Here is a 259957-nt window from a genome sequence, read left to right as displayed (position 1 = left end):
CACATATAAAAAAAAAAAAAAAAAAAAAAACCTGAGTCTTGCTGGTTGTTGGTGGCTTGTGCTTGTAATCCTAGTAATCAGGAGATTGAAATCTTAAGGATCTCGGTTCAAAGGCAGCCTGGGCAGGAAAGTACAGGAGATACTTATCTCAAGTTAACCACTAAACAAGCTGGAAGTGGAGCTGTGTCTCAAGTGGTAGAGTGCTAGCATTGAGCAAAAAAACTTGGGACAGCACCCAGGCCCCGAGTTCAAACTACAGAACCAGCATTAAAAAGAACAGAATGATTGGGCTGGGAAGGTGGCTCAGAGGTAGAGTGCTTGCCTTGCATGCATGAGGCACTGGGTTCAATTCCTGAGCACCACATAAGCAGAAAAAGCCGGAGATGGCGCTGTGGCTAAAGGTGGTAGAGCTCTAGCCTTGAACTGAAGAGCTGAGGGACAGCGCCCAGGCCCAGAGTTCAGGCCCCATGACCAAAGAAAAAAAAAAAAAAGGACAGAATAATAGGAGCTGGGAATGTGGCTTAGTGGTGAATGCTTGCCTAGTATACATGAAGCCTTGGGTTCAGTTTGTCAGGACCACATAAACAGAAAAATAAGAAGTATCACTGTGGCTCAAGTGATAGAATGCTAGCCTTGAGCAGAAGCAGCTCAGGGACAGTACCCAGACCATGAGTTCAAGCCTCAGGACTGGTAAAACAACAACAACAAAAGAACAGAATGATGGGGTTGGAGGCATGGCTCAGTCAGTTGAGCACCAGCCAATGAGCAAAGTATCAGATAGTGAGTTTGAGTCCAGGTTTCACAAAAACAACAAAAAGAATGAGTCCTACAACCCTGAGTTACCACCATACTCCTGTATCCTGAATTCAGATGACAAATGCTAGTAGGGATGTGGAGAAAGAGGAACATTACTGCACTTCTGGTGGGAATGTAAACTAATAAACCACTCTAGAAAGCAGTCTGGAGTTTCTTCAGAAAACTAAACATAGACATACCCTACGACCCAGCCACACCACTCCTAGGCATCTACCCTGAGCAACAGGAACCAGGTTATGACAAGGACGCCTGCACCTCCATGTTCATTGCTGCATTGTTCACAATAGCCAAGATATGGAAACAACCCAGTTGCCCCACTACAGATGAATAGATCTAAAAATTGTGGTACCTATATACAATGGAATTTTACACAGCCATTAGAAAGGATAAAACAATGGCATTCCCAGGAAAATGGATGGAATTAGAACAAATCATGTTGAGCAAGATAAGCCAAGAACAGAGAGACAAATGGCACATGGTCTCCTTGATATGCAGATGTTAGATTCAAAATGCAATGAAATGCAATAAAGTAAACAGGACTCAAGTTACCCATACACTGTGAAACCAAAAAATGTCAGTCTTGGAAGAATAACCCCAAACTGTAATACCCAAGCACCTCTTTGTATGTGCATAAAACAATATGCAGACTGAAAAGAACCCCAAAGACAAGGAAACAAAGGACTTCTCAATTTGTCTTATCATTTTTAGATTACTCTATATTCTTTACTTCATATATGGTGTATACATGTGTACATCTGAAGGAAGCTGGGAGGAGGGCACAGAATCAGTGGAAAGCAGGTGAAAAAAAATACACCAGAGGGCCCCATAAGCTGCACTGGACATTGATGAAAGTGAACTAAGCAACTCAAGGGTGGTGATGGGAGGGAGGGAAGGAGAAGGAAAGAGGATACAGCTGATACTAAGCAAAACTAAAGAAATTATTTGGAAGAAATAGTTTTATTGTTTTGCCTTGCATGCATGAGGCCCTGGGTTCAATTCCTTAGCACCACACAAGCAGAAAAGGCCGGAAGTGGCACTGTGGCTCAAGTGGTAGAGCGCTAGCCTTGAGCTGAAGAGCTGAAGGACAGCGCCCAAGCCCAGAGTTCAGGCCCCACGGCTGACAAAAACAACCAAAAAAAGAAAGAAAAAAAAAAGAATTGGTTTAGCCAGGCAATGGTGGCTCTTGCCTGTAATCCTAGCTACTCAGGAAGCTGAGATCTGAGGATCACTGTTCAAAGCCAGCCCGGGGAAGGAAAATTCGTGAGACTCTGATCTCCAATAAACCACTAGAAAACCAGAAGTGAGCTGTGGCTCAAGCGGTAGAGCACTCACCTTGAGCTGAAGAGCACAAGGACAGCGCCCAAGCCCAGACAGAGTTCAAGCCCTACAACCGACAAAAAAATAAATAAAAAGGGGCTGGGAAGGTGGCTCAGTGGTAGAGTGCTTGCCTTGCATGCCTGAGGCCCTGGGTTCGATTCCTCAGCACCACATAAGCAAGAAGAAAAAACAAAAGCCGGAAGTGGCGCTGTGGCTCAAGGGGTAGAGCGCTAGCCATGAGCTGAAGAGCTGAGGGACAGCGCCCAGGCCCAGAGTTTAGGCCCCACGACCAGACCCCCCCAAAAAAATAAATAAAAAATAAAAAGTTTTATTGTTAAAGTTCAAAGAGTTCATAAGCTTTGTAGATTAAGATAATGATGATTATTTTTATTTATTTATTTATTTTTTTGAGTCCGGTTGTGGGGCCTGAACTCTGGGCCTGGGCGCTGTCCCTCAGCTCTTCAGCTCAAGGCTAACGCTCTACCATTTGAGCCACAGCGCCACTTCCGGCTTTTTTCTTTTTGCTTATGTGGTGCTGAGGAATCGAACCCAGGGCCTCAGAGGCATGCAAGGCAAGCGGTCTACCACTGAGCCATCTTCCCAGCCCGATAATGATGATTATTATTGTGAAGGTTAAACTGTGTTTTTGACTTTAGCTAAGTATAGCTATGCCCCAGTATTATGAAATTTATGTAAACAATCTCAATAAAGAAACATTTGGAGGGGGGAAAAAAGAATGAATCCTGAAGGCTCAAGGACTCAAGGGGCTGCTAAAGAGAAAGCCACTTACAGCTTGGGCCTAAGTGAATGGGAACTCAGATGAGTGAATAATTAATTCACAACTCTACAGTTTGAAAGGTTACGGTTCAATATGGAAGCTGCTAGCCACAGTGCCTCTTCAGCATTTGAACTGTGGGCAGTGATACTGAGTAACTGAATTCAAAACTTCATTTAAAATTGAATATGGCATTATTAGAAACAGAAAATGTAACACTTGGCAAAGATGTGACGAAACTGGAAGCTGGGTGTACTGCTGGTAGGAAAGTAGCATGGAGCAGCTGCTATAGAAAGCAGTCAGTTTCTCAAAATTTGATACAGAATCAGGTGTGGTGGTATACACTTATAATCCCAGCATTTGAGAGGTTGTCTGTGAGAATGAAAGTTTGAGGCCAGCCTGGGCAAAGAGAGAGAGAGAGAGAGAGAGAGAGAGTCTTTTGAAGAAGTCCATTTAGTTGGTGAAATATTCTGATGTTAGGACACTGGGAGCCAGCAGCAGGTGGCTGATGCCTGTAATCCTAATTCCCCAGGAGACTAAGATCTGAGGATTGTGGTTTGAAGTTAGCTCAGTCAGGAAAGCCCATGAAATTCTAATCTCCAATTAACCAGCAAAAAGCTGGTTATTTGAAGGTGTGGCTCAAGTATCGCCTTTAGCGATAAAGCTAAGTGAGAACATGAAGCCCTGAGTTCCAGTCCCAGTACAGCACACATTTTAAAAAAGTACTCCATGCCAGGCGCTGGTAGCTCATGCCTGTAATCCTAGCTACTCAGGAGGCTGAGATCTGAGGATCATGGTTCAAAGCCAGCCCAGGCAGGAAAGACCATGAGACTCCTATCTCCAATAAATCACTAGAAAACCAGAAGTGGGTGGCGGGGGGAGGATGGGATGGGAAGGGGAAACAAAGGAGGAGGCTACAATTCTTGATAGGAAATGTACTCATTATCTTGCCCATGTAATTGTAACCCATATGTACAGTATTTTCACAATAAAAAAAAAAAAAAAAAGAAAACCAGAAATGGTGCTAAACTCAAGTGGTAGATGCTTGCCTTGAGCTGAAGAGCTCAGGGACAGTGCTCAGGCCCAGAGTTCAAGCCCCATGACTGACAAAAAAAAAAAAAAAAGGACTCCAGGACTGGGAATGTGGCTTAGTGATAGAGTGCTTGCTTAGCATGCATGAAGCCCTTGATTCAATTCCTCAGTACCACATAAACTTTAGAAAAAGCTGGAAGTGGCTCTGTGGCTCAAGTGGTAGAGTGCTAGCCTTGAGCAAAAGAAGCCCAGGGATTGAGGCTGGAAGGTGGCTCAGTAGTAGAGTGCTTGCTTTGCATGCATGAGGCCCTGAGTTCGATTCCTCAGCACCACATAAGCAGAAAAAGCTGGACGTGGCGTTGTGGCTCAAGTGGTAGAGCATTAGCTAGCCTTGAGCTAAATTGCTGAGGGACAGTGCTCAGGCCCCACAACTGACAAAAAAAAAAAAAAAACCCACTCAGGAACAGTGCCCAGGCACATCTAGCTGTGACTTGACTCTGCAGAAAGACCTCAATAGGTTTTAAATATATGTCTTTGGAATTTCTGCTTGCTTATCTGTATAGGGGGAAACCAAGTATTATTTTCTGGGTCTCAACTGTGTGTGACAACTGTGTCTGATGTGTGGTTATCATACCTAGAGAAGTTCTAGTCAGAGTCAATGGAGGCCAGGAAACTGCCCAGCACCCTTGTCGTGCTTAGAATTCCCCTTCCCTGATACCTCATTCTTAAGAATGGCAATCTAAACCCGGTGCTGGTGGCTCACACCTGTAATCCTATCTTCTCAGAAGGCTGAGATCTGAGGATGGAGGTTTGGAGTCAGGCTGGGCAGAAAAGTCTGTGAGGCTGGGTGATAGTGGTGGCTCACACCTATAATCCTAGCTACTCAGAAGGCTGCTGTCTGAGGATCAAGGTTTGAAGCCAGTCAAGGCAGAAAAGTAAGATGTTTGTGTGTGTGTGCACACATGCCAGTTCTGGGGCTTGACTTCAGGGCCCAGTCACTATCCCTGAGCTTTATTTGTTTAGGGCTAGTACTTGAACCTCACTTGAACCTCAGCTCCACTTCTGGTTTTTTTGGTAATTAATTGGAGATAAGAGTCTCAAGGGCCTTCTGCCTGGGCTGGCTTCTAAGCACAATCCTCAGATCTCAGCCTCTGGAGCTAGGATTACAGGCGTGAGTCATTGGTGCCCAAGAGTAAGTCCTGGGATCCTGGGACCCATGCATTACATCTAAAATCCTTGCTATTTAGAAGGCTGAGATCTGAGGTCTGAATACCAAACCAGCCTGGGCAAGGAAATCCAAGAAATTCTTATCTCCAATTAACCAGCAAAACTGGAAGTAGAACTGTGGTTCACATGGTAGAGCATGATGGAGAATGACTTGAACTGAAAGCACTCACTTTTTCCCTGACAGCCATACCTTAGAACTGTCCTTGCTGCTGACCCCTCTAAAACATCTCCCCTTCAATTCCCCTGAAAAATACACCCTGGGGTCTTAGAAAAGATGCTGACACCCATAGAAAACATAGATACTGTTGATACTTTGAAACTTCTCAGTCAAAATAACATTGCTGGGCTGGGAAAGTGGCTCAGTGGTAGAGTGCTTGCCTTGCATGCATGAGGCCCTGGGTTCGACTCCTTAGTACCACATAAGCAGAAAAAGCCAGAAGTGGTGCTGTGGCTCAAGTGGTAGAGCGCTTGCCTTGAGCTGAAGAGCTGAGGGACAGCATCCAAGCCCAGAGTTCAGGCCCCATGACTGGCAAAATAAAAAAATTTAAAAAAAACCCCACAAAACATTGCTCACCTACCCCTCTTCCATCTTACTTTCTTCCAACTGCCTGGTCTGACTTCACTCTTTCTGCCTAATATTTAAAGAACCCCCTAGTTGTAAGGAAGATGCGCCATTTCCCCTTCAGTTGAACTGAAGGCGATTTGGTTGCCCTTCTGAGGTTTTCCTCCTGGATAAAACTGATTAGACTGTTCAGTCCCCCTTTCTGCTCTTTTTTCTTTTCTTACAGAACTCCAGCATTGAGGAGAAATACTAAGGGACAATGGCAAAGCCCTGTGTTCAAGCCCTAGCATTGGCACACACACATATACACTGACTTCATTTAGCTAATGGTTTCCTGTGGATATATGTACATATATCAAAACTGATCAAATGCTGGCCACGGTGGCTAATGCCTGTATTTCTAGCTACTCAGGAGGCTTAGACCAAAGGATCACAGTTTCAAGCCAATCTAGGCAGAAAAGCCTATGAGACTCTTATTTTCATTTATTTATTTAGATCAGTCGTGGTTCGTGAAATCTGGGCCTGGGTGCTGTTCCTCAGCTCTTCAGCTCAAGGCAAGTGCTCTACCACTTGAGCTACTTCTGGGTTTCTGGTGGTTAATTGGAGATAAGAGTCTCATGGACTGCCTGCTTAGGCTGGCTTTGTATGGCAATCCTCAGATCTCAGCCTCCTGAATAGTTAGGATTACAGGCGTGAGCCATCAGTATCCAGTGAGACTCTTATTTTCGATTAACTACCAAAAAGCTGAAAGTAAGGGTATCGTATAAATGGTAGAGCACTAGCCTTGAGCAAAAAAGCCAACAAAGAGCATGAGGTCCTGAGTTCAAGCCCAAGTATAGGCATAAGAAAACCAACAAAACAAACATGTTCTATCTGAATTCTGTTTTATGTTTCTGAACTACCACTTAAACTCAGGATGTGTGGGTGTGTGTATGGGTGTGTTTGTGTGTGTGTGTGTGTGCTCACGTGCACCAGTTTTGGGGCTTGAACTCAGAGTTGGGGATCTTCTCTGAGTTTCTTTTGCTCAAGGCTAGCACTTTACTACTTCAGCCATAGCTCCATATCTGGCTCTTTTGGTGCTTAATTTGAGATGAGTCTTTTTTTTTGTCGGTCGTGGGGCTTGAACTCTGGGCCTGGGCACTGTCCCTCAGCTCTTCAGCTCAAAACGAGAGCTCTACCACTTGAGCTACAATGCCACTTCCGGTTTTGTGGTGGTTTATTGGAGAAAGGAGTCTCATGGTCTCTCCTGCCTGGGCTGGCTTTGAACCACAATCCTCAGATCTCAGCCTCCTGAGTAGCTAGGATTACAGGCGTGAGCCACCAGCGCCCGGCGAGATGAGTCTTTTTTTTTAATGTTTTTTAATGTTTTATCTCCCCTCTGTATGGAAATACCATACAGAGGGGAGATAAAAGTCTTCCAGACTTGCTTTCCCCAACTGACTTCAAATTGTAATTCTCAATTCTCAGCCTCTTAATTAGCTAGGATTACAGGCATGAGCCACTAGTGCCCACCTTGAACTAAGAATCTCTTGCTTTCACTTGGCTTTTTCTGCTCAAGATTGGCATTCTACCATTTTTTTTTTTTTTTTTGTCCGTGGTGGGGCCTGAACTCTGGTCCTGGGCACTGTCCCTCAGCTCTTCAGTTCAAGACTAGAGCTCTACCACTTGAGCCACACAGTGTCACTTCCAGCCTTTTCTGCTTTTGTGGTGCTGAGGAATTGAACCCAAGGCATCATGCATGCAAGGCAAGCACTATACCACTGAGCCACTTTCTCACCCCATTCTACCATTTTGAATCACACCTTTACTTCCATTTTTTACTGGCTAATTGGAGATAAGAGTCTAATGGACTTTCTTGCCCAGGCTGGCTTTGAACTGCAATCTTTGCATCTCATCCTCCTGAATAGCTGAGCCAACTGCTCCCAGCCCATTATTTTATTTTTTATAAGTCTCTACCAGTTCCTCTCATTTACAAGTTCTATGAGAAAGATCTTTATCTTGCTTGGGATATGAATATGCTATAGTGAAATGTTTTAAGTTTCTGAAGACTCAAGAAGGCTTTGGACAAGAGCCAATTATTGTAGCCCTAAAGAAGCTGGGAAGGTGGCTCAGTGGTAGAGTGCTTGCCTTGCATGCATAAGGCCTTGGGTTTGATTTCTCAGCACCACATAAGCAAAAAGAAAAAAGCTGGAAGTGGCGCTGTGGCTCAAGTGGTAGAGTACTAGCCTTGAGCTGAAGAGCTGAGGGACAGCGCCCAGGCCCAGAGTTCAAGCCCCACGACTGGACAACCCCGCCAAAAAAAAAAAAAGAAGAAGAAGAAGCTGGTGGGAGGCTGGGAATATGGCTTAGTGGTTAAGTGCTCTCTTAGCATGTATGAAGCCTTGGGTTTGATTCCTCAGCACCTCATAAACAGAAAAATCTCGAAGTGGTGCTGTGGCTCAAGTGGTAGAGGGCTAGCCTTAGGCAAAAGAAACTCAGGGACAGTGCCTAGGCTCTGAGTTCAAGCCCCAGGACTGGCCAAAAAAAAAATTGGTGGGATGACTGCAACCTTCAGAGCAACCAGCAGGGGGCAGTGCTAGCCAGGCTCAAAAGAGGGGATGCTCCTCTAGAATGATTTAGACAAGTGCCTTGAGCTGCAGAACTTTGTCTGAAGTACATATATCTATCAATATTTGATCCACTATGGAATCAATTCCCATCTATTAATCCATCCATCCATCCGCTCATCCATACATCCACCCATCCTTTCCTCTACTCACCCACCCAGTCATTCAAAAACTAAATACTGAATATCTACTGTATGCCATCCTTGGCAGTGACCAGAGATGAAGGAGAAACCATAGCCAGGAGAAGGTTTGGAAAATGTCCAGGCAGACACCAAGATAAAATGAAGGGCTAGCTAAACATTTGGAGGAACAGAAAAAGAGGCTGGTGGAATTGGAGGAGAGAGAAACCGGATAGCTTAGAGGGCTTAATAAGGACCAGATCAGCCATCATTTTATAGGAGCATTCACTGAGTCATTTCATTATACCCCCATATGCTCACTTATATATTTTTAATTAATTAATTTTTTAAAGTCACAAACCCCTTTTAATTTTCACAATGACAGTCATCATTATCTTAATCTACATTGCTAATAAACTCTTTGAACTTTAACAATAGAACTATTTTTTACAAATCAAGTGATATATATATATATATCTTTCCTTTTGCTTAGTTTTAGCTGTTCTCTCTTTCTCTCTCCTTCCCTCCCTCCCATCACCGCCCTTGAGTTGCTTAGTTCACTTTCATCAATGTTGTTCATTTGTTTTCATATTTGCATCCATCCTGGGGCTGGAACTCAGGCCTGGGCACTATCCTTGAGCTTTTTTGGGGGGAGAGGGGGCTTGTCCCTTCAAAAGCCAAAATTAGCTGAGTCCTATAATCCTAACTACTCAGCAAGCTGAGATCTGAGGATCATAGTTCAAAGCTGGCGAGAACAGGAAAGTCCCTGAGACTTTTTTTTTTTTTGTGGATGTTCATGGGGCCTGAACTCTGGGCCTGGGCGCTGTCCCTCAGCTCTTCAGCTCAAGGCTAGCGCTCTACCACTTGAGCCACAGCACCACTTCCGGCTTTTTTTCTTTTTGCTTATGTGGTGCTGAGGAATTGAACCCAGGGCCTCAGGCATGCAAGGCAAGCTAGCACTGAGCCACCTTCCCAGCCCCTAGACTTTTCTACTTTTGCAGGCCACTTGTGAATCCAACTCTGTCATCCTGAACAGATTCTCTCAACTCCACTAGGCTTTACTGAGTTTCTCAAGTGCACAACGTTGTAGTCATCCAGGGAAATGAGGTAAGTATCTTCTGTGTTAGCAAGAGTTGTAAAAATGCTGTGTAACAAATGCTATATCAGGGTTGGGAAGGTGGCTTAGTGATAGTGTGCTTGCCTAGTATGCACAAAGCCCTGGGTTCAATTACTCATTGCCACATAATGCAGAAAAAGCCAGAGGTGGGATGGGAAGGTGGCTCAGTGGTAGAGCGCTTGCCTTGCATACATGAGGCCCTGGGTTCAATTCCTCAGCACCACATAAGCAAAAAGAAAAAAAGCCGGAAGTGGTGCTGTGGCTCAAGTGGTAGAGTGCTAGCCTTGAGCTGAAGAGCTGAGGGACAGCGCCCAGGCCCAGAGTTCTGATCCCACGACCAGACCCCCCCCCCCCAAAAAAAAGCCAGAAGTGGCACTGTGGCTCAAGTGATAGAGTGCTAGCCTTGAGCAAAAGCAGCTCAGAGACAGTGCCCAGGCCCTGAGTTCAAGCCCCAGGACTGGCAAAAAGAAAGAAAGAAAGAAAGAAAGAAAGAAAGAAAGAAAGAAAGGAAGGAAGGAAGGAAGGAAGGAAGGAAGGAAGGAAGGAAGGAAGGAAGGAAGGAAGGAAGGAAGGAAGGAAGAAAGAAAGCTACAACAAAGTTCAATAGCTTAAACTCTGATCACCTATAGGTCTTTGGCTACTATGCAATGTGGATATGCTTTTGGCTTGATTGTTCTTTTTTTTTTTTGATCAGTTATGGGGCTTGCTTGAACTCACTTTGAGCCACAGATCCATTTCCAGTTTTCTGGTGGTTAATTAAAGATAAGGGTATCACAGAGTTGCCCTCTTGGCCTGGCTTTGAACCACCATCCTCAGATCTCAGCCTCCTGAGTAGCTAGGATTACAGGCCTGAGCCACCAGTGCCTGGCCCAATTGTTCTTAATTCTAAGCTTTGCATTGTCATAGGCATATTTCTTGCAGGATGAGCTACTACATGTGTAACAACTGGCTCTTGTTTCTGTATTATCTTAGTACTTCCATTGAGGCTGATTCAAGCCACCATTGAGAGTTTGCTATGTGCAGAGTTGGGCATTTCTGCTATATTCAACTACATAGTAGATGGGAGTATAGCTACATAGGAAGCATGTGAGAAGATTTTAATTCAATATCCAGTACCAAAACCACCCCACCCCATACAAAAAGAAACAAAGATATTCACCTGGCACTGGTGGCTCACGCCTGTAATCCTAGGTACTCAGAAGGCTAAGATCTGAGGCTCTGGATTCAAAAATAGCCAAGGCAGGAAAAGTTCATGAGAAGCTGGGCACTGGTGGCTCATGCCACCGGTGGCTCTACCACTTGAGCCACAGCGCCATTTCTGGCTTTTTTCTGCTAGTGTGGTGCTGAGGAATTGAACCGAAGGCCTCATGCATGAGAGGCAAGCAGTCTACCACTGAGCCACCTTCCCAGCCCCAGATTCAGTGTTTTAATAGGACAAAGTTACAGTTTTGTGTGATTAAAGGGTATTTTTGTTGTTGTTGTTGCCAGTCCTGGGGCTTGAACTCAGGACCAGGGCATTGTCCCTGAGCTTCTTTTTGCTCAAGGCTAGCACTCTACCACTTGAGCCACAGGGCCACTTCCAGCTTTTTCTTTTTATGTGGTACTGAGGAATCAAACCCAGAGCTTCATGAATGCTAGGCAAACACTCTTACCACTAAGCCACCTTCCCAGCCTGATAAAAATGATTCTGTGATGGCATACCTCTATAATCCCAGGACTGTGGATGCAGGAAGATGATGAGTTTGAGGCTACATATAATATGTCAAAAATAAATAAATAAATGTACTGGGAATGTGGCCTAGTGGTAGAGTCTTGCCTAGCATGCATGAAGCCCTGGGTTTGATTCTTCAGTACCACATAAACAGAAAAAAGGCAGAAGTGGTGCTATGGCCCAAGTGGTAGAGTGCTAGCCTTGAGCAAAAGAAGCTCAGGGACAGTGCCCAGGCCCTGAGTTCAAGCCTTAGGACTGGCAGAGAGAGAGAGAGAGAGAGAGAGAGAGAGAAAGCAAGTGGAAGAGAGCTGAACACTGGTGGCTCATGCCTGTAATCCTAGTTACTCAGGAGGCTGAGATCTGAGGGTCGAATTTCAAAGCCAACCTGGGCAGGAAAGTCCTTGAGACTCTAATCTCCTATAAAAACCACCAGAAAAACTGGAAGTGGTGCTGTGGCTCAAGTGGTAAAGTGCTTGCCTTGAGCTGAAAAGCTAAGGTATAGTGCCCAGGCCGAGAGTTCAAGCCCCATGAGCACCACCACCACCGCCAACAAAAGTCTCGCAGGCACTGAGAATATGGCTTAGTGGAAGAGTGCTTGCCTAGCATGCATGAAGTTAGACTCCTCAGTACCACATAACAGAACAAGCCATTAAGTAGAGTTGTGGTATTAGTGGTAGAGTGCTAGCCTTGAGCAAAAAGAAGCTCAATAACAGTGTCCAGACCCTGAATTCAAGCCCCAGGATGGCAAAATATAAAAATAAATAAGGGGAGAGAGAGAGGAAGAAAGAGCCAGGTGCTGGTGGTTCACACCTCGAATAATAGTTACTCAGGAAACTAAGATGTGGAGACTGAGTTCAAAGCCAGCCAGGGCAGATTTTTATGTTGGTGGTGGTGGTCGTGGTTGGTTGTGGGGCTTGAACTCAGGACCTACAGCCTGTCCCTGAGCTTTTTCTCTCAAGGCTAGCTCTCTACCATTTAGAGCCACAATGCCACTTCCATTTTTCTTGTGGTTAATTGGAGATCACAGTCACATGGACTTTCTTGCCTGGGATGGCTTTAAACCACCATCCTCAGATCTCAGCCTCCTGAGTAGCTACAATTTCAGTTGTAAGTCACCAGTGCCTGATATGGGCAGACTCTTATCTCCAATTAATCACCAAAAAGCCGAAATAGAGTGGCTTGAGTGGTAGAGCATCAGTCTTGAGGGAAAAAGCTAAGGGAGAACATGAGGCCCTGAGTTCAAGCGCCAGTAGCAGCGCGTGTGTGCGGGCACACACACACACACACACACACACACACACACACACACACACACACACACACACACAGTCAAGAGGTATTTTAGGGCATGCCAAATCCCTGTACCCAACAAAGTCCCTGGAGTCTGAGGTTGTAGCATCTGCTTCACCTCTTAATATCTTTGTATCCCCCAGGCAAAGGATCCAGACTCTGGTCTTACTCTAAGCACTTTGGAACTCTCCATGGTGCTAAAATATTCCCCAAGGGCTGGGAATGTGGCTTAGCGGTAGGGTGCTTGCCTAGCATGCATGAAGTCCTGGGTTCAATTCCTCAGTACCACATAAGCAGAAAAAGCTGGAAGTGGCACTGTGGCTCAAATGATAGAGTGCTAGCCTTGAACAAAAGGCTCGGGGGCAGAGGCTGGGAAGATGGCTCAGTGGTACAGCACTTGCCTTGCATGCATGAGGCCCTGGGTTCGATTCCCCAGCATTACATAAGCAAAAAAAAAGAAAAAAAGCCAGAAATGGCGCTGTGGCTCAAGTGGTAGAGCGCTGGCCTTGAGCTGAAGAGCTGAGGGACAGCGCCCAGGCCCAGAGTTCAGGCCCCACAACCAGACCCAAAAACAAACAAACAAAAAAAACAAAAAGGCTCGGGGGTTGTGCCTAAGCACTGAGTTCAAGCCCCAGGACTGACAAAATTATTTTTTAAGTTATAAAAAAGTATATATGCATATATACATATATACATATATATATATATATATATATATATAATTTTATAGAGGTTTCTCTTCCCTGGGGCTTGAGCCTTTGGGATTCCACTTGTGGGTTTTTTTTTTTTTTTTTTTTTGTCGGTCAAGGGGCTTGAACCCTGGGCCTAGATGCTGTCCCTCAGCTCTTCAGCTCAAGGCAAGCGCTCTGCCTCTTGAGCCACAGCACCACTTCCAGTTTTTTGGCGGTTTATTGGAGATAAGAGTCTCACAGATGGGGCTGGGAAGGTGGCTCAGCTGAAGAGCTGAGGCACAGTGCCCAGGCCCAGAGTTCAGAGTTCAGTCCCCACGACCAGACTTCCCCCCCCTCAAAAAAAAAAAAAAAGAAAAAAGAGTCTCACAGACTTTCTTGCCTGGGCTAGCTTTATATGGCAATCCTCACTAAAACCTTGATTTGCGTTTTTTTTGTTTGTTTATTTTGTTTTTTGTCATGGAGCTTCAACTCGGCCTGGGCACTATCCCTGAGCTCTTCAGCTCAAGGCTACCTCTTGAGGCACAGCACAACTTCTGGCTTTTTTTTATTTATTTGGTGCTGAGGAATCAAACCCAGGGCCTCATGCATGCAAGGCAAGCACTCTACCACTGAGCCTCCTTCCCAGCTACACTTTTGTTTTGTTTTGCTAATTACACCACAGGCCTCCTTGGCCTTTGATTTGGGATAGGCCTTGAATTCTGACAATTTTAGAGCTTGAATCCTTCCTAGAATCTGTGTGCATGCATGCGTGCGTGCGTGTGTGCATATGTGTTGGTCCTGGAGCTTGAATTCAGGGCCTAGATGCAGGCCCTGAGCTCTTTTTTTGCTCAAGGCTACTGCTCTACCACTCGAGCCACAGCGCCACTTCCAGCCTTTCCTGCTTATGTGATGCTGAGGAATTGAACCCAGGGCCTCATGCATGCAAGGCAAGCACTCTACCACTGAGCTACCTTACCACCTCCTACTTTATCCATTTTGCAATACATGCTTGGGTGGCTCAAACACATGAATACTTGAAAAAATATTATTGTTATTATAAAGATGATATACAGAGCGGCTACAGTTACATAAGTCAGGTAAAGAGTACATTTCTTTCTGGGCTCCAGTGACTAATGCTTGTAATCCTAGATACTTAGGAGGCTGAGATCTGAGGATTTTGGTTGGAAGCCAACCCAGGCAGAAAAGTTCCAGTGAACCTCTTATCTTCAATCAACCACTCAAAAACCGGAAGTGGAACTGTGGCTCAAGGGGTAGAGTGCTATCCTCGGGCACAAAGAGGCTCAGGGACATTGTTTAGGCCCTGAGTTCAAGGCCCACAACTAACAAGGAAAAAAAAGAGTACATTTCTTTCTTTCTTTTTTTTTTTTGTCAGTCATGAGGCTTGAACTCTGGGCCCGGGCGCTTTCCTTGTGCTCTTCAGCGCAAGGCGAGCACTCTACCCCCTGAGCCACAGCACCACTTCTGGTTCTCTAGTGGTTTATTGGACATAAGAGTCTCTCAGATTTTCCTACCCGGGCTGGCTTTGAACTGTGATCCTCAGATCTCAGCCTCCTGAGTAGCTAGGATTACAGGCGTGAGCCACCAGCACCGGGCTACAAGTACATTTCTTTTTGGACAATGTCACACCTTCCCTCACTCTCTCCTAGTTCACATGAACACTTTGGTTCCCCTTTTCCTGCCACCCATCTTGGCAATGTTCTCTCTCCCTAAATTAAAGCTAAAACTCTGTCCCCATTAAACACGAATTCTCTTCCCCTCTCGTTCTCTGGTACCCACATTCTACTTCTTGTCTCTATGGACCTGACTACTCTATGAGGTTTTTGCTTTGTTTTTGTTTTTTGCCGGCGTGAGGCTTGAACTCTGGGCCTGGGTGCTATCCCTCAGCTCTTTAGCTCAAGGCCAGTACTTTGCCACTTGAGTCCCAGTGCCACTGGTTTTCTGAGTGGTTTATTGGAGATAAGAGTCTCGGACTTTCCTGCTTGGGCTGGCTTTGAACCGCAATCCTCAGATCTCAGCCTCCTGAGTAACTAGGATTACAGGCGTGAACCACTGGTGCCCGGCTCTATGAAACTTTTGTCAGTAAAATCCTGAAGTAAATGTCCTTGTTGTTTGTTTGTTTTCCTGACTGTTTCACTTAAGTTTTTCTCTTTAGATAGGGTCTTGCAATGTAGCCAAGACTCCCTTTGAACTTGAGATCCTCCCATCTTGGTCTTTTTGTGTGTGTGTGTTGGTAATGGAGCTTGAACCGTGGGCTTGCTTGAACGCTGTCCTTGGGCTCTTCAGCTCAAGGTGAGCACTCTACTGCTTGAACCACAGTGCCACTTCCAGCTTTTTCTGTTTTTGTGGTACTGAGGAATCAAACCCAGAGCTGCATGCATGCTAGGCAAATACTCTACCAATAAGCCAGATTCCCAGCCTCTTATTTCCATTTAACCACCAGAACACTGGAAGTGGAGCTGTGTCCCAAACTGGTAGAGCTCTAGTCTTGAGCACAAAAGCTCAGGGACATTATCCAGGTCCTGAGTTCAGACCCTATGACCAAAAATAAAAAGAAAAGAATTCACTTTCAAAGCTGGGACAATGGTGACTCATGCCTGTAAGCTGAGGAAAGCTGATTTTGAAAGGGTCCTGGACCTAGGCTAGATTAGGCAGAAAAGCCAGAGACTTCACCTCTACTGAGCAAAGGTAGACATAATAGCACACACATCTGATCTTAGCAATTACAGGAAGCTTCAAGTAGGGGAATCACTGCTCAAGAGTGTCCAAGCAGAAGCAAGATCTTATCTTGAAAATAAGTATTGAAGGACAGTGTTAGATGTATGGCTCAGTCTATATTTTCTGTTTTGTCTGTTTCACTTAAGCTTTTTTTTTTTTTTTTTGGTCCCGTCTTGGGCCTGAACTCTGGACCTGGGCGCTGTCCCTCAGCTCTTCAGCTCAAGGCTAGCACTCTACCACTTGAGCCACAGCACCACTTCCGGCTTTTTTTTCTGCTGAGGAATTGAACCCAGGGCCTCAGGCATGCAAGGCAAGCGCTCTACCACTGAGCCACCTTCCCAGCCCCAAGCTTTTTCTTTAGATACAGTCATGCTATATAGCCCAGGCTGGCTTTGAATTTGAGATCCTCCAGCCTCAGCCTCTTTTTTTTTGCCCTGGGGCTTGAACTCTGGGCCTGGGCACTGTCCCTGAACTCTTCAGCTCAAGGAAGCACTCTACCACTTGAGCCACAGTGCTACTTCCAGCTTTCTGCTAGTTCATTGGAGACAAGAGTCTCATGGAGGGCTGGGAAGGTGGCTCAGTGGTACAGCGCTTGCCTTGCATGCCTGAGGCCCTGGATTCAATTCCTCAGCACCACATAAGCAAAAAGAAGAAAGCCGGAAGTGGTGCTGTGGCTCAAGTGGTAGAGTGCTAGCCTTGAGCTGAAGAGCTGAGGGACAGCGCCCAGGCCCAGAGTTCAGGCCCCATGACCGTACCAAAAAAAAAAAAAAAAAAAAAAAAAGAGTCTCATGGACTTTCATGCCCAGGCTGGTTTTGAACCATAATCCTCAGATCTCAGCCTCCTGAGTAGCCAGGATTACAGGTGTGAGCCACCAGCACCAGGTGTTTGTTTTTGTTTTGTTTTGTTGGTGCCAAACCTGGGGCTTGAACTCAGATCCTGGGCACTGTCCCTAAGCTGTTTTTGCTCAAGGTTAGCACTCTACCACTGGAGACAGAGTTGCATTTCCAAGGTTTTTTGGTTGTTTTTGTGCTTAACTGAAAATAAGAGTCTCTTATATTTTTGTGCCTTGAAGGAAACCTTAGCCTTGAAAGGATATCCTCAGAACTCAGCCTCCTGAGTAGCTACCATCACAAGCATGAGCCACCAGTGCCGAGTTTGCCTCAGCCTCTTCAGTGGTGAGATAACTGTGTGAATCACTATTCCTGACACTCATATATGGTGAGTTCAACTGATAAAAATGAAAATGGATCATCTCTATAGACTCAGTTTGACAATGATTTTTTCTGTGAGCCTAAGTTTTATAGAAGTGTGAGGGGCTTGACGTGTTAAGTCCCTTCCCAGGACAGGTTCTTGCTCCAGACCTCAGTAGGTAAACTAAAAATCTATCCAGGCTCCACATAAAGCCATAATGAGGCCTTCCATTAATCCTAAAATGGTGGGGGGAGGTTACTTAAACAAAGCTCCAATGGCTCACATCTGTGATCCTAGCTACTGAGGAGGCTGAGATCTGACAATAACCAGCCACGGCAGGAAAGTATATGAGACTATCTCCAATTAGTCACCAAAAAGCTGAAAACAGAGCTGTAGCTCAAGTAGCAGAGCACTAGCTTTGAGCAAAAAAGCTCAGGAGCCAAGAGCCAGTGGCTCATGCCTGTAATTTTAGCTACTTAGGAGGCTGAGATCTGAGAATCGAGGTTTGAAGCCAGCCTGGGCAGGAAAGTCCAAGGGACTCTTTTATCTCCAACTAACCAGTAAAAAGCCATAAGTGGAGCTATGGCTAGCCTTTGGGGCAAAAGTTCAGACAGTGCCCAGCCTGAATTCAAGTTCTAGTACTGGCATGCATGAACACACATGCACACAAGCAAAGTGACAGCCAATGCTGGTGGCTTAAACCTGTAATCCCAGTTATTGAAGAGGCTGAAATGTGAAGATCCAGTTAGAAGCTATTCATGCAGGAATGTCAGTGAGATATGTATATCTAATTAATCACCAATTTGCCAGAAGTGGCACTGTGGCTCAAGTGGTAAGTGCTAGCCTTTAGCAAAAGAAGCTCAGGGGCAGCAACTACACCCTGAGTTCAAGCACCATGGCGGGATGGGGGGGAATGAAAGCCAGTGACAGCTCCTAGCACCAGCACAAAAACTAATGAAAAACAAACAAACAAATGAACACAAAACCTCCCTTTGTTGCATTCTATTACAAGACTGCAAAGGCTGGTAGCCTTGAAGTTGGAAAGTTTAATTACCTTTAAATTACAAGTTAAAGGCCGGACCCTGGTGGTTTACACCTATAATCCTAGCTACTCAGGAGACTGAGATCTGAGGATTGTGGTTCAAAGCCAGCCCTGGCAGGAACATCCGTGACACTCTGATCTCCAATTAACCACCAGAAAACTGAAAATAGAACTGTGTCTCAAGTGGTATAGTGCTTGTCTTTTTTTTTTTTTTTTTTTTTGGGTCCGGTCGTGGGGCCATAACTCTGGGCCTGGGCGCTGTCCCTCAGCTCTTCAGCTCAAGGCTAGAGCTCTACCACTTGAGCCACAGCGCCACTTCCGGCTTTTTTCTTTTTGCTTATGTGGTGCTGAGGAATCGAACCCAGGGCCTCATGCATGCAAGGCAAGTACTCTACCACTGAGCCACATTCCCAGCCCATAGTGCTTGTATTGAGCTGAAGAGCTCAGGGACAGTGCCCAGGCCCAGAGTTCAAGACCCATGACTGACAAAAAAAAAAAAAAAGTCACAGGGGATGGGAATGTGGCTAGTGGTAGAGTGCTTGACTCCTGTGCATGAAGCCCTGGATTTGATTCCCCAGTACCACATAAACAGAAAAAGCTGAAAATGGTGCTATGGCTCAAGTGGTAGTGTAATTGGAGGGTGGGGGGGTGGTGGTGCAGAAAGAATCCATCATGGAGACCAAAGTTGGGAGCAGGGAGTTTTATTAGAGTGCAGCAAACTGACCAGCCAGGGACACAGAACAGACTTGGGAGCTGTAACTGTGTCCCTGAACCAGCGATAGGGCTTAGTTTATAAAGACATGAACTATGAAGCAAGTGAGGGTTGTACATTTCAGAAACATAATGACTTATGCCCCTATTCTTGAAGCTGGGGGTTGTTACAAAGATAGTTATAGGAGAATTATTACAAAGATAGCTACAGGTGAATTATTATAAAGATAGCCACAGAAAGATACGCAATGTGCACTCTGAGGCGCTACACCCTTGAAGCAGGAGGCAATCAACCACGCAGAAGGCAATCACTGGAATGCACAACATGGTACAGCAAGTGCCATTCTAATTAGGCAGGAGGAGATAGGGCCTAAGTAGTTGTGAAATACATTTTAAGGTCTCCCTTTAGGGCATCTCTTTGTTTTTAGTGAAGGGTCAATTATCTGGCTTAGTTTTCTTACATAGTCTAGGGCCTTGACAGTCTAGGAGACCCTTCCCCCTTATATTAGAATGCTAGACTTGAGCCAAAGAAGCTCAGGGACAGTATCTAGGCCCTGAGTTCAAGCCCCAGGACTGGCAAAACAACAACAACAAAACAAAAACAAACAAACAAAAAAACCCTCCAGAGTCTCACAGACTTTCCTGCCTCAGTTGGCTTCAAACCAGGATCCTCAGATTTCAGCCTCTTTAGTTACTAGGATTATAGGCATAAGCCACCAGCGCCTGACTCCAGCTCATTTTATTTTCTTCTTTCTGTTTGACTTGAGGTTTAACATACATAGAAAGCAGATTCCAAAATACTAATTTGCAGTGAACAGCTTAATGAATGTTTATCTATGGTTGCCAGTTGCTAAACAGGAGACAAATTCATCCCTTAACCACCGAGTAGAGGAAACCCCAAGGGAGGGTGGTGCCTGGAGGCCACGAGGCTGTAAATTGAGGCTCAGAGAACTGGATTGGGAAAGGATCCAGGAGTACTGGGCCCAAGGTCATACCAGGATAGAACATGGCTTAACAGTCTCTCCTGTGATGAAAGTGGTCGGGATGCACTGGGAAGGGGTCTGTGAGCCAGTCCCTGGCTGTTGAGCATCTTCAGGGTCTCAGGGTATTTGTGTGTGTGTGTGTGTGTGTGTGTGTGTGTGTGTTCAGTAAAGGTGGGGGAGACAAGTAAGAAGAGGGAGAGGGGCAGGGAATGTGGCTTAGTGGTAGAGTGCTTGCCTAGCATGCATGAAGCCCTGGGTTTGATTCCTCAGTACCACATAAACAGAAAAAGCCGGAAGTGGTGCTGTAGCTCAAGTGGTGGAGTGCTAGCCTTGAGCAAAAAGAAGCTCAGAGGCAGTACCCAGGCCCAGAGTTCAAGCCCTAGGACTGGTAAAAACAAAAACAAATACACACAGAGACACACAGACACAGACAGACAGACACACACACACAGAAGAAGAAGAAGAGGGAGAGAGACAGAAAGATGGAGGAGGGTGGAACTGGGAAAGGTAAAGACAGAAAGAGCAAGTAGGAAGGAGGAAGGGAGGGGAGGGAGGGAAAAGAAAAACAACAGAGAGAGACAGAGAAAGAGAAAGAGAGAAAGAGAGAGAGAGAGAGAGAGAGAGAGAGTCTGTTTCCTGGGATACCGCTCTGGCATGAATCCTAAGAGATGTAAGCTTAAAATAGCTGCCAGCATTTCCTTCCTGCAGTAGGCTAGGCAGGGCAGCCCTGGCTCCTAGTTTCCAAGGCAAGCTTATAGCTGTCTCTACACTGGAGGGACTAAATCAGGCCACGGCCGTCACTGTACCTTGGTGTGGTCCTGTCTCCCATCTGAGCCTTCCTGTCCATTACCAAGATAACCCCAACCCTACTCCTTTTTTCTTCCACCCCTTCTCAACTTTCTGTATATGTCTGTAGTGTTATTGTTTTTTCAGGGAAGATTTGTTATTACTTTTTTTTTTCTTGGTAGAAGACTGGGACTCCAAGTCCATACCTGTGGCTACTTCACTCACTGGTTAGTGCTCTGCCAACTGAGCCATACCTCTAACACCAAACATATGTTTTAAAAATGTTTTGTTGCTGGAGGCAGGTGGCTCTTGCCCAGATACTCAGGTAGCTGAAATCTGAGGATTACAGTTCCAAACCAGCCCAGAAGAATAAGTCCATGACACTGACTCTAAGTTCCAATTAATCACCTAAAAGCAGGAAGTAAAAGCCCCGCTCAAATGGTAGAGTACCAGCCTTGATCAAAAAAACTAAGCAACAAGCAGGGCCCTGAGTTCAAGCCCCCAGTACTAGCACAAAACAAAAACAAGAAAGGTTTTATTAACACAAAGTTCATGACAGAGACATCTTTACAAAGTAGTCATGCTTAGAGACAGGTATTGGTGGCTCTCACCTGTAATCCTAGCTACTCAGGAGGCTGAGATTTGAGGTTTGCAGTTTAAAGCCAGCCTAAGCAGGAAAGGCCGGGAGAGACTCTTATCTCCAATTAATCACTTAAAACTGGAAGTGGATAGTTGCTCAAGCCTGTAATCCTAGCTACTCAGGAGGCTGAGATCTGAGAATCACAGTTTAAAGCCAGCCAGGCAGCAAAGTCAGTGAGACTATCTCCAATAAAACACCAGAAAACTGAAAGTGGTGCTCTGGCTCAAGTAGTAGTGTGCTAGCCTTGAGTTGAAGACCTGAGAGACAGTACCCAGGCCCAGAGTTCAAGCCTCATGACCCCCGGCCCTGAGTTCAAGCGCTATGACAGACTTAAAAAAAAAAAAAAAAAGGCATGATTGGTAACTAGCACCAGCTAGGAAGCAGAACTTGGTCAGCAGTGCTCTACAACGATGCAATCCCCGTTCTGAGCTCTGAGATTTTGTCTTCAGGACACTGCCTGGATCTGAGATATGCAGGAAGAAACTGAATTCATAGGCCCAAACTTCTGGAATTCTATGTCAGGCCACTTGTCTCTACATAACAAATAGAGACATGGTGAAGGGTAAAAAAAGGAAATTTATTATGTGGTAGTCATGGGAAGATAACACAGTAAATCTTCATCCACAGTCAGGGGTACAGACATGAATTTAGTTTTGTTTTTTGTTTTTGTCGGTCATGGGGCTTGAACTCTGGGCTGGGGCACTATCCCTCAGCTCTTCAGCTCAAGGCAAGCACTCTACCGCTTGAACCAGGGCGCCACTTCTGGTTTCCTAGTGGTTTGTTGGAGATAAGAGTCTCACGGACTTTCCTGCCCAAGCTGGCTTTGAACCGTGATCCTCAGATCTCAGCCTCCTGAGTAACTATGATTACAGGCATGAGCTACCAGCGCCTGGCTATTTTTTTTGGGGGGGGGTAACTGTACTGGGGCTTGAACTCAGAGCCTGGGTACTGTCCCTATGATTTTTCATTCAAGCCTAGCACTTTACCACTGGAACCACAGCTCCACTTCTGAATTTTTGGTGGTTAAGTGGAGATAAAAATCTCAAGGATTTTACCTCCTGGGTTGGCTTTGAACCCCAATCCTCAGATCCTCAGCCTCTTGATCATGGTTCAAAGCCATCTTAGGCAGAAAAGCCCATGAGACTCCTATCTCTAATTAGCCAGCAAAAAGTCAGAAATGGAGGGTTGGCTCAAGTGGTAGAGCCCTGAGTCCAAGCGCCAGTACTAGTACAAAAATTGTTTTTTGCCGGGTGCTGGTGGCTCACACCTGTAATCTAAGCTACTCAGGAGGCTGAGATCTGAGAATCACGGTTCAAAGCCAGCCCGGGCAGGGAAGTCCGTGAGACTCTTATCTCCAACAAACCACTAGAAAACCGGAAATGGCACCCTGGTTCAAGCGGTAGAGTGCTCGCCTTGAGCTGAAGAGCGCAGGGACAGCACCCCAGCCCAGAGTTCAAGCCCCACGACCGACAAAAAAAAAATAAAAATTGTTTTTTTGAGAGATGAGAATGTGGCTTAGTGGTAGAATGTTTACCTAGCAAGCATGAAACCCTGGATTTGATACCTCAGTACCACATAAATGAAAAAAGTCAGAAGTGGTACTGTAGCCTGGTGCCGGTGGCTCATGCCAATAATCCTAGCTACTCAGGAGGGTGAAATCTGAGGAATTGGGGTACAAAGCCATCCTGGGCAGGAAAATCTATGAAACTCTTATCTCCAATAAACCACTAGAAACCGGAAGTGGTGCTGTGGCTCAAATGGTAGAGTGCTAGCCTTGAGCAAAAGAAGCTCAGGGACAATGCCCAGGCCCTGTATTCAAGCCCCAGGACTGGCAAAAAAAATTTTTTAGAAAATATGGCAATAGTATATATATATATATATACACACACACACACACACACACACACACAGATATATGTATATATATAGACAAAGATACGTATAGACAGATATATATATACAGATATATATATAGACATATATATATATATATATACAGAGATAGATATATAGATAGACATAGATAGATAGATAATTTTTTCCCCATAGAATCCTGCTCAACTGTTCACACATGTGATTTTAGAGGACAGACTTCCTTACTTCCTTAAGTGAATGTGGATGTGGATTTGCATATCACCAAGGGGTTCTGGATACTGAAGACCTTTATACAAAGTGAATTTTTTTTTTTTTTGCTAGTCCTGGGGCTTGAACTCAGGTCCTCAGTGTTGTCCCTAAGCTTCTTTTGCTCAAGGATAGCACTCTACCACAGCTCCACTTGCAGCATTTTTAGTAATTTATTGGAGATTAGAGTATCAGGGAAAGCTGGGTGCTGGTGGCTCATGCCTGTAATCCTAGCTGCTCAGGAGCCTGAAATCTGAGGAACACGGTTCAAAGCCAATTAACCACCAGAAAATGGAAGTGGTGCTGTGGCTTAAGTGGTAGAGCGCTAGCCTTGAGCTGAAGAGCTCAGGGACAGCGCCTAGACCCAGAATTTAAGCCCCACGAACATCCACAAATAAAAAAAAAAAAAGGCTCAGGGACTTTCCTGTCTATGCTAGCTTTGAACTATGATCCTCAGATCTTAGCCTGCTGAGTAGTTAGGATTATAGGAGCGAGCCACTGGCACTCAGCTAATTTTAGCTTTTGAAGGGACAAGCTAGAGATTCCTTCTCCTGCTAGTTCTCCCAATAAACTGGGGATGCCTCATCCTCTCAGTGAACAGTGGGTTCTCTGACCCTTCCTCCAAAGAAATGCAGACCAACTACCTGTTTCTTCTTGGGTTTCCAGGCCTTGACTGCTGATAAACACTTAGCTATCAGGCCTTCTGGACCAGGTTCTGAGCTGGTTCTGGACAGGTAGGGGGCTATGTGAAGGAACAGATGAGTAGATGAGGGGTGAGCAGAATGAACAAGATGAAAGCTGGGTTCATGTTGTGGTTCATGAACACCTCTGGCAGGAGGAGGACAGCTGAACCTGTGGATGAGAATAGACTACAGATATAATCTCTTGTAATTCTGGCTACTTAGGAGGCTGGAATCTGCAAGATTGGGATTTAAAGGCAGCCTGAGCAGAAAAGTCCATGATAACTGGGCCTCCTTGGCTTATGCTGTAATCCTAGCTACTTGGAAAGCTGAGATCTGAGGATTGTGATTTATTTTATTTATTTATTTTTTGTTGGTTGTGGGGCCTGAACTCTGGTCCTGGGCACTGTCCCTCAGCTCTTCAGCTCAAGGCTAGCGCTCTACCATTTGACCCAGAGTGCCACTTCTAGCTTTTTCTGCTTATGGAATTTCTGCTGAGGAATTGAACCCAAGGCCTCATTCATGCAAGGCAAGCACTCTACCACGGAGCCTTCCCAGCCCTGAGGATTGTGATTTTAAGTCAGCCTATGTGGGAAAATCTGTGAGACTCTCTCTCATCTCCAATTAAGCACCAAAAAGAAAAAGAAAAAAGAAAAAAAGCAGGAAGTAGAGGCAAGGCTCAACTGGTAGAGGGCTAGCATTGAACAAAAAGCTAAAGCACAACACCCAGGCTCTGATTTCAAGCTCAAGTACTGGTATATAAACACACACAAAAAGCCCATCTGACTCCAAAATAACCAGCAAAAAGCTAGACTAGGGGCTGGGAAGGTGGCTCAGTGGTAGAGTGCTTGCTTTGCATGCATGAGGCCCTGGGTTCGATTCCTCAGTACTACATGAATAGAAAAAAGCCAGAAGTGGCACTGTGGGTCAAGTGGTAGAGTGCTAGCCTTGAGTTGAAGAGCTTAGGGACAGCACCTAGGCCCAGAGTTCAGGCCCCATGACGGACAAAAAAAAAAAAAAGCTAGGGGCTGGGAAGGTGGCTCAGTGGTAGAGTGCTTGCCTTGCATGTATGAAGCCCTGGGTTTGATTCCTTAGCACCATATAAGCAAAAAGAAAAAAAACCAGAAATGGTGTTGTAGCTCAAGTGGTAGAGCGCTAGCCTTGAGCTGAAGAGCTGAGGGACAGCGCCCAGGCCCAGAGTTCAGGCCCCACGACCGGACCCCCCAAAAAAAAAAAAAAAAGCTAAACTAGAGGCTTGGTTCAAGTGACAGCAACAAGCCAAGAGAGAACATGAGGACATAAGTTCAATCCTGGATTGGCTTTTTCTGTTTATGTGGTACTGAGGTATTGAACCCAGGTTTTCATGCATGCCAGGCAAGCACTCTACCACTAAACCACATTCCCAGCTCTCAAAAAAAAATGTACCAGTACTGGTGATTGAACTCAGGGTTCTACCACTTGAGCCAACCCTCCATATCTGGCTTTTGGCTGGTTAGTTAGAGATAGGAGTCTCATGGGCTTTTCTGCCCAAGATGGCTTTGAACCATGATTAGGAGGCTGAGGATCTGAGGGTTGGGGTTCAAAACCAACCCAGGCAAATGGTAGAGGAGTAACATTGAACAAAAAAGCTAAAGCACAGCACCTAGGCTCTGATTTCAAGCCCATGTACTGGCACGCGCGTGCGCGCGCGCGCGCGCGCACACACACACACACACACACACACAGAACATATCAGACGCCAAAATAACCAGCAAAAAGCTAGACTAGAGGATTGGCTCAAGTGGCAGCAAACAAGCCAAGGGAAAATATGAGGACATGAGTTCAACCCTGGAATCAACAACAACCATAAAATAATTCTACCAAGACCCAAATATCTCAGCCTCCTCACCTATCACCTGCATCACCTTTTTTTTTTTTTGCTAGTCCTGGGGCTTGACCTCAGGGCCTGGGCACTGTCTCTGAACATCTTTTGCTCAAGGCTAGCACTTTACTACTTGAGCCACAGCTCCACTTCCAGCTTTTTCTGTTTATGTGGTATTGAGGAATCAAATCCAGGGCTTCATGCATGCTAGGCAAGCACTCTACCACTAAGCCACCTTCCCAACAATCTCCTCTCCCCAGCTTTTTTTTTTTTTTTTTTTTTTTGACAAGGTCTTCATAAGTAACCTTGAACTCTGGATCCTCTGCCTCACAAATGCAGGGATTACAGAGTGTACCACGAAGTCCAAGGAAGTTAGGTAATTGAAAGTAAAGCCTTGGCTCCCCTGCTATTATTCAGAGCTCCAGAAATAGATCTGAGTGCGCACATAATAAATAGGGAAATTTATTTTAAGGAACTGACTCATTGGATTGTGTAAGCTACAAGTCCAAATTCAGCAGAGTAGGCCAGCAGCCTGAATACCCAGAATTGAAATTGCAGCTCATTTCCAAAGACAGTGTGAGGGCAGAATTTCCTCTTCCTGGGGAAATCTCCTTTTGTTTTCTTAAGGTCTTCAACTGATTGGATGAGGTTTCTGAACACAAAGTGAAAGTATAGCCGAGAGTTTTACCTGCAAAACTCAGCCTTTCCTAGGTAGAAGCAGGAAGATCAAAATTCAGTGATCTAAGGCTGGGAAGGTGGTTCAGTGGTAGAGTGCTTGCCTTGCATGCATGAGGCCCTGGGTTCAATTCCTCAGCACCACATAAATGAAAAAAGTCCAAAGTGGTACTATAGGTCAAGTGGTAGAGTGCTAGCCTTGAACTGAAGAGCAAAGGGACAGCGCCCAGGCCCAGAGTTCAAGCTCCCCACTGACAAAAAAAAAAAAGAAAAAGAAAAAAAAAGTTAGGGATCTAGCCCTGGTGCTGACCACTCACCTGTTGGTTGAAGCTAAAGAGGCTGAGATCTGAGGATCATGATTCAAAGTCAGCTCTAGAAGGAAAGTCCATGAGAGTCTTATGTCCAGTTAACAGTTAAAAATGTAGAAGTAGAGCTGGCACAGTGCTAGCCTTGTTCAGAAAAAGCTAAGGGACAGTACCCAGGGCCTGAATCCAAGCCCCCAGTACTGGTACCAAAAGACAAACAAAAAAAGGAGTTAAGCTGGATGCTGGTGGCTAATCCTAGCTACTCAGGAGGTTGAGATCTGAGAACTGCAGTTAGAAACCAGCTATAGCAGTAATAGTCCTTGAAAGTCTTATTTGTTGGTCCTGGGCCCTGAACTCTGGGCCTGGGTGCTGTCCCTTAGCTCTTTAGCTCAAGGCTACCACTCTATCACTTGAGCCATAATACCACTTCAGGCTTTTTCTGCTTATGTGGTGCTGGGGAATTGAACCCAGGGCCTCATACATGCAAAGCAAGTATTGTACCACTGAGCCACCTTCCCAGCCCTCCTTGAAACTCTTATCGCCAATTAACCACCCAAAAGCCAGAAGTAGAGGGGTGTCTCAAGTGGTAAGCAGAGGTATGGCTCAAGCCATAGCATTGAGCAAAAATGTTCCTGGACAATACCCAGGCTCTGAGATTAAGCCCCAGGCCCGCCTAAAATTAACCAACCAAACAGAGTTAAGATCTAATAGGGCCGGGCGCTGGTGGCTCATGCATGTAATCCTAGCTACTCAGGAGGCTGAGATCTGAGGATCGCGGTTCAAAGCCAGCCCGGGCAGGAAAGACTGTGAGACTCTGATCTCCAATAAACCACCAGAAAACCGGAAGTGGCGCTGTAGCTCAAGTGGTAGAGCGCTCGCCTTGAGCTGAAGAACTGAGGGACAGCGCCCAGGCCCAGAGCTCAAGCCCACGACCGACAAAAAAAAAAAGATCTAATAGGTATGTGGGCTCAGGTCTATAATTCTAGCTATTAAGGAGGTCGAAATTCAGAAACTCTTAGTTTGAAGCCATAACAGAAGAATGGTTTGATAGATTACATTTGCAAAATAACCAGTAAAAAGCTGGAAGTGGAGCTGTAGCTCAAGTGGTACAGGGCCAGCCTTGAATGGAAAAAGGTAAGGGACAGTGCCCAGGTCCTAAGTCCAAATCCCAGAACCAACAGGTTAAAAAAGAAAAGAGAAAAAGCCAAGTGCTGGTAGCTCCATACCTGTCATTCTTACTCAGGAGGCTGAGATCTGAGTATCTTCGTTCAAAGCCAGCCTGGGCAGGAAAGTCCATGAGACTCTTATCTCTACTAAACTACCAGAAAAGCCACAGTGGAGCTGTGGCTCAGGTGGTAGAGGTCTAGTCTTGAGCAAAAGAAACTCCAGAACAGAGCTCAGTCAAGCCAACATAAGAACAAAAGTTACTTCCCTTTGCAGAGGAGAAACAGAACTATAGAAAAATTAACATATGTTTGTACAGTCAACTTTTTCCTGTATTGATTGAGGGAGGGCACTTCATAACCACTTTTGTTTCTCTCCATTTGGAATTGGGGGGAGGGTAAAATTGACTGTTACCTCTTCTAATTTTTGGTAAGATCAGGTAATAGTTTGAGTTTCGTTGACTTTACAGCAAGTGAATCCATCCTGATTTTTTTATTTTGGAGATAAGAATTGTAAGCAGCCGGGCACTGGTAGCTCACACCTATAATCCTAGCTACTTGGGAGGCTGAGATCTGAGGATCGCAGTTTAATGCCAGCCCCAGCAGCAAAGTCAGTGAGACTCTAATCTCCAATAAACCACCAGAAAAACTGGAAGTGGTGCTATGGCTCAAGTGGTAGAGCTCTAGCCTTGAGCTAAAGAGCTGAGGGACAGCACCCAGGCCCAGAGTTCAAGCCCCACGACCAACCAAAAAGATAGAGTTGTAAGCATTATGCCCACCTTTGGTCCTCAGCTCCGTCCAGACCTGAGTTCCTCCCTGCCGGGGGAATTACTGCCTTACAGCTGGCCCCTCCCTTTCTCCACCCAGACCTACCTGGACTGCCATCTACCTCACTTCCTACCTCCAGAGAGAGCACTTGGTCATGTTCACTATCTAGGTAGCAGGAGGGTCTCGCAGAGGAGTTTAAACTTAAACTCATTCATATTTTTACCTTCAGTTGGAAGGGAAAGGGGGAGGGGGAGGGAGAGGGGAGGAGAGAGAGAGAGAGAGAGAGAGAGAGTTTTACCTGTCCAAGCGCTTACAGAGTCTCATGTACTTTCCTGCCTTGGCTGGCTTTGAACTGTGATCCTCAGATCTCAGCCTCCTGAGTAGCTAGAATCCATCTTTATTTTTAGCCTTGTCTGTAGAGGACCCAGGGCAGGATCCTACTATAAAACAAGGGCCCTCCTGTGTTTTAGTTTTTGTGTGCTAGCCAGTACTGGGATTTGAACTCAGGGTTTGGGTATTGTCCTTTAGCGCTTTTGCTCTGGGTTGGTGCTCTATCACTTGATTCACTCTAGTTCTTGCTTTTTTCTGGAAACAAGAGTCTCACCTCAAGGATTTTCCTGTCAGGGCTGGTGAGATGTGAGGATCTCAGCTTTCTGAGTACCTAGAATTACAGGTATGAGCCATTAACATTTGGCTCCTCGTGTGCGCAAGCGCACATGCACGTGCACGTGTGTACCTGTCCTGGGGTTTGGGTTGGGCACTGTCCCTTAGGATTTTTTGTTGATTGTGGGGCCTGAACTCTGGACCTGGGTACTGTCCCTCAGCACTTCAGCTCAAGGCTAGCGCTCTACCACTTGAGCCACAGCATCACTTTTGGCTTTTTCTGCTAATGTGGTGCTGAGGAATTGAACCCAGGGCCTTTTGCACTCTACCACTAAGCTACCTTCCCAGCCCCTGTCCCTTAGTTTTTTCTCAAAGCTAGTACACTACCACGTAAGACACAGTTCCACTTCTGGCTTTTTGCTGGTTAACTGGAGATGAGTCTCATCTTAAGGACTTTCCTTCCCAAACTGGCCTTAAACTGTGGTCCTCAGATCTCAACCTCCTGAGTAACTAAGATTATAGGCTTGAGCCACTGGAGCCTCCTTTATTTGTTTTTGGTCTGTCATGGGGCTTGAACTCAGAGACTAGGCACTGTCCTTGAGCTTTTTTTTGCTCAGAGCTAGAGCTAGAGCTAGAGCTAGAGCTCTACCACTTTGAGTCTCAGCTCCATTTCTGGTTTTCTGGTGGTTAATTGGAGATAAAGAGTCTCAAGGACTCTTGCTGACTTCAACTGAGATCTTCAGATGTCAGCTTTCAGAGTAGCTAGCGCCTGATTCCCCTATGGTTTTGAGTTAACTGCTCATCAATTTACTCCAATCCCAGTGATTTAAATGTTAATTTAATAAAAATACATTCAGACATCTAAGCTAATCCTTGGTCCCAAGCTCTCAGTTTCAAGACCTTGCTTTGAGATGCAATTTGATAATGCCCTACTCTGGGGACATTGATGACACTGATATATATTTTTTAACCATTCCTTTTTTTTTTTTTTTTGTCAGACTGGACTTGAACTCTGGGCCTGGGCACTGTCCCTCAGCTCTTTAGGTCAGGTGAGTGCCCTACCACTTGAGCCACAGTGCTACTTCTGGTTTTCTGGTGGTTTATTGGAGATAAGAGTCTCATGGACTTTGCTCCTTGGGCTGGCTTTGAACTGTGATCCTCAGCTCTCAGCCTCTTGAGTAGCTAGTATTACAGGTGTGAGCCACCTGCACCTGGCTTTAAATCATTCGTGTTGTGACAATTATCTCGACTATTCCACCTAAAATGAAAGGAAGAGGCCTGGTGGTGATTTAAGCTAGTAATCATAGCAATTCAGGAGACTGAGATCTGAGGATCGTAGTTGGAAGCCAGCCTGGGCAGGAAAGTCCGGGAGACTCTCATCTCCAATAAACCACTAGAAAACCGGAAGTGGAGCTGTGGCTTGAGTTGAAGAGGGTAGGGACAGCGCCCAGGCCCAGAGTTCAAGCCCCATGACCAACCCTCCCCCCCCCCCCCCCAAAAAAAAGGGCAGAAATGGTGCTGTAGCTTAACTGGACGAGTGTTCACCTTGAACAAAAAGAAACTCTGGGAGAGTGCCCAGGCCCAGAACTTAAGCCTCATGATCAGCAAACAAGCAAATGGAAGATTCCCCTTAAAATGAAAGGAAACTGGAACTGGGAGTGGGGCTTACTGGTAGAGCCGGGAGAGACCCTGGGTTTCATCTCAGAACTGCAAAATATATAAATACATAAAACAGAAAGCTCTTTATGGGAAGGACAATCTATTTGCTGGGCCATAACTGTGTGTCCAATAGCTGGTGCGTAGAGATGCTCTATAAGCAGTATTATTTATTTATTTATTTATTTTTTGGGTCCGGTCGTGGGGTCTGAACTCTGGGCCTGGGTGCTGTCCCTCAGCTCTTCAGCTCAAGGCTAGCGCTCTACCACTTGAGCCACAGCGCCACTTCCGGCTTTTTTCTTATGTGGTGCTGAGGAATCGAACCCAGGGCCTCATGCATGCAAGGCAAGCGCTCTACCACTGAGCCACCTTCCCAGCCCAAGCAGTATTATTATGAATGAGTATTATGTCTAATCTGGAGAAGGACCTTACACTCAGGGATTTATGGTTTTGTTAGCTGTACATCGGTTGGATTTGAACTCGCAACTTTCCGAGTCCTGTGGGTCGGTAGGGTTTCCCCGGGTTCTCATTTCCGGCTGCTGGGGGCGTGCAAGGGCAGCCGAGGACGTGAGCGGGAGCTTGCTCACGTGTGTACGTGCTTGCGTAGATACGTATAAGTCGGGAGAGTCTACGGGGGGCGTGGCAGCGGAGGGGTGGCGCGCACGCCGCGACGCGGAGATACGGTTGCGTACCGCCTCCTCACGCCGGGACTCCCCCGCATCCCCGCGGAAAGTGGTTCCGCCCAGCCCCTGGCTCATTGTGCTCACCTCACGCCAGCTCAAGATGGCGGCGGTGCTAGACATCCCGGGCCTGTGACTACAAAGAGGGAGCCGGGGGCCGGACGGGAGCGCGGCGGCGGCGGCGGCGGCGACAGCGGCCGAAGCCCAAGCCGGGCCCCCTCCCCTTGGCCTCCCGCCCCTCCCTCCACCCTCCTCTTTTGCCCGCCCTCCCGCCGGCGGCCCCGCCCCTCCCCCCACCGCCGGACTAGCATGGTGCGGCGGCCGCGCGCGCTGACATGGGGGAAAAGCTGGAGCTGAGACTCAAGTCGCCCGTGGGGGCCGAGCCCGCCGTCTACCCCTGGCCGCTGCCGGTCTACGTGAGTGCCGCCCGGGGAGGTCGTCCTCTGAGGCGCGAGGGACTTGGGCGACGGAGTCTTAGAATGGTGTTTGAGGACCCGGGTGTTCCCTCCGCGCGCGCGCGCGCGCTGGCCCGCGCCGGGCGGCTGCTGTTGCCCTGGTTATCCCCGGGGGCGGGCGGGCGGGCGCGGGCCGGCGCGGGTCCGGGCTTTCCCTAGGAGCCTGCGGCTTGCTGGCCTGGGTGTCCCTGGCGCAGGTCTGGGTGTCCCTGGCGCTGTCAGCTTTTTGTGCCAGCTTTTGAGGACACGCTGTTCCTTGTGTTCCCCCCCCCCCATCCCCCTTCCCCTTTCCCGGTTGATGATTCTCAATGAAGGATTTCTGCCTCTGGAGTCTTGGGGGCCAGGGACAGAGTGACCCTGAGAAGTCGAGAATGTTGTCCCTATCATGTTGGTAGACAGGACTGGAATGACTTTGGGAAGTCAGGAACGTCGTTCTTGTCATCCCAGTGACCCTTGCAAGATGTCAGGGAGAATGGAAAGTATACAAAGGCGTCCCTTCTGGGGGTTTTGGGAAGTAGGGGGGGGGGCTGGGGCGTGGGGGTATATGTATTTTGGGTCGAAGTCAAAGTAAGCAGTTTTGGTGGGTGCCTGTGGGCTAACACTGAGGTAGGGTGCAGTTTTGCCCGGGACCTAGTGGATAGGGTCCCCACATTGGTACCCTCTTCTGCTCTTTGGCTTGGCTTGTGGAAATGAGGCTGCCGGGTCTTGGGTGAGGTGGAGACTGGTACTCTGGCTTTTCCTGTTGGGCTGCTCATGCATCCTGCCCGGGTGGAAACTCCCACCGGGTTCCATTCTCAAACCTGGGAAACTTTTAACTCCTCCCACCACTCATTCTATTAGGCCCGAAAGATAACAGAGTTAATTTTGATTTCGTGCTCTTCCCATTAACAAACTCTTTTGGGGGGGGGAGGGTTGACAGGTACTGGGGTCTTATAACCACAGTCAAGTTGCAGAACAAATCCAGCCACCCTCAGACTCCCTCTCCCCTCTGTCACCTGTCTTTCAACTCTCAGTCTTAATGCCCTTAATTTAACCTTGTTTTAGAAAGTCAGAGGAATTGAATCAGGGTGTAGCCTTGCATTGTTTTGAGTCTCATAGTCACGTCTAGAGTTTTTTGTTTGTTTTGTTGTTGTAATTGCCTGGGGGTCCAGGCTGGTGTGTTGGCTTGCTCAATTAGAGCTATGCCATCTGAGCTACAGCTTTTTGCTGGTTATTTTCCAAGTTGAGTATCTCCAATTTTTCTTTTTTCTTGTTGTCAATTGTGGGGCCTGAACTCTAGGCCTGGGCACTGTCCCTGAGCTCTTCAGTTCAGGCTAGTGCTCTACCACTTGAGCCACACGTCACTTTTGGCCTTTTCTGCTTATGTGGTGCTGAGGAATTGAACTCAGGGCCTTGTGCATGCAAGGCAAGCACTACTACTGAGCCAACTTCCCAGCCCCTCTCCAGTTTTCCTACCCAGCTTATTTCAAACTGTGATCCTCTGAATTTTAGCTCCCTAAGTAGCTAGGATTACAGGCCTGAGCCACAGGTACTGGGGCTGGTGTGCGTGCGTGCTTGTGTGTGTGTGCTTTGTGTGTGTGTGTGTGTGTGTGTGTGTGTGTTTGTGATAGTGATACTGGGGCTTGAACTCAGGGCCTCACTCAGCTTTTTTGTTCATGGCTGGAGCTCCACCACTTGATCCACACCAAGAGAAGAGAGAAGAGTCTTTTAGATTTGGCTTTCTTAGCCTGTCTTTGAACTCTTGATTTTCAAAACTCAGCCTTCTGTGTAGCTAGGATTATGGATGTGAGCCACCAGTACCAGGCTTGCCGTAATATTCTGTTATTGCTGAGTTCAAAAACCATGGTCATGTGTGTGATCATGGTTTGTTGATCCATTCATTCACCTGCTAGTCACTGGACTCTGGGCTCTTTTCCAGTTTTTCATGATAAGCATAAAGCTGTATAGACCTATAGACCTTCGAGTTTAGTTTTATGTGAAATGAGTTCCATTGACCCTGAAGACTCCTAGGAGCTGGCATCTTAAAATTGCCATCTTTGAATGTCAAGGAGAGAGTTAATTTGTTGCCCCTGCTCTTTACTCTAAGGATGAAGATGAAGGCTAATGCAGTGGCAGTGGCTAGGTCCTGTCTTTCATGAAGGTTTCAGTTGAACCTAGCTGGCTTTGGCTTTCCAATGTCAGGCGGGAAAGATCACCAATGCACCAGTGCCTTTCCCTCCCTGGCTGGGACCTCATTTGGCAGGAGCCAGAGTGCTGGCCCTAATATACTTCTGATGTCTTGTGGGCTCTGTCCAGCTGTAGTTGTCATGGGGAGGGGTGAGATGGAACATAGAAATTCCCTACTTCCTAAGCATGAGTGAGGTGCAAAAGTTTTTTTTTTGTCAGTTGTAGGGCTTGAACTCTGGGCCTGGGTACTATCCCTCAGCTCTTCAGCTCAAGGTGAGTGCTCTACTACTTGAGCCACAGCACCACTTCTGGTTTTCTGGTGGTTAATTGGAGAGAAGACTCTCATGAACTTTCCTGCCTGGGCTAGCTTTGAACTATGGTCCTCAGATCTCAGCCTCCTGAGTAGCTAGGACTACAGGCCTGAGCCATCAGCGCCTGGCATGCAGCAGCTTTTTATAGCTCTACAGTGCCCTCTTCTACCTCCTTCCACAGTTTCTATGAATGGAGGGGATTCTGCAGGAGAAATGAGGGGCAGTACCTTGTAAGAAGGTTGCCATGAGAATGGTAACCCCATGACCATGGCATGAATTAGACTACTTGAGAAATTTGGATTCTTGGAGTGTCCCAGCAATTCCTGTGAGTGTGTACTTGTTAATAGTTCTGGAATTGCCCAGAGCTGGAAGACTGTAAGACTGCATTCTTAATCTCTAAACCTTGTAAAGTGAAGGTAGGTCCTTTGTGCACAGAAAGGTCAGCAGTGTGTTAGTGCCATTTTGGTTGTGGGAGTGGTATGGGTGGCTTCTTGGAAGGATCTTCTGTAGGAGGAGAAAAGGTCACATGGCCACAGCTGTCTTCACTTGGGAATGTCCAGCTTTAGGACTGGGTTTGCACATCTGACAAAGTGAGATTATTGAATTGAATCAGGTTCTGGGTAATCTCCTACATAGGCAGTCCACAGCAGCATTTCTAATGCAAGATGACCCTTCTGATAGGAAAGGTACAAGTGCCATTTGTAGTGGCTTGCCTGGTGGGCAGCTTAGGGGAAAAACCGAGGTTGGCCTTCTCATTGGTGACTCATGAGGCTGTGGGTGGTGTTGGAGTCAGCCTCCTCTTGGCTGAGTGCCCCTCTGATGAGGGCTGCTGAGTAAGTTGGTGAGTAGTGGTGAGGGGTGGAGTGAGCCATCCTCAGTCTTCTCATTGACTCAGAAGGTATTTTCTGATGCTGACCCTGGAGGATGAGTGTCCTGCCTAGTTCCTGAACACAAGGGTAGGGGGAGGCAGATTAACCTTTAGATTGCCTTGTGTGGGCGGATGACTTGCTCTCCAAAGAGAAGGGATAAAAGACAAAGACTGGGATTCCATATTTGGCATCATGAGCTGTAGTTTTAGTGTTCTGGTCTCACAAATTCAGATTCACTGCTTACTCTGTTCCAGACAGATATAGCATAAGTGGGAGGGAGACAAGCCAGGAACTGGGGAGATGTAGGGAGTTGGTGAGTTGAACTGCAGAGTTTCACCCCTCCCCCTTTCGCTTTGGCCTCTTGCTGAAAGTTCTTGTCTTTTTTTCAGGTTAACCTTTTTATTATGGGGTAATTGGAGATTCACGCAAGCACAGTCATAGGAAATAATAGAGAGATCCTGCTGTGTTCCCCTCGTTTTCATGGAACTCAGTCCCAGGTGAGGAAGGAAGGCCCCTCACCAACAGGATGGCAACCCTCTAGGCTGGGGGCCCATGCAGAAGTGATCAGTTCTGCTTCTCTGCTATGGAAAGGTTAAGCCAGTCATTCTATTGGGACTTTTGCCCTCAAGGGAAATCTGGGAATCTTGTGGGGTGGTGGTGGAGGTGGATGGGGAGAACAGGGATGTTGCTCAACACCCTGAAAGGCACAGGTGACGCTACTGTGTAGAACAGGACCAGAGACTGAGAAAAATAATGTCCATTATTGTCTGAATTTCAAGGGCATGGGCTGCCCAGTGTCCTTGAGTTTAGATGGATGTCTGTTATATTTATTTCCTGGGGTTCTCAGGAACTCAGGTTAGACAGGCTTTCACCAAAACTTTGGCTTGCTCTGTATAGGTTTTTACGTTGCCTGAGCATTAGTAATTTCAGTAGGCCTGATTCAGACACACATATGGGTGTATGGCCTGTGTGGGTATGGGGCTGAAATGGGCAGGCAGTCTCACATGTGTAGGCAGAAGAGAGATAATTACAATTTAGTAACTCTGCCCCTCTCCTGACACTGGGGGCCACTCATGGTCTGTAGCTGAACAATTTTTCTGGAGAGGAGGTTGGGAGTGGGTAAGATGGTGAACAAAGGATTGGTTAGTTAGAACCTGGTTAGCTAGAGTAGGGACTATAGTCCTGGGCCCTTTTTTTTCCTCTCCCTTTTCAGGGTAACCTTTTTATTCTGAAAAATTATAAAATAACCTTAAATAACAACTTGTAGCTTAGTGATAGCACATTTGCCTGGCATGTATGAAACCCTGGGTTTTGCCTCAGCACCACAAAACAACAACCAGAACAAGTTTGAGACATAAACTCACATATCATAAAATTTACCCTTAAAAGTGTTCATACAGGTCAGTGGTTCCCTCTTATTCGCATTTGAACTCAGAGCCTGTTCTTGTACAGCTTGTTTACCCAGCTGGCACTTTACTACTTGAGCTATACCTTCAGCCCAGTTTTTTGCTTATTATTTGGGAGATGGAGTCTTAAAGATTTTCTGCCTCAGGTGGTTTGGAACCATGATCATCTGGATCTCAGCCTCCTAAATAGGATTGATTACATGCATGAATGATTAATGCCTGGCAAATTCAGTATTTTTACAGATGGTACAGCCATTATATCTCTATAGGTTTAGAACACTATTTTGCTGAAAAGAAACGCTGTCCCGGTGAGCAGCCCCTCTTCAACCTACAAATCCACTTCCTGTCTGTGGATTCTTCTGTTTTGTACATTTTCTGTCAATGGAGGCACCCCACAATGTGGGGCTTTTTTTTTTTGGGTGCCAGTCCTGGAGATGAGTTCAGGACCTGAGCATTGTCCCTGAGCTTCTTTGCTCAAGGCTAGCACTCTTCCACTTGAGCCACAGCTCTACTTTCTAATTGGAGATAAGAGTCTTAGGGATTTTTCCTGCTGAGGCTGGTTTTGAAATGTGATCCTCAGGTCTCAGCCTTCTGAATGGCTAAGATTATAGGTGTGAGCCATGGGTGCCCAGCTCACTGTGGTGCCTTTTGTGTTTGGCTCTCTCATTGAATAAATGTCCTGAAGGTTCCTCTACCTATTTGTTCATAGTAATCCAGTGTGTGGACAGACTAGGTCATTTGTAGTAAGCCACCAGTGAGGGATTTCATTCTGAGATGGGTCACTTGAGGGCAAGCCAGTGCCCCAGGTGGAATTTTTGTAGGTTCAGGGAGCCTCAGGGAGTCGAGTGTGTAGGGGGGGGGAGCCTTTGAGCCAAGGTTCTTGACTATGTTCTTCTAGAAGGGAAAATCAATCCCTCTGTCACAGAGTGGTCTATGACAAGGAACCATTTTTTACAGTGAGGGCAAGAAGAGTTCTAAGAGCAATGGGGGTTTGTCATTGTGTCATGTGTCCTCCTGTCACTTGATAGTAGCCTGGGTAGGTGGCTTCAGCTTTTCCTTAAGACTTCCAAGCCCAAATTGTTTGGCCCCGCCCATTCAGGAGGAGACTTTTGTCTGAGGCCCTACCGTTGGCATATGTGGGAAATTGCTATAGAAACAGCTGAAGATTTCATTTGTCTTTGGTCTCAGCCCTGCCCTGGAGCTCTTGTTCTATGGATAACTGAATCCCCATTCTATAACCACCTTCCTTCCTACAGGAAGAAGGCCAGCTAGGAAGCAGGGTTTCCTGATGTGTGGGCCAGTTTTGGTGTCAGTGAGCTGCCTTGTGCTAGGCCAGTCCCAAGGGCCCTATATAGATTTCTCAGTCAAATTTAAAAGTGTTTTTCTTGCCTGGTACTGGAGGCTTATGTCCATAATCTGTTACAAAAGGGGTGAGCTCAAAGTGAGCTGGGCAGGAAAGTCTATGAAAGTCTTATCTCCAATTAACTAGCAAAAAAGCTGGAAGTGGAGCTGTGGTTCAAGTGGTAGAGTGCTAGTCTTGAGCAAAAAAAGCTTAGTGATAGCTCCCAGGTCCTGAGTTCAAGCCCAGGACCAAAAAAAAAAAGTGTTCTCTTGCCAGGTGCCAGTGGCTCACACACCTGTAATCATAGCTACTCAGTAGACTGAGATCAGAATCATGGTTTGAAGCCAGCCTGTGCAGAGAAATCCAAGAAAGTCTAAGACTACTTCTTTTTCTTCTTTTTTGGTTCTTGGACTGAGGCTTGAACTCAAAGCTTCTTTAACTTTTCCCCTTAAGCCTGGCATTCTATGACTTGAGCCACACCTCTACTTCTAGATTTTCTAGTTAATTAAGAAGGTAAGTTTCTCTCTCTCTCTCTCTCTCTCTCTCTCTCTCTCTCTCTCTCTGTCTCTCTCTGTCTCTCATCAGTTGTGCTACTTGAACTCTGGACCTGGGCACTGCCCTGAGTTCTTCAGCTCAAGGTGAGTGCTCTACCATTTGAACCACAGCGCCACTTCTGACTTTTTCTGCCTATGTGGTGCTGAGGAATCACACCCAGGGCCTTATGCATGCAAGGCAAGCACTCTACCATTGAGCCACCTTCCCAGCCTGACTTTTTTTTTTTTTTTTTTGCCAGTCCTGATACTTGAACTCTGGGCCAGGGCACTATCCTTGACCTTCTTTTGCTCAAGACTAGCAATCTACCACTTGAGACACAGTGCCAATTCCGGCTTTGTATGTGTATGTGGTACTGAGGAATCAAACTCACGGCTTTGTGCATATGAGGCAAGCACTCTATCACTAAGCCATATTCCTAGCTGTCTAAGTAAGATTCTTTTTTTTTTTTTTGGTTGGCCGTGGGACTTGAACTCAGCCTGGGCATTGTCCCTCATCGCTTCAGCTCAAGGCAAGCTTTCTACCACTTGAGCCCCAGCACCACTTCATCCAGGACTTTTATCTCCAATTAATCAACAAAAATTGGTAATAGAGATGTGGCTTTTATAGAGTGCCAGCCTTGAGCAAAAAAGCAGAGCAAGAGCCGGGTGCCAGTGGCTCACACCTGTAATCCTAGCTACTCAGGAGCCTGAGATCCGAGGATCGCAGTTCAAAGCCAGCCCTAGGCAAGAAAGTGCATGAGACTCTGATCTCCAGTAAACCACTAGAAAACCAGAAGTAGCCCTGTGGCTCAAGTAGTAGAGTGCTAGCCTTGAGCTGAAGAGCTGAGGGACAGCGCCCAAGCCCAGAGTTCAAGCCCCAGGACTGACCAAAAAAAAAAAGGGAGCAAGAATGGAAGGCCTGGAGTTCCAAGTTCCAGCACACACAAAAACATGTGGCTCAAGCCTGTCATCCTAGCTATTCAGAAGGTTGAAATCTGAGGATCCCAGTTCAAAGCTAGCCTGGGCAGGAGAGTCCATGAGAAAGTGGCTCAAGTGGTAGAGCTTGAGCTGAAGAGCTGAGGGATAACACCCAGGCCCAGAGTTTAAGCCCCATGACCGACATGAAAAAAAAAGAAAGAAAGAAAGAAAAAAGAGTAAGTATGGTGTAAGTAAGTAGATACTATATTGAAAATGAACTATAAAATTTGTAGGCAGGGATGGGAGAGAGAAGAAAGGGGTTACATTGTCCAAAAAGTAAGGTACTTATTATCTGGCATAGGTAATGTTAACCCCTTTGTATATCATCTTTATAATAACAGTTAAAAAACAAAACAACAAAAAACCTGGCTAAGTGCTGGTGGCTCATGCCTGTAATCCTAGCTACCAGGAGGCTGAGATCTGAGGTTTATCTCTGATAAACCACCAGAAAACCAGAAGTGGTGCTGTGGCTCAAGTGGTAGAGCATTTGCCTTGAGCTGAAGAGTTCAGGGACAGCACCTAGGCCCAGAGTTCAAGGACCATGACTGACAAAAAGAAGAAAACAGAAAACAACACACACACACACACACACACACACACACACACACACACACACACACACACACACACACACACACACACACACACACACACACACACACAGCACCTAGGCCCAGAGTTCAAGGACCATGACTGACAAAAAGAAGAAAACAGAAAACAACACACACACACACACACACACACACACACACACACACACACACACACACACACACACACACACACACACACACACACACACACACACACACACACACACACACACACACACCCTAGGCCCAGAGTTCAAGGACCATGACTGACAAAAAGAAGAAAACCACACACACACACACCCTCTAACAATAAAGTTGTGGAGAGCTGAGCACTGGTAGCTCATGCATATAATACTAGCTACTCTAGGGGCTGAGATCTGAGGATCACAGTTTGAAGCAAAGAAAGACTTAGATTAATCACCAGAAAATGGTGGAGGTAGAGTTGTGGCTCAAGTGGTAGAGCACAAGTGGACAGCACCTAGGTCCTGAGTTCAAGCCCAGTTCCTCCAGTACATACACATCCACACAAAGTTAGGGAGTAAATTTATTCAATGTACATGTGTGCACATGTTGGCAGTATGCATACAATCCAAGTAGACTTAAATTTTGGGCATTTTACATTCAACACATGCTCGTCCCCCCCCCCCCCCCCCCCCCCCAGGCAATCATTGGGCTTGAACTCAGGACCTGGGCAATGTCCCTGAGCTTCTTTTGCTTAGCACTCTATCACTTAAGCCACAGTGCCATTTCTGGCTTTTTCTGTGTATGTGGTACTGAGAAATCAAACCCAGGGCTTCATGCATGCCAAGCAAGCACTCTACCACTAAGTCACATTCCCAGCCTCAGCTTTCTTTCTTTTTTTTTGTCCGTTGTGGGGCTTGAACTCTGGGCTTGGGCGCTGTCCCTGTAGTCTTCAGCTCAAGGTGAGTGCTCTACTGCTTGAGCCACAGCGCCACTTCCGGTTTTCTATTGGTTTATTGGAGATAAGAGTCTCACAGACTTTCCTGTCTGGGCTGGCTTTGAACCATGATCCTCAGATCTCAGCCTTCTGAGTAGCTAGGATTACAGGCATGAGCCCGGCTAGCCTCAGCTTTCTTTTCTTTTCTTTCTTTCTTTTTTTTTTGCTGGTCCTGGGGCTTGAACTCAGGGCCTGGGCAATGTCCTTAAGCCTCCCTGTGCCTGTGCTCAGGGCAAACTCTACCACTTGAGCCACAGCGCCACTTCTGGCTTTTTTTGTTTATGTGGTACTGAGGGATCAAACCCAGGGCTTCATACATGTACTCTACTACTAAGCCACATTCCCAACCCCCTCAGTCTTTCTTGATGCATGTCGTTTGCCACGGTTCGGTGTGGACTCTTTTTTTAGGGGGTCACCTTCCTCTCCTCCTTCATAGTATACTGTGCAGAACCATGTGGGATGCTACAGGAGCAGCCTTGCAAGTGCTGGGTGTTGAACACCTGGAGTAGAGGCTGCTTTGTACCTCACATGAGGCAGTGCCTGCCTTTCCTATCAGCCTTTGGCTTCAGTCTCATCTGGACCCCTTACTGGATTCTCTGAAAGGCACCCAACTTTGGTTTTCTCCCTTCTCTTTTTCACCTGGAATTAAGTATTTAGGTGATCTTCGTAGGCTACTCCCTCCCCTCCCTCCTTTTTCCCCCCCCCCTCACATCAGCCAGGGTTGGGCTGGGAATATAAACTTCTTCCTGATCACTTGGCTAAGGACTCTAGGCTAGGATTCTGCAGCATTCCTGATTTGGGTTTTTCCTGATCACACAGGAAGTGTGTGTGGGTTGGGAGGGTGAGCTAGTATTGTTGATGGGTCTGGCTGGCAGTGTGTCTTTAGCTGTGGTTTGGTTCTGATAGCTGTCACTGAGCAGGACAGTAGCCCAAGTGAATTTTCTTTCCCAGTGACCCACTGCCTGGGTGTGTTTTCTCAAAGCTGTGTCTGTGATAGAGCCAGATGAATCACAAATGTGGGCAAGTCTTGAGATCTTGACTCAGCCACCTTCCTGAGGAATCCTTTCCTTTCCCTTTCCCTTCCTTCCTTCCTTCCTTCCTTCCTTCCTTCCTTCCTTCCTTCCTTCCTTCCTTCCTTCCTTCCTTCCTTCCCTCCCTCCCTCCCCCTCCCCCCCCCCCTCTTGTTTGTTGTGAGGCTTGAACTCTGAGCCTGGGTGCTGTCCCTCAGCTCTTCAGCTCAAGGTGAGCACTCTACAACTTGAGCCACAGTGCACTTCTGGTGGCTAATTGGTGGTTAATCCTGAATAGCTAGGATTACAGGCTTTTTCTGTTTATGTGGTACTGAGGAGCCAAACCCAGGACTTCATGCATGCTAGGCAGCACTCCACCACTAGGCCACATTCCCAGCCCTTACTCAACATTTTCAATTATAGCTGGTGTTCTACCACTTGAGCCATGTTTCTATTTTGCTGTGTATTTAGAGAAGAATCATGCCCTGGCTGTCACCGTGACTCTCAGATTTTTGCCTTCTTAGCTGGACATTGGTGGCTCATACTTAAAATCCTAGCAACTTATGTGGCTAAGATCTGAGGACCGATCATTTCAAGGCCAGCTCAGGCAGAAAAAGCATGAGCTGTGGCTCAAAAGTGGTAGAGCACTAGACGTGAGCAGAAGGAGCTTAGGGATAGTGCCTAGGTTCTGAGTTCAAAAGCCCCATGACCAACCAAAAAAAAAAAAATTAGCACCTGGCTAAATATTTTTTATTTTGGTAGAATATCAGTACTGAACCTAGAACCTTACATTTGCTAGGCATGTAGTCTGCCACTTGATTTATGCCAACTCCCTTTGTGGGATTTTCGTTTTGTTTTTGTGTTGATCCTGGGGCTTGAACTCAGGGCCTAGGTACTGTCCCTTAGCTTTTTGTTTGTGTCTGGTCCTCTAACACTTGAACCACAGCTCCACTTCCAGCTTGTGTGTGTGCCTGTGTGCCTGTGCCTGTCCTGGGGTTTGAAATCAGGGCCTGAATTTTGTTCTTGAGCTTCCTCTATCTCCTGCTCCCCCCCCCCCACCCCCCCCACCCCCAAAATCAAGGCTAGTACTCCCACTTGAGCCACAGCTCCACTTCTGGCTTTTTGGTGGTTAATTGGAGATAAGTTTCACAGACTTCCTTGCCCAGGCTGGCTTTGAACCATGATTCTCAGATCTCAGTCTCCTAAGTTGCCAGGATTACAGGCCTGAGCAACTGACACCTGGCTTCACTTTTGGCTTTTTGCTGGTTTATTGGAAATAAGTCTCATTGGCAGGGACTTTCCTGCCTAAGCTGGCTTTTTACCTTGATCTTCAGATCTTAGCTCCTGAGTAGCTAGTATTATAAGCATGAGCTACCAAGCCCTGGAGATTTTTTTTTTTTGTCGGTCGTGGGGCTTGAACTCTGGGCCTGGGCGCTGTCCCTGTGCTCTTCAGCTCAAGCAAGCACTTCACCACTTTAGCCACAGTGCCACTTCCGGTTTTCTATTGGTTTATTGGCGATAGGAGTCTCACGGATGTTCCTGCCCGGGCTGGCTTTGAATTGCTATCCTCAGATCTCAGCCTCCTGGAGTAGCTAGGATAACAGGCCTGAGCCACCAGTGCCCGGCTTGGAGAGTGTTTTTAAGATAAGATCTTATTACTTACTTCCTTTTGCCTGAGCTGGACAGCAGACCCCCCCAGTTTTCAGTACAAGAGTGTATCACCCACATGCAGCCACTCCTGACCTATACATTTAAATTGATTCTTAGGTAGGTATATATGTATGTATAGATGAAACAGTTGTTTGCTGTGGCATCCACTGGAGTCTTGGAATATGGGAGACAACTCTGGTTTAAATCAGGACTTATTGTATTTGCCAAGGAAAATTTTTGTGATCTCCATGGTAGAGGAATTGAGACAGTGAAGCCTGGCTTGTTACCTGCCTACTGCCCAGCATGGACAGATTTTTTTTTGGGGGGGGGGGGGGTCCGGTCGTGACGCCTGAACTCTGGGCCTGGACACTGTCCCTCAGCTCTTCAGCTCAAGGCTAGCACTCTACCACTTGAGCCACAGCACCACTTCCGGATTTTTTCTTTTTGCTTATGTGGTGCTGAGGAATTGAACCCAGGGCCTCATGCATGCAAGGCAAGTGCTCTACCACTGAGCCGCCTTCCCAGCTCCCCCCCTTTTTTTTTTAAGATTTTTTTTTCGGGGCTGGGAAGGTGGCTCAGGAAGTAGAGTGCTTGCCTTGCATCCATGAGGTCCTGGGTATGATTCCTCAACACCACATAAGCAGAAAAAGCCAGAAGTGATGCTGTGGCTTAAGTGGTAGATCTCATTCTCCTTAATAGCTGGGATTATAGGTATGAGCCACTGGCTCCAGGGCATGGACAGATTTTTGTATGGAAGAACTACAAAGAACTAAGCTGCTTCTTTGACATCAGTGACACAGAATGTGCTAGTCATTCAACAGTTGGACTTCCTGGCTAGACTGGAATGCAGTGTCTTGTGGATGATAGATGTGGGTGCTCTTCCTTTGTAAGAAGATCCAGGCTGATGATAAACTCAGTATTCCTGAGACTGTTTAGTGTTCATTTTTTAGAAGGCTTCTGTATGATGTTCTCCTGGAGGCCTGTGGGATAAGTAAGATGAGGCCACAGCTGAGCCAGGGTTCAATGCATTGTTGATTGTACATCTCAGGGCTTTCAGTGGACCTAATAATAGGAATCAGTTGTCATTTATAGCTTGATTCTTAGTGAAATTGAAAGATATACACTATAAAGTAATTCTTGCACTTGCAAATTGGAGAAAGTAGGATCTCAAATTTGAGGCCTGTAGTGAGACCCTGTCTCAAAAATTTAAGGGGTATAGCTTAGTGGTAAAGCATGTGCAAGGCCCTGAGTTCTATCTCTTGCAAATAAAAAGTTTTTAGGTGAGAGGCTGGGAATGTGGTTTAGTAGTAGAGTGATTGCTTAGCATGCCTGAAGCCCTGGGTTCTATACCTCAATACCACATAAACAGAAAAAGCCAGAAGTAGTGCTGTGGCTCAAGTGGTAGTGTGCTAGCCTTGAGCAAAAAGAAGTTCAGGGTCAGTGCCCAGGCCCTGAGTCAAGCCCAAGGACTGGCCAAAAAAAAAGCTTTTAGCTGGGCTCTAGTGGCTCATGCCTGTAATTCTAGCTACTCAAGAGGCCAGGACAGTCTGTGAGACTTTTTAATTTCCAGTTAGTGTGGTAGAGGATTTTCCTTGAACTTTTACAAAAGCTCTGGGACAGCATCCAGGCCCTGACTTCAAGCCCCAGGACTAGCACCCCCGAAAAAAAGCTTTTTAGTCCAGGCTAAAAAGAAAAAGTGTAGCCGGGAGCCAGTGGGCTCAAGCCTGTTATCTTAGCTACTCAGGAGGCTGAGATCTGAGGATCGCAGCTCAAAGTGGTAAAGCACTAGCCTTGAGCTGAAGAGCTGAGGGACAGAGTCCAGGCCCAGAGTTCAAGACCCATGACCTACCAAAAAAAAAAAAAAAAAGTATAGCCCAGACTTCCCTGGAACTTGAGATCCTCCTGCCTCCAGTTCCCCAGTTGGCTTTATAGGCATGTGCAGCCTGGTACTTATTTTTTTTTGTAGAATTGCAGTTTGAATTTAGGTCCTCATGCTTCCTAGTCAAGTGTTTTACTACAGGACTATGCTTCTAGCACTTTTTCTTTACTTTTCTTTTTTTTGGGGGGGGGGGGGGTCCTGTCATGGGGCCTGAACTCTGGGCCTGGGCACTGTCCCTCAGCTCTTCAGCTCAAGGCTAGCGCTCTACCACTTGAGCCACAGCGCCACTTCCGGCTTTTTTTTTTCTTTTTGCTTATGTGGTGCTGAGGAATCGAACCCAGGGCCTCATGCATGCAAGGCAAGTGCTCTACCACTGAGCCACCTTCCCAGCCCCATTCTAGCACTTTTTCATGCCAGTACTAGGGCTTGAATTCAGGGCCTCACCTCTGTTCATCTTTTTTGCTCAAGGCTGACACTCTACCATTTGATCTATAGCTCCTCCACTCCTGGCTTTTTGGTGGAAATAAAGATCTCACATGCCTGGGCTGGCTTCTGTGATCCTCATAACTTAGCCTACTGAGTAGCTAGAATTACAAGCATGAATTACCAGCTGTGGCTTGCACTGGTTATTTTTTGAGATAAGGTCTTGCTTTCTGTGCAGGCCAGATTCTCCTATTTTTCTGCTTTCTGATATAGTTGGAATATCAGGACACCACTGTACTGAACTTCCTTGGTTAAGATGGAAGATGGACTTTGGTTGGTGGACTTTTCTGTCGGGGCTGGCTTAGAACAGTGATCTTTTCTCACCCCCTTCCTCCTTCCATCCCCATCTGCAGCCTTGAACTCTGGTGGGCCTGGGTTCTATCCTTAAGCTTTTGCTTAAGGCTGGTGCTCTACCACTTGAGGTACAGCACCACTTCCTACTTTTTCTGTGATTAATTGGAGATAGAGTCTCATAGACTTTTCTACTTGGGCTGGCTTCAAATCATGATCCTTAGATTCTCAGCCTCTTGAGTAGCTAGGCTTATAGGTATGAGCCACCAGCCTGGCTTACAGTGATGCTTCTAATCCCAGTTTTTCAGGTAGTTTAGCATAAGACTTAATGCCATGGTACCCAGCCATGGTTGAGAAGGGGTCTTGCAAACTTTTCTGCGCAGATTGGCTAGTGGCCAGGTTTACTTAACTTTCATGTCTGTCTGTCTGTCTGTCTGTCTGTCTGTCTGTCTGTCTGAATCTATCTGTCTATCTATTCTCTGTGTTAGAGATGGAACCCAAGGCTCCATGCATAGTAGGCAAACGTTCCGTTATTGAGCTATATTTCCAACTTGCTAGGTACTTTTTTTTGGTCATGGGGCTTGAACTCTGGGCCTGGGTACTGTCCCTGAGCTCTTCAGCTCAAGGCAAACGCTCTATTACTTTGAACTCAGTACCATTTCCGGTTTTCTGGTGGTTAATTGGAGATAAGAGTCTCACAGACTTTAGGGCCCAGGCTGGCTTTGAACCATGATCAAAGGATCCTTAGATCTCAGCCTTCTGAGTAGCTAGGATTACAGGTGTGAGCCACTGGTGCCCAGCTAGGTACTTTATAAGACCCTTTAGTCCACATGTTTCTTTGTCTTCAGTTTCTGTGGGACAGACACTATTCTCCCTGCTGTAGAGCTGTGAGAACTGTGGCCTGGGCTGAGAGTAGTCACTGTTACAGAGTGTCTTTCAGTATGAATTGGTCAGTTGTACTGCTGATGGCCTAGAGTAAACATCTGGCATGATATGGGCCCCAGACCTTCCCCTCAGTCTCAGGTTAAATTAGGCTATTTGTCCTTTTGTGCTAAGAGTTATGTTCTTTCAAGTCTCAGACTTGAACATGTATCAGGTTGCTCATATATCTTAAGTGTCCAGAAGTGGGGACAGGGCTGGTCTACAGACACTGTGAGTTCCCTAGAAGGAATAGTCCCTCTCAAAACTAGATCTGAGTTTTTTTGTGTGTGGTTGTTCCTGTAGCCATGTTGATGACAGAAAGGATGAAATAAAGTGATGTTTAATGATGTGCTTACTCCTCATGTCTATAATATGTGATCTCCACACATGCACAATGTGAGGTTGTACCAGGATACTGTGTCCTCTTTTCACAAGTATAGAGACACAGGACATGTGAGGGACGATCAGAGCTCATCTCAAAGTTTGCATGGGCTGCCTTTTCACTGTTCTATGCAGCCCATTCCTGCACTGGACAGACAACAAAAGTCCATATCAACTCATTATGGCAGAGTAGAAGGGTGAGAGGTATAGGAAGAGGACAGCTTTGTGGGGAGTTGGAATGGTATGAGAGGGAGATCCAGCCATAGCAAGTGAGCCCAGGCTGATGGAGAGTGGCAATAGACATGAGCTGTGAGTGGCCTATAATGCCTGGAAAAGTGGGTGGGCTGAGGATGGTTGGTGGCATACTTCATCTCACTGCTTCCTGGACTCCAAGGAATCCAGATACTGATGTGTGCATGTAGTGTCTCTCTTGATGGGTATGTGTGGTTCTTGTCCTTGCAAGTTCAGTGGTGGAAACCCATCTTTGGAAAATGGTGAGAAGTATAAATAGCTGCTTCAGAGATTCAGATGGAACTGGCACTTCCTGATCCTCCTTGGCTGCCAGGGAGGTGAGGAACATGAGGCCTCTGTTCTTTTTCCTCATCCTTTTTTTATTCTTCTGATTTTTTTTCTGATGTTACTGGGATTTGAACTTGGGACCTTGTACTTGCTCAGCTTGCTTGCTTGCTCAGATGATACTCTACCACTTGAGCCACTCATGACTCTGCTTTTTTGCTGGTTATCTTAGAATCTTGTGAACTTGCCAGTTCTGGCTGACTCCACAATCTTGAGATCTCAGCCTCTTCAGTAATTAGGATTATAGGCATTATAGGCATGACCCTCTGGTACCTGGATCTTCTATTTTTATTTATTTGTTTGTTTGTTTGTTTGTTTTGGTTGGTTGTGAGGTTTGAACTCTGGGCCTGGGTGCTGACCCTCAGCTCTTCAGCTCAAGATGAGCACTCTACCACTTGAGCCACAACTCCACTTCCAGTTTTCTGGTGGTTTATTGGAGATAAGAGTCTCACGATCTTTTCTTCCCAGGCTGGCTTTGAACCACGATCCTCAGATCTCAGCCTCCTGAGTAGCCAAGTTTACAGGCGTGAGCCACCAGTGTCCGGTTTCTCTTTCTCTTTCTTTTCTCTCTCTCTCTCTCTCTCTCTCTCTCTTCCTCTTCCTCTTTCTTTCTCCTTCTCTTTCTCCTCTTCCACCTCCTCTTCCTCCTCCCTCCCCTCCCCTCTCATTTTGCCAGTCCTAGGTCTTGAACTCTGGGAATTGTTCTCCCAGCTTTTTTAGATCAAGGCTAGCACTCTACCACTTGAGCCATCGTACCATTTCCAGCTTTTTCTGTTATGTGGTACTGAGGAATTGAACCCAGGGCTTCATGCATGCTAGGCAAGCACTCTACCACATTCCCAGCCCCTGTTTTTTTTTTTGTAAAGACTTGGGGAACATGTGTGCAATGATGTGGAATTGGTAGTTATACTTGGTCTCTGTGGTCACCTGACTTGGTCTCTGGTTGAGGGGAGAGATAGGGGGAAGGAGGAGCAAGAAACTTGGTTTCAGGCCTGGAATGTTCTGGGCTTGGGCAGCCAGGCATGTATGCTTTTTTTTTTTTTTTTTTTTGCCAGTCCTGGGCTTGAACTTAGAGCTTGGGCATTGTCTTTGAGCTTCTTTTACTCAAGGCTAGCACTCTACCACTTGAGCCACAGGGGCACTTCTGCTTTTTCTGTTTATGTGGTCCTGAGGAATCAGACCCAGGGTTTTATTCATGGTAGGCAACCACCACTAAACCACATTCTCAGCCTGGCCTCTGCTTTTGATGGGTGTTTCCCATTTCAAACACTGGGGAAGCGAAGCCATAGAAACTCATTGACTTGCTTGCCGTTTACTGTAGCTCCAGGCTGCTCAGCCTCTGGGGAAGGAATATTCTCTGTTCCTGTTGGGTAGGAAGGTAGTCAGTGCTGCTGGTAGTTGTCTGGCTCAGAGTCTGTATCAGTTAGAAGTTAAAGAAGGTTATATGTCTCCAATAGAGCTGACCTAGGAAGAGCAGACTGTTTGATTTTCACCCTTATCACCAACTATGCTGCCTTTTTGTTTTTCAGGACAAACATCATGATGCTGCTCATGAAATCATTGAGACCATACGGTGAGTCCTGGGGTGGTATAGGGCATTTGCATCTGGGCGTTTGTGGAGTTGTGATCCAGACAGTTCCTGGTGCAGCCTCTCTTGGAGGCCTTGTCAGAGAGGGACAATATCAGCAGAAGTGATGAGGCACATATACAGTACCGTCTGGTTTCTTTAGGAGGGCCAACAGCATTGGGCTTGCCATATACTTGGTGCAGGCCCTTTATGGTCTACTGTCATAGTCTATAGCCTTCAAAAAATAAGATGCCCAGTTGTCATTGCTATTGTAGCTACTGCCCCTCCCAGTCCCAAAGGGATAAGTTAGAGCCTGTAGCATGCAGGCACATTTTCTACCATTGAGCCACATCCCAGCATTCACCGCAGTGGTGATTAGGGTTTCATTCACACTTCCTGTGGAATAAAGATGGAGCATCATGCTGGAGGGTATGGAGGTTTTCCCTCTTCTTTCCATACCTCTACATGGATATGCAGAGATAAGCAGGTGATTTGTGTCAGTCCTAGGAGGATGCCATCTGCCCTACTGTGCTACTTACTAGCTGCTTTGGAATGATAAGGCAACACTTTTGTTGGGATGGTCACAGCTCAGTCTCCTATCAAGCTGCACCTGATTTTCTCTTCTGGTGGCTTGCTGTGTAAGCCTCATCCTCTGAAGTTTCCTAAATTTTAAGTAAATGGGAGAAAAGCTCTTTTGACTTAATTCACAACTCAGAGGCTACAGAACAGCCAGCTGGCCAGAGCTGAAACTTCTCAGGGAAAGGGATACTAGAGAGAATGAATTCTAGAGGGGTTTAGAGAGAATGAGTGGACCCTAGATTAATTTGGCAGAGATTAACTTGAGAATGGAATGAACAAATAGCACCTCAGGACAGTACCTACGTGTCACATTCTTGACTTCCTTGTCAGACAGGAGATTCCAGGCAGGCCGACCATGAATTGTGTCCTGCTTTGGTGGGTTTGTCTTAAGGGAGATAAGAAAATTTCTGAGAGGGGCCCTCCCAGACCTTGGGGTGAACCAGACCAGGTCAGACGGACACTGATATTGGGGAGGATGGAGTGTTGAGACCCCTCAGCAGTCAGAATGCCTAGGGACAGTTATCATTTCCTTCACATCAAACTGTCAGCCAGCAGTTATGCTACATGGCGGTGACATCTATATAAACAACTGAACTTGGGTGAACTTTCTGTAGGGGCTTATGCTCTAGGACTTTTGTCTTCATTGGGCTTCCCAGAGTGTTGGACAACAGTGAATGAGACCCAGGCCTTCCAGAGCCTGTGAAGCCACTTCTGTTTACTCCTTAGGCTCTGTGTCCTCCCTTCTTCTGCCTCATGAGCAACAAAGCAGAGTTGTCTAAACTAGATTTTTGGGTTTTTTTTGTTTGGCCAGACCTGAGCCTCTCTGTACTCAAGGCTAGCACGCTACCACTTGAGCCACAGTGACACTTCTGGCTTTTTCTGTTTATGTGGTACTGAGGAATCGAACCCAGTGCTTCATGAATGCTAGGCAAGCACTCTACCATAAGCCACATTCCCAGCCCTAAACTAGAAACTAGATTGATTTTTTTTTTTTTTCCCCCAGTCATGGAGCTTGAACTATGGGCCTATCCCTGAGCTCTTCAGCTCAAGGCTAGAGTTCTGTCGCTTGAACCACAGCACCACTTCCAGTTTCTGATTGTTTATTGGAGATCAGAGTCTCACGGGTTTTCCTGCCCAGGTTGGCTTTGAACCTCAGATCTCAGCCTCCTAAGTAGCTAGGATTACGAGTGTGAGCCACCAGTGTCTGACACTAGAGTTTTTTTTTTGCGCTGGTCATGGGGCCTGAACTCTGGGCCTGGGAGCTGTCCCTGAGTTCTTCAGCTCAAGGTGAGCGCTCTACCACTAGAGCCACAGCACCACTTCCGGCTTTTTCTTCTTATGTGGTGCTGAGGAATTGAACACAGGGCCTCATGCATGGGAGGCAAGCACTCTACCACTGAGCCACCTTCCCAGCCCTAAACTATATTTTTGTGAAACCCTTTTTCTTATTTTCCCCAGGAAGATTTGTCACATTTTCACTGTATAGCAGTTAATGGTTCCCCTTCACACCACATGTGTCTCAGAACCCAGTGGGCCTCAGTCCTATAGAGTCCTACATAACTAACTTTGGCCTTTCTTGGTTCTCTGCTTCTCTGAGTTTTAGCATCTGTCTCCAGAAAGCCTCCCTTTACTTCCCATAGGGCTGTTCAGGAACAGGTCTAGAGAAGACTGAGCCTTGATTTTGTACTTGTAGACACAGTGTTCTCTATTTTACTTTGTCTTCAATTTTGTCATCAGGTTTTTGGTTTTTTTAAAAATGGTTTTCAATGTTGATGTCTTTGTTTTTTATTTTTTTGTTGGTTGTGGGACTTGAACTCTGAGCTTGGGTACGGTCCCTGCACTCTTCAGCTCAAGGTAAGTGTTCTATTGCTTGAGCCATAGTGCCACTTCTGGTTTTCTAGTGGTTTATTGGAGATAAGAGTCTCATGGCCATTCTTGCCCGGGCTGGCTTTGAATCGTGATCCTCAGATCTCAGCCTTCTGAGTAGCTAGGATTACAGGAGTGAGCCACTGGCACCCAGCTTGTTTTTTATTTTTGTCTTTTTTTTTTTTCTAATGCCTGTACTAGGGCTTGAACTTGGTGCCCTTACCCTATCCTTGAGCTCTTTTGCTGAAGGCTAATGCTGTACCACTTCAGCCACTTCTGGCTTTTTGTGGTTAATTTAGGATAGAGTCTCATAGACTTTTACTGCATGGGCTGGCTTCAAACCCTGATCTTAGGATCTCAGCCTCCTGAGTAGCTAGAATTACAAGTGTGAGCCAACAGCACTCAGCCTGTATTTATTAATTTATTATTTACTTATTTAGGTTGATTGGTTGGTTGTGGGTTTGATGGGCCTGAGCGCTGTCCTTGAACTCTTCAGCTCAAGGCAAGCGCTCTACCACTTGAACCACAGAACCACTTTATTTTATTTTATTTTATCAGTTGTGGTGCTTGAACTCTGGATACAGTCCCTCAGCTCTTCAGCTCAAGGCTAGAGCTCTACCACTTGAGCCACAGTGCTCAAACTTCTGGTTTTCTGGTGGTTTATTGGAGATAAGAGTTTCAGGGACTTTCCTGCCTGGGCTGGCTTTGAACCGTGATCCTCAGATCTCAGCCTCCTGAGTAGCTAGGATTACAGGCATGAGCCACTGGTGAGAGTCATATGAAGTCTAGGCTAGATAAGTACTACCCACTTTCCAGTCTGACTCTTGAGTGCTTATATTAGAGGTATGTATCACTACACCTGTTTCTAGATTTTTTTTCCCTCTTTTCCCTTTTTATTTTTATTTATTTATTTATTTTTGGTTGGTCGTGGGGCTTGAACTCTGGGCTTGGGCGCTGTCCCTCAGCTCTTCAGCTCAAGGCGAGTGCTCTACCACTTGAGCTACAGCGCCACTTCCGGTTTTCTGGTGGTTTTATTGGAGATAGGAGTCTCACGGTCTCTCTTGCCCGGGCTGGCTTTGAACCGAGATCCTCAGATCTCAGCCTCCTGAGTAGCTAGGACTACAGGCGTGAGCCACCAGCACCCGGCTCCCTTTTTATTTCTAAGAGTTGGTACTGCTTGGCCTTGTAACTTCATAAAATGTGATTCACAACCTGTTCATTAACTTCACACTTGTTATACTGTTGCTTTCCTTTCATACTTTAAGTTGGACAGTGAGAAATTTATTTATTATTTATTTCTGTGCTGATCCTAAGGATTACACTCAGGGCCTAGGAGCAGTCTCCGAGTATTTTGCTCAAGGCTCTACCACTTAAGCCACAGCTTCACTTCTGACTTTTTTTGGAAATAAGAATTACACCAACTTTCCTGCCCAAGATGGCTTTTTGAACCTCAATCCTTAGATGTTAGCCTCCTGAGTAGTTAGGATTATAGGTGTGAGCTACCAGCACCTGGCTAGTACCCCCCCACCCTCAGCCCCCGGTTGTGGGGCTTGAACTCTGGGCCTGGGCACTGTCCCTCAGCTCTTCAGCTCAAGGCGAATGCTGTACCACTTGAGCCACAGTGCCACTTCAGGCTTTCTGGTGGTGAATTGGAGATAAGAGTCTCATGGACTTTACTGCCCTGTCTGGCTTTGAACCTTGATCCTCAGATCTCAGCCTCCTGAGTAGCTAGTATTACAGGCTTTTTCTGTTTATGTTGTATTAATAGTCAAACCCAGGGCTTCATGCATGCTAGGCAAGCACTCTATCACTAAGCTACATTCGCAGGCCCACCTGGCTTAGATTTTTGTTTTTATATTTGAGAGCAACTGGCATCAGGGAAAGCTGTCTATAAAGGATGAGGCTTGAAAAGCAGCATATAGGCTTCTAGAAAAACGATGGCTATTCTGCTTCTTTGTTCCAGATGGGTCTGTGAGGAAATTCCCGACCTCAAGCTGGCTATGGAAAACTATGTCCTAATTGACTATGATACCAAAAGGTAAGTGGTCCATGTCCAGCTTTTTTACTTTCCTGCTGAAGTCATGCTTCAAGTTAGGCAGGAACACAGTAAGAACCAGCCCCTCAGATGGTCTGCACTGGTGATATATTCCCTCATAGAATTCCCTGGCTCCCTTGTTATTTTGCTGGTGTTTATCAAGGATTAGGAAGGCTGTCACAAAGAGGACATGATTGATTTCTCCAAGTTCCCCAGACTTGAAGTCATGTGCGTGTGAAATTACCCTGAGATATCAAGGGCTCTTTTTAAAAATATTTATCATACAAGCTAGGTGTCAGTGGCTTACACCTGTAATCCTAGCTACTTAGGAGGCTGAGATCTAAGGATCATAGTTCAAAGCTAGCCCAGGCAGTAAAGTCCATGAGACTCTTATCTCCAATTAACCACCAGAAAACTGGAAGTGGGGCTGTGGCTCAAGTGGTAGAACTCTAGCCTTGAGCTGAAAACCTGTGGGACTGTGCCCAGGGCTAGAGTTCAAGCCCCACAATTGAAAAAAAAAATTAAATTATTTATCTATTTATTCATTTTTACCAGTCCTGGGGCTTGAACTCGGGGCTGGGGCACTATCCCTGAGCTTCTTGTTTGCTCAAGGCTAGCACTCTACCACTTGAGTCACAGTGCCATTTCTTTTTATAACAGCTGTTCTGCCCAGAGCCTTCTGGAGGCTGGTCTTGGGCTCTGGAAGCTTTGTGTACCTTGGTTGGGTGTGGCTAGTAGCCATGGCTGTTTCTAGCACTTTTCCTAGTGGAAAGTGGGTGGAGAAGGGCAAGGCATCTTAGGAATGTCTGTCTGGAATCTGTTGTTTTCTTTGAGAAAGGACAACTCTGGCTGGCGCCTGTTCAGTTCTAGGAGGTCTGAAGTGGACAGAGCTGTCCTGTTCAAAACTGCAGGACTGTTCTGCTCTGCATTTATTCCAGGAGTGGCTCTGAGTGACTTCCCAGGATGTATTGCCCACTGTGCTTTGCCTGATCTCCAACCTCATTGTTCCAAATGGAGGGACTTAACTGATAGCAATATCAGTCTCTGTGACCACGTTATATTCCCTGGCCTTAGCCTCCAACTCCATAATTGACATTTGGTGCCTGAATAGGAAAGGAGAAGGTCATACTTATGCCAGAGCAGTAGGCCTTAAGGTCAGGGGACTTAGGAAGTTGGCCTCATGCTGTAGGCCCTGAAGTACCTGCCTGGGTATCTGTACTTAGGATGGAGACTAGCCATGGGCTCTTCTTTGCCCTATCAGAGCACAGGAACACTCTCATCTTTTACTGGTTTATTGGAAGATATAGACAGCCAGATAGGTATTAGGGTAAGGCCTGGAAGGAACAGGTACTATAGCTTCTGTCCCCATGGTATTGGGTGTATCAGCCTTCTGCCACCCATTTTTGCTCACAACCTGGAAGCTGAATTGGATTTTTCCTCCCTCCCCTCCCTTCCCCTCCCTTCCCCTCCCTTCCCCTCCCCTCCCCTCCCCTCCCCTCCCCTCCCCTCCCCTCCCCTCCCCTCCCCTCCCCTCCCCTCCCCTTTTACAGTGCTGGGGATGGATCAAAACTTGTAGCTAGGCAAGTACTCCCCATTGAGTCACACCTCAGCCTTTGCTTTACAGAGGCTTCATCCCTTAACAATGTTTTACTTTTTTTTTTTTTTGTCCAGTCCTGGGGCTTGAACTTAGGGCCTGGGCTCTGTCCCTGAGCTTTTGCTCAAGGCTAGTGCTCTACCACTTCAGCCACAGTACCATATCTGCCCTTTTCTGCTTATGTGGTACTGAGGAATCGAACTCTGGACTTCATGCATGGTAAAGAAAGCACTCTACCACTAAGCCACATTTCCAGCCACATGTGTTACTTTGATTTCCAACCTTGCCCCTCTTCCAAGGATAAAGGTATGACAGTGCCACCCTTATAGTCAGGGCTTGAGCTTTGTGCTAACCAGAGCCAGTCAGGAGCCCAAAAGTGGCCTTATCCAAATGGAACACACTCCTGCCACTCAGGACCTTCACAAGGACTAGCAACTTTGGGTAGAAATGGAGTTTTTATTTATTTTTTATACTGTGGCTTGAACTAAAGCCCTCATATTCTAGCTTATTTTGTTTTTGCTCAAGGCTGTACTTTACCATTTGAATCACAGTTCTACTTTAACTTTTTTGTGATTAATTGGAGATAAGAGTCTCTTAGAGGGGCTAGGAAGGTGGCTCAGTGGTAGAGCGCTTGCCTTGAGCTGAAAAGCTGAGGGACAGCACCCAGGCCCAGAGTTCAGGCCCCACAGCCAACAACAACAGCAACAAAGAGTCTCATAGACTTTCCTGCTTTGGGCTGGCTTCAAACCATTATTTTCAGATCTCAGCCTTCTGAATAGTTTCAAATTATGGACTTGAGGTGCCTGGCTTGACTGACATTTGTTGAGTACAGCTTGACCTTGGATTTGACTTAGGGCTCAAACATGTCTCAAATTTACTTTTTTTTGTTGTTGTTGGTCCTGGAGCCTGAACTCTGGGCCTGGGCACTGTCCTCAGCTCTTCAGCACAAAGCTAGCACCCTACCACTTGAGCTATAGTACCACTTCCAGTTTTTCTGCTTATGTGGTGCTGAGGAATCGAACCCAGGGCCTCATGCATGCAAGGCAAGCACTCTACCCTCAGCCAACTTCCCAGCCCCTCAAATTACTTTTGAGGCACAGGTATTGTACTCAGGGACTCCTGCTAGTCCGTGAAACCTGGTGTATTCTGGCTTCTGTGATTGTACCCTCCTTTCCTTTTACAGCTTTGAAAGTATGCAGCGGCTATGTGACAAGTACAACCGGGCTATCGACAGCATCCACCAGCTGGTAGGTGGCTGCAAAACACATCCCTGCCCCCTCTGCTCCATGAGGGTCTTTATAGTACTGGCTCCCGGGCCCTCCAGACAGGCATTTGGACTCCTGCTGGCCAATGGGTGGAGAGAAAGGACTGGCAGGATGACTGGGGGTCAGGCAGCAACAGTCAGGAGCAAGCTGACTATAGACGATAATTGTGTACACCCCCCCCCCCCCCCCCACACACACACACCTGTGTCTTTTTCCTGTCCGGCAACTGGCCTACAACATAATTGTGTACACACATACACACAAACACACACACACACCTGTGTCTTTTTCCTGTCCTGCAACTGGCCTACAACATAATTGTGTACACACATACACACAAACACACACACACACCTGTGTCTTTTTCCTGTCCTGCAATTGGCCTACAACATTTAGCCCCCATCCACACTAACTTCAGCCTGGTCCACCTATCCCAAACCTCATTTCACCCTCACCTGATTCAGCAGATAAGTTAAGAACATAGTTGCAGAGTGCTTATATCCTATGTCCAAGCATGGTCTGCTTTCTAGAAAGTGCCAAGGCCAGTAGAAGAGACTAAGGATGATGCACTAGAAGGCATTCCTAAGTCAGAGGCCTGGAGGGTCTCTCCTAAGTCATAAGTATAAGATGATCTTAGGTCTAGTGACCTGCATATCATATGTTAATGGCATGTGTTGATATTCCCCACATCATCACTACTCTGTTTTTATTTATTTAGTTAGTTTTTTGGGGGGGAGGGAGGAAGGGTCAGTGGTGGGGCCTGAACTCTGAACTCTGGGCCTGAGCACTGACCCTCATCTCTTCAGCTCAAGGCTAGTGCTCTACCACTTGATCCACAGCGCCACTTATGGCTTTTTCTACTTTATGTGGTGCTGAAGTATCAAACCTAGTGCCTCATGCATGCAAAGCAGGCATTCTACCATTGAGCCACCTCCCCAGCCCCTTACTTACTTTTTTATAGCACCAATGTTTGAACTCATAACTCCATGCTGCATGCTGTACTACTTGAGCTGCATCTCGAATTCAGCTTTTTTTCGTCAGTTATATTCTGACTAGGTTAACTTCTGTGATCCTATTCAGACTCCTGAACACATTATGGGCCTAAGCTACTGGCATCTGATTTTTTTTTTTTTTCCCCAGCCATGGGGCTTGAGCTCAGAGCCTGGGCACTGTCCCTGAGCTTCTTTTGGTCAAGGCCAGCACTCTGCCACTTGAGCCATAATGCCACTTCTGGCTTTTTCTGTTTATGTGGTACTGAGGAATTGAACCCAGGGCTTTATGCATGGTAGGGAAGCACTCTTCCACAGAGCCACATTCCCAGCCTATGTGTTTTAATCATGTTTTCTCTTATTTCTTTTTTCAGTCATAGAATGTATGTACACATGTACGTGTGTATATATTTATGTCAGTGGTGGGGCTTGAATTCAGGACCTAGGTACTATCTCAGCTTTTCTGTTCAAGGCTAATGCTCTACTACTTTGAGCCATAGCTCCACTTCTAGTTTTTTGGTGGTTAATTGTTGTTGTTTTCAGTTGGGTCTTGAGTGGTGCTGCTAGCTGCCTGTGGTGTGTGACATGTCCATGTTGCTGTGTTCCTAGTGGAAGGGCACTACTCAGCCCATGAAGCTAAATACACGGCCATCCAATGGGCTCCTCCGGCACATACTGCAGCAGGTCTACAACCACTCAGTGACTGACCCTGAAAAACTTAACAATTATGAACCCTTCTCCCCGGAAGTATATGGGGAGACCTCCTTTGACCTGGTGGCCCAGATGATTGATGAAATCAAGATGACCGAGGATGATCTGTTTGTGGACCTGGGTAGCGGTGAGTGTTGGGAGACATGGCCAGCAAGTTGTTCTTGGAATTCTGAGTGCAATTCAAGCTTAAATGCATTCTCGGAGAGGAAATGCCAAGGTAGGCTCCCTGCCTGTGCTCCTGCTCCTTGCCTGAAGTCCTTCACTGAGGCTCAGATTCCTGCTTCCCTGGCCATTTTGGCTTCTTTCATAACTTTGTCCACATTTGCATCCCTAAGAGACTGTTAGTTTGTGTGTCTCCTTCACCAGAGCAGAGCTCCTGAGGCAGAGCCCCTTGACTTCTAAGTCAAGGCCATTGTTAGCATTGTGGGGCTTACTAGCTTACTTGATCAACATGCATTAAAAGAGCTATTAACTCAGGCTCAGTAACCAGACTTGAAGGTTGGCCCTGGCTCATCCCCAGCCCTCCTTGTAGTTTCTCTGCCTTTTTCTGTATCCTCACAGGGAAGATAGTGGAAGAGCAGGAAGAGGCCTAGTTAATTTCTTCTAGCACTTTCATAAGGTGCTAATTTCATCTGTGAACAGAGCTCATAAGACCTAGTCAGCTTCCAAAGCCCCTGTACTGTTCCTTTGTGGTTAAGTTTCCACTTTGGAGAGAATACTATCCTTGGGTTTTTCAGATAAAGACTTGATTTCTTCCATGATTCTAAACAGCCCTCCCATCTGTTGTTACTTGACTAGTGTTCGAAAGTTGAGTGGCCCTTAACATGTTATCTGCTTGAGATACAGAACTAATTTACCATAGTATGAGAGGCAGTTGCAGATCTTCCTGTGTTTATGATGCATCAATTTTCATGACCCTGGAGTGTGTAACCCTGATTTCACTTCTACTCAGACCCTGCATGGGCATTGAGAAATAAGACTTCCAGTTTTTTGTTTTTGTTTTTGTTTTTGTTTTTTTGGGTCCGGTCGTGGGTCCTGAACTCTGGGCCTGGGGCGCTGTCCCTCAGCTCTTCAGCTCAAGGCTAGCGTTCTACCACTTGAGCCACAGTGCCACTTCCGGCTTTTTTCTTTTTGCTTATGTGGTGCTGAGGAATCGAACCCAGGGCCTCAGGCATGCAAGGCAAGCACTCTACCACTGAGCCACCTTCCCAGCCCCAGACTTCCAGTTTTAAGGATACTTGCTATGCCTCCAATTCCAGCTCAGACCTCTTTGATCATGTCTGAACTCAAGGTGCTATTTAGCATGAGTAGCCAGCCACATGCTGCCTATCTGCACTGCAGCCATGACTTGCAGTAATTTGGGCACCACTCTAGGTGCCCCTAAGCCTTGTGCAGCTATGCTAGGTCTGACCAGCCATCCCATGCATAGCTGCAGGGAGCAAACTGCTTCTGGTGTTTGAGTGCTGCTGTAGGTGATGGAGCAGCGATAGCTGACTCATGGTAGGACCTCTGCCCAGATCTGCTCTCTAGACGTGGCTGAGTGACCTGAGAGAGCAATGTGTTTTTGAGGAGTCCTATGGTCTCCACTCTATGTCAGTGGATATTGTCAAGTGGTCATGCCCTTGACTCTGGCCTAGCCCCCATAGGCTCTTAAGCTACTCCCAAATGCTGCATGGGACTCTGACCTCTCTTTCTCTGGTTGAAGGTGTGGGCCAGGTTGTCCTCCAGGTTGCTGCAGCCACCAACTGCAAACATCACTATGGAGTAGAGAAAGCTGACATCCCAGCCAAGTACGCGGAGGTGAGTAGTTAGTAGTTCTGAGTGAAGTTGTATGGACAGCTTACAAGATGACACCTGGTACTCTGCATTCCACTGCTTCAGGGTTTTCCTGTGTGGAAGGCATTCTTCCAGCCCAAGGAGTTAATAGCTGAAAGAAGGATTCACCTGTGTTTTCAATACTCAGCTCCCTCCTAGCAGATCACCCAGCCCTCTGTGTCTTGGTTCCACTGTTGTGGGACAGAGCTCCCATCTTCTTTTGGAAGGTGTTGGCTACACTCTTGCTTAACTATCCCTGTCTTAGCCTCTGTCTCAGATGGGGGATCAGCAGGGTCTGGAGAGTGGGACTATCCAGAGTTTGTGGCCTGGTGGAATCTGGCCTTGGAGAGTGTGCTCTGTCACACTAGCTGTTTCTTAGCCAGACTGTCTCTGATAGACTACAGTATTCCAGCCAATGCAATCCTGTCAGAGCAGAAGGGACCACAGGAGCTGCAAGCTATCTGGGTGTGTTCAGGGTCCCTGCTGTTCCTTCCTGACTGCACCAGGTTTCTGATGGGTTGTATGCTTTCTTTCCTCTAGACCATGGACAGAGAGTTCAGGAAGTGGATGAAATGGTATGGAAAAAAGCATGCAGAATACACAGTGAGTGCCATCGCTCCATGCCCTCGGCTATGGTTCCAGCCCAGCCCCTTGATTCCTGTTCTGTTCCCACTTCTTTCTTGCCTTGGGCAACTTTGCATCTTGCACATCTCCCTCTGATGTCCCAGTGCCAGAAGCTGGCCCAAGAGTCTTTGCTATAGCCTGGCCATTCCTAGTCTCTGTCAGGTCCCTGTGTCCTTCAGGTGATTGTGAACTCTGGCAGGAGACTCATGTTTCAGTGGAGCAGAGGCCTCCTAGCATTGGTTCATGGCTCTGGGCAGCCCAACATCATCTTGAAATCCTTGTAACTTCTCTTTCTGTCCTTAGGTCTTGGGGGTGCCTTATAGGTTGTGTGTAGCTCCCTGGCCCTTGTACTTATGGTGGAAACACAGATGAGTGTGGGCCATGCTGCCCTCTACTGCCCACAGTTGCCTTGGCTTGAAGTACCCTTTGGGGCTACCCCCTTGAGTGTTGCACCTTGCTTAAAAGTATGTGGCTCACGTGTAGGACATATGAGCAGCTGGCTGAGTGAACACTGAGTGAATAGGATCATTTGACTTTTATTCCTAATTCATCGGTTGTTTTTAATGCTTCATGATCCTGAGTGAGAGCTGGGGCCTCATGTGGCATGAATGAACACTCATCATTGAACTACCCCTTAACCTTCACCTTACTGCTGTGGCAAGTGAGAATATAGCCATGTAAGGGTTCTCTTAGCTCAGCTAAGAAGTTGATGCCTGTCAAAAGATTCTTGAGGCTGGACCATGTGACATTATCAAGCATCTCCTGTCCTTCCTGTGCATATTCATTAGGATGCACCCTTTTTATTCAGCAGAGGGTATATGCATCACTGAGGGAAGGGAAGGGAAGCCACACGCCATGTTGGGAGGCAGTGGCAGGGGTCAGAAACATGAGATATCCTTTACTGAAAGATACCAAAGAGATTCTGCCCTGTGCTATGTGCTTTGTTGGTCTGTGATCATCCTGTCCCATAGTGTTTATCTGCTTTTAGTGTTGGACAGTGCTGGCCTCTAGAACTGAGTTAAAGTTTTTTTTGTTTTTTGTTTTTGCTTCCCCCTTCCTCCCCTCTCCCCCCCCCCCCCCCCCCCCCCCCCCAGTCATAGGGCTTGAAGTCTGGGCCTGGGCACTATCCCTGAGCTCTTCAGCACAAGGCTAGCACTCTACCACTTAAGCCATAGCACCACTTCCAGCTTTTTCTGTTTATGTGGTGCTGAGGAATCGAACCCAGGCCTCGTGCATGTGAGGCAAGCACTCTACCACTGAGCCAGTTTCCCTGCCCAAGAAAGTATTTTCTCTGTTTCTGCCTTGTTTCTCTTATGCCTGGGATGGAGGGTCCAGCCCTCTTACCTCTTGTTAAAGCTTCCTATAGAATCCTATCCCTCAGTGAGAGGGAGGACTAGACAGACTCTCCTGTCTATCCCATGTCTGAGGCTCATGTTTGTCCTCAGGTCCGATGAGGCTAGAAGCCTGTTTGGCTTTTGTTCTGACCCTTCTTCCTGCCAAGGAAAAGTTTCTAGGTCAGTCCATGTTCCTGATTCCCTTGTAAAATGATGATTCCCTAAAAGATGTCAAGGTTATCCAAGTTGACGGTTCATATACATGGTTAGATGTTATCACCAGTACACTTCCCTGAAGAATCCTTCTTAATCCCAAGTGGCCTCTTGGGCTTCTTCCTGGGAAACTGAGCTTTGCCAACTCCTCTGTCTAGATAAGAAGGCACGGGGAGTCTCATGGACTTTCCTGCCCTGACTGGCTTTGAACCTCGATCATCAGATCTCAACTTCCTGAGTAGCTAGGATTACAGGCGTGAGCCACTGTGCCTGGCTTCCAGGAGACTCATATCTCCAATTAACCACCAGAAAACTGGAAGTAGCTCTGTGGCTTAAGTGGTAGGTGCTTTCCTTGAGCTGAAGAGCGGAGGGACAGCGACCAAGCCCAGAGTTCAAGCCTCATGGACCAAAAAAAAAAAAAGTCTCCTGGACTTTCATGCCTGGGCTGGCTTTGAACCTCGATCCTCAGATCTCAGCCTCCTATGTAGCTAGGATTATAGGTGTGAGCCACTGGCGCCCCACTCCCCATGCCTTCTTATCTAGACAGAGGAGTTGGCAAAGCTCAATTTCCCAGGAAGAAGCCAAAGAGGCCACTTGGGATTGAGAGGGATTCTTCCAGGAAGTATACTGGTGATAACATTTAACCATGTGTATGAACCATCAAAAAAAAAAAAAAAAAAGAATTTGAAGGAAAGGGCATAACTTTCTCAAGATCTTGATGACAGTCGGATATCACTGGGCAACAGTGGATGTCTGAACTGGCCTCTGTCTCTACAATCTACATTGTGTGTGTGTGAGTGAGTGTGTGTGTGTGTATGTGTGTGTGTGTGTCACTCAAGGGCTTGAACTTAAGGCCTTTGGCTTTTTTGCTCATGTCTGTCACTACCATTTTACGACTTGAGCCTCACTTCCACTTTTTTGTGTGTACTGGTCTTGGGCTTGAACTCAGCACCTGGTCATTGTCCCTGAGCTCTTGCTCAAGGCTAGCACCCTGCCACTTAAGCCACAGTTCTACTTTTTGTTGTTGCTGCTGTTCTTAATTGGATATAAGACTCTTGTGGACTTCCCTGCCTAGTCTGGCTTTCAATTCTCAGTGGCCTCCTGAGTAGCTAGGATTACAGATGTGAGCCACTAGTGCCTGGCACTTCTGACTTTTTGCTGGTTAATTGAAGATAAGAGTCTCATGGGCTTTTTTTTTTCATCTTTCTGATTTTGAACTGTATTGCTCACATCTCAGCCTCCTCATTGGCTAGGATTTACAAATGTGAGTCTTCACTGTCTGACTTTGCAGCACCTACTCTTTTATCCTACAGTAGCTTATATGACAGCCAGCCTTCTCCAGGAGGGCACAGTCTGCCTGGCTGGGTTAGCCCCCTGTTTTGGCAGGAACTTGTGTCCTGATATTGGAACATGCCTCTGAGCAGCTTTGTGGCTTTAATGTGGTACTCTGGTTGGCAAACTGTGTGTCCTGTCTTCAATTATTGAGAAACACAGAGGAGAAAAGCCAGCTTAAAAATAGCCCAGTGTACTTTTCCAGGCTCAGAGCTGCATTTAGGGATGCCCCTCCTCCTGCTTTTGAGGTTTGATGTAAGCTGCTGCCAGCCAGAGATTTTCCTATTAGACTGCTCCCTCTTGTGGTCACATCTCAGTTCAGTTCTCAGACTCCTGGGGTTGCGCTCCCTTCACCCCCAATCCCTCCCAGTCAGAACTCCTGTCTTTTTCTGCCCTCTCCCTTGTACTGTCTACCAGTCCCTGCCAATTCTCCAGGGCTCTGGAACCAGATTTGGGGCAGAAATTAGGTCAGTCTTTCTTCTGTGCTGTTGGCACTTCTTGATGGGATTATGCTTGGCTTGTGTCATACACCCAAGTGTGCCAGACCCATTGACACTGTGGGTGGTCATGGTGCTAAAGTACTTACAGGGGTACCTTCCTACGTATCTGACTAGAGCAAGTACATCAGGATTGTGACAGCAGACTGTGACAGGGTAGCATGAGTCTGCAGCTCCTAGAGAATCTGTTAAGGCTTCTTTACCAGGACAGGTAGCTGGGCTGTATCTGCAGGCCCTGGCACCTTTCAGCCTTCATGCCCTCTGTTGAGTCTATGCTGGCTTTCCTTCGTTTCCAGTGAAGTTGAAAGATAGTTCTTTAGAGTTGTGGCTATGCTTATTTATCTGCTGCTTGACATTTTGGCAGGAATAACCAAGCCACAGAATATGTGTGTGGTCATGGCGTCCTGTAGGTCTCTCACCCATAGTGACAATGTTTTGGCTCTTTCTGGGTTCAAGTGGAGCCTACCTCAGTCTCCTCGCTGGAGGAAGTGCTTCATGCAGGCCTTATCTGCAGGGATGGGAGCTTTAATCCTGCTGTTTGTTGGTGGTCTCTTTGAGGGGCAGGTGTGTAGTAGTCTTAAGGCTGTATGGAATGCTCTCCTGCAGGGCATTGAGAATCATAGTCATCCCTGCTAGGTGTTCTTGCCCCTCACTTTCCCTTTCTGTTTTTTTTTCTGCCAGTCCTGAGTCCCTACCTTGAAGCTCAATGGCTAGGCAAGTTTTTCTAACTGTTGTGATTCCAGAGTATTTATTTGGCCCTAGACAGATTTAGCTCAGTCAGGTCACTGGCAGATAGCCCCTGGCTTGGTGTGCAGTGATTGGAACCATCCTCTTAGTCATGGTCTATAAATGCCAGGAGAGAACCAGCTTTTTACAGTCACAGCCTGCCACACGGGGGAGGAACTCTTCTTATGTAGCCACAATTTGCTATGCAGGCTCAAGCCAGGGATTTGCATGAGTGCAAGAAGGCTAATTCTGGTGGTGCTCACGTGGCATGCTATGCTTTGTAGTGATGTGGTTGGAGGGCTGAAGTTGACTCTGCACAATGAGCTTCAAAGGAGAGAAGTCACATCAGAGAGGCCAACATCACCCATGTTAGGGCTCCAAGACCACCTCCTATGTGAGGACCTCATAACCTAGTTTGTGACCATTTTCCTCGTGGTTTACCACAAAAACACACAGCAGAAACTGCCTTGGGAAAAGGTGTATGATGTGGGTGAAGAAACTTGGGACAGGTAAAACCTCTAGAATCCTCTCCCTAGGAATCATGCAGAAGTCTAGCAATGAACTAACTCTAAGCAAATGTTGGAGTATTGTTACCAGGAGCTTACACAGACACCATGCACAGGGTGTGGAAAAGGATGTCACATGGTTCTGTCATGTGGCCCTTCTATTTGTCACATGCCAACATCCCAGATTTGGGAGGAAAGCAAGGGTCTCAGCATAAATTTCACATAGTTCACACCAATGATTTAGGTCCAGGAACACCTGGCTGGGAGGGTGGGGCCTACAGGTCAGATCCCCATAAATCCTAAGGGACAAGTTGGCAGGTGCTTTCTGAGTACATGCCACAGGCCTGCAGGGCAACTCTTGTGTTGCTCTGGGCTGTCAAAGACATGGATTTTAGTCACCTCTAATACCTGGCGGAGGGATGACTCATCAGCCAGGTGAGTGAGGGTCCTCAGCAAATGTATTACACTCCTGCCACATGGAGGCTGCCTTGCCATCTGTGCTTTCACTGTGGGTAGTGATGGAGTAAAGATGGTCAGCCTCAGTGGTGCCTGCTAGCTACATGAACAAATCTCACATGGTAGTGAGCTTTCTTTTCTTTTTTCTTTTTTGCCAGTCCTGGGGCTTGAACTCAGGGCCTGGGCACTGTCCCTGAGCTTCTTTTGCTCAAGGCTAGCACTCTGCCACTTGAACCACAGCGCCACTTCCAGCTTTTTCTGTATATGTGGTACTGAGGAAGCAAACCCAGATCTTCATGCATGCTAGGCAAGCACTCTATCACTAAGCCACATTCCCGGACATGCTGGTTTCTTGAGGGAACAGATCACAGCACAGAGGGGATGGCCTGGACAAGGCCTCTGTAGGTTACTTGGAGAAGTCTGCAGCAACCCCTGACATAGAGCACTGGGGTTTTGTAGTAGAACTTCTGTAAGAAAACTTGTTCATAGCATGAAGACTTTCCAATGCTTTCTGCTCTGTCTTTTTCCTTCCTGTCCTGGGATGGATGCTGGCTCTGTACCGTGTGCTCAGGCCCTGTTCCCAGAGTCTTGGCTGGTCTCAGCTCATTACCCCTCACTAGTCCTGTTCCCCATAGAGCCATTGACTTGGTTTCCTGCATCTTTCCCACTCCAGCAACTTTGATCATTTCATGTTTCCTTCACGGCAGTAAGGCAGGGCCAGGACAACAGAGCTTGAGTGAGACCCTAAGTACTAAGTGTGTATGTGTTTTCTTCCTCAGCTGGAACGAGGCGATTTCCTCTCGGAAGAGTGGAGAGAGCGAATTGCCAACACAAGGTATGGCCTGGCCTGGGTGGTGCTGACAGGACAGCTGGCATCCCAGGGTACTCAAGAACTAGGGTGGTTTATATTGAGTTGGCTGGCCATGTCTCAGTGGCAGCTGTGGAAGGTGGCCTGGAGTGTTAGTCCCACCCATACCATCTGCTACCTCCTTGTGCTGGTCACACTCTTAATTCCTAGTCTCTCTACACATTCCTCAAATGGAGTGGGTCAGCTTTGAGACCCCAGCTTTCATGCTGGTCCCTATGAGGTTGTTCTTGGCTGTCCTTATTAAATCTGTCCCAAGGCACCCTGGGTGCCTTCACCCTTGATATCAAGCCTTACCATCTATATCATTTCTGTCCTGTCACCTTCACCCCCAATTGGTCTTCACAGTGGGTTGTCTTGCTCATAGCTTTTCCGTTTCCTTCCTGTACTTGAGTATACCTTTCCAATTAACCCCTTCATGTATGTTCTCAAACATTTTTTTAAAATTTCAATTAAAAATTATCAAGATTCACAATAGGCACCCCACTGTGAAAATCAGTTCACAGTTTTCTGGCATATTCTAAAGAGAAGATATTAACTTCTGTCCATACTTTGAGACCCCAGGTGGCATCTGCTACATTAATCCTTAGCATTTGGGATGGGCAGGTGGCATTGCACTGGGACTCTACATGCACATGAAATGGAGCCTTGGTTTTACTCAACTGGAACATTGTTTTGCAGTGTTATATTTGTGAATAACTTTGCCTTTGGTCCTGAGGTGGATCACCAGCTGAAGGAGCGATTTGCAAACATGAAGGAAGGTAACATATTACTCTCCACCCACCCCTCATGACTCCAGCCTGCTTGACCCAGAGGCCAAGCTGTGGGCCAATGTCTTAGGTGGAACTCTGTGAACCCTGAGCCAGGTCTCCTTCAGCTGTATAGAGTAAGCCCATTGTTTGTGGTTTGCAGGCCTGGTCTGCTCCTCTCCAAAGATCCTGCTGGCATGTTTGCAGGACCCTGCCTCAGTTGCCATAGTTCTTCTCCAGGGACATATGGGCGGGTTGGGTCTTCCTTGAAAGGACCATTATATTTCCCCAGACTCCCAGAGGCTCCCCATTACCCAGAGGTTCCAGGTTTGCCTGCCTTGGAGGATGCAGCTATGGTATCCTAATGTGAGCTCCCTGGGCTCTCGTGGAGACTTGACTGTGAAGTAAGGGACGTCTAACCAAAAATACTTCAGTGCCTTGTTTCCTAGGGGCTAGGATGTCCATTTGTCATGGGGGTGATTCAGTGGGATAGGTTGGCCAGAGACTTCTGTTATAATAAATAGGCCTCTGCCTCTTACCTGATTGTGTCATCAGAGCTCATCACCAGGTAGCTAGTCCACCTGTGTTGATGAGCACATGAGACACTGTAGAAGGGCATTTGGTGGTAACTGGCTGCCCTACTTACTCATAGGCATTGTATGTAAAATACATGCTCAGTGAGTAGCAGGCTAATTCTACCATGGCTCTTTCAGAAGTTCAGATGATGCCAAATTGGCCCTGCCAGTTTCATCTCATCCCCCATCACCCATGAGTGTGAAGATTGCCCCTTTGCTGGCACAGCTGGGACATGGACTAACCTTGATTGAGCTAGACAAGACTATCCCTCTTGTTAGGGGACAGGACCTAGAAAGCAAGGCCTGACTGGCTTTGAGATGAGAGCCCAGGTGTGGGCTTATCTGAATGGATGTGTGTAATCAAGTGTGTGCATGTCTGTATGTGTACACTTTTGAATGGTCTTAGTTTGAATTTTCTGATTTAAATTTTATATAATCATTTCCAATTTTATTTGGCTTTCTCTTCAATTTTTATTTTATCTTTATTTAATCTTTTTTTCTTTTTTTTGGTCGGTCGTGGGGCTTGAACTCTGGGCCTGGGCGCTGTCCCTCAGCTCTTCAGCTCAAGGCGAGCGCCCTACCACTTGAGCTACAGCACCACTTCCGGTTTTCTGGTGGTTTATTGGAGATAGGAGTCTCACGGTCTCTCCTGCCCGGGCTGGCTTTGAACCGCGATCCTCAGATCTCAGCCTCCTGAGTAGCTAGGATTACAGGCGTGAGCCACCAGCAACCGGCAAAATTACCTCCTTTTTATTTATTTATTTATTTTTTTGGGGGGGGGGGCGGTCCGGTCATGGGGCCTGAACTCTGGGCCTGGGCACTGTCCCTTAGCTCTTCAGCTCAAGGCTAGTGCTCTACCACTTGAGCCACAGCGCCACTTCCGGCTTTTTTCTTTTTGCTTATGTGGTGCTGAGGAATCGAACCCAGGGCCTCATGCATACACGGCAAGCGCTCTACCACTGAGCCACCTTCTCAGCCCCTCTTTATTTAATCTTTTTGTATGCTGGTTCTGGGGCTTAAACTCAGGGCCTGGGCATTGTTGTTTACCTTTTTTGTTTTTTTTTCCTTTTTGTTGGTCATGGGGCTTGAACTCTGGGCCTGAGTGCTGTTCCTCAGCTCTTCAGCTCAAGGCGAGCACTGTACCACTTGAGCCACAGTGCCACTTCTGGTTTTCTGGTGGTTTATTGGAAATAAGAGTCTCACAGACTTGCCTTGCCTGGCTGGCTTTGAACCGTGATCCTCAGATCTCTGCCTCCTGAGTAGTTAGGATTATAGGTGTGAGCTAAGAACTGGGCTTCCCTTAGGTTGTTTTTTTTTGGGGGGGGGGGTATCAATCGTGGGGCCTGAACTCAAGGCTAGCACTCTACCACTTGAGCCACAGCACCACTTCCGGCTTTTTCTGCTTATTTGGTGCTGAGGAATCGAACCCAGCCTCATGCTTGCAAGGCAAGCACTCTACCACTGAGCCACCTTCCTAGCCCCTTCCCTTAGCTTTTTTGCTCAAGGCTAGCACTCTATCACTTGAACCACAGCTCCACTTCTAGCTTTTTGGTGGTTAATTGGAGATCCAAGCGTCTCACAGATATTTTCTGCCCAGGCTGGCTTTGAACTGAAATAATCAGATCTCAGCTTCCTGAGTAGCTAGGATTATAGATGTGAGCCACCAGCACCTGACTTGTGCAAAAATTTTTTTAAGTCTGACAATGAAGATTACTTAGTATATGAATCAAAATTATGTACATTTAAGATGGTCTTTAGTTCAAACATTTGTTGTGACTGCTAACTGGATAGCAGAAGTGGTCCTGTGGGTCTCTTAAAGCTGAGTTTTCAGACAGCTAAGCTGAGACACCCACTCTGGTAAGAGGTTTACAGTATGGGAAGAGTCACTGAGACTTCTGATGGGTGAAAAGCCACTGGGTACTTTATAGTTCATGAGTCCAACTTTAGGAACACCACCAGTTAATTACCATGGAGCTGGTTTTCAACCCTTAGCATTTAAACAATTATATCAAAGGTGAATCCTAAAATCCTTTTTAAATTCTTTAATTCAGGTTTTGTGATAAGAAAGACAACACAGGCTGGGAATATGGCTTAGTGGTAGAGCATTTGCCTAGCATGCATGAAGCTCTGGGTTTGATTCCTCATTACCACATAAACAGAAAAAGCCAAAAGTGGTGCTGTGGCTCAAGTGGCAAAGTGCTAGCCTTCAGCACAGAGAGGCTCAGGGACAGAGTCCATGTTATGAGTTTAAGCCCCAGGCCTGGCAAAAAGAGAGAGAAAAATACAACACCTTACTTAGAGTTCTTTTCTTTTTTGGGGGGGTGGGGGGGAGTCCGGGCGTGGGGCCTGAATTCTGGGTCTGGGCGCTTTCCCTCAGCTCTTTTTTTTTTTTTAAATTTTAATTTTTTTTTTTGTGAACATACTGTACAGAGGGGTCCCTCAGCGCTTCAGCTCAAGGCTAACACTCTACTTGAGCCACAGTGCTACTTCCGGCTTTTTTCTTTTTGTTTATATGGTGCTGAGGAATCGAACCCAGGGCCTCATGTATGCAAGGCAAATGCTCTACCACTGAGCCACCTTCCCAGCCCCTTAGAGTTCTTTACAGTCTGTTTTAAAATAAAACAAGATAGGTGATACAACTACCTTCTAAAGGGAAACAAGCCACGGCACACTGGGTTTTTGAGGAAGCTGTTTTTCCATGTGCTAGCTGATTGCCCTGCTTCTCCCATGTAATGATAAAACTGGGAGGACTACAGTGATCTCAGTGATCTTTCTCCCTAGGTCCTTCTGTGACTCTCTTCCCAGGACATCCAGGGTGCCACTCACAGTGCAAGGTTACTGCTGTCCATGGAGGTTTGCTTTTCAGGGTCCATCTTTTGTTCTGTTTGTCATTGAGTAGAAGGTGGAACTAGGCAGATTTTGTGAGAACTGGAGAGCAAGTTATTTTGCCACTAGGCTTAACCTAATGGACATAATATCCTTTTCTTGTAAGAAAATGGACAGAAGCTAGGTACTGGTGGTTTGTTCTGGTAATCTTAGTTACCAAAGAAGCTGAGATCTGGAGTATTGTAGTTTGAAGTCAGCCCTGGGGCTGGGAAGGTGGCTCAGTGGTAGAGCGCTTGCCTTGCATGCATGAGGCCCTGGGTTCCATTCCTCAGCACCACATAAGCAGGGGGGAAAAAAAGCCAGAAGTGGTGCTGTGGCCCAAGTGGTACAGCACTAGCCTTGAGCTGAAGAGCTGAGGGACAGCACCCAGGCCCAGAGTTCAGGCCCCACGACCGGACCCCCCCCCCCCCAAAAAAAAAAACCACAAAAGAAAATGAAGTTAGCCCTGGCAGAAAAAGTCTGAGACGCCCATCCTCCCCAAAATAACCAGTAAAAAGCATGTCTGGAGGCAGATCACCTAGCAAGCAACCTGAGCAAACATGAGACCTTGAGTTCAAACCCAGCACTGATGGGAAAAGGAAAATGGACAGGATTGTTATTTATGTACTCAAAATGCGAATTTTTTCTTTAGGTTCTTTCTGTACTCTTTGTTGTTGTTGTCAGTCCTGCCTGGAGCTTGAACTCAGGGCCTGCGTACTGTTCTGCGCACTGTTCTTGAGCAACTCTGTGCTCAAGGCTAGCACTCTACCACTTGAGCCACAGTGCCAATTCAGTTTTCTGGTGGAAGGAATCAAACCCAGGGCTTCATGCATGCTAGGCAAGCACTTTACCACTAAGTCACATTCCCGGCTCCTCTCTGTACTCTTTTAAATTTCACACTTTACACACACACACACACACAATTTATTTTCCCTACAAATGGCAGTAATGGGTTTTCTTGTTTCAGGTGGCAGAATTGTGTCCTCAAAACCCTTTGCACCTCTGAACTTCAGAATAAACAGCAGAAACTTGAGTGGTAAGAAATGTTCATTTAATTTAATTTTGTTGTTGTTGTTTGTAGTGGTCATGGGGCTTGAACTCGGGGCTTGGGTGCTGTCCCTGAGCTCTTTTGCTCAAGGCTAGTGCTCTACCACTTTGACCCACAGTGCCACTTCAGTTTTCTCGTGGTTAATTGGAGAGAAGAGTCTCAAGGACTTTCCTGCCTGTCTGGCTTTGAACTGGGATCCTCAGATCTTAGCCTCCTGAATAGTTAGGATTACAGGCGTGAGCCACTAGTACCTGATACTATTTATTTGCTTGTTTTTGTGCTGGTCCTGGAGCTTGAACTTAGGTCTGAGGGTCTATCCTTGAGCTTTTTTGGCCAAGGATGGTAGTCTACCACTTGAGCCATGGGTCCACTGGACCTTTTTGTTGGTTAATTGGAAATAGCCTTGTGGACTTTACTGCCTGAGCTGGCTTCAAACCTTGATCCTCAGATCTCAGCCTCTTGAGTTGTTAGGATTATAAATATTAGCCACTGGCGCCCACTTAATTTTTTAAGCGTGTGTGTGTGTGTGTGTGTGTGTGTGTGTGTGTGTGCGCGTCTGTGCGTGTGCCAATTCACTAGGGCTTGAACTTAAGGCCTTAAGCTCTTACTTTTTTTGCTCAAGTCTGTTACTCTAGCACTTGAGCTTCACTGCCGTGTGTGTGTGTGTGTGTGTGTGTGTGTGTGTGTGTGTGTGTGTGTGTGTGTGTGCGCGCGTCTGTGCGTGTGCCAATTCACTAGGGCTTGAACTTAAGGCCTTAAGCTCTTACTTTTTTTGCTCAAGTCTGTTACTCTAGCACTTGAGCTTCACTGCCGTGTGTGTGTGTGTGTGTGTGCGTGCGTGCGCGCGCACTGGTCCTGGGGCTTGAACTCAGGGCCTAGGTGCTGTTTCTTAGCTTTTTCACTCAAGGGTGGTGCTCTGCTTCCTTGTTCAGTTTGTTAGTGGAATGACTTTAAGCTGCTGAGGTGCATTAGGACAAGGAGACTCCCTGAGCAATAGTGGTACTGGGCCTAGTCCTCTGTGAAGGCATCCTGAGCACTGTAGAATGTAGAGTAATGCTTTGGTCTCCATTTGTTACATGGCAGGAGCATCTCTGTTTTGACAGCCACACATATCCCCAGTCATTGTCCAGCCTCCCCTGGAGGTAGAATCACTTCAAATGAGACTTGTAGTTTAAGAGAAAGTAGTGGTGAATCACAGACCCTAAAGCCAGGAAGAGGCCTTGGGTAGACAAAGCTGCAGACTAACTGGTCACTACAGGATTTCCTTGGCCTGCTCCCTTAGGCCATGTTCCATTAGGTGATGGCCATTCTCTTAGTCATCATCTAAGTTCTTTCCAGGTTATAAAGCAGGGCTCTTTTGCTGGTCTCTGGTGGCTTACACTTGTGATCCTAGCTACTCAGGAAGCTGAGATCTGAAGATCACGGCTCAAATCACCCCAGCAGGAAAGTCTGTGAGACTCTTTTCTCTAATTAACCACCAGAAAACCCGAAGTGGTGCTGTGGCTCAAAGTGGTAGAGCACTAGCCTTGAGCAAAAGAGCTCAGGCATAGCACTCAGGCCCCAAGTTAAAGCCCTATGACTAAGAGCAACAACAAACAAGGGCTCTTGTGAGTCTACTTGATTGGGCTTGCTGCTTGGGCTTGCATCTCTAAGAGCTGGCCCCATCATCCCTGCTCTGGTATCTGGATCAGGCTTGGAGACATTGTTAGTCACACTCAATGTAGTGGGTAGATATGGTCATAGGCCTGGCCCACATTTCAGGAGGTTGGCTTTAGTTCAAGTTTTCTGCCCCCTCCCTAACTGCCAGGGCCTTTGCGATGATGTGCACATGCGCCTCTTGTAGGGTTGGTCCAGACACGGCCCTGACCTGTCTCCTCCCTGCAGACATTGGTACCATCATGCGTGTGGTAGAGCTGTCGCCCCTGAAGGGCTCGGTGTCATGGACGGGGAAGCCAGTCTCCTACTATTTACATACCATTGACCGCACCATAGTGAGTATACTGTGGGGTGCTATCCCACCCTGAGGGTCCCACTTTCCATCTGCCTTTTCCCCACACTGCCCATGAGACACTCCTTCAGAATACCCCTTCTGCTTAGGTATCACTGAAGGCTATTCACTATACTATACGCACGGGTGGGTCCTTGGCAGAAATGGAACATGTGGACTGGGACCTGGGTGAGGTGTGCAACAGTTCCGGTTCTCAGATCCTAGTCTGGGCACGCAACTTCCTAACACAGGATATGGGATCTACTTCATTACCCATAGGCCACCAGTGTCTGGGGAGAGCAGTCCTGTGTTTTCATTGCTCTTTCTCAGTTCATTCTGTATGAACCAGGGGTCTGGGGCTATAGGGGGTGGGCTTTCGTTCTCTCTGTCTCTCTCCTTCCTTCCTTCCTTCCTTCCTTCCTTCCTTCCTTCCTTCCTTCCTTCCTTCCTTCCTTCCTTCCTTCCTTCTTCCTTCCTTCCTTCCTTGTTATGGGGCCTGAACTCTGGGCCTGGGCGCTACCCCTCAGCTCTTCAGCTCAAGACTAGCACTCTACCACTTGAGCCATTGAACTACTTTTTTCTGCTTATGTGGTGCTGAGGAATCGAACCCAGGGCCTCATGCATGCGAGGCAAGCACTCTACTTCTGAGCCACCTTCCTAACCCTCTGACCTGCCTTTCTTTCCTACCATTGCCTCTTCCTTCCTTCCTTGATCTGGGGCATCAGCTCTATCCTGTCCTCTCTTGATTGGCTCTGTTGTCCTAGACATAGGACCTTTCAACAGATCTACATGTTTGGATATTTTTTTTTTTCCATTTTGTATGCATCTGCCACTGGTTAGAGCCTCAGTTTGGATCTTTCCTGGGCACACTTTGATGTAAACTGGTGACTGCTACAGACAGGGATACTTCTGCCTCTCTATTGGAAGTGATGAAAAATTTCTGTTCCTGGGCTGAGATGTGAGCCTCCCACCTGTTGCCAATCCCATACTAGCAGTCTTGACACTTTAGCTACTCAGTACTGTGGCCATATGGTCTATTTTGTGTATTGGCAGGCTGAACAGGGAGTCCATAGCAAGCCAAAGAAGGCAAGGACTCAGCATAACAGGAGTCAAGACAGTACTGAGTCACCTCTGGGCTCTTTCTGGTTCAGTCTCACCCAGGTTTTCCACCTTTGGCTCCCTTGATTGGGCCCAGCCTTTGCTCACTGCTGCTGTCAGGGGTATTTTAGTAATTTCCCCTGGCTTTTTTTTTTTTTTTTTTTTTTTGGTGGTACTGGTGCTTTAACTTAGGGCCTTGGATATGCTAGATAAACTCTCTTAACCACTTGAGTCACACCCTAGCACTTTTTGTTGTGTTTTGTTTTTGAGACAGGATGACAGGATACTGTTACCTTTACCCTACCTGCTTTCAAATTCTTAAAGTTGCTGGAATTAAAGAAGTGTAATTACTACATCAAGCTTTGGACTCACTTCTAATAACTTTTTTTTTCTTTTCAGCTTGAAAACTATTTTTCTAGTCTGAAAAACCCAAAACTCAGGGTAAGTTTGTGTTTCTTCTTGACTAAGTAATGTGAATGTGTTTGCTTTGTGAAGTTTTAAGTGCTAGATCGCTGAGCCACAGCGCTTCATGTGGCTGAGCCATGCTTTCCCACCCTCTTTCATTATCCCCTGTCTGTGCTTGGCCTTTTCTCTATTGGGCTTAAGTGGGTGTACTTCCTGCTAGGACTAGTAGTCTAGGGAAGATTGGCAAGTCAAATCCTTCCTGGGTGCTATGGTGTATGTGCTGGGTACCAGATGTGAGCTGCTGTGCTGTACTGCCTTGTTCCTGGTAACCGATGGAGACTGGGCCATAGTCTGCTGTATGGTACTTCTCATGTTCTAGCTGTACACAGGCCCATCCCTGTGGCCTTTCTGAAGTCCAAGATAGTCAGTGTTGGCAGAGGCTCCCTCCATTTTTGTGTCTGGCTTGGAGAAGCTTAGCCCCCATCCAATCCTCTGAGATCTAGGCCTTCATTCTTGCCCAGGGATGAGGGTCTTTGGTTTTTTTTTGGTCCGGTCGTGGGGCCTGAACTCTAGGCCTGGGCGCTGTCCCTCAGCTCTTCAGCTCAAGGCTAGCACTCTACCACTTGAGCCACAGCACCATTTCCAGCTTTTTTTTTCCTGCTTATGTGGTGCTGAGGAATCAGACCCAGGGCCTCATGCATGCAAGGCAAGCACTCTACCACTGAGCCACCTTCCCAGCTTTGGAATGAGGGTCTTAAGGACAGATGGAAATGTCCCAGTCTGGCTGGCATGACCTGACATTCTTTCATAGACATTGCATGGTCCCTCAGTCTATATCTACATGACTATATCTACATGGAGATATGCATGTGGACTCTGTATCTCCAAGCTTCAGGGTGCTCTTAGCCATTATCTGTCCTCAGGGTCTGTCGATCTGATTGTGTTTGGAGTACTTTCACAGATAAGAGTGCCAATACGTGCCTGGTTTCCTGTGGACCTGGCATGTTTGTGCATGTGCATCGTGAGTGTCCTGTCACAGAGTCACTCTGTACCTCTGTTTCCTCATCTGTGGCATGGGCAGAGCTGGGACTATAATAGCGCCTTCTGGTACCTTCTAGCCTCTCATCCAACTCTTTCAGGAGGAACAAGAGGCAGCTCGGCGCCGACAGCAGCGAGAGAACAAGAGTAATGCCACCACCCCTACCAAAGTCCCAGAGAGCAAAGCGGCTGGACCCGCTGAAGCCACCGTGGTAAGGTGCCCTGCCCTGCACACAGCTGAGGGTACATAAGGAAGTACTGGGTGCCCTCTGGGCTGCCAGCAGGTGTTAATCCTCATAAAAGCAGCTGCTCTCCATGGCCTCAGAGCCCCCATCCTGGTCTTTGTCATTAGCTAGGTGTCATTCCTGCCATGCCCTTCATTGCCCTTCCTCTGCCCATTAGGATTCTGGTGCTGAGGAAGAAAAGGCTGGGGTGGCCACTGTCAAAAAGCCATCTCCCTCCAAAGCTCGGAAGAAGAAGTTGAACAAGAAAGGGAGGAAAATGGCTGGTCGAAAGCGTGGACGTCCCAAGAAAATGAGCACTGCAAACCCTGAACGTAAGCCCAAGAAGAACCAAACTGCACTGGATCTCCTGAACACCCAGACCACATCCCAGACCACATCCCCCTCTCCCCAAGGTGAGCCCCTACCCCAGCCCCAGAGCCCTTTCCTGTAGTTCTAATCTGTGGAGAGAGCCCAAGTCTAGAGGCTGCAACACTTGCTCACACTCCCCCTGCCAGGCCTGCTAGGGTCTCCCTGATTCCATGAGGGCCTTTATGTCCTCACCAAGAGGGTATCATCATATAGAATCTGGGCATCTTTCTGCCAGTCTGGGGGTTGATTTATTGTGGGGGTTAGTGCTGCCAAGAGGTGGTGGCATGTGGTATTCTCTGGACTCCAAGAATGATATTTGAGTTCAGATTTGCAAAGTCAGAAAGTGCTTAAAATAGGCAAGGCTCTTGGGCATATGGCTGGTGGCTAATACGGAATACTACTTTCTCCTGCAGATGCTTACAGGTCACCCAACAGCCCATGCTACCAGCTACCTCCAAGTGCACAGTGGCATTCTCCCACCCCACTGCTGGTGGCACCTACCCCGCCTGCACTGCAGAAGCTGCTAGGTGAGCTGCTTCCCAGAGAAGCTCAGCTGGGCAGTAGCCCTGGCCATTTTTGGTGGTCCTCGGATATTTTGTGCATTCTGTATGTCATGGCTTTGACCTCACTACACAGAGTAGGGGCATGGAACTGTTGGATTGGCATGGACTTACTGGATTGGCAGGCCCATTAGATGGGTCAATAGAGGCTCACAGGCCCCTTGTGAGCAACTGAGATTGACTTACCTTGGGGGACCCTGGGTCATTGTTATGATTAGGGGAGCTTCTGTCATGGAGTAGGTATAGTTCAGGGACACTCTCCAGTACCCTATAGCACTAAGGATGCTCCCACAGAGAGGAACTCACTCTTGAGCGGCCTGTGCTAGGAGGATGTAGAGCTGCCCTCTGTAACTGTGACACCTGGTGTGCAATGGTAAACTGAGAAGAGCTGAGGTCACAGACAGATGGCAGGCAATTGTAGCAGGCTTCCAAGACATTCCACTTGCAGGGTTTGTTTCTGTATGTGTATGTGCTATCTTCCAAACCTACTCTCCATATCTCTCCAGAGTCCTTCAAGATCCAGTACCTGCAGTTCCTGGCCTACACGAAGACGCCCCAGTACAAGGCCAACCTGCAACAGCTGCTGGACCAGGAGAAGGTGTGTGTGGCTTCAGCCCCAGAGCCACCTGCCTACCTGTCCTGCTGCCAGGGGCGGGTTCCAGCTTTTCACTCCAGTGTTGGTTCCAGTGCTACGAAGGTGTTCCATAGGGGGCTTGAGCACAGCCCTCGGGGAAAGAGCTTGGTTATCCTTTTCTGGTGGGCTCTGGACTTACCTGCCACGCATCCCACCCACAGGAGAAGAACACACAGTTGCTGGGCACAGCACAGCAGCTTTTGGGCCACTGCCAGGCCCAGAAAGAAGAGATCCGGAGACTCTTCCAGCAGAAACTGGATGAGGTAGTGCCTCAAGGCTATGCCATCATGTTTGTCCATGCCATAGCTTGGGATTTGGTGGAATGAGGAATGGGAAGTCTAGGGATGGTTTCTTCCCTAGACTTCCTTTCCTTGAGTGAAAGAAAGTGTTGTGTTGAGAGAATGGCATAGAATCTGGGGAGAAGGGCTGGCCTGCTGGCTTACTCAGGTGTGGACAGCTTGCTCCACTTGGGTCCTGGAGCAATGCTTGGGTGGTCAACCCCTTTGACTCTTCCTTCAGTGTCCCCAAGGAAGTAAGAGGCCCATTCCCTTTCATCCATCCCTTTTCTTACCCATGTTATTACCTGTGGCCTGCACACCAGAACTCTACTTACTCTCTTGTCCTCCTTGTTCTCAGCTGGGAGTGAAGGCGCTGACCTACAATGATCTAATCCAGGCTCAGAAGGAGATCTCTGCTCACAACCAGCAGCTGCGGGAGCAGTCAGAGCAGCTAGAGAGAGACAACCTTGAACTCCGGAGCCAGAGTCTGCAGCTGGTGTGTGCATTTGCACCCATCTGGGCAGCCATTATGAATATGCCAGAAAATGGAGTCCTGAGTGGAGGATTGGGTTCTCTTCAGCTATTAAGCCAAGGGCCTGTCAACCTGATTCCTTGGGCAGTTGTGTGGGCCCTGGGTGCAGAGGGGCAGGATCCTAAGGAGACTACATTCCCATGACCACTCATCTGCAGTAGGAGGTTCTGGGGCTCCCCCTGATCCTGTCCTGTGCTACAGAGTTGTCTGTGGAGCCCTGTTAAGTGTGCCAGAACACACCAGATAACCTCAGATCCACTCAGACACCTCAGAGGATTCACTAGAGCAGGGTGTTCCCCTAGACTTCCCTGGGGACCTCTTGGCTTTCATTTCTCATGGAGTTGTTTATTGGTCACATGGCCATTTGCATCTCACTCTGAGTTCAGGTGATGATGAAGTGACGTATAATTCTACGGGGGACCCTGGCTTCTTGGCTTCTTTATACCATTCCAGGCATGGAAGCCAGGCAGTTGTGTCAGGTACCCTGGCCAGAGATAATGGCCCTCTGTGCTATTGAGTACCTGCAATAACCTACCTGCTGGACTCAATGTCAATCTCTTGTCCCTGTTCCCACAGCTCAGGGCCCGGTGTGAGGAGTTAAAGTTGGACTGGGCCACACTGTCCCTGGAGAACCTTCGGAAAGAGAAACAGGCCCTGCGGAGCCAGATCTCTGAGAAGCAGCGGCATTGCCTAGAGCTGCAGGTGGGGTTTGGGGCCCAGTGGACGTCCATGTGGTAATGTCACAGGCCAGACCCCATCTTCCCACTTTGGAAGAATAGGTTGTTGGGGCCTCAGGCCCTCATGCTCTACCTGTTCTGCTGGGTCCCTAAGGTCCTCAGGCTGTCAACATGGAGGTACTATCTAAAACTTACACATCTAAAACTTAGGTTCTGAAGGCCTTCCAGCAAGTACTTTTTGAAACAATCACTGACAGAATTTGCTTAATCAGAAAACTCATAGGTTGGGAATGTGGCTTAGCGGTAGAGTGCTTACCTAGCATGCATTAAGCCCTGGATTCAATAACTCTGTACCACATAAACTGAAAAGGCCGGTAGTGGCGCTGTGGCTTAAGTGGTAGAGTGCTAGCCTTGAGCAAATGAAGCTCAGGGACAGTGCCCAGGCCCTGAGTTCAAGTCCCAGGATTGGCAACAAAAAAGGAAAGAGAGAGGGAGGGAGGGAGCAGAAGGAAGGGAAGGAGGGAGGGAAAGGAAGGAAAAGGGAAGGGAAAGAAATCAAAGAAACCAGCTCATAATTTCTGGTGATGAGAACTGTTCACTATGTCAAGTAGAGAAAGTAATTGAAGGTATGACAGCTGATGGCATATAATCCCAGAATCAGAGAACTGAGTCCTAGGCCAGCCTAAGCTGCATAGTAAGACCCTATCTTATAAAAAGAAAAAAAATTAGATGTATTTGCTTGCCATCATTACCAAAACAAGCTTGATTCCACAAGTTTGTCCCTGAAGCAGTCTTCCCATCCAGGTAATAACCTACCTACTTAGCTTTTGAGAGCATATGAGAGCCATCAGAGAGAGACAGAGAGAGAGAGAGAGAAGTGTGGTCCTGGGGCTTGAATTTTGGGTTTGGGCACTGCCCCTGAGCTTCTTTTGCTCAAGGCTAGCACCCTACCACTTGAGTCATGACATTACTTTTAGGTTTTTTGAGTAGTTTATTGGAGGTAAGAATTTCACAGACTTTCAGGCTGGCTTCGAACTGTGATCCTCAGATCTCAGCCCCCTGAGTAGCTAGGATTATAGGTGTGAGCCACTGGTGGCTGGTGGCATGGAGTTTTTATATAGGGATATGTTTTGGTTTTCCTTCCCTGCACAAGCAGTGGGTGTCCTGGCAGCTCTTGGTAGCTAGCCTTTGCTCCTTCACAGAATCCTCTCAGAGTCTCAGTGGACAAATGACTCCCGGCCTGTGGGGTACACCTTAGGACAGGTGCAGCCTCGTCCCACTTACTTGGTCTTTCCTGCCTGGTACCCCACAGATCAGCATTGTGGAGTTGGAGAAGAGCCAGCGGCAGCAGGAGCTCCTGCAGCTGAAGTCCTATGTGCCACCTGATGACACCCTGTCCATGCATCTGCCTGGGAAGGGCACCCTGGGCCGTGAGCTAGAAGCTGATGCTGGCAGGCTGCACCTTGAGCTGGACTGTGCCAAGTTTTCCCTGCCTAACTTCAGTAGCATGAGCCCAGAGCTCTCTATGAATGGTCACACTGCCAGTTATGAGCTCTGCAGTGCTCTGAGCCGACCCTCATCCAAGCAGAACACCCCCCAGTATCTGGCTTCTCCCTTGGACCAGGAGGTCGTGCCCTGTACCCCCAATCACAGTGGTCGGCCACGGCTAGAGAAGCTATCTGGTCTGGCCTTGCCTGACTATACTCGGCTCTCCCCTGCCAAGATTGTACTAAGGAGGCACCTGGGTCAGGATCATGTTGCAGCTGGCAAGGCAGCTACCAGTGAGCCACACCCACGGTGAGTGCAGTGCCCTGCATGCTGTGCTCACCTGTCCACACCTAGCAGGAATATATTCATTTGGAAGAGAGGTGGGGTTTGCTAGGTCTGTGCTGCCAGCTTTGCACAGATAAGCCCACAGCTTACGCAGGCTCCCAAGTAACACAGCCTCTCATCACAGAGCTGAGCACACCAAGGAAAACAACCTACCCTACCAGAGCCCAGGCTTGTCAAACAGCATGAAGCTGAGCCCCCAGGACCCACGACCTCCCTCCCCTGGGTCATTGCCCACAGCAGGAGAAAAGAGCAACGAGAAGGTGAGGTCTGGTTCTTCTTTCTTTCTGTGCCTGTGTCCCAGAGCTCCCTAAATTTTGAGGGTGCTCATTAGAAGCAGCCTGAGCATACCTGTTAGGAGGGATTATAGTGTGGCCTAGAGGGGCTCATGGAGCCCTAATTTTGGGTACCTGGGGAGGAGGTAGATGGGCATGGATGGGACATGTGACACCAGTGGGTATTGGTGGATACTGTACTGTGGGTTATAGAGACAAGCTTGTCATATCTCCCTTGGGCAACTTTGTTCTCTGTATAGAGACCAAGGCACTGGCATGATGCTGGAGTTTAGGAGGTGGTTGCCCAGGGGATCTGCCATGGGGACCCTGCCTTGGGTTTGTGCAGGAATGGGGTGGAGGTTGTGAAGGGGCCCTGGGAGGTTGAGGTGGCCACAGGCAAGGCCATTATAGCATCAAGAGGTCAGGAGGAGGAAGAACAACATGGGAAGACACCAATGTTCCCACTCTTCAGGGGGGTATCAAGGGACTCAGTGGCTGACTATCTGAAGGGTCCTTGTTTGGCCAAACAGAGTTGTGCCCCTATCTCCTGCCTGTGGACCTTCCTCTTATCTGGGCCTGCAGTAGACAATGTGGTATTTATTGGCAGGGTGTGAAGGAACGCTCCTATGGCAGCCAGGGGGAGACCATCACTAGCCTGCCCATCAGCATCCCACTCAGCACGGTGCAGCCCAACAAGCTCCCCGTCAGCATCCCCCTGGCCAGTGTGGTGCTGCCCAGTCGCGCCGAAAGGGTGGTGAGCCTGGGCTGGTTGTGGATGTGTGGGGTTAATTTTGGGCTTTGTGTTTTTGTGGCATGATTTATTCTGTTGCATGCTGTTAAATCCCAAGCATCCCAAGAATGGACAATCCCCAGAACAGACAGTATCAAGTCTGGGTTTTATTGTGGTGTGTTTTGGGTATCTTGGGTTTTCGTGTTTGGGTGGTGTGTTTTGTGTGTCAGTACTAGGGCTTGAACTCCTTTTGCTGCAGCTGGTGCTCTACCGCTTGAACCACAGCTTCATTTATGCCTTTTTTGCAGGTCTTGGGGCTTGAACCCTGGGCCTAGGCACTGTCCCTGAGCTCCCCGCCCCCCCTCCCCCCCAGCTTCTTGTGCTCAAGGCTAGCACTATACCATTAGAGCCACAGTGCCACTTCTTTTTTTTTTGGGGGGGGGGGGTCCAGTCGTGGGGCCTGAACTCTGGGCCTGGGCACTGTCCCTCAGCTCTTCAGCTCAAGGCTAGCGCTCTACCACTTGAGCCACAGCGCCACTTTCGGCTTTTTTTTTTCTTTTTGCTTATGTGGTCCTGAGGAATTGAACCCTGGGTTCAGGGCCTCAGGCATGCAAGGCAAGCGCTCTACCACTGAGCCACCTTCCCAGCCCTGCCACTTCTTTTTATTTGAGTAATTTATTGGAGATAACAGTCACGGACCTTCCAGCCCAGGCTGGCTTTGAACAGTGATCCTCAGATCTCAGCCTCCTAAGTAGTAAGATTATGGTAGTAAGCCACTGGTGCCTGGCTCTTCTGGCTTTTTTTTTTCCTTTGTCAGTCATGGAGGTTAAACGCTGGGCCTGGGCACTGTCCCTGGGCTCTTCAGCTCAAGGCTAGCGCTCTACCACTTGAGCCACAGCACCCACTTCTGTTTTTTTTCTGTTTATATGGTGCTGAGGAATCAAACCCAAGGGCTCATGCATGAGAGGCAAGCACTCTACCATTGAGCTACCTTCCTAGCCCTCCCTCTTCTGATTTTTTGATAATTATTTCAAATAATTATCAAATATAAGAATCTGCCTGGTCTGGCTTTGAACTGTGGTCCTCAGATTTCAGCCTCCTGAGTACCTAGGATTATAGGTGTGAGCCACCCACTGGCACCCATCTCTGTTTTTGGTATTTTTTAGTGAAAGGCAGGTGAGCTGTTAGAGGAAAGTCTAGGGAATTCCCACTCAGGACAACTCCAATCTTGTAGCTGAAACCTGGCAACTGGTACATGGATGCCAGAAGCACCCTGTTTGAAATGGGTGAGGTGGAACAAAAAGCTTAGTATGACTCTTTTTAGGGATAAGGTAGGGATTGAATATAATTCACCTAAAATCCACTTGAAGTTTTGGGGGTTTTAGCACAGCCACAGTTCTGTCCCCGTGGCCTTTATCCAACGTGTAAGTGGCCCTGGCCCCCATATCTGGCTGGCTCCAGAACTCTCCCCAAGCCCTCTCCTGCTGTTGCCACTGATCCACTGTGGATTTCTCTGGCAGAGGAGTACCCCAAGTCCTGTGCCGCAGCCTCGAGACTCCTCGTCCACACTTGAGAAGCAGATTGGTGCTAATGCCCATGTTGCTGGGGGCAGTGCTGCAGGGAGCAGGAGCCTCACTCTGGCACCCACAGGTAACCTGTCCCTTCAGGCCTTTAAAGTGGATAAATGGGGGTTTCTGGGGACTGTGGCCCATCACTCTGTGCCACTGGGCATTGCTAGTAGTGCCTTCTTGTCCTTCAGCTGTGGGAAAATGAGCTCTGTGTCAGCCAGGTGCCATCTGGTTTGATCCCAGCCTATGAGGTAAACTGTGCTTGCCAGATGTTATTCCAGGTCACCTGCTCAGCCTGAAGTTGGGGTTTTCTGGGGCCCAAGAATTGATCCCTGTCCATGGTGATGAAAGGGCTCTATCGTCTCTTTAAAGGGCAAGGGAGATCTCTAGGTTGGTCTTTGACATAACGATTAAGCCTAAGTGGGAGTATATAGCAGATGTACCTGAATAACAGGACATGGCTGTGTGCAAGTAAACTCTTAGTCACACTGGTTGTAGAGTATAGACCAATGAGCTAAAATCCTTCAGGCCAGCAGTGACATAGGCCTGTTTGGCAGTTAACTCTCAGGAGTGTCTACATGGTCTCTATGTGCACAGGCTTCTCTGTGGTCTCCTTGCATGGTGCTGAGAGAGGGGCTAGTTACCCAACTGGGGCTGCTTGAGATACCTTGGAAAGCTGGTGGCTTCATCCTTTGGTGACTTCTCTAGGCTAGATAAGGTCTAGCTCTGTGTAAGGCACTATGGAAGTTTCTAGACAGGGGCTCTATGCAGGGACCATATTGGGGAGCAGTTAGGTACATGCTGTGGGACAAGTCTATGGCCTTGTGTCTCCAGGCTCTAAAGAGCCTGTGGTCTCTAGAATGGGAAGAATCACAACTTCCCCTACCCTCTAGCACCTGTCCACTTCTGTTTCCTGTATCATGGCCTAACAGCCTGAGGCTCATCTATAGCTCAGGATGCCATCAGGCCCCCTGGTCTTCTGAGCCACATAGGTAGATACAGGTAAGTGGCCATCTGCTTTTGGTGCTGAGCTGTTGTACATGACTAGGGAACTATACAACACATGAGGTGCTTGTACTGGAGGTGTTTTCTGGCACGCTGTGACTGTGGAGTCTGTCTCTCAGTTGCTGATGGCTTCATCATACAATGCAGCATGAGGGACAAAACTCTTGTGTCACTGGCCTCATCACTGCTGAGTCCAGGCTGCCAGCAGTGACCCACCACACTCATTTCCCTTGACCCACTGCCAAACTATTGCCTGGCCCCTCTTCATGGGCCACAGTTAGGAACTTCTGTCTTTGTGACTTCTCAGCAAGCAGTGCAAGGTTTTGAGCCCCAAATCACCTTTTGTACCAAAAAGGGAGAAGTGTACGTAGGGCAATAGCAGGGTGACCTCCTTTGCTTTCAGAACTTCTAGCTGGCAGGGCTATCTCCAGAAAGATATCCTACAGAGGAGGTGTCTGAGCTGAGCCCTCACATGGGAGGGCAGGGTGTATGGTGTGCAGAATAGACCCTGAGCTATGTAGAGAAGGTTGGTAGAAGCAAAGCTGGTGTGGGAAATGGAGAGCCACCTAGCCAGGATGGGGCTGCCTGTGTCCTGCTCTGCAGTCTCAGACACCTGAAGATCTCGTGTCCTTTCTGGCAGGCTTCTACACTGGCTCGGTGGCCATCAGTGGGGCCCTGGCTAGCAGCCCAGCACAACTGGCCTCTGGAGCTGAGTCAGCTGCCTTTGACGAGTCCTCCAGTTCGGGGAGCCTCTTCACCATGGTGGGGTCCCGCAGTACAACACCACAACACCCTCCTCTGCTGACACAGCCTCGGAACTCTGGCCCCACCTCTCCTATCCCCCAGCTCTCTGCCAGCCCCAGGTTCAGTGGGGTTACTCAGGGCCTGCTGCCTGATGCTGGCAAGGGAGACCTGCCTTCTGATTCTGGCTTCTCGGACCCGGAGAATGAGGCAAAGAGGAGAATTGTGTTCACTATCTCAGCTGGCACAGGCAGCGCCAAGCAGTCACCTTCAACCAAGCACAGCCCCCTGGCGGCGAATACCCGTGGGGACTGTGGGCAGAGCCATGGGCAGGACAGCCGAAAACGTGGCAGAAGGAAGCGTGCATCAGCTGGAACCCCCAGCCTGAGTGCAGGCGTGTCCCCCAAGCGCAGGGCCCTCCCTACTGTTGCTGGCCTCTTCACACAGTCCTCAGGGTCCCCCCTCAACCTCAACTCCATGGTAAGGACAGGACAGCTTGGTATGGGGGGGAGGCAGAACCTAGTGTGGTCAGGAGAGCTTGACTGGGACTTGGTGGGGTTCAGCACAGGATGAGGGGGTGCTAAGCCCTAGGTTGAACTCAGGGGCCAGAAGTCTTTATGCAGCTCTTAAATTAGGAATCCTGCTTCAGGGCCCATTGGTCCAATTTGTGGTCTGCCTGTGTATTTTTTTTTTTTTTTTCTTTTGTTGGTCATGGAGTTTGAACTCTGGGCCTGGAAGCTGTCTCTGAGCTCTTTAGCTCAAGGCTCTAGTGCTTTACCATTTTGAGCCACAGTGCCACTTTTGGTTTTCTGGTGGTTAATTGGAAATAAGAGTCTCATGGATTTTCCTTGCCCAGGCTGGCTTTGAACTGCAATCCTCAGATGTCAGCCTCCTGAGCAGCTAGGATTATAAGTGTTAGCCACTGGCACCCGGCTGCATGTGTGTTTTTTAAATCTCTGACACCTCAGGTCAGCAACATCAACCAGCCCTTGGAGATTACAGCCATCTCGTCCCCTGAGAACTCTCTGAAGAGCTCCCCTGTCCCCTACCACGACCATGACCAGCCCCCTGTGCTCAAAAAGGAACGACCTCTGAGCCAGTCCAATGGGGCCCACTATTCCCCACTGACCTCAGATGAGGAGCCAGGCTCTGAGGATGAGCCCAGCAGCACCCGGTAAGTGGGCTGGGGGCTGGGTTCCCAGAAGGAGGCCTCAGTGATAGGCCACAGCTGTGCCCCCACCTGCCCAGGAATTAGGCGAGGGGTTGGCCTACTGACTGGCATTGACCTTGAAAAGGCTTTATTTTTAATTAAGATTTTTAAAATTAGCATACGTTAGTTGTACAATGGGGAGGATTGTTGTGACATTTCCATACATGCATACAATATATATTACTCTCTTGTCCTGACTTCTTAAGACAGTTATTTCAAAAGGTTTCATTGTTGTGTTTTCATACACATATATAAAGCACTTAGAGACCATATTCACCTCACTCACCCTCTCCATTCATCATCCCTCATAGATATTGGACCCTGACAGAGCTCACTTTCTTGTTCGTTTTTTTTTTTTTTTTTAATTGCACCAAAGAAGCCAGGTGCTGGTGGCCCACACCTGTACTCCTAGCTACTCAGGAGGCTGGGATCTGAGGATCACTGTTCAGAGCTAGCCCGGGCAGGAAAGTCCATGAGACTCTTATCTCTAATAAACCACTAGAAAACTGGAAGTGGTGCTGTGGCTCAAGCAGTAGAGTGCTCACCTTGTGCTGAAGAGTTGAGGGACAGTGCCCAAGCCCTAGGACTGACCAAAAAAAAAAAATTGCACCAAAGGGTTTTACCATGGTATTTCAGACATGTGTATATTGTATTTTAATCAGAATAACCCCTTCCATTGTTCTCTCCCCATCTCCCCAGCCCCCTGTTGTTCAACAACTTTCAGTGTAAATCCTTATGCCATCTTCATACGATCTACTCTCTCCACTCATTCGTTCTTTTTCCCTCTCCCACATCTCCTTTGTTTCCTCAAACAGTGTCATAGTTGTGTTCTATGTATGGCAGTTACTGGGATATGAACTTAAGACTTTGGGTAGACTTTATGTTTGCTACTACTAAAGCCATGCCTCCAGAACTTTTTGCTGTTTTGTTTGTTTTTTGCTGGTATTGGGGTTTGAAATCAGGCCCTCATGCTTGCTTGGATTGCTTGCTTGGCTGGCACTCTGCCACTGGAATCACACCTCCAGCTCTGCTCTGTTTTTGTTTTTGTCAGTCCTGGGGCTTGAATTCTGAGCCCTGGGCTTTTTTTTTTTTTTTTTTTTCCTCAAGGCTAGCACTCCTACCATTGAGCCACAGCACCACTTCCAGCCTTTTCTATGTATGTGGTACTGAGGAATTGAACCCAGGGTTTCATGCATGCAAGGCAAGCACTCTACCACTAAGCCACATTCCCAGCCCTGCTCTGGTTATTTGAAGTAGAGTCTCACTTTTTTTTTTTTTTTTGCCTAAGTCTGGATTCTGATTCTCCTTATTTATACTTTCCACTGTAGTGCAGTCCTCATATTAATAACTTTGCACTGTAGCTGGAATTACAGGCTCACACTATGGTATCCATCTTTTTCTGTTGATCTTGCTAACTTTTTGCCTGGGCTGGCCTTAAACCATAATCCTCCCCTTCTCTGCTTCCCAAGTAGCCAGGATTATAGGCATGAGCCACTAGTGCTTGGCTATTTTTTGTTGACTTTTTGAGATACCCTTGCCCAGGTTCACCTAGAATTTTCAGTCCTCTTGGTTGCTGGGCCACCAAGCCCAGCTCTCACTGGTTTTGATTTGCATTTCATATTCATGCTCTGGACTGTTTGTATTTGTCAGGTGGAGAGAGTGTATCAGGTGTTTGCTCTTTAGTTGTCATTAAGCTTTGCATATCTGGGTATAACCTGTCAGTCAGTGGAGCCTGTAGCACTCATTGCTATCCTTTCCTGGGTGATGTGTGTTAGTGTGTTTGTTACTAGGGATTGAATGAAGAGCCCCAAACTTGGTAGGCAGGCACTGCCACTGAGTCCTGCTTCCAAGCTCTTTTTTGTACTAATTTTTGAGATAGGGTATTCCTTCCTTCCTAGCCATGTACCTGAACTATGATTTTTTTTTGGGAGGGGGGGGTCCGGTCGTGGGGCCTGAACTCTGGGCCTGGGCGCTGTCCCTCAGCTCTTCAGCTCAAGGCAAGCGCTCTACCACTTGAGCCACAGTGCCACTTCTGGCCTTTTTCTTTTTGGTTATGTGGTGCTGAGGAATCGAACCCAGGGCCTCGAGCATGCAAGGCAAGCGCTCTACCCCTGAGCCACCTTCCCAGCCCCTCCAGTGCCATCTTGTGCCACACTGGGCTCCAGGACTGAGAAAGGGCTTGGGACACAAGCGGCCCTACTCAGGCCCTACCTGCTTCTTGGTGAATTAGGAAAATAGATCCTGCTCACCTGCTGTAGCTCAGCAGAGGAACTCTTGTCTCTATAGAAAGATGAGACTGGGCTTGGATTTTACTGGTTGCCAGGTCTCACCTGGCTGTGTTCAAGTGTCCTCCTATAGGGATCCTGAAAATGGCTTTGTGTCCATTGCTTCCTGACCTCCCTCAGCTAGCTGTTCAGTGTTAGTAGCCCTGTTAGGATACACTGATGCTGTTGTCTTTCCTTAACAGAATTGAGAGAAAAATTGCAACAATCTCCTTAGAAAGCAAGTCTCCCCCGAAGACCTTGGATAATGGTGAGTACAATGTGTCTGGGACCCAGGTGTGTTTATATCAGCCTGGGATAGTCTGTACTTGCTTCCTGGGGAAGGTGGGCTCTGAGCTCCCTTCATGGGGTGGACAAGCCCTTTCTGAGTGGTCTCATGCCGCCCACCTCTCTGTCTCCCATCCACCTCAGTCCTGTCTCCACATCGTGCACACCTGTGGTGTGAATAGCAGGAGCACTGGGTCCCAGATCTTGTGCTCAGCGTCAAGAACAATCCGGGCAAGCACAGTGGCTTCACCTTTCTGCCTTTCCTGTCTGTCAGGTGGCAGCTTGGTGGGGAGGAAACTGGCACCTGCAAGTGAGCCTATCAACAGTAGCAAGTGGAAATCCACCTTTTCACCCATCTCCGACATCGGCCTGGCCAAGTCCACAGACAGCCCACTGCAAGCTAGCTCTGCCCTGAGCCAGAACTCATTGTTTTCGTTCCGGCCAGCCCTGGAAGAAGCCTCGGCGGCTGAGGCCAAGCTCACTGCACATCCAAGGAAAAGCTTTTCCAGCACCCTATTGGGTGCTGACGGACTCAGTCCAGGTGCCAACCCCCCCAATGGCCTGGCCTTCAGTGGGGGCCTGGCTGCAGACCTCAGTTTACACGGCTTCAATGACGGTGCTTCCCTTTCCCACAAGGTCCCTGAGGCAGCCAGCCTGAGCACCCCACTTAGCTTTCCTTCACAGCGGGGCAAGGAGGGCACCTCGGAAGCCAATCCCTTCCTCAGCAAGCGGCAGCTGGAAGGCCTGGGTGGCCTGAAGGGTGAGAGCAGTGCTGGCAAGGAGGTGGGAGAGCTGGGCCTGCCCCTGTGCGGGCCCACGGACAAAACAGCTCTACCACACAGCAGCAGGGCTAACAAGGGCCGGGACCGTGACCTTGACTTCAAGAGTGGCCACAACCTTTTCATCTCTGCTGCGGCGGTGCCTCCCAGTGGCCTTCTTGGTGGCTCTGGCCTCCCCACAGTGGCATCTTCTTCAGGCAGCACAGCCCCCACCACTCAGACACACCGCCCTTTCCTGAGCACCTTCACGCCCGGGCCGCAGTTCACCCTGGGCCCTATGTCCCTGCAGGCCAATCTCAGCTCAGTGGCCGGCTCATCTGTGCTGCAGTCCTTGTTCAGTTCTGTGCCGGCCGCTGCAGGCCTGGTACATGTGTCATCTGCTGCAACCAGACTGACCAACTCCCACGCCATGGGCAGCTTCTCCTCCGGGGTGGCTGGTGGAACTGTCGGAGGTAGGCAGAGGTAGTCCAGCTTCCAGAGGGAAGGGGGCTCTGGTTTCCAGACAGGTGGTGCCTCCCAGGAGCACTCAGTTCATCACAGGCTGCTTCACTGGTTCCTTACACAGCCCTCTAGAGGGGGTGAGGCCAAGCCACACAGTCCCCTGTACCCTTGTCGCCACATCCAAGTAGGCGATTGTTGTGAGGCTGGGACTGTCTTGAGTTAGCCTATTCAAGTTGTCTTATAACACGTGCCTCTCATTTCCAGAAGACCACGGTGCATATAATTAAGGCAGTCATTTTGCCTGGGTCTCGCCTGTTTGAACCCATGTGCCCTGCGGCAAGGCCATGGGAGCTGGCATTGGGCAAGGGAACCCTGACAGCGCCAGTGCAGATGCAGGACAGAGTGTAGCCCGGGCCAGGTGGGCTGCACTCTGGGCCTTGGCTGTGCTTCTGGCAGGGCGGAGTCGGGCAGGTGTGCCCTAGGGGCGGGGCCTCAGTCTGGCGCAGGTAAGTGTCCTGTGCTGAGCCCCACTGCTTGCCGCTTGTGCCTGCACATATAACTCGGAGCCGCCGCTGTCATTCTGCTTTTCCCTGTTTTGTGACTGTGCCTTTTCTTCGCTCGCCTAGCCCATGCCCGCCTGTTGAAGCTGAGTTTTCTCTCCTGTTTGCAGGTATCTTTAGCCACACGGTGCCCTCCGCCTCTGCTCATCCATTTGGAGTCAGTGTCAGCAGTGGGGCTGTGTGTAGCAGCGCCAAGCTGGGCCTGAGCCCGCTGCAGGCAGTGGCCAGCACCTCGGCCTCTTCCTTTCAGGCCGCGGCCTCCGTGGAGACTCGGCCGCCCCCTCCGCCCCTGCTTCCTCCTCAGCACCTGGGCCGGTCCCCTGCGGGGCCACCTGTCCTCCATGCCCCCCCTCCACCTAACGTCACCTTGCCTCCTCCCCCTGCGCGGCTGGCCTCTAACTCTGAACCCGTGCTCCTGCAGAACCTTGCTTCCCTCCCATCTAACAAAACTTTCTTAGCCCCCTCCTCTGCCGCCTCTCTGCAGCCTGCTAACGCAACTCTGTCTGTCAAGCTCGCCTCCCTCCCGCACAAGGTCTCCCATCCCTCATTCACGGTGCACCACCAGCCTCTGCCCCGGCTGGCCCTGGCACAGACAGCACCCGCCGTCCCGCAGGCCAGCTCTGTGGGTCCATCTGCTGTATGGGTTTCCCTTGGCATGCCGCCTCCCTATGCCGCGCACCTTTCGGGGGTTAAGCCCCGATAAAGACCTTGCTTAGCTAGCAGTTCATATTCTGTAAGGTAAGGCTAGAGCCACACGAGGTGGTTCCCTCGAGAAAGCAAACCATCCTTCCTTTTGCCCAGAAGACAGCCTGGCAAGGCTTGGTAGAGGTCTCTGGGGTTCAAGCTGCTGTGCCCGTCTTTCCAAAGGGGTAGAGCTGGGAAAGGGAGGCTCAGGGAAGCCCTCAGGGTCACAGACTTGAGCATTGGGGTGTGGGCCTCCTGAGTCCAGAGGATGCAAGCTCTGCGTGACAACTCTAGCTAGCACATAAAGGACAGTCCTGGTAGACCAGACACATTGTGGGCAGTCAGGGCTCATGTAGCCTCATTGCAGTGCCCAGTTGCCGTGCCACTGGAGAGCTTCTGTGTGATGAACACTCATAGGCCTAGGTCCTCAAGCTCTTGAAACTTCATAGGGTGTTGAGAGTTCCAGAGCTTTATGCCTATAATCCTAGCTTCTTAAGAGGCTGAGGTCTGAGGATCAGTGTTTGAAGCCAACTGGGGCAGAAAACTTCTCAGGACTCCTAGCTCCAATTAAGTAGCAAAAAGCTGGAAATGGAGATGAGGTCAAGTGGTAGAGCTCCAGCCTCAAGTGAAGAAGTTGAGCAAAAGCATGAGCCCCAAAACTGGTTCAAAAAAAAAAAGTTCTAAGCATGCAGTGCCCTTGTTATACAGTACGGTGAGAATGGGGGGTGGGGAATGCAGCCAGCTTTGGGGGGCAGGGGTGGACAACCTAAGAGGTCACCATACTCTGGCCTGAATGGGCCAAGTCTAAGGCTGCTTGACTAGGAAGTGGGGAAGAGCTTGCTAAGGTTGCTTGGGGGTCTAGGGTTGTAAGTGAGACCAATGTGCACCTTCCTTGGGTGAGAAAGTAAAAAGGCCTGAGGGCAGCTTGCCTGGCTTATTATTCAGGGAAGGAAATGTTTTAGTGAAGTTGTGCCTTCCAAGTGAGGCATCCATGGCGGAAAGTCCAGGGGCTAAGGCCATGATGTCCTTTTCTTGGGTATCTGTAAACTTCTAGACAGAAGTGTGGTCATAGGGGTGGTAACAGCCTCTAGACAGGCTGTAGCTACCCTACTTTTGTGTTCTCAGAGGGTGACTGGTGGAAGTAGGCCAGCGGCTGGCTGCAGTGGCTCCAGGCAGTGTTTGCTAGCAGGCAATACTTGTCTGTCCTGTCCCTGCCTTCACTCTGTCTGCCTGGGTGTGTTTGTAGATCTTTATTCTACCTGAGTGAGTGCTGGGCCCCTCCAGCGGGCTGCTAAGCAGCTGCTCTCCCTCTCCCTATGCCCCTGCAGGTAACTAGGACTTCTACCTCAACCGTGCGACCTATGCAAGGACGGTGTGGACCAACGCCTGCTGCCTGGTGCTGCCAGCTTGCTGGGCTCCACCCAGAGGGCGGAGACAGGAGAGGACAGGAGCTCCACTGTGAATCGGTGGCACCCGCAGGAGGTGCTGGGGCTGGTCCAGTTTGTACTGTCGATAGTTTTAGATAAAGTATTTATCATTTTTTTAAAAGTATAAACAATTCTGACTTATTTTATTCCATCTAAGTCGTTAAAGGCAACCTATTGAGAAATGTCTATATAAGAGAGAATCTATATAAAGACTCGAACTTGCAGGGCTGGCCCACCAGCGGAGACGCCGACTGCCTGCCTGCTCCGGTGCTATCTCACCACCAGGCCCGCACCAGCCTCCACCTTGGTGCTGCCCTGGACATTGACCAACGCCAAAACCAGTTCTCAGAAGCGCCGGCTGCTTGTTAACTGTACCAAAGGCATGCCCAACTCTGGGGTTTTTTCATAGGGTCCTTCAGAGGATGCCAGAGCTTACCTTCAGACCTCCCCACCCTCCCACCCTTACCCCTCTGTCAACCTTGCCCCGTCACTGTGAATGCTCCAGCTGGTAACTAGCTAGCTAGGGCTGTGCCTTTGGCATATGAGCAGGGCTGGCAGGTGCTGGGGTGGACTGGGACCTTGGTTTGGTGCAGCAGGCGGCATTTCCAGCTGTTCTGAGTGGTGCTGCACACATGGCTTTGTACTTGATTCCTGGAGGCTGGTTTGGCTTGTTTGACAAGTGCATTTACTTTTGTATTCCTTTGCTTTTTCTGACTTGTGGCAAGCTGGCTGGGTGACATGGGGCAGGCCCGCCGTGGGTTCCTTGGTGTTTTGTGTATAGGAGAGAGTCACACTGATGGGTGACAGTATTTTATAGAGATGTGATGAAAATTTATAAATTTCATAGACTTGACTGCATTTATTTTTAGATTGTATAATGCACAATGAACTTAAAAATGAAAGTGAAGGGGGGAAATTATTTATTTGAAGGCACAAAAATGGTTACCTGCCCTGGGGCTGGGGACCCTGCAGGAAACATGGCCCACCGTGTCCTCTGGTCAGCTCCAGCTTGCCACTGCTCCTCTAGCTGCTGTGGATGCTCTTAGCTAGGCATCCTCAACCCCCAAAATTGGCATCTTTAGCCTGGGGGCAGATGTGTTAGATGTAGCCACAGACTGGCCAGGGCACAGCAAGAGCAGGACTTCCTGGGCTTGCTTATAAGCCTACCCTGGTTTTGACCTAGATCTGACTCAGAAGCCTGAGCCTTGGCTTCTAGTTGAGAAGGGAGGGCCTAAAAGCATCAGGCCTATCTCTGCACTCAGCCCCAGGCAGGGGGTCCCCTTAAGGAATCCTGTGTATCAGGTCTAACCCACCCTGACTGGAGCCCCGAAGATGGTGCTGGTGACTCCTCCCCTTCTCCTCCTCATTCAGTGTTGGTGCTCTTCTGCTGGGCCTATAGGTGCTGTGCCTCATTCCCTTGGACCCTGGGGGTGGAGTGGGGAGAAGGGCCCTCTAGGACACTTCAGGGTGATAGTAGCAAAGCTGGCACATAATCCCTGATTTGGAAGAAAACACTCTTTTAACACTTGTGTGTTCATGCCTGCCTGCCCACCCAGGCAGCCACAGCTCGGTGCACTTGGGCCATGCTACTGCATGGATTCCTGCTGACAGGCCGTATTTAATAAATATCTGTCCTGTGACCTGATCTACATACTTGAGTGCTGGGAGACAAAAGCTTTGTTTGGGGCGTGTGCCCAACACAGTCAGTGCTGGGTGGCAGAGTACCCAGCCCCCACCATGAATACATGTCCCCACTTTGAGCCACCAGAGGGACAGACACTGGCTCTGGCTCCAACAGGCCCCTTGCTCCCTGCACAGATACCCATTGACTTAAGTGTTTTCCTGCAACTGGGTGTGTTGGAGCCTGATGTCATTTTGGTGGTCCAGGCCATTTGGATTGAGGGCATGCTGCTGTGGACCTAGTCTCCCTGTGGCTCTTGCCCAGGAACTGACCAAGAAATTGTAGAGATTAGGACAATATATCCCCACACACAGATCTGGGAGGCGCCCTGCTAACTAGCAGGAACTGGCTCTCATGTCTTTATGCTATACCACTGGTAGAGACTAAAACTCCCTCATTCCTCTGTTCTTCCCGCCCCCCCCTACTCCATTTATAAGTCCAGTACCACACAGCATTCCTCCCTCTGGGCCTTCATCTGTAACTTGGCACAGCTCTGCTTCCTCCTGTAGTGAGCTCTGTACTTAACGGGTGTCCCACTGCATTGTTTTTGCCTCTAGGCACTGTAATAAAATCAATCTTCACTTGAACCTGGTCTGGATTACAACGTTTCTTCTATGGGCATTCATTGACATGGGAGTTGACAGTGGCAGAGACTCCCAACTCAGGGAGAGTCAGCCCTCTTAGAACCACATGTAATGGACCCAAGCCTTCCAGATGAACAAAACCCAGGGACCCAGCCACAGCAGTAGAACTGCTGGGGTCCCTTTAGAATTTCTACCACAATAGGAATGCTGCCCTCATCTGTGAGCTCTCTAGCCTAGCCTTTCCTAACTTAGGGTCCAAGGTCTCCTCTCAGGGTCAGTAGTCCAACCCTGCTTGGGTAAAACAAAGGATGTGTGCTCAGGTGCCTCAGCTGCCTGCATCCTCTTCCTCACTCCACCACCATTTAATTGGAAAAGAGGTACCTTTATTGAACAGAGTAAGTGAATTGGGAGGACCAAGGCCACCCCCATCAGCAGGAGTCGAGTTCACAGCTGGTCGAGAGAGACCCCCCCTCACTATTCACAGCTTCACCTAACTATACATTCAGCTGGTACAGGGCAGGAGAGCTGCCACAATCAGGTGTTCTCAATGGATGCACCTGAGCAGGTGGCAGCAGCAGCACATACACAGAAATGCCAGACCTGTCAGGTGGGCTCCAAGGCACCAGGGCAGGGGTGCTTGCTAAGCTGTTTCTCTTAAACCCTATAGCCCCTGTTCGCCCCCACTCAGCCCTCGAACAACTCCCATCACAGACCCAGGCATCCAGAAATCCAAGGCAGAGGCCTTGGTGCAAGGTCAGTCCAGTGCATCTAGCCTGGAGCCAATGCAGGACCACCCGTCCACTGGTGTGCCAGTCAGCTGGAACCTGGCCTCCTCGGATATGCCGAACTGCTCCAGTGGATCCTGTGGAAGTGGACAGGTGGCATTAACTAGGAATAAGAAGGCTGCCCTTCTTACCTCCAGCCTTGCACATACCTTGCCTGTCATCTTCTGGATCTCATTCCTGTAGAAGATGAGGCTTTTCCGCATATACTCATAACTGGGGAAGACAACGGTGCTTATTCGTTTGTTGTGTCAGGTTCCCAATTCCACCCTCTCATAGCTTTTGTGCCCTACCCTCCAGGCTGTCCGAGCCCCACCTGGCCCGCCGCAGGGCCTCCACCCATGCCTGACACTGCTCCTGACTGCAGCACTCAAAGTGGTACTTCCTCTCTGGGTCTTCCAAAAAGCCTGCAAAGGAGAATGGGGAAGAGGGAGGGAGTTGCTTCTGCTCTCTGACCATTTGGTCCCCACCCTGCTGGCCAGTACCAATATCCTCTTTCCAGGCCCCAAAACTGCTCCTCCTCTGGCTCCCTCACAGGCTCATCTGCACCACACCGCCACACCTTAGAACCTGAGGGCAGCCTGATGTGAAGCAGGGCTTTTCGACATAGAATTAAGATGAGATCCTTGGGGAGGACACTGGACTGTTGTGTTTATATAGGAGAAACATGCAAACAACCATGTGAGAATGCTGTGTGGAGATGAAGGCAGAGGTGGGGGTGGGTGAAACCTCAAGCTAAGAAACTAATATGGGGGCTAGGTTTGGGATAGAGTTCACCTTGACTGGAGTCACACTTGCCCACACCTTGTCTCTGGCCTCCAGAATCTAGAGACTTTCTGATATTTAAGCCACTGAAGTTGCAATACCGAATCTTTAATGGCGGCCCTAAAAGACGGGCTGAGACCTCATCTACCCTGGTAGAACATTCCTAGTCGCCAGCATTCGGGGCTGGCACTGGAGGTGGGAAGAAATGAACCACCAGGCAAGGCCCTCTCACATCCAAAGGACCGAAAACGTCCTGGTGCTATTTTTGAGTGACAGCGGAGGCAGATGTACCCGAAGTTGAAGAGCCTGAGAATGACAGCTAAGACAGGTGTGCCGGGCAGAGGAGACGAGAACCTGACCTTGACCCGCCCGTAGCCAGTCCAGGGGCTCCCGTTCGAGGGGAGGGAAGGAGGGAAGTCTGGATCCACTCACTGATGGAGAAGGCGCTGGGCTCCTCCTGGGACACTCGGCAGCGCTCCAGCAGCAGGGCTCCGAGGGGCTACACAAGACAACGGCCATGAGCATCGGCCGCTGGCCCACGCAAGGCCCCTCTCGCGCTTCCCAAGACCCCTACCTACCTCGGCCTCGTCTGTGCGGAAGTAGAAGAGAAAGTTGACCACCAGCTTCACCAACCGCCTCTTGGCTACTGCAGGCACAGGGCGGGGTCAGCGTGGTGGCGGGACCCCCCGCCCGCCCCGGAGCCCCAGCCCCGGCCGCCGGCCGGCTCACCGCTGCCTTTCTTGGGGCCCCGCATGCCCAGCTCCGCCGCCATTTCTGCTGGCTGCCGGGATAGTGCTCGCAGTTCCTTTTCGTTATAGCGCATCGCGCGGCCCGGGTTCTGGAACCAGAAAACACAGGGCGCGGCCGCTGAGCCCCCCCACCCCTAGCCCCAGCCCCCGCCCCCACGCTCGTAACGCAGTCTGCGCCACAAAGGTCTCAGAGACTCATCCCGGAAGTACCGCCAGGGGTTACTGCGCCTGCGCGCTGCAGGCCGGCCATTCCCGCCTTGTTGCCGGGAGTCCGCCGGGTGAAGGCGCATTTCCGGATCCGGCCGGGGCTCGCATCCTCCATCCACTTCCTGCTCTTAAACATTCATCCGGGCCACTGGGCGGGCGGGGCATGCGCACACCAGAAGTTCCGCCTCCATTTGACCCGGAATTGGTTCTTTCGCCCGTAGTACGCCTGCGCAAAGCCAAGTCCTGGTGGTCGCTGAGAAGGCCTTGGCTGTTTGAGGCCTTTGGCCCGGGTGAGAGACGTCGGAGACTGGGGCTAGCAAACTGCTTGGGGTAGTGGGGATGGGGGTGGAGGTGGGTGGCGGCGGGGAATCTCGGGGATCGCTGGAAGGGGGCGGGTTTGGGAGCGTGGTGCCTGCGGCGGCCTGCACTAACACCGCCAGAACCCGTTCTTTCGAGGGTGGGCGGGCCCGCGCACTCCTGGGAGGGCTTGTGGGGTCGAGGCAGGAATTCCCACTTTGGAGGTCGGTCTAAGGCGCCTCTCGGTCCGTCCCCCCCTTTGGCTCCGCAGCATTTCCTGGAGGTTTTCCCGGGCTTTGCGCGGGGGGGGGGGGCGGTTGAGGGTCCTCTTGGCGGGTCCCTTAACCCAGATAAGCGCCTCTATTCCTTTAACTGTAAAACGGCCAAGGCGACACCCAAAACGTTCTATGGTTCCGTTTTGCCTAGGGCGCCCCAAGAAAGCGGGCTTGAATCACTTGGACCGAGGCGCCTGCCCACCTAGCTTATAGAACCAGCACAGAACTGCTAGGGGCTTCGAAAAATAATCGTCCGATAGGTTTGACATAGTATTTCCACGAAAAACTAATTTTATCTGTGCTCCCTGGTCCGGAAGCCATCTAGTCTTGTCTTTAAGCCATTTGCTTCTGGTTTTAGGCATCTGTTGACTTCTTGTGCATAGTTGATAAGGTCTCCTGCTCCCTCTTCCTCTCCCTTATTCACCTTCATGTTCATCAAACCTTTGATTTTATGTCTAAGATTGGAAATATACTGCTAAACCAAGTAATGTGATCAGAGGGTAGGTTATCATTGTACTACACATTTTTAAAATTAATTATTTTCTTGGCCAGTTCTGGGGGTTGAACTCAAGGCATGAGTGCTGTCCTTAATCCTTATTTCCTCAATTCTAGCCCTTTTCCACTTGAGCCACAGCTCCACTTGTGTCTTTTTTTTTTTTTTTTTTTTTTTTTGGGTCCGGTCGTGGGGCCTGAACTCTGGGCCTGGGTGCTGTCCCTCAGCTCTTCAGCTCAAGGCTAGCGCTCTACCACTTGAGCCACAGCGCCACTTCCGGCTTTTTTCTTTTTGCTTATGTGGTGCTGAGGAATCGAACCCAGGGCCTCAGGCATGCAAGGCAAGCGCTCTACCACTGAGCCACCTTCCCAGCCCTTGTGTCTTTTTTTTTGAGTAGTTTCCCTCTGCCCAGAGCTGAGGACTGAACGCAAAACCTTGCACTTGCCAGGCAAGTGTGCTTCCACTGAGCTAAATCCCCAACCCCCTTTTTGGATAGTTAATTGGAGCAAAGAGGCTCACTGTCTTTCCTACCCTAGGCAGTTTCAACCATGATCCTTAGATCTCAGCCTCCTGAGTAGTTAGGATTACAGGTGTGAGTCATAAGTGCCCAGCATTTGTACTTTTTGGGAGGAGGGGGGAGAGTTGTGAGGCTTAAACTCTGAACCTGGGCATTGTCCCTGAGCTCTTAAGCTCAAAGCAAATGCTTTAACACTTGTTCCACAGTGCCACTTCTGGCTTTTTTTGCTTATGCGGTGCTGAGGAATCGAACCCAGGGCCTCAGGCATGCAAAGCAAGCACTCTACCACTGAGCCATCTTCCCAGCCCCCCCTGGCTGGCTTTTAACCACTATTCTCAGGTCTCAGCCTCCTGAGTTACTAGGATTACAGGTGTGAGCCTCTGGCCCCTGGCTTATACTATTTTTTTTTTTAATTTAGGTTTTTTAGGGTTCAGTTTTGTTTTAGGTTGATTTAAAACTCAATTGTTGGGCTGGGAATGTGGCTTAAAGGTAGAGTGCTGGCTGGGAAGGTGGCTCAGTGGTAGGGTGCTTGCCTTGCATGCATGAGGCCCTGGGTTCGAGTCCTCAGTACCACATAAGCAGAAAAAGCCAGAAGTGGTGCTGTGGCTCAAGTGGTGGAACGCTAGCCTTGAGCTGAAGAGCTGGGGGACAGTGCCCAGGCCCAGAGTTCAGGCCCATGACTGACCGGGGAAAAAAAAAAGGTAGAGTGCTTACCTAGTGTGCATGAAGCCCTGGGTTCAATTCCTCAATACTACATACACAGAAAAAGCCAGAGTGGCGGTGTGGCTCAAGTGGTAGAGTGCTAGCCTTGAGGAAAAGAAGCTCAGGGACAGTGCCCAGGCTCTGAGTCGTGTCACAGACTTCCTTGCCCTAGCTCTTCTCTTGCATTTCGTGGTTTAGTTTGTTCTGTTTTGTCAGTCATGGGGCTTGAACTCTGGGCCTGAGCACTGTCCCTGAACTCTTCAGCTCAAGGCAAGCACTCTACCACTTGAGTGCCACTTCCGGTTTTCTGATGGTTTATTGAAGATAAAAGAGTTTCATGGACTTTCCTGCACGAGCTGGGTTTGAAAGGTTTGATCCTGGGATGTTAGCCTCCTGAGAAGCTAGGATTACAGGAGTAAGCCACTGGGGCCCAACTTAGTCATTTGCATTTTGTGTAGGTGGGACTGACTGTTTCTGTTCAAGGATGCTAAGCTGCTGCTTTCCTGGGCAGTCTTCTGTCTTCTGTTTTTAAGGAAGCCAATGCATTGTGGTCTTTTGTTTTGTTGCTGTGTTGTTTTGTTTTTTGCCAGTCCTAGGACTTGAACTCAGGGCCTGGGTTCCAGGGCACTATCCCTGAACTTCTTTTGCTCAAAGCTAGCATTCTACCACTTGAGCCACAGCATCACTTCTGGCTTTTTCTGTTTATGTGGTACTGAGGGATTGAACCCAGTACTTCATGCATGCTAGGTAAGCACTCTACCACTAAGCCACATTCCCAGCCCTAGCCAATGCATTATGTCAGAGCATGTCTTAAACTTGGTAGCTCTTGTAGAAGTAGCTGACTTTCTAGTTTTGAGTTCTTTGTTATCTGAACATGGATTTATTTAGAAATCTGGCTGGGTATAAAATGAGTCCATAGGCTGGTTCTTCCTGAGGTCCTAGGGACAATCAGTATCCTACCTGTCCCAGCTTCCAGAGGGCCATAGCCCTCAGCTCAAGGCTCCTTTCTCCTCATTGAGAGTAGCAGCACAGTTTCTCCCAATCTGGCGTAGGGCCCTGTGATGATGACATTGGGCACAGATAATCACCATGTCAAAATTCTTGATCACATCTGTACATTATTTTAGTCATAGGATTTTTGTTTTATGTCATCACTGTAGCTTGAAATCAGGGCCTTGCATTCAGCTCATACTTGGTATTTTACAGTTTGAGCTACCCATTGGAGATGGAATCTCAAGACTTTTCTGCTTGGATAGGTTTCAGACAGTTCCTTTGGTTCTCAGCCTCCTAAGTAGCTAGGATTATAGGCATGAGCCAGCAGCACCTGGCTGTTAACAGGTTTTGGGAAAGAAGACAAAGATGTCTTAAGTAGCTGTCCTTCACTTGATCTGGGCCCTGCCTCTGAGCCCCCTAGGTTTTAAACCAAGCACCTGGGTCAGATGTTAAAGATAAAAGTCCACAGTGTTGGGTGGTCATGGAATGCTTCTGGGAGGTTGGGTTTGATTGAGCCTGAGAGAATGTGGGAGGAAAGAACCCAGAGGCATGGAAAAGATTTTGAAGGGTTCAGGAAAGCCTTCTTGGGCTACATATGGTCTCTTAGCGGGGAGGGGGATTTTTGCTGGTTAAGTGAAGATAAAAGTCTCAAGATTTGTTGTCAGAATCTCAGTCATCAGATCCCAACCAGTAGCTAGGACTATAGGTGTAAGCCACTTGTATCCAGCTACAAATGACTCTTGTTTGTCAGACAGTGGAGGTCCAAACATGGATATCTTCCTGACCTTCAGCAAGTATATAGCAGTCTAGAAAAATATGTCAGATTGTGGAACATGTCATCTAAGAAGTGAATTTGGAGCAGGAGGCAATCTAGGATCCATCTAGGAAGGCTTCCTGGAAGTGGTGAAATTTGTTGGCAAGAACTGGCCTCACCTTCCCTGTTTGTGTCTTGTCCTTTCTGATCTCAGGCTTTTCATTTTATGACCTGCAGTAACTGCCTTCTTTCCATGGTCTCTTAGGAATCATTAAGTATCTAGATTGGAGTTTCTGCAGATAAGTGCCAGTATCCTTGTTTCTGTGTCTGGCCTGCAATAGGCCTTGGGGATTGGTTAAACTTCAGCAAGTACAGTGTGGATCCATGGATGGCCTCATAATTGCCTCATGCCTGGCCACTCCATGGTCCTTACTGCTCTTTCTCTTTTTTATTTCTACAGGTTTCTCCCCTGTCTCCTAAAGCCCTAAAGCCTTCACCATGGACTTCCAGCATAGACCCGGGGGTAAGACTGGCAGTGGAGGTGTTGCCTCCTCTTCTGAGAGCAACAGGGACCGGCGGGAGCGCCTGCGACAGCTAGCCTTAGAAACAATCGACATCAACAAGGTGAGCTAGGCCTCTTTTTCTCTTCTCTCTTCTTGCTGGGGATGCTCCCACTGGGCCACAGCCCCAGGTCTTAGAAGCATCGAAACTAGTACCATTAGGGAGAGCCAGGCTCCCCCCAGGCTTGACTTTGTCTGGGCATGGGGTTTAGGGACTAGGCAGGTCCCAGAGGGACCTGACCCTAGGACCATATCTTGTATTAACGAGGATTTATTCCCTTCCCAGGACCCATATTTTATGAAAAACCACTTGGGATCTTATGAATGTAAGCTTTGCCTTACACTTCACAACAATGAGGTGAGTTCTTAGCTTTACTATTTGAAGGGCCTAGCCCAGGTTTACTGACCTGTCACCAGCTCTGCTAACCTGCTTCCTGATCAGCCAGGGATTGTAGGCCATCCCATGCAGAAGGCCCTCTGGGTCATGTGTGTTTCCTTTCCTTCTTCAGGGGAGTTACCTCGCACATACTCAGGGGAAGAAGCATCAGACAAACTTGTGAGTACCTCCCTCTCCTCAATGGGATGCCATATAGTATGTATAGAGGGTGTGAAGCCACCCTGGGCTGTTACTGGCACCCTTCATGGATGGGTGGGCATGGAAGAGAGGATTGTTTCCCCCACCCAAGTATGGGTGTGCTCTCCCTGATGTTAACTTCTTGGATGAGCCAGAGAGCTCCTCAGCTAGGTGAGGTAGGACTGGGAAAGTGTTTTTACTTCTGCTGCCTTACTGTCGCTGTGTTCCAGCCCTCTTGTTTTTATTCCTCTACTTGGAGATGAGCTCCAAGGTTGTGGGGGCTCTGGCACCTCGGCCGGTGGCCTTGGTGGCCTGGGCGGAGGGGCTGTATCACCATGTCTTTTCTGCCTGTAGGGCTCGGCGTGCGGCCAAAGAGGCCAAGGAAGCCCCTGCTCAGCCAGCACCAGAGAAGGTCAAGGTGGAGGTGAAGAAATTTGTGAAGATTGGCCGCCCCGGTTACAAAGGTATGTCTATGGGACAGGCAGCCAGCCAGCCCACAGCTGCCTTGGGCATGAATGAGCTCTTTGCACCCTGGGCCACACAGAGCTACTGTTCTTTGACCTTCACACAGCAGTCTTCCCCTCACCCACAGCCATCGCTGCTACCAGGAACTGGCGAGCGGCCAGTAAGTACTCTGCCTCTTACCTGTAGCAACCCCCTTTTCTTCAGTTGAACCTGGGTGCTAGCTCCAGGTAACCTCAGGAGAAAAGAAAAAAGTAGAGAAGGAGGAATAGCTTGTCTAACAGGTCCATTAGTGAGTGCTGTTGGGTGACTTGGGGCAGAAAGCTGGGTAAGTGGCCAGGTGGGAACCGAAGGAGCTCAGCAGGCAGTGGTGGGGATGGACTAGCCCTGGGGCAGACCTGCCTGGTGCACATGGGCCCACAGGAGTAGCAAGATCCAGTGGGAGACCACTACTTTCAGCAACTGTTAAGGACACAAGCAGAGCTTCCTTCCTGCTTGTCTCCAAACACAGGATAGCCATTCAGGTTGGCTGCACTTGACCTTCCTGGATGCACTCAGCATCCAGTGGTGATGGGAAAGCCTGACACCAGGTCCAAGTGCAGAGAAATTGCCTGTTGGGTAGTGGTCTTGTCTTTAGAGTTTCTGGGAGCAGAACAAAGGAGAGCTCATATTCTGTTGCCCACCAGAGTATCAGTCACATGAGCTCCAAACCCCGTATGTCCTGTCCCTTCATTATTTTACTTTGTTTTATTTTATTTTATCTTAATTTATTTTATTTTTTGTCCCTCATGGGGCCTGAACTCTGGGCCTGGGTGCTGTCCCTCAGTTCAAGGCTAGCGCTCTACCACTTGAGCCACAGTGCCACTTTTGGCTTTTTCTGCTTATGTGGTGCTGAGGAATCAGACCCAGGGCCTCATGCATGCAAGGCAAGCATTCTACCACTGAGCCACCTTCCCAGCCCTGTCCCTTCAGTTTTGCCAGCCAGGAACTCCCCAGATCCTTCTCCCCCTCTGTTGAGTGTGTATATTAGACCACCCCGAGGCTTTTGGCTCTGGGAATATAAATCCCTTGAACTAAGCCTTGTGTTGCAGTGACCAAACAGAGGGACACTGAGATGGGCCAGCAGAGCCTCCTGTTCCAGGTAAGACAGGGCAAGACCTTGAGCAAAAAGGGGCGCCCTAAGTATACCCCTAAGACAGCGCTAAAACTGGCTGTGTCCCCTCAGATCGATTACCCTGAAATTGCTGAGGGCATCATGCCCCGTCACCGCTTCATGTCTGCCTATGAGCAGAGGATTGAGCCTCCAGACCGACGCTGGCAGTATCTGTTGATGGCCGCTGAGCCCTATGAGACCATCGCCTTCAAGGTAATGTCACTGAAGTCCCTTGTGAGAGGGTGCTGCACAGGGTAACTGGCAGCCAGTTCCCACTTCAGACTGGAGATGTCTCCAGCATGAACCTTCATCTTAGGGTGTTGCCTTTGGCTCCATGGTGTCCATGAAAAATGAGGACCAGCTGGGTACCAGTGGCCCACGCCTGTAATCCTAGCTACTCAGAAGGCTGAGATCTGAGGATTGTGGTTCAAAGCCAGCTTGGGCAGAAAAGTGCACAAGACTCTTATTTCCAACTAACCACCAGAAAGCCGGAAGTGGCACTGTGGCTCAGGTGGTAGAGCACGCACTTTGAGCTGGAGAGCTCAGGGACAACTCCCAGGCCCAGAGTTCAAGCCCCATGACCAAAAAAAAAAAAAAAAAAAGACCAGTATTAAAGTCTGTGGATCTGTGAGGCCTTTGGCCACATTACTTCATCCCTGAGTCTTTTTTTTTTTTTTTTTTTTGGTCGGTCGTGGGGCCTGAACTCTGGGCTTGGGCACTACCATCCCTGAGCTCTTCAGCTCAAGGTTAGCGCTCTACCACTTGAGACACAGTGCCACTTCCGGCTTTTTCTGCTTATGTGGTGCTGAGGAATTGAACCCAGGGCCTCATGCATACAAGGCAAGCATTCTTACCACTGAGCCACTTTCCCAGCCCCAATCCCTGAGTCTTATCTCCTGTGTCTCCATTGAATTAGTACATTACAGCAAGAGCTGAGCATAGTAGCACACTCCTGTTATCCCAGCACTCAGGAGGCAGAGGCAGAAGGATCAAGACTTTCAGGTCAGCTGAGCTGCATAAGAAGATCCTGTCTTAGAAAAGGAACATAGATCAGTTGATAAACAACCAAGATTAAACTTCCTGCATAAAGGCCTACAGCTATAGGCCATGGGGTCCTAAAGACTTCTTCTGGCTTCCTTTATATTCCAGGTGCCCAGCAGGGAGATCGACAAGGCAGAAGGCAAGTTCTGGACCCACTGGAACAAGGAGACCAAGCAGGTTAGCTGTAGGGCATGGGCATTCTGAAGTTTCCCCATGGGGCCATGTACTAAACCAAACCCACACTAAACCTTCTCATGTCTCTTAGTTTTTTCTCCAGTTCCACTTCAAGATGGAGAAGCCTCCAGCACCACCCAGCCTTCCTGCAGGGCCCCCAGGTGTGAAGCGGCCCCCACCTCCGCTGATGAATGGCCTGCCCCCTCGGCCTCCACTACCAGAGGCTTTGCCTCCACCTCCACCAGGAGGCCTTCCTTTACCCCCTATGCCCCCCACCGGGCCTGCACCCTCTGGACCCCCGGGACCTCCCCAGCTGCCTCCACCAGCTCCTGGGGTCCATCCCCCAGCCCCAGTGGTCCATGCTCCCACATCTGGGGTCCACCCAGCTGCTCCTGGGGTCCATCCACCTGCTCCTGGAGTCCATCCTCCAGCTCCTGGAGTCCACCCTGCAGCCTCAGTGGTCCACCCCCCCACATCTGGGGTCCACCCCCCTGCTCCAGTGGTTCACCCACCAGCCCCTGGGGTCCACCCACCAGCCCCAGGAGTCCATCCACCAGCCCCAGGGGTCCACCCTCCTCCATCAGCTGGAGTTCACCCCCAGGCCCCTGGGGTGCATCCTGCTCCTGCAGTTCACCCCCAGGCTCCTGGTGTGCACCCACAAGCCCCTGGGATTCACCCACAGGCACCTGGGGTACACCCTCAACCTCCTGGGGTTCACCCTGCTGCTCCTGGAGTACACCCTCAGCCTCCTGGGGTTCACCCCTCAAATCCTGGGGTGCACCCTCCAACTCCCATGCCTCCCATGATGAGGCCTCCACTCCCCACCGAAGGCCCTGGGAACATTCCCCCTCCTCCCCCAACCAACTGAAAAATGCCCCCCCTTGTGAGTCTGGTTTTCTGTTTTCCCTATTTTCCCATGGAGACATTGCAAGCTTTTGTATTTTGTACTGTTCCTGGAGCCCAGTAAACAGCCTCCCCATGTCTGCAGTGGACTGATGTGTGGCTATGGGTTATGGTGGGTGGAAGTCTGAATCCTCAGGGAGGAATTGACAACTGCTAGGAGCACTGCAGATGGCTCATAGGACAATGGGGACCTTTCAGACTATCCCAAACTAGGAAGGTTCCTGGGATGTTCTCTTGGGTGTTCAGGCCTGGGGGCCTGAACTTGGGCCCCAGAGATGGATTTGTGAGCAGTACTGGCACTCTGTCCTCCAGCCATGCCTGTCCAGCCTATGATAATGAACTCCAAGGCAAGAGATCTGCCTGGGACACCTGCCCCACCCCCAGTTTACAGTTCTAGGAGGGATCCTCAAGGACACCTCCGGCCAGTGTGATCACAGGCCCAGCTCTGTTAAGAGATAGGTGGCCTGCCAGGAACAGAAAGCCCTTTGAGAGGACTGCCACCCACCTGTCCAGGCGCCCAGTGAGGCACTACACTGTCCCCCAAGGTCATTCCCTCCCCCTCCAGATATTGTGTCTACCATATAAACGTGTTCCTGCCTAGTCCCTCAACACCATGATGCTGCATCTGCCTCTTACTCAGTGGGTCCTGCTGCTGTTTACTATGGGGATTGTACTGGGAACTAAGATCCCTGAAGAGGAGTCTACTACCAGCACTGGGGGCCTTGTCTTCCAAAAGGACTGGGTCTGGCCAACAGGGAGCCTCCTGGACCCCTTGTGTCTGGTGACCCTGAGCAAAGCCAACAAGAGCAAAGACCCTCTGCAGGTGGTGGGGTCTCTGAGCACCTATGAACAGACCTTTTTAGAGGCTGTGCAGGTGGCCCGATGGAGACCCCTAGACTTGGCCACCTTTGGGGTCTGCAGCTCCAGTGACTCGCAAGTTACTCTGCCTGTCCTACAGCACCTGGGGTCCTGGCTGGGGGACCCTAGAGGGCAGCGATTGCTGATCCTGCACCTGGCTGAAGGTACGTGAAAGGCCCAGTGGCTCCATTCACTCAGCACCACTCACATTAAAAGAAGGATCCTCCCAAGTAAGATGGAGTGCTGTGGAGCCTCCACCAAAGCCCAATGCCACCTGTGGTTCCAAGGCCAGACCCAGCAACTGGGCTGTGGGTCTCTGCCAAGGAAACAGCAAGTTATCTCTGCTGTGTCTGGGAACTGGAAGTCCCTGGCTCCTATAGAAGCAGCCAGGAACCAGACTAGCAGGCCCACAAAATAGGAAGGAATGGGCCTGGAACTCCAGAGCCAATCAACCTAAGGGTAAAGAGGGCAATCCCCATCCTGCTACTGTCAGCCATTACCACCACGAAGCTCACATTTTCTGGCCACAAGAGGGTGGCATAGATGGGACTCTGTCCCTTCAGGTAAGGTATCCTCCTTGGTCCAGAACAGCAGGATCAGACAGCTTTAGCCGCACTGGGCTCTGGAATGCTCCAGCTGGGGAGGGGCTCTCCCTTCAGGATGGGCTTGGGGAGTTACTGGCCACTGGCTTATGTTGTCCCCTTGTCCTGGCTGCAGTGACCTGGGAGCCCACGTTGTCACTGAGATTCCAGGAGCCCCCACTTGGAGAAGCTAGCCCCATGGAGCAAGCACTGCTGGTGCTGTATCCTGGGCCTGGTCCCGAGGTCACTGTCACTGGGACTGGGCTGCAGGGCATTCAGGTACTTGGGAGTTGCCTGGGCTGCTAGGAGTCCTCTGTGCAGGGGAGAGGCGTTAGGCTTTTCCTAAGGTCTGCACTTAGTGAAAAGGCTCCAAGTGTAGAATTTTGAAGGGGTGGGAAGCTGGGGTGGGCATGACCATCCTCATGCAGCCTGGCTGAGTCACCATTTCCACAGAGCTTCTGCCCCACCCAAGACACACGCTATCTGGTATTGGCTGTGAACCACCCGGCAGGGGCCTGGCATGGCCCTGGGCTCACCCTGAGCCTTCGAACCCGTGGAGACGGTATGCCTGTGTGGAAAGGGAAGGGACTGGGCAGCAGGTGGCTTGCTTGCAGCTTACTGTTCCTGAGCCAACCCTGTGCCACCCTCCACAGATGTCTCCCTGAGCACTGCCCAGCTGCAGACCCTGCTGTTTGGCTCCGACATCCGCTGTTTCACAAGGATGACCCCAGCCCTGATCTTGATGTCTGGGCCTGCCCTGCTGCCCGCGCACCGCCAGCTGGACATCATGCCCTTTCCACAGCCCAGGTGCGCGCAGCCCCGGAATATGAGCAAAGGAGATGGGGGCTGGAGATCAGCACAGCTTCTTCCCCTCACGATACCCACTACTGCTGTTCCAGGCTTTTCTCCCAGTCAGAGGAACTGCCGCTCAGCAGCGACCCCTTCCTGGAGACGCTCACGCGCCTGGTGCGCGCGCTACGGGGATCCTCGGCCCAGGCCTGGCCACCCCGCCTGGCTCTGGACCCAGCAGTGTTAGCCAGCTTCCCGCAGGGCTTGGTCAACCTATCGGACCCTGCAGCGCTGGAACGCCTGCTCAACAGGGAGGAACCGCTGCTGGTGCTGCTCCCGCAAGCTGCAGCCACTACCGGGGATCCTGAGCCGCTTCGTGGCCCCACATCGGCGCCCTGGACCTCAGGTCTGGCACGCCGGGTGGCTGTAGAGCTACAGGCGGCAGCCGCTGAGCTGCGGGGCCTCCCTGGGCTGCCTCCAGCTGCACCTCCACTGCTGGCGCGCTTGCTCACGCTGTGCCCCGGTGATCCTGGCCAATCCCGCGATCCCGACAGCCCCGGGGACCCCCTGCGTGCGTTGTTACTGTTGAAGGCGCTGCAAGGCTTGCGCACGGAGTGGCGCAGGCGCGATCAGCGTAGGGCGGGGCGAGCGCAGCGGAGCGCTGGAGCCCCAGCCAGGGCTGTCAGCGAGGGGCCCTGCTCTTTGCGGGAACTGAGTGTGGACCTCCGAGCGGAGCGCTCCGTGCTCATCCCGGAAACCTATCAGGCCAACAACTGCCAGGGTACGTGCGGCTGGCCGCAGTCCGACCGAAATCCGCACTATGGAAACCACGTAGTGCTGCTGTTGAAGATGCAGGCCCGCGGGGCTTCCTTGGCACGCCCGCCCTGCTGCGTGCCCACTGCCTATGCGGGCAAGCTCCTCATCAGCCTATCCGAGGAGCGCATCAGTGCGCACCATGTGCCCAACATGGTGGCCACCGAGTGTGGCTGCCGGTAACCCTCGAACCCCGCAGACTTCTGTGCCCACGGGGAAGCCAGGCATGCCCCAGCCAATGAATACCCTTCTCATATATTTATTCAGACTCTAAGCATCACCCCAATAAAGACCAGCAAGCACTCCGCTGGGTTGTCTGTGCTTGTATGGGAGCCTTTTTGCCTTCTGTCTTCTCCAGGGTAGAGCTCCATCACTGCTCTAGGTGCTTGCTGACAGTTTTCCTAGCCAGTAGCTTTCCATCCTCATCATTCAAGCCTTGTGTTCAGGCATAGAGGAGTTAGCTAGCCAGGTAGGTGTCTGTCAGTAGCTCACGCCTGCAATCCTAGCTATTCCGAAGGCTGAGATTTGAGGATACTGGTTCAAAGCCAACTCAGGCAGAAAAAGTCTGTGAAACTTTTTTTCCTTGTCATTTGTGGGGTTTGAACTCAGCCTGGGCTCTGTCCCTGAGTTCTTTTGCTCAAAGCTAGCTCTCTACCACTTTGAGCCACAGTGCCACTTCGGCTTTTGAGGAGTTAATTGGAGATAAGAGTCTTATGGGAACCTGTCACTGGTGACTCACACCTGTAATCCTAGCTACTAGGAGGCTGAGATCTGAGGATACAGGTTCAACGTCAGCCTGGGCAGGAAAATCCATGAGACTTATCTCCAATTAATCAACAGAAAAACCGGAAGTGGCCCTGTGGCTCAAGCAGTAGGACCCTCGCCTTGAACTGAAGAGCTCAAGGACAGCACTCAGGCCCAGAGTTCAAGCCCCACAACCAAAAAAAAAAAGTCTTATGGGGACTTTTCTGCCTGGGCTCAATTTGAATTGTGATCCTCAGATCTCAGATCCTGAGTAGCTAGAATTACAGGTGTAAGCCACCCACACCTGGCTGGCTCTGTGAGACTCTTTTTTTTTTCTTTTTAAAGTTTTTATTTTATTTATTTATTTATTGTAGGTTGTGGGGCCTGAACTCTGGGCCTGGGCGCTGTCCCTCAGCTCTTCAGCTCAAGGCTAGCGCTCTACCACTTGAGCCATATCACCACTTCCAGCTTCTTCTGCGTATGTGGTGCTGAGGAATCGAACCCAGGGCCTCATGCATGCAAGGCAAGCACTCTACCACTGAGCCACCTTCCCAGCCCTCTGTGAGACTCTTATCTCCAAATAACCACCAAAAAGCTGCAAGTGGAGCTCAAGTGGTAGACACTAGCCTTTAGCAAAAAAAAAAAAAAAACAACTCAGGCACAGCATCTAAGCCCAGGACTGGCAAAGCATTCAGGCTCAGGACTGGAAGGAAAAAAAAAAAGGTTAGCAACACAGTATTTGTCAACACTTACTTTATTTTGCTGGAGCAAAATAAAATTTGTAGGCATCATAAAATGTATTTGTGGCAGCCACAGCGGGGTTCTGGGATTCAGGCTTGGGACCCAGGCTCAGCCCCGCCCCTTACCCTTGCGGGGCTTCTGCTGCTCTTCCTCTTGTCGGTGGTGTGGGGAGGCCCCGGTGTGTCTCTTCCTGTGACTGGAGTCTCTGGGGTCCCTGGAGTCCCTAGTCCATGGCCGATGTCCCCTTTCCCTTGCTTCCCAACTCTGGGGCAGGGCTTCCCGGGATTCTCTGGAGGCTCGTGGCCTCTCTTCCTTCCACAGCATCTCTTTTCGTGGCCTCTCTTCCTTTCGAGGCTTCTCTTTTCGTGGCTTCTCCTCCTTCCGTAGTTTCTCCTCCTTCCGTAGCTTCTTCTTCCTGAGTTGCTCTTCCTTTTTCGGCTTCTCCTCCTTTAGCGGCTCTTGGTGGCCGAGGGAAGTTTGCTCCTCCTCAGTGATCTCTGCAGCCTGGGGAACCTCGGGTTTGTCCTCTACCTCCACCTGGGGCACGAGGGGCACCGATTTGGGTGCAGGTGGTTCTGATGGCAGGGCCCGAGCTGCAGGCTTAGGCTGCAACAGGGATAGTGTGGGGGGACTGGGGTCAGGACCCACCTCCTTGAGAGCCTGGTTTCATTCCCGCTGTATGAGCGCCCCACTGCAGCCCCCAGTCAGAGAAAGGAAGTGCTTACTTGTGGCAACACTGGCTTTTTGGGTGGTGAGCTGGGTGGGACCCATGGCTCCTGGGCAGGTGTGGGAACAGCAGCTTCCCCAACCACAGCATCTGAGGAGCAGGGTGGGAAAGTGGGTTAGCCTGGGGGAGGGGCAGACCTCACCAGCGCTTGCGCGAGCGCTCTCCCTCCCTTCCTGCCTCTCTCCCTCCCTCCCTCCCTCTCTCCCTCCCTACCTCCCTCTCTCCCTCCCTCCTTCCTTCTCTGTCCCTCTCTCTCTCTCTCTCTCTCTCTCTCTCTCTCTCTCTCTCTCTCTCCCCTCCCCCCCCCCCAGTTAGGCTCTCCTCCCAGGGGACAGATGAAGCAGCCTCCGCCCCCTGCCAAACCCCTCCCCAAAGTGATCACTGACACCTTCTCTGGATCCCTAGTGGAGAAAGCCCCTCTCCCCTCTGGGCCTCATTGTTTCCTAGATAAAAAGCCTTTGTTCTGGATCCTTTGGAGAGCCTGGGTGGCTCACACTTGTAATCCTAGCTACGCAAGAGACTGAGATCTGAGGATAAAAACCAGCCTGGGTAGGAAAAGTTTCTGAGACTCATCTCCAATTATTCACTCAAAATCTAGAAGCACCTAGGCTCTGAGTAGAAGCCAAAAAAAAAAAAGAAAAGAAAAAGGATGAGGAGGAGGGAGGAGGGAAAAAGGAAAAGGAGGAAGGAGGAAGAGATGGAAGGAGGGGAGGAGGAAGAGCGAGAGAAGGAGGAGGAGGTGGGAAGGAAAAGGAGGAAGAGGAAGAGGAGGAGGAGGAGGAAAGCAGCACCGGGAATTCCATACACTACAAAGGAAGGGGATTGGGGGCTGTTCATAAGGCCCGTGCTGGGATAAAGGGGAGGCACAAGTCCATGCTGAAAGCAATAGAGACCCATGCAACGTACCAAGAAAGCCCAGAATTGACCTTGGGGGTGAATGAGGCCCCCCAAATGGTAAATGATTACAGCCTATTCACAGGTCCCCAGTGAAAGGTTTAGGATGGAGAGGGGGGCATGTAAGGTTTAAGGAAAGGGAAAGGTGTGGGTGGCCTCAGGTCAGTATGTGCAGGACTCAGTCCTTGGAGAGAAGGCGCACAGACACCGCCCCCCCCCACCCATAGTGTATCTAAGGACCTTTCCTGGAGCAGTGGACACACAGGCCTAACCCCACCCCATCTCTGGGAGAGGCCAGGCTCACCTCGGCACAGTTGGAAAGCTGAGCCCAACAGAGCCACCAGTGAGGCTAGTACCAGGATCTTGTTGAGTGACAGATCTCCCCAGGGTAGTTCCGTGCTCAGGGCTGGTGGTGGTGGCGGTGGTGGCTGCAAGGGTGGCGCAGTCTGTGATTTCTTGCGTGTGGGGCCACTGCGGGGAGCTGCAAGGCAAGTGTGAACTACTCACTGGTCCCCAAAGTGCTGGCTTCCCAAGTGCAGGGGGCAACAGGTGACCTGCAACATTGCACCTTGGGCTGGAAAGGTGGCTTAGTGGTAGAGTGTCTGCCTAGTACACATGAAGCCCTGAGTTCAATTCCTCAGTACCGCATAAACAGAAAAGGCTGGAAGTGGTGCTGTGGCTCAAGTGGTAGAGTGCTAGCCTTGAGCAAATGAAGCTTGGGGACAGTGCCCAGGCCCTGAGTTCAAGCCCCAGACTGGCAAGAACAAAAGAAAAGAAAAGAAAAAAACACATTACAGCTGTTGGCCACATATGGCTGTACCTGGGTCCCAATGAACAATGCTTGGGTATAGCATCAGGAAATGCCCCCAAGTGTGGCATGATGGTTGGTGTACACAGTAGTCACTGTATGTTACATCTGGAGTTAGCCAGAATCCTCCTCCACCTTGCCTCTAAGTCCCTCAAATTTGAGGACCCAACCCCAGGCTGCTCTCCATACCAGTCCTGGCTCACCCCTACCTCACTCATGCCGGCTATAAACTCACTCGCTCCAGCTTTCATCATCTCCTTTCCTGATCCTCGGCTCCCACCAGCTACAGATTCCTTTTCCATCTTTTTGGGCCTGGCATCCACATCACCAGCAGCAACCAGCTCCTGAGGGTCCTATAGGGAATCCAGAGACATTCTGAAGGGTCTTTGTTCTGAACCAATCCAGCCCTTCCTTTGGGGTGCAGAATGCCCCTTCCCTTCTTGGCTAACCTTCCTCCCCAACACCAAGAATCCCAGCTACTCACATGGGGCCAGTTGCTGGAGGCTGCCAGCCTGGCTGAGGCTATTGGTGAGAAAAGAGACAGAATCATGATTATGAGATGATGGCAGGTATCCACAGCTCACACCACTAATCCTAGCTATTCAGGAGGCTGAGATCTGAGGATCCAGGTTTGAAGCCATTTGGGCTGAAAAGTCCATAAGACCCTTACTGAAGATTAACCAGGGCTGGGAATGTGGCTTAGGAGGAGAGTGCTTGCCTAGCAGACATGAAGCCCTGGGTTCAATCCTCAATACCACATATACAGAAAAAGCCAGAAGTGGCGCTGTAGCTCAAATGGTAGAGTGCTAGCCTTGAGCAAAAGCAGCTCAAGGACAGTACCCAGGCCCTGAGTTCAAGCCCCAGGACTGGCACCAAAACTAAAAAGGATGTGGGATGCCCAGCCCAGTTCCACCTTGCCTTGCCACACTGCCTGTGCTTGCTTAATTTATTTTGTTAGTTTTTTAATGGTGCTAGTTCTGGGGCTTGAACTCAGGGTATGGACACTGCCCCTTAGCTTTTTCACCCAAGGCTGGCACTCTACCACTTAAGCCACACCTTGACTTCCAGCTTTTTTTTTTTTGTTGGTCGTGGGGCTTGAACTCTGGGCCTGGGCGCTGTCCCTCAGCTCTTCAGCTCAAGGCGAGCGCTCTACCTTTTGAGCTACAGCGCCACTTCCGGTTTTTTGGTGGTTTATTGGAGATAGGAGTCTCATGGTCTTTCCTGCCCGGGCTGGCTTTGAACCGCGATCCTCAGATCTCAGCCTCCTGAGTAGCTAGGATTACAGGCGTGAGCCACCAGCGCCCAGCTTCAACTTCCAGCTTTTTAAAGAGTCTCACAGACTTCCCACCGCAGGGCTGGCTTCAAATCTCAGTCTTCGATCTCAGCCTCCTAAGTAGCTAGGCTAATCACACCTATGAGTCATCAGCACCTGGCTTGGTAGGTTATGAGAAAGGAAGCTGGGTGTTGGTGGCTCATTCCTGTAATCCTAGCTAGCCAGGTGGCTGAGATCTGAGGATCACAATTCAAAGCCAGCCTGAGCAGGAAAGTCCATGAGACTCTTATCTCTAGTAAAACACCAGAAAACTAGAAGTGGAGCTGTGGCTCAAGTGGTAGGGTGCTCATCTTGAGCTGAAGAGCTGAGGGACAATGCCCAGGTCTAGAGTTCAAGCCCCATGACCACCACCACCAACAACAAAAAGCCAACCCCAGCAGGAAAGTCTGTAAGATTATGATCTCTAATTAATTACCAAAAAGTTAGAAGTGATAGCTTTGAGCAAAAAAGCTAAAAAGCTCAGGGACAAAGCTCAACCCTGAGTTCAAACCCCAGGACCAGTACACAAAAAATAACTAAATAAATAAATAAAACCTCTGCATATGCAATAACAAGAGAAATGAAGATAATAGAAAAAAAAAATAAATGATGAGAAAGGAGATGGAGCTCAGAGACAGCTTTGCCCAAAGACAAACAGCACTTGAGCGGTAGCCAGCACCCGGGCTATTGACAGACCACTGATGGGCCCTGAACTGGACACCAAGAACAGTTTAGCTAGTCCAATGTGGGACTAGTCTCTGGGGCTAAGCCATACGGCTCAACATGATGGTCAAGGTACCTTGAGCCTTGTTTTCCCGCAGCCGGCCTGAGCAAGGCTCCAATAGCGCAGAGAGGTTGTCGCTGACCAGGCAGCTACCCAGTCCTCCATCCAAGTCCTCTGAAGCTCTGGTTGTCATGGAGACTGAAGCAGTAATGGATCCAGAATGTGGCTGGGAGAGTATGTAAAAATGAATTCTTTGTGTGTGTGTGTGTGTGTGTGTGTGTGTGTGTGTTAGTACTAGGGCTTGAACTCAGAGCCTGTCACTGTCCCTTAGTTCTTTCACTCAAGGCTGGTGCTCTACTACTTGAGCCACAGCTCTACTTATGGCTTTTTTTGATGGTTAATTGCAGATGAGTCTTATGGACTTTCTTGCCTGCCCAGGCTGGCTTCAAACCAAATCTTCGGATCTCAGCCTCCTGAGTGGCTGAGATTATAGGCATGAGCCATCGGTGACTGGCCAAAAAGGGATTCTTGCTCTGTCATACTTGGGTGTGACCCTGAGGCTCTAGGCAGCAATCAAGCAGCCTAGAAGCTTCCACTGGTCTCTCTGTCCAGTGGCCTTCATATTCAGTCTTGCATGACCTCAGGGCCTATGAGGGCTCCCTCCTACCTCCCCCAATGCCTGCCAAAGTCCCTTCCCTATAGCCCATCCTCTGTAACAACTCTAAATGCAGCAGTGAAGGCTGTTGGGGCTCAGAGTGGCCTGGAACCCACCCAAGGTCACACAGCAATGAGTCAGAGACACACAGCCCCCATCAGAGCCCCAGGCACTAGGGCCAGCTCATGTTCTCTGAGACCAGGGACTATTTTTATCTGGTGTCCAAGGCCAGCAGAACAGAATAGGCTGTGGCCTAGCCCCTCCCTGGTCTTAGCTCCCATGGAGGTCTCCCTCCAGACCATCCTTACCCATTATTCCTAGTACTAACCCCCTGCCCTTTCCCCGGCCAGGTAACTCCATGAAGCTGGGGGCCAATCACAGCAGCAACCACAAGCTTGGGCCTGGCTATAGGGATTGACAGGGGAGGGGGGTCTTAGACTCTTCCCATCCCAATACTAGGTTTCCTGCTCCTCTCACCACTCCTGTTCCCACAGGGAATCTAGGGAAACTGAGGCTGGAGATCCTGTCATTGGCCAGAGTTCTTGCCAAGTTGAAAGTCAGACAGACCCAAAGCCTTTCTTTTTGCTTTTTTAGGGACCCCATGGTCTCTAGCTGCTAGCATTAATGTGTCCCCATCCTTGAGAGAAAAGACCACCCTTCCCTAGGTTTCTAAAACCATAGAGGGGTAAGTGGGGGAGGGGATCAACATACAGGGAGATAGGAATCTGGGCCTCTAGGTGAAGGGGGTTGTCAGCCACAGGAGTTGGGGACCATTGTGGACCCTGAAGATACCCTCCCCAAGACCCTGGGCACCCAACCTCCACCTAGGTCTTTTCCAGCCCCTCTTACCCCTCAGCCTCCGCGCTAGGCCTGGCGAGCAGGATGGAGAATGGGAGGGTAGCTTGAGACAGACAGCAACAGGTGGCTGGGCCCAGCTGGGGGACCAATCAGTGAGAGCTGGTGGAGCCAGGGGGAGGGGTTGGCAGGGGGTCACTCTCCCCTACAACTGGAGCAGGACAGGGAACTGACCAAGGAGTGACCCCTTCTTCCCCTTGTCCATTGGGCAGGCTACTAAAGGGACACTGCCTCTGAGCCTGGTAATGCAGTACCACAGGAGTTTCTTCTCTTTGTGATTTGACTAGCAAACCTTTAGCTGTGTGTGTGTGTGTGTGTGTGTGTGCCAGTATTCTAGTGGTTTTAGCTTTTTTTTTTTTTTTTTTTTTGGGTCCAGTCGTGGGGCCTGAACTCTGGGCCTGGGCGCTGTCCCTCAGCTCTTCAGCTCAAGGCTAGCGCTCTACCACTTGAGCCACAGCGCCACTTCCGGCTTTTTTCTTTTGGCTTATGTGGTGCTGAGGAATCGAACCCAGGGCCTCAGGCATGCAAGGCAAGCGCTGTACCACTGAGCCACCTTCCCAGCCCTTCTAGTGGTTTTATTGGGGATAAGTCTCATGGCCTTTGCTGCCTAGGCTGGCTTTGAACCGGGATCCTCAAATCTCAGCCTCCTGAATAGCTAGGATTATAGGCGTGAGCCACCAGCACCTGGCTAAATCCTCCCTAATCTCCTACTTCCCCCAAATATCTTGGATTACGGGTATAATGGCCTACTAATTGTGTGTGTGTGTGTTGATTCTGGGGCTTGAAACCTGTTGGGCACTGTCCTTGAGTTTTTGTGCTCCCAGGCTAGCACTCTACCACTTGAGCCACGGCTCTATTTCTGGATCTTTGGTGGTTAATTGAAGATAAAAGTCTCATGGACTTTCCTCCCCAGGCTATCTTTGAATGAAGAACCTCAGATTTCAGCCTCCTGAGTAACAAGGATTACAGTCATAAACTAGTGGCTCCTGCCTCTAACTTATTTTGCTCTTTTTATTATGTTGGGGATAAACTCAGGGTTTTTCATGATCGATAAGTGCTTGCTTTGTCCCACAGCACCACACTCAAAGAGCCATGTAGCCATGGGATGTACTAGTATTTTTGTCAACAGTGAGCAGTGGCTAGATGGTGGTCCCTTGAGATTATAATAGAGTTGGAAATTTCCTCTGATCTGTTGATTTTTTTCTTTGATGTTGCTTGGTTTTGTGGTGCTGCATATGAACAGAGTCTTGTGCATTCCAGGAAAGTGCTCTACCACTCACTGAGCTGCACTCCTTACCTATTAGAATTTCCTTACTGTTCGTGGCTGAGTGATGTTCCAGAGTGTGGATGGAACATCCACTCATCTCTTCATGGATACCTGTACCTTTTCCCACCTTTTGCCTGTTGGGAATTGTGCATCTGTGAGCATGAATACTTGACTCCTGACTTCAATATTTGGGGATAGCTACTTATGACATGGAATCAGTCCTTCCTTCCTTCCTTCCTTCCTTCCTTCCTTCCTTCCTTCCTTCTTTCCTTCCTTCCCTTCTCCCTTCCCCCTCTGTCCCTTCCTCCATTCCCTGCCCCCCTTTCTTCCTTTCCAATACTGGGACTTGAACTCAGGGCCTTGCACTCTCACTTGGCTTTTTCACTCAAGGCTGACACTCTGCCACTTGAGCCACACTTCCATTTCTGGATTTTTTTTTTTTTTTTTTTTTTTGTCGGCCGTGGGGCTTGAACTCTGGACCTGGGCGCTTGTCCCTCAGTCTTCAGCTCAAGGCGAGCGCTCTACCACTTGAGCCACAGCGCCACTTCCGGTTTTCTGGTGGTTTATTGGAGATAAGAGTCTCACGGTCTCTCCTGCCCGGGCTGGCTTTGAACTGCGATCCTCAGATCTCAGCCTCCTGAGTAGCTAGGATTACAGGCGTGAGCCACCAGCGCCCGGCTGGATTTTTTTTTTTTTTTTTTGCTGGTTAACTGGAGATAAGGATCTCTAAGATTCATCTGTCTGGGCTGGTTTCAAACCATAATCCTCAAATCTCAGCCTCCTGAATAGCCGGTATTACAGGTATGAGCCACCGGTGCCTAGCTTAGGCTATTAAAACTAGCACTTGGGCTGGGAAGGTGGCTCAGAGGTAGAGCACTTGCCTAAAACTAGCTCTTGCTAGTCTTCTATTTAGGAAATATAATGTATAAAGATGAGGATAAGGGGGCTGGGAATGTGGCTTAGTGTTAGAGTGCTTGCCTAGCATGCATGAAGCCCTGGTTCGATTCCTCAGTACCACATAAACAGAAAAGGCTTGAAGTAGTGCTGTGGCTCAAGTGGTAGAGCACTTGTCTTGAGCACAGAGAGGCTCAAGAACAGTGCCTAGGCCCTGAGTTCAAGTCCCAGGACCAGAAAAAAAAAAAAAAAAGGATAAGCTGGGTATGGGTCGTTCACACCTATCATCCTAGCTACTCAGAAGGCTGAGATCTGAGGATTGAAGATTGAGACCCAAAACAGCCCAGCCAGGAAAGTCCGTGAGACTCCTATCAAATTAACCACCAAAACGCTGAAAGTGAAAGTGGTGTGACTCAGGTGGTAGAGTGCTTGATAGCATTATCCCCCACCTCCAGACCACAGCTCTTTGCAGACCTGAGCTCCTCCCTGCCCTAGAGTTCCCCCACCAGATAGCTGGCCACTCCCTTTCTCTGCCCAGACCTACCTCAGCATGCAACTTGCCCCTGAGCTACCCACCTGGATGGGAGCAGATGCCTTATTGCTCCCTCTCCTGGGGAGATATGGTCCCTCTAATAAACCTTATAATAATCTTTCTTCTGGGCCAACCTGCCTCCACATGATCTACTGGGTTGTGAAGGATCCTAACAGTGCCAGCCTTGAGTTTTATTTTCTTTTTAAAGCTCAGGGACAGCACCCAGATCTTGAATTCAAGCTCCAGGACAGAGACAGAGACAGACAGACAGAGATACAGAGTCAGAGAGACACATACACAGAGACACAGACACATACACAGAGAGGTAAAACCTTGTGATTCTAGAGTCATGGTCATGTGAGGCAGGAAATGCAAGAATGCTCAGAGCAGTTATTTCCAGACATTTAACTTGAGGCAAGGCCTTTTTTCCCCGTCTTCTTTTAGTCCAAACCTTGGAAAGACTGCAAAATTCAAATTTGAGAACTTTGTAATACAGGCATACAACAAACAGGTCCAATAACGTGAGAACCAACACTGTCCCGAGATGGGCTTGCTCATCATGGGCGGCAGTTCTTCTGGTCACCAGAGTGTTCTTAGCCTTGTGACTAGGCAGCTTGCCAACAGGATTTGGAGCCCCACACTTTATCACCCCACAGCAGACATGGCTGTGCGTGTATGGCCCAACCTTGGCTGTTCACACTACTCCTGGCAGCTGCTGGCTGTGCCAGGATCGTTGGCCTCTGGTATTTTCTTCTTTTCCATGTGGTTTACTCCAAAACATTTAGGGCCTTCTGGCTTTACCAGAAACAGCCAGGCTTGAAAACCACGTGGTGGAGTAATGACAAAGTCTCTTAGTTCCCCCTTCTTCCCTCCTTCCTTCCCTCCCTCCCTGCCTTCCTTCTTTTCTCCCTCCCTCTTTTTTTTTTTTTTTCTGGTTGTTGTTGGTGGTCATGGGGGCTTGAACTCAGGGACTGGGTGCTGTCCCTGAGCTCTTCAGCTCAAGGCTAATGCTCTACCACTTGAGCCACAGCTCTACTTCTGATTACAGGCCTGAGCACCCCCCCCCCCCGCGCTTCCCCCCCCCCCCAATCCCTGCCTCTTCTGTCTTTGTATTGATCCTGGGGCTTGAAACTCAGGGTCTGGACACTGTCCCTGACCTTTCTTCACTCAAGGGTAGTGCTGTCACCTGAGCCACAGCTCTACTTCCAGGTTTTTGGTGTTTCATTGGAGATAAAAGTCTCATGAACTTCCCTGCCCCAGCTGGCTTTGAACTGTGATCATTGGATCTCAGCCTCCTGAGTAGCTAGGATTACAGGTGTGAGTCACTGGCACCCGGCTTTATTCTTTTTTTTTTTTTGGTCAAGGGGCTTGAACTCTGGGCCTGGGCACTGTCCCTCAGCTCTTCAGCTCAAGGCTAATGCTCTACCACTTGAGCCACAACGCCACTTCCGGTTTTCTGGTGGTTTATTGGAGATTAGAGTCTCACGGGCTTTCTTGCCCAGGCTGGCTTTGAACTGCGATCCTGAGATCTCAGCCTCCTGAGTAGCTAAGATTACAGGCATGAGCCACTGGCACCCGGCTCTGGCTTTATTCTTATCTATTAAAAAAAAGTTTTGTTTTTACTGTTGTATCATGCACATATATACTGTGTGTGTTGTATGTGTAAGTGTGTGTGTATGTATTTTTTGTTATTGTTTAGTTTTTGGAATACTGGAGTTTTTTTTTTTGTTTGTTTTGGGGGGGGGGGTCTGGTCGTGAGGCCTGAACTCTGGGCCTGGGTGCTGTCCCTCAGCTCTTCAGCTCAAGGCTAGCGCTCTACCTACCACCTGAGCCACAGCGCCACTTCCAGCTTTTTTCTTTTTGCTACATGTGGTGCTGAGGAATCGAACCCAGGGCCTCAGGCATGCAAGGCAAGCACTCTACCACTGAACCACCTTCCCAGCCCTGGAGTTTGAACTAGTACTGGTACCTCACTCTTACCAGGCAGACTCTCTAACACCTGAGCCACACTCTTAGCTCTTTTTACTTCAGTTTATTTTTCAGATAGGGTAAGTGTTTGCTCTATACCACAGCACAATACACAGAAAACAGAAAACACAAAAAGCGCTGGGCACTGGTGGCTCACACCTGTAGTCTTAGCTACTCAGGAGGCTGAGATCTGAGGATCACAGTTCAAAGCCAGCCTGGGCAGGAAAGTCCGTGAGATTCTTATCTCCAATTAACTACCAGAAAACTGGAAGTGGCGCTTTCGCTCAAGTGGTAGAGTGCTCATCTTGAACTGAAGAGCTAAGGGACAGCACCCAGGCTCAGAGTTCAAGCCCCACAACCGGTCCCCCAACCCCCCCAAAACACAGAAAGTCATGTAGCCATGGGTTGTATTTGTATTAGTATTTTTGTCGACAGTGTGCAGTGGCTAGGAGAGATGATTCCTTGATATAATAGAACTGGAAATTTCCTCTGGTCTAGGAATATGATTCTCCAACCTCAGCCTCTTGTACAGCTGGAATAACAGCTTAAAATTGTGTGTGTGTGTGTGTGTGTGTGTGTGTGTGTGTGTGCACGTGACGCGCATGCTTGTACGTACTGGGCTAGGTGCTGTCCCTGAGGTGTTTTTTTGTTGTTTGTTGTTTGTTTTTGCTCAAGACTAGAGCGCTACAGACTTTCATGTTTAGGTTGTATTTGAGCTTTGATCCTCACCCCTCAGCCTCCTGAGTAGCTGGGATTATAGCCATGAGTCACTGGCTCTGCCTCTCTCTTATGCAGTGGGGATAATGGGCCCAGCTTGGGTTTTTTAGCTTGATCCCATCTTCACGGTCCCATCTGCCATGGAAGGTGACATATTCACAAATGTTGAGTGATTTTATTCATCCAATCACACTCTATGAATCCTTTTTTGGGGGGAGGAGGGGCTTGAACTCAGGGCCTATGGATTGTCCCTGAGCTTCTTTTTCTCAAGGCTAGCACTCTACCACTTGAACCACAGCTCCACTTCTGACTTCTTTGGTGGTTAATTGAAGGTAAGAGTCTCAGAGATGTTCCTTTCCCCAGCTGGCTTTGAATTGCAATCCTCAGATCTCAGCCTCTTGAGTAGCCAGGATTACAGGTGTGAGCCACCAGTGTCTAGCTCTCTACTTTTTTTTTTTTTTTTTTTACCCAGTTACATTTTTTTCTTTCTACCCACAGTGTTTCCAAATTAAAGTCTGCTTTGGCCAGCAATTTCCAAAGATCTGCCAAGAAAGAAACAGATTTCCCCACTGAGTTCCCTCTGGACACGTCTGTGACTTCAAATGGCAGGACAAGCCTGGTGTCAGCTAAATATCATTCTTGGGCCTGGCCTGGCAGTGAGGAATGCTTTTGGGACCAGCTCTGTGTGGACTGCAAGGCTGGACAGTCTCACTCATACTGTGCAAGGGTCACTTGTGGCTTTACTCACTTTCTGGCCTGAGTCTGATAACACAGTAGGGAGCCAAATCTGCATGCTGGACACATGGCCCAGCCTTACCCTTCTTTTGGCTGTGGGGAGATATTCAGAGATTAGAAAATAGATTTGGAGCCAGGTGCCAGTGGCTCATGCCTGTAATCCCAACTACTCAGGAGGCAGAGATGTGAGGATTGAAGTTCAAAACCAGCCTGGGCAGAAAAGTCCATAAGCCTCTTATCCCAATTAACCACCAAAAAACCAGAAGTGGAAGTGTGGCTCAAATGGTAAAGCACCAGCCATTTATTTATATTTGGTGGTCCTCAGGCTTGAACTTAAAATCCTAGGCACTGTCCCTGAGCTTTTGTGCTTAAATTTAGTTCTTTACCACTTGAGCTACAACTCAACTTCTGGCTCTTTGGGAGTTGGTTAAGTGGAGATAAGAGGCTCAAGGATTTTCTTACCTGGGCTGGCTTCAAATGATGATTCTCAGATGTCAACCTCCTGCGTAGCTATTATACTGTACCCAATATAAACACCAGTCTTGAGTGGAAATAGCTAAGCAGAGGGAGAGACCTTGAGTTCAACCTTCAGCATTGTATAAAAGAAGAAAGGAAGAAAGAAAAAAAGAATTGAAATCCCTAGGTTGTGCTTGTGCAAAGTCTTAGAATTATCCCCTTCACTGCAAAATATAAATAAGATCTACAGAGTTGTCCAGTCTGAATGGCAACAAAGACATCTAAGAATGTATATCCAGGACTGGGAAGGTGGCTCAGTGGTAGAGTGCTTGCCTTGCATGCATGAGGCCCTGGGTTCGAGTCCTCAGCACCACATAAGCAGAAACGACCAGAAGTGGTGCTGTGGCTCAAGTGGTAGAGCTCTAGCCTTGAGCTGAAGAGCTGAGGGATAGCGCCCAGGCCCAGAGTTCAGGTCCCACGACCGACCCAAAAAAAAAAAAAAAGTATATCCATTGTCTACACCATGCAAGTGGGATGAGGAATCCTCTGAATTAAAAAAAAAAAAAAAAGTAGCCGGTGCCGGTGGCTCACGCCTGTAATCTTAGCTACTGGGCTGAGATCTGAGGATAGAAGTTCAAAGCCAGCTGGGGGGCGGGGCGGGGGAGGATGGGAATGGATGGGAAGGGAAAAAAAAGGAGGAGGCTACAATGCTTGATAAGAAATGTACTCATTATCTTGCCCATGTAATTGTAACCCCTCTGTACAGTATTTTCACAATAATAATAAAAAAAGAAATATACTTGTTATCTTGCCCATGTAATTGTAACTGCTCTGTATGGTATTCTCACAATAAAAAAAAAAAAAAAAAAAAAAAAAGAAAAGAAAAAAAAAAAGCCAGCTTGGGCAGGAAAGTCCGTGAAACTCTTATCTCCAATAAAACTACAGAAAACCGGAAGTGGTGCTGTAGCTCAAGTGGTAGAGCATTTGCCTTGAGTTAAAGATCGCAGGGATAACCCCCAGGCCCAGAGTTCAAGCCCCACAACCTACAAAAAAAAAAAGTACAAATTCTCTGTGGGAAAATTCGAAACAGCTATAACCTTAAGTAGGGCTGGGAAGTTGGCTCAGTGGTAGAGCGCTTGCCTTGTTTGCATGAGGCCCTGGGTTCGATTCCTCAGCACCACATAAACAGAAAAAAAGTCGGAAGTGGCGCTGTGGCTCAAGTGGTAGAGCACTAGCCTTGAGCTGAAGAGGTGAGGGACAGTGCCCAGGCCCAGAATTCAGGCCCCATGTCCGGACCAAAAACAAAAACAAAAAATCCTTAAGTAAAAATCCATCTGTTTAGATTGGGTGTGGTAACACATGCCAGTAATCCTAGCCAAAGTGAATAGCAGCATGGTACCAAGAGAGCTGAAGAACAGTCTTATGCAACAGAAAACTAACTGAGGAACAGCAGAACTTGGCACTGGTGGTTCATGCTTGTAATCCTAGCTACTCAGGAGGCTAAGATCTGAGAATCATGGTTCAAAGCCAGCCCAGGTAGGAACTACCAAAAATGCTAGAAGTGGAGCTATGGTAGAACACTAGCCTTGATCATAAAAGCTCAGGGATAGTTCCCAGGTCCTGAGTTCAAGCCCCAGGACCGGCACCAAAAGAAAAAACAAAAACTAAACAAAGTAAAACAGAAAACAGAAAAAAAAAGAAAAGGACATATAGCCAAGCCATCCTTGAATTTCCCCATTTTTAAGTACTTGTAAATTGAGATGCCATAATTATTTAATGCAAATCCAGCTGGAATATCAAATGGCAGTTTCTCCTCAGGCACTTTCTCTTTTATGAGTTTGTTTACAATTTTAGCAGACTCTCACCATATCCTCCCTTTTTTTCTTTTTTCTTTTTCTTTTTGTCGGTCGTGGGGCTTGAACTCTAGGCATGGGCTCTGTCCCTGCGCTCTTCAGCTCAAGGCGCATGCTCTACCGCTTGAGCCACAGTGCCACTTCTGGTTTTCTAGTGGTTTATTGGAGATAAGAGTCTCACGGACTTTCCTTGCCCGAGCTGGCTTTGAACCATGATTCTCAGATCTCAGCCTCCTGAGTACTAGGATTACAGGTGTGAGCCACCGGTGCCCAGCTTAGAAGTTTACGTGTTGTTTACTGAGGTTTTACCCAGAGGCAGTTTCCTTCTGCAGTATCTTTGGTCTACTCAGCAAATTTACGAAGCAAATGGGACAGGCCTTGTGACAATGGGCAATCTCCTTATCTGTGTTTCAGGATGAGCCAATAGTGGCTGCAGTGTGCATCCTGGGAAATTCCTCCTGTACTTTCATTCTCCCAGGCTGGCAGGAACCAGTGTCTCTTTTTTTCAGCATCTTTGTGATCAGGTGCTCAAAGAATTTGTACATTAAAAGGCTAGGTGAGCTGGGCACTGGTGGCTCACACCTGTAATCTTAGCTACTCAGAAGGCTGAGATCTGAGCATCATGAATGGAAGCTAGCACAGGCAGGAAAGTCCATGAGACTCCTATCTCTATTTGAACACCTAACAAAGCCAGACATGGAGCTGTGGCTTGAGTGGTAGAGTGCTACCCTTGAGCACAAAAGCTCAGGGACAGTGCCCAGCCCAAGTTCAAATCCCATGACTGGCACACACACACACACACACACACAAACACACACACGATGTGTGTGAGAGGAGCACCAAGTATGGTGGTGCCTACCCATCTTCTAAGGACTGGCTGGGCAGGATCTCAGGCGAACTCAGGAGGATGGAGAGCTCTAGGGCAGCCTAAGCTCCATAGTGAGACCTTGTTTAAAAAAGAATGTAAAGCTGGGTACTGGTGGCTCATGCCTGTAATCCTAACTATTCAGGAGGCTGGGATCTGAAGATCATGGTTTGAAGTCAACCCTGGGCAAGAAAGTTTGTGAGATGGACTCATCTCTTATTAGACCCAACAGCAACAACAACAAAACTGGAAGTGAAGAACTAGCCTTGAATAAAAAAAGTTCAGAGACAGCACCTAAGCACTGAGTTCAAGCCCCATTCTCTCTCTCTCTCTCTCTCTCTCTCTCTCTCTCTCTCTCTCTCACACACACACACACACACACACACACAGAGAGTCATTGTAGGTAGCTAATGCTGGGAACAGGAAAGAAGGGAACATTCCTCTCAACTGCTCCTGGCATATCTATAGATTTGGCCACCATAAGCAACTGTTTGACTATTTTCCCTCCTGGCAGGACCCAAGAGCACCACACTTCCTGGTAGGAGCATCGGGTAGAGGGTGGTTTCTTCTGGCTGGCTTGCTCAAACTGTTACCAGAATCAGATGTACCTGCTATATTCTACTTTAATGACCACAAATTTGGGAGACAGAATTTGGTAGGAGGAACCACTTTTCACTCAAAGCTAGTCAGGAAAAAGAGTTTTTTTTTCTTTTACTTTTAACCTCCAATCTCTATTTTATGGGGGCACGGGGTGGGGTGTGTGAAAGGTTTTAATGGGAGAGAAAGAAGTCCATGTAGTTGAAGGTTAGACAGGGGCCTTTGCAAGTTATGGTGTTTTCTCTAGAACACCCCAAATATCTTCCTGTAGCTGGACAGTCACTAAGTGACTGAGTAGTGTTACAAAGGCCACTGGTGTTCTGCAACTTAGCAGTTAACATTTTACCACCAGACAAACAGACACACATACACACACACGTAGCTCACACTGACTACAAACTTGAGATCTTCCTGACTCATTCTCCTGAATGATGTGAATATAGTTAGGCACCTCCCTGCCTGACTTCAAAAAAGTCTGATACAATTGGACTGGGGGTGTAGTCAATGCTATAGTGCTTGCCTAGGTAATGCAAGGCCCTGGATTCTATCCCTGATATTTGAAACAGGGAAGAGAATTGTAGCTCACTGGTAAAACATGTCTATAGCCTGTGCGAGATCTTGGGTTCCTTCCTTAGCATTAAAACCAAAACAAACCATGAAATAAAGGACTGCAAGGAGTACTATTTAACTCACACATAAAATATGAAACTATTTTACTGTGAGGTAAAATCGATCTGCTTGGTAAATCCAAGATTTAGATTACATATGAAATAGTTTCTGGATTTTTAACAGCAAGACGTTCTATCTTTGCTCCTTGAATACAAATTCTAGTTAAAAACAAAATATATTTCTGAATTTAACCAAGAGGTAAAATATTTTTGCTTCAGTCCAAATTGTAGTTCACACATGACATGCTTTGCCAAATTTAGCTGCAAAAAGCTATCTTTGCTTGGTAAATCTAATTTAGTTCATACACAAAATATTTGTGTGTGTGTGTTGGTTTGAACTCAGGACCTGGATGCTGTTCCTGAACTTTTGTGTCCTCAAGTCTGGTACTCTACCACCTGAACCACTGCTTTACTTTTGGCTTTTTACTGGTTAATTGGAGATGAGAGTCTTACAGATTTTCCTGCCCTGGCTGGCTTTGAACCCTGATCCTTAGATGTCAGCCTCTGGAGTAGCTAGGTTTATAGGCCTGAGCCACAAGTTGTTGGCTGTTTCTAAATTTTAACTTTTCTTGGGGTGGAGGGGGGGGGGGGGACGATAATCTATATACACACACAAATGTGAATTTAGGAAGGGGAAACAAAGAAGGCTACAATGCTTGATAATGTACTCATTATCTTGCCCATGGAATTGTAACCCCTCTGTACAGTATTTTCACAATAAAAGAAAACAAAAAACAAATGTGAATTTAATCTTTGGCAAAAAATAAAATTTGGCCGCTACTGAGTTTATCAGGACCTCAGTTGTGGTGTTAGTGCTCCGTCCCTTAAGCCACACCTCCAGCGCTAACATTTTTGCTTATATCCACGTTTTACAGGAAATATTTTTCTAGATTTCCGTAGCATGAACCTTGAGGTTTTTTTAAATTACCAAGTTGTTTTCAAACTGAGAGGCCAAATTAAGAACACAATAATAACCGATTATTACAAGGTCATTACTGAAAATAATTTTGTCCTGTGGGGGATGGGCACTCTGGGGGACCTCCTCCTCTTCTCCCAAATACCCAGCGCGCTTTGACGCCGTCAGCCGCCCCGGAGACAAGTTCTTCTGGGTGAAGGGACCCTAGAGTACGTGGCAGGAAAGGCGAGCGACCCAACTGATGCGGGGGCCTGGTAAATAACCCCGAAGAAAGAGGTACGCTCTGACAAGACGCCCCGACCCCCAAGCCTGGGTGTGGAGGGCGGGGCGACGGCGGGACGCACGCGGCGCAAACTCCGCGCCACAGTAGCCCCGCCTCCTGCACTCCCGCAAGGTGACGCAGCGGGGCAGGACCTCAAATGCTATGACCAATCCATGGCATGGATTGATGGTCTCCCTTCACCATTCACCAATCAAACGGCGAGACTGGACGGCGCGCCGGGTTCTTCCGGTGGCCCCTAGGGCTCCGCCCCCTCGTGCGGCCGCGTTCGCGGCGGCGTGGGAGGGGGCGTGGCCTAGGAGCGGCGTCTATAAAGGTGGGCGGTGGCGGCGGCGCCATTTTGCGAACGGCGAGCAGCGGCGGCGGCGCGGAGAGGCGCAGCGGAGGTTTTCCTGGTTTCGGACCCCCAGCGGCCGGATGGTGAAATCCTCCCTGCAGCGGATCCTCAACAGCCACTGCTTCGCCAGAGAGAAGGAAGGGGATAAACCTAGCGCCACCGTCCACACCAGCCGCATCATGCCGCTCCTCAGCCTGCACAGCCGCGGCGGCCGCAGCAGCGAGAGGTGAGCGCCCCGCCCCCCGCCGGATGCTTCCAGAAGCGCCGCCGGCGCAGGTCTGCGACGGGCTGACCTCAAGACGCTAGGTCGGCCCTAAGAGCGCGAGATCCACCCCTTTGTCGAGGCCACAATCGCACTGGGCGCGGGTTCTCGCCCTAGTGGGGGCGGGGCCGGTTCCTAGATTCTCCCCCCCCCCCCCCCGCCCCTTCCCCGCCTGGCAGCGCTTTCGGGGTTTTGGGTTAATTGGCTCAGAGGGCGGGGGGTTGTGGGTAGGATTGGGGGAGTCGCAAGGGTGAGGACTCTTTAATTTGGGGACTGGACTCGGTTAACCTTTCCAGCCTTAGAAATTCGGGGGCACCGAATGGAGAGTTTGATTTGGAGGAGGGGCCTCGAGTGACAGATTTAGGGTGTCTTGGTGGAATCATGGTTCTTCCCCACTTGAGGGAGGAGAAAGTTGTTTGGAGTGGGGTATGAATTCGAGAGTCGGATTTGGGGGTTCGAGGGTCATTTGGAGCTCTCAGCACAGGCAGTCTGATTTAGCAGGGAGAGGGTAGGTAGAATTGGGTCGGCTTTGGAGTCACGCGCGGAAAGCGGGGGTGGGAGAGAGAGGGCAGGATCGGAGTTGGGGACGGCTGCTACCGCCCGAGTGGGGCTGCGAGACCGAGATGAATGTGCACTTTTCGGGCTTGGCTGACAAGTGTTGGTTGTGGAAACATGAGCGCTTCGAGGATGCACCGATGGCCTCGACTGCTTCTTAAGCTTCGGAGCCAATCGGTGTGGATGGCCCTGGGCACCTTGCGTCGGCCGCCCAAGTAGACGGCGACCAGGAGCTGCCTTGTCCAGGAAGAGCGGGCTGGTACTAACGCGATCGGCGGTGCCGAAGGTGTAGTGGGCAGCGGTGCTGGTGTGGCTTGGAGTCCTGGCCCCTCCTCCCAGGGCTCCCACGGTGGGCCTCCATTAGCCTGGTCACGGGAGATTGAGCCATTGTCCCAGCGGGGTTGATGGAGGCCTTGGGAGCCGTGCAAAATGGAGGCGACTTTGGGGCCTGTTTACACTGCGCAGCAAATGGCTGCTGGCGCTGCTGCTGCTGCTGCGCAATTGTGAAAATCTCCCCCCGGGCGCCACAACGAGATGACGCAACCGGGAGATTGCGGCTGAGGTGGGGAGGGGCCCTAAGACTTTGGTATTACGATCAAAACAGGCGGGGCCCCTGGGTGTGTCCGACCAGCTGAGGTCTGTGGCCATCAGCTTTACCTCGGAAGGCTGTGGCTGCTTCCTAGAAAAAAGCTGGAACTGAATCTGGCTGGGGTAAAGGAAAAGAGGAGCTGAAGAACTGAGGGGAGAAACCAACATTTAAGACTGCATGAGGGAAGTGGGAAGGTGGCTCAGTGGTAGAGTGCTTGCCTTGCATGCATGAGGCCCTGGTTCGATTCCCCAGCACCACATGAGCAAAAAGGAAGAAAGCTGGAAGTGGCGCTGTGGCTCAAGTGGTAGAGCGCTAGCCTTGAGCAGAAGAGCTGAGGGACAGCGCCCAGGCCCAGAGTTCAGGCCCACAACTGAACCCCCCCCCCAAAAAAAAAAAAATTATGGGGCTGGGAAGGTGGCTCAGTGGTAGAGCGCTTGCCTTGCATGCATGAGGCCCTGGGTTCGATTCCTCAGCACCACATAAGCAGGGAAAACAAGCCAGAAGTGGCGCTGTGGCTCAAGTGGTAGAGTGCTAGCCTTGAGCTGAAGAGCTGAAAGACATCACCCAGGCCCAGAGTTCAGGCCCACGACCGGACCCAAGAAAAATAAGTAATAAAAAAAAAATAAATCTTAAAAAAAAAAAAAAAAAAGACTGCATGAGGGGAGCTGGGAATGTGGCTTAGTGGTAGAGTGCTTGCCTAGCATGCCTGAAGTTCTGGGTTCTATTCCTCAGTACCACATACACAGAAAAAGTCAGAAGTGGCACTGTGGCTCAAGTGGTAGAGCGCTAGCAGGACCAGCCAAAAACAAGACTGCATGAGGAGGGCTGGGGTGGAGAGATAGGTGCTCATCCAGGTAGATGCCAGAGAGTACTGAGGTGCTACATTAAATTTTAAATGTAGCTTCTGCAGCCAGGAGAGGGACATGTCCCAGCAGGGCTGGGCATCTTAAATTAGGCAGGGTACCTCAGCATGGGGAATTTGGGTCGATTTCTTTTTTCCTGCCTTCTAATCATCTTGTCTCCTCAGTTCCAGGGTCTCCCTCAATTGCTGTAGTAACCTGGGTCCGGGGCCTCAGTGGTGCTCCTGATGTCCCTCACCCACCCCTGAAGATCCCAGGTGGGCGAGGGAATAGTCAGAGGGATCACAATCTTTCAGCTAACTTATTTTACTCTGTAAGTACTGGGCCCTGGGCTGGGGGACCGAGCAGGAGGGGCTTCAGAAATTAGGGTGTCTCAAGCACTGCTCTGTGGGTGATTGGGGCCTCTGCCTTTTACTTGGGGATTTTTCTTTTTGTATAGAGGGGGTGATCTCTGATACAGGGTTTGGCTCTGTGCCACAGGATAATCGGCTGAATGTAACAGAGGAACTAACGTCTAATAACAAGACGAGAATTCTCAGCGTCCAGTCCAGGCTCACGGAGGCCAAACACATCACCTGGAGAGCGGTGTGGAGTGGTAGCAGTCTCTACATCGAGCTCCCAGGCGGCCCTCTGCCCGAAGGGAGCAAGGACAGGTGAGAAGCAAGGCCATCCTCAGGCATGTGACCCTGAAATGAGGAGTATGCCTTCTGATTTAAATAGAGATCTAAGTTGTGGGAAGGGGCTTCGAGTTCTGCTCCATAGGACAAACGAGTAATGTCTCAGGCCTTTTTTGGCAAGGTGGGGACAAGGGTGCTACTCAGATCTGGCTCTGCCCAGGTTGGTTATCCCACTACAGAGCTGAGTGCCTTTGTATAGGTGTAAAGGGCCAGGGCTAGTAGTGTGTGTGAGGGCGGGAGGAGAGGGCAGGCAAGGTGCTGATGCTGCTGGTTGTGCTTTAGTTTTGCAGTTCTGCTCGAGTTTGCTGAGGAGCAGCTCCGAGCTGACCATGTCTTCATTTGCTTCCATAAGAACCGCGAGGACAGAGGTAGGCAGTGACTGGGACCCCTGCTTCTCCGGTGTTCTGGGAACCAGAGGGGGGAGCTGGGCAGGGAGGCCCCTGGGCTGGCTCTACAAGTGACCTGGGCATGGGGGCTTTTCTGATGACCTTTGGGTTCTTATGTTTTCCCCACAGCCGCCTTGTTCCGAACTTTCAGCTTTTTGGGCTTTGAGATTGTGAGACCAGGGCATCCCCTTGTCCCCAAGAGACCCGACGCTTGCTTCATGGCCTACACATTGGAAAGAGAGTCTTCAGGAGAGGAAGAGTAGTGAGCCCGCCTTGCCCCCTGCAGTTCATTGTGTCCTGCTGTGGGTGGGCTGGGAATTCAGACTCTTCTCTCTCCTGTTTTGTCCGCATGTCATGATTGTGCAAATAAACGCTCACTCCAAATTAGCGGTATATTTCTTGAAGTTTAATATTGTGTTTGTGATACTGAAGTATTTGCTTTAATTCTAAATAAAAGTTTATATTTTACTTTTTTATTGCTGGTATAAGATGATTCAGATTCTCCTTGTACTTTGAGGAGGTGTTTCTTATTTGAAGTCTTGGAAAGTTGTAGGTCTCCTAACTTGGTAAGATAGGTAAAATAATCTACCCTTCTATTGCTCTCAAAAATCTAAATAAAAATGATCACCTCTATCACCTGTGTTTGCTTTGTGGTGTTGTGGGTGATGAGGGAGGCTTGGCTGAGGGATCTGTGTTTGTCACCATGGAGCTATTGCTTGGCATCAGTTTGCATGGCATGTGGTCATCCTTCTGGGAAGGTGGTGCCTAGTGATTGGGCTGTTTGAGTCTCTTGAGCCTGATTACCTCGTATGCCAGGTAGGTTTGCGTAGAAATGTAGTACTTTTCTGACCCATCTGGGTGGCTGGTTATCAATACCCTTCTTGGGTCCCAGTCATCCCTGAGGCCTTGTTGGGAAGTTCTGTGCCTGACTCCTGGACTTTGGGGATGCTGGAGGCCTGAGGGTTGGGGTTGGTTACTCAGGTTGTGCAGCCCACCTGCAGGACCTGCAAGTTCCTGGCAGGTTGTAAAAAAGTGAGCAAACTGTCACAATCCGTAGGGCTGTAATGCCACCTGCTGGTCATATCTGAATACTGCCCAGAGATTCATGCCCCTCAAAGTTAGAAAACAGGATACTAGAATGCCAGGCAGAGCTCAGCCATTGAGGTACACTTGAGGTGAGGGTGTTAACATTCAACCATTTGAATGATGAGGGTACAATCGGGGACAGGAAGACAACTGGACATCTCAAGAAGTGCAAATGTGGTGGTGAGGTTGCAGAATGAAGTAGAGGCAATTAGAAGTGTTCTAGTGGGAGAAACTGGTCCCCAGGTACCAGTGGTCACGCATTCATACAAAGACAGAGCTGAGGATTGTATTTGAAAGCCCGTCCTGACATGAGATTCATCTGATTAACCAAAAAAGCCATAAGAGGAGCGAGCTGTGGCTCAAGTGGTAGTATCGGCTTTAAGCAAAAAAAGCTAAAGGACAGCACCCAGGCCCTGAATTAAAGCACAATAAAATACTCTGGAGGGCAGGGAGTGGGGAATAAAGGCTTGACCCAACTCCTAGGTTGAATGTAGAAGCTGGCCAGAGAATTGGCAGATATGTGGGAGAACTCTCTGTATTGAAAACACTAGGAATGTATTTGAGCAGGAGAAAGACGGTGCCCTACCTGGAGGTTAGGACCCCTGATTGCTATAGGAGGGGGTTGTGTGCGCATGTGGGCACCACTGAGGTCCCAGAAGAAACTTTGAGAGATAACTAGAAACTTCATCTGTCACCTCACCCTCTGTAGGTCTTGTCTGCTCAATTATTCCATTTTATATACACATAAAAATATAATAAAAAATATTTTTGTCAGTCATGGGGCTTGAACTAAGGGTCTGGGAGCTGTCCCTGAGCTGTTTTTGCTCAAGGCTAGTGCTCTACCACTCCGCCACAGCTCCATGTCGTTTTGGGGTGATTATTTGGAGATGAGTTCCACAGACCTTCCTATCCAGGCTGGCTTCGAACCACGATCCTCAGATTTCATTTTTCTGAGTAGCAAGGATTACAGGCATGAGACACCGGTGCCTGGCCTGACTCCTTATACTAATAGAAGCTTCTATTGTGTGTCATACCTGGCTGGTTCCTGCACTCTGGGAGCTCAGGGTCTTGTGGGCAATCCTGGCAGTAACAGATGTAGAGAATACATACTTCCAGCTGGGGGCTGGCTGAGGGAATCCAGGTGAGGAACCCAATAGGACAGGAACCAGGAGACACCTTATTTGCTTAGTGGGACTGGTACTGTCAGGCAGAGTGAACAGCCTATGCAAAGCCTTGGAGACTGGAAGAATCCAGCAACCGTAAGAGGTCAGATGGGTGTAGCAAGTTGGAAAGGGGAGAAGAAGAAAAAGCCAGGCATATGGGTGTGTCTGATGCCTGAGAGTCCAGACTTGGCAAGGGATTGGATGATACAATCTTGGAGAGTCACTGGCTGTGCTCAGCACACAAGGCAATCTAGGCTCCAGCAGTGCTTTAGGTTCTGTCCCTGTAAGGACAGTGTTTATCTTCATGGAGACAGTAGCAGACCCAGCACCTTAATTGCAGGGCTTTGCACATTCTTTGTAAGCATTGGCCATTAGTCTCAGTGTAGGAAGGGTCAGGAATTATAGGGCGAGATGGCACATCCTTGAGCTCTCTGCTGGCCTCTTGATCTCTGTTGGAGGGCAAGTAACTGCTCTAGCATGGAGATGTTGGCCATCAGCATTAGCTCTGGGCAAGGGTGTCCGCTCTTGGGATCAGTCCACAGCAGCACCAGGGTTTGCCCCAGCGACACTTCGGTGGTGTCAGGTGCTCACAGCAAAGCCAGTCCTGGACCAGGTGCCTGGCTTCTGACAGCGTGTTCAGCTAGGGGCATGAGCAGCACTGTGCATTGCAACTGTAGCCACATCCTAGTGAAGCACCCTGGCAGCGCAGCTCTGGCCCTGGCCCCTAAAGTAGTGTCTGCAGTTCCTGTCATGGCTGAGTAGCAGAGGGTCTGGTGCAGGGCAGCAGGACAGCTAGGCACTCCAGGCTGGCAGTCAAGAGTGTGGCTGAGGGTGTGGTATGGCAGCTGAGCTGTAGAGCATGGGCACCTGGCAAACACTGACAGATACCAGCCAAAGTCAGCAGCAAGTGCCGGGGCACAGCCCTGAGGCTCAGCCAGCAGCAGATTCTTGGGCCTCAACTTGGCCAGGGCCACACCATGCTCCTTCAGGAGCTCTAGGGCTGAGCATGGCCCATTAAGGCTGAGGCTCACTGACCTCCTCCAGCCACTGGGCCACTGTGTGCTCAGGTACCTCTGTGGCCAGTGTGGCTGGACCTCTTCAGGGCATTGCAGTCAGTGTGCCCTCTGGCAGAGTCCCTGGAGACTAAAATGAGGGAGGCAGGTAGGCCTGCAGCTCCATGCCCTTTTGATGGAGTAATTCCACTCCAGAATTGGGTACCTGCATTACAGAAGGGAACATCATGTCCTAGACCACTGAGTTTTCCCAAGCAGCCCCACCTGCTAATGGACTTACTTGTCCTGAGTCACCCAACCACCCCAGTCTACTTCCTACAAGTTTGGGTGGAAGTCAGGGGGGAGGAGGGGCTGGCCACAGGGATCCTGGAAGCAGGGCTCAGAGTTGATGTGGATATTAGCACCCAGTGATGACTTTTGAGGAAAATTACGCTAGAGAGGATGGTAATTAGGGACCCAAGATTGTGTGTGTGTGTGTGTGTGTGTGTGTGTGTGTGTGTGTATGCATGTGCTGGGGCTTGAATTTAAGGCCTGAGTACTGTCCCTTAGCTTTTCTGTTTGAGACTGGCACTCTACCACTTGAACCACAGCTCTACTTCTGACTTTTTTTTTTTTTTTTGTCGGTTGTGGGGCTTGAACTCTGGGCTTGAGCGCTGTCCCTCAGCTCTTCAGCTCAAGGCGAGCACTCTACCACTTGAGCTACAGCGCCACTTCCGGTTTTCTCGTGTTTTATTGGAGATAGGAGTCTCACAGTCTCTCCTGCCCGGGCTGGCTTTGAACCACGATCCTCAGATCTCAGCCTCCTGAGTAGCTAGGATTACAGGCGTGAGCCACCAGCGCCCGGCTACTTCTGACTTTTTTGACAGTTAATTGGAGATAAGAATCTCCTGACAAGGGGGGAAACAATGCTTAACAAAAAATGTACTTACTGCCTTTCTCATGTAACTAACTCCTCTGTACAGCATCTTTACAATAAAATAAAATTTAAAAAAATACAAAAAATGAGAATCTCTTAAGTAGCTATGATTACAGGTATGAGCCATGGGTACCTGGCTCCCAAAGGGCTTTTCATTTGTGGGGCTTGAACTCTGGGCCTGGGCCCTGTCCCTCAGCTCTTCAGCTCAAGACTAGTGCTCTACCGCTTGAGCCACAGCACCACATCAGGTTTTCTGGTGGTTTATTAGAGATAAACAGTCTCACAGACTTTCTTGCCTGGGCTGGCTTTGAACCTCGATCCTCAAATCTCTCTCCTGAGTAGTAGGATTACAGATGTTAGCCTGGAGCCCAGCTCCAAAGGGTTTTATTTTTTGTGGGTCAAGAGCCTTGAATTCAGGGGTTGGGTACTGTCTCTGAGCTCCTTTGCTCAAGGCCAGTTTGAGCCACAGCTCAGCTTCTGTTTTTTTTTTTTTTTATAACTTTTTATCCAATACATAGAAATTAGGTCAATGTACATGTGTCATTTAACTTTTTTTTTTTTTTTTTTTGGGTCCAGTCGTGGGGCCTGAACTCTGGGCCTGGGCGCTGTTCTTCAGCTCTTCAGCTCAAGGCTAGCGCTCTACCACTTGAGCTACAGCACCACTTCCGGCTTTTTTCTTTTTGCATATGTGGTGCTGAGGAATCGAACCCAGGGCCTCATGCATGCAAGGCAAGCGCTCTACCACTGAGCCACCTTCCCAGCCCCTCATTTAACTTTTATAGAGTACATTTAGATTCCTGTTTGATGTAGGTATCAGCTTCTGGGTTTTTTTTTTTTTTTTTTGACAGTTAATTGGAGATAAGAGTCTCACAGACTTTCCTGCTCAGGCTGGCTTTGAACTGTGATCCTCAGACAGATCTCAGCCTCCTGAGTAGTGAGGATTATAAGCATGAGCCACCAGCACTTGGTCCAGAGGGGTTTTAATATGACCCTATTGCAAATACTTCAGGCTACAAAAGCTCCCAAATTTAATCAGAGTTGAGCATGTATGTTTTGATTATATTTAATTATTCCCCCCCCTTTTTTTTTGGCCAGCGTCCAAGCCCTGGGGCTTGAACTCCCGAGCTTCTTTTGCTCAAGGATAGCAATCTACCACTTGAGCCACAGAGCCACTTCGGCTTTTTCTGTTTATGTGGTACTAAGGAATTGAACCCATGTCTGAAGCCATGCTACGCAAACACTCTATCACTAAGCCACATTCTCCTCCCTGTTTTGGTTATATTTTAAGATGGACAATCAGGAAGCAGATGCTGATGGTTCATGCCTGTAATCCTAGCTACTCAGGAGGCTGAGATAGGAGGACTGCGGTTCAAAGCCAACCTGGGAAGACAAATGTGAGAGATTCTTATCTCTTCAATTAACCACCAAAAAGCTGGAAGTGAAGCTGTGGCCAAGTGTTAGAATGCCAGCCTTGAGCAAAAAAACCAAGTGAAAGATTAAGTCCTTGGGTTCAAGCTCCAGTACCAGCACAATAAACAAACGAACAATAAGATGGACAGTTGGGGACATCTGGAAGAAGGGTAATGTGACCAGCCTGACCCTGCTGGCCTCACTGTGGTGGCAAGCATGTGCCATACATCCTCATCCACACACACCAATCAGTAATAGAGTGCATTCTTGCTCCCTGTACAAGGCGTGCTGTTCAGCAGGTGGAAGCCAGAGTTGGTATGACAAGGCCCAGGGCAGCTACTGGTGAGCCGTGCATGGAGCTACGAGTGGATGGCATGAAGGGCACTAGCTGCCAGGCAGCTAACATAGCATGCATGGCCTCAGGACTATGCAGAATTAGGAGGAAGGGGCCTAGTGCATCATCAAGTGTGATGAAAGCCAGCTCTTCAGGGGGACAGGTGGATGTCACCTTGGCCTGGCTGTCATCCGCACTGTGGGAGCTCAGGTGGGGGTCTTGAGGCTGTCTTGGTGGGCCCCAAATGGGGACTCTGTGAGTAGGCAGAAACAGGGTCCAAGTGGGGGTCTTTTTCAGTAGGGGTGGGGACAAGGACCGTGGATCTGAGGAGAGTGACCAGGAGTTCCAGGTCGGTAGGCCTTGGAAGCCAGTAGGTGGGCATGGACCTCCCCTGTGGAGGGAGAGATGGCGTTGCAGACACATGGGGCATGGATGCTTTACATGTGACTCCATCTTGCTCCGGATCTTCCATCCTTAAAAGAAATGTAATTAAATATGCAAATACTTGGTGTTCTCCAGGGAAGGAGGTCACCCTCAATTTGTAGAGGAGGCCAGGAAAAAAAAAAAAATCAAAGCTAGTACTCTACCATTTGAGCCACACCAATACTTCCAGCTTTTTTTTCTTTTGGCCAGTCCTGGGGCTTGAACTCAGGATCTGGGCACTGTACTTGAGCTTCTTTTTCTCAAGACTAGCACTCTACCACTTGAGCCATGGTGCCACTTCTGGCTTTTTCTGTTTATGTGGTACTGAGGAATTGAACCCAGGGTTTCATGCATCCTAGGCAAGCACTCTACCACTGAGCAGCACCCAGCACCCAGCCCTCTCTGTATGTTACCTGTCAATCACTAAGGGGAAGGATCCACTGTACTTTTGGGATGGGGATAGAATATCCAACCTATAAGACATCTTGGGGACAGCTGGACACGGACATTCCAAAGGAAGCCACTATTGAGCCTAGTCAATAGGCACTCAGCCCTCACCAGCAAGCCAAGCAGGCACTGAAGGAACCTCCCCAACTTGGACCCCAACAATACAGTTATTATTGCTGCCCAGCCTCCTCTTGGTCTCCCCTGCCTTCAGACCAGAGTGACCTCTGAGAGGAGAGTCTCTGAGGGCAAAGTCCCTGTAGTTGCAGGCCCCAGCTTCCTAGGATGTATCTAATTGGGGCCAGCAGCCCAACAGGAAATGCTAGGGAACTATTAGAATGCAGGCCAGGCCCCATGGTGGGTTTGAAATCTTTGGGTATCACTTCCCATCAGTGGGCTGGGAGCCCCTCCCCCTGCCCTCAGAAGACAGGAGGGGGACAGGAATGCATACTAGAAAGAAGCCACTATTACGGACTGGTGGAGCTAAAAGCTGTGTGTGTGGCAGGGGTAGGAGCATGGGCGGGGTGGGATGGGATGGGAGGGATGGATAAAGAGATGAGCTAAATTTTCAGAGGCTGTGTCAGGGTAAGTGGTCATGGGGAGCCCCCTGTGAGACTGGGAAGTGGGACATATTTGGCTTCTTCATCTTAGTGGAGGGTAGAAAACTCCAGTGGGCCAGGTACCAGTGGCTCACACCTGTAATCCTAGCTAATCAGAAGGCTGAGATCAGAGGATCACACTTTGAACCCAGCCCAGAAAAGTCCATGAGACTCTCCAATTAACCTCCAAAAAGCCCAAAGTGGGGCTGGGAATATGGCCTAATGGTAGAGTGCTTGCCTAGCATGCATGAAGCCCTGGGTTTGATTCCTCAGTACCACATAAACAGAAAAAGCTGTAAATGGTGCTGTGGCTCAAGTGGTAGAGTGCTAGCCTTGAGCAAAAAGAAGCTCAGGGACAGCGTCCAGGCCCTGAGTTCTAGCCCCAGGACTGGCAAAAAAAAAAAAAAAGGCTTAGGGACAGAGCACAGGCCCCAAGTTCAAAGCCCCAGGACTGGCACACGCGTGTGTGCCTGTGCACATGCACACACACACACACACACACACACACACACACACAGAAAACTCTAGTCATGTCTGTTCAAAGAAAAATGCAACCAGGCTCTTTGTTCTGGGTTTTCACTTCCTAAAGAAGCAGTTCCCCTTCTGCTTGGCCATGTCCCCTGTTCAGTCCCAGAATCTTCAAAACTGAAACACCAGGAGAACCTGTTGTCAGTACCCAGAAACCATGCTAGGATGGCTGGGAAGGTGGCTCAGTGGTAGAGCGCTTGCCTTGCATGCATGAGGCCCTGGGTTTGATTCCTCAGTACCACATAAGCAAAAAAAAAAAAAAAAAGCCAGAAGTGGCACTGTGGCTCAAGTGGTAGGGCCCTAGACTTGAGCTGAAGAGCTGAGGGACTGAGCTCAGGCCCAGAGTTCAGGCCCCATGACCGACCAAACAAACAAAAAAAAACCCCAAACATGCTAGGAATGATATGGCTGCTCCTCAAGTGTGAGATGTGATGTCATCATGACATGTCACTCTCTAGGTCTGCTTTGGTAACAGAACTCTCCCCAGAGACCTGGCAACCCCTGCCTCATGCTCATGTACTTCTCCCATGGGTATGAAAAATAGTCTGAAGTTGGTTATTAAATCAGTTTCAATTTTATTTGATTCCAATCAAACACAGCAGGATGGGGAAGTGAGAGGGTTGGGGGGAGGGAGGGGCAGCGAAATTCCAAATGGACTGATACTCTGTAGACCCCTACACTGCTGGAAAAGCATCTCCTCCTGTCTTTTAGTGATGCTAAAGGCACTTGGATGTCATTTTGGAAGGCCCTCAGGGTTGTCATGGCAACTGAGGGTCAGGAGGATGCTGAGGGACCAGAGTGGTGAGTTCTGCCAGGCTCAGGGGTGGGGTCTGGGGTTATAGTCTCCACCCCTCACTCATGTCCTGCTATCCATCTGTATATCAAGGGCAAGACTGAGGTTCCCCATGTTCTCCTGCACCAAGCTCTATCTCAGTCTTTTACCTTAAGATAGTTATCTCTCTGGTCAGAACTTTGAAGGGTCTGGATCCAAATTGAGTCAAAAAGCTCATTTGTAGGCCTGGCCTGGGAGTATTGGGCAAAGGCTAGACTTTCAAACCTTGTGTCTACAGGAGGATACAAGGTGGTCCTCAGATCACGCTGCTGGGTGGGAGGAAGTAGAGCTGGCTCCAAGCTCTTCTTACAACATCCTTGGGGAGCCTGTCCTCCCCTTCTGGTCAACACCCAAGCCCTTTTTAGGCTGAAATCAAGCTGCACAAAGTTTCCCATGCCTCTTCCTTCAACAGTGTCCTGTCATCTGGCCAACATGAAGAGTGGGGCAAGAACAAGGTAGGGGAAGGCCGGGTTGTGGCCAGGCCTTGTTGGGTGCTGGAATCCCTCTGGATAGGATCATTCCTGTTTGTTCTCCCCTGCAATGGGTGCTCACCACCTACTGAGCACCAGACAGAGAGACAGGGATCATGGAGGAGTGGCTTTCTGCTTCACTCTGGCCTGGAATCTCCAAGCTGATCCTAAGTCTGAGGCCCTAAAGTTGTAGACTCAGATCCTCTGTGGCTTTCCTAGAGTGATTGGGGATCTAGGCCTCCCTAAGGGACACAAAACCTTTGTTTGGTCTGGTTGTTCATTACTGCCCCTGGAGGGTACATGGAAATGACTTTGAGTGCCAGCCTACTTGCCATCTTTCCCCATCTGGGTGTCCAAAAGGAGGCCACACTTAGGCTGTCCAAGCTGGCTTGCTTAAAAGATAACCCAGATCTCAGAGTGGCCCACAGGGAGCCTGTGGCAGCTAGGTCTGCTGTGAGACTGTGGGACATGGTTTCTCTTAGTGGACAGCCCCTTTGGGCCAGAGGGGAGGGAAAATGGAGGATAATGTGTGGAGACCCACAACAAGGAGCACTGGTGTGTGCTTGGCTTCAGTTGTGTGTCTGACCTGCTCAGCAAAATCTGGCCAGCCCTTAGGTCTGTGGGAGGTCACCTGCTGCTTAGCTGTGTCTGGGTGTGAGCTGAATGTATCTGTGGTGTGGGCTCAGCAGGTCCTGGGTATGAGCTGTGTTTGCTCATAAGGGCTCCAGTGCCCTGCCCTGGTTGTAGGGTCAACTTGGGGGAGAGCGGGGAAGGCGAGGTCCATCTCTGAGTAATAGGTCTTGTGTGCCAGGTTGTGAGCAAGTGTGAACCCTGAGTGTGAGCTCAGGGGCACACAGGTGTGAACAGTGCAGACATTCCTGTGTGCTCCCTCAGGCTGGGGGTCCCCTCCTGGGTTTCGGGAGCAGACCATTTCCCCATGGGAGACTTGGGTGTGGACAGGGAAGGTGGGAGCCAGGACATACAACCTCCTGGCTTTGAATGGAAACATGGGGGGGGGGTAGGAGGGGGGAGAGGGGGGAACTCTTGAGCTCTGAGCCCCTAGCCAATGTGTAGAAGGAAGCCCACTCTCCATCCCTTTACCCCTAAATCCTTCCACCCTCCATTCCAGCGACCTATAATATAGCAGGGGCAGAAAGACAGGATGAAACCTTTAGAAAACACTTGAGAAACTGCAAAAGATGCGTTGTGATGAAAAGGAGTCCTTTCTACAAAAACCATAAAGGGGGAAGTTTTGCTGGAGAGCAGGCTTGCTGCGGCACCTTCCCCTTCCCCCCAGCCTGCAGGAAATGCATAGGTGGAAATCAGCAGGTGCTGGCTCCCCTACCTCCTCCCCAGGGACAGTGGGGGCGGAGAGGGAAGGTGGGTGGTAGTGGTGGGCGCTTAGATCATCTTCATGTTGAACTTCCGAGCGCCACCTTGGCCGGCGGCGGCTGCAGGCCCGTCGGCTTTTCGGAAGGAGTACTCCACGGAGAAGTTATTCTTGTGTTGTCCACGGCCACGACTCCACACGAACAGCAGCACGAAGCAGAAGAGCACCACGCCCAGGAAAGTGATACAGCCCATGGCCGTGGACACCAGGATGGTTGTGAGGTCCAGTGGGAATCGTGTGGCCAACAGTGTCTCGTTGTGACCCTCACCCGGGGTCCGGTTGGTGGCCGGCTCGGGCTGCACGGTCAGGGTGGCGAAGTAGGTGTCGTTGCCACCCGCATTACTGGCCACGCATGTGTAGGTGCCGCTGTCCTGTGGCCGCGTGTCCAGGATCTCCAGGGTCCCGCCGAGCAGCACGCGTGCACGGCCCGGGCTGGCGATCGTCACTGCCCGGTGCTGGGGTGTCACCCAAGCTACGGTGGGCGCGGGCTCGCCCTCGGCGCGGCACAGAAAGCGCACGTCGTCGCCAGCCGTGGCTGTGATGTGCTGCAGGCGGCGCTCGCGGATCTTGGGCTTCCGGCAGACGAAATATTCAAACAACACCGAATCGGGCAAGTTGCGCAGTGCATCACCGCGCACCTCGGCTGGGGTGGCGCAGGCCGGCAGCCGCCCGTCGAAGTTGAGGGTTTTGCGACGTTGCACGATCCACAGCAGGCGACAGTCGCAGGCCAGTGGGTTCCCGTCCACGCGCAGCGTCTCTAGCGTGTTGACCGAGTGGAAAGTACTCTCCTCTAGGGTGGAGAGCATGTTGTTGGAGAGGTTGAGCAAGCGGATCTGGCGAAGCCCCAAGAATGCTTGTGGTTCCACCACAGCCAACAGGGCCCCAGCTAGGTGCAGCTCGCGCAGGCGCACTAGGTCCCGAAAGGATCCGCGTGGCACCGTGCTGATTGGGTTGTGTGACAGGTTGAGGCAGGTCAGGTGTGCCTGGTGTCGGAGTGCAGCTGCCGGTACGGCAGTGATGTTGGTGTGGGTGACCGACAGCGACGTCAGGTTGAGACCCTGCAGACTGCCTGCGGCTACTTCCTCCAACAGCGGCCAGTTATCGATCTCCAAGTGCAGCAGTCCTGGAAGCTTCTGGAAGTTTTGGTCCTCCAAGGCAGCGATGGCCAGGTGTCGCAGGCGCAGGGCCCCCAGACCCCGCAGATGGCCCAGCGATTCTCCGGATAGGGCCGTGAGATTGCAGCGCTCTAAGGTCAACTCCTCAAGCGCCAGCAAACCGGCGAAAGCCCGACGCGAGATGAACACCAGGTCGTTGTCACCAACCTCGAGCCTCCGCAAGCTGTGCAGGTCTTGGAACGTGTAGTCCAGCAGGATGACCAGCTTGTTCTCGCTCAGATCCAGCAGTGTGAGGTTGTCCAGGCGCGTGAAGACCCCGGGCGGGATGAGCTTGAGCTGGTTGCCACGGAGACGGAGCACGCGCAGACGCGGCAGGTCGGCGAAGGCACCGGGCTCCACGTGCGCGATGACGTTTTGGCTCAAATCTAGCTCCTCCAGGGCGGGGAGCGCGGCCAGGTCGCCCGGGTTCAGGCAGCGGATGCGGTTTCGGCTCAGCTCCAACAAGCGTGTCTCGGCGGGGATGCCGTCGGGTATGGTGGTCAGGCGGCGACGCGCGCAGGCCACGGAGCGCGTGGGGGCTGCGCACTCGCAGCGGGCCGGGCAGCCCCCGGCTGGGGGTGGCGCCGCGGGCAGCAGCAGCATGTGCAGGCTGAGCATGCGCAACCAGCAGGTCATGGTGCGGAGCTTGGGCCTAGGGCCTTGCCACCATCCTCATGCGCACCTGGTAGGTCGAGGCAGGGCAACATCAGCACCTGACTCTCAGACCGCCTCCTTCCTAATCTTCCCCCCCCCCCCTCAGCTCTACCCCTCCCCCCCTCACCGCCTCAATCCTATCCATCCCAATATCCACCTGGTGCCTTATACAATACTGTATATAGGCTGATGCCTGTAATCCTAGCTACTCAAGAGGCTGAGATCTGAGGATTGTGGTTCCAAACCAGCCTGCGCAGGAAAGTGAGACTTTCCAATTACCCACCAAAAAATTAAAATGAAAAAATTAACCAACATTTCCAATTAACCACCTATAAAAGGCAGAAGTAGAGCTATGGCTCAAGTGGTAGAGCACTAGACTTGAGTGAAAAAGCTAAGGGACAGAGCCCAGACCCTGAGTTCAAGCTCCAGGTCTGGCACTGAGAGAAGGAAAAAAAGAAGAGAGAAGGAGAGAAATAAAGGAAAAAGAGCAAAAACAAAAGAACCCCAAAGAAATCTATATATAGATATTCACATAGCAGTATTACTAACAGTGAAAAGGTGGGGAGGGGGCTGGGAAGGTGCCTCAGTGGTAGAGTGCTTACCCCACATGCATGAGGCCGTGGGTTCGATTCCTCAGCACCACAAAAACAGAAAAAGCTGGAAGTGGCACTGTGGCTCAAGTGGTAGAGCACTAGCCTTGAGCTGAAGAGCTGAGGGACAATGCCCAGGCCCAGAGTTCAAGCCCCACAATGGACAAAAAAAAGGTGGGGAGGCTCTGACACCTATCACAACCAGTAATATGTAACAACCAGTACAAAACAAAACAATAAAAAAGTCCGGGGCTGGGAAGGTGGCTCAGTGGTAGAGCGCTTACCTTGCATGCATGAGGTCCTGGGTTCGATTCCTCAGCACCACATGAGCAAAAAGAAAAAAGCCGGAAGTGGCGCTGTGGCTCTAGTGGTAGAGCGCTAGCCTTAGAGCTGAAGAGCTGAGGGACAGTGCCCAGGCCCAGAGTTCAGGCCCCACGACCGGACCCCCCCAAAAAAAAACACAATAAAAAAGTCCCACACTATGTGGCTCTATTGATAGGAATGTCCAGAACAGGCAAATCTGTATGCAGAAAGTGGATCCCTAGATGCTAGGGGTCCATAGGGGATTGGGTGACTGCTCATGAGAAAGGACCTTTTGTGGAGATGAGACAGAGGTGGTGGTGATACAACCTTGTGAATGTACTAAAAGCCACCAAAGCACACATTTTCAAACAGCCAGTTATGTGTTGTGTGAATATTTGTGTGTGTGTGCGTGTGTGTGTGTGTGTGTGTGTGTGTGTGTGTGTGAGTACTGGGCCTTGAACATAGGGCTTAGGAACTATCCTTTAACTCATTCCACTGAAGGCTTGCCCTTTACTACTTGAGCCATGCCTCCACCAATGCCTTTTTTTTGCCAGCCCTGGGGCTTGAACTCAGGGTCTGGGCACTGTCCCTGAGCTTCTTTTGCTCAAGGCTAGCACTCTACACTTGAGCCACAATGCCACTTCTGGCTTTTTCTGTGTATGTGGTATTGAGGAATGGAACTCAGGGCTTCATGCATGCTAGACAAACACTCCAGCACTAAGCCACATTCCTAGCTCCTCCACAGTGGCTTAATGTTTAATTGTAGATAAGAGTCTCATAGTCTTTCCTGCTTGGGCTGGTTTCTAATTGAAATCCTTAGATCTCAGCCTCCTGAGTAGCTAGGATAGCAGGCATGAGCAACCAATGTCTAGCTTCATGTTGTGTTAACCTTATCTCAATAAGAACATCACCAGCTGGGTGCCAGTGGCTCACACCTGTAACTCTAGCCACTTAGGAGTCTGAGATCTGAAGATCATGGTTTGAAGCCAGCCCAGGAAGGGAAGACCTTAAGACTCTTATCTCCAGTTAACCACCAGAAATCTGGAAGTGGTGCTGTGGCTCAAAGTGGCAGGGCACTAGACTTAAGCAAAAAAAATCAGGTATAGCGCCCAGTCCCTGAGTTCAAGTCACATGACTGACAAAAAAGAAAGAAGAAAAGAAAAGGAAAGAAAGAAAAGTCTGTGAGACTCATTTCTAACTAACTAGTAAAAAGCTGAAAGTGGAGGGGTATGGGTCAAGTGGTTGAGCACCAGCCTTGAGTGCAAAAGCTAAGTGAGAGCCCAAGGCTGTGTTCAAGCCCCAGCATTAGCACATGAGTGCGTGCACATGTACACAAATAAAAAGTGTCTGAAGCCTGATGATTGATTGTCTCTTCCCATGGATTGTCAGGTCTCCAATGCCTTCTTCTTTCACATGGCTGTTACCGCTGAGCTAAGAACTATGCAGGGTACACAGTTCTACTTGGTAACCATCAGTGTTCTAGATAAAAATGGGCTGAGATTTGAGGAACACTGGTATGGTGTAACAAAGTCAAAGGTCATAATAATACATTTGAGCTTGTTCTCTAGTCTTTCCTGATGTGACCACAATACACTAACGTGATGGTTGAAGGTGGCCTTTGTCCAGTGACTGGATCATTATACCAAGATGGACATTTGAGCCAGGTGCCAGTAGCTCATGCCTGAAATCCTAGCTACTCAGGATGCTGGGACCTAAAGGATGGAGGTGTGAAGTCAGCCTCGGACAGAAAAGTCCTCAAGACTCCATACTAGGCTGGAAACATGACTCAAATGGTAAAAACACCAGCCAGAAGCAAGAAAGTGTGAAATCCAGAGTTCAAGCCCTGGTATGGGCACACAAACACATGATGGAAATTTGGGAATAAAGCTGATTGGAGATGGAAGCAGGGAGTAATTTGGAACTGGAGTAATTTGGTCAGAGGTCAAGGGATACTTGGTGCCCCCAGAAGCTGGAAGAGGTAGGAAGGACCTTCCAGAGGCAGGAAGGACCCAGGAGCTCCAAATACTGAAAGATGCGGGAACCACCCTTACAGAGACTCTAGATGGAAGACTGTGGCCCTAATATTAGACTTCTGGCCTCAGCACTATGAAAGCAGACATTTTTACTCTTGTATCAATCCAATTTGTGATGCTTTGTTGAGGATGCTTGGGAAATCAGGGATTTACAATGGCTGGCTGTGTAAAGGGAGCTCCAAGCTGAGAAAATAGCGGTGCAAAGGCCCTTAAGTAGAGTGAGCTGTGGATGAAGATGAAGATGGAGTATTTGGTGTAAGGGTCCTGGGGGCAGAAAGCATGAGGCTGCAGTAGCTAGAAGGCTCAGCTGTCAACATGACAGGCCAGGAGACAGTGGATCACGCCTGTAATCCTAGCTACTCAGGAAGCTGTGATTAGATTGTGGTTTAAAGCCAGCCAAGGTAGAAAAGTCTGAGACTTTTCAATTAAACACCAAAAAGCTAGAAGTGGAGATAATAGCTCAAGTGACAGCCTAGAGTAGAAAAAGCTAAAGGATAATGCACAGGCTCTGAGTTCAATCCACAACACACACACACACACACACTCACACATACACTCACACACACACATTCACACTCAACTATGACTTAGGTCCTCATGTAGTATCTTTGATACTATCTCTCTGCTGGTCCTGTTCCTCCCTAGTCCTGCTTGGCCTCTGCCCAGACCCTGGGAGTTGAAAAAGAGGGCGAGCCAGATGGCAGCTGGATGGTGCTGCCCTGGTCTCTTCTGCATGGCTGCAGGTCCCGTCTGCCAGGTGGCTATTTTTGGCATCTTAGCAGCTGAATCCCCCCGGGCATTCCCCCCCAGTTCTCCTTGCCTATGCCAGATTGCCCCTGTCTCCATTGTCCAACAAGTGTCTTAGTGAAGACACTTTGCATATTCCAGCCACTGCTCACTTTATGCTAGAAAAGAATGTGCAGCTTCAAGTGGCTCAATGGTGAATGTTTGCCTGGCCTGAATCCCCAGCACTGCATGAAACAACAAAACCTCAGGGAGGGCTGGGAAGGTGGCTCAGTGTGCTTACCTTGCATGCATGAGGCCCTGGGTTTGATTCCTCAGCACCACATAAGCAGAAAAAGCTGGAAGTGGTGCCTGTGGCTCTAGTGGTAGAGTACTAGCTTTGAGCTGAAGAGCTGAGGGACAGCGCCCAGACCCAGAGTTCAGGCCCCACGACTGACAAAAAACAAACAAACTCTCAGGGATGGCCAGGCGCCAGTGGCTCATGCCTGTAATCCTAGCTACTCAGGAGGCTGAGACCTGAAGATTGTAGTTTGAAGCCAGCCTGGGCAGGAAAGTCTGTAGACTTTTATCTCTAATTAACCACCAGAAAACTGGAAGTGACATTGTGGCTCAAAATGGTAGAGAACTAGCCTTGAGCAAAAAAGCTCAGGGATAGCACCCAGCCCCATGTCCAAAAAAACCCCAAAAACCCAAACCCTCAGAAAGCCCTCAAGAGAAATCATGTGGAACTGGGGGAGAGTTTGTGTTCTGCAGATGTTGTTAGTTAAGGTAATTAATGTTACCCTGGATGACAGCGGACCCTGCTCCAATGGCTGATGTCCTTCTAAGAGGCACATTTCGAACTAAACACCCATGCCAAGAACCACCAGCAGCTACTAGAAGCTGGAAGGGACAATAAAGATCCTCTTTGTAGGTCCTCCATAGGAAGCATGGCCCTTCCACTCTCATAACTGAGAAGTGCTATGTATGTGTCCAAATGTGGTTGTAGGGCTTAATTCAGGGTCTGGGCACTGTCCTTGAGCTTTTGGTTTCAATGCTAACCATTTACCACTTGAGCCAAGTCTACTTCTGGCTTTTATTCTTTTTTAAAGTGATTAATTGGTGATAAGAGTTTCATGGATTTTCCTGCTCAGGCTGGCTTAGAACTGAGATCCTTAGATCTCAGCTTCCTGAGTAGCCAAAATTATAGGCATGAGCCACCAACACTCTGCTTGAGGGAGTACATTTTTATCATTTGAAGTCCCTCAGTTCATCCTCTCTGTTGAGCTTGGGATGAATGTAAGATTCAAATGCTATCCATCCTAAAAAAAATCCTCTGGTATCAGAGTGGCATGAACAAGAGGTGACATCTGAGTGAAAAACCACAACTAACCTAACCTAAGTGGCCATCAATAGGGGACTGAAAAAATAAACCATAGTTTGGGTCTGTTATAAGATATAGGAACATTTGTTAAGTAGTGACCAGAAGAGATGATGGAAATAGAATCATACCTGGTTCAGGGGGGAAATATAGAGTTAACTTAGGCATCCATTACTAGAGAATCCAGGAAATAAAATGGTGGTCCATACCTGTAGTAGATTGCAGGGAGATTCTTTTTTTTTTTTTTTTTAATTTTTTAAATTTATTTTTTTAAGAAAATGAGCAGAAGGTTTTTTTTTTTTTTAAATAGATACTTCACCATAGAAGAGAAACAACTAGCCAAGAAGAACATGAAAAATTGCTCAACTGTTAATCACTGGAGAAAGTGAAATTGAAATCATAATGAGCTGGGTACCGGAGCTCATGCCTATAATCTTTTTTTTTTTTTTTTGTCGGTCGTGGGGCTTGAACTCTGGGCCTGGGCGCTGTCCCTCAGCTCTTCAGCTCAAGGCAAGCGCTCTACCACTTGAGCTACAGCGCCACTTCCGGTTTTCTGGTGGTTTATTGGAGATAGGAGTCTCACGGTCTTTCCTGCCCGGGCTGGCTTTGAACCACGATCCTCAGATCTCAGTCTCCTGAGTAGCTAGGATTACAGGCGTGAGCCACCAGCGCCTGTATGCCTATAATCTTAGCGACTGAACTCAGGAGGCTGCAATCTGATGATAACAGTTCAAAGCCAGCCTGGGCAGGAAAGTTTGTGAGGTTCTTATCTACAATTAATCACTCAAAAAGCTGGAAGTGGAGCTGTGGCTCAAGTGGTAGACCACTAACCTTGAGCAATAAAGCTCAGGGAAAATGCTCCGGGCTCTGACCCCAAGCTCTATCACTGACATAAAACAAAAGGACCCCAGAGGCCCCTGCAGCCCCAGACTTCAGGGGAGGAAGGCAGCCAAGAGGTGGGAGGAAAAGTGAAGGTAGATGAGAGGTTCTGTTTGTGAGCCACATTAAGAGGCTGGGCACCATTAAGAGGCTGGGTTCTGCCGGGCGCCGGTGGCTCACGCCTGTAATCCTAGCTACTCAGGAGGCTGAGATCTGAGGATCACGGCTCAAAGCCAGCCCGGGCAGGAGAGACTGTGAGACTCCTATCTCCAATAAACCACCAGAAAACTGGAAGTGGCGCTGTAGCTCAAGTGGTAGAGCGCTTGCCTTGAGCTGAAGAGCTGAGGGACAGCGCCCAGGCCCAGAGTTCAAGCCCCACAACCGCCAAAAAAAAAAAAAAAAGAGGCTGGGTTCTGTGGCTGGTGCATTGACTGCAGGGAGATTCTTAAGTACTAACAGTAAAAGTCAGCTTAGTCCTGATTATATAGGGGAGGGGGCCGGGCGCTGGTGGCTCACGCCTGTAATCCTAGCTACTCAGGAGGCTGAGATCTGAGGATCGAGGTTCAAAGCCAGCCCGGACAGGAGTGACTGTGAGACTCTTATCTCCAATAAACCACCAGAAAACCGGAAGTGGCGCTGTAGCTCAAGCGGTAGAGCGCTCGCCTTGAGCTGAAGAACTGAGGGACAGCGCCCAGGACCAGAGTTTAAGCTCCACGACCGACAAAAAAAAAAAAATATAGGGGAGGGGGCATGGAGGTATCCAACAATTAGGGATCAAAAATATATGGACATTGGGCACTGGTGGCTTATACCTGCAATCCTAGCTATGCAGTAGGCTGAGATCTCAGGATCCAGGGTTGAAGCTACTGGGGCAGAAAAGTCCATGAGACTTTTATCTACAATTAACTGCCAAAAAGACAGAAATGGAGCTGTGATCCAAATAATAGAGCACTAGCATTGAGCAAAAATGCTCAAGGACAGCACCTGGGTCCTGCGTTCAACTGCCTCCCCCCCCCCCCCCAAAAAAAAATGTGACTAGGTGTTGGCGGTTCATGCCTTTAATCATAGTTACTCAGGAATCTGAGATCTGAAGATCATTTCAAAGTCAGTCTGGAAGGAAAATCTGAGACTCTTCAGTTAACCTGCAAAAAAGCCAGAATTGGAAGAGGTGGGGCTCAAGTGTTAAAACACCAGCTTTGGGGCTGGGAAGGTGGCTCAGTGGTAGAGCACTTGCCTTGCATGCCTGAGGCCCTGGGTTCGATTCCTCAGCACCACATAAGAAAAAAGCCGGAAGTGGCGCTGTGGCTCAAGTGGTAGAGTGCTAGCCTTGAGCTGAAGAGCTGAGGGGACAGCACCCAGGCCCAGAGTTCAGGCCCCATGACCGGACCCCCCCCCCCCCCGAAAAAAAAAAAAAAACCAACATAAAACACCAGCTTTGAGTGAAAAAGCTAATGGATAGAGCTCAGGCTCTGAGTTCAAGCCCTAGTACCAGCATACACAAAAACAAAATAAAACAATGGTGACTTACAGACGGAGGTCACCGGGGAGGCTGGGGAATCCATGTGGGGTTGGGGTAAGAGCTGAGATGTAGTTCTATGATGTAGTGTCCAACAGTTATGAAGCACAAATCTCATTCAGAACTCAACATGGCCACAGAAACGTATTCTCTACAATGCTGGAATGTACACACCCTGCTGTGGGCCAGCACTGTAGGGGCCAGGCAGTAGGAAGGAAGTTTCCATAGCTGAGAATGTTAGTAACACCAGGAGCACTGGATTTCCAGGAGGCCACTGGCCCCTGCCTGTTGGAATTGCCTTAATCCTCACCTGGGTTTTGCAGGGGTGTAATCCTTCTCAGTAGCAAACTCCTTGTCCTGGCTGTTTTTTTTTTTTTTTTCTAGGTCATTCTTTTCTGTGCTGCATGGACAGACAGTATGTGCATGAGAATCTGTGTCTCAGGAGAGGAGACTATAGCCAGGTGGTTGGGGGCTCCCCTAGGCAGGTGCCTATTTCCAGCCTCAGCCCTCCTGTGACTGGGGCCACTGTCCCTTAGCCTGGGAATGGGCCTGTTCCAGGGGACTGTGGCCTCGTTGGCTCTGGCTCTGCCTTGGGGGGAGGGGGATGAAGCTGATGTTTGTTTTAGCTTTAAGCACAGACTTCTTGCAGAAACAGAGCTGCTGGGCTATGCTCTTAAATACAAAATTTAAATACAAATTTAAAGTCTTAGCTGTTTGCTGGTGGCTCACCCCTATAATTCTGTCTACTCAGGAGGCTGAGATCTATCTGAGGATTGCAGTTTGAAGCCAGCCTAGGCAGGAAAGTCCATGAGACTATTAAGTCCAGTTAATCACACACACACACACACACACACACACACACACACACACACACACACAGTGGTAGAACACCAGCCTTTTGCAAAATAAAACAACTCAGGGACAGGGCCCAGGCCTTGAGCTCAAGTCCTAGGACTGGCACAAAAAAACAGAAAAACTAGCTGGGTGCCGGTTAATCCTAGTTATTCAAGAGACAGATCTGAGGATCACAGTTCAAAGCCAGCCCAGGTGGGAAAGTCCTCAAGACTCTTCTTGTCAATAAATCACTAGAGGGGGGCTGGGAAGGTGGCTCAGTGGTAGAGCGCTTGCCTTGCATGCCTGAGGCCCTGGGTTTGATTCCTCAGCACCACATAAGCAAAAAGAAAAAAGCCGGAAGTGGTGCTGTGGCTCAAGTGGTAGAGCGCTAGCCTTGAGCTGAAGAGCTGAGGGACAGCGCCCAGGCCCAGAGTTCAGGCCCCACGACCGGCAAACAAACAAACAAATAAATAAGTTGAAATACCAAAATAAATAAATAAATCACTAGAAAACTGGAAGTGGCGCTGTGGCTCAAGTGGTAGAGCACTTGCCTTGAGCAGAAGAGTGCAGGGACAGCACCCAAGCCCAGAGTTCAAACCCCATGACCGACAAAAAAAAAAAAAAAAAGAAAGAAAAAAAAAGAAAAACTAAAGTTTTAGCTGGGCTACTCAGGAAGTTAAGATCTGAAGATTGAGGCTTGAAGCTAGCCTACGAAGGAAGGTCAATGAGACCCAAAAAGCCAGTAGTTGACGTTTGGCTCAAAGTGGTAGAGTGCTAGCCTTGAGCAGAAAAGCTCAGAGACAGCACCTAGGCTCTGAGTTCAAGTCCCCTGACTGTCAGTGGATGAATGAATTGAAGTCTACTCTTCAGCCCACTCATCCCTTCACTACCTGCCCTGATCATTTCCTGCTTCTCTTGCTCCCTCTGTCCTCCTTGGACTGCTGTCTTAGTTCAGTCCCTGCCAGGGTAAGCTAACTTCTCCATCCCAGCTTCTGCTTGGGGCTTTGAACCTCTCCCACTCTCTTCACTGTTTCTGAATATGTGCACAACCATTCTTGGGCTGTAGGACCCAGCAGGAGGTGGCCTTTCCCACTAGGTCTGACATCATCCCAGCCATGCCAGCTCCTCCTGTGAGCATAAGACCTGCACCTTGCTGCTGCCACTGCAAACCTCTCTCTCTCCTCAGTGTGCAGACTGTCAGCTGAACTTTAGGGTCCCCTCCTGTGCTCTTTGTGTCTGCTCTGTAGGGGCTCTAGGAGCTAAGAGCCTTTACCTGGATGCTAGTAGCTCATACCTGTAATACTTGCTTCTCAAGAGGTTCTAAGCCAGTTTGTCAGACAAGTCTGACTCCAATTAGCCAGTAAAAATCTGGAAGTATAAGTGTGGCTCCAGTAGTAAGAGTGCCAGCTTTGATCAAAAAAGCTAAGGGGTGCCAGGAACTCAGGGACAGTACCCAGGTCCTGGGTTCAAGCTCTAGCATGCACATTTACCCATTCACACACACCCAAAACCAAATGAAAACATTGTTCTATTTTTGCTAAACCCCTTCTTCCCTTTTTTTTTGGTCAGTAGTGTGACTTGAACTCAGGGCCTGGGCACCATCCCTAAGCTTTTTTTTCTCAAGGCTAGTGCTCTATCACTTTGAGCCACAGCTCCACTTCCAGTTTTTTGATGGGTGATTGGAATTAAGAGTATCTTGGCCTTTCCTGCTCTGGTTAGGTTCAAATTGTGATCCTCAGATTTCAGCCTCCTGAGTAGCTGGGATTATAGGCGTGAGTCAGTAGTGCTAGGCTCTCCTTTTCTTTCTTTCTTTCTTTCTTTCTCTCTCTCTTTCTCTTTCTCCCTCCCTCCCTCCCTCTTTCCTTCCTTCCTTCCTCCCTTCCTTCCTTCCTTCCTTCCTTCCTTCCTTCCTTCCTTCCTTCCTTCCTTCCTTCTTTCCTTCCTTCCTTCCTTCTCTCCCTCCTTCCCTCCCTCCCTTCCTTCTTTCCTTTATTTTATTTGAGCCACAGGTGTACTTCCAGTTTTCTGCTAGTTAGCTGGAGATAAGAATCTCATGGACTTTTTTGTTCAAGCTGGATTCAAATTTTGATTCTCAGATCTCAGTCTCCTGAGTAGTTAGGATTACAGGTAAGAGCCACTCTACCACTTGAGCATTCTACCACCTGAGCCACAGTGCACCTTTCAGTTTGCTGGTGGTTTATTGGAGATAAGAGTCTAACAGACTTTCCTGCCTAGGCTGGTTTTGAACCAGGATCCTCAGATCTCAGCCTCCTAAGAAGCTAGGATTACAGGTATGAGCCACTGGTACCAGGCATACTTCTTGTTTTTTTGGTTTTTTTTTGAGGCAAGGTCCTGCTGTGCAGCTCAGGCTGTTCAGAGTATTTCAATCCTCCTTCCTCTAGCTCTCTAGTGTTAGAACTCCAGGCATGTAAAGAAACTTTAAAAAAATAAAAACAGGGGGCTGGGAAGGTGGCTCAGTGGTAGAGCGCTTGCCTTGTATGCATGAGGCCCTGGGTTCGATTCCTCAGCACCACATAAGCAAAAAGAAAAAAGCCGGAAGTGGCACTGTGGCTCAAGTGGTAGAGTGCTAGCCTTGAGCTGAAGAGCTGAGGGACAGCGCCCAGGCCCAGAGTTCAGGCCCCACGACCGGACCCCCCCCCAAAAAAATAAAAAAATAATGGGCTGGGAAGGTGGCTCAGTGGTAGAGTGCTTGCCTCGCATGCATGAGGCCCCTGGGTTTGATTCCTCAGCACCACATAAGCAGAAAAAAGCCGGAAGTAGTGCTGTGGCCCAAGTGGTAGAGCACTAGTCTTGAGCTGAAAAGCTGAGAGACAGCGCCCAGGCCCACAATCGACCAAAAAAAAAAAAAATTCAAAGTTTTTGAGGGCACAGATAAAGCCAAAAGCTCCCACAGGTAAGGAGTGCTTGCTCACAGAGCAGTAGGCCTCAGCTCTGATGCTGTGTTATCTCTGATGGAAACCACACCGCCTCTGACCCGACCCTGTCAAAGCACAGGCACAAGGGCCCTCCAGGGTGGCCTTGAGTGCTAGCTCTATAATTACTCCTGAGACACTGGGACAGCAGATGCCTAGTGCCTGCCCAGCAGGGGCCACTCAAGCTGTGACCTAGTTTTTCAACTCTAACCTCTTCCTGCAGGCCCAACCTTGTTATTTTCTCTGCAGGGTGGTAGGAATTGAGGGAGTGAATTAACAGCTGGATTGGAGTTTCTGACACCCTGCTCAGAAAGAAGTTGGTTCCTGCAAGGACCCTAGTTATGCCCAGGGGCAGCATATATTGCCTCTGGGTTCCATTTCTTTGGAAATGCAGGGGTGTCTTGTATGGAGGTCATGGGGCCACATAGCTAATATGCCAGAATCCCCCTTCCCAAACTCCTGCCAGTTTTGGATAAGGATGGTGCTGGGTGCCCTGAGCAGGTGGTAAGCCTCTTTGGGCTGGCTTCCTCTCCCTAGAAGACCAGAACCTCATTTCCTGGTTGTGACTGGGCTCTGGATTCAAGTCTTGCTTCTGCTTCTGGGTTTTAAGACTCTGGACCCCAGGTGGGAAATCAGCTGCTTGGGTATAAGGGGTTTGGGGGGACAGGAGTGGTAGAGAGGAGCAGAGAAGGTAGGATGAAGAGGCTGACAGAAGTGGGAGGCTCCAGAGAGGACGGACCTAAATCCTTCACACCCTCCATCTCCTCACCAATGCCCTTAGAGGAGGGATGTCTGTGGAGGCCATCTGTCTTGGTCCCTACCTGGGACATTTCTTCTTGCCTTTCTGTGACTCTACTACCCTGTACCCTGATGACTCTAAACTGTGAGAGTTGTGGCCACCACGATCTTGCTGAGCTCCATTCCTGGGGAAAGCCAGCATGTCCTTCATGACTCCTGGGTGGTCTCACAGTGTCCCAACAGCACAGCTGGTGGCATTAAGCTATCCTGGCTCCACTTTCTCCCCTCACACAGGGCAGAAACATTGGGGTGTTTTACTTGTACCTCCAACTCATCTGATCTGTTACCAGGTCCTGTCAGCTCAGTCTTCAGATATATACTAGACCTTGGCATCACGTAGCATTGTCAAGCTTTCATGACCTACCCCTACCTCCCTCCTTCCAGACAGGCTCCAGCTCACATATGAACCTAGAGCTTCTTGTCTGTAATCCTAGCTACTCAGGAGGCTGAGATCTGAGGACTGTGGTTTGAAAGTTAGCACTAGCAAGAAAATATGTGAGACTCTTATCTACAATAAACCAGAAGTGGAGCTGTGGCTCAAGTGGTAGAGCACTAGCTTTGAGCACAAAAGGTTAGGAACTGGGGCTGGGAAGGTGGCTCAGTGGTAGAGTGCTTGTCTTGCATGCATGAGGCTCTGAGTTAAATTCCTCAGTACCATATAAGCAGAAAAAGCCAGAAGTGGTGCTGTGGCTCAAGGTGGAGCGCTAGCCTTGAGCTGAAGAGCTGAGGGACAGCACCCAGGCCCAGAGTTCAGCCCCACTACCGGACCCAAAAAAAAAAAAAAAAAAAAAAGGTTAGGGACAGTGCCCAGGCCCTGAGTTCAAGCTCCAGGACTGACGCTCGCGTGTGGGCACATACACACATACACACTCTCACTATGAAAGAACCCAGAGGTTTCTTCCTCCTCCTCCTCCTCCTCCTCCTCTTCCTTCTCCTCTTCCTTCTTCTTCCAGTCCTGGGGCTCAAAATCAGGGCCTGGGCACTGTCCCTGAGCTTCTTTTGTTCAAGGCTAGCACTCTACCACTTGAGCCACAGTGCCACTCCTGACATTTTCTGTTTATGTGGGTACTGAGGAATGGAACCCAGGGCTTCATGAATTCTAGGCAAACATTCTACCACTAAGCCACATTCCCAGCCCAGGTCCCTCTTGCCTCTGGCCTCAGTATACCCACCTAGGGCTGCTGGATGAGACCTCAATTCTTGGGACTCCTCTCAGCATTTACACACTGGTATGGGGCATCCTCTGGTGGGGTGTTCTTAGCCCCTGCAGTGTACTGAGCAGCATTCCTGGCCTTCACTCATCCATACCAGAAGCTCCCTGGATGTGACAGTCACAAATATAGCTAAATATTGCTCCCGTCCCATGGGGATAGCCTTTCACCTTAGTGAGGGTCCCTTCTGTACAAGGTGCTGGTCCAGGGTAGATGATGAGGTCTAGAAGAGGAAATGGTAAGATTCAGCCACAGATGGGAAGCAGAGGCCCAGAGAGGGCAAAAGATATGCCCAGACACATAGTAGGTGAAGGGCTGTTCTGAGTCTCAACTCCCTGAACTGATATCCCATACTCCCACGGCATTCTAGGATGAGAGAATCTCTGTCTTCCTGGAGACCAGACTTCTGCTTGTTCTGTGGATTAGAAGCTTCCCTGGGGCAAGCAACAGCCCCCAGTCCCTGTTTTCCACACTCACAAGGCTGTAGGACACCAAAAGTTTTGAGATCAGTGCATTTGCTGCACAGTGGGGGGGGTGGTCAATGCTGGGGTTCAATACCAGGCACTCTATAATCACAGACCAGATCCAAAAGCACTTAAACCCAATTGCAGAACCGAGGCCTCCAGCAGCCTGTTTGCTCTCTCTCTCTAGTGCTGGTACAGGGGCTTGAACTTAAACTCAGGGCCTGCGTGCTGTTTCAGCTTTTTCATTCAAGGATGGCTCTCTACCACTTTAGCCACATCTCCATTTCTGGATTTTTTATTTTTATTTCTTGTCAGTTGTGGGGATTGAACTCAGAGCCTTGGCACTGTCCCTGAGCTCTTTTTGCTTAAGGCTAGAGCTCTACCACTTTGAGCCACAGTGCTACTTCTGGTTTACTAGTAGTTAATTGGAGAAAAAAGTCTCACGGATTTTCCTGTCTAGAGCTGGCTTTGAATCTCAATCTTTAGATCCCCGTCTCCTTTGTAGCTAAGATTACATGCATGATCCACTGACATCCTTCAAGCCTGTTTGACAGATAGGGAAACTGAGGCGTGGTGAGAAATAAGAGGTATCCACACTCTTCCTACATGCCTGGGAATCACTGGCTCATTTATTCTAGCATTTGTCCAATGGCAAGGTGTTTGCCCATGTACCAGGACCACAGCGAGGAACAAAGACATGTGTCCCTGTCCTTAAGGGGCTTCTGACCTGGTCCAGATGATGGACAACTACACCAGCGCATGATGCATTAGGAACTGTCAATTATGCCTCCCCAGCAAATGTCACCTCCCTAGCCACGGGAACTGGATATCTGCCCACCACAAGTACACGTCTGGAGCCAGGCTGTGTACTTGTGGCTGGAACCATTCTGTCCTGTCCACACCCAGGGCCAGACTGCCCCAATCAAGGCCACATGGCCTGGAACTGGGATGCTGGGCCTTGGGGGTCCAGGACTGCGCTATCAACACCTGCAGAAGGGCCAAGGCTTCATCAAGGACACAGGCTCATTACCATGCATGGGGAGCTTCAGAGGCCTTGGCAGGGTGGGCAGAAGGCCAGCCTCAGCTGCATTGTGTGGAAATCAGGGGCTTATTTTGAACGAGATGGCAGCCCCTGCTTCTCAGCCTAGAGTACCCCACACATGCCAGCTGTGAGTCAGTGCTGGGACTCACAGGACCCCAATCTCCTGGGTTACATTTCCTCATGGCAAGTGTTCCACCCAATGCTGTAGTGTATTCCCAGATAGCTGTTGCCACTGCCTTGAATTCTAGGACATTCATCACCTCAAAAGGCAGCACTGGCCCCAGGAGCAGTTACCCAGTCCCCTCCCCAGCCCCTGGCTCCCATGAGTCCACTTCCTGTCTGTGGATTCACCCATTCTGGATGATTCCTCTTGATAAGAGTCACACCTTGTGGCCTTTTGTGTCAACTTCTCTTACTGAGGATGAAGAGACAAAAATCACATAAAGTCAATTAGTGTCTGGAAAAACACTGAGGAGAAAGAAAGCGAATCAGGGAGCCAGATGAGAAGGTCTGCTCTTTTTCTGCAATAACCAGTATGCAGATTAGATTTTTTTTTAACGGTTTGAGTTCAGAACCTGGACATTATACCTTAGTTCTGTTGCTCAAGACTAGCACTGTACCACTTGAGCCACAGGTCCACTTTGGCTTTTGGCTGGTTAACTGGAGATAAGAATCTCACAAACTCTTCTGCCTGGGTTGGCTTTGAACTGCCACCCTCAAATCTCAGTTACCCAAGTATCTAGGATTACAGGCAGAAGAGATGCACTTTGAAGACACATTCAGCTTCCTGAATCCTGACTCTAGCTATCCCTTCTGACCTCTGCAAATCTCATTTCTACTTGAGCTCTGCCCTGCCGTGGAGAGCTGCACAGAGAGGAGCAGAGGAATGGACAAGAGGCTGAGCCAGAAACTAGGTGACCATCTACCACTGGGTATGAACTCCAGGGACCCCCACAGACTGCCACTGGCCACAGTGGGCAGTCAACTCTTCAAGCCTGTTTCCTCTTTTTTATTTTTTGTCTTGCTGGAACTTAGGGCCTCACTCCAGCCAGGCGAACATTTGGCCACTTCAAGCACACCCCCAGCTCCTTCATTTGCATATTGTTTTAGAGATAGATTCTTACTACTTTTGCCTGAGCTGGCCTCACACTTGTGATCCTCCTCAAGCCTCTGCAGTAGTTGGGATAACAGGTGTGCACCCCCACACCCAGCCTCAATTTTCCCTTTTGCAAAAGGGACCCATAGGATTTTAACCACCTCCTTGGGCTTGCATGAGAAGAAAATCAACCAAGGTTTTTCATAAACTGGCATTGCTTTGGTAATCTCCATTGGGAGCTGGCTAGACCAAGAGTTGTAAATCTGAAACTGACACTTTCTACTCCATTCATTCATTCAAAAGTATTTAATGATGTTGTTCTCATTCATAGGGGAAAAGAATAGAATAAGATGGAGAAAATCCCTGTGTTCTGTCTCAGAGGGTGGAAGGAGGGGAAGCAGTCTGCCACACAGTTGCTGGGTGACTGAAAAAAATCTAAACAGAGCAAGTGGGGTCAGTGGAGAAATGGCTCCTCAGGATGTCTATATTCTTATTCCTGAAACCTGTGATTGTATCACTCTTGTAGAAGCAGAAGCAGGGACCCTGCAGAGGAAGGGAGGGAGGGAGAAAGAGAGGAAGACACACACACACACACACACACACACACACACACACACACACACTCACACACGAGAGAAGACTATGCTGCTTCTTTGAAGAGGGAGTAAGGGGCCGCAAGCCAAGGGAAGTGAGGCCTCTAGAAACTAGGACAGGTGGCCTGTGAATTCTTCCTGGATTTAGACTGCAAGAGGATGAATCCACATTGTCTTAGGTCACCAGACTTGTGACTTGTTACAACGGTCTGGGACTCTCACAGAGGGTCATTGAGGTTTTTGACAGGAGGTGGGATGTGCCCTTTGCACAGCCAGTTACTTGCTTCCTAGGGGTTGGAAAGCAAAAGGTGTCCAGCTGCCCTGGGGTATGTGTGTGACATCTATACCAGCCAAAGTGCCCTAAAATCTTTCCTGATTGAGGAATTGGGGAACCTTCTTCCTCTAGGCCCCAGTTCTCCTTAATGATGGATTCTGGGATGAAGTTGGCAGGAAGTGATTAGCCTTGAGGGGAGGCAGAGTGTGGCTAGGGCTGACTGGATACTTTGATTCCTGGTCCAATATTCAGCCCCTTCCAGAGCATCCTGGCTATTCTGAACAAGACACAGTACTCTTGGGGTCCCCAGATTACTTCAGTCAAATTCTGCCTCCTGTCCCTTCTCTATCCAGGGGATATTAGGGGGTCCCCCCCTTGGGAAAGGCTGCCTGGAAGATCAGCCTGTGGAGGGCAGGGAAGCCAGATGCTTTGGAGATGTCCCCACTCACTCCATGCTTTAGAAATCTCCCATCCTCAGCCTCCTGTCCTCTGCCATAATCAGGACATGGTAGCATGGCCTGGAGACCTGCATCCCATGCATAACCAGCTCTCTGTGGTCTACTTTTGGGGATACATTGTCATCCCCCAGGACTGGTACCTCCTCTGTCCTAGATCTGGACCCTCCTGGGTTTTCATCCATGACAATTCATTAAGCTCTAATTAGTCTCCATCTGCTCTTAGTAGCTGTTAACCTTTTGGGAGCCTAGGGGAGGGCTCCCGACCCACTTTCCATGCCAGCCTATGCATGGAGGCTGTCAGCCCCCTCTGCAGGGGCATGTCTCTAGATCAGAATTACTTTTGCAATACCTACTATATATCTGATGCTCACCCACTAGCCTGGATGAAGCTCACAGTGGAGAAGAAGGTAAGTGAGGGTCAGAGTGTACCCCAGGTCATGAGTGAGTATTGGAATTCCAGTCTCATGCCAGCTTCTTTCCACCAGAATCCCAGCTCCTTACTCTTCCAAGGCCCAGGATTGACATGTGGGGTAGTGGGTGGCTTGCTGGGGCCCACACCAAGCTTTCCTTGGAGAGTTCTCCAAGAGGCTCTTTACCTGGTGACTAGGGGGTGACTCAGGGGCGCCCTGGAATGACAGCATCGTGGGAAGAGACATCACACCAGGCTCTGAAGCTGCTTTCTATTCTCACTCAGCAAAGCACATTCAGATGCTGGGCTTCATGTGAGGGCGGACAGCAGCCGCCACCCCCATTGTACAGATGGGAACACTGAGGCTTGCTTAGATGCGGGGTGAGCAGGGCTGGCGTGGGACCTTCACAGACATCACAACCACCTGGGGGCTGTAAGCATCTATTTTATGGTGACACGGATCTGGGATTCATCTCAATCCTGGGGAGGGGGCAGAAGGGAGGAAGTGACTTCTCAGATGTCACTTGCCAGAAGGCAGTGCTGGCTGGGACAGGGAACAAAGAGCAAGTGGGAAGCTGCATGCAGTCTTCCTGAACCCCCATCTCTACTCATCTGGCCTCTTCATGTCAACCCAGGTCAACAGGAAATCTGGGAGAAGCTGAGTATGAGCAGAGAATCCTGGGCTCTTCTAGTTCAAACCCTGTCTCCAAGGGGTGAAGATGGGTGGGCTGCTATTTTGGTGCTGCATCAGGTGATGCTGTACTTAACAGTCCATCCCAGCCCTGGGTCCTTCCTCATTCCTAATCCTGTCACTTGCAAGCCCTATATTTCTTAGTCTGGGCACCTCTTCCAAGGATCCTCCTAGACTGCTGCTCCAGGCCTCATGGCTCTCTTGTCCGGGAAAAGTCTCTGGGCTTCAAGCCCTTAGATCTGTCCACCACCACTGCATGCTACATGCCCCCTTCCCCAACCCACAGGAATCAAGATGCTGCCAGGCACGGCTGTGCACACATAGATCCCCCCACCCTGCAACCCAGTCCCTCCATAACCCAGAAGTTCTGGTTCCTCAGAACTGGGGGTGAGGAGCAGACACCTACATTTTAGCTTCCCCTTTCCCCACGTGTTGAAACCCAGATGATATGAGGCTAGATCTTTCCCAGTGCCCAGACTGGAACACAAAGGTGCCCCCCAACTTGTTGAATGGGGGGGGACTCTCTCGGCCTTGGAAAAGGACTTAAGCCACCCCTACCACCTTAGGTTTTGCTCAGACACAGGCCGCAGAGAAGGGCTCAGCCCCACACACCTATCCCTTCCTGCCAGGATGGTCTCTCCCCAGCCCCAGGAATCCCACGGGTCCTGATGCGGACCCCCAGCACTCGGTTTGCCTTCCTGCTTGGCCTCCCCACAGAGCGGATCAGAAGTCGTGGCGCTGTGCCTTCACCCCCAGTGTCTCCCTAACCCCCAGACCCAGACAGCGCTCCCTTCACGCGCCCCCCCCCCCCCCCCCATGGAGGAGACGCAAGCTCCCATGTGGCCCTACAGTTCCGGGAGATACCCACGGGCTCCCCGCTCCGCAGCACCCCAGGCCAGGGGCAAAAGACCCTGGTGAGAGAGAAATCACCCCTCACCTAAAGTTTCCAGGGGGTGCGGGTGGGGGGGGAGGCTGGAGAGGGGAGATGCGTCGGGACCCGGGGAGCGCACGGGGGGCCTGCGAGGCGGGGCAGGGGCTGCATGGTGCGGATCCCGGGGCGGGGGCTCGGGCGCCACTCACCTGGGCGGCTCTGCTGCGGACACGGCGCAGGCTGCGGCGCGGGGGCCGCCCGGAGCCTACGCGAGCCTCCGCCGCCGCCGCCGCCGCCGCCGCCGCCGCCTCCCCCGGCTCTGCCGTGCGCGTCCCCCATGCGCGTCGCCGAGCTCCTCGTGAGCGGCCCCGTGTGCGCGGCGGGGACGCGCAGATTGCGAGGGATGCGCGGCGGAGTGGCAGGTGGACGAGCACACGCACGTGGGTACAGGTGGGGGCGCCCTGCTGGCGTCTCCTGAGGACCTTCCCTCCCCAAGGTCTTGCGCGAGGGGGGCCAGGCCACCAGGATGGCAGGGGCTCCCCAAGAGCAGCAGGTTGTTCCAGCGGGAACCTCCTTGAAACTCTCCTCCTCCTCTGTCCATCCCTCTCCAAATTCCAAGCCCCCGCCCTCTGCGTCTGGACACTTGGCACCAGCCTGGCCCTTCAGGTCCAGTCTCCACTTGGTCCAGCTTTACCACTGCAATCCAGAGCCCTTTGGGGTTTCCTGCCGCCCTGTTTCTTCTATCTCCCCGGAGCTACTCAGCTCCTTGTTTCCCAGGGGGGTGATTTAGAATCACCCTTCACATCCTTGGTGGGAAACTTGGGCTTCCTTGTTGGAACAATCCAGGTCAGAAGGCAGACCAAGAGTAGGGTATGATGACTGTCCAGGATGGGCCCTGCCTAACTCTAATCAGGATTGGTTACTGACCCTGTGGGGGCCCACTCTGTGGGGCTCCAGCATGGGGAGAAAGGGCAGTGGAGAGGGAGAGGGTGGTCTAGATCTCATTGACGAAGGTCAGCCATGATTCAGGAGTGCTGATCGTGAGTATGTGTGTGTGCGTATGTGTGTATGCCAGTACTTGAACTCAAGCCTAGGCACTGTCTGGTAGCTTTTTTACACAAAGCTAGCCCTCTACCACAGTTACATTGAGCCACAGCTATGTTTTTTGTTGGTTCATTGGAAATAAGATCCTCACAGTGCCAGGCACTGTGGTGGATCACGCCTGTAATCTTAGCTATGCAGAAGGCTGAGAGCTGAGGATTAGGATTTGAAGCCAACTGAAAGTCTGTGAGACTCTTAACTAAACTACCAAAATAGCTGGAATCAGAGCTGTGGCTCAAGTGTTAAGAGTGCTTGCCTTGAGCAAAAGAAGCTCAGGGACAGTGTCTAGTCCCTGAGGGCAAGCCTCTGGACTAGCGCCAAAAAGAAAGAAAATAAGACAAAATAACAAAGAAAAGAGTCGGGGTGGGAAGGTAGCTCAGTGGTAGAGTGCTTGCCTTTCATGCATGAGGCCCTGGGTTTGATTGCTCAGCACCACATAAGCAGAAAAGGCCGGAAGTGGTGCTATGGCTGAAGTGGTTGAGCGCTAGCCTTGAGTTAAAGAGCTGAGGGACAGCACCCAGGCCCAGAGTTCAAGCCCACGACCGACCAAAAAAAAAAAAAAAGACATGGACTTTCCTGCTGAGGCTGGCTTCAAACCTTGATCCCAGATCTCAGTCTCCCAAGTAGCTAGAATTACAGGTATGAGACACTGGAGCCAGAGTGTTGATTATGTTCAGAGATCTTTCTAAACAGCATCCATTGCTTCTTACTATACAACCTAACTGTCACATAGCAAGTACTTATACGGCTCCATTTCACAGATGAGCAAGGAGAGGTTCATAGATGTTACTGATCCCAAGGGAGAGGGGAAACTCAGGTCTGATAGGTGGGAGCTTGGACATGTCATTTTGCATTGTCCATTTTCTCAACCACCTCCTCCTCCTCTTCCTCTTTCTCCTCCTCCTCCCCTAGCAGCTTCAGTGGTGGTTTGGTGACCACTCTGCCACCTCTTATTCAAGCAGGATTTATTCCCAGACTGTTACATTGGCCCAAGGCCCAGAAACTGCATCCCAGGAGGCTTCAGGACAGGCCCCCTTCCATGAGACCAGACACGGGGGTGGTAGATTGGTTTCTGAATGCAGAAAGAGGACATACATGCCCCCTTCTCCACTGTCCCTCACATTCAACACTTGCCCGTCTCAAGTTGGGCACAAAGAACAGGCTCAGTACTTCTGTGCTGAGAACTCAGGCAGGTCACTTCCCAACTCCAAAGCCTCTGGGCTCTGATGCATGCTTTTAGGGCTTTTGTTGGGGTGAGGGTATGGAACCATTGAGCACCAGCTCTGTACCAAGCCAAGAAATGGAGAGAAACACTGAAGGGGCCAGGCAACCATAGCTTACACCTGTAATTCTAGTTGTGTAGGAGGATCTGAGGATTGTTGTAGCTTTTTTTTTTTCTCCCAGGGCTGAGGACTGAACCCAGGGCCTTGCGCTCGCCAGGCAGGCGCTCTTCCGCTGAGCTAAACCCCCAGCCCCATGAGGATTGTTGTTCATAGCTAGCCTAGGCAGGAAAATCTATGAGACTCTTATCTCCAGCTAACCAGCAAAAAGCTAGAAGTAGAGCTGTGGTTCAAATGTTAAGCACCAGCCTTGAGTGAAAAGACTAAGGGAGAGGGTGAGGCCCTGAGTTCAAGACCCAGTATTAGTGCAGTGAGTGTGTGCATGTGTATGTGCATGTGTGTGCACACACACATGCAAGTGGGCATGCATGTGTGCACATGCACGCACGCACACACACACACACACACACACACCCCATGAAGTGACAGAGACTTGCTGCAGGCTAAGGAGCAGACTCATGAATATCATGAATAAGCACAAGACAGCAGAGATCAAGCAGAGATCATTGGGGAGACTGCCTCAAGAATGGTTCTGGGTTTAAGTCTAGACCCTGCCATGTGACTGGTATGGATCCATCTCCTCTAGCCTCATATCTGGGAAGTGAAGATTAGGAGAATTCCCATCTTCTGGAATGACAGGCTGACTCTTCAATGACAAGGGCACTTGATCATTCTGTCTAGTTTCTGATCATTGCCCTGGAAATGTGACTGGTGAGTAGGGAGACTTTGAGGTATGGGGACTGGACTCCTACCTCAGGGTCTTTGCACCATTTTAGCTGTTCTGTTTGCTGAGAATCTTTCTCTCTCCAGCCCCCATCTGCCCTGCCCGCCCCCTACTTCCCCCTGAGTCATATCTCTACCATGGCTGCCTTCTGTCCCTTGTTCTCAGCATCCCTGCAATTTCCTAAGATACTCTGTAATTTATTCATTTATCCTGTTTGTGCCCTCCATTTCTAATGCTTTGTTCCAGCACCTAGAACACAGTCAGTGTCTGGTAAATACCAGCAAGTGAATGAATGAATGCATGAATGATGCAGTGACATTGATAGAGGTTGATTGTCTCAGGAGCAGGGGTCTGTGTTGGAAAGCAGCCATCAGGAACCCATTTTCCCTCCTCAGGCATTTCTGGTTCCCTGAGACCATAGTTTCTTTTCCCTCTTCCTTTAGACAATCTGTCACTTCCTGTCCATCTCCAGTGGAAGAAAGCCAGCCAGGCACTGGTGGCTCACACCTGTAATCCTAGCTACTCAAAAAGCTGAGATTTGAGGATCTGGGGAGTAAACCAAGAAAAAACTGGAGGTGGAGGTGTGGTTCAGGTGGTAGAGTGGTAGCAGAAAAAGAGCAGAAAAGGCCAAGTAAGGACTGATGATCATGGTCTGAAGCCATCTGGGATAGACAAATATAAGACTCGCATCTCTAATGAATGACCAAAAAGGCAATTAATCACCAAAAACTGGTCATGGAGGCATGGCTGTTAGTCTTGAGCAGAAAAAGCTAAAGGAGAAAGCTGGGCACCGGTGGCTCATGCCTGTAATCCTAGCTACTCAGGAAGCTGAGATCTGAGGATCGCAGTTCAAAGCCAGCCTGGGCAGGAAAGTCTGTGAGACTCTTATCTCCAATAAACCACTCAGAAAACTGGAAGTGGAGGTATGGCTCAAGTGTTAGAGTGCTAGCCTTGAGCTGAAAAGCTGAGGGACAGTGTCCAGGCCCAGAGTTCAAGCCCAGGACTGACAAAAAAAAAAGCTAAAGGAGAGCACCCTGGCCTGAGTTCAAACCTCTGTACTGGCACAAAATAAATATAAAAAGGCAACTAGGTATCCACTGTATATATAAATACATAAATAAATTAATGGACAGGATGCTAGTAGGTGAATAGAAGGTGAGAGATCTGTGGTCTCCAGGATGTTTAGGGAAAGGGGTGGGTGTACAATCCAGCCACTGGGATGCTGGGTGACCTTGGGGTGTCCCTCACCATTTCTGGGCCCAGCATCCCTAGTGGGTCTACCAGCACTCTTCAGAGAAAAAGCTGCCTTGGTGAGGTCAGCGTGGGAGGGGTGGCAGCTGGGTTACAGCCTCCCAGGCAGCAGGGTGGTAGTGTACCTGGTTGTCAAGGTTACGACCACCTAGTATGGATGTTGCCATGGAGACGGACCACCTGGGAGGAGAGATTGGCTCCAGAATGGAGAAGCCACGGGTGGAGGTGGGGGCTGGGAGGTGACTGCCTGTCCCTGTGGAGGGGAAGGTTCTGCACTAAGGTGGGGGCTCTGAATCCTGAGCTTTCCAGACAAAGCTGATATGGCAGGGATTATTTCTAAAATTAAAAGCCCCCTTGCCCTCTTACATTGGCATAAAGCACGGATGTGTGTGTGTGTGTGTGTGGGGGGGGGGGTTACTAAGAGAAAAATCTGCAGCTGCGCATCACTGGTGGCTCACACCTTATAATCCTAGCTTGTCAGGAGGCTGAGATCTGAGGATTTTAGATTTGAAGCCAACTAAGGCAGGAAAGTCCATGAGACTCCTATCTCCAGTTAACTACCAAAAGAAGAAGAAGAAGAAGAAGAAGAAGAAGAAGAAGAAGAAGAAGAAGAAGAAGAAGAAGAAGAAGAAGAAGAAGAAGAAGAAGAAGAAGAAGAAGAAGAAGAAGAAGAAGAAGAAGAAGAAAAGCTAGACGTGGAGCTGTAGCTCACGTGGTAGAGTGCTAGCTTTGAGCTTCACCCTGGCGCTGAGTTCAAGCCCTAGTATCATCCCCATCCCCAGAGGGGAAAAAAAAGAAGAGAAAAACTTGCAGAGTAACTGGTGCTTTGGGCCGCTGATGGCTGGCTAAGCCCAGTTTTCTACTTACTGTGTAAAATTAAGCCTAGTGGTTGTTGAGAAAATGGAAGAGAATGGAAAAGGAATAGGCTGGACTGGATCAGCAACAGGCAAAGAGCTAGGACTGTTCATTGAGGAACAGCGAGGGGCACAGACCTTCCCATGGGTTTGGAGGCTGTGCCAGAGAGTTGGGGCAGGAGATGGGTTTTTATGAGGTCTGAGCAAGGAGGCAGAATTTGAAAAAGCCACTAGGTCAAGGGAGGTGAGGGCTTTTCAGTTGGACCCACAATGGGATGTTTACAGCTGGGCCAGCATATCAAACAAGTTCGCACATATCTGGGATTTTGCTTGGCGTATGTATGGGCCTGGGACAATAGGATGGGGGTCAGTCCTTCGTATTCTATCTTTATATACATAAAATGATTGGTCCAAGAGGGGAGAAGCAAGCCCTTCAGTGATCGGCCTTTCTGAGCCTTGTCTAGAGGAAGAAATCATGATAGTAACAAGTCCTTTTAGGTTTGGGGAGAGTTAAATGGACATATGACATTTGCAAGACTATCAGAGCTGGGTATTTGGAAATTTGAGGAGTAGAGCAAGGAAAGATGACAGAAGAAATACCTAAAGTTTATCTAAGTGGATTCTGGGAGCTATAGAGGGTTGTAGGCAGGGATTGGACTTGTGTGGCTATGTGGGAGAATTATAGGTGACAAAGCAAGAGCTCCAAAACCTGTCCTCCTAGAGCAAGCTCTGGGCTCAAAAGGAACCCAGTGGCTCATGCCTATAATCCTAGCTACTCTGGAAGCTGAAATCTGAGGATTACACTTCAAAGCCAGCCTGGGCAGGAAAGTTTGTGATACTGTTATCTCCAACAAACCACCAGAAAACCTGAAGTGGCTCTGTGGCTCAAGTGGTAAAGTGCTAGCTTTGAGCTGAAGAGCTAAGGGACAGTGCTCAGGCCCAGAGTTCAAGCATCTCGACCAACCAAAAAAAAAAAAATTCTCAGCCAGGTGCTAGTGGCACAGGCTTGTCCTAGTTACTCAGGAGGCTGAGATCTGAGGATCGTTGTTTGAAGACAGGTCAGATAGGAAAGTCTGTGAGACATTTTTTTTTCCTCCTTTAGCTGTGGGGCTTGAACTCAGGGCCTCTGTGAGCCTCTTTGTGCTCAAGGCTATCTCTCTGATTTGGGCAACAGTGCTACTTTTGGTTTTTGAGTGGTTAATTGGAGATAAGAGTCTCACAGGACTTCTGTTTCTGCCAAGGCTGGCTTTGAACCTTGATCCTCAGGTATCAGCCTCCTGAATAGCTAGGATTACAAGTGTGAGCCACTGTACCTGGCTGTGAGACTTTTATCTCCAATTAATCTCCAGAAAACCAGAAGTAGCACTGTGGCTCAAAGTGGTAGATCATTAGACTTGAGCAAAAAGAGCTCAGGGACAAAGCCCAGGCCCAGAGTTCAAGCCACATGATTTACACAAACAAATAAAAAACTTATTCTGAAATAAGGCAGTTGGGTTCTGAGAGGGGAAGGACACCACTGAGATCTGGTTCACCTTTAGAAGCTCCAGGAAGCCTGATGTATGACTGTAAGCCTAGCTACTCAAGGAGCTAAGATCTGAGAGGATAAAATTAGAAGCCTGCCTGGACAGACAAATTGGAGAGCCTCCTATCTCCAATTAATCTGCAAAAGCTGGAAGTGAAGGTGTGGCTCAAGTGGTAGAGTGCTATAACCTTGAGCAAAAAAAAAGCTAAGGGACTGCACCCAGTACCAACACATACACAAAAAGGGTCTCTTAGAACCTACTGTGTGATGGTATCCTGGGAGCGAAGGGAAGGGGAAGAGGGGAGGGCCTGAGGTCAATTTGGGGCCTTCCTATCTTCTCCCCACTGCAATGACCCTTGGTGATGTCTCCTAGAAGAGGATCTCTTCTGATCAGACCTGAGGCCTTACTGCCAGTGCCTGGAGGACAAGGAACATGGTACTAATCTTATGCCCAGATAAGGATCCCCAAAGACCACCAAGGAGTCATTTCTGATGTAAGCACATGAAAGTCGTTTGTTACAAGCTTGAGCCTGGACTTACAACCATCACCGATGCAGCGGGGTCAGAGTTGAGAGTCATGTCCCTTTCTTCAGCAGGGTTTTAAAGGGTTTCAGGGCATTCTATACACCATAGCATCTCTTAGCAAATTATATCACACCGCGGAAAATTCATAAAATACTTCTAAAAGATGATTAGTTTAACCAGTGGCAGGAACTGACCAGGGAATGGGGGTTGGCTGGTTCGTGGGGCTGATGCTCTTCAAAATGATTGGCTAAAGCAGATGATCTGAGCTGTGACCTGGTGGTCTTTATCTTGCAGGAATATTTGGAACTTAGCTGTAGTTAGTGGAATTTACTGTAAAGGGGGTTGTTCCTGGAATTTGGGCTTAAGGGGAGTTGCTGATACAGTTCCTGAAGTTTCAGTTATAGTGCCTTAACAGGATGGAATCTAAATCTAAAATGGCTATATTATATTTTGTTCGGGCTTCACACTAAATGCATGCATAGCAAGCCTGGGCCTGGTTAGATGCCTGTAGCTCTTGCACCAAATCCCAATCCCTTCTTTTATTTCAGACAGGCACTGGGGTCAGCAGTGACTTGCTATCAGCATGGTGGCTGGGCATTGACAGCTGGGTGAGGCTTGGGGGATGTGTTGTTGCTAGCTGGTCACAATGTCTTCACTTCTGTCCCTGTCCCATCTCTAAGTTTTTGCCTCAGTTTCTTCTCCTTGTCTCTCTGGATTTTTCTGCATCTCCCCTTCTGTATTTCTCTCCTCTCTGTCTCCTGGTACAACATTAAATTTTCAATGCAATATTAAGGGAAAAACATTAAATATTAAAGTTCTCCTTTTAAAATATTGAGACAAGGGCCAGCTGACATCTGCCCTTGGCCACCTTCCTCATCTTAGGTGGGCATGGATCCTTCCAGATCTTTCCCTTACACATTCAAACATACAGGAAAACTCAGGAGGCTGAGGTTTGAGGATTGAGGTTAAAAGTCAGCCTTGGCAGAAAGCTCAAGGAGACTTTGTTTATATGTGGGTATGTGTGTGCACGCACGCACATCTGTACGTGTGGGTCCTGGGGGCTGGGGAGTTAGGCTTGAGCCATGGCTGGATTTTTTTTTTTTTTTTTTTGTGGATCATGGGGCTTGAACTCTGGGCCTGGGCGCTGTCCTTGAGCTCTTCAGCTCAAGGCAAGCATTCTAGCACTTGAGCCACAGCACCACTCTCCAATTAACCATCAAAAATCCAGCCATCAGCCAGGCTCATGCCTATAGTCCTAGCTACTCAGGAGGCTCAGATCTGAGGATCATGGTTCAAAGCCAGCCCAAGCAGAAAAGTCCCTGAGACTCTTATCTCCAATAAACCATTCAGAAAACTGGAAATGGCTTGGTGACTCAAATGGCAGAGCCTTAGCCTTGAGCTGAAGAGCTGAGGGACAGCGTTCAGTGGATGTCCAGATTTCAAGCCCCATGACCGACCAAAAAAAAAAAAGAAAAAGAAAAAGAGTCTCACTTGAGATTTCTACCTGGGCTAACTTCAAACCTTGTTCCTCAGATCCTAGCCTCTTAGCCTCTTGAGTAGCTAGGATTATAGGCATGAGCCACTAGTGCTTGGCTTATTTCTGGTCTTTGGCAAAATAGGTCAGAGTGAGATTTGAGGGTGAATGCATAAATAGAACCAGCTCATTTTAGGCCCTTTGCTAGGTAGTTCTGCCTGAGACCCCAGTAATCCCCCACCCGCTTCCCTTTTCAGGGCCTGGGGCTTCAATCAGGGCCTGTGTAATGTCCTGAGATTTTGTGCTCAAAGCTAGCATTCTACCACTTGAATCACAGCTTCACTTCTGGCTTTTTGGGTGCTTAATTAGAGATAAGAGTCTCATGGACTTTCCTGCCAGGACTGACTTCGAACTATGATTGCCAGATCTCAGCTTCCCGAGTAGCTAGGATTACAGATGTGAGCCACTGGCAGCTGGCCAAATCTGTTTTCTTTTGGATCACATGACTTTCATTCTTGTCTTTGGACTTGTGTTCTTATTTGAGTTTACCTCCTTGCTTCCCATGTTTTCCTCCAGCCACCTGGGGTTCTAACAGCGTCTGGTTGTCCTCAGGTCCTGTTGCTTTCTCCTACTGGATATGAACATTCTGGCCTGATGTTGGCCTTGGCTTCTGTGCATGGCTCCCACAAAGGCAAGCATACAGGTGAGGGGCTTTATACTGGCTTCTTAGTTCCTCCACTGTGACAGCCCTGATGAGTCCATTAATTGTCACATAAGAATAGGAGGGGGGTTGGGAGGGCGGCTCAGTGGTAGAGCACTTGCCTTGCATGCATGAGGCCCTGGGTTTGATTCCTCAGCATCACATAAGCAAAAAGGAAAAAAAACTGGAAGTGGTGCTGTGGCTCAAGTGGTAAAGCGCTAGCCTTGAGCTGAAGAGCTGAGGGACAGCGCCCAGGCCCAGAGTTCAGGCCCCACGACCGGACCCCCCCCCCAAAAAAAAAAAGAATAGGAGGACAAGCGGGGCACCAGTGGCTCACGCCTGTAATCCTAGCTACTCAGGAGGCTGAGATCTGAGGACAGCGGTTCAAAGCCAGCCTGGCAGGAAAGTCCGTGAGACTCTAATCTCCAACAAACCACTTGAGAACCGGAAGTGGCACTGTGGCTCAAGCGGTAGAGGACTTGCCTTGAGCTGAAGAGCGCAGGGACAACGCCCAAGCCCAGAGTTCAAGCCCATGACCGACCAAAAAAAAAAAAAAAAGAACAGTAGGACACAGCATATCTGTGTACTCCACAACCTCAGGCTGTTTGTACATGAGGGTTGTAACCAAATAGCCTGGCAGGTAGACAACACCTACACCACACTACACCCATTCCCAGATCCACACTAGGCTCCTTCAGGGATGAGACTTAAGATAATAAAGAGAAAAAAGGCCGAAGTGGGGCTATAGTTCAGATGGTAGAGTACTAGCCTTGAGCAGAAATAGCTAAGGGAGAATGTGAGGTCCTGAGTTCAAGCTCCAGTACTAGCACAAAAGGTTAAAACTGAAATAATAACAAGGGGCTGGGAAGGTGTCTCAGTGGTAGAGTGCTTGCCTAGCATGCATGAAGCCCTGGGTTCGATTCCTCAGTACCACATAAACAAAAAATAAATGAAAGAAATAAAATGTAAGGAGAAAAAAATTACTTGGGGCTGGGAAGGTAGCTCAGTGGTAGAGTGGTTTGCCTTGCATGTATGAGGCCCTGGGTTTGATTCCTCAGCACCACATTAGCAGAAAAAGCTAGAAGTGGCACTGTGGCTCAAGTGGTAGAGTGCTAGCCTTGAGCTGAAGAGCTGAGGGACAGCACCCAGGCCCTGAGTTCAGGCCACATGACCAGAAAAAAATATAATAACAATAGGGCTGGGAATGTGGCTTAGTGGTAGAGTGCTTGCCTAGCATTCATGAAGCCCTGGGTTCAATTCCTCAATACCACATAAACAGAAAAAGCCAGAAATGGAGCTGTGGCTCAAGTGGTAGAGTGCTAGCCTTGAGTAAAAGAAGCTCAGGGACAGAGCCCAGACCCTGAGTTCAAGCCCCAGGACTAGCAACAAAATAACAACAAAAATAAAAATAAAAAAAGGACTTTCATTTATCTTTAACAGCTACTTTACTGTCCTTTCTCAGTTCCTTTACCCTCTGAGTCCAGCTTGCTTGTAGTAGCTTTAGGGTGTGGTATTGGGTAGATGAGACTTCGTTCGTTACTGTGAAGTCTGCTGGGGGAACAACCCTCGTGAAAGCACGAAGCTGCCAGAAACAAGTCATCAACTGTCAATCACTTGACTGTGAGTCAGCAAAGGACCCCAGACTCTGAGGTCACTCCTGCATCTGCTTAGGTCACTTTCTGAACACGTTGGTCATACCTCCTTCAGACAGTGAGAGATTTCTCAGGCGCTGAGATCACTTCTGCATCTGCTGCAGTCACACCTCCCTGCCTTTCCTTATGTAATCCCTCTCAACCACAAGTTTCCTCTCTTCTCTTCTTCTTCTTCCTCTTCTCCCCCTCTACTCTCTCTGAATGCCTCCATCTTGTGCAGTTTGTCAGTTTGCTGTCTGTCTCCCACTGGGGGTTCCCCCCCACCCCCGCCCTGCAATAAACTTTTTTGCCTGAACCACATGGTGATCTCCTTTTGGTGAACCTTACATCTGGAATTGCTGGGTCTTCTCTTCTCTCTCTGAGGGACAATCTGCCTCCTGACCCCCCATTGTCTGACTCAAACTGCTGAAAGCAGGAGGAACTCTACCTCAGATTCTCAGCTTCATTCATGCATCCACTACACTGTCTCCTCTCTACATCTGGTGAGTGACTTCTGTCTATGGGCCATCTATTCATCTGCTGTCTTTTTCTTTTGTCAGTCGTGGGACTTGAACTCTGGGCCTGGGCACTGTCCCTCAGCTTTTCAGCTCAAGGCTAGCACGCTACCGCTTGAGCCACAGTGCCACTTCCAGCCTTTTCTGTTTATGTGGTGCTGAGGAATCAAACCCAGGGCCTCATGCATGTGATGCAAGCACTCTACCACTGAGCCACCTTCCCAGCTCTCATCTGCTGTCTTTTTTGACCATGCCAGAGGGATCCCCTATTCCTTTGGGCCAGTCTCTTCTTATTTTAGGGACACCTGAATCGAGAATTTGACTCTATGTCCTTGTAGATCCCCTCTCTATATCCTTGTGGACCTCCTTCTATGTCCTTATTGGACTCCTACATGCTCACTAGATTATTCCATAAAACCAAAATAGCCTTATATGCTAAAGAAGTGGCCTCAATGGCTCTGCTCTTTGGCTTGGGCCCTCGAAGAGTGTGACGAAGGCTGGGTCAGGTAATAAGTACTTTTCCTTTTGCATAATATCATTTGTTCCCTCATTCTCTCACTCTCATCCGCATAGTTCATTTTCATCAATGTCCAATGTGCGCCACTGCTGAACCTTTTCATCCTTTTTCCTTTGATTCTGTGCCTTTCCTCTACCTTCCCACAAATGTGCATGTGAATAAGCCTTATATAAGGTAAAGAATACAGAGTTGGGCTGGGAAAGTGGCTCTTGCCTTGCATGCATGAGGCCTTGGGTTTGATTCCTCAGCACCACATAAGCAGAAAAAGCCAGAAGTGGCGCTGTGGCTCAAGTGGTAGAGCACTTGCCTTGAGCTGAAGAGCTGAGGGACAGCGCCCAGGCCCAGAGTTCAGGCCCAGACCAACCAAAAAAAAAAAAGAATACAGAGTCATCAGAAAAAGAAAAAAATAATTTAAGAAAAAGGTATTTGGTAGGGCATCAGTGGCTCACTCCTATAATCCTAGCTACTCAAGAGGCTGAGAAAGCCAAGCCTGGGCAGGAAGGTCCATGAGACTCTTTTTTGGTCGGTTGTGGGACTTGAATTCTGGGCCTGGGTGCTGTTCCTCAGCTCTTCAACTCAAGGCTAGCGCTCTGTCACTTGAGCCATAGCATCACTTCTAGTTTTCTGATGGTTAATTGGAGATAAGAGTCTCACAGACTTTCCTGCCCGGGCTGGCTTTGAACTGCAATCCTTAGCCTTCTGAGTAGCTAGGATTACAGGCATGAGCCACCAGTGCCAGCTTCCATGAGACTCTTATTTTTTTTTTTGGTCTGGTTGTGGGGCCTGAACTCTGGGCCTGGGCGCTGTCCTTCACCTCTTCAGCTCAAGGCTAGTGCTCTACCACTTGAGCCACAGTGCCACTTCCGGCTTTTTTCTTTTTGCTTATGTGGTGCTGAGGAATCGAACCCAGGGCCTCAGGCAGGCAAGGCAAGCTCTCTACCACTGAGCCACCTTCTCAGCCCTCCATGAGACTCTTATCTCCAATAAACTACCAGAAAACCAGAAGTGGCACTGTGGCTCAAGTGGTAGAGTGCTAACCTTGAGCTGAAGAGCTGAGGGAAAATGCCCAGGCCTAGAGTTCAAGCCTCACGACTGACAAAGAAAAAAAAGAAAAAGAAAAGAAAAAAGAAAAAGGTCCTTTGTTTCCATATCTTTGGAGTTCTTTCAGTATGTATCTTATTTTATATACATATGAAGAGACCCTTGGGTATTATACCTTTGTGATTTTCTCCTAAGACTATTCTCTTTTGGTCTCAATGTATTTATCTAGAATTTTGTGTATTTTGTCATGTCCCATTGTGTTTTAGATCTAACTTTAGATCTTGGCTCACCTCACTTAACATGATTTGGTTTAGTTCCATCCATTTCCCTGCAAATGACATTATTTTATTCTTTCTAATGACTGTATAAAATTCCATTGTATATATAGGTTTTTTTTTTTTTTGGGGGGGGGGTCCGGTCGTGGGCCTGAACTCTGGGCCTGGGCGCTGTCCCTCAGCTCTTCAGCTCATGGCTAGCATTCTACCACTTGAGCCACAGCAACACTTCCGGCTTTTTCTGTTTATATAGTGCTGAGGAATCAAACCCAGGGCCTCATGCATGCAAGGCAAGCGCTCTACCATTGAGCCACCTTCCCAGCCCTTCATTGTATATATAGGTACCACATTTTTGGCATCTATTGTGGGGCATCTGGGTTGTTTCCATATCTTGGCTATTGTGTATAGTGCAGTGATAAGCATGGATGCTCATGTGTCTTTATCATATCCTGGTTTATGATTCTCAGGGCAGATGACTAGGAGTGGTATTATTGGCTTGTAGTTTTTTGTTTTGCCAGTCCTGGAGCCTGAACTCAGGGCCTGGGCACTGTCCTTGAACTTCTTTTTGTACTCTACCACTTTAAGCCACAACACCACTTCCGGTTTTTTTCTGTTTATGTGGTATTGAGGAATTGAACCCAGAACTTCATGCAAGGCAAGCACTCTACCACTAAGCTTCATTCCCAGCCCCTATCTATGTTTACTTTTCTGAGGAACCTCCAGACTACTTTTCAGAGTGGTTGTACTAGTTTATGTTCCCACCAGCAGTGCAGTAGGGTTGCTTTTCCCCCACATCCCCACCAGCATTTGTTGTTGTCAGAATTCAAAATGTGGCCACTCTAACTGGGGTAAGATAGTATCTCATGGTTGTTTTTATTTGCATTTCCTTTATGGTCAGGAATAATGAGCACTTCCTCTTTTTTTTTTTTTTTTCTTGTAAGTTATGGGGCTTGAACTCTGGGCCTGGGCCTTGTCTCTCAGCTTTTCAGCTCAAGGTGAGTGCTCTACCACTTGAGCCAGACCTCCACTTCCAGTTTTCAGAGTGGTTTATTTGAGATAAGACTTTCATGGACTTTCCTGCCTGGGCTGGCTTTAAACCATGATCCTCAGATCTCAGCCTCTTGAGTAGCTAGGATTACAGGCGTGAGCCACTGGTGCCTGGCGAAACTTTTTATTTTAATGTAATCCCTCTTGTCCAGTTTCTCTCCTAGAGCCCCTGGGACTCTATTCAGGAAGTTTCGGCCTGTACCTATAAATTCTGATGTTTCTCCTACTCTCTCTTGTAGTAGTTTCAGAGTTTTGGGTGTGATGTTGAGATCTTTGATCCGTTTTGAGTTGATGTTGGTGCATGGTGACAAGCAGGGATCCACTTTTAGTTTTCTCCATATGGTTGCCCAATTTCCTCAGCACCAATTGTTAAAGAGGCTATGTTTTTTCCACTGAATGTCTTTGCTTCCTTTGTCAAATATCAGGTGACTGTAAGTGTGTGGTTTTATTTTTGGGTCTTCTAATCTGTTCCATTGATCTTCAGGGCTATCTTTGTGCCAATACCAAGCTGATCATTGATGCTGGCTGTGTTGATGTGGTGAATTACATTTATTGATTTGCATATGTTGAACCAGCCTTGCAGCTGTGGGATGGAACCTACTTGGTCATGATGTATATTTTTTTTTATTTGTTTCTGGATTCTGTTAGCTAATATGTTATTGAGGAGATTTGCATCTGTGTTCATTAGAGAAATGGGTCTGTAGTTCTCTTTTTCGTTGTTCCTTACCTGGTTTTGGGATGAGTGTGATATTGGCTTCATAGATTGAGTTTGAGATTGCTTCTTCTGCTTCTATTTTATGGACAAGCTTATGGGCAAGTTCATCTTTAAAAGTCTTAGAGAATTCAGTGGTGAATCCATCCAAGCCTGGGCATTTCCTTGTTGGAAGACTTCTGATTACTACCTCTATATCATTTCATGTTATTGGTTTGTTTAGCTGATTTATATCTTTTGGGTTCAGTTTAGGCAGTTTTTATATTTCTAGAAATTCATCCATCTCTACTAGATTTTCCTTCTTTAGTGAGTATAATTTTTTTTTTTTTGGTCTGTTGTGGGGCTTGAACTCTGGGCCTGAGTGCTGTCCCTCAGCTCTTCAGCTCAAGGCTAGCGCTCTACTACTTGAGCTACAGCACCACTTCTGGTTTTCTGGTGGTTTATTGGAGATAGGAGTTTCACAGATTTTCCTGCCTGGGCTGGCTTTGAACCACGATCCTCAGATCTCAGCCTCCTAGACTAGCTAGGAATACAGATGTGAGCCACTGGCGCCTGGTATGAGTATAGGTTTTGAAAGTAGTTCTTTATATTCATTTGGATTTCTTGGATGTTTGTTATAATGTTTCCTGTGGTCTCTGATTTTGTTTATTTGAATTTTCTCTCTTCTTTTTTTTGTTAATCTCACTAGTGGCCAGTTTTTTAAATTAATTAAAAAACCCCAACCTTTTTGTTTTACTGATTTTATGTATACTATTTTTGGTTTTAATTTAATTGATTTCTGCCCTAATCTTTGCAATCTCTCCCCATCTAATAGTTATATATTTTATTTATTTATTTATTTTGATGGTCATGGGGCTTGAACTCTTGGCCTGGGCACTGTCCCTCAGCTCTTTAGGTCAAGATGAGCACTCTACCACTTGAGCACAGAGCCACTTCTGGCTTTTTCTGTTTATGGGGGGCTAAGGAATCGAATCCAGGGCCTCATGCATGTGAGGCAAGCATTCTACCACTGAGCCACCTTCCCAGCCCTAGATTTGATTTTTTTCTTGCTTTTCTACCAGTGTTAATTGCATCATGAGGTTATTTACTTGAGCTATGTCTGTTTTCTTTATGTGTGAGCCTAGGGTATAAACTTTTCTCTTAGCACTACCTTTTCTGAATCCCAGAAGTTCCATTGTGATGTTTTCATTTTCATTGAGTTATAAGAACTTTGTAATTTCTTCCTTAATTTATTCTGTGACTCAGGTGTTATTCAGTAGTGTGTTGTTTAGCCTCCATGTATTTGAATAATTTCTGCAGTATGTTTTGTTGTTGAGAACTAGTTTAATTCCACTGTGGTCAGATGGGTTGCAAGGGATTATGCCAATTCTCTTGCATTTGCTTAGGTTCGTTGTGTGAACTATGATGTGGTGTATTTTGGAGAATGTTCCATGGGCTGCTGAGAAGAATGTGAATTGGGTCATTATTGGGTAGAATATTCTGTAGATAGCTGTTAAGTCCATTTGGGTTATGGTGTCATTTAGTTCGAAGGCTTCTTTACTTATCTTTTGTTTGGTTGACCTGTCCTTCAGTGAGAGTGGGGTGTTAAAATCTTCCATTATTATTGTGTTTGGGTCTATCTTGTTCTGTAAGTCTTAAAGTATTTGTTTAATGTATTTAGGTGCTCCATTGTTTGGTGCATAAATATTGACCACTGTGATTTTTTCTTCATTGATTTTTTTTTCCTTTATTAATATGTGATAACCTTTCTTGTTTCTTTGTACTGATTTTAATGAGAAGTCTATTTTATCAGCTATCAAAATGGTTACTCCTGCCTTCTTGCAGGGTGTGAAAGGATCCGTCACATCCATCCCAGGGGACCACACAGAGGCAGGCAGGCACAGGAGAAAGATTATTACAAGGTTTACTAGAGGAGCCATATTTTCCCCCGGAGAGAGAGCGCGTGGCAGCCTTCACTATCTAGTAGCAGCAGGGTCTGGGTAGAGAGAGGGAGTGGCCAGCAGGAGCTCCAGGGCAGGGAGGAGCTCAGGTCTGGGTGGAGCTGAGGACCAAAGGTGGGCTTAATGCTTACAGGGTGCATTTGCATGGAAGATATTATTCTCTCCCTAGACTTGGAGTTTGTTTTTATCTTTGACTGTGAGATGGGTTTCTTGGAGTCAACAAATAGATGATTCTTGTTTTTTTGATCCAATCTGCTATTCTTTTTTTCTTTTGATTAGGGAATTGAGTCCATTAATGTTTAGGATTATTATAGAGAGATATATCATGCTTCCTGCCATTTTCTTGCTTTCCTGTATTTTGCTTTTTTCCTTTTCCTGTGCTTATTAAATTGGTCTTCTAGTGATTTTTTTTTTTTTTTTTTGTCGGTATGGGGCTTGAACTCGGCCTGGGTGCTGTCCCTCAGCTTTTTAGCTCAAGGCTAGCTCTCTACCACTTGAGCCACAGCTCCACTTCTGGACTTCTCTGCTTATGTAGTGCTGAGAAATTGAACCCAGGGCCTCACGCATGCAAGGCAAGCACTCTACCAGTGAGCCAGCTTCCCAATCCTTTCTAGTGATTTTTGTCTGATGTGTTTCCTTGATTTTGACTCAGATTGTATTCCTCCCCTTAGCATTCTTTGTAATGCTGGTTTAGTGTTCATGAATTCCTTTAATTTTTTGCTTGTCATGTAAGGTTTTGGTTTCACCATCAAATGTAAATGGTAGCTTTGCTTGGTACGCCAGTTTGGGTTTGCAGGTGTTGATCTTCATGGTTTGGATGATACCATTCCAGGCTCTCCTTATGTTGAGAGTTTGTGTGGAGAGGTCTACAATGATTATGATTTTCATTCCATTGTAATATAGCTCCTTCTTTGATTGTGTAACATTTAAAATCAGTTCTTTATTTTTCAGGTCTAATTTTTTTTTACTATGATGTGTCTAGAAGTGTTTCTTTTTGGATCCAGTCTACTAGGGATTCTATATGTTTTTGTTAGGTGGGTGAGATTTTTCTCTTAAGATTGGGTACGTTCTCTTTTATTATTATTGTCAATCTCAATTATGTTTTTGTCTTTTAAGACTGGAGAAGTTCTCTCTCTCTTTTTTTTTTTTAGAAGTTCTCTTTTATTATTGTACTGAATAGATTTTTTTTGAGGTTTTTGCTATTGAATTTTCTCCCTCTCGATCCCCACTATGTATAAATTTGATCTTTTGGCTGAATATGCCAATTCTTGGATTTCCCTTTGGTAGGTTCTGAGTGTTTTTTCGATATCCTTGACTTTTTATTCTAGCTTCTCTGTTTTATCTTCGACTCCTGATATTCTGTTTTCCATTTCACTTATTCTGTTATCTAGGCATTCTATTGTGGTTTGCACTGTGGAAATTGAACCTTTTATGCTCCTGAGATCAGTTCTTACAGTGTTAATTTAATGAGGTGTTTAGTGTTTCTAGTTTTATTTCCATATTTTTTTGGGAATTGTCTTTGGTTTTCTGAATTGTCTTTGTCATTTCTTCTTTCTGATCTTGAAATTGTTTTTGCATCTTCCCTTTTATTTCATTGGCCGATTCTGTCATCATTTCTGGAAGGTTCTTCTGTTCTCCATCACTTCTTCAATTTCACTGGGGTCCTTTCCTGTGTTGTTGGCTTTTGGATTTGGTTTGTAGTCTTGATTGTTCATGAATCTTGTAATCTTTCATTGTGATTTACGCATTTGGGTTCAGGGATTGCCTGAGCTTGTCTTGTTTGTGTCTAACAGGTAGCAGCCCTCACTAGGCCTGGGTTAGCTCACACTGGGTGTACTAGCCCACACTGGGTCCTTGGGCTAGCAAGCTCCTGTGTACATGCTTGGCCCCAGGCTAACTGAAAGGAACTTGTTCCAGTCTGCAGCTGGGGCTGGGGGGAGATTAGATTTGGGCCTCTGGGATGAGCTCATACTTCAAAAGGGTGTGTGGGATTTTGTTGGTGCTTTGGCCATAGGTTGGTTCTCCCTCTCAGGTGGCTGGTGCTTGGCTTGTGCATGTGTGTGCATGCACTCAGAGGCTCTGGGGGAGTGGTCTGCCAGCAGCTGCTTGACTGGATCTGTCTGCTATGGAGGGCTGGTGGACAGAAGCTTCAGGCCTCAAGGAGGCATCAGCTTTGGAAGGGGTGGACTCTCCATAAGTGTGCAAGATTTTGTTTGTGCTTTGGCCCCAGGTTGGTTCTCCCCCTTAGGTGATAGGTGCTTGGTTGGTGGCTTGTGGGTACATGAGTATGTGTGGTGCCAGCAGCAGCTCAATTGGATCTGTCTGCTGTGGAAAGATGGGGAGTAGCTTCAAGTCATCAGGATGGGCAGAGTGGGCATGAGGCTTGGAAAAGGGTAGGCTCTTCTGGGTGCTCGAATTTTTTTTATTTTTATTTTTGTGTTGAAATTGAAGAATCATCATCATTTCATCTCAGAGAAGTACGGGATTAGTGTGCTCTCAGTGGTACAATAGTGAGGCTGTACCATCATGTGCCCTCATCAAACCATGGGCTTAGGTCACCATCTAGTGTTAACATAGTGAAGGTGCACCACAGGAGCTTCAACTAGGGAGACCTCTTGTGGTGAAAATAAAGACTCACCATCATGGGCTGGGAGGTTACCTCATTAGTAGAGTGCTTGCCTCGCCTGCATGAGGCCCTGGGTTGGATTCCTCAGCACCACATAAGCAGAAAAAAGCTGGACGTGACACTGTGGTTCAAGTAGTAGGGCACCAGCCTTGAGCTGAAGAGCTGAGAGCCAGCGTCCAGGCCCAGAGTTCAGCCCCGACGACTAACAACAACAACAAAAAAGAATCAACATCATTAGCTCTCATTGAAGTATGCGCTTAGGGTGTCCTCTTATGGTGAAAGTGAAGAATCATGTAGAATGTGGTTTGATGTTCTGACACATGGAAAGGAACTTGACAGAATTTCACTGGCTTCAAGGCTTCCCATGGAAACTCCGTGGAAATATCTGCTTCTTAATACTACATGGTGTCTGCTTCTCTCTTGAATACTGGCAAAGCAACTCAGAATATACAATCATTGCATTGTGTTCAAGATTTAAGATCCAGGATTTACATTTCTTTGGCATGTTTATGGAATGGTTGTTGTTAGCCTAATGAACTCTCACATGCAGAAAGGGGTTGAAGGATCTGAGCCATGGGAAGCTATCTAAAAGCATTTTACTGATTTCAAGGCTTCCTAGGAAGAATTCCAGTTTCTTTGACCCAGTATGCCCTGGAAATATCTGCTTCTAAATACTGCATGGTTGCTCTGCTACTCACTTGAATTTTGGCAAAGCAAGTCAGTTTGCAGTGCTGAACAATTTGAACTTAGATTCTTTTTCCTGGTTGTAAGCCTTCAGAGCAGGATATCAGGTTTCCCTTATCCCGTAGGACTATGGACTCTGATTGGGAACATCTGCTTCTAAATCCTAAAAGGTACATATTGGCTGGGGGATTTTTACACAGTTTCTCATTTTGATGTGCTGAGTAAAAATGAATGGTCATTTCAGTGTGTTCTAGATTTCAGAACAAGAAGTAGGTTTCTTTGAACAGAAATGTTTACGGAAGCTGACTGGAGAGCTCAGCCTCCAAATCCTGAATGGTTGTTGTTAGCCCAAAGAACTCTCACACTCAAACTGGGGCTGGCCTTCTTTGCCATAGGAAGGAAACTAACATCATTTCACTTGCCTCAAAGCTTCCAGGAAGAATTCCAGTTTCTTTCACCAAGTATGCCCATGGAAGCTCCATGAAAATATGTGCTTCTAAATACTACAGGGTTGCTGCTACACGGTTGAATTTTGCCAAAGTTGACTCAGTTTGTGTTGCTGAACAATTTGAACTGAAGAGCTCTGGACTTGCTTCAAATCTTCAGACTTGTCTTTCAGGTTTTCTTTTTCTTTGTCTTTTCTTTTTTTTGTCAGTCATGGGGCTTGAACTCTGGGCCTGGGCACTGTTCCTGAGCTCTTCAGCTCAAGTCAAGTGCTCTATTACTTGAGCCACAGTACCACTTCTGGTTTTCTGATGGTTTATTGGTGATAAGAGTCTCACGGGAAAGCGGTAGAGCACTCACCTTGAGCTGAAGAGCTCAGGGACAGTTCCCAGGCCCAGAGTTCAAGCCCCATGACCGACCAAAAAAAAAAAAAAGAGTCTCATGAACTTTCCTGCCTGGCCTGGATTTGAACCACAATCCTCAGATCTCAGCTTCCTGAGTAGCTAGGATTACAGATATGAGCCACCAGCTCCCAGCACCTTTCAGGTTTTCTTTATTCCATAGGACTATGGATGCTGATTTGAACATCTGCTTCTAAATCCTAAAAGTTGGATTGTGGCCAGAGAAGCTTTTACACAGTTTGCTGATTAATTAAGAAGCATGTAGGTCATTAAACTGTATTCTAGATTTCAGAACCAGGTTTCAGGTTTCTTTGACCAGACATGTGTATGGAAGCTGAGTGGAAATAGCCTCTAAATCCTGAACAGTTGTTATTAGTGAAATAAACTCTCTCATGCTGGCTGGGGTTTGAGGATCTGAGCCATGTGAAGGAACCTAACAGTATTTCACTGGTTTCAAGGCTACCTAGGAAGTATTCCAGTTTCTTTGACCCAGTATGACCATGGAAACTCCCTGGAAATATCTGCTTCTAAGTACTACATGGTTGCTCTGTTACCCACTTGAATTTTGCAAAGCAACTCAGTTTGTGGTTCTGAACAATTTGAACCTAAAAGCACTGTAACGATTGCAAGCCTTCAGACCAGGTTTTCAGATTTCCTTTATCCCATAGAACTATGAATGCTGACTGGGAACATCTGCTTCTAAATCCTAAAAGATAGATATTGGCCAGTGGAACTTTTACAGTCACTCAGACAGGCTAAGTAAGATGAGCAGATGGTCCTTGTACTGTGTTCAAGATTTCAGAACCAGAATTCAGGTTGCTTTGACCAGGCATGTTTATGGAAGCTGACTAGAAAGATCAGCCTCCAAATCCTGAATGGCTTTTGTTAGCTCAAAGAATTCTCACATGCAAATGGGTTTAAAGTTCTTTGCTACAGCAATGAACCTAACAGAATTTTACTAGCTTCAAGGCTTCCTAGGAAGAATTCCAGTTTTTTTTGACCCAGTATCCCTATGGAAGCTCCCTGGAAATACGTCTTTCTAAATACTACATGGTTGCTGCTTCTCGCATGAATATAGTTTGAACTTAAATGCTCTATACTGTCTGCAAGCCTTCAGACCAGGCTTCCAGGTTTCCTTTAGGCCATAGGACTATGTATCCTGATTGGGAACATCTGCATTCAAGTCCTAAAAGGTGGATGTTGGCTGGTGGAGCTTTTAGACAGACAATTTGATGTGCTGAGTAAGATGAACATACAGTTATTACACTGTGTTCAAGATTTCAGAACAAGGATTCAGGTTTCTTTGACCAGACATGTTTATGGAAAGTGACTGGAAATATCAGCCAGTAAGTACTGAACAGATGTTATTAGCTGAATGCACTGGGTTTGAGGTTCTGAGCCATGGGTACCTAACAGCATTTCACTGCCTTCAAAGGTTTCTAGGAAGAATTCTGGTTCCTCAGACCAAGTATGCCCATGGAAGCTCCTTGGAAATATCTGCTTCTAAATACATGGTTGCTGTTACCCACTTGAATTTTGGCAAAACAACTGACTTTGAGGTCATGAACAATTTGAATCTAAGAGCTGTGAACTGGCTGCAAGACTTCTGCTCCAGCTTTCAGGGTTCCTTTACTCGAAAAGAATGGATGCTGATTGAGAACATCTGGTTGTAATTCCTAAAAGGTGGATGTTGGGCAGTAGAGCTTCTACACTGTCACTCAGTTTGATGTGCTCAGTAAGATGAACCTATGGGCATTGCACTGTGTTCAAGATTTCAGATAAAAAATTCAAGTTTCGGGGCTGGGAAAGTGGCTCAGTGGTCGAGCGCTTGCCTTGTATGCATGAGGCCCTGGGTTCAATTCCTCAGCACCACATAAGCAAAAAGAAAGAAGCCGGAGGTGGCACTGTGGCTCAAGTGGTAGAGCACTAGCCTTGAGCTGAAGAGCTGAGGGACAGTGCCCAGGCCCAGAGTTCAAGCCCCACGACCGAGCCCTCCCCCCTCCAAAAAAATTCAAGTTTCTATGACCAGACATATTTATGGAAGATGATTGGAAATAGCAGCCTCTAAATATGGAATGGTTGTTGTTAGCTGAATGACCTCTTGCAAGAGGCCTGGGTTTGAGATTCTGAGTTATGAGAACCTAACAACATTTCACTGGTTTCAAGTATTCCTGGAAAAAATATGTATTTTTTTCACCCAGTATGCCATGGAAGCTCTGTGGAAATATCTGCTTCTAAATACCACAAAGTTACTGATACCAGCTTGAATTTTGTCAAAGCACCTCAGTTTGAAGTGCTGAACAATTTGAGCCTAAGACTTCTGCAGTAGCTGTAAGTGTTCAGATGAGGCATTTAGGTTTCCTTTACCCCACAGGAGTATGGACACTGATTGGGAACATCTGCTTCTAATTCCTAAAAGGTAGATGTTGTCAGGTTGAGCTTTTGGACAGTCACTCAGTTTGACATGATGAGTAAGATAAACCTATGGTCATCGCTCTGTGTTCAAGAGTTGAGAACAAGGATTGAGGATGTTTTGACCAAACATGTTTGTGGAAGCTGACTGGAAATATCAGCCTCTAAATACTGAATGGTTGCTGGTAGCCCAATGAACTGTTGCATGAACACTGGGTTTGAGGTTCGGAGCCATGGGAAACTAACAGCATTTTATAGGCTTCAAGGATTCTTAGAATTTTGGTTTCTTTGACTCAGTATGCCCATGGAAGCTTCCTGGAAATATCTGTTTCTAAATACCACAAGTTTACTGATAGAAGATTGAATTTAGTCAAAGCAACTCAGTGTGAGGTGCTGAACAATGAACCTAAGAATTCTGCATTGCCTGTAAGCATTCAGAAGAGGCATTCAGGTTTTCTTTACCCCATAGGACTATGTAGATTGATTGGGAACATCTGCTTCTAATTCTCAAGAGGTGATGTTGGCCAGTTGAGCTTTTACACATTCGCTCAGTTTGATGTGCTGAGTAAGATGACCCTACGCTTAGTGTACTTTGTTCAAGATTTTAGAAGAAGGATTCAGGCTTCATTGACCAGACATGTTTATGGAAGCTGACTGGAAATATCATCCTCTGAATACTGAATGGTTGTTGTTAGCTGAATGAACTTGTTGTTGTTGGTCATGGTGCTTGAACTCTGGGTTTGGGTGCTGTCCCTCAGCTCTTCAGCTCAAGGCAAGCGCTCTACCACTTGAGCCACAATGCCACTTCCGGTTTTCTGGTGGCTTATTGGAGATAAGAGTCTAACAGACTTTCTTGCCCAGGCTGGATTTGAACCATGAAACTCAGATCTCAGCCTCTTGGGTAGCTAGGATTACAGGTGTGAGCCACTGGTGTCTGGCTTGGGTGAATGAACTCTTGCACACACCATGGGCACCTAATAGCATTTCACTGGTTTAAATGGTTCCTAGGAAGAATTCTGGATTCTTTGACCCAATATGCCCACTGATGCTCTCTGGAAATATCTGCTTCTAAATACTACATGGTTGCTTCTACCCTCTTGAATTTTTGGCAAAGCAACTTTGTTTGAGATGCTGGGCAATTTGACTCTAAGAGATCTTGACTGGTTTCAATCCTTCAAACAAGGCTTTCAGGTTTGCCTTACCCCATAGGACTATGGACACTGATTGGGAACATCTGCTTCTAAATCCTAAAAGGTGGATGTTGGCAAGTCGAGCTGTTAGACAATCCCTCAGTTTCATGTGCTGAGTACGATGAACCTATGGGCATCACACTGTGGTTAAGATTTCAGAATAAGGATTCAGGTTTCTTAGACTAGACACATTTATGGAAGGTGACTGGAAATATTAGACTCTAAATACTGAATGGTTGCTATTAGATGAATGAACCCTGGCATGCATACTGGGTTTGAGGTTCTCAGCTATAGGAACCTAACAGCATTTCTCTGGCTTCAAGGCTTCTTATGAAGAATTCTGGTTCCTATGACTCAGTATGCCCCTGGGAGCTCCCTATAAATATCTGCTTCTGAATACTTCATGGTTGCTGCTGCCAGCTTGAATTTTGGCAAAGCAACCCAGTTTGAGGTGGTGAGCAATTTGAATCTAAGAACTCTGGACTGGCTTCATGGATTCAGGTTTCCTTTACTCTATAGGACCATGAACACTGATTGGAAACATCTAATTCCTAAAATGTGGATGTTGGCAAGAGGAGCTTTTACACTGTCACTCAGTTTGATGTACTGAGTAGATGAGCCTATGATCATCTCACTGTGTTCAAGATTTCAGAACAAGGATTCATGTTACTTTGACCAGTCATGTTTATGGAAGCTGATTGGAAATATCAGTCTCTAAATAGTGAATGTTTGTTGTTAGCCATATGACCTCTTGCATGCACACTGGGTTTGAGATTCTGAGCTATGGAAACAACAGCATTTCACTGGCTTCAAGGCATCCTAGGAAGGATTCTATATTCTTTGACATTGTATGCCCATAGAAGCTCCTTGAAAATATCTACTTCTAAATACTACTTGGTAGCTTCTACCCACTTGAACATTGGCAAAGCAACTCAGGTTAGGTGCTGAACAATTTGACTCTAAGAGATCTTCAGTGGCTGTAAGCGTTCAGATGAGACATTCAGATTACCTTTACCCTATAGGAGTATGGATGCTAATTGGGAACATCTGCTTCAAAATCCCGAGAAGTGGATGTTGGCTAGTGGAGCTTTTATGCAGTCACAGTTTGAAGTGCCAAGTAAGATGATGAACTTATGGAGATCACACTGTGTTCAAGATTTCAGTATAAGGGTTCAGGTTTCTTTGACCAGACATATTTATGGCAACTGGTTGGAAATATTAGCCTTTAAATACTGAATGGTTGTTTTTAGCAGAATGAACTCTCGCACACTCTCTGGGAATGAGGTTCTCAGCCATGGGAACCTAACAGCATTTCACTTGTTTAATGGCTTCCTAGGTAGAATTCCAATTTTTTTTTTTTTTGTCGGTTGTGGGGCTTGAACTCTGGGCCTGGGCGCTGTCCCTCAGCTCTTCAGCTCAAGGCGAGCGCTCTACCACTTGAGCTTCAGCGCCACTTCCGGTTTTCTGGTGGTTTATTGGAGATAGGAGTCTCACGGCCTCTCCTGCCCGGGCTGGCTTTGAACCGTGATCCTCAGATCTCAGCCTCCTGAGTAGGTAGGATTACAGGCGTGAGCCACCAGCGCCAGGCGAATTCCAAATTCTTTGACCCAGTATGTCCATTAATTTTCCCTGGTCATATCTGCTCTAAAATACTACATTGTTGTTTCAACACACTTGAATTTTGGCAAAGCAACTCTGTTTGAGGTGCTGGGAAGTTTGAATCTAAGAGCTCTCAACTGGCTGTAAAGCTTCACACAAGGCTATCAGGTTTGCCTTACCACATAGGACTATGGCCACTGATTGGGAAAATCTGCTTCTAATTCCTAAGAGGTGGATGTTGGCCAGATAAACTTTTACAGTCATTCAAGTTTCTATGACTAGACATGTTTATGGAAGCTGACTGCTATATCAGCCTCTAACTACTGTTGTTAGCCGAATGACCTCTTGCAAGCGGCCTGTGTTTGAGATTCTGAGCCATGAGAACCTGACAACATTTCTCTGGCTTCAAGTTTTCCTAGGAAAAATTCTATTTCTTTCACCTAGTATGCCCATGGAAGCTCCCTGGAAATATCTGCTTTTTAATACCACAAATTTAGTGATACCACCTTGAATTTTGTCAAAGCAACTCAAATTGATGTGCTGAACAATTTGAACCTAAGACCTTTGTAGTGGCTGTGAGCATTCAGATGAGGTATTTAGGTTTCCTTTACTCTGCAGGGATATGGATGCTGATTGGGAAAATCTGCTTCTAATTCCTAAGAGGTGGATGTTGGTCAGATGAACGTTTACACAGTCACTCAGTTTGACATGCTAAGATGACCCGATGCTAATTACACCGTGTTCAAGATTTTAAAAGAAGGATTCAGGTTTCTTTGGTCAGACATGTTTATGCAAGCTGACTGGAAATATCAGTCTCTAAATACTGAACGGTTGTTGTTAGCCTAATGACCTCTTGCAAGCCACCTGGGTTTAAGATTCTGAGCCATGAGAATCTAACAGCACTTCACTGGCTTTAGGGCCACCTAGGAAAAAAGTTCTGTTTCTTTGATACAGTATGCCCATGGAAGCATCATGGAAATATCTGCTTCTAAGTACCACAAGGTTACCGATAGCAGCTTGAATTTTGGCAAAGCATCTCAATTTGGGGTTCTGAACAGTTTTAACGTGAGATCTCTCTAGTGGTTGTAAGCGTTAGGAGAAGCATTCAGGTGTGCTTTACCCCATAGAACTATGGACCCTGATTGGGCACATCTGCTTCTAATTCCTAAAAGATGGATGTTGGGGATTGGTGCTTTTACCCAGTCACATAGTTTGATATGCGGAGTAAATGAACCTATGGTCATTGCACTGTGTTCAAAGTTTGAGAACAAGGATTCAGGTTTCCTTGACCAGACGTATTTATGGAAGCTGACCAGAAATATCAGCCTCTAAAGACTGTACGGTTGATGTTAGCTAAATGCCTTCTTCCTTGCACACTGGGAATGAGGTTCTGAGCCATGGGAGCCTAATACCATTTCACTGGTTTCAATGCTTCCTAGAAAGAATTCTGGATTCTTTGACTCAGTATGCCCAATGATACTCCCTGGAAATATCTGCTTCTAAATACTACATGGTTTCTTCTACCCTCTTGAATTGTGCAAAGCAACTCAGTTTTAGATTCTGAACTTGAATGTTAGAGCTCTTGACTGGCTTCAAGAGTTCAGACCAAGATTTCAGGTTTCCGCTAATTAGGAACATCTTTTTTTAAATACTATAGATGGATTTTTTTTCCAGTGGCACTTTTATACAGTCACTCAGTTTGACCTGCTTATTAATATGAATCTATGGTCATTGTACTGTGTTCAAGATTTCAGAATAGGGATTCAGGTTTCTTTGACCAGGTATGTTTATGGAAGCTGATTGTAAATATCAGCCTGTAAATACTGAAAGGTTCTTGTTAGCTGAATGACCCTGCACACACATCGGGTTTGAGGTTCTGTGCTAGAGGAATCTAACAGCATTTCTCTGGCTTTAAGGCTTCCTAAGAATTCCAGTTTCTTTGACCCAATATGCCTTGGAAGCTCTTTGGAAATATCTGCTTCAAAAAAAAAATCACATGGTTGCTGGTACATGCTTGAACTTTGGCAAAGTAATTCAGTTTGAGGTGGTGAGCAATTTGAATTGAAGAGCTCTTGACTGGCTGTAAGGCTTCAGACCAAGCTTTACCTTATACATTAATGACCCCAATTGGAAACATCTGCTACTAACTGCTAAAAGGTGGATGTTGGTGAGTGGAGCTTTTACATTGTCACTCAGTTTGACATGCTGAGTAAAATGAACCTATGGTCATCACAACTGTGTTCAAGATTTCAGAATAAGGATTCAGGTTTTGTGACAAGATATGTTTATGGACTCTGATTGGAAATATTGGCCTCTAAATTCTGAACAGTTGTTGTTAGCTGAATGAATTCTTACATGAACACTGGCTTTGAGGAAAAATTCCAGTTTCTTTGAACCAGTATGCCCATGGAAGATCCATGGTAATATCTGCTTCTAAAAACACACGGTTGCTGCTACCTATTTGTTTTATGGCAAAACAACTCAGTTTGAGGTGCTGAGCAATTTGAATCTAAGAGCTCTCAACTGGCTGCAAGGCTTCAGACCAAGCATTCACGTTTTCTCTACCCGACAGGACTATGGACACTTATTGGGAATATCTGCTTCTTTTTTTTTTGTTTGTTTTTGGGTCCGGTTGTGGGGCCTGAACTCTGGGCCTGGGCGCTGTCCCTCAGCTTTTCAGCAAAAGGCTAGCGCTCTACCGCTTGAGCCACAGTGCCACTTCTGGCTTTTTTTCTTTTTCTTTTGCTTATGTGGTGCTGAGGAATCGAACCCAGGGCCTCATGCATGCAAGGCAAGTGCTGTACCACTGAGCCACCTTCCCAGCCCCGGGAATATCTGCTTCTAAATCCTCAAAGATATATGTTGTCCAATGGAGCTCTTACACAGTCACTCAGTTTGTCCTGCTGAGTAAGATGAACCTATGGTCATCACATTCTGTTCAAGATTTCAAAATAAGGATTTAATTTTCTTTGACAAGACATGTGTATGGAAGCTGACTGGAAATATCAGCCTCTAAATACTGAATGGTGGTTGTTAGATGAAGGACCTCTTGCATGCACACTGGGTTTGAGTTTTTGAGCCATGTGAACCTGACAGCATTTCACTGGCTTTACTGGCTTCAAGGTTTCCTAGGAACAATTCTGGTTCTTTGACCAGTATACCTATGGACGCTTCATGGTAATATCTGCTTCTAAACACCACATGATAGGTGCTACCCATTTTAGTTTTGCCAAAAGAACATAGTTTGAGGTGCTGAGTAATTTGACTGTAATAGCTCTTGACTGGCTGCAAGCCTTCTGACAAGACATCTTATTTTCTTTATTCCACAGAAGTATGCCTGTTGATTGGGACTATCTGCTACTAAGGCCTTAAAATTGGATGTTAGCCAGTGGATCTTTTACCTGTCACTCAATTTGACATGCTCAGTAAGCTGAACCTTAGGTTATCACACTGTATTCAAGATTTGATAACAAGGATTCAGGTTTCTTTGACCAGACATGTTTATGGAAGCTGACTGGAACTATAAGCCTCCAAATTGTTGTTAGCTGAATGTTCTCTTGCAAGTAGCCTGGTTTTGAAGTTCTTAGCCATGAGAACCTAACAGCATTTCACTGGCTTCTAGGCTTCCTCAGTAAAAAATCCTGTTTCTTCTACCCAGTATGCCCATGGAAGCTCACTGGAAATATCTGCTCCTCAATATCACAAGGTTACTGAGTTGTGGCAAAGCCACTCAGTTCGAGGTGGTGAACAATTTGACTTTAAGAGCTGTGCAGTGGCTGTAAGCATTCAGAAGAGGCATTCAGGTTTCCTTTACCACGTAGGACTCTAGATGCTGATTGGGAACATCTGCTTCTAAACCCAAAAAGGTAGATGTTGGCGAGTAGAGAGAGCTTTTACACTCAGTTTGATGTGCTGAGTAAGATGAACCTATGGTCAAGCACTGTGTTCAAGATTTCAGAGCAAGGATTCAGGTTTCTTTGACCAGACATGTTTATGGAAGGTGACTGGAAACATCAGCCCCAAAATACAGAATGGTTGTTGTTATCTGAATGATCTCTTGCAAGTGGGCTGGATTTGAGAATGAGAACCTGGCATCAAGGCTTTCTAGGAAAAATTCCTGTTTCTTTCACCAAGTATGCCTAGGGAAGCTCCCTGGAAATACCACCTTCTTTTTCTTCTTCCCCCTCATCCCCCTCCTCCCCCTCCTCCCCCTCCTCCTCCTCCCTCCCTCCTCCCCCCCCCTCCCCCTTCCTCCTCCTCCTCCTCCTCCTTCTTCTTCTTCCTCCTCTTCTTCTTCTTCTTTTTTTGTTGGCATGGGACTTGAACTCTGGGCCTGGGTGCTGTCCCTCAGTTCTTCAGCTCAAAGCTAGTGCTCTACTACTTGAGCACAGTGCGCTTCAGTTTTCTGAGTGGTTTGTTGGAGATAAAAGTCTCAGGGCCTTTCCTGACAGGGCTGGCTTTGAACCGTAATCCTCAGATCTCAGCCTCCCAAGTAGCTAGGATTACAGGTATGAGCTACTGGTACCTGGCAATAACTGCTTCTTAATACCGTGAGTTTACTGATAATAGCTTGAATTTTGGCAAAGCAACTCAGTTTGAAGTATTAAACAATTTGAACACGAGGGCTCTGCAGTGGCTGTAAGCATTCAGAAGAGGCATTCAGATTTTCTTTATTCCATAGGACTATGGATGCTGATTGGGAGCATCTGCTTCTAATTCCTAAAAGGTGGATGTTGGTGAGTGGAGCTTTTATACAGTCACTCAGTTTGACATGCTGGGTAAGTTGAACCTGTTCTTATTTGACTGTGTTCAAGATTTGAGAACAAAGATTCAGTTTTCTTTGACCAGAAATGTTTATGGAAGCTGACTGGAAATATCAGCTTCTAAATATTGAATAGTTGTTATTAGCAGAATGAACTCTTGCATGCACACTGGGTTTGAGGTTCTGAACCATGGGAACAAAACAGCATTTCACTGGTTCAATGGCTTCCTAGGTAGAATTATGGATTCTTTGACCAAGTATGCCATGTAAGGTCCTTGGAAATATGTTTTTCTAAATACCACAAGGTTACTGATACCAACCTGATTTTTGGAAAAGCAGCTCGGGTGGAGGTCCTGAAAAATATGAACCAAAGACCTCTGCAGTGGCCATAAGGGTTCAGAAGAAGCATTGAGGTTTCATTTTACCCCATAGAACTACTCACACTGATTGGGATCATCTGCTTCTAAATCCTGAAAGGTGGATGTTGATGCATGAAGCTATTACACAGTCACTCAGTTTCTCATACTAAGTAAGATAAACCTGAAGTCATCACATGGTGTTCAAGATTTCAGAACAAAGATTCAGGTTTCATTGACCAGACATGTTTATGGAAGCTGACTAGAAATATCAGCCTCTAAATGCTTAATGGTCTTTGTTAGCTGAATGTAGTCTTGAACACACAGTGGGTTTGAGGTTTTTTTTTTTGTTGTTGTTGTTGGTTCTGGGCCTGAATTCTGGGCCTGGGTGCTGTCCCTCAGCTCTTCAGCTCAAGGCTAGTGCTCTACCACTTGAGCCACAGCGCCACTTCCTGCTTTTTCTGCTTATGTGGTGCTGAGGAATTGAACCCAGGGCCTCATGCATGCAAGGCAAGCACTCTACCATTGAGCCACCTTCCTAGGCCAGGTTTGAAGTTTTGAACCATGAGAACCTAATGGAATTTCATGAGCTACAAGGATTCCTAGGAAGAATTCCAGTTACTTTGATCCAGTATGTCCATGGTAGCTCCTTGGAAATATCTGCTTCTAAATACTACATGGTTGCTGCTCCCCATTTTAGGTTTGGCACAGAAACTCAGTTTGATGTGCTGAGCAATTTGAATCTAAGAGCTCTCTACTGACTACCAGGATTCAGACCAAGATTTCAGGTTGCCTTTACCCTATAGGACTACAGACAGTGATTGGGAAGACCTGCTTCTAAATCCTAAAAGGTGGATATTGGTGAGTGGTACTTTTATACAGTCACTCAGTTTTACATGCTGAGTAAAATGAACCTACAGTCATTGCACTGGGTTCAAGACTTCAGAATGATGATTCAGGTGTCTTGGACCAGAATTGCTTATGGAGGCTGAATGGAAATATTCGCCTCTAACTACTGAACAGTTGTTGTTAGCTGAACTACCTCTTGCATGCACATTGGGTTTGAGGTTCTGAGTCAAGGAACCTAACAACATTTTACTGGCTTCAAGTTTTCCTATGAAGAATTCTGGTTTCTTTGGCCCAGTATGCCATGGAACCTCCTTGGAAATATCTGCTTCTAAAAACCAAATGGTTGGTGGTTCCCATTTGAGTTTTGGCAGAACAATTCAATTTGAGGTGCTGAGCTATTGAATCTAAGAGCTCTTGACTGGCTGCAAGGCTTCAAAGCTTTTAGTTTCTTTTACTTTATAGGACTACTGACTGCCAAAATTCAAGCACATAGAAGAAACCATGTAGTATTTAGCTTTTTTGTTTTTGTTTTTTGTTTGTTGTGAAGCTTGAATTCAGGGATTTTTCCTAGGAAGTTTTGAAGTGAGTGATATGCTCTTAGATTCCCATGTTGTGTACCTCAAACCCAGTGTGTGTGCAAGAGTTTATTTGGGTAACAACAACCATTCAGTATATAAAGGCTGTTATTTCCAGACAGCTTCCATAAACACGTGTGGTCATAGAAACCTGAATCCTTATTCTCCAGCCTTCAACACAGTGCAAGAAGCTCAGATTCAACTTAGCATGTCAAACGGTGTGAATGTGTAAAAGCTCTACTGACAAACACCTACCTTTTAGGAATTAGAAACACATGTTCCCAGTCAGTGCCCATAGTCCTATGGGGCAAAGCAAACCTGAATGCCTTTTCTGAATACTTACAGCCACTACAGAGCTCTTAGGTTCAAATTGTTCAACACCTGAAATTGAGTTGCATTGCCAAAATTCAAGCTGGTATAGTAACTTCATGGTATTTAGAAGCAGATATTTCCAGGGAGCTTTCATGGTCATACACAAAGCTAGTAAAAAAAAACAGTTAGGTTCCCACGGCTCAAAACCTCAATCCCAGTGTGTGTAAGAGGTCTTTCAGCTAACTCAAACAGTATTTAGAGGCTGAGATTTCTAGTCAGCTTCTATAAACCTGTCTGGTCAAAGAAACCTGAATCCTTGTTCTCAGACCTTGAACACAGTGCAATAAGCATAGGTTCAACATATTTATTCAGCACATCAAACTGAGTGACTGTGTAAAAGCTCTACTCATCAACATCCATCTTTTAGGATTTAGAAGCTGACATTGCCAATCAGTTTCCATAGTCCTAAGGGGTAAAAAACTTGAATATGGCTGGGCACCAGTGGCTCAAGCCTGTAATTCTAGCTACTCAGGAGGCTGAGATCTGAGGATTGTGGTTCAAAGCCAGCCCGGGCAAGAAGGTCCATGAGACTCTTATTTCCAATAAACCACCAGAAAACTGGAAGTGGCTCTGTGGCTAGTGTAGGGTGCTAGCTTTGAGCTGAAGAGATGAGAGACAATACCAGCCCCAGAGTTCAAGCCCCATGACCAACAAACAAAAACAAAAACAAAAATAAAAACAGGGGCTGGGAAGTTGGCTCAGTGGTAGAGTGCTTGCCTTGCATGCATGAGGCCCTGGGTTTGATTCCTCAGCACCACATAAGCAGAACAAGCCAAAAGTGGTACTGTGGCTCAAGTGGTAGAGTGCTACCTTTGAGCTGAAGAGCTGAGGGACAATGCCCAGGTCCAGAGTTCAGGCCTCATGACTGACATATATATATACATATATATATATATATATATACATATGAAATAAATAAAAATTAAAAAATGTGGACTAATTTAAAAAATAAAAGCAAAAACAAAAAAAACTTGAATACTCCTTCTGAACACTTCCAGCCACTACAGAGATCTTATGTTCAAATTGTTCAGCCTGAGTTGTTTTTCCAAAATTCAATCTGGTAACCTCATGGTATTTAGAAACAGGCATATCCAGGGAGCTTCCATGGGCATAGTGGGTGAAGAAACAGTAATTTTTCCTAAGAAGACTTGAAGCCAGTGAAATGTTGTGAGGTTCTCAAGGCTCAGAAACTTAAACCCAGGCATCTTGCAAGAGTTGATTTGGCCAACATCAACCATTCAGTATTTAGAGGCTGATATTTCCAGTCAGCTTCCATAAACATGTCTGGTCAAAGTAACTTGAATCCTTGTTCTGAAACCTTGAAGACAGTGAAATGACTATAGGTTCATCTTACTCAACACATCAAACTGAGTGACTATGTGAAAGCTCCACCAGCCAATATCCATCTTCTAGGATTTGGAAGCAGTTGTTCCCAGTGTCCATACTCCTGTGGGGTAAAGGAAACATGAAAGTCTTGTCTAAAGACTTGTGGCCAGTTGAAAACTCTTAGATTCAAATCGCTCAGCACCTGAAATGGAGTTGCTTTGCCAAAACTCAGAGGTAGCAGCAACCATGGAGTTTTTATTTTTAAAATAATTTTTTATTGAGATTATGTTATTACACAAATTTCACAGTATTGTGAGATAGTGATACTTAGTTAAAGTCAAACCTTTTAATCTTCACAAGGCAAATTGTCATTATCATGGTCTATAATGCTTGTGAATTCTATGAGCTTTGACAATGCAACTGTTTTTTCCACATTGGGTGAGATGTACATTGCTTTCCTTTTGCTTAGTGTAAGCTGTTCTCTCTTTCCCTCTCATTTTCTCCCTCCCATCGCTGCCCTTGAGTTGCTTAGTTCATTTTTATCAGTGTCTCCAGTGCAGCTGATGGGCCCCTCTGCTGTATATTTGTTTCCCTTTGATTCAGTGCCCTCCTCATAGCTTTGAGGGAATATATCCTATAGGTAGTCAAGAACATGGAGTCATTTAGAAATGATTCTACAAATTCAGTGGAGGTCCTTTGTTTCTTGAGTCCTGTTTAGGTTGTCATATCTCCTCACATTTTGGATTTAACATCCACATATCAGGGAGACTATGTGCTGTTTGTTTCTCTGCTCTTGGCTCAAAATGATTTGTACTATTTCCATCCATTCCCTGGGAATGCCACTATTTTGTCCTTTCTAATGGCTGCAGAATATTCCATTGTATATAGGTACCACAAGTTTTGGAGCCATTCATCTGTGGTGGGCATCTGGGTTGTTTCCATATCTTGGCTATTGTGAACAGTGCTGCAATGAACATGGAGGTGCCTGTGGCCTTGTAACCTGGTTCCTGTTGCTCAGGGTAGATGCCTAGAAGTGGTATGGCTGGGTCATAGGGGAGGTCTAAATTTAGCTTTCTGATGTATTAGTGTACATTACCACCAGCAATGCAATAGAGTTTGCCTTTTGCCATATCCCTGCCAGCATTTGTCGTTGGTTGAATTTAGGACATGAGCCATTCTGACTGGGGTAAGGTGGTATCTCAGAGTTGATTTTAGTTGCATTTCCTTTACAGCCAGGGATGATGAACATTTCCTCATGTGTTTCTTTGCTATTTTTGACTCTTCTTCTGAGAAGTCTCTCTTTAGCTTCCTTGTCCATTTAATAATTGGTTTGTTAGATTTGGGAGGGATTAGTTTCTTGAGTTCCCTATGTATAATGGATATTAGGCCCTTGTCTGATATATTGCTGGTAAATATTTTTCCCAGTTAGTTGGCTATCTTTCTAGTTAGGTAGCTATGTCTTTAGCTGTGCAGAAACTTTTTATTTTAAGGTGTCTCTCTCCAATTTGCTGTGCCCCTGGGACTCTGTTCAGGAAGTTCCAGCCTGTGCCTACAAGTTCAAGTGTTTCTCCTACTCTGTCCTTCAGTAGTTTCAGAGTTTCAGGCTTGATGTTAAGGGCTTTAATCCATTTTGAGTTGATGTTAGTGCATGGTGACAGGCTGGGGTCCACTGCATGTGGCCACCCAGTTTTCCCAGCACCAATAGTTGAAGAGGCTATGCTTCTCCCACTGTGTATCTGTGGATCCTTTGTCAAATATCAGCTGACTATAGGTATATGACTTTATTTCTGGATCTTCCAATCTGTTCCATTGGTCTTTGGGTCTGTTTTTGTGCCACTATCAAGCTGTCTTTGTTATTATGGCTCTCTAGAAGAGCTTGAAATGAGGTATCGTGATCCCTCCTCCATTGTTTCTTTTGCCTAGACTTGCTTTGGCTGTTGTAGGTCTTTTGTAGTTATATATGACTTTTTGGATTCTTTTCTCTATTTCAATAAGGAACGTCATTGGGATTTTGATGGGAAATGCTTTGAATTTGTATATAATTTTTGGCAGTATGGCCATTTTCCCTATATTAAGTCTGCCTATCCAAGAACATGGAAAGTCTTATTTCCTTGTGTCTTCTATGATTTCTTTCTTTAGGCTTTTATAGTTTCCACTATGTAGTTCCTTTACATCTCTGGTTATGTTAATTCCTAGATATTTTATTTTTTTTGAGGTTATTGTGAATGGGGTTGTTTCCTTGATTTCCCTTTTGTATATTCATTTTCATTGAATTGTAGGAAGTTTTAAATTTCTTCCTTAATTTCTTCTGTGACCAAGGTGTTGCTCAGAAGTGAGCTGTTCAATTTTCATGTATTTGAGTAATTTCTATGGTATGCTTTGTTATTGAGAACTAGCTTGATTCCACTATGGTTGGATAGAATACAAGGGATTATGTCAATCATTTTGTATTTTTAAAAATTCTTTGTATGAAGCATGTTATGATCTATTTCGGAGAAAGTTCTGTGGGCTGTTGAGAATGTGTACTCAGTTGTTGTTGGGTGGAAAACTCTGTAGATGTCAATTAAGTCCACTTGAGATATGGCATCATTTAATTTGGAGGCTTCTTTGCCAATCTTTTGGTTGGTAGACCTGTCTTTTAGGGTATTAACATCTCCTAGTATTATTGTATTTGGGGCTATTTTTTTCCTGTAAGTTTGAGACTATTTGCTTAATTTTTTTTTTTTTTTGTCGGTCATGGGGCTTGAACTCTGGGCCTGGGCGCTGTCCCTCAGCTCTTCAGCTCAAGGCAAGCGCTCTACCACTTGAGCTACAGCGCCACTTCCGGTTTTCTGGTGGTTTATTGGAGATAGGAGTCTCACGGTCTCTCCTGCCTGGGCTGGCTTTGAACCGCGATCCTCAGATCTCAGCCTCCTGAGTAGCTAGGATTACAGGCGTGAGCCACCAGCGCCCGGCTTGCTTAATGTTTTTGCTTAATATTTGGAGGGTATAAATTGATAATGGTGATATCCTCTTCTTAGATTGTTTCCTTTATTAATATGTAGTGTCCTTCTTTGTCTTTTTGTATTGATTTTAATGAAAAATTTAGCCAGATATCAGAATGGGAACTCCTGCCTTCTTGCTGGGAGCATTTGTATGGGAGGTCTTCCTCCATCCCTTCACTCTGAGTTTTTTGTTTTGTTTTGTTTTGTTTTTTATTTTGGTCCGGTCGTGGGGCCTGAACTCTGTGCCTGGGCGCTGTCCCTTAGCTCTTCAGCTCAAGGCTAGCACTCTACCACTTGAGCCACAGTGCCACTTCCGGCTTTTTCTTTTTGCTTATGTGGTGCTGAGGAATCGAACCCAGGGCCTCAGGCATGCAAGGCAAGCGCTCTACCACTGAGCCACCTTCCCAGCCCCTCTGAATTTGTTTTTATCTTTGGCTGTGAAATGGGTCTCTTGAAGACAAAAGAAATGGATGGATCTTGTTTTCTGATCCAATCTGCAATTCTTTTTCTTTTGAATGGTGAATTGAGTCCATTAATATTTATGGTTATTATAGAGAGGTGAATTGTGTTTCCTGTCATTGTCTTTTAGTTTTTTTTACTATTAAAAATTTTAGTTTCTCCATCGAATGAATATGCCAGTCTGGGTTGGCAGTTATTTGTTTTCAGGCCTCAGATGGTACTTTCCCAGGCTTTCCTTACATTCAATGTCTGTGTGGAGTGATCTGCAGTGATTATGATTTTTTCCCATTGTAGAATAGCTCCTTCTTTGCTTTTGCTGTGTGCAAGATCTTTTCTTTTCTTTTTTGTCGGCCGTGGGCCTTGAACTCTGGGCCTGAGCACTGTCCCTCAGCTCTTCAGCTCAAGGCTAGTGCTCTACCACTTGAGCTCTAGTGCCACTTCCGGTTTTCTGGTGGTTTATTGGAGATAAGAGTTTCACGGACTTTCCTGCCCAGGCTGGCTTTGAACCGAGATCCTCAGATCTCAGCCTCCTGAGTAGCTAGGATTACAGGTGTGAGCCACTGGTGCCCAGTAAAGATCATTTCTTTATTGTTCAAATCTAGCATTTTTACTATGATGTGCCTAGAAGTTCTTCCTGGGATCCTATTTTCTAGGCATTCTGTATGCTTCTGTTATGTAGGTAAGATTTTCTCTTTTAATATTGGGGAAATTTTCGGTGGTAATCTTATTGAATAAGTGTTGCATCCCCCCTGTTTTGGTCTTCCTCACCTTTGTTGTTCCCAGTTATACAAAGGTTAAATTTCTTGGCACTGTCTGCTTGTTCTTGGACTTCTCTTTGGCATATTTTGTTTTTTTTTTTTCAAAAGCACTGTAATTCTTTTCCAGTTGCTACATTTTGTCTTCAGTACCTCATATTCTATTTTCCATTTCATTCACTCTATTAACTATGGTTTCTATTGTGGTTTGCATGGAGGAAATTGAACCATTTATGATTTCTATTTTGGTTCCCAAAGTATTAATTTTGTCTTTTAAAGAGATGTGTAGCCGGGCGCTGGTGGCTCACGCCTGTAATCCTAGCTACTCAGGAGGCTGAGATCTGAGGATCTCGGTTCAAAGCCAGCCTGGGCAGGAAAGTCCGTGAGACTCTTATCTCCAATAAAACCACCAGAATACCGGAGGTGGCACTGTGGCACAAGCAGTAGAGCATTCGCCTTGAGCTGAAGAGCGCAGGGACAGCGCCCAAGCCCAGAGTTCAAGCCCCACGACTGATCAAAACAAACAAACAAACAAACAAAAAACAAAGATGTGTACTGCATCTATTTTTTAGTGCATCTCTTGTTTGAAGTCCTTGATCTCTTTTGATAATTTGTTTCTTTATTCTTTAAATTTCGGATCCATTTCTTGCTTTAATTCTTGAGACATTGGCTCTATCAACTCTTTGATGTATGTTTGTCTTCCATTTCTTTTTCACTTTCACTGGAGTTCTGCCCTGGGTGGTTGCTGGCCTTTGGGGATGGTTTGCTGTTTCGGCTGTTGATGAATCTTGTCATTTTTTGCTGTGATTTTTGCTTGAGGATTCAGGGATTATTGGAGATGAATCCCAACATTTGATTTGGTCAGTAGTGGCTGCTTTTGCTTGGTTCTGGGTTGGTTCCTGGGTCAATTGTTGAAGCCTGCTCTCAGCCCTGGGCTGGCTGAGAGAGACTTTCCCTAGTCTCGGTTCTGTTGGGGGAGGAGCTGACCGCTAGCTGCTAGTCTGATCCATGTAGGGCTCATTCTTGTTAGATTCTGTTGGGCAGATGCCGTGGACCGGCTCTGTCGGGATGACGGAGGACACCAAGTGGAGGAACTGGAATAGGTGGAGAGATGGCAAACAGACAACTCACACACAAGAGGAGTGGATGCTGAGTGCGATTTATTGCAGAGGATAACAAGATTTTATAGCAAAAGTCTCCATGAGAAAGGGCAAAAGGTTACACAATCTTGCTGCAAGGCTTCGTTCCTGGGTGGTCACCAGCTGGTCACCTGATCTTGTTTTTTTTTGGATGACGAGCTATGACGACAGGCACTTGTTTTTGGCTTTATCTCTATTTATACAATTGGTTTTGATGTTTATCGCCTATTAACCATTAACCAGAGCATATGGGCAAGGTGCTGAACAGAAAGGCATGAACTCTAGTACCTCATAGTTACTTTTGTTTAGTTTTGTACTTCATACATTTCAAATCTTTTCTAAGCAATTGTGCTCCTTTGCCATTCTTTAGAGGGTCCCCAATTTGTGGCCAAAAATCATGATATTTATCATACTTAGTTAAATCTGGCCATATATCAAATTTAAGCTCATAGTGTCTTTTCTGTAACCCTTTCACATAATCGTTTACTCTTCTCCATAGAGGCCTTAACTGTCTCATAAGATCTTTCTTGTTCCTTCTTTGATAGTAAGCACCAAGGAGGCCTATATTTCTTATCAAGCATTGTTGCCGCCTCCTTTTTTTCCCCTTCCCATCCTTCCCATCTCCCCCCCTTCAATGCCCCCCCTCGCCAAAGTTGTAAAGTTCATTTTTTGACATAATGACTTGGACATCTCATTGTTGTAATGGGTCCACCTGTATCCCTATTTAAACGATTTGTTTTTTCCCCTCCCTTCCACAAATTATACCAACATCAAATACAGTGAAAGTAGGGGTTATACCGTGGGGAAGGAACATACAAAGAAACACAAAAATCTCATGATACTTTATAAATACATTAGAAACAATAGCAAGAAAGAAACAAAACCACTTGTGTCCTTATCTTGGGGTTTATTTCACTTAACATCATCTTATCTGACCTTTCCTGCGTGTCTCAGATATATACTAGTTATTGTAAATAAGGGAAACCATGGGACCTATGTTTCTTTGGGCCTGGCTTACTTCACTTAATATAATTTTTTTCCAAGTCTTTCCTCTTTCCTAGGAAGTCTTTTTTTTTTTTTTTGGGGGGGGGCCCGGTCATGGGGCCTGAACTCTGGGTCTGGGCACTATCCCTCAGCTCTTCAGCTCAAGGCTAGCGCTCTACCACTTGAGCCACAGCGCCACTTCCAGCTTTTTTCTTTTTGTTTATGTGGTGCTGAGGAACAGAACCCAGGGCCTCAGGCGTGCAAGGCAAGCGCTCTACCACTGAGTCACCTTCCCAATCCCCCTAGGAAGTCTTTAGGTCAGAGAAATGTTGGGTTCTCATGGTTCAGAGCCTCAATTCATTTGGCTAAAACAACCATTCAGTATTTAGAGGCTGATATTTACATTCAGCTTCCATAAACATGTCTAGCCAATGAAACCCGAATCTTTGTTTTGAATTCTTGAACACAGTGCAATGACTTGTAAGTATATCTTACTCAGTATGTCAAACTGAGTGACTGTGTAAAAATCTCCACTCGTCAATATACATCTTACAGGATTTATAAGTAGATGTTCCCAATTGCGTCCATAGTCTTATGGGCTAAAAGAAACCTGAATGCCTTGGCTGAACTTTTACAGCCACTGAAGAGCTCTTACATTCAAATTGTTCAACCCCTCAAACTGAATTGCTTTGCTAGCAGTCAAGCTGGTATCAGTAGCCTTGTGGTATTTAGAAGCAGATATTTCCAGGGAGCTTCCATGGGCATACTGGTGAAAGAAACAGTAATTTTTCTTAGGAAGCTTTGAAGCCAGCAAAATGCTGTTAGGTTCAAATGGCTAAGAACCTAAAACCTAGACTGTTTGCAGGATATCATTTGGTTAGCAACAACTGTTCAGTATGTAGAGGCTGATATTTCTAGTCATCTTCCATAATAATGTCTGGTCAAAGAGACCCATATCAGTGTGACTATGTAAAAACTCCACTTGCCAATATCTACTTTTTAGGATTTAGAAACAAATGATCCCAGTCAGCATCCAAAATCCTATGTGCTAAAGGAAACTTGAATTCCTTTTCTGAATGTTTGCAGCCATTGCAGAGCTCTCAGAGTCAAATTATTCAGCAATAGAATCTGAGTTTCTTTGCCAAAATTCAAGCATGTGAAGCAACCATGTAGTATTTAGAGGCAGATATTTCAAAGGAGCTTCTATGCTCCTTTGTCAAAGAATCCAGAATCCTTCTAGGAAGCCTTGAAATCGGTGAAATGATGTTAGATTCACATGGTTCAGAACCTCAAATCCAGTATGTGTGCAAGAGTTCATTCAGCTAACAACAACCATTCAGTATTTAGAGGCTGATATTTCCAGTCAGCTTCCACAAACTAGTCTGATCAAGGAAAACTGAATCTTGTTCTGAAATCTTGAACACAGTAGGATGACTTTAGGTTTATATTACTCAGTACATCAAACTGGGTGACTATGTAAAAGTTTCACTTGCCAAAATTCATCTGTTAAGATTTAGAAGCAGGGCTGGGAAGGTGGCTCAGTGGTAGAGTGCTTGCCTTGCATGCATGAGGCTCTGGGTTCGATTCCTCAGCACCACATAAGCAAAAAGAAAAAAGCCGGAAGTGGCGCTGTGGCTCAAGTGGTAGAGCGCTAGCTTTGAGCTGACGAGCTGAGGGACAGTGCCCAGGCCCAGAGTTCATGCCCCATGGACCCCCCCCCCCCAAAAAAAAAAGATTTAGAAGCAGATATTCCAAATCCATACTCCTCTGGGATAAAGTAAACATGAAATTCTTGTCTAACAGCTTGCAGGTACTTGAGAGTTCTTTGATTCAAATTGCTCAGCACATCAAACTGGTTGCTTTGCCAAAATTCAATCATGTAGAATTAACCAGGTAGTATTTAGAAGCAGATATTTCCAGAGAGCATCAATGGGCATTATAAGTCAACGAATCCAGAATTCTTCCTAGGAAGCATTTAAACTAGTGAGATACTGTTAGGTTCCCATTGCTCAGAAACTCATTCCCAGTGTGTGTGCAAGAGGTCATTCGGCTAACAACAAACATTCAGTATTTAGAAGCTGATATTTCTAGTCAGTTTCCATAAACATTTCTGGTCAAGAGAACCTGACTCCTTGTAGTGAAATCTTGAACACAGTGCAATGACTTTAGGTTTATCTTATTCAGCACTTCAAAGTGAATGACTGTGTAAGAGCTCCACTCATGAACCTTTTAGGAATTAGAAGCAGATGTTCCCAATCAATGTCCATAGTGCTACATGGTAAAGGAAACCTTAATGCCTCATCTGAATGCTTGCAAGCACTGTGGCACTTTTAGAGGCAAATTGTTCAGTGATACGACCTGAGTTTCTTTGCCCAGACTCAAGTGTGTAGAAGCAACTATGTAGTATTTAGAAGCAGATTATTTCCAAAGAGCTTCCATGAGCATACTGTGTCAAAGAATCCAAAATTCTTCCTAAGAAACCTAGAAGTCATTGAAATGCTGTTCAATTCATATGGCTCAGAACCTGAAATCCACGGTGTGTGCAAGAGTTCATTTGGCAAACAAGAATCTTTCAGTATTTAAAGGCTGATCCTTGCAGTCAGCTTCCATAAACATGTCTGATCAAAGAAACCTGAATCCTTATTCTGAAATCTTTTTTTTTGGGGGGGGGGGTCCGGTTGTGGGGCCTGAACTCTGGGCTTGGGCGCTGTCGCTCAGCTCTTCAGCTCAAGGCTAGCGCTCTACCACTTGAGCCACAGCACCACTTCCGGCTTTTTTCTTTTTTCTTATGAGGAATTGAACCCAGGGCCTCATGCATGCAAGGCAACGCTCTACCATTGAGCCACCTTCCCAGCCCCTTATTCTGAAATCTTGAACACAGTGTGATGACCATACACTTATCTTACTCAGCACTCCATTGGCCAAGATCCACCTGTAAGGATTTAGAAGAAGATACTCCCAATTAGCATCCATACTCCCGTGGGGTAAAGGAAACATGAAAAGTCTTGTCTAAAGGCTTGCAGCCAGTTGAGAGCTCTTAGGTTGAAATTGCTCAGCAACCCAAACTGAGTTGCTTTGCTAAAATTCAAGCTTGCAAAATAAACCATGTAGTACTTAGAAGTAGGTATTTCCAGGGAGCATCATGGACATAATAGGTCAAAGAATTTGTAATTCTTCCTGGGAAGCATTTAAACTAGTGAAATGCTGTTGCATTCTTTTTTTTCTCTCTTTTTATTTTTAAATCTTTATTATATAAATGGTCTACATTTTATTGAACTCAAGAATTGCTCTTTTTCAATGGTTAGACACTCGATATTATCATAGACATGAACTTTCTGCTTGATATATTCCCTTTTTTAAGTAAGTTTTTTATTATAAAAATACTGTACAGAGGGGTTACAATTATATGAGAAGGTAATGAGTACATTTCCTATTGCCTCTTCCTTGTTTTTCCCCTACCATCCCTTCCCTCCCCCACCTCCCCAACTACACTCCCGCTGTGCCCCCCCCCCCCAAATTGTAAAGTTCGTTTTTCAACATAGTGTCTTGTACATCTCATTGTTACAATGGGTCAACCTGTATCTCTATATAAACATTTTGTTTTTTTCCCTTCCCTCTCCCCAAATTAGAGAAGTATATATACAAGATGCAGGACACCGACATTAAATACAGTGAAAATGGGCTATACTGTGTGGGAGGAACATACAAAGCAACAAAAAATCACATGGTACATTATAAATGTGTTAACAACAATAAACTTGTGTCCCTATCATGGGGTTGATTTTGCTTTAACATCATCTTATCTGGTCATGTGTACATAGCTTTTGACCTTTATGTTAGGAAATGAAAAGACTTGGAAAAAATTATATTAAATGAAGTAAGCCAGGCCCAAAGAAACATAGGCCCCATGGTTTCCCTTATTTGCAATAAATAGTATATGTCTGGGACAAGCAGAAAAGGTCAAATACTGTTACATTCTTATTGCTCAGATTCTCTTTCCTAGTGTGCATAAAAAGTCACTCAGCTAACAACAACCATTCAGTATTTAGAGGCTCATATTTCCAGTCAGCTTCCATAAACATGTCTGAGCAAAGTAACCTGAAACCTTATTCTGAAATCTTGAACACAATGTGAGGCCTTAGGTTTATTTTTCTCAGCACACCAAACTGAGCTATTATAAAAGCTCCACTCACCAACATTAACATTTTAGGAATTAGAAGCAGATGTTTCCAATCAGCATCCATAGTGGTGTGCAGTAAAGGAAACCTGAATGAGTCTTCTGCAGGATTGAAGCCACTGAAGAACTCTTAGAGGAAAATTATTCAGCAATTCAGCCTGAGTTGAATTCAAGTGGGTAGAAGCATCCATGCAGTATTTAGAAGTAGATATTTCCAAGGAGCTTCCATGGTCATACTATGTCAAAGAATCCAGAATTCTTTCTAATAAAGCCTTGAAGTCAGTGAATGCTGTTAAGATTCCCATGGCTCAGAACTTCAAACAGTGTGTGTACAAGATTTCATTTGGCTAACAACAACCATTCTGTATTTAGAGGCTGATATTTTCAGTCAGCTTCCGTATACATGTCTGGTCAATGAAATCTGAATCCTTGTTCTGAAATCTAGAACCCAGTGTTATGAATTTAGGTTTATCTTACTCTGTATGTCAAACTGAGTAACTATAAAAGCTCCACTTTCCAACATTCACTTTTTAGCTTTTAGAAGTTGATGTTTCCAATCAGTGTCCCTATGGGGTAAAGAAAACCTGAATGCCTCATTTGAACATTTAAAGCCATTGCCGAGATCATAGATTCAAATTGTTCAGCATCTCAAACTGAGTTGCTTTGCCAAAATTCAAGCTGGAACCTTGTAATTCAAGTCAGTAACCTTGTGGTATTTAGAAGCAGATACTTCCAGGGAACTTTCATGGGTATAATGGGTAAAAGAAAGTAATTTTTTTTGTTTTTTGTTTTTGCCGGTTGTGGGGCTGAACTCTGGGCCTGGGTGCTGTCCCTCAGCTCTTCAGTTCAAGGCTAGCACTCTACCACTTGAGCCAAAGCGCCACTTGCGGCTTTTTCTGCATATGTGGTGCTGAGGAATTGAACCCAGGGCCTCATGCATGCAAGGCAAGTACTCTACCACTGAGCCACCTTCCCAGCCCAGAAAGCAATTTTTTTAAAGAATCCTAGAAGCCAGTGAAATCTTGTTAGGTTTCCATGGCTCAGAAACTGAAACCCAGTGTGTGTGCAAGAGATCATTCAGCTAACAACAACTATTCTTTATTTTGAGGCTGATGTTTCTAGTCAGCTTCCATAAACATGTATCTTCACACAGAGACCTTAAACATTGTAATAAAATCTTGAACACAGTGTAATATCTGTAGGTTCATCTTGATCAGCATGACAAACGGAATTCCTGTGTAAAAGCTCCAATGGCTAACATTAACCTTCTAGAAATATAAGCAGACATTCCCAATAATCATCCATAAAGGAAACCTGAAAGTCTTTTCTGAAGGCCTGCAGCTAGTGGAGAGCTCTTAGATTCAAATTTCTCAGCACCTCAAACTGAGCTGCTTTGGGAAAACTCAAAAGGGTAGCAGCAACCATGTGGTTTTTAGAAGCAAATATTTCCATTGAGCTTCTATGGGCATACTTGTTCAAAGACACTGGAATTCTTCCTACAAACCCTTGAAGACAGGTAAATGCTATTAGGTTTGCATGGCTCAGAACCTCAAATCCAGTGTGCGTGCAAGAATTCATTCAGGAAACAACAACCATTGAGTATTTAGAGGCTGATATTTATAGTCAGTTTCCACAAACATATCTGGTCAAAGAAACCTGAATTCTTCTTCTGAAATCTTGAACACAGTGTGATGACCATAGGTTCATTTTACTGAGCATATCAAACCGAATGACTGTGTAAAAGCTCCACTCGCCAATATCTACCTGTTAGGATTTAGAAGGAGATATTCCTAATCACTGTCAGTAGTCCTATAAGGCAAAGAAAACCTGAAACCTTGGTCTGAAGCCTTGCAGCCAGTTGAGAGTTCTTAGACTGAAATTGCTCAGTACCTCGAACTGAGTTGTTTTGCCAAAATTCAAGTGGGTAGAAGAAATCATGTAGTATTTAGAAGCAAATATTTCCACTGAGCATCAGTGGGCGTAACAGTTAAAAAAATCCGGAATTCTTCCTAGAAAGTATTGAAACCAGTGAAATGCTGTTCAGTTCCCATGACTCAGAACCTCAAACCCAGTGTGTGTGGAAGAGTTCATTCGGCTAACGATAGTTCAGTATTTAGAGGCTGATATTTCCAGTCAGTTTCCATAAATATGTCTGGTAAAAGAAACCTGAAGCCTTGTTCTCAAATCTTGAACACAGTACAATAGGCATAGGTTCAACTTACTCAGCATGTAAAACTGAGTCACTGTGTAAAAGTGCCCCTCACCAACATCAACATTTTAGCAATTAGAAGCAGATGTTCCCAGTCGGCGTCCATAGTCCTATGTGGTAAAGGAAACCTTAATGCCTCCTCTGAAGTCTTGCCATTGCAGAGGCTCTTGGAGTCAAATTGTTCAGCAATTCAACCTGAGTTGCTTTGCAAAAACTCAAGCGGAGGGGCTAGGAAGGTAGCTCAATGGTAGAGTGCTTGCTTTGCATGCAGGTGACCCTGGGTTCAATTCCTTACCATCACCTAAGCAGAAAAAGCTGGAAATGTCACTGTGGACTCAAGTGGTAGAGTGCTAACCTTGAGCTGAAGAGCTGAGGGACAGCACACAGGACCAGAGTTCAAGATCCATGACTGACAAAAAAAATTCAAGCAGACTTAGGAGGTGAGAATTGCAGTCCCAGCAAACACTGCCATTGGAACTGCCAGAAATTGGCACTACTAAGAAATTGCCTCAAAATCACAGCTCTAGCCAACTTCAGGTCTCTTTCCGGCAGTGCTGGTGAGATCCCCATGGATCCTGCCACCACTATGCATGGTCCACTGGAAACAACAGCCACAGCCAATTCCTCATTCCATGGTCCGACTGCCCTGCCCACTTACTGCTCTGCTGGGATTGCCCCCCACCTGCCACCACCGTGTGCTGACCCCTGGTTCCCACTGCTACTGTGGCATCACTCTGGGCTGCGCAAACCTTGCACAAAGCTGGCCCTGAGCCTTCACTGCCTCTGCCAGCATGACCCAGAACTGTAGACACCACCATCCTGCTGAACTAAGTGGCCCTACTGCGCAGCCCACCACCGCTGCAGCCCGCTGTCACAGCTGCAGCTACACTCCAACGGTTCCCACCAGCCCCCGGACTCCCCATGCCATGCAGTGAGACCCTTCTGCTGCTGCAGAGGCCACCACTCTCCTTCAACCTGGTCTTGCCAATGCCCAGATCCTCACACTGAGAACCTGCCAATGCCATCATGGCCACCACAGCACAGGCTCTGTGGTCCAGCCCACCTCCAGCTACTGATCTTGTGAGTAACCCCATTGGGTCCACTCCCTAGAGGGGGGCAATTCTCTGTGGGGTTCAAAAGCCTCCTGACCCAAGCCTCCACCTAAAAGGGAAGGACCACATCAAAACTCAACACAGAACTAAACTCTTTCACTAAACTTTCGGTGGCTACCTGGGAAAGCCTGGGAACATAGCCCCATTCCTGTGCTAGCAAACTACAAATCTGAATCCTCCCAATTTTTCCCACTATCAGGCCTGAGAGTTGGATTCTAGGCAGCAGTAACCTTCCCTTGTCAAAAGGCTGTCTGAATCCAACCAAGCCACAAGAAACTGCCTAGAGGACTATGTGGAGACTCAAGCTCCCCCAAACAAACTGAAAAAACTCTTCAGGTTTTTTATTTTTATTTTTGCTATTTTACTTAAATATTCTACTTTCACTTTTATTTAGTTTTTCTTTAATTTTTAAACTTACTTCTTTCCTTCCCTCCTTCCTTCCCTCCTTCCTTCCCTCCTTCCTTCCTTCTTCTTTCTTTCTTTCTTTTCTTTCTTCTTTCTTTCTTTCTTTCTTTCTTTCTTTCTTTCTTTCTTTCTTTCTTTCTTTCTTTCTTTCTTTCTTTCTTTCTTTCTTTCTCTCTTTCTCCCTCTCTCTTTCTCTCTCTCCTTCTCTCTCTCTTTCTCTCTTTCTTTCTCCCTCTCTCTTTCTCTCTCTCTTTCTCTCTCTCTTTCTCTCTCTCTTTCTCTCCTTCTTCTTTCTCTCTTTCTTTTTCTCTTTCTTTCTCTCTTTCTCTCTCTCTTTCTCTCTCTCTTTCTCTCTCTCTTTCTCTCTCTCTCTCTCTCTCTCTCTCTCTCTCTCTCTTTCTTTCTTTCTTTCTTTCTTTCTTTCTTTCTTTCTTTCTTTCTTTCTTTCTTTCTTTCTTTCTTTCTTTCCTTTTTCTTTCTTGATTGTGGGGCCTGAACTCTGGGCCTGGGCACTGTCCCTCAGCTCTTCAGCTCAAGGCAAGCGCTCTACCACTGAGCCACCTTCTCAGCCTGAATTTTTTAGTTTTCTAATTTTAAAAATTGTTTTCTTTCTTTTCTCTTTTCTTTCTGCATTACACCACTCTTTCATCACAGCTAACCTGTGTAGTTCTACACACACAAAGTAAAGCTACTACTACTACTAGGCCTGTTTGTGAACATGATTAATACATTAATTATCTTTTGTTAATCCACATTCCACTACTCTTTCAATAGTACTTTTTTCTAATATTAGCATTACTTTCAATTATATATGTATATAATTTCTTTTCTTATTTTCACCTAGATTTCTAAGCTATTCCTTACATAATCTTTATTCAATTTTTGTCACCTCTTTCACCCTTCTTTCTAGTCTCTTCCTACTACACATCCTCTCCTCTGAGATAGTCTTATCCTTCTATCATTATACCCAATTTTTCTTCTAAGTTCACGTAAACTTGTATCCCTCCATTCCTGACCCCTCTCTTTTCCATTTTCTTCAGCCCATTGAATACCTAACTGCTTATATCTGAGTCAATTTGCAGTTGGTTTCATTTTTGACTGAGCACAGGGGCTCATCTTATTAACCCTAAGGTTCAGACTACTTAACAGCTAAACAGATCACTTCACAAGTTCCAACTATATGTAATTTCTACTTCTGAACCATAACATCCAAACAAAGAAAAAGTGAGTTAAATAGGGGAACACCTACCCATAATTTTGAATCCTTAAGGGCTATACATATACATAGTGTTGGGTTGGCTCCTCTCCTAAAAGAGTGTCTTATTGTCACATTGGAGTGTCTCTTGTTGCCAAATGGTAGAACTAACCACAGAAACACAAGAAATATGGCTAATCACCTAACCCCAACTCTGACTCCACATAAACAGGCAATAGAGCAGTCAGGGAATGACCTAGAGGATAATGATCAATATAACTTAAAAGCATAGCTAAATGAAAAGATAAACACCTTGTATAGGGCAATACGAGAACGTAGGGAGGCAAATAAAAAATTAATAGAGGAATTTATGGACTTTACAAATAAAAAGATGAAGGAACTCCAACAGAAGGAGAAAGAATCTAGTGAAAAGATGGCCACCTGGTTAAAGGAATTAAAAGAGAAGGCTGAAAACCAACTCCAGGAGGTAAAGCAGCCCATACAAGACCTAAAAGAAAGTATCAATAAAGAGCTGTTAATGATCAAGAATGACAAACAAGGAAGGGAGATAAAAAGCAAAGTAAAAAGCCTTGAAATCAGAATGGAGGAGGCAGAAGACAATCTCTGAAGCAGAAGATAGTTTAGACTCCACAGAGAAAGAGCACACAGACATTCAAAACAAAACCAAGAAACATGATAGACATTTTCAGAAGATAGAGTCAGGAAACCTAATTTGAGGCTAATAGGTAGTGAGGAGGGCCTGGAGAGGGAAACCAATGGATTAGGAAATATATTCAGCAGAATCCTAGCAGAGAACTTCCCAAATATACAAAAAGACATGCCCATCCAGATACAAGAAGCTTTTAGAACCCTAAATAGATCAGACTAACATAGGACATCCCACTGCCACATTATCGTCCATACAGGATCAATGGAATCTAAGGAAAGAATTATCAAAGATGGGCTGGGAAGGTGGCTCAGTGGTAAAGCGCTTGCCTTGCATGCATGAGGCCCTGGGTTCAATTCCTCAGCACCACATAAGCAAAAAGAAAAAAAGCCGGAAGTGGCGCTGTGGCTCAAATGATAGAGCGCTAGCTTTGAGCTGAAGAGCTGAGGGACAGCGCCCAGGCCCAGAGTTCAGGCCCCACGACCAGACCCCCCCAAAAAAAATAATTATCAAAGATGCCAAAGAGAAGAGAATAATCACCTACAAAGGTAAACCAATCAGAATAACCACAGACTTCTCAGCAGAGACCATGAGAGCAAGGAGGGCCTGGAATGAGGTATGCCATGCCCTAAAGACAAATAACTACCAACCAAGAATAATTTACCCAGCTAAGCTCTCATTTATAACTGAGGGACAAATAAAAACCTTCCACAGCATGGAAAAACTGAAACAATATATCACTACCAAACCAGCATTACAAAAAATCCTCAAAGACGTTCTACACATCGAAAACCCAAAAGAACATGATATTGGCAATGAAACAGCCCCCAAACAGAGAACTACATAATCACAGCAAAAACTGTCAAGACACAGCATCCCCCCCCACAAAAAAAAGGATGGATTAAAAAGGCAGGGACAGACAAGCACCTCTCAATCCTAACCCAACATCAATGGACAGAACTCTCCAATTAAATGACATTGACTGACCAGTTGGATTAAAAGCAAGATTCATTTTTTGCTGTCTTCAAGAGACATATCTTGCCTGAAAAACAAAAACATTCTGAAAATAAAAAGCTGGAATAAAATCTATCAAGCAAATGGGCCCTATAAGCTGCGGAGAGTTGCAATCCTAGTATCAGATAAAATAGACTTCAAAGTAAAACTAGTCAGAAGAGACAAAGAAGGGTATTGTATAATAATAAAGGGAATGCTCTTACAGGAGAATATAACAATCCCAAACATCTATACACCAAACGTTGGAGCACCCACTTTCATCCAACACTATTTAATCTAAAAACACGCGTAGGCCACAACACAGTAATTGTTGTAATTGTTGGTGACTTTAACACACCACTGTTGTCCCTGGACAGATCTACATGCCACAACCTCAACAGAAAAACTACAGAGCTAAACAATTGCATAGACCAATTAGACTTAACAGACATCTACAGAATATTTCACACAACACCAAATTTACATTCTTCTCAGCAGCGCATGGATTATTCTCTAAAATACACTACGTTTTAGGGCACAAAGGAAGTTTATGCAAATTCAGAAGTATTCAATTCATTCCATGCATTATTTCAGACCACAATGGAATACAATTAGAGCTCAATGCCAAAAGCCACAATAGAAAATCCTGCAACACATCAAGACTCAACACCACATTGCTGAATCACTAATGGATCATGGGAGAGATTATATCAGAAATTCAAACATTTATGATATTTAACAAAAAGGAGCACACAAAATATCAGCTCCTCTGGGACACAGCAAAGGCAGTTCTCAGAGGAAAATTTATAGCTCTGAGTGCCTAAGTCAACAAATTGGAGAAAACTCAAAGGAACAATTTAATGATACACTTTAAGCTCCTTGAAAAAAAGCAACAAACCAGATCCCAATCCAGTAGATGGGAGGAAATAATTAAAATTAAATCAGAGTTAAATGAATTAGAGACCAAAAAAAAAAAAACCCATAGAAAGGATCAACAAGACAAAGAGTTGATTCTTCAAAAAATTAACAAAATTGACAGACCCTTAGCAAACCTCACCATAAAAGGAGAGAACACATCCAAATAAACAAAATCAGAGATGAGAACGGAAAACATCACTACAGAAACTAGCAAGATCCAGACATCATAAGGGAATACTTTGCAGCTCTTTATGCTAATAAATTCAGGAATCTGGAGAAATAGAAGAATTTCTAGCAAAAATTGATATTACCAAACGAAATTAAAAGATTTAAGCCAACTAAATAGACATATCCATTTATGAAATAGAAACAGCAATAAGAGGCCTCCCATCCAAAAAAAAAGCCCAGGTTAAGATGGATTTACAGCCAAATTCTATAAGACCTTCAAAAGTGAACTCACTCATATTCTCTTCACTCTTTTCCATGAAGTTGGAAATGAAAACTCACTACCAAATTCATTCTATGAAGCCACCAAAACCCTGACACCCAAACCAGAGACTCACCAAAGAAAGAGAACTATAGAACCATTTCTCTGATGAACATTTATGCAAACTTCTTGATAAAATTCAGGCCAATCAACTATAACAACTAATAAAAAATTACACACTATAATCAAACAAGATTCATTCCAGGGATGCAAAGTGGGTTCAATATATACAAATCAATCAGTGTAATTCAATATATCAAATAGAAACAAGGACAAGAACCACATGATCATCTCCATAGATGCAGAAAAAGCATTAGACATGATCCACCACCCCTTTATTATGAAAGCACTGGAGAAACTAGGAATCAATGGAGTATTCCTCAATATAATCAAGGCTGAATGTGACAACCTACAGCCAGTATAATAGTCAATGGTGAGAAGTTAAAGCCATTTCCTCTAAAATCAGGAATAAGACAAGGCTGTCCACTCTCTCAATGCCTCATCAATATAGTATTAGAATTCCTAGCTTGAACAATAAGGAAAGAGGCAAACATAAAGGGGATCCAAATTGGAAAAGAAGAAATAAAACTCTCCTTCTTTGCAGATGAAATGATCCTATATCTAGAGAATCCCATAGACTCCACTCCCAAGTTACTTGAGCTGATTCAAAACTTTGGCAAAGGGCATAAAATCAGTTCACACCAGAAGGTAATCCTACTGCATTGTTGGTGGGAGTGTAAACTTGTTCAACCACTTTGGAAAGCAGTAAGGAGGTTCCTCAAAAGACTCCACATAGAGCTCCTGTATGACCCAGCAATCCCACTTTAGGGCATTTACCCAAATGATCACAAACAAGACCATACTAAAGCTACCAGCACAACTATGTTTATTGTAGCATTATTTACCATAGCTAAGATATGGAACCAACCCAGATGCCCCTCAGTAGATGAATGGATCAAGAAAATGTGGTACACACACACACACACACACACACACACACACACACACATATATATAATACACTATATAATATATGGTATCTATCTATATATCAATATGTATATATACATATATATCCAATATATACATACACACACATATATATGTATATATATTAGAATTCTATGCCTCCATCAGAAAGAATGACATCACCCCATTTGTTAGGAAATGGAAAGACTTGGAAAAATTATATTAAGTGAAGTAAGTAAGCCAGGCCCAAAGAAACATAGGTCCCATGGTTTCCCTTATTTGCAATAAGGTGTATGTCTGGGACAAGTACAAAAGGTCAAAAGCTATGTACATATGACCTGATAAGATGAAATTAACCAAAATGAACCCCAAGATAGAGACACAAGTGGTTTTTCTTTCTTGTTATTGTTTCTAATGAATTTATAAGGTACCAAGTGATTTTTTCTGTTACTCTGTATGTTCCTCCCCCATGGTATAACCCTTGTTTTCACTGTATTTGATGTCAATATAATTTGGGGAGGGGAAGGGAAAAAACAAAATGTTTAAATAGGGATATGGGTTAACCCATTGTAACAATGAGATGTACAAGACACTATGTTGAAAAACAAACTTTACAATTTAGATGAGAGGGAAGGGATGGTAGGGGAAAATCAAAGGAGGAGGAAACAATGCTTGATAAGAAATGTACTCACTACCTTGTTCATGTAACTGCAACCCCTCTGTACAGTATTTTTACAATAAAAAACTTATTTAAAAAATCAGTCCACAAAAATCAGTGGCTTTTCTCTATGGCAACAATGAGGAGAGAGAGGCTGACATTAGGAAAGCAACTCCATTTGAATATCCTTAAGTTGATCCTGGGAATCAACTTAACCACAGAAGTGAAGGACTGGGGCTGGGAAGGTGACTTAGTGGCAGAATGCTTGCCTCGCATGCATGAGGCCCTGGGTTCGATTCCTCAGCACCACATAAGCCGAAAAAGTTGGAAGTGGCGCTGTGGCTCAAGTGGTAGAGCATTAGCCTTGAGCTGAAGAGCTGAGGGACAGCATCCAGAACCGCCCCCCCCCCCCCCACAAAGCAGTGAAGGACCTCTACAATGAAAACTTAAAGCAGTGAAGGACCTCTACAATGAAAACTTAAAAAATCTGTAAAAGGAAATTAAAGCAGACCTCAAGAAGTGGAGTAACCTTCCATGTTCCTGGATTGGAGGGATTAACTTTGTGAAAATGGCAATATTGCCAAAGGCTATATACAAATTCAATGCAATGCCCATCAACATCCCAACTTATTTCTTTAATGAATAGAGGAAGCAATCCAAAAATTCATATGGAACAACATATTCATATGGAATAGCAAAAACAATCCTTAGCAGGAAGGACAATGCTGGAGGCATTTCAATACCAAACCTCAAACTCCATTACAAAGCCATAGTACTCAAAACCTCTTGGTACTGGCACTAGAACATGCCTGAGGACCAATGGAATAGATTCAAATACCCAGAAAGGACCCCACAGACCTACAGCCACCTAATCTTTGACAAGGGAGACAAAAAAATAGGATGGAAGAAAGACAGCCTCTTCAATAAATGGTGCTGGCAGAATTGGCTAAACACTTGAAGCAAATGAAAGTTAGATCCCTATGTATCACTCAGAATCAACTCCAAATGGATCAAAGGCCTTGAGGTAAAAGCAGATACCTTGAAAATATTACAAGAGGAAATAGGAGAAATGCTAGGGCTCCTTGGCACAGGACAAAACTTTCTTAATAAAGATCCAGAAGCACAACAAATCAAAGAGAGGCTGGATAAATGGGACTGCATTAAACTTCAGAGCTTCTGCATGGCAAAGGACATAGCCAGCAGAATATATCGAAACTCCACAGACTGGGAGATCTTCACCACCCATACAACAGACAAGGGTCTCATAGCTAAAATATATCAACAGCTCAAGAAATGAAATTCCCCTAAAACTCTCAAAGAAACAATCACCCCATTAAAAAGTGGTCTAAAGACTTAAGAGAGACCTCTCTGAAGAGGAAATACAAATGACCAAGAGACACATGAAGAATTGCTCAACATCTCTGGGTAGAAAAAAATGCAGACCTTGGATGGAGGAAGATGGTGGAGGAGGAGCCAGGAGCTTACCAAGCTTTTGTGTAGAAACCAGTTTTAGTGTTCCAGTGAAAAATTCAAGGCTAGAGAGTCACACCAAGTGTACCATTATAGTACAGAGAGTTGGGCCAGAGAGGAAAAATTCAGGCAAGTTGGACACAGATTTGAGCACTTGCTGGTGGCCATTACAGCAGTGGCGGTGGCAGCTGCTGCTCCTGCCATATCAACAGACAGAGCCTGGGACAAAGGCACTGGAGATGGAGTGTGAATGGCTTCTACTCATCAGCAGTGTGAACCGACAAGGAGCAGAACTCTTCATCCTGCTGACCACGACCAACACAGACCATGAGCAGCCCCCAAACCAAGGGAAAGGTGCCATGCCAGAATTGTCCCACCCCTCTGCAGCAAGGGCAGCATTACCAGCTGCAGGAGGGTAAAAGAAAAACAGTTCAACACCTGAAACAGCATAAAACCTGGTAGGGGCTCCAGGATGGGCCACAAGAGTGTCTCAGGAGCTAATTGCTGACAGACCACAACCCTACCCACATTCAAGCTTCCTCGCAGAGATTCCAAGCTAGAGGAAAGACCCATCTCCCTCTTGTGTGACACTCAAAGCAGACAGCCCTCCCACTGAACTAGTCTGGGAGGAGGGCCACAAAGTACTCACGCTGGTAAGGCAGAGCTTTGTTTTGCCTGCTCAAACAAACTGATTTAAGAAGTCTACTAAGCTACAGGAAATCCAAACACCACAAGCAAATCAGAGACTCTACCAAGAGACCAGAAGTAGACACAGGGGAGACACAAGATCCTCCAAATTAATCAAATACTTTTTTTTACTTAATTATTTTTTTCTACTTTTTTCTATTTTTTCCTTTTCTTCGATTTTTTCTTTTTCTTTTTCCCTTTTCCCTGTTGGTCCTTTTTATTTTTGCTCTACTTAATTACTGTTCTGTTCATCCCTAGATATGTACCCATCTTTGATTATTAGACCTTATTCTTCATTGTGTGCAAACTTAATTCAGACGTAGATTACTTAATTCACAATTTCTCATCATTAATTCCTTTAATTGTAGTATTATTTCATTACACTTATAATTTTTTAAGTTTTTCATTTTCAAATTTAAAAGTTTTTCTTTTTCTTTTTGTTTCTTCTCCTTTCTCTTTGCCTATCCTCTGAATTTAGGCCTTATCTTCCCTCTCTTACTTTCCCTCCCTACATTGCTCTAATCTTATTTTCTCCTTACTGTTCTCCCTATACCTATTAACTTCTGGTTCCTTAATCCCTTCTTTGATTTTCTTAATTCATTGATTTCCTAGTTGCCTGTGGTTGAACTAGATTGTATCTATATTCATTTTGACTGTGTCAAAAAGCTGTAAAACTACAGGGCTCTGGGTTGGTGCTGGCTTTAAAATAGTGTTCTAGCTTGGAATTGGTTTTGCTTTCGTATCCAATTGGGCAGAACAAGGCAAACACAAGAAAAATGGCAAGTCAAGCAACCTCATCTCTCACTCCTGACAAACAGGCAGCAGAGCAGTTAATGAATAATCCAGAGGAGAGTCCTCAAAATGCTCTGCAAAAACTATTGGTAAACATGCTGAATGAAAAAATAGAAAGCCTGCAATGGTTTCTTCTATCTGATTGAATTTTGGCAAAACAACTCAGTTTGATATGCTGAGCAATTTGAATCTAAGAGCTCTCGAAGGCTGCAAAACTTCATACCCAGATTTAAGGTTACCTTTAGCTTATAGGACTACTGAAGCTGATTGGGAACACCTCCTTCTAAAATGCTTGTTTTCTTTTCAGGATTTCCTTTCTTTTTCCACTGGAAATAACTGCTTCAAAAATCACTGGGTAGCCAGGCACCCGTGGCTCACGCCTGTAATCCTAGCTACTCAGGAGGCTGATATTTGAGGATCGCGGTTCAAAGCCAGCCAGGGCAGGAAAGTCCATGAAACTCTTATTTCCAATAAACACTCAGAAAACTGGAAGTGGCGCTGTAACTCAAGTGGTAGAGCACTTGCCTTGAGCTGAAGAGCTGAGGGACAGTGCCCAGACCCAGAGTTCAAGCCCCACGACCGGCAAAAAAAAAAAAAAACACAAAAAAACAAAAACCATAAAACAGAAAAACACTGTGTTACACATACATGATTGAATTTTTACAAAGCAACTCAGGTTGAATTGCTCAATAATTTGACTCTACGAGATCTGCAGTAGCTGCAAGCATCCAGACAAGGCATTCAGGTTTGCTTTACACCATAGTACTATGGACATAAATGGAAAATATCAGCTTCTAATTCCTAAAATGTGGGTGTTGGTGAGTAGAGCTTTCACACATTCACACAGTTTGACTGTGTTGAAGATTTGAGAACAAGGCTTCCTAACAGGAATTCAGGTTTCATTGACAGGGCATGTTTATGGAAGCCAACTGGAAATATCAGCCTTTGCATACTGAATGGTTATTGTTAGCAGAATAACCTCTTCCGTCCACACTGGGAATGAGGTTTGGAGCCATGGGAACAACAGCATTTCACTGGTTTAGATGCTTCTTGGAAGAATTCCAGATTCTTGGACCCAGTATGCCTATTGATGCTTCCTGGAAATATCTGCTTCTGAATACTACATGGTTTCTTCTACGTGCTTGAATTTTGGCAAAGCAACCCAGTTTGAGGTGCTGAGAAATTTGAATCTACCAGCTCTCAACTGGCTCCAAGGCTTCAGACCAAGATTTCAGCTTAGAACTCCTGATGTGATTGGGAACATCTGTTTCTAAATGCTTAAGGTTTTCCTTTCAGGATTTCCTTTTCATTCCTCCCCGGAAATAACTTCTTCTAAGAACCACAGGGTTACATATACTAGCTTCAATTTTGGGAAAGCAACTCAGTTTGAGTTGCTGAACAATTTGAATGGAAGTGCTGTACAGTGGCTGTAAGAGTTCAGAAGAGACTTCAGGTTTGCTTTACCCCATATGCCTATGGAGGCTGACCGGGAACATCAGCTTCTAAATCCTGAAAGGTGGGTGTTGACAAGTGGAGCTTTGACACAGTCACTCAGTTTGGCATACAGAGTAAGATATACCTGAAGTCACTGTGTTTAAGATTTCAGTATGAAGATTCAGGTTTCATTGACCAGACGCATTGATGTTAGAGTGGAAATGTCAGCCTCTAACTTCTGAACAGTGGTTGTTAGTTGATTGAAATCTTTAATGCATACTGGGTTAGAGTTTCTGAGGCATGGGCACCTAATGGCACCTAATTTCAATGCTTCTTAAGAAGAATCCCAAATTTTTTGACACACGATGCCCATGGACATTCCTTAGAAGTATCTGCTTCTAAATACCCTATGGTTACTTCTCTGCACTTGAATTTTGCCTAAGCAACTCAGGTTTAATTGCTGAACAATTTGACTCTAAGAGCTCTGCAGAGGCTGCCAGCATTAAGATGAAGCATTCAGTTTTGATTCACACTATATCACTGTGGATGCAGATGGGAAACATCTGCTTCTACTTCATAAAAGGTGGGTGTTGGCGAGTAGAGCTTTCACACATTCACTCAGTTTGACATGCTGTGTAAGTTGAACCTAGGCTTATCACACTGTGTTGAGGATTTGAGTACAAGGCTTCAGGTTTGTGTGACCAGACATATGTTTGCAAGCTGAATGGGATTATCAGCCTGTAAATACTGAATGGTTGAATGACCACTTATGTGCACACTGGGGAAGAGGCTCTGAGCCATGGGACAGCATTTCACTGCTTTCAATGCTTCTTAGGAAGAATTCCGGATTCTTCGACCCAATATGCCTATTGATGCTCCCTGGAAATACCTGCATCTGAATACTACAGTGTTTCTTTTACCCGCTGGAATTTGGCAAAGCAACTCAGTTTGAGTTGTTGAGCAGTTTGAATCTATTAGCTCTCGACTGGCTGCAAGGCTTCAGACTAAGATTTCAGTTTAAAACTCCTGATGTTATTGGGAACATCTGGTTCTAAAGGCTTAAGGTTTTCCTTTCTGGATTTCTTTTCCTTTCATCCTAGAAATAAATGCTTCTAAGCACCACAAGGTACTTACCAGCTTGAATTTTGACAAAGCAACTCAGTGTGAGTTGCTGAACAATTTGAATGGAAGAGCTCTACAGTGGCTGTAAGAGGACTTCGGGTTTGCTTTACCCTGCATGCCTATCAATACTTGTTGAGAACATCTTCTTCTAAATCCTGGAAGGTGGATGTTGACAAGTGGAGCTTTGACACTGTCACTTAGTTTGTTCTATGGACTAATATAAGCCTGAAGTAATTGCACTGTGTTTAAGGTTTCAGAATGAGGATTCAGATTTCACTGACCAGACATGTTTATAGAAGTTGACTAGACATATCAGCCTATAAATACTGAGCAGTGGCTGTTAGCTGAATGAACTCTTGCATGCACACTGGCTTTGACTTTCTAAGGCATGGGCTCCTAAGAGCATTTCCCTTACTTGATGGCTTCCTAGGAAGAATTTCAGATTTTTTGACATAGTATGCCCATAGAAGCTCCTTGGAAGTATCTGCTTCTAAATACTTTATGGTTGATTCCATGCAATTGAATTTAGTCAAAGTAACTCTGGTTGAATTGCTGAACAATTTAACTCTAAAATCTCTGCAGTGGATGCAAGCTTTCACATAGGCATTCTGGTTTGCTTTACCCCATAAGACTAAGGACTCTGATTGGCAACTTCTACTTCTAATTCCTAAAAAGTGTTTGTGAGTAGAGCTTTTACATATTCACTGTCTTACCTGCTGAAGAAATTGAACATAGGCTTATCGCACTGTGTTCAAGATTTGAGAACAAGGCTTCAGGGTTTTTGTTTTTTTTTTGACTAGAAATATTTATAGAAGCTGATGGGCTGGGAAGGTGGCTCAGTGGTAGAGCGCTTGCCTTGCATGCCTGAGGCCCTGGGTTCAATTCCTCAGCACCACATAAGCAAAAAGAAAAAAGCTGGAAGTGGCGCTGTGGCTCAAGTGGTAGAGCGCTAGCCTTGAGCTGAAGAGCTGAGGGACAGCGCCCAGGCCCAGAGTTCAGGCCCCATGACCAGACCTAAAAAAAAAAAAAAAAGAAGCTGATGGGAAATAGCCTCTAAATACGGAATGATTGTTTTTAGCCAAATGCCCTCTTCCTCCCACACTGGGAATGAGGTTTGGAGCCATGGGAACATAACAGCATTTCACTGGTTTCAGTGATTCTTAAGAAGCATTCTGGATTCTTGGACCCAGTATGACCACTGATGGTCTCTAGAAATACCTGCTTCTGAATACTACATGGTTTCTTCTACCCACTTGAATTTTTGCAACCAACTCAGTTTGAGGTTCTGAGCAATTTGAAACTACCAGCTCTCCACTGGCTGCACCATTTTAGGCCCAGATTTCAGATTACCTTAACCCTATAGTACTACTGACACTGATTGGGAACACCTGCTTATAAATGCTTCAGGTTTTTATTTTAGGATTTCCTCTTCTTTCCTCCCTGGAAATAACTCCTTCCAGGTAGTACAGGGTACATATACCAGCTTGAATTTTGGCAAAGCAACTCAGTTTGCTGCTATAATGTGTGTCAGAATTCAGAAGAGGGATTCAGGTTTGTTTTACCCTGTATGCCTATGGATGCTGATTGGGAATACCTGCTTCTAAATCCTGAAAGATGGATGTTGGCGAGTGCAGCTTTGAGACGGTCACTCAGTGTGTCCTATGGAGCAAGACCAACCTGAAGTCATTGCACTGTGTGTAAGATTTCAGAATGAGGATTCAGGTTTCCTTGACCAGGCATGTTTATGGAAGCTGACTGGAACTATTAGTCTCTAAGTAGTGAACAATTGTTGTTAGCCAAATGTATGCCCAGAGAAGCTCCTTGAATGTATCTGCTTCTAAATATTCCATGGTTGCTTCTCTGTACTTGAACTTTGGCCAAGTAACTCAGGTTCAATTGCTGAACAATTTGACACTAAGAGCTCTGGAATGGCTGCAAGTGTTCAGATGGGACATTCAGGGTTGCTTTCCTGCATAGGACTATGGAAGCTGATTGGATGCAACTGCTTCTAATTCTTAAAAGGTGGGTGTTGGAGAGTAGAGCTCTGACACAGTCCCTTAGGTTGATGTGCTGTGTAAGTTGAACCCAAGCTGACCACATTGTGTTCAAGATTTCAGAATGAGACTTCAGGTTTCATTGACCAGGCATGTTTAGGGAAGCTGACTAGAAATATCAGCCTCTCAATAGTTATCAGCTGTTTTAATATGACTGACATCTTTCATGCACACTGACAATGAGGATCTGAGCCATGGGAACCTGACAGCATAACTGGATTCAACGTAACTGGTGTCAACAACAGAACTGGTTCCAATGCTTCTTAGGAAGAATTCTGGATCCTTGGACCCAGTATGCCCATTGATGCTCCCTGGAAATGTCTGCTTCTGAATCCTACATGGTTGCTTCTTCCTGCTTGAATTTTGGAAAAGCAACTCAATGTAAGGTGCTGAGCAATTTGAATCTAAGAACTCTTAGTACCATTACTGTCCAGGATTACTGATGCTGTATGGGAAAACTAGCTTCAACATACTGAAGTTTTTCCTTTTAGGATTTCCTTTTCATTCCTCCCTGGAGATAACTACTATGTACCACAAACTAACACCTACCAGGTTAAATTTGAGCAAGGCAACTCAGTTTGCATTGCTGAACAATTGAATTGAAAAGCTGTGCAGTGCCTGTAAGACATAAGAAGAGGCCTTAAGGTATGCTTGACCCTGCATGCCTATGGACACTGACTGGGAACTTCTGCTTCTAAATCTGGAAAGGTGTGCATGTTGATGAGTGGAGCTTTAACACAGTTACTCAGTTTGTCATATGGAGTAAGAGAAACCTGAAATCATTGCACTGTGTTTAAGATTTCAGTATGATATGTGATATTTTTGTTTCTTTTGTATGTTCTTCCCCCATGGTAGAACCCCTGTTTTCACTGTATTTGATTCCAGTGCCCTGCATCTTTTTTTTTTTGGTCTGGTCGTGGGACCTGAACTCTGGGCCTGGGCGCTGTCCCTCAGCTCTTCAGCTCAAGGCTAGTGCTCTACCACTTGAGCCACAGCGCCACTTCTGGCTTTTTTCTTTTTGCTTATGTGGTGCTGAGGAATTGAACCCAGGGCCTCATGCATGCAAGGCAAGTGCCTACCACTGAGCTACCTTCCCAGCCCGTTCCCTGCATCTTGTATGTACATTTTTCTAATTTGGGGAGGGGAAGAGAAATAACAAAATGCTTAAATAAGGATGCAGGCTGATCCATTGTAACAATGAGTTGTATAAGACACTATATTGAAAGCAAACTATACAACTTCGGGGGGGGGCAGTGAAGGAGGAGTTGAGGAGGTGGCAAGGGAAGGGATGGTAGGGGAAAAACAAAGGAGGAGGTAACAATGCTCAACAGGATATGTACTCATTACATAACTCATGTAATTGTAATCCCTCTGTATACTATTTTTAGAATAAAAACATATAAAAAAGATTTCAGTATGCGGATTCAGGTTTCATTGAACGGGCATGTTTATGGAAGCTGACTGGAAATATCAGCCTATCAACAGTGAACAGTTGTGGTTAGCCAAATGAACACTTGTGCCCACACTGGGTTTGGGTTTCTAAGGCAAGGGCACCTAACAGCATTCACCAACTACAAGGCTTCTCAGGAAGAATTCTAGGTGTGTTTTATACTGTATGCCCAAAGAAGATGCTTGAATGCATCTGCTTCTAAATACTCCATGGTTGCTTCTCCATACTTGAACTTTGGCCAATCAAGTCAGGTTCAGTTGCTGAACAATTTGATACTAAGAGCTCTACAATGGCTGCAAGCATTCAGATGAGGCATTCAGGGTTGCCTTATTGCACAGGACTGTGGATGCTGATTGGAAGCAACTGCTTGTAATTCCTAAGAGGTGGGTGATGGTGAGTGGAGCTCTGACACACTCACTCAGTTTGACATGCTGTTTAAGTTGAACCCAAGCTGATCACATTCTATTCAAGATTTCAGAACAAGACTTCAGGTTTCATTGACCAGGCATGTTCATGGAAGCTGACTGGTAATATCAGCCTCCCAATAGTTATCAGCTGTTTTAGTCCTAATGACATCTTTCACAAAAACTGACAATGAGGATCTGAGCCATGGCAACATGACAGCATAATTGGTTTCAACAACAGAACCGGTTTCACTGCTTCTTAGGAAGAATCCCAGTGTGCCCATTGATGCTCCCTGGGAATGTCTGCTTCTGAATCCTACATGATTGCTTCTTCCCGCTTGAATTTTGGAAAAGCAACTCAATGTAAGGTGCTGAGCAATTTGAATCTGAGAGCTCTTGAATGGCTGCAAGGCTTCACACCTAGATTTCAAAAGCATTACACTCCAGGACTACTGATACTGTTTGGGATCACCTGCTTCTACATACATAAGGTATTCCTTTTAGGATTTCCTTTTCATTCCTCCCTGGAGATAACTGCTTCTAAATACCACAAGGTTACACATACCAGCTCAAATGTCTTTCAAAGGAAATCAATGTGAGTTTCTGAACAACTTGAATATCAAAGCTCTGCAGTGGCTTTAAGCAGTCAGAAGGGGCATTCAGGTTTGTCTTTCCCTGTATACCTATGAGTACATCACTTTCTAAATCCTGAACGCTGGATGTTGACCAGTGGGGCTTTAAACACAGTCACTCAGTTTAACATACCCAATAAAATAAATCAAAAGTCATCTCAGTGTGTTTAAGATTTCAGAAGGGGGATTCAGAGATCCTTGACCAGACATGTCTGTGGAAGCTGACTGGAAATTATCAACCTTTAAGTACTGAATAGTTGTTGTCAGCTAAATGAAATCTTTCATGCACACTGAGTTTCAGGTTCTGAATCATGTAAACCTAACAGCATTACTCTGATTTCAAGGCTTCCTGTGAAGAATTCTGCAAACTTTGTCACAGTATGCCTATGGAAGCTCCTTGGAAATATCTGCCTTTAATACTATATTGTGACTCCTATGCACTTGAATTTGGGCAATGCAACTCAGGTTCAATTGATGAACAATTTGACCTCAGCAGCTCATCAGTGGTGGCAAGCGTTGAGAAGAGGTATTCAGGTTTGTTTTACCACATAGGACTAGGGAGGATCAATTGGAACATCTGCTTGTAATTCCTACAAGGTGCGTGTTGGTGAGTAGACTTGACACATTCACTCAGTTTAACCTGCTAAGTAAGTTGAACCTATGCACCTGGCACTACGTCTCAGATTGGAGAACAAGGTTTCCAGTTTCATTGACCAGACATGTGTATGAAAGCAGAATGGTACTATCATCCTCTAAATACTGAACCACCATTGTTAGTCAAATGACTTCTTGCAAGCACCCTGGAGAGGAAGTTTGGAGCCCTGGGAACATAACAACAGTTTTGTGGATTCAACGCTTACTAGGAAGAATTCCAGAATATTGGACCTAGTATGCCCATTGATGCTCCCTGCCAAAATCTGCTTCTAAATGCTAAATGGTTTCTCTTATGTGCTTGAATTTTGGCAACAAAAAACCCTCAGTTTGAGGTGCTGAGTAATTTGAATATAAGAGTGCTCATCTGGCTGCAAGGCTTCAGACCAAGAATTCAAGTCTCCTTAACCCTATGGGCTTACTGATTTTGAGTGGGTATAGCTGCTTCTGTATTCTAAAAGGTTTTCCATTGGGATTTCCTCTTCTTTCTTCCATAGAGATAACTGCTTCTAAATACCAGATGGTTACACAAACCAACTCAAATATTTTTCAAATGAAATCACTGTGAGTTTCTGAATAATTTGAATATCAGAGCTCTGCAGTTGCTTTAAGCATTCAGAAGGCATTCAGGTTGGTTTTACCCTGTATGCCTATGTAAACAGCAGCTTCTAAATCTTCAAAGGTGGATGCTGACCAGTGGAGTTTTGACACAATCACTCAGTTTAATGTGCCTGAGCACTGACCCCAACCCTAATCCTAACCTCAGACCTAACTCTAACCCTAAATCTAACCCTAGCCTTAAACTTTAGCCTAAGTCTAACCATAAGCCTAACCCTAACCATAACACTAGACCTACCCTTAAACTTTACCCTAGCACTAACCCTATCCCTAAATTGAAACCTAACCGAAACACCACACTTAGTCATAATCCTAACCCTAACCCTAATCTTAACCTTATACTTAACCCCAACCTAACCCCAACCTAACCCCAACCATAATCCTAGCACTGAACCTGATACTAACCCTAAGCCTAACCCATCACACTCTAACCCTAAACCAACCGAAACCCGAATGATAACCTGAACCTTACCCCTAAACCAAACCCTAATGCTAAGCTTTGCACTAGCCATATCCCTAACACTAGCTTGACTCCTAGTGCTAACACTAGGCCTAACCCTACTCCTTAACCTAACCCTAAACTATCCATACATTGAAAGTAACTGTAAACCTAAAACTAACCCTAGCCCTAACCCCTACCAAAACCATCACCCTAACATTCATCTGAACTCGAATAGTTACCCTGAACCTAGACCCTAAACCTAACCCGAACCTGAGGCCAACCTGAATGCTACCCCTGAACCGAACCCTAACCTAAACCTAAACCTAGCCCTAACCCTATCCCTTACCCTAACCTAAAACTGAAACCAAACTAAAACCATAACTTGTATGGGAAATCTAGTCCTACACAAAATCCTAAACCTAACCCAAGTCCTATCTTTAACTTGAAACCTAACCCTAATGAAAACACTAACACTAACCAGAACAATAACAATAACCATAAACCAAATACTAAGCCAAACCTGAGTACTAAACCTAACCCTAACCCTAACCTGAAACTGAATAACAACACTAACCATAACATAAATACTAACCCCAACCCAAACACTAACGCTAACACTAAACCTAAACTGAACCCTAACCCTAACCCGAACCTGAACCTTAAGCCTAATACCAACCTTAGCCTGAACCTGAACCCTAAGCCTAACCCTAACCCTAAACCTAACTTTAACATTAAGCCTAAGCAAAACATTAATCCTAAATCTAACCCTAAACCTAGACTTATTTCTAACCCTAGACCTGACTCTAAACCTAGAACTAATCCTAAATCTGGCCCTAAATCTAAACTCAACCTACCCTTAACCCTAAACCTAACCTGAAACCCTAATGTTAGCATGAACCCTACCTATAAACATAATCCTCACCTTAAAACGAGCTCTAATCCTAAACCTAATCTTAAAACCAAACCTAACCCTAAAGCTCAACCAAAGCCTAAGCCTAATCCTAACCCTAGACTTAACCTTAACCCTAACGCTAACACTATACCTATACTTAAACTTGACGCTAACACTAACCCTAGCCTTAAACCTAATTCTAACCCAAACCCTAACCCTAGACCTAACCCTAACCCTAATCCTAGCCATAACCCTAATTCGAATGCTAACCTTAATCATAAACTTAACCCTAGCCCTTACCATAGCCCTAATCCTAACACTAGATCTGATCATAATCCAAACCCAAAACTAACTGTAACCATAAACTTAACCCTAGCCCTGCCCATACCCCTGACCCTAAATATAATCCTAACTATAAACATAGCCCTAAACCTAAACCTGTCCCTACGCCTAGCCCATCCCCAACCCTAAAGCTCAACCTAACCTGAACCCAAATGCTACCCTGAACCCTACCCTTTAATCTAACACCAAACCTAAACCTAAACCTAGCACTAACCGTAAACCTAAACCTAACTTGAACCCAAACCCAAACCTTAACTCAAATGTGAACCCTAGTCATACAACAAACCCTAACCTGAAGCCAAACCCTATCTTTAACTTAAAATCTAATCCTAACCAGAACACTAATACAAATGAGAATAACAGCAAACCTAAAACAAATACTAAGCCTAACCTGAGCACTGACCTTAACCCTAACCCTAGATTTAATCCTAACCTTAACCCTAAACCTAGCCTTAACATTAATAATCACCAAACACTAATCCTAGCTCTAGACCTAATCACAAACCTAACTCTAACCCTACCTTTAATCTTAAGCCTAACACTAATCCTAAATATAACCCTATCCCTAGACCTAATCAAAATACTAACCTTAACCTTAGCCATAACTAATCCTAGTCCTAACCCTAACCTTAACCATAAACCTAACCTTAACTGTAATCCTATTCCTAAGTCGAATCCTATCCTTAACCCTAAACCTAGCCTGAACTATACCCCTAGACCTAACCCTAATGTTATCACTAACCCTAACCCTAGCCCTAAAACTAAACCTAACCCTAAACTTAGCCTAAGCTGAACCTTAACCCTAGACCTAACATTAAACAAACCCTAACCCTAACACTAGACTCACCCCTAAACTTGACCCTAACACTAACTTTAGCCATAAACCTAATCCTAACCCAAACCCTAACCCAAATCATACTAACCCTAACCCTGACCTTAGCTGTAATCCTAATCCTAGTACTAACACTAATCCTAACCATAAATGGAAACAATCCTAACCCTAACCCTAACTCTAATCCTTACCATAACCATAACCATAACCCTAAACCTAACCAAAATCCTACCCCTGAAGCTAACCCTAACTCTAAGTCTAGCCCATCCCCAACTCTAATGCTAAACCTAACACAAACACGAATGCTATGCTGAACCCTACCTCTGAACCTAATCTTAATCCTAAACCTAGCCCTAACCCAACCCTGATGCTAATGCGACTCCTAATGCTAACCCTAGCCCTAACCCTAACCCTAAACTATCCCTACCTTGAAACAAACCATAAACCTAACCCTAACCCTAGCAATAACCCCTACTGTAACCCTTACCCTTACACTCCCCTAGACCTATACTCCCCTAAACCTAGACTCTAAAACTTAGCTGAACCTGTAGCTTAAATGTACCCCTAACACCAACTCTAACTCTAACCATAATCCTATCCCAATATCTAAAAAAATACAAATGCCCAAACCCTAAATCTGATCTGAACATGAAACCAAAGCCTAAACCTAACCCTATCACTAACTCCAACTGCAACCTGATCCTGAACCCGAACCCTAATCCTAACCTAACTCTAACCCTAACTCTAATCCTAACCTGAACTCTCAACCTATCCCTAACCCAAACCTAATCCTCACCCTAATTTTCTCTTAACCATAAACAGAATCCTAACCCTAGCCCTAATCCTAATCCTAGACCTAATTCCAATCCTTATTCTAAGCCTAGCCCTAACCCAAACCCTTGCATTAACCCTAAAGCTAAATGTAGCACTAACCCTGGCCCTAACCTTAACCCTAGTCCAAACCTAATCCCAACTCTAACCTTAACCCTTGCCCTAAACTGAAGGCTAATTATAGTACTAAACCTCATCCTAATCCTATCCCTAGTCTTAACCCTAGCCCTAGCCCTAACACTAACACTAAACCAAACCAGAACCTTAAATCTAATCCTACCCAGAATTCAAAACCTAACTCTATCTGCAAAACCAAATTGAACCCTAACACAATCGACAACACTAACCCTAAACTTATCTTTTTTTTTTTTTTTTGGTAGGTCGTGGAGCTTGAACTCTGGGCTTGGGTGCTGTCCTGCACTCTTCAGCTCAAGGCAAGCACTCTACCACTTGAGCCACAGCACCACTTCCGGTTTTCTGGTGGTTTATTGGAGATAAGAGTCTCACAGACTTTCCTGCCCTGGCTGGCTTTGAACCGAGATCCCCATATCTCAGCCTCCTAAGTAGCTAGGATTACAGCTTCTAAGCTTATCTTTATACTAAAACTTACCCAAACTTGAACCCAATCTCTAACCCTAACCCTAACTAAACATAACCCTAGCCTTATCACTAATCCTAAACATAGCCCTAAACATAACCTTCACCCTAACCCTAAACCTAAGCCTAACTTCGACTGGGAGACCTAACCCTAACAATACCCCGAATGCAAACACTAAATCCAACCTTAAACCTAACCCTCCACAACCTGAACTCTAAACCTAGGCCTAGTTCTAACGAACCGAACCCAAATCCAAACTGTACCAGAACCCTTACCCTAACTCTAAATTGAACGTGAGCCCTAAGCCTACCCAAACCTAACACTTAACCTAAAATGAACATAAACCTTAACCGTATCCTGAACCTAACCATAATGCTAACTCAAATTGGAAGCCAAAACCAAAACCTAACCTTAACCCTAACCTGAAAATGTAACCTAACCCTAACCCTAACTAAAACAATTACCCCAATCCTAACCCTAACACTTACACTAAGCTTAAAGTGATTGGGAATAGGTGTTAAACATTCTAAAAGGTTTTCTGTTTAGGATTTCCTTTTCTTTCCTCCATGGAAATGATTCCTTCTAAATACCCCAAGGTTACACATACCAGCGCAAATGTTTTTCAAAGGAAATCAATGTGAGTTTCTGAAGAATTTGAGTATCAGAGCTTTGCAGTGGCTGTAAGCACTCGGAAACAGCATTCAGGTTCATTTTACCCTGTATGCCTATTGGAATATCAGTTTATTCTTTTTTATTTTATTTTGTCAGTTGTGGGACCTGAGTTCTGGGCCTGGGCATTGTCCCTCAGCTCTTCAGCTCAAGGCTAATGCCCTACCACTTGAGCGACAGCACTATATCCAGCCTTTTCTGCTCATGTGGTGCCGAGGAAATCAAATCCAGTTCCTCATGTATGCAAGGCAAACAATTTATCACTGAGCCACATTCCCAGTGGAGCTTTGACACAGTCACTCAGTTTAATGTACCCAGTAAGATAAAAGTCATCTCAGTGTGATTAATACTTCAGAAGGAGTATTTAGCAGTCCTAGACCAGACATGTCTATGGAAGCTAACTGGAAATATCAACCTCTAAGTACTGAATGGTTGTTGTTATCTGAATGAAATCTTGCATGCATATGGGGTTTGAGGTTCTTAGCCATGGGAACCTAACAGTATTAGTTGACTTCAAGGCTTCCTATAAAGAATTTCCTAAACTTTGACACATTATGCCCATGGAAGCTCCTTGGAAGTATCTGCCTCTAAATAACTATAAGGTTGCTTCTATGCACTTGAATTTTGGCAATGCATCTCAGGTTCAACTGATGAACAATTTGACTCCAGCAGCTTGCCAGTGGCTGCAAGCATTCAGAGAAGGCATTCAGGTTTGTTTCAACCCATAGGACTAGGGATGCTCAATGGGAACATCTACTCCTAATTCCTACAAGATGTTGTGTGTTGGTGAGTAGAGCTTTGACACATTCACTAAGTTTGACGTGCTAAGTTGAACCTATGTATACTGCAGTGTCCAAAGTTTGAGAACAAGGTTTCTGGTTCCTTGCACCAGACATGTGTATTGAAGGTGACTGGTAACATTACCAGTCATTATCAGTCAAATGACCTCTTGCAAGGACACTGGAGAGGAAGTTTGCAGCCATGGGGACATTATAGCAGATTTGTTGTTTCAATGCTTACTAGGAAGAATTCCAGAATACTCGTCCTAGTATGCCCATTGATGCTCCCTGCCAATATGTGCTTTTAATTCATAAATGCTTTCTCCTACATGCTTGAATTTTGGCAAAACAACTCAGTTTGAGATGCTAAGTAATTTGAATCTAAGAGTGCTCAACTGGCTGCAAGGCTTCAGTCCAAGATTTCACATCTCCTTATCACCATATGCCTACTTATGTTGATGGGAATAGTTGCTTCTACATTCTAAAAGGTTTTCCTTTTCTTACCTCCCTGGAAATAACTGCTTCTAAATCCCACGAGGTTACCAGCTCAATGTTTTTCATTTGAGCATACCAGCTCAAGTGTTTTTCAAATGAAATCCATGTAATTTTCTGAAAAATTTGAATATCAGAGCTCTGCAGTCGCTTTAAGCATTCAGAAGGGGCATTCAGGTTCATTTTAACCTTTTTTCTATGAGATCATCAGCTTCTAAACCATGAAAGGTGAATGTTGACCAGTGGAGCTTTGACATAGTCACTCAATTTAACATATCTAATAAGATGAAGCAACAGTTGTCTCAGTATAAGATTTCAGAAGGAGGATTCAGCTATCCTTGACCAGACATGTCTATGGAAGCCAACTGGAAATATCAACCTATAAGTACTAAATGGTTGTTGCTAGATGAATGAAATTTTGCATTCACACTGGGTTTGAGGTTCTAATCCATAGGAATCTAACAGCATTACCCTAACTTCAAGGATTCCCATGAAGAATTCCATAAACTTTGACATAGTATGCCCTTGGTAGCTCCTTGGAAATATCTGTCTCTAAATATTATATGGTTGCTTCTATACAGTTGAATTTTGGCAGTGCAACTCAGGTTGAATTAGTGAACAATTCAACTCCAGCAGCTCATTAGTGGCAGCAAGGGTTCAGAGGAGGCATTTAGTTGTGATTCACCCCATAGGACTAGGTATGCTCAATGGGAATATCTGTTCCTAATTCCTACAAGCTGTGTGTTAGTGAGTAGAGCTTGGACAGATTCATTGTTTACATGTGGAGTAAGTTGAACCTATGTGTATCACAATGTCTCCAAGATTTGAGAATAAGTTTTCTAGTATCTTTGACCAGACATGTGTATGGAAGCTGACTGGAAATATCACCCTCTAAATAATGAATGGTCCTTGTTAGTCACATGGCCTTTTGCAAGCACACTGGAGAGGAAGTTTGGAGCAAAAGGCACATGACAGCAGTTTTGTGGTTTCAATGCTTACTAGGAAGAATTGCAGAAAATTAGACCTAGTATGCCCATTGATGGTCCCTGTCAATATCTGCTTCTAAATGCTACATGGTATCTCCTATGTGCATGAATTTTGGCAAAGCAACTAAGGCTGAGGTGCTGAGCAATTTGAATCTGAGAGAGCTAGACTGGCTTCAAGGCTTCAGACTAAGATTTCACGTTTCCTTAACCCTATAAGCCTACTCACACTGATTGGGAATAGCTACTTCTACATTATAAAAGGTTTTCCTCTTAGGATTTCCTTTTCTTTCCTAACTGGAAATAACTGCTTCTAAATACTACCAGGTTCAAATGTTTTCCAAGCAAATCAATGTGAGTCTCTGAATGTAGTAACAGAACTCTGTAGAGGCCTTAAGCATTCAGTTTTGGTTTACCTTGTATGCCTATGGTAACATAAGCTTCTAAATCCTGAAAGCTGGATGTTGACCAGTGGAGCTTGACACAGTCACTCATTTTAACATATCCAGTAGGATAAATCAAAAGTCATCTCAATGTGTTTAAGATTTCAGAAGGAGGATTCAATGATCCTTGACCAGACATGTCTATGGAAGCTGAGTGGTAATATCATCCTCTAAGAACTTAATGGTTGTTGTTAGCTGAATAAAATTTTGTAGTCACACTGGGTTTGAGGTTCTGAGCCAGGAGAACCTAATAACATTACCCTAATTTCAAGGCTTCCCATGAAGAATTCCATAAGCTTTGACGCAGTATGCCCATGGAAGCTCCTTGGAAATATCTGCCTCTAAAAACTATATGGTTGCCTCCAAGCACTTGAATTTAGGCAGATATTCAGGTTCAATTGATGAACAATTTGACTCCAATAGCTCATCAGTGGCTGCAAACATTCATACGAGGCATTCAGGTTTGTTTCAACCCCTAGGACTAGGTACGCTCAATGGGAACATCTGCTTCAAATTCCTACAAGGTGAGTGTTGGTCAGTAGACCTTTGATACGTTCACTCCATTTGAAGTGCTGAGCAAGTTGAACCTATGCATATCACACTGTGTCCAAGATTTGAGAGCAAGGTTTCCAGTTTCTTTGACCAGACACATGTATGGTAGCTGATTGGTAATATCACCCTCTAAATATTGAACTATTGGTGCTAGTCAAGTGCCCACTTGCAAGTACAGTGAATAGGAAGTTTTGAGCCCTAGTCACGTAGCAGCATTTTTGTGGTTTCAATGCTTACTAGGAAGAATTACAGAATATTGGACCAAGTATGCCCATTGATGGTCCCTGTCAATATCTGATTCTAAATGCTACATGTTTTCTCTTACATGCTTGAACTTTGACAAAGCAACTTAGTTTGAGGTGCTGAGCAATTTGAATCTAAGAGTGCTCCACTGGTTGCAAGGCTTTAGACCAAGATTTTATGTCTCCTTAACCCTATAGGCCTACGGATGCTAATTGAGAATAGCTTCTTCTACATTCTAAAAGGTTTACCTATTAGTATTTCTTTTTCTTTCCTCCCTGGCCATAAGTGCTTCTAAATATCACGAGGTTACACATACAAGTTCAAATGTTTTTCAAAGGAAATCAATGTGAGTTTCAGAATAATTTGAATATCAGAGCTCTGCTGTTGCTTTAAGCATTCAGAAGGGGCATTCAGATTCATTTTACCCTATATGCTTATAGGAACATCAGCTTTTAAATCCTGAAAGCTGGATGTAGACCAGTGGAACTTTGACACAGTCACTCAGTGTAACTTACTCAGTAAGATAAATCAAAAGTCATCTCAGGGTGTTTAAGATTTTAGAAAAAGGATTCAGTGATCCTAGACCAGACATGTCTATGGAAGGTGACTGGAAATATCGACCTCTAAGTACTGAATGCTGTATGAAATCTTTTTTTCCATATATATTTTTATTGTAAAAAAAATGTACAGAGGGGTTACAGCTACATGAGTAGGGTATTGAGTACATTTCCTATGGAGTATTGTTACCCCCTCTTTTGTTTTTCCCCTACCATTGTGGAGAGCTGCGGAGCAGACCAAAGATGGCGTGGCCGCATGGCGCGGCCCCGACCAAAGATGGCGCTGGCTTCCGCCTTCCGCCTTCCCGATGGCGAGTGCTCTCTGTGAAAAACAACTCCTTATATGGCTATGGCTTGGCTACTGGCTTGCTTCCGTGTTTGCGACCCTATTGGTATATGCCACGTGCCTCGGGATTGGCCATCCAGGAGGCTTATAACTGGAGCGCGGGGGTGGGGAGGGAGAGAAGCTAGCAAACAAGGTTCCTGAATAAACTGCTTTGAGAAGAATCCCGGGTCGTGTCTTCCTTGCTGGTCGAGGTGGTCGCGACATACCATCCCTTTCTTCTCTACCTCCCCAAATCCTCCCTTTCCCCCCCAAATTGTAAAGTTCACTTTCAACATAATGTCTTGTACATCTCACTGTTACAATTGGTCAACCTGTATCCTTATGTAAGTATTTTGTGATTTCCTTTTCCCTTTCCAAATTAGAAAAATATATATACAAGATGCAGGATACCAAAATCAAATACAGTGAAAACAGGTTATTACATGGGGGAAGAACATACAAAAGAAAAAAATTATATAATTCATTATAAGTACAAAAACAATAGCAAGAAAGAAAAACCACTTGTGTCCCTATGTTGGGGTTCATTTCACTTAACATTATCTTTCATGGTAATATGTGCATAGCTATTACCCATTGCTGCTTGTCCTAGACATGTACTAGTTACTGCAAATAAGGAAAACCATGGGATGTATGTTTCTTTGGGCCTGGCTTACTTCACTTAATATAAAATTTTCCAAGTCTTTCTGTTTCCTGACACATGGGGTGGTGTCATCCTTTCTGATGGAGGCATAGAATCTATCTATCTATCTAATTTTCTTGACCCATTCATCTACTGAGGGGCATCCGGTTGATACCATATCTTAGCTATGATGAATAATGCTGTGATAAACATGGTTTGAACTGAGAGAATGAGTAAAAGCACTACTGACCAATACCCAAGTTGTAGGAATGAGAAGCGGATATTCCCAATAAGCATGAATCATACTAAGGAGAAAAGAAACATGAATGCCTGGTCTGAATGCTTGCAAGTGCTGCAGAGATCTTCACCTCCAATTTTTCAGCAATTCAAACTGAGTTGATTTACCAAACTTCAAGCGTGTAGAAGAAACCACGTAGGATTCAGATGTAGATATTTCCAGGGAGCACCTATAGGCATACCGGGTCCAAGAATCTGGAATTTGTCCAAAGAAGAATTGAAAGCAGTAAAATGGGGTTATGTTGCGATGGCTGAGAAACTCATTCTCAGTGTGCATGGCACAGGTCATTTGGCTAACAACACCGGTGGAGTATGGAGTATTTTTTTTTGGGGGGGGGGGTCTGGTCGTGAGGCCTGAACTCTAGGCCTGGGAGCTGTCCCTCAGCTCTTCAGCTCAAGGCTAGCGCTCTACCACTTGAGCCACAGCGCCACTTCTGGCTTTTTTTCTTTTTGCTTATGTGGTGCTGAAGAATTGAACCCAGGGCCTCAGGCATGCAAGGCAAGCGCTCTACCACTGAGCCACCTTCCCAGCCCCCAGTGGAGTATTTAGAAGCTGATATTTGCAGTCTGCATCCATTCATATGTATGGACATAGGCCACGTCAAAGAAAATGGAAGTCTTGTTCTCAAATCTTCAACACAGCGTGAAAAGGTGAGGTTCAACTTATTCCCCAGGTTGAACTGAGTGAATGTGTAAAACACCTACTCACCAATACCCACATTGTAGGAACAAGAAGCAGATACTCCCAATAAACATTTATCATCCTATGGATAAAAGCAAACCTGAATCTTGTCTAAATGCTTGTAACCCCTGCAGACCTCTTGAACTCCAACTGTTCAGCATTTCAAACTGAGTTGCTTTGCCAAGCTTCAAGTGTGTAGAAGAAACCATGGAGGATTCAGGGGAGGATATTTCCAGGGAGCATGTGTGGGCATACCAGGTCCAAGAATCTGGAATTCTTCCTGAGAAGTGTTGAAAGCAGTGAAATGGGGTTATGTTGTGATGCCTTAGAAACTCATTCTCAGTGTGTGTGGCAGAGGCCGTTGGTCTAACAACAATGATGGAGTATTCAGCATCTGATATTTCCAGTCGGCATCCATACATATGTATGGACATAGGTTGCATCAAATAAACTGGAAGTGTTGATTTCAAATCTTCAACACAGTGTGATAAAAAGAGGTTCAACTTACTCTGCAGTATATATGTATAAAAGTGAATGTATAAAAGTTTTACTCAGCAATACCCAAGTTGTAGGAACGAGAAGTGAATATTTTCAGTAAGCGTGTATGGTCCTATGAGGAAAAGGAAACCTGTATGCCTCCTCTGAATGCTTGCATTGGCTGCAGAGATATTCAATTCCAATTTTTCAGCACTTCAAAGTGACTTGCTTTGCCAACCTACAAGTGTGTAGAAGAAACCATGTAGGATTCAGAAGTAGATACTTCCAGGGAGTACCTGTGGAGATACCAGATCCAAGAATCTGGAGTTTTTCATAAGAAGCATTGAAAGCAGTGAAAGGCTGTTATGTTGCAATGGCTCAGAAATGCATTTTCAGTGTGCGTGGCACAGGTCATTCGGCTAACAACAGCTGATATTTCCAGTAGCATCAATAAATATGCATGGACATAGGTAGTGGAAGTCTTGTTCTCAAATCTTCAACCCAGTGGTATAAGGCAGTGTTCAACTTACTCTGCAGGTTGAACCGAGTGGATGGGTAAAAGCTCTATTCACCAACACCCACATTGTAGGAAGGAGTAGCGGATATTCCCAAGAAGCATGTTGTCCTATGGAGAAAAGCAAACCTGAATGCCTCCTCTGAACGTTTGCGACTGCTGCAGATTTCGTCCACTCCAATTGTTTAGCAATTCAAATTGACATGTTTTGCCAAACTTCGAGTACGTAGAAGAAACCAAACTCAGAAGCAGATATTACCATATCGGGTCCAAAAATCTGGTGTTTTTCCTAAGAATCATGGAAAGCAGTGAATGGCCATTATGTTGCAATGGCTCAGAAACTCATTCTCAGTGATGTGTCAGATGTCATTCGGCTAAAAACAACGGTGGAGTATACAGAAATTGAAATTTCCAGTCAGCATCCATACATATGTGTGGACATAGGTCACGTCAAAGAAACTGGATGTCTTGTTCTCAAATCTTCACCACAGTGCAATAAGGCCAGGTTCAACTAAACCCACAGTTTGATCTGAGTGAATGCATATTGCTCTACTCAGCAATACCCACATTTTAGGAATGAGAAGCCGATATTCCCAGTAAGCATGTATCATCCTATGGGGAAAAGCAAGCCTAAATGCTTCCTCTGAACACTTGCATCAGCTGCAGAGCTATTCAACTCCAATGGTTCAGCAGTTCAAACTGAGTTTCTCTGCCAAAGTTTAAGCATGTACAAGAAACCATGGAGGATTCAGAAATAGATATTACCAGGGAGCACCTGTGGGCATATTGTGTCCAAGAATCCAGAATTCTTCTTTATAAGCATTGAAAGTAGTGAAACACTGTTAGGTTGTGATGGCTGAGAAACTCATTCTCAGTGTGCATGGCAGAGGTCATTCGACTAATAACAACATGGAGTATTTAGAAGCGGATATTTCCAGTCTGTGTCCATAGATACATGTGGATACAGGTCGCATCAAAGAGACCGGAAGGCTTGTTCTCAAATCTTCAACACAGTTAGAAAAGGCAAGGTTCAACTTACTCCACAGGTTGAACTGAGTGAATGTGTAAAAGCTCTACTCACCAATACCCATGGGGTAGTAAAGAGACGTGGATATTCCCAATAAGTATGTATCATCCTATTGGGAAAAGCAAATCTGAATGCTTCCTCTTAATGCTTGCTCCTGCTGCAGAGCTCTTCAACTCCAATTGTTCAGCACTTCAAAATGAGTTGCTTTGCCAAAATTCAAGCGTGTAAAAGATACCATCGAGGATTCAGAAGCAGATATTTCCAGGGCATATTGGGTCCAAGAATCTGGAATTCTCCCTAAGAAGCATTGAAAGCAGTGAAATGCTGTTATGTTGTGATGACTCAGAAACTCGTACTGAGTGTGCATGACAGAGGTTATTTGACCAACAATAACAGTGGAGTATACAGAAGCTGATATTTCCAGGCAGTGTCCATACATATGTATGGACATAGGTTACATCAAAGAAACCTGAAGTCTTGTTCTCAAATCTTAAACACAGGGTGATAAGGTGAGGTTCAACTTACTCCGCAGGTTGAACTGAGTGAATGCTTAAAAGCTCTATTCACCAATACCCATGTTGTAGGAACGAGAAGCTCATATTCCCAATAAGTATGTATCCTCCTATGGGGAAAAGCAAATCAGAATGCCACATTTGAATGCTTACAACTGCTTCAAAGCTCTTCAAGTCCAATTATTCAGCAGTTCAAACTGAGTTGTTTTGCCAAACTTCAAGCATGTACAAGAAAACATGTAGGATTCAGAAGCAGATATTTCCAGGATGCACCTTTGGAATATGGGGTCCAAGATCTGGCATTCTTCCTTAGAAGCATTGAAAGCAGTGATGGCTCAGAAACTCATTTCCAATGTGTGTGGCAGAGGTCATTAGGCTAACAACAACAGTGGAGTATTTAGAAGCTGATATTTTCATTGGCATCAATACATACTTATGGACATAAGCCACATCAAAGAAATTGGAAGTCTTGTTCTCAGTCTTCAATACAGTTTGATAAGGCATGGTTCAATTTACTCCCTAGGTTGAACTGAGTGAATGCATAAAATCTCTACTTACCAATACCCATGTTGTAGCAACAAGCAGCTGATATTTCCAATAAGCTTTCATCATTCTATGGGGAAAAGCAAATCAGAATGCATTTGAATGCTTACAACTGCTTCAGAGCTCTTCAACTCCAATTGTTCAGCAGTTGAAACTGAGTTGCTTTGCCAAACTTCAAGCATGTAGAAGAAAGCATATAAGATTCAGAAGTAGATATTTCCAAGGAGCACCTGTGGCTATACTGGGTCCAAGCATCTGGAATTCTTGCTAAGAAGCATTAAAAGCAGTGAAATGCTGTTATGTTGTGATGGCTGACACTGATTCACATTGTGTGATGCAGAAGTCTGTTGGGTCTTCATCCGTCTTTGGATGGACAGGGTCCGAGGAGAGGTAAGTGTGAAGTGAAGTGCGGCCGCTCACCCCATTCCCCAGCCTCCCTTAACCCAGGAGTCAAGTCAAGCAGGAACTCGTTTATTAACAGGGAGCATTCCCTTTTTAAAGCAAAAGACTGCGTGGGAGGAGAGGAAATGGGATCAACCAATCACTGAAAGGCCACACCTTAACATGCACCTAAGCTTTCATGAGTTGTATACACACTGAACCTGAACAAATCCAGCTCTGCCCACTCAACTTCCTCTCAGGGCCATCTTTGCTACCCCCCACAGAGGTCATTCAGCTAATAACAATGGTGAATTATTTATTAGCTAATATTTCATGTTGGTGTCCATACAGATATATGAACACAGGACACATCAAAGAAACTGGAAGTCTTGGTCTCAGTCTTCAACACAGTGTGATAAGGAGAGGATCAACTTACTCCACAGGTTGAACTGAGTGAATTCTTAAAAGCTGTAGCAACCAATACCCACATTGTTGGAACAAGAAGCAGATATTCCAAATAAACATGTATCACATTATAGGGAAAAGCAAATTTGAACACCTCATCTGAATTCTTGCAACTTCTGCAGAGCTCTTCAACTCCAATTGTTCACCACTTTAAACTGAGTTGCTCTTCCAAACTTCAAGCATGTAGAAGGAACCATATAGGATTCAGGAGCAGATATTTCCAGGGACCACCTGTAGGCATCGGGTCCAAGAATCTGGACTTCTTCCTAAGAAGCATTGAAAGCAGTGAAAGGCTGTTTTGTTGCAATGCCTCAGAAACTCATTCTCAGTGTGTGTGGCAGAGGTCAAGAGTCTAACAACAACGGTGGAGTATGTAGAAGCTGATAATTCAAGCCAGGTTCGATACAAATATACGGACATCGGTCCCATCAAAAACTGGAAGTCTTCTCAAATCTTCAACACAGTGAGATAAGGTGAGGTTCAAATTACTCCACAGGTTGAACTGAATGAATGTTTAAAAGCTCTACTTACCAATACCCACGTTGTAATAATGAGAAGTAGATATTCCCAATAAGCATGTACCGTCTTATGGGGAAAAGCAAACCCGAATGCCTTGTCTGAATCCTGACAAATGCTACAGAGCTCTCCAATTGTTCAGCACTTCAAACTGAGCTGCTTTGCCAAATTTCAACCATTTAGAAGAAACCACGAAGGATTCAGAAATAGATAATTCCAGGGAGCACCTCTGGGTATACCAGCTCCACGAAAGTGGTTATCAGTGTGCGTGGCAGAGGTCACATGACTAACAACAACGGTGGAATATTTACAAGCTGATATTTCCAGTTGGCATCCACCTATATGTATGGACTTAGGTTGCAGAAAGGAAACTGGAAATCTTGTTCTTAAATCTTCAACACAATGCGACAAGGTGAGGTTCAACTTACTCCACAGGTTGAATTGAGTGAATGCGTAAAAGCTCTATTCACCAATATCCACTTTGTAGTTAGGAGAATCAGATATTCCCAATTAGCATGTATCATCCTATGGGGAAAATCAAAATTGAATGCCTAGTCAGAACGCTTGCAACCATTGTAAAGCTCTTCAACTCCAATTGTTCACTAATTCAAACTGAATTGCTTTGCCAAACTTCAAGCCTATAGAAGAAACCAAGTAGGATTCAGAAGTAGATATTTCCAGGGAGCACCCATGGGCATATGCGGTCCAAGAATCTGGAATTCTTCCTAAGAACCATTGAAAGCAGTGAAACACTGTTATGTTGCCATGGCTGAGAAACTCATTCTCAGTGTGCATGGCAGAGGTCATTTGGTAATCAACAATGGTGGAGTATTTAGATGCTAGTAGTTCCAGTCAGAGTCCATACATATGTATGGACATAGGTCACATCAAAGAAAACTGAAATCTTGTTCTCAAATCTTCAACACAGTGTGATAAGGGTTGGTTCAACTTAACTCACAGGGTGAACTGAGTGAATGCTAATAAGCTCTACTAACCAATCCACATGGTTGAAACAAGAAGCAGATATTCCAAATAAGTATGTATCGTCCTATAGGGAAAAGCAAACCTGAAGGCCTTGTTTGAATTCTTGCAACTGCTGCAGAACTCTTCAACATCCAATTGTTCACCACTTTAAACTGAGTTGCTTTTCCAAACTTCAAGCATATAGAACAAACCATGGAGGATTTAGAAGCAGATATTTCCAGGGTTCACCTGTGGGCATACCCGATCCAAGAATCAGGAATTCTTCCTTAAAAGCATTGAAAGCAGTGAAATGCTGTTATGTTGCATTGCCTCAGAAACTCATTCTCAGTATGTGTTGTAGAGGTAGAGGTCATGCAGCTAACAACAGTGGAGTATTTAGAAGCTGGTATTTCCAGTGGGCATGTATACATATGTGTGGACAAACGTCCCGTCAAAGAAATCGGAAGTCTTGTTCTCAAATCTTCAACACAGTGTGATTAGGTGAGGTACAACTTATTCTGCAGGTTGAACTGAGTGATTGTGTAAAAGCTCCACTCACCAATAACCACGTTTTAGGAATGAGAAGTGGATATTTTCTTTTTTTTATTTTATTTTATTTTATTTTATTTTATTTGAAAACATACTGTACAGAGGGGTTACAATTACATGGGCAGGAAAATGCATACATTTCTTACCAAGCATTGCAGCCTCCTCCTTTGTTTACCCTTCACCTCCCTTCCCAGCCTCCCCCCTCCCCCCCACCCAATCATACCCCCCCTCCCTCCCCCCCACCGACATTGTAAAGCTGGTTTTGACATGATATTTTGTAAGGACGAGAAGTGGATATTTTCAATAAGCATGTATCATCCTATGGGGAAAAGTAAACCAAAATGCCTCTTGTGAACTCTTGCAAGCACTGCAGAGCTCTTCAACTCCAATTGTTCAGCAGTTCAAACTGAGTTGCTTTGTCAAAGTTCAAGCATGTAGAAGAAACTATGTAGGATTCAGAAGCAGATACATCCAGGTACCACCTGTGGGCATACCTGGTCCAAGAATCTGAAATTTTTCCTCAGAAGCATTGAAAGCACTGAAATGCTATTATGTTGAGATAGCTCAGAAAGTCATTCTTAGTTTATGTGGCAGAGGTCATTCCGCTAAAAACAACCATGGAGTTTTTAGAAGCTGACATTTCCAATCGGGTCAATACAAAGGTATGGACATAGGTTGCATCAAAGAAATGGAAGTCTTGATCTCAAATCTTCAACACAGTGTGATAAGGCAAAGTTCAACTTACTCCACAGGTTGAAATGAGCGAATGCCTAAAAGCTCACCTCACTGATACCCACGTTGTAGGAAGGAGAAGTGGATAATCCCAATAAATATGTAACATCCTGTAGGTGAAAGGCAAACTTGAATGCCTCATCTGAATGCTTACAACAGCTGCAGAACTCTTCAACTCCAATTATTCAGCAATTCAAACTCAGTTGCTTTGCCAAACTTCAAGTGTGTAGAAGAAACTGTAGGATTCAGAAGCAGATATTTCCAAGGAGTACCTGTGGGCCTACCGGGTCCAAGAATCTGGAATTCTTCCTAAGAAACATTGAAAAAGCAGTGAAGTGCTGTTATGTTGCGACGGTTCAGAAACTGAGTCTTAGTTTGTATGGCAGATGTCATTGGGCTAACAACAAGGGTGGAGTATTCAGAAGCTGATATTTCCAATCAGTGTCCATACAATGGCCGTGACAAAAAAAACAAACAAACAAACTGAAAGTGGGCTGGGAAGGTAGCTCAGTTGTAGAGCACTTGCCTTGCATGCATGAGGCCCTGGGTTCAATTCCTCAGTACCACATAAGCAAAAAGAAAAAAGCCGGAAGTGGCGCTATGGCTCAAGTGGTAGAGCGCTAGCCTTGAGCTGAAGAGCTGAGGGACAGCGTCCAAGCCCAGAGTTCAGACCCCACGACTGGACCCCCCCCACAAAAAAAACTGAAAGCTTTGTTCTCAAATCTTAAACAATGCAATAAGGCAAGGTTCAAATCACTCCGCAGGTTGAATGAGTGAATGCAGAAAAGCTCTACACACCAATACCCACGTTGCAGGAATGAGAAGCACATATTCCCAATAAGCTTGTATCATCCTATGGGGAAAAGCAAGCCTGAATGCCTTGTTTGAATTCTGGCAATCACTGAAGAAATCTTCAACTCCAATTGTTCAGCAATTCAAACTGAGTTGCTTTACCAACCTTCAAGCATGTAGAAGAAACCATAAAAGGATTCAGAAACAGAATTTCCAGGCTGCACCTGTGGGCATAGTGGGTCCGAGAATCTGGAATTCTTCCTAAGAAATATTCAAAGCAGTGAAATTGTGTTATGTTACAATGGCAAAGAAACTAATTCCATGTGCATGGCAGAGGTTACTTGGCAAACAAAAATGGTGCAGTATTTAGAAGCTGATATTTACAGTCATCATCCATACATATGCATGGACATAGATTGCTGCAAAGAAACTGGAAGTCTTGCTGGTGCCGGTGGCTCACGCCTGTAATCCTAGCTACTCAGGAGGCTGAGATCTGAGGATCACGGTTCAAAGCCAGCCCGGGCAGGAAAGTTCGTGAGACTCTCATCTCCAATAAAACCACTAGAAAACCGGAAAAAGATGAATATATGGACATAGGTCGCAGATAAAAACAACCAGAAATCTTGTTCTGAAATGTTCAACATAGTGTGATAAGGTGAGGTTCAACTTACACTGCAGGCTGAACTGAGTGAATGCGTAAAAACTCTACTTACCAATACACACGTTTTAGGAACGGGAAGTGTATATTCCCAATAAACATGTATCATCCTATGGGGAAAAAGAAACTTACATGACTCATCTAAACTCTGGCAACTGCTGCAGAGCTCTTGAACTCCAATTGTTCAGCAATTCAAACTGACTTGCTTGGCCAAATTTCAAGCTTGTAGAAGAAACCATGTAGGATTCAGAAGCATATATTTCCAATGAGCACTGGTGGGCATACTGAGTCCAAGATTTAGGAATTCTTCCTAAGAAGCATTGAAAGTAGTGAAAGGCTGTTATGTTGCAATGGTTCAGAAACTGATTCACAGTGTGCGTGGCAGAGCTCATTTGGCTAACAGCAATGGTGGAGGATTTAGAAGCTGGTATTTACAGTCCGAGTCAATACATATGTATGGACACAGGTTGCGTCAAAGTATCCAGAAGTCTTGTTCTCAAATCTTCAACACAGTGCAACGAGGCAAAGTTCAACTTACTCCGCAGGTTCAACTGAGTGAATGCATAAACGCTCTATTCACCAATACCCATCTTGTAGGAATGAGAAGTGAATATAACCAACAAGCATGTATCATCCTATGGGGAAATGCAAACCTGAATGCCTTGTCTGAATCTTTGCAACTGCTGCAGATCTCTTAAGCTCCAATTTTTCTGCACTTCAAACTGAGTTCATTTGCCAAATGTCAAGTGTGTAGAAGAATCCATGTAGGATTCAGAAGCAGATATTTCCAGGGAGCACCTGTGGGCCTATCGGGTCCAAGAATCTGGAATTCTTTCTAAGACGCATTGAAAGAAGTAAAATGCTGTTATTTTGCAATGGCTCAGAAACTAATTTTCAGTGTGCATGGCAGAGGTCATTAGGCTAACAACGGTGGAGTATTTAGAAGCTGATTTTTACAGAAAGGGTCCATACACATGTGTGGACATAGGTCAGGTCAAAGCAAGCAGAAGTCTTCTCAAATCTTCAACACCATGAGTAAGTCTAGGTTTAATTTATTCCATAGGTTGAACTGAGAGAATGTGTATAAGATCCCCTCAACAACACCCACACTGTAGAAATGAGAAGCGGATATTCCCAATAAGCATGTATCCTCCTATGGGGAAACAGAAACCTGAATGCCTGGTCTGAACACTTGGAACTGCTGCACAGCTCTGAAACTCCAATCATTCAGCAATTCAAACTGAGGTGCTTTGCCCAACTAAAGCATGTAGAAGAAACCATGGATGATTCAAAAGCAGATATTTCCAGGGAGCATCTGTGAACATATCAGGTCTAAGAATCTGTAATTCTTCCTAAGAAGTAATGAAAGCAGTGAAACTCTGTTATGTTGGGATGGCTCAGAAACTCATTCACAGTGTATGTGGCAGAGATAATTTGGCTAACAACAACGTTGGATTATTTAGAAGCTGATATTTTCATCCATCGTCCATATATATGTATGAACATAGATTGCATCAAAGTAACTGGAAGTCTTGTTCTAAAATCTTCAACACAGTTCAATAAGTCAAGGTTCAACTTACTCCCAAGTTTGAACTGAGTGAATGCGTAAAAGCTCTACTCACCAATACCTACTTTGTAGGAATGAGAATAAGATATTCCCAATTAACATGTATTGTTCTATGGGGAAAAGCAAACCTGAATGCCTCGTCTGAATGCTTGCAACCGCTGCAGAGCTCTGCAACTCTAATTGTTCAGCAATTCAAACTGAGTTGATTTGTCAAACTTCAAGCATGTAGAAGAAACTGGAGCATTCAGAGCTGAATTTCCAGGGAGCATTGTGGGCATTCCGGGTCCAAGAATCTGGAATTATTCCTAAGAACCATTGAAAGCAGTGAAACACTGTTATGTTGCCAAGGCTGAGAAACTCATTCTCAGTGTATATGGCATAGGTCATTCAGCTATACCAATTGTGGAGTATTTAGAAGCTGATATTTCTACTCAACGTCCATATATATGGATGAACATAGATCCAGTCAAAGAAACTGGAAGATTGTTCTCAAAATTTTTATTTTTTTTATTGTGAAAATACTGTACAGAGGGGTTATAATTACATGAGCAAGGTAATGAGTACATTTCTTATCAAGCATTGTTGCCTCCTCCTTTGTTTCCCCTTATCATTCCTTCCCATCTTCCTCCTCCCCCCTCCCATCCCCTTTGAACACAGTGCGATAAGGTGAGGTTCAACTTACACAGTAGGTTGAACTGAGTGAATAGGAAAACGCTTTACTCACCAATACCCAGATTGTAGGAATGAGAAGTGGATATTCTCAATAAACATTTATTGTCCTATGCAGAAAAGCAGACCTGAATGCCTCATCTGAATGCTTGCAAGTGATGTAGAGCTCTTAAACTCCACTTATTCAGCATTTCAAACTTAATTGCTTTGCCACACTTCAAGCATGTAGAAGAAACCATGGAGGATTTACAAGTAGACATTTCCAGGGAGCACATCTGGGCATTCCAGTCCAATAATCTGGAATTCTTCCTAAGAAACATTGAAAACAGTGAAATGTTGTTATGTTGCGATGGCTCAGAAACTCATTCACATTGTGTGGCAGATGTCTTTTGGCTAACAACAATGGAGGAATATTTAGAAGTTGATATTTCCAATTGGTGTCCATATGTATGTATGGCTATAAGTCATGTCCAAGAAATGGAAGTCTTGTTCTCAAGTCTTCAACAGAGTGAGATAAGGAGAGGTTGAACTTACTCCACAGTTTGAACTGAGTGAATACGTAAATGCTCTACTCACCAATACCCACGTGGTAGAAACAAGAAGCGGTATCCCAAAAAGCAATGTATCATCCTATGGGGAAAAGCAAATCTTCATGCCTCTTCTGTATGCTTGCAACCATTGCAGAGCTCTTCAACTCCAATTGTTCAGCAATTCAAACTGCATTGATTTGCTAAACTTCAAGCATGTAGAAGAAACCATGTAGGATTCAGAAGCAAATATTTCCAGGGAGTACCTGTGGGCATACTGGGTCCAAAAATCTGGAATTCTTCCTAGGAAATATTGAAAGCAGTAAAACTCTTTTATGTTTTGATGGCTCAAAAATTCATTCACAGTGCCCACGGTAGACCTCCTTTGGCTAACAACAATGGTGGAGTATTTAGATGCTGACATTTCCAGTTGGTGTCCATACATATCTATGGACATAGGTCCCGTGGAGACCGTCAGTATTGTTCTCAAATCTTCAACACCATGCGATAAGGTAAGGTGTTGTTCAACTTATTCTGCAGGTTGAACTGAGTGAATGTGTAAAAGCTCTACTCACCAATACCCACATTGTAGAAATGAGAAGCAGATTCCCAATAAACATGTATCATCCTATAGGATAAAGCAAACCTGAATGCCTCATCTGAACACTTGCAACAGCTGCAGAGCTCTTCATCTTCAATTGTTCAGCACTTCAAACTCAATTGCTTTGCCAAACTTCAAGCATGTAGAAGAAACCATGGAGAATTCAGAAGCAGATATTTTCAGGAAGCACCTGTGGGTACACCAGGTCTACGAATCTGGAATTCTTCCTAGGAGACATTGAAAGCAGTGGAATGCTGTTACATTGCAATGGCCAGAAAGTCATTCACAGTGTGCATGGCAGAAGTCCTTTGAGTAACAACAACTGAGGAATATTTAGAAGCTGATATTTCCAGTTGGCGTTTATACATATGTGTATAAGAAGGTCGCATATAAGAAACCAGAAGTCTTGTTCTCAAGTCTTCAACACAATTCGATAAGGTGAGGTTCAACTTACTCCCCCCGTTGAACTGAGTGAATGTGTAAAAGCTCTACTCACCAATGGCCACGGTGTAGGAGCAAGAAATGGGTATTTCCATTAAGCATGTACCATCCTATGCTGAAAAGCAGACTGGATTGCCTTGTCTGAATGCATGCAATTGCTGCAGAGCTCAACTCCAATTGTTCAGCACTTCAAATTCAGTTGCTTTGCCAAACTTCAAACATGTAGAAGAAACCATGGAAAATTCAGAAGCAGATATTTCCAGAGAGCACCTGTGGGCATAAAGGGGCAAAAATCTGGAATTCTTCCTCAGACACATTGAAAGCAGTGAAATGCTGTTATGTTGTGGTAGGTCAGAACCTCATTCACAGTGTGTGTGACAGATGTCTTTTGGCTAACAACAGAGGAATATTTAGAAGCTGATATTTCCAGATGGCATCCATACACATGTATTGCCATAAGTCGCATCTAAGAAACTGGAAGTCTTGTTCTCAAATATTCAACAGAGTATGATAAGGCGATGTTCAACTTGTTTCTCAGTTTGAACTGTGAACATGTAAAAGCTCTACTCATTAATACCCATGTGGTAAAAACAAGAAGTGGTATCCCAAAATGCATGTATCATCCTATGGGGAAAAGCAAATCTTAATGCCTCATCTGAATGCTTGCTATTGCTGCAGAGCTCTTCAACTCCAATTGTTCAGCACTTCAAACTGAGTTGATTTGTCAAACTTCAAGCATGTAGAAGAAACCATGGAGGATTCAGAAGCAGATATTTCCAGGGAGCATCTGTGGGCATACCCGGTCCAACAATCTGTAATTCTCCTTAAGAAGTTTTGAAAGCAGTGAAATGCTGTTACATTGCAATGGCTCAGAAGCTCATTCTCAGTGTGCATGGCAGAGGTCATTCGGCTAACAACGATCGTGGAGTATTTAGAAGCTGATATTTCCCATTGCCGACCATACATATGAATAGATATACGTTGCATCAAAGAAACCTGAAGTCTTTTTTTCAAGACTTCAAAAAAACAGTGCAACCTGGGAAGATTCAACTTAATCTGCAGGTTGAACAGAGTGGGTGCGTAAAAGCTCTACACACCAATATCCTCTTTGTAGGAATGAGAGGAGGATATTCCCAATAAGTATGTATCATCCTATGGGGAAATACAAACCTGAATGCCTTGTCTGAATACTTGCAACCACAGCAGATTGCTTCAACTCCAATTTTTCAGCACTTTAAAGTGAGTTAATTTGCCAGACTTCAAGTGTGTAGAAGAACCATGTACGATTCAGAAGCAGATATTTCCAGGGACCACCTGCTGATCCAAGAATCTGGAATTCTTTCTAAGAATAATAGAAACCAGTGAAATGCTGTTTTTCTGTGATGGCTCAGAAACTCATCTCAGTGTGTGTGTTAGTCATTCGACTAACATCAATGGTGGAGTATTTAAAAGCTCATATTTCCAGTCAGTGTCCATACATATGTATGTACATAGGTCACATCAAAGAAACCAGAAGTCTTTCTCAAAGCTTCAACATAGTGTGATAAGGCCAGATTCAACTTGCTCCACAGGTTGAACTGAGTGAATGTATAAACACTCTACTCACCAACACCCACTTTGTAGTTTGGAGAAGCTTCTCTTTAAGTCTTTCGCCCACTTACTTATTGGGCAGTTGTTTCTTTGAGAATTTGTTGTTGGGTGGTTTAATTTTTTGAGTTCCAAGTATATTTTAGATATGAGACCCTTGTCCGTTGTATGGCTAGTAAAGATCTTCTCCCAATCCGTGGGCTTTCTATTGATCTTGCTAGCTATGTCATTTGCCCTGCAGAAGCTCTGCAACCTTATGCAATCCCATTTGTCCAACCTTTCTTTGATTTGTTGTGTTTCCGGGTCTCTATTCAGAAAATTTCGGCCTGAGCCAAGGAGACCCAGGGTTTCTCCTATTCCATCCTGTAATGTTTTCAGAGTGTCTGCTTTGAGTTCAAGGTCTTTGATCCATTTGGAGTTGATTCTGGTGCAGGGTGATATATAAGGATCTAGCTTTAGTTTTCTACATGTAGTTAACCAGTTTTGCCAGCACCATTTACTGAAGAGGCTGTCTGTCTTCCATTCTATTGTTTTAGCTCCCTTATCGAAGATTAGATGGCTATAGGTCTGTAGGTTCATTTCTGGGTTTTCAATTCTATTCCATTGGTCCTGAGGTCTGTTCTTATGCCAATACCAAGCTGTTTTGATTACTATGGCTTTATAGTAGAGTTTGAAATTTGGTATTGATATTCCTCCAGCAGTGTTCTTTCCGTTGAGGAGTGTTTTTGCTATTCGGGGTCTTTTATTGTTCCATATGAATTTTTGGATTGCCTCTTCTATTTCCTTGAAGAATGAGGGTGGAATTTTGATAGGTATTGCGTTGAATTTGTAGATAGCCTTGGGAAGTATTGCCATTTTCACGATGTTAATCTTTCCAATCCAGGAACATGGGAGGTTTTGCCATTTTTAAAGTTCTGTGTTGATTTCCTTTTTCAAGATTTTAAAGTTTTCATCATAGAGGTCCTTCACTTCTTTAGTTAATTCCTAGGTATTTTATTTTTTGTGGGGCTATTACAAATGGAGTTTCTTTCCTAATTTCAGCCACACTTTTCTCATTGTTGGCATACAGAAAAGCCATTCATTTTTGGGGGTTAATTTTATAACCTGCTACTTTGCCAAAGTTTTGAATCAGCTTGAGTAATTTGGGAGTGGAGTCTATGGGATTCTTTAAATATAAGATCATGTCATCTGCAAAGAGGGAGAGTTTTATTTCTTCTTTCCCTATTTGGATCCCCTTTATGTCTGCATCTTGTCTTATTGCTGTAGCTAGGCATTCTAATACTAGATTGAAGAGAAGTGGAGAGAGTGGGCATCCTTGTCTTGTTCCTGAGTTAAGGGGAAATGGCTTTAGTTTTTCACCATTGAGTATAATGCTGGCTGTAGGTTTGTCATATACAGCCTTTATTGTATTGAGGAATGTTCCATGGATTCCTAATTTTTCCAAAACCTTCATCATAAAGGGGTGTTGGATCTTGTCGAATGCTTTTTCTGCGTCTATTGAGATGACCATGTGGTTCTTATTCTTGCTCCTGTTGATGTGATGAATAATATTAATTGATTTGCGTATATTGAACCAGCTTTGCATCCCTGAAATGAATCCTGTTTGATCGTGGTGTATGATTTTTTGGATGAATTGTTGAAGTCGGTTGGCCAAAATTTTGTTGAGAAGTTTTGCATCAATGTTCATCAAAGAAATGGGTCTATAGTTCTCTTTCTTTGATGAGTCCCTGCCTGGTTTTGGGATGAGGGTTATGATGGCTTCATAGAATGTGTTCGGTAGTGAGCTTTCTCTTTCAATTTCATTGAAGAGTTGGAGGAGAATTGGTGTGAGCTCTGCTTTGAAGGCCTTGTAAAATTCCGCTGTAAAACCATCTGGTCCTGGACTTTTCTTAGCTGGGAGGTCTCTTATTGCTGTTTCTATTTCAATGCTTGATATGGGCCTGTTAAGATAGTTTAACTCATCTTGGTTTAGTTTTGGCATGTCAATATTTGCTAGGAAGAGGTCCATTTCTGTCAAGTTCTCAAACTTATTAGCATAAAGTTTTGAGAAGTATTCCCTTATAATGTTCTGAATCTTGGTTGTTTCCGTGGTGATGTTTCCATTCTCATCTCTGAGTTTATTAATTTGGGTGTGTTCTCTTCTTTTTCTGATAAGATTTGCTAAGGGTCTGTCAATTTTGTTAAGTTTTTCGAAGAACCAACTCTTCGTTTTGTTGATTCTTTCTATAGTTTTTTTGGATTCTAATTCATTTAATTCTGATTTAATTTTGATTATTTCTTTCCGTCTACTGGATTGGGGTTTATCTTGCTGCTCTTTTTCAAGGAGGTTTAGATGTGTCATTAAATTGTTAGTTTCAGATCTCTCCAATTTGTTGATGTAGGAGCTCAGAGCTATAAACTTGCCTCTGAGTACTGCCTTTGCTGTGTCCCAGAGGAGCTGGTATTTTGTGTGTTCATTTTTGTTGAATAGCATGAACATTTGAATTTCCTTTCTAATCTCTTCCATGACCCACTCATGATTCAGCAGTGTGTTGTTCAGCCTCCATGTGATACCGGACTTTCTTTGGTGGCTTTTGGTGTTGAGTTCTAATTTTATTCCCTTGTGGTCAGAGAGAATGCAAGGTATAACTTCAATGTTTCTGAATTTAGACAAGTTTGCTTTGTGGCCTAAAATGTGGTCTATTTTAGAAAACGTTCCATGTGCTGCTGAGAAAAACGTGTATTCTGATGCTGCTGGGTGAAATGTTCAGTAGATGTCTGTTAAGTCTAGTTGATCTATGCAGCTGTTTAGATCTGCGGTTTCTCTGTTGAGTTTTTGCCAAGTTGATCTATCTAGTGGGGAGAGTGGTGTGTTAAAATCCCCAACAATTAATGTCTTTGGATCTATATGGGATTTGAGGGAAAGTAGTGTTTCTTTGATAAATTTGGGTGCTCCATTGTTTGGCGAATAGATATTTAGAATTGTAATATCCTCCTGAAGGAGAAATCCTTTAATTAGTATGTAGCGACCTTCTTTATCTCTTCTCACGAATTTTAATTTGAAGTCTATTTTATCTGATATTAGGATTGCAACTCCCGCCTGTTTATGGGGTCCGTTTGCTTGGTAGATTTTGTTCCAGCCTTTAACATTGAAAATGTGTTTGTTTTTACGGGCAAGATGTGACTCTTGCAGGCAGCAGATAGAAGGGTCTTGTTTTTTAATCCAACTAGACAGTCTATGTTGCTTAATTGGAGAGTTCAGTCCATTAACATTAAGAGATAGGACTGAGAGGTATTTGGGAGTTCCTGCCATGTTATCTACCTTCTTGGGGGCTGCGAAAACTGGGTTCTTCCTATGGTTCTTGGATTCTCAGTTTGGGTGCAGTTTCTTGGCCTTTATTGCGGTCTTGTTGGTTTTCTATGTGTAGGACATCTTTAAGAATCTTTTGTAGGGCTGGTTTGGTGGAGATGTATTGTTTCAATTTTTCTTTGCTATGGAAGGTTTTTATTTGGCCTTCAGTTATGAAGGAGAGTTTAGCTGGGTACAGTATTCTTGGTTGATAGTTGTTTGTTTTTAGGGCATGGCATACATCATTCCAGGCTCTTCTTGCTTTGATTGTCTCTGCTGAGAAATCTGAGGTGATTCTAATTGGTTTCCCTTTATAGGTGATTACCCTTTTCTCCTTGACAGCTTTAAGGATCTTTTCCTTGTTCTGAGTTGATCCTGTGTGGATTATAATGTGGCGGTGGGATGTCCTATTCTGGTCTGGTCTATTTGGGGTTCTAAAGGCTTCTTGTATCTGGACAGGCCTATCTTTTTGCATGTTTGGGAAGTTCTCTGCTAGGATCCTGTTAAACAAATTTCCTAGACCATTAACTTCTGTTTCTAGGTGCTCCTCTACACCCATTATCCTTAGATTAGGCCTTCTGATGGTGTCTTCCAGGTGTTGGATAGATCTATCATATTTCTTGGACTTGTCTTGGATGGTTGTATGTTCTTTCTCTATAATATCTAGGCTGTCTTCAATCCCTGAGATTTGATCTTCTGCATGGTCTAACCTGCTGTCAAGACTCTCTACTTTGTTTTTTATCTCTTTTCCTTCTAGTTGGTCA

General features: G+C 46.5%; 7 protein-coding genes across 8 annotated transcripts; 4 read left to right on the top strand and 3 right to left on the bottom strand.

Moving 5' to 3' along the window:
- The first annotated feature begins 31924 nt into the window (after nucleotides 1-31924).
- Dot1l (DOT1 like histone lysine methyltransferase) lies at nucleotides 31925-94580 on the top strand. 2 transcript variants are annotated; one of them, XM_042697299.1, is made up of 29 exons: nucleotides 31925-32261; nucleotides 50177-50220; nucleotides 54623-54697; nucleotides 57472-57535; nucleotides 59152-59380; nucleotides 60959-61053; nucleotides 61609-61671; nucleotides 67536-67591; nucleotides 68303-68382; nucleotides 72778-72846; nucleotides 74743-74849; nucleotides 76343-76384; nucleotides 77488-77598; nucleotides 77789-78023; nucleotides 78393-78506; nucleotides 79046-79137; nucleotides 79335-79436; nucleotides 79810-79947; nucleotides 80560-80685; nucleotides 81973-82457; nucleotides 82618-82753; nucleotides 83373-83519; nucleotides 85016-85145; nucleotides 86709-87289; nucleotides 87778-87983; nucleotides 90487-90551; nucleotides 90843-91799; nucleotides 92459-93086; nucleotides 94361-94580. In XM_042697299.1, the coding sequence occupies exons 1-28, from the start codon at nucleotides 32181-32183 to the stop codon at nucleotides 93049-93051; spliced, it is 5223 nt and encodes a 1740-aa protein (XP_042553233.1). In that variant the 5' UTR covers nucleotides 31925-32180; the 3' UTR covers nucleotides 93052-93086; nucleotides 94361-94580. The 2 variants fall into 2 exon arrangements, with proteins under 2 accessions (XP_042553233.1, XP_042553234.1); XM_042697300.1 differs by lacking the exon at nucleotides 92459-93086 and having other exon boundaries at nucleotides 31968-32261.
- Nucleotides 94581-95303: 723 nt separating this feature from the next.
- On the bottom strand, nucleotides 95304-99302 carry Plekhj1 (pleckstrin homology domain containing J1). Its single transcript, XM_042697302.1, has 6 exons — nucleotides 99001-99302; nucleotides 98850-98917; nucleotides 98704-98770; nucleotides 97823-97913; nucleotides 97659-97722; nucleotides 95304-97586 (listed from the first exon to the last, which is right to left on the bottom strand). The coding sequence occupies exons 1-6, from the start codon at nucleotides 99092-99094 to the stop codon at nucleotides 97479-97481; spliced, it is 492 nt and encodes a 163-aa protein (XP_042553236.1). The 5' UTR covers nucleotides 99095-99302; the 3' UTR covers nucleotides 95304-97478.
- Nucleotides 99303-99430: 128 nt separating this feature from the next.
- On the top strand, nucleotides 99431-108205 carry Sf3a2 (splicing factor 3a subunit 2). The gene is made up of 9 exons (XM_042697301.1): nucleotides 99431-99517; nucleotides 103719-103882; nucleotides 104105-104176; nucleotides 104328-104374; nucleotides 104747-104856; nucleotides 105946-105995; nucleotides 106080-106220; nucleotides 107157-107225; nucleotides 107314-108205. Exons 2-9 carry the CDS (start codon nucleotides 103757-103759, stop codon nucleotides 108088-108090), a joined length of 1392 nt encoding a protein of 463 aa, XP_042553235.1. The 5' UTR covers nucleotides 99431-99517; nucleotides 103719-103756; the 3' UTR covers nucleotides 108091-108205.
- A 536-nt stretch (nucleotides 108206-108741) lies between these two features.
- Amh (anti-Mullerian hormone) lies at nucleotides 108742-111435 on the top strand. Its single transcript, XM_042697293.1, has 5 exons — nucleotides 108742-109147; nucleotides 109701-109843; nucleotides 110018-110126; nucleotides 110218-110371; nucleotides 110464-111435. The coding sequence occupies exons 1-5, from the start codon at nucleotides 108742-108744 to the stop codon at nucleotides 111347-111349; spliced, it is 1698 nt and encodes a 565-aa protein (XP_042553227.1). The 3' UTR covers nucleotides 111350-111435.
- Nucleotides 111436-112759: 1324 nt separating this feature from the next.
- On the bottom strand, nucleotides 112760-117309 carry Jsrp1 (junctional sarcoplasmic reticulum protein 1). Its single transcript, XM_042697009.1, has 6 exons — nucleotides 117192-117309; nucleotides 115565-115602; nucleotides 115316-115433; nucleotides 114577-114753; nucleotides 113377-113468; nucleotides 112760-113257 (listed from the first exon to the last, which is right to left on the bottom strand). The coding sequence occupies exons 1-6, from the start codon at nucleotides 117307-117309 to the stop codon at nucleotides 112760-112762; spliced, it is 1041 nt and encodes a 346-aa protein (XP_042552943.1).
- Nucleotides 117310-130696: 13387 nt separating this feature from the next.
- Oaz1 (ornithine decarboxylase antizyme 1) lies at nucleotides 130697-134673 on the top strand. The gene is given in 6 exon segments (XM_042697132.1): nucleotides 130697-130937; nucleotides 133145-133202; nucleotides 133204-133290; nucleotides 133458-133630; nucleotides 133937-134022; nucleotides 134170-134673. Coding segments are annotated over 6 exon segments (684 nt in total). The 5' UTR covers nucleotides 130697-130791; the 3' UTR covers nucleotides 134304-134673.
- A 9986-nt stretch (nucleotides 134674-144659) lies between these two features.
- On the bottom strand, nucleotides 144660-146497 carry Lingo3 (leucine rich repeat and Ig domain containing 3). Its single transcript, XM_042697131.1, has one exon. The coding sequence runs from the start codon at nucleotides 146436-146438 to the stop codon at nucleotides 144660-144662; it is 1779 nt and encodes a 592-aa protein (XP_042553065.1). The 5' UTR covers nucleotides 146439-146497.
- Nucleotides 146498-259957: the final 113460 nt, after the last annotated feature.

The sequence above is a fragment of the Dipodomys spectabilis genome, unplaced genomic scaffold, assembly GCF_019054845.1.
Source record: "Dipodomys spectabilis isolate Male_0828 unplaced genomic scaffold, ASM1905484v1 ptg000215l, whole genome shotgun sequence".
Classification (NCBI taxonomy): domain Eukaryota; kingdom Metazoa; phylum Chordata; class Mammalia; order Rodentia; family Heteromyidae; genus Dipodomys; species Dipodomys spectabilis.
This window is presented reverse-complemented; position numbering and strand designations above follow the sequence as displayed.

What these genes read in the sequence shown, in the direction of transcription:
- Dot1l (XM_042697299.1), top strand. Translation starts at nt 32,181, where the DNA reads ATGGGGGAAAAGCTGGAGCTGAGACTCAAGTCGCCCGTGGGGGCCGAG. An exon ending in ATACCATTGACCGCACCATA is followed by an intron (nt 74,850 to 76,342) that starts GTGAGTATACTG and finishes TTTTCTTTTCAG; the next exon opens with CTTGAAAACTATTTTTCTAG. An exon ending in CCTCACTCTGGCACCCACAG is followed by an intron (nt 85,146 to 86,708) that starts GTAACCTGTCCC and finishes CCTTTCTGGCAG; the next exon opens with GCTTCTACACTGGCTCGGTG.
- Plekhj1 (XM_042697302.1), bottom strand. Translation starts at nt 99,094, where the DNA reads ATGCGCTATAACGAAAAGGAACTGCGAGCACTATCCCGGCAGCCAGCA. An exon ending in GGGCCCCAAGAAAGGCAGCG is followed by an intron (nt 98,918 to 99,000) that starts GTGAGCCGGCCG and finishes CTGTGCCTGCAG; the next exon opens with TAGCCAAGAGGCGGTTGGTG. An exon ending in TCCAGAAGATGACAGGCAAG is followed by an intron (nt 97,587 to 97,658) that starts GTATGTGCAAGG and finishes CCACTTCCACAG; the next exon opens with GATCCACTGGAGCAGTTCGG.
- Sf3a2 (XM_042697301.1), top strand. Translation starts at nt 103,757, where the DNA reads ATGGACTTCCAGCATAGACCCGGGGGTAAGACTGGCAGTGGAGGTGTT. An exon ending in AAGAAGCATCAGACAAACTT is followed by an intron (nt 104,375 to 104,746) that starts GTGAGTACCTCC and finishes TTCTGCCTGTAG; the next exon opens with GGCTCGGCGTGCGGCCAAAG. An exon ending in ATGAGACCATCGCCTTCAAG is followed by an intron (nt 106,221 to 107,156) that starts GTAATGTCACTG and finishes TTTATATTCCAG; the next exon opens with GTGCCCAGCAGGGAGATCGA.
- Amh (XM_042697293.1), top strand. Translation starts at nt 108,742, where the DNA reads ATGCTGCATCTGCCTCTTACTCAGTGGGTCCTGCTGCTGTTTACTATG. An exon ending in CTGGGCTGCAGGGCATTCAG is followed by an intron (nt 109,844 to 110,017) that starts GTACTTGGGAGT and finishes CCATTTCCACAG; the next exon opens with AGCTTCTGCCCCACCCAAGA. An exon ending in CCTTCGAACCCGTGGAGACG is followed by an intron (nt 110,127 to 110,217) that starts GTATGCCTGTGT and finishes CACCCTCCACAG; the next exon opens with ATGTCTCCCTGAGCACTGCC.
- Jsrp1 (XM_042697009.1), bottom strand. Translation starts at nt 117,309, where the DNA reads ATGACAACCAGAGCTTCAGAGGACTTGGATGGAGGACTGGGTAGCTGC. An exon ending in GATGATGAAAGCTGGAGCGA is followed by an intron (nt 114,754 to 115,315) that starts GTGAGTTTATAG and finishes CTTGCCTTGCAG; the next exon opens with CTCCCCGCAGTGGCCCCACA. An exon ending in AGCTTTCCAACTGTGCCGAG is followed by an intron (nt 113,469 to 114,576) that starts GTGAGCCTGGCC and finishes CCTGCTCCTCAG; the next exon opens with ATGCTGTGGTTGGGGAAGCT.
- Lingo3 (XM_042697131.1), bottom strand. Translation starts at nt 146,438, where the DNA reads ATGACCTGCTGGTTGCGCATGCTCAGCCTGCACATGCTGCTGCTGCCC.